Source organism: Scyliorhinus torazame, chromosome 3, assembly GCF_047496885.1.
Source record: "Scyliorhinus torazame isolate Kashiwa2021f chromosome 3, sScyTor2.1, whole genome shotgun sequence".
NCBI classification, from domain to species: domain Eukaryota; kingdom Metazoa; phylum Chordata; class Chondrichthyes; order Carcharhiniformes; family Scyliorhinidae; genus Scyliorhinus; species Scyliorhinus torazame.
In genome coordinates, this window is record NC_092709.1 from 155,094,375 (window position 1) to 155,382,732 (window position 288,358).

General features: G+C 48.6%; 1 protein-coding gene across 2 annotated transcripts; it reads right to left on the reverse strand.

Annotated features, from left to right (window-relative positions):
- Positions 1 to 4,775: 4,775 nt before the first annotated feature.
- On the reverse strand, positions 4,776 to 196,387 carry tapt1b (transmembrane anterior posterior transformation 1b). Of its 2 annotated transcripts, XM_072496424.1 has the most exons (15): positions 196,211 to 196,387; positions 169,680 to 169,810; positions 160,687 to 160,805; positions 151,639 to 151,801; positions 147,563 to 147,698; positions 141,578 to 141,675; positions 140,650 to 140,719; positions 82,629 to 82,709; positions 75,738 to 75,847; positions 63,109 to 63,168; positions 51,966 to 52,034; positions 45,075 to 45,151; positions 9,590 to 9,750; positions 6,922 to 6,984; positions 4,776 to 6,832 (listed from the first exon to the last, which is right to left on the reverse strand). In XM_072496424.1, exons 1-15 carry the CDS (start codon positions 196,353 to 196,355, stop codon positions 6,606 to 6,608), a joined length of 1,710 nt encoding a protein of 569 aa, XP_072352525.1. In that variant the 5' UTR covers positions 196,356 to 196,387; the 3' UTR covers positions 4,776 to 6,605. The 2 variants fall into 2 exon arrangements, with proteins under 2 accessions (XP_072352525.1, XP_072352526.1); XM_072496425.1 differs by lacking the exon at positions 6,922 to 6,984.
- Between the last annotated feature and the right edge of the window lie 91,971 nt (positions 196,388 to 288,358).

A 288,358-nucleotide genomic window follows, 5' to 3' on the forward strand; every position in this document is an offset into this window, starting at 1 on the left:
CAAATTTAGCCTGTGCAATGTGCCCCAATTCTTAGCTATCTGGATCCCCAGGTAACGAAAGTCTCTTGTTACCTTCCTCAACGGTAGGTCTTCTATTTCTCTACTCTGCTCCCCTGGATGCACCACAAACAGCTCACTCTTTCCCATGTTCAATTTATACCCTGAAAAATCCCCAAACTCCCCAAGTATCCGCATTATTTCTGGCATCCCCTCCGCTGGATCCGCCACATATAGTAGCAGATCATCCGCATATAAAGATACCCGGTGTTCTTCTCCTCCCCTAAGTATTCCCCTCCATCCCTTGGAACCTCTCAGCGCTATCGCCAGGGGCTCAATCGCCAGTGCAAACAGTAATGGGGACAGAGGACACCCCTGCCTTGTCCCTCTATGGAGCCGAAAATATGCCGATCCCCGTCCATTCGTGACCACACTCGCCACTGGGGCCCTATACAACAGCTGCACCCATCTAACATACCCCTCTCCGAACCCAAATCTCCTCAACACCTCCCACAGATAATCCCACTCCACTCTATCAAATGCTTTCTCGGCATCCATCGCCACTACTATCTCCGTTTCACTCTCTGGTGGGGCCATCATCATTACCCCTAACAACCTCCGTATGTTCGTGTTCAGCTGTCTCCCCTTCACAAACCCAGTTTGGTCCTCATGAACCACCCCCGGGACACATTCCTCTATTCTCATTGCCATTACCTTGGCCAAGACCTTGGCATCTACATTGAGGAGGGAGATTGGTCTGTAGGACCCGCATTGTAGCGGATCCTTTTCCTTCTTTAAAAGAAGCGATATCGTTGCTTCTGACATAGTCGGGGGCAGTTGTCCCCTTTCCTTTGCCTCGTTGAAGGTCCTCGTCAGTAGCGGGGCGAGCAAGTCCAAATATTTTCTGTAAAATTCAACTGGGAATCCGTCCGGTCCCGGGGCCTTTCCCGTCTGCATGTTCCTAATTCCTTTCACCACTTCTTCTACCGTGATCTGTGCTCCCAATCCCATCCTTTCCTGCTCTTCCACCTTGGGAATTTCCAGCCGATCCAAAAACTCCATCATTCTCTCCCTCCCATCCGGGGGTTGAGCTTCATACAATTTTTTATAAAATGTCTTAAACACTTCATTCACTCTCTCCGCTCCCCGCTCCGTCTCTCCATCTTCGTCTCTCACCCCCCCTATTTCCCTCGCTGCTCCCCTTTTCCTCAATTGGTGTGCCAGCAATCTGCTCGCCTTCTCTCCATATTCATACTGTACACCCTGCGCCTTCCTCCATTGTGCCTCTGCAGTGCCTGTGGTCAGCAAGTTGCAAGTGCTTTGTAAGTGCTGCTCGACATTGTTAGCAGGCGGCTGGCGACTGCGGTCCCGGCAAATCGGTTGGCGAGCCTTTGCGACGTGAAGCCCATGGGGCCTCATTAAGTGGATCAATTAAAGTTGAATAGCGTTCCCGGCCTCATTGGGCCGAGCACCGGGAAGCTCACGGCAGTTCCTGCTCGCTACCACGAGAAATTTCTCACTAGAAATCTTTCCGGAAAATTGGGGCCCAAGTGTCATTTGGAGTGAGTTTGGCAGGGTGTTTCTCGTCGGCTTTTTGGGTAAGATCCACACTGGTATCGAAGCACACTTAGTAATTTTTTAGGGCCGTCGGGAGTTTCTCCCTCAAGTGAGGAGATCCTAGGTCGCTGACAACTCATGAAAGATCTCGCGAGGCCTGGCGAGCTGGGTAGATCCCAGAAGAGGGATCTCCCGGCATCTACTGGCTGCGCCACGTTGCTTTTCAGGCACAACGCGGCCAGTAGATCTCACCTCCAGATATACATATTTAAATCAGCCATTAGGCTCATTCAAATACGGCGGTGCCGTATTCTCCTGGGTCCTGGGAACTAACGGCCTCCCCAACGTGGTCTGGACTTGGTACCATTTATAGAATAATACAGCACAGGAACACGCCCTTTGGCCCTCCAAACGTGTATCGGTCATGATACCACCCGTGGTCAAAATCCTCAGCACTTCCTAGTGCTGTATCCCTCTATACCCATCCGATCAGTGGGCGGGATTCTCTGCCCCACCGAGCCACATTTCTGCCCCGACCGGCCGGCGGGATTCTCCGTTAAGCCGGCCGGCCAATGGGGTTTCCCAATGTGGGGCAGCCCTTCGCTAGCGGGAAACCCCCGGCCACCGGCATAACGGAGAATCAAGCCGGCGGAGAATGCCGGCCCATGTGTTTGTCAAGATGCCTTTTGAACGCTGTTAATGTATCTGCTTCCACAACCTCCTCTGGCAACGCGTTCCAGGCACTCACCACCCTCTGCGTGAAAAACCTGCCACGCACATCTCCTCTAAACTTTGCCCCCCGAACCTTAAACCTATGCCCCCTGGTGACTGATCCCTCCACCCTGGGAAAGAGTGTCTGCCCATCCACTCTATCCATGTCCCTCATAACCTTGTAGACCTCTATCAGATCACCCCTCAACCTCCATAGTTCTAATTAAAACAGTCCCGAGTCTATTCAGCCTCTCTGCATAGCTAACACCCTCCAGACCGGGTATTATCCTGGTAAACCTCCTCTGCATCCTCTCCAAAGCCTCCACATCCTTCTGGTAGTGTGGCAACCAGAATTGTGCGCAATATTCCAAGTGCGGCCGTACCAAGGTTCTATACAACTATAGCTGACTTGCCAGTTTTTATATTCAATGCCCTGTTCAATGGAGCAATTTAACTCAATTCTGTCAATTGCTGGTCTGTATTTTGATCGACAACACAGGGCTTTAGAGGCAGTCATTACAGCACAGAAGGTGGCCATTCAGCCCATCAAAATTAAAATACCTCCATGTCCATTCAGGTTAATTTGCAGAGGCACAAACCACCAGCCACGTAATTCCCTAACCACACAGCAAGTGTGCCAAAGAACTGCGGCCCAATTCTCATGGAGAACGTAGAGTTCAAAGCCAACAGTGGAGGGAGAAATAAGGTACAACAAAGAGAATTCAGTGATGCAAAGGGCGGCCAATTTCCATGCAAACTGCTATTTAACTGAATTTAGTACTGGTCCACACAAACATGGACCAGGCGTAATGGCACCTGGGGGGCTGGGGCAGGGTGGTCCCCTGGGTCTTCGTCCGGCACCCAGGCACCTTGGCAGTGCCACCTTCCAAAGTGTCACTACTAATGATCGGAGCCCCCTCAGGCCATGCCATTGAAAGGGGGGAGGGTTATGAGGGGGAGTATGAAGGGTGGAGGTGTGTGAAGGGATCCCATGAAGGTTGGAGAGGGTTAAGGATGGGTATCCTGAAAGGGGGGGGGTCCTCAGCGACCCCACAGCAGGGTGTCCTCACTTGCGGGAGTGTGGAGTAAGGTCCATGTGTGCGAGGGACGACATTGCCCGTGAGTGGAGGGGTTAGGACCCTCAAGCTCACTTAGACATTGAGACATCCTTTCAAAATCTCCGAGGAGCCAGTCTCACCAGCAAGTTCAGTTCCCCAGTGATTAAAACATTTTGAAGTGTGGGCTTGACCAGGGAGAACTCCCCACGGCCCCAAAAAATGACTAAATGTGGTTCAATACCAGTGTGGCTCTCACCCAAAAGGCCGACGAGAAACACCGCGCCAAACTCACCCGAAATGGCACTTAGAAATGTTTTGGTTGAATCGTGCCTATAGTTTTTTCCCAATTAAGGGGCAATTTAGCGTGGCCAATCCACCTACCCTGCACACTTTTGGGTTGAGGGGGTGAGACCCACTCAGACATGGGGAGAATGTGCAAACTCCACATGGACAGTGACCCAGGGCCAGGGTCGAACCCGGGTCTTCGGCGCTGTGAGGCAGCAGTGCTAACCAATATGCCACCATGCCACGCCCTGCACCCAAAGATTTTAAGGAGAGTAAAGCAAAGAGCTAAAGAGGTTTACAAAAGGAATTGCAGGACAAAACCATGACCATCAGTGATGGAGCAATTAAAATCGGGGACGCCCAAGATGTCAGAATTGACAGAGTACAAAGACTTTGAAGGTTTGAGGGCTGGTGGAAGTTACAGAGTAGTGAGGAGCAAGGGCATCGAGAGATAGTAATTTTGAAATCGAGGTGCTGCTTGACTGAAAGCCAACAAGTCAGCAAGCATTGGGGCAATGAGTGAATGTGACTTGGTATGAGTTAAAATATGAGCAGCAAATTTTTTGATAAGCTCAATTTTTTGTCGAGTGGAAGATTGGAGGTGGGCCAGACGAGTACTGGAAGAGTCAAGTTTGGATGTAACGAAGCGTAAATTAGGTTTCAAAAGCAATGCACTGAATTGAAACATGCAAGAGGTTGGACAATGTGGTGGAGGTGCAAGTAGGCAGCCTTGGTGATAAATACTTTTGTGGTGGGAAGCTCATATTCGGGTCAAATGCAGCATCACAGTTTCAAATTGAGTGTTTCAGACAGTTGCCAGGGAGAGGGAGGGAATCAAGCTAGGGAACAGAGATTGTGGTGGGAACCAAAAACATGGACCAAATATGAAGGGTAAAAGACTGAGCATCATTCTGCCTATGTCCCAACAGAAATATTTGATTTTAAAACAATAACCAGAAATGTACCTTTTTAAAAACATCACCTTTTCAGTTTTACAAATACTGAGCACAATTTTACATAGGTAAAGATGGAAAAATAGGTTAACTTGACTTAATCTACATGTTTGACATTCGATTGCTGGAAGAACAGAAAGAGGTGTAGAAATGCTTTTTAATGTGATTCGTCATGCAATATAGTCAGTTAAAAGAGTGGACAGGAAAACTCCCATTATAAAAATATTCTAGCAAATAGTTTATTCAGTTAAAACTACAAAACAACACTTCTTATGTAAAAGACTCCCGTGCAAAAGAAAAATCAAGCATACCTCAAACTTCAGCTGTATTTAACAGAAGGCTTGAATCTAGGATTGTTATCTAGATAGTCCTTTTTCAAATATTTAAATTGTTCATTATGATTCATTACATATATTAATAAACAAACAATTTGTGTTACAAAAACATTTATTCAGCATTGTTCATTTACAAGATGTACTAATTATAAAAAAGATACAGAATATTTGGTGCCATTATAAATTATAGCCATAAATCCCTTTGCAGTTACCTTAGGATTGAGTAGTCAAATTTATTGTTTATTTGAAATTTGCACTTTGATAAACCGCCCCCCCCCACCCCCCCCGGGTAAACAATAAGCTACTTTATTCAAATTCACCTGGTGCTACTTCAGTTAAACCACTTAACATTTCGGTTTACATGAAATATTTCTTGCAAAACAAGCTTTTGAGCCATTAAAATGAAGAGTAAAGTAGTCATCTTTTTTGTGAAACCTTGAACTAAGACATCATGGTCTATGGCGCAAAAAAAACTATAAATAAGTATTGCAGACAGAAACTATAATAGATTAATGCACTTAACTTATAAAGGAACTGTTCCGCATACATGTCGGTTTCATTTATTTTCCCATGTGCAAACACGTTGCTGGGGAAAATGATGTTCTTAATCCGCATACGTGCCGGATTCATTTATTTTCCCATGCGCAAACACGCTGCTGTGGGAAAATGTTTTCTCTCTTATCAATTTGTAACTTTCTTCTGAACCCCATTTGAATCTATATCTTTATGTTTATTTGTTTCCCAATATGCAACTTGCACAATTAGTTAATTCGAACAACTTTGATCTCCAATTTTCTATGAAGCATAATCCTTCAGATACAGTGAAAATAATCATGAATGATAGAAATCTGAAAGAGAAGTAAAAATGCTGGAAGCACACAGAAGCTTCAGCAGCATCTTAATGATATGACATATTAATGCTCTGGAAGGAACCTCTTCAAAAGATCATGAGAATTCTTTTTCTCTTTCAGGTGATTAATAACCTCTGTTTTCTGATCTTAGAAAAACAAATAATGCACTATGTGATGATAACTTTTTAAAGAGGATCCACTTGCATCAATATTCTCTTTATCAAGTTTCCCTACATCTCCATTTTATAACTGAAACTTCTTCAGAAATAATTGTAAACTTCAACTGAAATATTTTCGGGTCAGCATTACCTGAATTTCTTTCCTAAGAACAGCAATATAGGATTTGAATTTTTAAAAAATCATTGCAGCAGGCACATCTCTGTACAATGAAAGCCTGAAGTTATTAAGTGAGTATTGTTGAAAAGTTATAAAAAGCCAAAAAGGTTATCTGGCTGTATGCTCACATCACTGTTTGAAGGTGCATTTGCATCATGAGTGGCAAGAAATATTGCACAAAGAATCCACACAGTTGTAGGGAAAGCTGTCTTGAAAGCATTTGTCTGCCAGGTCTCCACAGAAACCAACCAAAGATTTTCTTCCTTTGCCATAGGAAATTGATACACAAACCAAAGTGGCCTATTCCAAACCAAATATTTCCAAACAGAGATGGAAAAAAACAAGTAAATATATTTTGGTTTGAGTTATTAATAAATTATAAAGTTTTCAATAAATATTCCTGATCAGTGCTTCCTTTGCAGCTTTCGAACCTTTATATATTGTCAAGCTTGACAGTGTTCAGTTTGCCATGCAAAGGCTTACATTCGAAGCAGCTCTTCTAAAGGTTAAAGTGTGCAATAATCAATCAATCCGATTTCCACAAATTGTGAACCTGTCTATTTCTAGAAGATCTTCTTTTGAAGAACAATGTTTGCCATCAGATTTTCCCTGTGGTACTCCCTTGTCCTCTACATCTGGGGTTGTAAGAAACTGGTCAGAACTGTTGCTCGAGACGAGAGTCGATACACTTTCTGATAGGGATACGGGCTGGCTAATGATTGACTCTGATTGCATTTCTTCTGAAGTACCTGTCAAATTGAAATGATCCCATTATAGGTTTTGCAAATTATCAATACATGAAGACATGTCAAATCTTTTATTTCAAACATGAACATACCTCCATGGTAAAATGCTTGCAAACATTCTGATTGTATCTCAACAGGATTTCCTACACAAGATACTAAATTAACATACAAAACAAGGTCAAATATTTTAACTATTTTCTGTAATTTATACATGCAATTTTGTTACACTAAAATGTAGATCTTAAGTTATATTAATATTTGCAAGATTTTAGACTGCTATTCCTCATTTGTGTTCCAATAGTAAAAATGATCAATATTAGTATTTCCCTGAATAACTATACTAAATAATATAAAGCAATTAAAAAATAATTTTAGAAGCATCTATAACTTGTGTATGTATGTAAATGGATCATGGATTTTATTAATTTTTCCCTCCCTGGTCAAAATTAGATTTCAAGGAAAACTGCTGAGCAGCACTTATTCAAGATAAATGTATATAGCACCAAGTCAAAAACTCCTCTTAAAACTCTAGCCTTCCTGAAAATAATTTGTTGTTCTTTCAAGATATTTGCTTACAAATTAAAACACTCATTTTCAAAATATATATATATATTTTTTTAAAATCACTATTAATCAAATGTTGTTATTTTATTTGGATGTACCTGCAGTAACTTCTTCTGGGGCAATTGCCTATTTTTACCATCTTATCATTAATTCTGACCTCTAAATATATCTTTTGACAATTTGAAAATCTGTCATTTTTATGTCCTGTAAAATCTCACAAAGTTGGGCAGTCATATTCATTAATTTGCAGCTTGTGGAACTTTTCCATATGCAAAATATTTAAGCAAATTAATTAGTTTGTTTTGTGGCAGCTGATGGTTTTAGATAATGGATTTTAGTAACAGAGAGAGGCTAGGGATTTGAACATTTGACATAATTAGTTTGTGCAGCCTGTTGGTTGCTGATTAATCTTTTGCTTTAAACCTGTTTATATTGGAACGAGTCAACATAGTTATATAGGGCACAATTTAATGGCCTCGTCGCACCCAATTTGGTGACACGACAAAGCCGTTTAATCTCGCGAGAATTGAGATGCTCAGAACGCCTCGCGAGATCTCACGTGATGAGATCCAAATTTACATACTTAAATATTCTTATTTAAATATGTCTGCACCATATTGTCCCGGGACCCAGGAACAAATGGCCTCGCCTAGAAGATCTCGCCGTGGCGCTGTTTAGCACTGGTCCACACTAACGTGGAACAGGCATAATGGCACCTGGGCAGAGGGGATATCCCAGGTCATTGGAGGCCCCTGGGTGGTTGGACTCTGAGAAGGGTGGTACTCTGGCAATCCCGCTAGCATTCAGGCACCTTGGCACTGCCACACGGGCATCCCTACATGGTGGGGATGCCGTGGGGTTGAAAGATTGTGATGGCCTTTAAAAATGTCACCCGATCTGCTCGTCAGTGCAGGAAATTAGGTAAATGCGGTCTCGGCGGGGCATTCCCTGCAGAGGCCAAAAAGAACAACAAGGTCCTGTTAGATAGCAGGGTTGTTCTCTGTGCTGCAAGTGCCGAGAAACACGCCGCTGCACAGGCCCAAAACGGGGGAGACTCTTTTTCCAAAACCAAATTGCGCCATAGTGTTAAGTCAAATCATTCAAATAGTTTCTTCATGCTAAGGCATGGATAAAGCGTGAAGTTTACACTCTGGTTATGGTGTGTACTTTTTGAAAGACATTCGATTAAATAGTACAAAAAATAGTTAAACAGTACAAAAAGTAGCTATTTAGAAACAAACAGGGTTCTATGTTGTTGGAAGAAAACAGAGTAATGTGAGCTGAATCAAAATATTTATTTTCCATTATTACAGTTGTTCTGAAAAAAACCAATGCAAATAAAATCATTAAACTCCATCATGTTCCCGATAGGTAGGCAATAATTGCTGTAGAAAACAAGGCTATCTTATCTGATTATCATCACTTCAGCTGTTCGTTTTTCTCAATGATGTTGAAAAATATATACATGGAAGTGTGATCAGAACAGAGTGAATGCTATGAATCCCCATAGCTCCATCATCAATTCAAAACACAGAAATTCTATCCAACGTATAGATACATGTGCTAAAACAATATTTATAAATGTTTGTAATTACTAATGGAATTTTGAGTGATTTAATTGATTGACTATTAATTAAATGCATCTGATATGATTCAAGCATGTTAGTGTAAGGTTGAAGATCTGGGATCGAGTATTGGTTCATCGTTCAGTGCTCCACTATTGAGGGTTGGGACATTAAATTGCAGTATGAACAAGATTTTTAAAAAATGTTAAAAGTGCATGAATCCCACACACAGGAAAGGGAGCATTAATTTTCAGCTCTGTACTGGCATGCTCCTATCCAGTAGAATTGTATTAAAAAAATGTATCAAATATGACTAAATCATTCTATTAATTGCAGCTTACCAAAGAAAATTTTCACAGCACTCACTATTATCATCTGATTTGTCTCTGTGGGTAGCTTCCAAATATAACTGAAATGCTGCTATGTCAGAAATTACTGAACTGACACCAAATTATTAATTTGCATTCAAAAAATAATTTCAGAAATGCACTAATTTTGCAAACAAAATTATATTATTAAGACATTTATATTTGGCTTATCCAAATTAAGTATTAGATATACATCTTTTAATAAAGGGAGTGTTTGTCTTGGTGTAAAATGCTGATTAAGGTGCCATATGAAAATTAATTACCTGGAGGTGATTTAGCTTTGCTGGCAGGTTTTTTGGCAAATTTCCCAGGGGTGTTGGCTGGTGGGGTTTGAAATAGTTTTTCCTCCATCTTGGCCTCTTTCACATATTGGCAAGATTTCCCCAGCAACACAATGCTGTTAAGAACTTTAAGTGCAATCAGTCTTGAAAGGGAAAGAAACAAAAACCATGTTTAGAATAGCAAAGGAGACCTTGAACCAGAGTAATCTATAGCTGCCAAACAGACAATGCTTATCTACAAACATATCCATCAAGTCATATATAATCCTCTTTAGAAAACCGACTGTTACCAGATATTACTGATCTGCAAAATCCTTGCAATCAACAGTAGTTCACTTGGAATCGCAAACTGTAACTGTAATGCAATGTAGCAATGGCTTCTCAATATAGCCATCAGACTCAAATTACAGTACAAAATTGTTCTTTCACTATTCCCCAACCCCCTCACCCACTCTTCTCACTCAGGATAGCTGTTTTTTATTAACAGTTATTCAGAGGCATTCCTAGAAACTTTAAGTGCCCTGACAAAAAAAAAACTTGCAAGCAAACTACTTTTATCGATGCCAAGCCTTGCTTGGTAAATTAGACTCTCACACAATTAGACACTGCAGCTCCCTCTGAAATATATTACTCATACAGGGCCTTTCCAACATGCAACAGGGTGGATTATTAGCATCAGAAGTTACGCTGGGGATACTAATGTTCAGCCATGACTGAGTCACTATGATTTGGTGTCCAAATCCAAGATATTTTTAAGGGATTTATATTTGTATTGGCAAACATTAGAAATAGGTATAGTTTTAAGTGGGTTTAATTTCATGTTTCTGTGCCTGGAAGGGTAAAATCTATAGTTAGATTCATGCTGGAAAAAGGTGTTTGTGTGTGTGGGGGTTGGTTAAGTTCCAACTGTGCTTCTATTGTGCTTATAGAGGGCTAAAGCGTGAAGAGTAAATAAAAGGCATAAGCATGTGGGTGTTGCTTAGCAACTGGGGCCTCGTGGGGTAGAGAAGCTTTTACGTTTTAGTTTAGCGAATTTGTGGGTCATTGGAGATAGGTACTGAGAGAGAAAGCAGCTCTGCTAGATGCAGTGGGTTTAGAAGACTAGAGAGGGAACATCTCTCTCAGTTTTGCTTGAAGAAAAGCCATACCATGGAGTATTGGTTAAGAAAACAAGAGTAGAGATCTGAGGAGCAGCTAGTTAATGAAACTACATAGATTAAGAGAAATTTCCAAGAAATCTAGAAAGGTACTAGAACAGAGCATTGTTCAATAAAGTCATAGAGAGTTGAAAAGGCATTGGGTTGTGAGTAGCCAGAAAGATATTTGAAGTGACTTTCAGGTTTGTGAGATTTTATTACAGCCTGTGGAACGCGAGTTGAAATAACTATGCACCATGAGTTTGTGTAAAAGCAGTGGGGCAAAGGAAACCTAAAAACGGGTAGTGTAAAATCCTCGAGTCAAATCACTGTTAAAAAGGAAGTGGAAGCTTTGTTTAAAAGTGAGAGTTAGGAAACCTGGACTGAATTTCAGAATGCAAAGCACTAAGCGAAAGCATTATTAGGATAGAAGATTCTAAAGCGTGTTTTTGGGAGTGGAGTTTGGAAACTCTCATGTGATCATCATCTGGGGAGTTTCTGAGGAGAAATTCAGACTAACTTGGGTTCTGAGCGCCATGCGTGTATTTAACCAGTCATCTTGTGCACTTAGAAGGGACTTTTTGTGTTAATTAGACCACTGTAGCTTAAGATGTACTTTGAAATCAGTATTTATCTTAAAATTTTAGTGTATTTGTCAAGTTAAGGGGGGAGTGAAGGAATATTATATTATAATTCAAATTTTCATGTTTAATAAATATTTTTTTCTTGTTGTTAAAACTACTTAACAGTCCCCTGACTCTGTTCCTTCACTTTTTATTTAAAAAAAGGAAAAGTTAGTGGACGGGATTCTCCATCGGCCGACGCTGGAATCAGGAAATGCGATTCGACAGAGAATCGGTTTTGATGCCAAAATTATGCCGGGCGCCGGTTTCATGCTAAATCGCAATTCTCCAGTGCCCCGACAGCAGTGGCAATGTGTTCCAGAATGTACGTCAATGCGTTGCAGAACGCACGTACAGTAAACCCTGTTGGCATATCATTGGCGGGTCTGACCCGATATTCTCCGCTGCCTCCGCGATCATCCGCCTCCACTGGGGCGAATTTCCAATGGCGAGGTTCACTTGTGCTTTTGAAGCAGGCGCCGTGGCTTCCGAGAGAGGGGGTACAGAAAGTGTCCAACATTGCCATTGTTTGCTGACAGTCATGCCGCTGGCCGGGGGGGGGTGGGGCTTGTGCCAGGGTTGGAGGGAGCAGTGGGGGGGTTGGCCAGGTGGTGAGCTGTGGAGTCGGGGTGGACGGGCACAGAGCACCATTGCCACAACCTACAAGATAGCCATGCAGCTGTGAATGCTGCCGACTGCCTACTGTGAACTTAGGGCAACAGGTCGTATAAATGTCCTCTGGGCACCCCTCTAAGTGCCCTCTGGCCCCAGCCGACGACTCATCATTGGGATGGGCCGCCTGCGCAACCAGTGCCATCTTGTTGGCTGGGATGAGTAAGTGTGGGGAGTATAATGCATATATGTGGCTGCAGCTGGTCAGCCTTCTGAGTGTCAATCACGGACGCAGCGATTAGAATCGATTGTGTTCCATCTCTAGTTAAGAACACCATCTACAACAGACCCCTGGTTGGGCCAATACTCGCTATTGCAGTGGTCCATGTTCCCCAGCATTTTGACCTAGAGGACCGGCTGCCACTTTCTGCTCAGGCTTTTGTGCCTCATGTGACGGTGGTAACCAGCGATGGATTGTCCTGATCATCATCTGGATGAGAGCCATTACAATGGTAGAATTGCCTGCAGCATCGATGCCTCAGTGGATGTGTGAACAAAATGAAGTGTTACATTTAGTAAGTAAGTCGTCATAGAAAGAGGCCATTCAACCCATTGAATCAACACCGACACTTCGAAAGACCACCTTACCCAGGCCCAATCCCCTGCCCTGTAACCCCACTCTAAGGGGAAATTTAGCATGGCCAATCCACCTATCCTGCACATCTTTGGACTGTGGGAGGATACCGGAACACCCGGTATCCTAAGAAAGCCATGCAGACACGGGGAGAACGTGCAAACATCACACAGACATTACCCGAGGTTGGAATCGAACCCGGGTCCCTGCCGCTGTGAGGCAGAAGTGCTAACCGCTGTGTCACTGTGCCGACCCATGTCTTTTACAGGTTTCTCTCCATCTCAAAACCAGCAGGCCAGTGCCAAGCTCTTTGACTGGCCTCCCTGCCTCCTCATCGACTCCGCTTGGTGCTTGGATGTGGCGACTCTGGCGACCTACTGCTCCCCAGACCTGGAATACCTGACCGTGAAGTGCTGCCCGTACTACCTTCCATGTGAATTCACGTCAGCTATTATCACAGCAGTCTACATCCCTCACCAGGCAGAAGTGAAGGCGGCGCTGGACGAACTGTACACAGAAATAAACAACAACGAAACAGAACACCCGGAGGCCTTGTTCATCATGGCCGGGGACTTCAACAAGGCCAACGTCAAGAGTGTACTGCCATAATTCCACCAGCACATCTCCTGTTCCTTGACCGCTGCTACAGAAAAAATAAAGGACGCCTACTGTTCCATCCCCCGGCCACACCTTGGAAAATCAGACCATAAGACGGTGCTCCTTCTCCCGGCATACAAGCAGAAACTTAAGCGGGAGAATCCGGCTAAGAAGATCGTGCAGTGCTAGTCCGAGGTAACAGAAGAGCCCCTAAATGAGTATGTCACCGCCATCACAGAATGCATCAGCAAATGTTTGGATGACTGCGTGCCAAAGAAAGCAGTACGTACGTTCCCCAACTGGAAACCATGGTTTAATCAGGAGATTGACCCCCTACTGAAGGACAGGTCTGAGGCGTTCAAGTCAGGCGTCGCTGACCTGTACAAGAAATCCAGGTACGACCTCCGCAAAGCCATCCGGGATGCCAAGAAGGAATATCAGATCAAGCTGGAGTCACAGACGAGCGTTACAGACTCTCGTCGGTTGTGGCAAGGCCTAAACAACATAACGGGCTACAAAGCGAAGCCGAGCAGTATCTCCGGCAGCAGTGCACCCCTCCCCGATGAACTCAATGCATTCTATGCTCGATTCGAGCAGGAAACCATCAATCCGCTGTCGAGTGCCCCAGCAGCCCAAAACACACCCATACCTACCGTCACAGCTTCCAAAGTCAGATCGATCTTCCTGAAAGTGAACCCTCAGAAGGTGACGGGTCTGGACTGGATCCCTCTTCGTGCACTCAGAGCCTGCGCAGACCAGCTGGCAGATGGGTTCGCGCACATCTTCAACGTGTCCCTACTGCGCTCCGAGGTCCCCACCTGCTTCAAGAAGACCACCATCATATCGGTGCCAAAGAAGAACCAGGCGACATGCCTCAATGACTATCGTCTGGTGGCCCTGACATCAATCGTAATAAAGTGCTTCAAGAGGTTGGTCATGAAGCGCATTAACTCCGTACTGCCTGAATGCCTAGATCCACTGCAATTCGCATACTGCCGCAACCGGTCCACAGCAGACGCCATCTCCCTGGCCCTACACTCATCCCTAGAGCATCTCGACAACAAGGACTCCTACAACAGACTCCTATTGATTGACTTCAGCTCCGCCTTCAACACGATAATTCCAGCTAAGATCATATCAAAGCTCCAAAACTTAGGACTTGGCTCCTCATTCTGCAACTGGATCCTCGACTTTCTGACCCACAGACCACAATCAGTAAGAATAAACAACAACACCTCCTCCACGATAGTCCTCAATACCGGCGCCCCGCAACGCTGCGTACTTAGCCCCCTACTCTAATTCCTATACACACACAAGTGCGTGGCAAAATTTGGTTCCAACTCCATCTACAAGTTTGCTGACGACACGACCATAGTGGGTCGGATTTCGAACAACGACGAGTCAGAATACAGAAGGGAGATCGAGAACCTAGTGGAGTGGTGGAACGATAACAATCTATCCCTCAATGCCAGCAAAACTAAAGAGCTGATCATTGACTTCAGGAAGCAAAGTACTGTACACATCCCTGTCTGCATCAACGGGGCCGAGGTGGAGATGGTTGATAGTTTCAAATTCCTTTAAAAAAAAAAGAATTTAGAGTACCTAATTTTTTTTTTACCAATTAAGGGGCAATTTAGCATGGCCAATCCAACTAACCTGCACATCTTTGGGTTGTGTGGATTAAACCCATGCAGACACGGGGAGAATGTGCAAACTCCACACGGACAGTGACCCAGGGCAGAGATTCGAACCCGGGCCTTCAGCGCCACAGTCTGTGCTATCCACTGCGCCACATGCCACCCTAGCTTCAAATTGCGAGGTGTGCACATCACTAAAAATCTGTCCTGGTCCACCCACGTCAACGCTACCTCCAAGAAAGCACAACAGCGCCTATACTTTCTCAGGAAACTAAAGAAATTCGGCATGTCCACACTGACTCTTACCAACTTTTACAGATGCACCATAGAAAGCATCCTATCTGGCTGCATCACAACCTGGTATGGCAACTGCTCGGCCCAAAACCGCAAAAAACTTCAGAGTTGTGAACACAGCCCAGTCCATCACACAAACCTGCCTCCCATCCATTGACTCTATCTACACCTCCCACTACCTTGGAAACAGACAGCATAATCAAATACCCCTCCCACCCAGCAGATTCACTCTGCCAACTTCTTCCATCAGGCAGGAGATACAAAAGTCGGAGTACATGCACGGACTTTGCGCAAAAGGTCAGGAGGGGGTTCCCTAGGTTGCCGGGATACACGCTGCTGGAGCGACTGTTGCTTCCGGATGTGGAAGGGGAGAGAAGAAGTGGGGATATATACAAGTGGCTGAGGGAGCAGGGAGGCGGGCGGGTGGTGAAGATCAAGGAGAAATGGGAAGCGGAGTTGGGAGGGGAGATCAATTGGGAAGTATGGAATGAGGCACTGCGTAGGGTAAATGCCTCATCTTGTGCAAGGATGAGCCTGATACAGTTTAAGGTGGTGCACAGGGTAGATATGACTCGGGTGAGATTGAGTGGGTTCTTTCAGGGGGTAGCAGATGAGTGTGGGATGTGTGGGCGGGCGTCAGCGAATCACGCACACATGTTTTGGAATTGTGAAAAATCAGAAAGATTCTGGGCAGGAGTGTTCGTGGTCTTAGCCAGGATAGTGGAGGAGGAGGTGGACCCGTACCTTTTGATGGCAATATTTGGGGTTTCAGAGAAGCCAGAGCTCATGGAGAGGAGGACGGCCGATGTTGTGGCCTTCGCCTCTGATTGCACAGCGGTGAATTTTACTGGAGTGACGGTCAACATCGTCACCAGGCATAGCGGTTTGGTTAGGTGACCTGTACGACTTTCTGCTGTTGGAGAAGATAAAGTATGAGTTAAGGGGCTCTGCAGGGGGGTTTGAGAAAAGGTGGGGGATGTTTGTGACCGTGTTTGAGGAGCTGTTCGTCACAGGGGGAGGGAGGGGTGAGGCGAAAAAGGGAAAACATTTGTACAGACTGTATAGTCTGGGAAGTACTTGCTGGGAAGTATGGTTCCCGAAGTGTTTATTTGCTGTAACCTGTTTTTGATACAGGTTTGTAATAAAATTAATTTTTTTTAAAAATCACTGTATATGGTTTTGCACTTTAAATACATGTACATGTAACATATTTTTTGGTTCATTAGGTGAGACTTTCTTGGCTGGAAGATCAGGCCTCATCTTAAAACACAGAACATAAAAAATACAGCACAGAATAGGCCCTTCGGCCCACGATGTTGTGCCGAACTTTTGTCCTAGATTAAGAACAAATTAATCTACACCCCATCTTTCTACCGTAATCCACGTACCTATCCAATAGCCGCTTGAAAGTCCCCAATGTTTCCGACTCAACTACTCCCAAAGGCAACGCATTCCATGCCCCCACTACTCTCTGGGTAAAGAACCTACCTCTGACATACCCCCTGTATCTTCCACCATTCACCTTAAATTTATATCCCCTTGTAATGGTTTTTTCTACCCAGGGGAAAAGTCTCTGACTGTCTATCTATTCCCCTGATCATCTTATAAACCTCTATCAAGTCTCCACTCATCCTTCTCCATCCTATTGAGAAAAGGCCTAGCACCCTCAACCTTTCCTCGTAAGACCTACTCTCCATTCCAGGCAACATCCTGGTAAATTTCCTTCGCACCTTTTCCAAAGCTCCCACATCCTTCCTAAAATGAGGCGACCAGAACTGCACACAGTACTCTAAATGTGGCCGTACCAAGGTTTTGTACAGCTGCATCATCACCTCACAGCTCTTAAATTCAATCCCTCTGTTAATGAACCCTAGCACACCATAGGCCTTCTTCACAGCTCTATCCACTTGAGTGGCAACTTTCAAAGATTTATGAACATAGACCCCAAGATCTCTCTGCTCCTCCACATTGCCAAGAGCCCTACCGTTAACCCTGTATTCCGCATTCATATTTGTCCTTCCAAAATTGACAACCTCACACTTTTCAGGGTTAAACTCCATCTGCCACTTCACAGCCCAGCCCTGCATCCTCTTTGCAGCCGACAACAGCCCTCCTACCCATCCACAACTCCACCAATCTTCGTATCGTGTGCAAATTTACTGACCCACCCTTCAACTCCCTCATCCAAGTCATTAATGAAAATCACAAACAGCAGAGGACCCAGAACTGATCCCTGCAGTACGCCACTGGTAACTGGGCTCCAGGCTGAATATTTGCTATCCACCACCACTCTCCGACTTCTATCGGTTAGCCAATTTGTTATCCAACTGGCCAAATTTCCCACTATCCCATGCCTCCTTACTTTCTGCATAAGCCTACCTTGGGGAACCTTATCAAATGCCTTACTAAAATCCATGTACACTACATCCACTGCTTTACCTTCATCGCTCCTCAAAGAATTCAATAAGACTTTTAAGGCAAGACCTACCCCTCACAAATCCATGCTGACTAACCCTAATCAAGCAGTGTCTTTCCAGAGCTCAGAAATCCTATCCCTCAGTACTCTTTCCATTACTTTGCCTACCACCAAAGTAAGACTAACTGGCCTGTAATTCCCAGGGTTATCCCTATTCCCTTTTTTGAACAAGGGCACGACATTCACCACTTTCCAATCCCTTGGTACCACCCCTATTGACAGTGAGGATGAAAAGATCATTGCCAACGGCTCTGCAATTTCATCTCTTGCTTCCCATAGAATCCTTGGATATATCCCGTCAGGCCCGGGGGACTTGTCTATCCTCAAGTTTTTCAAAATGCCCAACACATCTTCCTTCCTAACAAGTATCTCCTCGAGCTTACCAGTCTGTTTCACACTGTCCTCTCCAACAATATGGCCCCTCGCATTCGTAAATACTGAAGAAAAGTACTTGTTCAAGTCCTCTCCTATCTCTTCAGATTCAATACACAATGTCCCGCTACTGTCCTTGATCAGATCTACCCTCGCTCTAGCCATTCTCATATTTCTCACATATGTGTAAAAGGCCTTGGGGTTTTCCCTGATCCTACCCGCCAAAGATTTTTCATGCCCTCTCTTAGCTCTGCTAATCCCTTTCTTCAGTTCCCTCCTGGCTATCTTAAATCCCTCCAGCAAGTCTCCTTCTTCCCCTTAACAAGACATTCAATCTCTCTTGTCAACGATGGTTCCCTCACTCGACCATCTCTTCCCTGCCTGACAGGGTCATACATATCAAGGACGCGTAGTATCTGTTCCTTGAACAAGTTCCACATTTCAATTGTGTCCTTCCCTGACAGCCTATGTTCCTAACTTATGCACTTCAGTTCTTGTCTGACAGCATCGTATTTACCCTTCCCCCAATTGGAAACCTTGCCCTGTTGCAAGCACCTATCCCTCTCCATTACTAAAGTGAAAGTCACAGAATTGTGGTCACTATCTCCAAAATGCTCCCCCACTAACAAATCTATCACTTGCTCTGGTTCATTACCAAGTACCAAATCCAATATGGCCTCCCCTCTGGTCAGACAATCTACATACGGTGTTAGAAAAGCTTCCTGGACACACTGCACAAACACCATCCCATCCAAACTATTTGATCTAAAGAGTTTCCACTCAATATTTGGGAAGTTGAAGTCACCCATGACTACTACCCTATGACTTCTGCACCTTTCTAAAATCTGTTTCCCAATCTGTTTCTCCACATCTCTGCTGCTATTGGGGGGCCTATAGAAAATTCCCACCAAGTGACTGCTCCTTTCCTATTTCTGACTTCAACCTATACTACCTCAGTAGGCAGATCCTCCTCGAACTGCCTTTCTGCAGCTGTTATACTATCTCCAATTAACAATGCCACCCCTGACGAATGTGATATAAAATAGTTACTTCAAAGATATTAGTTACTGTAATGTAGATAGAGGCCGGTCTAATTCTAGTGAGTTCACAGGCAAAGGATTTCAGAACTCATGGCAGAGGAGGGGGGATGGGGTGTCCAGTGGAGGAGGAGAAAAGGATGCTGGGTAATAGGAGGCCAGGGAAAAGGATGAGAAGTGAGCCAATCAGGATGTATGGCCAGGTCAGGAGGGGTATAGGATGACCTATGGGAATCGTGTATGTGAAACTTGATGCCATTTGAATGTATTGGCAGAGATCCCTTTGTCTCCTTCCTCATTCGTTTCCCAGGGGTCCAGGAGACTGGTTCTGTGTTCTGTGTCTGTGTGAAACGAGTCAGACTTGCAAGTCAACTAAAATAACTAATGCTATGCCTACAAATCCATCTCGAGTTTTATTGAGGCCAGACTAACGGGTAAAGAAATTTGAAATTGTCACCCCTCCCACTTCTTTTACCACCCTCCCTAATCTTATTGAAACATCTATAACCAGGAACCTCCAACAACCGCTTCTGCCCCTCTTCTATCCAAGTTTCCGTGATGGCCACCACATCGTAGTCCCAAGTACCAATCATGCCTTAAGTCCACCCACCGTATTCCTGATGCTTCTTGCACACTTCAACTCATTTCCGTGCCTGCAAGTACTCTCCTTTGTCAGTATTACCTTCCCCACTGCCTCACTACACGCTTAGACGTCCTGAACATCGGCTACCTTAGTTGCTGGACTACAAATCCGGTTCCCATTCCTCTGCCAAATTAGTTTAAACCCTCCCGAAGAGTACTCAAAAACCTCCCTCCCAGGATATTGGTGCCCCTCTGGTTCAGATGCAACACGTCCTGCTTGTACAGGTCCCACCTTCCCCAGAATGCGCACCAATTATCCAAATACCTGAAGCCCTCCCTCCTACACCATTCCTGCAGCCATGTGTTCAACTGCACTCTCTCTCTATTCCTAGCCTCTTATACACTGTTTTGATTTATTTATTAGTCATCGATTAGTTAGACCAGTCTTCTATTTTAGATTCCCACGCCTTTTGAATTGTGAGTATAAATAAATCCCATGCCTCATAACAAAATGCCTCCAGTCAAGTCACATCAATCCTCTATAGCAGCACTGAAGATGGAATGCTGATGTGGCCCAATGGATTAAGGACACACAGGACAGTAAAGAGGTGATTGTGAATCTTTCATTTAAATTGGGATTATTAGGGACTTCCAGTGCTGGTATGGGAGGGGAGGTCAAGCACCAGGTAGAATCATAGAATCCTTACAGAGCAGATGGAGGCCATTCAACCCATCAAGTCTGCACTGACAACTCAAATGAGCACTCTACCCACTTACACTCCCCCGCCTAATCCCGTAAACCAGAACCTAATCTGCACATCCCTGGACTCTAAGGGGCACTTTAGCATGGCCAATCCACCTAACCTGCACAACTTTGGACTGTGGGAGGAAACCGGAGCACCCGGAAGAAACCCACACGGACACAGGGAGAACGTACAAACTCAACACAGACAGAGGCCGGAATTGAACCCGGGTCACTGGCGCTGTGAGGCAGCAGTGCTAGCCACAGTGTCACCATGCCGCCCCAGGAGCTCCGACCAGGATCCCCATTTTTAAGGCCTTTTTGGCCGACTTTCAGGAGAATTTTGCAGGAAACCATTCTCCCGCACGAAACACGTGACAAAAAGAAAAGAAAGCAAAACATCCGCAAAAGCTCATTCTTCAGTAGACTCGAAGGCTTTGTTCAGTTCGGCAGCAGAGAAAATGGCAGTGGCAGCGTTGTTGACGACAGCCGCCCCAGTAACAACGAACATGCTCTAGGATGTGCTTGCAAACACTTCAACAAGAAATGGAAGTTGGTGGCAGAGAGTCTACGAAAATCGATTGAGGAGGCATAGACCCTGTCCGGATGAAACTTGACAAGACTGCTGAGGCAGTAAAGAAGCAAGCATGGTGCTAGAGGGTGTGGAGAAGGCGTTGACTAAGCAAGGTGAGCAGCTTGCATCATTGGAAGCCGGGATGGAGGCGGCGGCCGATGAGAACAAGAGATTAAAGGCTTACGTTGATGATCTCGAAAATCTTTAAGGAGGCAGAACTTCAATTGTAGGGTCCAGAGGAGGTGAAGGGCCCGAATTCCACGGAATATCTATCACGGATGTTTGGGAAGATGATGAGCGAGGATGGTCACGTGTCCCTTCCAGAGCTGGATAGAGCTCATCAGACACTTATGCAGAAGCATCATTTGAACGAGCCACCTTAAGCAAGCATTATTCGCTTTAAATTAAATGAAAATCGCCTATTGTCAGAAGTAGGCTTCAAATGAAGTTCCTGTGAAAAGCCCCTAGTCGCCACATTCCGGCACCTGTTCGGGGAGGCTTGTACGGGAATTGAACCGTGCTGCTGGCCTGCCTTGGTCTGCTTTCAAAGCCAGCGATTTAGCCCGCTTCCACAGCTTTAAGGAGAGGGTCCTAAAGTGGGACAAAGAATACAGTGACGAGAAGTGGGAAGGAAACCACGTGAGGATTTGGAATCATAGAATTCCTACTGTGCAGTAGGAGGCCATATGGCTCATCGAATGTGCACTGATCCTCCGAAAGGGCTCCCTACCTAGGCAGACTCACCGCCCTATCCTCGTAACCCCACCTAACATTAGACACTAAGGGGCAATTTAGCATAGCAAATCCACCTAACCGGACATCCTTGGACTCATGCAGACATGGGAAAAAAGTGCAAACTCCACACAGTCACCCAAGACCGGAATTGAACCTGGGTCCTTAGTGCTGTGAGGCAGCAGTTCTAACTGCAGTGCCACTGTGCTGCCCAGGACATGGGGACTGAGCTGACAAGTAGCTGGCCTTTAATAAAGTTACAGCTGTGCAAGAAAGGAGTTTGGTGCAGGGTGGTGTATCCGATATGGTTGTGGGTCACATGAGAGTCGAAGGACTACTATTTTAAGGAACCAGACGCCTTCATTAAAAAGCATGGATTTGGAACTAGTTGAATGTGTTGTACAAGATCTTTGATGTATGTCTCTTGGGAACGGTGTTGGGGTATCCTGTACATAGTTGTTGATATTTGTTGATAACATTTTTTTTTGTGTTTATGTGGTCGATGGGCAATTATGATGTTTATTTTATGACTATGAGAATTGTTTTATCCCTGAGGCGAGCAATGTCGTTGTCTGCTTCAGGAAACAGGGAGTGAGATGGAGGGGGGGAGAGGGGGTGGAAGGAGCTGTAGCCGTTGAACTGATTTGGTCAGCACTGGCGGGCTTAGCATCTGGGTAGGGGATTGTGGGTTTAGAGCTTGGGTTTGGTTTCAATTTGTGAATTTGGGCTGGGTGTTAGGTGGAAATGGGGTTAGTTTGCTGATGGTGATGGTAGGACTTTCTTTGTTTTACTCGGGGGGGGTTGATTTGGCAGCCAGACTTCCGGTGGCGGCTATGAGGTGAGCGGTTGCACACAAGGTGGCCCCCACTTGGGGAATTGATTTTAGGCCCATTAATGGGTGCCATTTTGGGAAGAAAAGTGGGGTATTTGTAGTTTGTTGATTCCTCCTCAAGTGGGGGTATGTCTGGAGGATACAAAACAAAACTTAAGTCGAATAAAGCCCCTTATCAGACTTAGAAGACCCTTGTGACCTAATAGAGGAAAAAATGGTTGGGCCCACCGTGTCGTAGCCCTCCCGATGGACAACGGAGAAGTGAGAAGAATTCCTCACGGGAAAATTCAAGAAGTAAACCCCGGCAATGTTGGAGGACCCGTCCAGTGCTATTGAGGTGGTGGTGGCACTCATTCGAGTGACTCTGGATAGGGTGGAACAATAGTTGGAAACGCAGGTTTCGACGATTCGGGAGATGGAGGCGGTGGTCACAGACCACAGTGACCAGATTGCCTCTTTGGAGGCAGAGGTGGTGTTACTGGCAGAGGCCCAAAAGGCATTGAAGGCCAAGTTGGATGACCAGGAGAACCATTCCAGGTGCCAGAACCTAAGGATTGTTGGGCTACCGAGGGCATTGAAGGTACGAATGCCACAGAGTAGGGGCCGAAGATGTTCGGGAGGTTGGTGGGGGTGTTTGCAAGCCCTGCCGAGGTGGACCGGGCTCACCGGTCGCTGCGACAAAAGCCAAGATCCAGGGATCCACCACGGATGGTCATAGTCCATCTCCATCGATATCTGAAGAAGGAGCAGATTTTAAAGTGGGCGAAGGTCGTCCCATCCGTATTTATCAAGATGTCGGGGCGGAATTGGCCAAACAACGAGCTGGGCTCAACAAGGCCAAGGCGGCGCCCGACAAGAGCAAGGTGCGGTTCAGAATGGTGTACCCGGCTCACTTGCGGGTCCCGCATAAAGACAGAAAGTCAGAGACCACTATTTTGATGCACCGGATGAGACAAATGACTTGAGAAGAAAAATGGACTGGGAATAATCTGATTGTGGTTGTTGGATGTTATGGAGTTTTGAACTTTACATGTTCATGTATCATGTTGTTTTTCTGGATTGCTCCTTTTCTGTTTTTTGTTTTGTCTTTTCCATGGTAGTATGGGGTTTTGTGTTTTCACGAAGGAGGGTGAGAGTTCTTTCTTCCTAGAATGCACGATAAAAAAGGGAGATTGGGAAAGGGTGTTTGTTTTCTTTTCTGTTGTTCCCCAAGGCGGGGTCACCCTGCTGGCAGGTATGCTACTTAACGGGAGCAGATTGGAGGAGAGAGCTGCAGTTGGTCGCGGGGGGTGGGGGCATTGTTCTTTTTGTGCGTTAAGGTAACAAAGGGTTTAACGGACCTTTGTCAAAGTCATCTGGACTCGAAACGTTGGCTCTCTTCTCTCCCTACAGATGCTGCCAGACCTGTTGAGATTTTCCAGCATTTTCTCTTTGGTTTCAGATTCCAGCATCCACAGTAATTTGCTTTTATGAAGGGTTTAAGGGGTGGGGGGGGGGGGGAACGTTTTAGAGTTGGGCAAGTTGTTTATTTTAAGTCTGAAGGGGGGAGGGGGTTGGGGAGGGAGGCGGGTTGTTGGATAGGTGCTTGAGGGAGGGTGAGGGAGGGGTGAGGGGAGGATAGAGGTCTGGCAATTAAAGTTTCTTTGTTTATTGATAGTTATGGGGGGGGGGGGGGGGGGGGGGAGTTATGATGATGGCCACCTTGAGTGGTCCTGGGATCGGGGTACATTTGGGCCCAGTTGGACATCCTTGCGGGTGGAGTATGGCTTTATCAAGAAGGTGTTGGTGGTCATCCCTAAGCTAGATCCACATCAACTGATTATGAGGGTAGATTTCAATTGTGTATTAGACCCAAGGATAGATAGGCCGAGTCCCATGTCCTTTGTAACTTTGAGGATGGCAAAGGAGCAGGGTGGGATCCGTGGAGGTTTAGATATCTGAGGGAGGGAGTTTTCCTTCTCGCACGTACACTGGGTCTACTCTCGAATAGATTATTACTCTCCGGGATGGTGGGGGCTGGATACTCGGCAATTGTAATATCGACCATGTCCCACACTATGTGGCTATGCGGCTGGAGACCGTCCGAGCCCAACACTCCCTGTGGAGGTTGGTCACGACGCTCCTGGCAGACATGCAGTTTTATGAAAGGGTGGTTTCGGCCATCGGGTATGATGTGGGATTCAATAAGAACAGGGAGGTTTCACCCTCCACATTCCAGGAAGCGTTGAAGGCGGGGGGATAATTTTGTATAAGGCCCTCAGGAATAAGGTTGGGAGGGTGGAAAGGCAGTGGTTGGTTGACTCCATTCTGGAGGTGGACCGGCAATATTCCACGATGAGTTGAGTAGTTTTGGGCCCAGTGTCTAAGGATGGATGTGCTGGTCTTGGAAAGGGTCCAGAGAAGGTTCACAAGAATGACCCCTGGAATGAAGACCTCGTCATATGAGGAACGGTTGAGGATTCTGGTTCTGTACTCTTTGGAGTTTAGAAGGATGAGGGGGGATCTTATTGAAACTTACAGGATAATGTGAGGCCCGGATAGAGTGGACATGGAGAGGATGTTTCTACTAGTAGGAAAAACTAGAACCCAAGGGTACAACTTCAGACTAAAGGGACAATCCTATAAAACAGAGATAGGGAGAAATTTCTTCAGCCAGAGGTGGTGAATCTATGGAACTTTTTGCCGCAGAAGGCTGCGGAGGCCAAATCATTGAGTGTTTTTAAGACAGAGATAGATAGATTCTTGATTAATAAGGGGATAAGGGGTTATGGGGAGAAAGCAGGAGAATGGGGATGAGAAAAATATCAGCCAATGTTGTTCCTCTGTTTAAGAAGGGTAGCAAGGATAATCCAGGGAACTACAGGCCGGTGAGCCTTACTTCAGTGGTAGGGAAATTACTGGAGAGAATTCTTCGAGACAGGATCTACTCCCATTTGGAAGCAAATGGACGTATTAGTGAGAGGCAGCATGGTTTTGTGAAGGGGAGGTCGTGTCTCACTAACTTGATAGATTTTTTCGAGGAGGTCACTAAGATGATTGATGCAGGTAGGGCAGTGGATGTTGTCTATATGGACTTCAGTAAGGCCTTTGACAAGGTCCCTCATGGTAGACTAGTACAAAAGGTGAAGTCACACGGGATCAGGGGTGAGCTGGCAAGGTGGATACAGAACTGGCTAGGTCATAGAAGGCAGAGAGTAGCAATGGAAGGATGCTTTTCTAATTGGAGGGCTGTGACCAGTGGTGTTCCACAGGGATCAGTGCTGGGACCTTTGCTGTTTGTAGTATATATAAATGATTTGGAGGAAAATGTAACTGGTCTGATTAGTGAGTTTGCAGACGACACAAAGGTTGGTGGAATTGCGGATAGCGCTGAGGACTGTCAGAGGATACAGCAGGATTTAGATTGGAGACTTGGGCGGAGAGATGGCAGATGGAGTTTAATCCGGACAAATGTGAGGTAATGCATTTTGGAAGATCTAATGCAGGTAGGGAATATACAGTGAATGGTAGAACCCTCAAGAGTATTGAAAGTCAAAGAGATCTAGGAGTACAGGTCCACAGGTCACTGAAAGGGGCAACACAGGTGGAGAAGGTAGTCAAGAAGGCATACGGCATGCTTGCCTTCATTGGCCGGGGCATTGAGTATAAGAATTGGCAAGTCATGTTGCAGCTGTATAGAACCTTAGTTAGGCCACACTTGGAGTATAGTGTTCAATTCTGGTTGCCACACTACCAGACGGATGTGGAGGCTTTAGAGAGGGTGCAGAAGAGATTTACCAGAATGTTGCCTGGTATGGAGGGCATTAGCTATGAGGAGCGGTTGAATAAACTCGGTTTGTTCTCACTGGAACGAAGGAAGTTGAGGGGCGACCTGATAGAGGTCTACAAAATTATGAGGGGCATAGACAGAGTGGATAGTCAGAGGCTTTTCCCCAGGGTAGAGGGGTCAATTACTAGGGGGCATAGGTTTAAGGTGAGAGGGGCAAGGTTTAGAGTAGATGTACGAGGCAAGTTTTTTACGCAGAGGGTAGTGGCTGCCTGGAACTCGCTAACGGAGGAGGTGGTGGAAGCAGGGACGATAGTGACATTTAAGGGGCATCTTGACAAATACATGAATAGGATGGGAATAGAGGGATACGGACCCAGGAAGTGTAGAAGATTGTAGTTTAGTCGGGCAGCATGGTCGGCACGGGCTTGGAGGGCCGAAGGGCCTGTTCCTGTGCTGTACATTTCTTTGTTCCTTGTATGATTGAATGGCGGAGCAGATGCGATGGGCCGAGTGGCCTAATTCTGCTCCTATGTCTCGTGGTCTAAGGGGCTGGCAAACCATTCACACATGTTCTGGACCTGCCTAAGTTGTTTGAGTTTTGGTCGCCTTTTTTGAGACTAAGTCGGAGATTGTGGGTCAGGCTAGAGCCTTGTCCGTTGGTGGAAATCTTTGCAGTGTCGGACTCACTGGCACTTCTGGAGGGGAAGAAGGCCGATTGTCTTGGCCTTCGCCTCTCCGATTGCCCGGAGACGAGTCCTGCCATGATGATGTCACTGGCTCCACCAAAGGCCTCGGCGTGGTTGGGGGACTTATCAGAGTTTCTGGAATTGGAAAAGATCAAGTTTGTCATTAGAGGGTCGGAGGAAGGGTTCTGTTCCAGGTGGAAGCTGTTCATCACCTTCTTTAAGGACTTGGTCATGGCCAGCGACTGGTAGGGGGTTGGTTAGGGGGGGGGGGGGGGGGGATGGCGTATTGGGGGGGGGTTAAGGGGTATTTAAAAAAAAAATCAATTTGTATATATTCTGTTGAATTGTTTTGTATATGTTAAACTAAATGAAAATGAAATGAAAATCGCTTATCGTCACAAGTAGGCTTCAATGAAGTTACTGTGAAAAGTCCCTAGTCGTCACATTCCGGCGCCTGTTAAAGATTTCTTGAATAAAAATATTTATGTTAAAAAATGTTTGGCAGTCATCTCGAGAGGACCTCTGGCCTGTACTTTGTTAATATTTGCCTAATAATGCCTGACGGAGGAAATGGCTGATTCTGGGATGGGGTGGCGGGGGGGGGGGGGGGGGGGCAGACCCCCAATTTGGTTGGTCACCAGAAATGTAAGGGTTGGGTAGCCCAGTGAAGACGGCAAGAGCTTTTGCTCACCTAAGGAATCTAAATGCTGATGTGATGTTTTTGCAGGAGACTCACTTGTGGGTAAGAGATCAGACCAGGCTGAGGAGGGGGTGGGTGGGTCATGTGTTTCACTTGGGCTTTGATGGCAAGGCCTGAGGTGCGGCAATTTTGGTTAATAAGTGGGTTCCCTTGTCAGGCACTATTTTCTTACTAATTCCTTCAATTCCAACCTCTTGCTAGACCCTTGGTTCCCTAACATTTGTGGGAGGTTATTTGTGTCATCCTTTGTGAAGATAGAACCAAAGTATGTGTTCAGTTCTTCCGCCACTTCTTTGTTCCCCGTTACAATTTCCCCAGCTTCTGACTATAAGGGACCTACACTTACACCAGGATTGTGACAGATATTAATGGTAGGTGCATGGTAGCCAGTGGGTCTCTGGTGGGTACATTGGTGGCTATGGTAAATGTCTATGCTCCAACTGGGATGATTTGGCTCTTAAGGATCTTTTGTCTTCTATTCCCGATCAAGATACGCACCAGTTGGTTCTGGGCGGGACTTTAATTGTGTACTGGATCCTAAAGTGGAGCTGTCCAGGCCTTTGGCTTTATCGGGAGTGACAAAGACGCTTCTGGCCTTTATTGGGGGGTGGGGTGGAGCAGATTGTGTGTGGGGGGGGGCAGACCCATGCAGATTTCTGCGACAGGGAGTTAATCGTTCTTTTCCCATGTGCACAAGATCTATTGTCTATTTTAGGATTGATCTTTTTACTGGGTAGGTCCCTGATCCCATGGATTAAAAGGGCGGAATATTCGGCAATAGTAATCTCTGACCATGCTCCACACTTTGTGGACCTGGTGCTGGAGATAGATCCCATTCAGCACTCACTAGGTGCGGTGGAGAAGGGGTTTTATGAGCATGTGTCTGTGACCATCGAGGAAAGTATTAGGTTTAGCAGGAACACTTCGGTCTCTCCTTCCACTCTGTGGGAGACCAGAGGTAATTTCCTATAATGCGCATTTAGATTGGACGGTGAGGGCAGAACGGCAGCGACTAGTTGATACAATCTTGGAGACTGATTGGCGGAATTCAGAGGCCCTAACCCAGAGTTGCTGGCAACTCGGAAGCAGCTGCAAATGCAGTTTGATCTGATGTCCACGGAGAAGGCGGTGGGCCAGCTGCAGTGCTCGAGGGTGGTGGTTTAGGAGCATGGGGAAAAGGTTGGCAGTCTTTTGGCTCACCAGCTGGGGTGACAGGCAGCTTCCCAGGAGATCGTACAGATCGTCAGCCTGGTACCTTCGCCTAGAGCGGTCAATGCGGTGTTTGAGGTTTTTTTTTGGTTTTTTTTTTTTTTACAGGGATCTCTACAGGTCAGAGTCCCCACGGACCGGAGTGGACACGCGGAGTTCCTCGATGGATTGTCCACCCCGGTGGTGGAGAGAAAGAGAGGGAGGAGTTGGAGGCTCCGTTATGCTCTGAGGATGTACTGAAGGGCATTGGGCTTACCTGCAAACAAGTAAGGCCCCTGGTCCGGATAGGTTTCCTGTCAAATTTCATGAGAGTTTTGCGGGCCAATTAGTGTGATTGATAATAGATATGTTCAATGACTCTTTGGGTCTGGGTTCATTGCCCGATACGCTTTTGTAGGTCTCTATCTCCCTTATCTTGAAAAAGGATAAGGACGCCACAAAATGTGGATCATGAGAGAGATTCAGCAGGAAACATGACCCCCTCATGTCATGAACATCGGGAGGGGAGGTTCCCAGCCTGATTTCCTGACATCGGGAAACTAATTTTTTTGCTCTTGTCATATCTTCCACCCTTGCCCATCACGGCTCCACTGATGGTGGGAGGCGAAGATCCTGACCAATATGTTTCTGAAAAAGCCAGCATTGAACACAGCCCAGTCAACTATCAGGTCAGGCAGGCCCACTGCATTCTGATTGACTGCCTGACTTTTAAGAGATGGCTTTTAAACAGGGCCTCTATCCTATAGTTCTGTGTAGTTTAGTAGGCGCGAGTAGGAAAATTTATTAAATCTCACCATTGGAGTGGAACCTTTGCTGCTAGCAGTGCAGAATTGGAATTCAATTGTATGCTTCATGGATGTTGCATTAATTAAAAATCAACCCAAATTTCCAGTAGATATTTCCAGCCGGCTACACTCAACTTTTTTCCTTATTCATTCATGGAATGTAAATGCTGCTGGCAAAGCCTGCATTTATTGTTCATCCTTAATTTCCCTCGAGGGAGGTGGTGAATACATTTTAATATAATTAGCCCCAAAGAGCCTGTGACCCTATCTGGCATAGTTTTGTAAATTGGGGAACTTCTATAGAACTCGGAAACTGTCAGTTGATTTCAACAAACACGTAACCTGTTACAAATATATGTGGCAGCAGCACAGTTTTCTGTGACCCAGTAACTTCTTGCTTAATGTTAGAGAGAGCAATTAAGTTTGATACACCTCATTTAACTGCTATTTGGAACCTAAATTTTATCCTAAGTAGTCTGATGTTTCCTCCCTGTTTGAACCTTGAAAACACTTATTTTTGTTTTCTTCAGAAAACTACTCTCACAAATGCTCATATTTTGACTAGAAAGGCAAATGAAATTCAGGCTTGGTGACAAACCAATCCTACTTTTTAAATGGGATCAGAGTTATGTGATCATTTAGAAATCAGCTTCCACGTTAGAACACCATGCCATCTAACACAAAGAATAAGAAATATGTGCAGGACTAGGCCATTTCTCCATCCAAGCCATTCAAAAGAAGATGATCGATTTTCTATTCAATTCAGCCTTCTTTATTTACTTGCTCAAGGTATGTGGGCATCACTGGCAGGGCCAGCATTTATTACTCATGCCCAATCGCCCTCGAGAAAGTAGTGGTGAGCTGCCTTCTTGAACCACTGTAGGACATGTAGCATAGGTACACCATAGTGCTATCAGGAAGGGAGTTCCAAGACCGTGACCCAGCGACACCGAAGAAATGAGAATATAGTTACAAATCAGGATGGTGTGTGGCTTTGGAGGGGAATGTGCGGGACTTCTGGTGGCGGCCATGGAGGAGTAGGTCGCACATTTGATAGCTCCCGCCTGTAACGGACTTTTGGACCTTTTTCCCCCTTTTTTCCTGGATTTTATGGGATAAATCAGTGAAGAGTGAGATAGTAAGGAGAAATCCCCCTCCGGTGTATGGAGAATTGGACCAGAAGTGGCCGTGTGAGAAGACAAAGTCCTATAAGGGAGACGCAAGCAGGGTAACACGGGACAGCGTGGCGGAGAACAAGGGCTGGGGGGAGACGGCACAGTGGTCGACGGAGCAGCTGGTGAAGTTTTTCGAGGATTGCTTCGCCAAGCTGAAGAAGGACACGCAGGACCCGATTAAGGCTTTGATTGATCAAGTGGTTCAGAATCAGGAAACCCACGGGAGAGCGATCCAGGAGGTCAAACAAAATTGTCCGAGCACGAGGAGTGTATAACCGTGCTCGAAAGCAAGGTGGGGATGATGAACGACCGCCAGAAAAGAATGCAGGAGAAGCTGGAGGACCTGCAGAATAGGTCCAGGAGCCAGAAACTCAGAATTGTTGGCCTCCCTGACGGCAGTGAGGGATCGGATGTGAGGGCCTATGTGACAGACATGTTGGAGAAGTTGATGGAGGCTGGGGCGTTCCCTCGACCCCTGGAATTGGACAGAGCGCACAGAGCCCTCGCGAAGAAGCCCAGAGCGAACGAGCCGCTGAGGGCCATGGTGGTAAGTTTTCACCGTTTCATGGACAAGGAACACGTTTTGAAGTTGACCATGAAAGAACAGAGCAGCAAGTGGGAGAACTGTGAGTTGCGCATCTATCAGCACCTGGGAGTGGATTTGGCCAAGAGGCAAGCTGGGTTCAATTGGGCAAAAACGACCCTCTTTAAGAAAGGGGTGAAGTTCGGGATGCTGTACCCAGCCCGTCTGTGGGTCACACATGAGGAACAGGACTTCTACTTTGAAACGCCAGACGAAGTATGGACCTTTATTATAGAAATGAAGCTGGAGGCGAATTAAATGACATTTAAGCCTTGGAGAAGTACTGTGGCAGCGATTCGTGGTGCTGGATTGTATAAATTTAAGTAGCTCTATGTGAAATAATGGGCTGTGTGGATGGTTAAAGATTGATCTGTCTTGCAGGGACCTTGTTAGAGGGGGGGGATGGGCTTTGAATTTAGTTCTGTTTTTTGGGTGACTATTTTTCTAAAGCGACTGTGATGTGCCATCAATGAACACAAAACGAGTAGTGAACGTAACTGAGGCTTTAATAAACTAAACGGAAAGTCTCCTGGCCTCTGATCCCGAACTGGGTCAGAGGCGGAGATCAGCCACCTTTATACCGGGCCCGAGGGGAGGCAGAGCCATTGGGCAGTGGTTTACCACGTTACATATAATACAGTAGCTGCTTACCACAATACACATACTATACACTACAGTGGTTTACCACATTCACCCCCTGTTAAAAACAAGTGTCCAGCGGGGGTGAAGTGGGCTTAAAGATCAAGTCTGTCGAGGGCCTTGACCTTCCGCCGTGATCGCCTCAGTCCCGGCTGTGGTGTGGGCACCGGTGTCGAGACCTGTGGCATCCGGGAGCGTGTTGTCCTCTTCTTCACCCAGTAGTTGAGTCGGTGGAGGGGGGGGGGGCATGGGCGGGGGTGGTGGTGATGGTCGCTGGTGGGCCTGCGGGTGCCAGTTCTTGAAGTAGCTGGGTAGTGGTGGAGGGAAACGGTGTAGGGTCGGTGGTGAAGATCGTTGGGGAACCTGCAGGTGCCAAATCCCAGAGGGAGACTGTGTCCTGTCGCCCGTCATGATGTGCCACGTAGGCATATTCTGGATTGGCATGGAGGAGCAGGAACTTCTCGACGAGGGGATCTGATTTATGACTCGTCGCATGCTCCCGGAGGAGGACGGGCCCTGGGACTGTCAGCCAGGACGGGAGCGAGACCCCAGAGGCGGACTTCCTGGGGAAGGCAAACATATGTTCATGAGGGGTCTCGTTGGTGGCAGTGCACAGGAGCGACCAGATGGAGAGGAGCGCATTGGACAGGACCTCCTGCCAGCGGGAGACTGGGAGACTTCTAGACCGTAGGGCCAGGACGACGGCCTTCCAGACTGTCGCGTTCTCCCTCTCCACCTGTCCGTTGCCCCGGGGGTTGTAGCTGGTCGTCCTGCTGGAGGCGATGCCCTAGCTTAGCAGGAACTGACGCAACTCGTCGCTCATGAAGGAGGAACCCCGATCGCTATGGATGTAGGTGGGGAACCCGAACAAGGTGAAAAGACTGTGCAGGGCCTTGATGATGCTGGCAGAGGTCATGTCAGGGCATGGGATGGCAAAGGGAAATCTTTGAGTATTCGTCAACAATGTTGGGCAAGTACACGTTACGGTCAGTGGAGGGGAGGGGCCCTTTGAAGTCGATGCTGAGGCGCTCAAAGGGGCGAGAGGCCTTTACCAGGTTAGGCCTGTCTGGCCGATAGAAGTGCGGTTTGCACTCCGCGCAGACCTGGCAGTCCCTGGTCACGGTCCTGACCTCCTCGATGGAGTAAGGCAGTTGCGAGCCTTGATAAAGTGAAAAAAACGGGTGACCCCCGCCCGGGTGACAGAGGTCATTGTGGAGGGTCCGAAGGCGGTCTACTTGTGCGCTGGCACATGTACCGCGGGATAGGGCATCTGGGGGCTTATTGAACTTCCCAGGTCGATACAAGATATCGTAGTTGTAGGTGGAGAGCCCGATCCTCCACCTCAGAATCTTGTCGTTCTTGATTTTGCCCCACTGTGTATTGTTAAACATAAAGGCAACCGACCGTTGGTCAGTGAGGAGAGTGAATCGCCTGCCGGCCAGGTAATGCCTCCAATGTCGCACAGCTTCTACAATGGCTTGGGCTTCCTTTTCGACGGAGGAGTGTCGAATTTCGGAGGCGTGGAGGGTACGGGAAAAGAAAGCCACGGGCCTGCCCGCCAGGTTGAGGGTAGCGGCCAGAGCAAAGTCCAACGCATCGCTTTCCACCTGGAACGGAATGGACTCGTCCTCAGCGTGCATCACGGCTTTGTCAATATCTGCCTTGATCCGGTTGAAGGCCAGGCGGGCCTCAGCCGTCAGGGGAAAAATGGTGGATTTGATCAGTGGACGGGCCTTGTCTGCATAATTGGGGACCCACTGGGCACAGTAAGAGAAGAACCCCAGGCATCTCTTCAGGGCCTTGGGGCAGGGGGAGTTCCAGGATGGGGCGCATGCTATCGGGGTCGGGTCCTAGGACTCCGTTTTCCACAACGTAGCCAAGGATGGCTAGGTGGGTTGTGCGGAAAACGCATTTTTCCTTATTGTAGGTGAGGTTCAGGAGTTCAGCGGTGTGGAGGAAGTGTCGGATGTTTTCGTCATGGTCCTGCTGGTCATGGCAGCAGATGGTGATATTATCTAAGTACGGGAACATGGCCCGCAGCCCATACTGGTCAACCATTCGGTCCATTTCTCGTTGGAAGACCGAGACCCCATTGGTGACGCCGAAGGGAACCCTGAGGAAGTGGTAGAGGCGGCCATCTGCCTCGAAGGCAGTGTATTGGCGGTCCTCTGGGCGGATAGGGAGCTGGTGGTACGCGGACTTCAAGTCAACTGTGTAGAAGACTCGATACTGCACAATCTGGTTGACATGTCAGATAGGCGGGGGAGGGGGTACGCATCGAGTTGATGGTCTGACTGTAGTCGATGACCATCCGGTGCTTCTCCCTAGTCTTGACGACCACCACTTGGGCTCTCCAGGGGCTGGTACTAGTCTCAATGATTCCCTCTCGTAGGAGTCGCTGGACCTCGACCTGATAAAGGCCCTGCCCCGGACACTGTATCGTCTGCTCCTAGTAGCGACGGGCTTACAGTCCGGGGTGAGGTTAGTACAGAGAGAGGGTGGGGCGACCTTAAGGGTCGCGAGACTACAGACGGTGAGGGGGGGCAGGGGTCCAGCGAACTTTAAAGTAAGGCTTTGAAGATGGCACTGGAAGTCGAGCCCCAGTAATAGGGCAACGCAGAGATGAGGAAGGAAGGAAAGTTTAAAGTTAGTGTACTATATGCCTTGTACAGTAAGGGTCGCGACACAGTACCCCCGGAGTTCTACCGAATGTGATCCGGTAGCCAGGGAGATTTTCTGGGTCGCGGGTAAAATTGGGAGGGAACAGCGCCTTACCGTATCAGGGTGTATGAAGCTGTCTGTGCTCCCGGAGTCGAAAAGGCAGGCCGATCGTGCCCATTGATCCGGACGGTCATCGTAGATTTTGTGAGATGATGAGGCCGGGACTGGTCGAGCGTGATGGAGGCGAGCTTTGGAAGGTGATGGGGAGGCCGGTTGGAGGTAGCGGCGGCCAGCGTACGATCGGGTGAGCAGGGCTCCCAGGAAGCTATGGAGTGGTCCCACGATGGCGGCTCCCATGGGTCACGGGTGGCATCGGAGTTGGCGTCAAAGATGGCGGCCCCATGGATCGCGCGTAGCGGGTGGAGTACAAGATGGCGTCAAAGATGGCGACCCCCATGGGACGCACGTGGCGGGTGAAATCGAAGATGGCGGCGCCCACGGGCCGCACATGGCAGGTGGCACGGCAGCTGGGGGCGACCCAGACAGGCAGCAGGCAGCGCTGCTGGGCCCAGAAGTTTTAGGGAGAGATCGGGCCTGGCAGGCTTTCGCAAAGTGGCCCTTCCTCCCACACCCGTTGCAAGTCTCGTTGTGTGCAGGGCAGCATTGTCTGGGATGCTTACCCTGGCTGCAAAAGTAGCACTTTGGGCTTCCGGCGTTGGCGGACTGCTGCGCGGCACAGGCTTGCGCCGCACTCGAGTCGGATGGTGGCGGCGCCCACAAGGTCCACGAGGGTGCCGCGTAGTCGGAGGTGTAGGCCTCCATGTTCTGGAAGGCCACCTCCTGCGAGTTTGAGAGCTGCACTGTCTCTGGGAGGCCAAGTGTACCCCCTTCTAGCAATCGCTGGCGAATGTAGTTCGATTTCATGCCTGCGACATAAGCGTCCGTGATCAACAGCTCCGCGTGTTGGGTAGCCGATACCGCCTGGCAATCACAGTTCTGACCGAGTTCCCGCAAAGCACGCAGGAATTCTGCTCGTGATTCCCCAGGGCGTTGTTGTCTCGTGGCAAGAAGGTGCCTAGCATACACGTCGTTTACAGACTTTACATATTGTCCCTTCAGCAGCATTAACGCCTCCGTATACGAGGGGGCGTCTCTGATGAGAAGGAAAACTTGCGGGCTCACCCGTGCGTTGAGGATCTGCTTCTTTTGGAGGTTGGTGAAGTCTTCGGTGGAGGATCCGAGGTACGCTTCGAAGCAGCTTAGCCAGTGCTCGAATGTTGCAGTGGCGTCGGCTGCCTGTGGGTCCAGCTCCAGACGATCAGGCTTGAGCGACGAATTCATCTTAGAAGTTTAGTTTATTAAATTGATGTGCCATCAATGAACACAAAACGAGTAGTGAACGTAACTGAGGCTTTAATAAACTAAACAGAAAGCCTCCCGGCCTCTGATCCCGAACTGGGTCAGAGGCGGAGACCAGCCACCTTTATAGCACGCCCGAGGGGAAGCGGAGCCATCGGGCAGCGGTTTACCACATTACATATAATACAATAGCTGTTTACCACAATACACATATTATACATTACAGTGGTTTACCACAGACTGTTTCTTCACCGATTTTTCTGTTGTTTGTTTACTGGGGAATGTGATGCTTTTAAAATGTTTTTTCATGTGGGGGGTAGAGAGGAGAATACAATAGGGAGACAGACTGCTTGGTGCCAGGGGCAGGAGCTATTGAGTCAGCATGGGTCAGCTGACTCTCAGAAGCAGGGTGGGGGGGTGAGCAGGTGTTAAGCTGGAGCTTGACTTGGGGGATTGGGTTTCTCGCGCTGTTGCTAGCAGGGGGAGGGAGTGGGTGTGGGGGGGGGGGGGAGCTGCTTTGCTGACAGGGTAGGAACTGTTACTAGGGGACAAATGGGAGGTCGGAAACGGCGACAGCCCGAGTGGGGACTCGAGGAAGCGGAGGGCGCGAGCTCGAGGCTGGCCTAAAAAGGGTGATGGCTAGTTGGCAGGGGGGGGGGGGGGGGGTTTGGAAGTCCTCCCCCGTTCAGGCTGATCACATGGAACGTGAGAGGACTGAATGGGCCGGTCAAGAGGGCTCATATGTTCGCGCATTTGAGGGAACCGAAGGCGGACGTGGCAATGCTACAAGAGGCACACCTAAAGGTTACAGAACAGACGAGATTGAGGAAGGGGTGGGTGAGACAAGTGTTCCACTCAGGACTGGACTCAAAGACCAGGGGGTAGCGATCTAGATCAGCAAACAAGTGGCATTCGAGGCAGGGAGAATCGTGTCACGTGTCAGACAAGGGGGGTAGGTACATAATGGTGAGTGGGAAGCTGGAGAGGGTGCGAGTGGTACTTGTGAACATATATGCTCCGAATTGGAATGACGTGGAATTGATGAGGCGGGTGTTCGGTAAGATCCCAGACTTAGTCACATAACCTGATCATGGGAGGGGGCTTCAACACAGTCATTGATCCGGAATTGGACCGGTCAAAATCCAGGACAGGGAGGAGGCCGGCTGCGGCAAAGGAATTGAAGGGTTTCATGGAACAGATGGGGGAAGTAGACCCATGGAGGTTTGCATGGCCGAGGAGAAAGGAGTTTTCCTTTTTTTCACATGTCCACAAGGTATACTCTTGCATCGACTTTTTTGTTCTGAGCAGGGCACTAATACCGAAGGTGGTGGATACTGAGTATTTGGCAATTGCAGTGTCGAACCATGCCCCGCACTGGGTGGATCTACGGGTTAGTGTGGAGAGAGGGCAATGCCCGCTGTGGAGACTGGATGTGGGGTTGCTAGCGGACAAAGCGATCTGTGGGCGGATTAACAAGTCCATCCAGAACTACCTGGAGACAAATGATACAGGGGAGGTCTCTGCAGCCGCGGTCTGGGAAGTTTTGAAGGCAGTCGTCAGAGGGGAATTAATCTCGACACGGGCCCACAGAGAAAAGGTGGAACGGGCTGAGAGGGATAGATTAGTGGAGGAGATACTCCAGGTGAACAGGAGATACTCAGAGACGCCAGACGCGGGGCTACTGAGGGAGCGGCGGAGGTTACAGGTGGAGTTTTGGCTGTTGACCACAGGGAAAGCAGTGGAACAGCTGAGGAAGGCAAGGGGGGCGATCTAGGAGTACGGGGAAAAGGCAAGCAGAATGTTGGCACACCAGCTCAGGAAAAGAGTGGCGGCCAGGGAGATAGGTAAAGTAAAGAATAGAGACAGAAATACTGTCCTGGACCCAGCGGGGGCTGAACGAGGTGTTTAAGGACTTTTACAGTAAATTATATGAGTCAGAACCCCCGGCTGGTGTGGAGGGGATGAGGCAATATCTGGACCAGTTGAGGTTCCTGAGGGTGGGGGAGGACCTGGTGGAGGGGCTGGGTGCCCCAATTGAGATTGAGGAAATAATCAAGGGGCTGGAGGGCATGCAGTCGGGCAAGGCCCCGGGGCCTGACGGCTACCCGGTGGAATTCTATAAGAAGTTTTCAGAGATATTGAGCCCACTGCTGGTGAGGACACTTAAAGCTAGAGAGAAGGGAGTCCTCCCCCCAACAATGTCGCAGGCCTCGATTTCATTGATCCTGAAACAGGAGAAGGATCCGGAGCAATGCGGGTCATACAGGCCGATTTCCCTACTGAATGTGGATGCCAAACTGCTGGCTAAGATACTGGCCACAAGGATAGAGGACTGTGTCGCGTGGGTGATAGGGAAAGACCAGACGGGATTTGTTAAGAGCAGGCAACTCAAGGTCAATGTTCGAAGGCTTCTAAATGTTATTATGGTGCCCTCAGAAGGAGAGGAGGCGGAGGTGGTGGTAGCGATGGATGCAGAGAAGGCTTTTGATCGGGTGGAGTGGAATTACATGTGGGAGGCGATGGGAAGGTTTGGGTTTGGTGAGGGCTTTATTGACTGGGTGCGGTTGCTCTATCAGGCACCAGTAGCGAATGTGTACACGAATCGGCCGAGGTCGGGGTATTTTAAGGGGACGAGGCAAAGGTGCCCCCCTCTCCCCGTTACTGTTTGCTCTGGCCATAGAGCCATTGGCCATGGCGTTAAGAGCCTCTAGGAACTGGAAAGGGCATGTTCGGTGGGGGGTGGGGGGGGGGGGGGGGGGGTGGAGCACCAGGTCTCGCTCTATGCAGATGACCTGCTCTTGTACATTTTGGACCCGTTGGAGGGGATGGGGGAAGTAATGCGAATCTTGGGGGAATTTGGCAATTTTTCGGGGTATGAATTGAACATAGGGAAAAGCGAGATGTTTGCGATCCAGGCGAGAGGACAGGAGAAGAGACTGGGAGAACTGCCGCTTAGAATGGTAGGGAAGAGCTTTCGATATCTGGGAATCCAGGTGGCCCGGAAATGGGAGGCACTACACAAGTTAAACCTATCCCAGTTGGTAGAACAAATGGAAGGGGACTTTAAGAGATAGGACATGCTCCTGTTATCACTGGCGGAGAGGGTACAGACCTTAAAAATGACGGTCCTCCCCAGATTTCTGTTTGTCTTTCAGTGCCGCCCCATCTTCATCCCTAAGGCCTTTTTCAAGCAGGTGAATAAGATTATTTTGGGCTTTGTGTGGGCGAGTAAAACCCCGCGAGTGAAGAAAGTGTTGCAGGAGCGCAGTCGGGGAGAGGATGGGTTGCCGCTGCCGAACCTCTGCAATTACTACTGGGCGGCTAATATAGCCATGATTAGGAAGTGGGTAGTGAGGGAGGGGTCGGCATGGGAGCGGATGGAGGCAGCGTCATGTAAAGACACCAGTCTGGGAGCATCGCCGGCCCAGTACTCCACAAGTCCGGTGGTAGTGGCGGCTCTGAGGATTTGGGAGAAACGGAGGAGATATGAGAGTGGAGGAAGCATCAATTTGGACCCCGATTTATAATAACCACAGGTTTGTACCCGGTAGGTTAGATGGCAGGTGCCAGAGTTGGCAGAGGGCAGGAATTGGAAGGATGGGGATCTATTTATAGACGGGAGCTTTCCCAGCTTGAAAGCTTTGGAGGATACATTTAAATTGCCAGCAGGGAATGGTTTTAGGTATTTGCAGGCGCGAGACATCCTGAGAAAACAGGTGCCGGCCTTTCCGCTGCTGCCACCACGGGGGATACAGGATAGAGTAGGCTCCAGCACCCGGGTGGGAGAGGGGAAGGTATCAGATATTTACCAGGAGCTTTCGGAGGCGGAGGAAACTCCGGTGGAGGAGCTTAATAGGGCAAGTGGGAGGACGAACTAGGAGGAGAGATAGAGGCGGGACTATGGGCGGATGCCCTAAGCAGGGTTAATATCTCCTCATCATGCATCAGGCTTAGCCTGATACAATTTAAGGTAGTCCACCGGGCACACATGACAGCGGCTAGGATGAGTAAGTTCTACGGGGTTGAGGATAGATGTGCGAGGTGCGCGGGAAGCCCAGCAAATCATGTCCACATGTTTTGGGCATGCCCGAAGCTTAGGGGGTTTTGGCAGGATTTTGCTAAGGCAATGTCCATGGTTCTAAAAACACGGGTGGTGCTGAGTCCGGAGGTAGCGATCTTTGGAGTGTCGGAAGATCCGGGCGTTCACGGGGTGAAAGAGGCCAATGTCTTGGCCTTAGCCTCCCTGGTAGCCCGGAGACGGATCTTGTTAATGTAGAGGGACTCGAAGCCCCCCGAGTGTAGAGACCTGGGTTAGCGACATGGCTGTGTTTCTCAGTCTCGAGAAAATAAAGTTCACCTTAAGCGGGTCAATGTTAGTGTTCACCCGGAAGTGGCAGCCGTTCGTCGACTTTATCGGGGAAAATTAAAATGTCAGCAGTATTCCAAAGGGGAGGGTGGGGGTGCGGGCGGATTGTTGTTCTCTGGTTGAGGTGCATGAAGATTGGGTTGGGGGGGGCGGAAATGTTTATTTTACCATGTTGATATCATTGTTTATGTTACTGTTATGAAAATTTTCAAATACCTTAATAAAATATTAACAAGAAAGGAGGGGTACTTGCAGGTTGTGGTATTCCCATGAATTGGCTGTCCTCGTCTTTCTGGGTGATTGACGTCGTGAGTTTGTAAGGTGCTGTCCAAGGAGCCTTTTTGGAGTGTTGTTGGAGCTGCATTCATCCAAACAAGTGGAGAATATTCTATTGCACTCCTGACTTGTACCTTGTATATGGTGGATAGGCTTTGGGGAGTCAAAAGGTGAGCTCCTCCCTGCAGAAATTACAGCCTTTGACCTGCGCTTGTCGACATGTCATTTAAATGGCACTTCCTGCACTATCCCTTAATTCTTTCAATACTCAAATATCTGACCAACTGTCTTAAATATACTTCAGGACCAAGGATCTACATCTCTCCAGGTAGAGAATTCACAACACTTCAACTGACAAAATGTCTCTCCATCTCAGTCCTGAATGGTCAGCATTTTATTCTGAGATTACGAACCCATGTTATAGACACTCTATCCAGGGGAAACATCCCGATGGCATCTACTTTTTCAAACCCCTTAAAGAATCTTACAATTTTCAATGAGATTGCCTTTCATTCTTCTAAATTCTAGGAATATAGACCCAGTCTATTCAATCACCCCTCAAAGGACAATCCTCTCATCCTAGGAATTAATTTATTGGACTTTTCACTGAGAACCATACATCCTGCCTTAGGTAAGGAAACCAAAACTGCACACAGTACCCCAGGCATGGTCTCAGCAAGACCCTATGTAATATTTCCTTGCCATTATGTCAATTTCTTTAGTACCATTTGCTATCCTTTCCTGTATGTTGACTCTGTGATTCGGCTTGATCATAGAATTATAGAGTTTACAGTGCAGGAGGCCATTCGGCCCATCGTGTCTGCACCGGCCCTTGGAAAGAGCAACCTACCTAAACCACACCTCCACCCTACCCCACAACCCACTAGCCCCACCAAACCTTTCTGGACACTAAGGGCAATTTATCATGGCCAATCCACCTAACTCACACATCTTTGGACTGTGGGAGGAATCCGGAGCACCCAGAGGAAACCCACGCAGACACGGGGAGAACATGCAGACTGTGCTAACTCTGTGCTACCCTACCGCCCCTCGACAAGTATGACACGAAGGTTCCTCTGATTATCAACATTTTCCCGTCTCTCACCAATTAAAAAATATTCTGCTTTTCTATTCCTAACAAGGTGAATAAGCTTATATTTCAAATGTCTGCCATGTTCTTGTCCACTCAATCAACCTGTCCCCTTCCAGCCTCTTTTTGTCCTCCTCACAGCTTACTTTCCCACCAAACATTAGGTCAAAAACTTAGATATAGTAAATTTGGTTCCCACGTCTACATCATTTGAGAAATAAGATATATAGCTGAGCCCCAATGCAGTAACCGGATAGTCTGCCAACCCAAAAATGACTAATTTACCCCTACTCTTTGTTTACTTTCCATTAACAAATCCTCAATCTAAACTAATGTATTACCCTCATTCATACAAGACCCAATTTTGTCTAATAACGTCTTGTGTGGCACCTCATCAAATGCTTTTTGAAAATCCAGATACACTATGTCCACTGATTTCCCCTTATCCGGTGTACTAGTTGCACTCTCAAAAAACTCCACAGATTTGTCAGAGATCATTTCCCTTTCATTAATCTATGCTATCTCTGCCGAATCATGTTATGATTTTCTAAGTACCCTTTTACCATGTCCCTAATAATACAAACCAGCATTTTCCTCCGCAATTCGAATAATCCTTCTCAGCTTTTACGACCTTCAATGTAACATTTGTACACTCCAGAAGGTGGTGAAAGACAGGGCCAAGCTTCTTAAGAAGCTTTTTGTGCCGAACCAACATGAACATCAACTGGCATTTATGTAACGCCATTAACTTAGAAAAACCCAAAAGCATTTTACCTGGGCAAGTATAAAGCAAGGAAGATAAACAAACAAAACAAAATCTTTCAACTGTTGCAGCTGATTTTTCTTGAAATTGGTATTTATATTTGTAGCAATACATTAGTTTCTATGGTTGCTTCAAGTACTTTATGGATTATAAATGAAATGTTATTGATTATGTTACTGAAAGAGAGACTGGAACTATTCTCTGGCGATGTCAGAGAACACTTTCATCAGGATACAAAAGGTGAAGAGTTATAATAACCAGATGCTCATCATGGTTACTTTTATCTGGATCAGCTTGATGCCACTTCACTTCCCTATTTTCTTTAGGGATAAGAGATTAACAAACATGTGCTACGAGCAGGATACTCAAGTAGATTAGCTTCTCTTCCTCTCTCTCAACAAAATTAAAAGTTACAGCATCACAAACTTGTCAGTCAGAGACCAGTTGTTAACTATGTACAAGACTGACATATTGACAACAAAAGTAACTAAATAAAATGTTTTAAAAATCGGCTGAAAAATATCTCTCCCTACTTTTAAAGGGCAAAAGTTTCCACATTACGGGAAGATGGTGGGATAGTGATATTGTCACTGATCTCGTAATACAGAGACACAGGGTAATGCTCTGGAGACCCAGGTTCAAATCCCGCCACAGCAGATGGTTGAATTTAAATTCAATCAAAACACCTGGAATCAAAAGTCTAATTATAATCATGAATTCATTGTCAATGGTTGTAAAAACCAATCTCGTTCACTAATGAACTTTAGGGGAGGAAATCTACCATCCTCGCCTGGCCTATATGACTGCAGACCCACAGCAATGTGGTTGACTCTTAAATGCCATTTGAAATGGCCTCGCACTCATTTCAAGGGCAATTAGGGATGGGCAATAAATGCTGGCCCAGCCAGTGCCACCCACATCCCGGAACGAATAAAAAAAATTACAAGAGAATTTGAGCCATAATGGCATCAACTATTTTTGAACCATGACTTGCATTACCCAATAGATTAATTTGATTTGATTTATTGTCACATGTACCGAAGTACAGTGAAAAGTATTTTTCTGTGGCCAAGGGAACGCACACAGCACGTACATAGTAGACAAAAGGATTAATCAACAGAGTGCATTGACAAATGGTACATCGACAAACAGTTACAGTGCAGAACAGGGGGCCAAACAAAGCAAATCCATGAGCAAGAGCAGCAAAGGGCGTTGTGAGTACTTATAGTTTTTTTTCAAATTTAGAGTACCAATTCCCCCCCCCCCCCCAATTAAGGGGCAATTTAGCTTGGCCAATCCACCTACCTTGCACATCCTTTTGGGTGGTGGGGGTGAGACCCACGCAGACATGAGGAGAATGTGCAAACTCCACACGGACAATGACCCAGGGCCAGGATCGAACCCGAGTCCTCAGCGCCATGAGGCAGCAGTGCTAACCACTGTGCAACCGTGCCGCCCTAACTACACATAGTTAACTAAGGATCCAAATGTAGCAATTGCATATATGATTGATTAGATGTGTACTTGCAATGCCAAGGCATACAAAGCTCTGGGTCAAATGCTGGAAAATGGGACTACAATACCTAGGTAGTTGTTTTTGACCAGCACGGACACAATGGGTTGAAGGGCCTTTTCTGTGCTGTAGACCACTATGACTATGATTCTAGGCAAGTAATAAGTAAATTATACCATCATTGGCCATACGGCCTCAATATTCATAGTCACATGGCGTAAGCATGGTATTTTAACTTTTTGTGTTTGTTGGTAAAAGTAAAATGAAAAGCAGACTGAGCATTTTAACATTTTAGTTACGAAGGGTGGCAATGTTTGTTAAGCAAATCAAGTGAAGTAAATTTACCTTTTGTGCGTTGAAATGCAAGGCATTTTCCACTAAAATGAGAGCAATCAGTACAACATTGTGCCATACTTGAGCATAATTGTCATTCTATACTAGATAACACTTATTTAGGAGTTGCTAGTAAGAAGTTATGGGCTGACCATACAAATAAAGTTCAGAATAAGGCAGCATCAAACATTATGACGAGGCTATGTCTGTATGGTTGGTAACCAGTCAGATATGAAACAATGCTTCAGACAGGGAGTATGCATCAGAAGTGAAAAACAATGCACTGTTATCCACAACCAAGAATAATCGGCGGGATTCACCAACCTGCCGCACCCATTTTCTGGTGCGGCATGCCCTCACCGGCAGCAGGATTCTCCGTCCCGGCAGCCGGCCATTTTTCCCATTGTGGGCACCTCTGTGCCATCGGGAAATCCACGTGCGTGAGTGAACTGCTAGCGAAACGGAGGATTCCGCCGATGGAGAATCAAGCCCAGTGTTTTTGCAGGTATATATCTTGTTAGAATGAGAAATCTGCTGCTTTACATAAAATGCACTGAACTTGTATTTAAAATTACTTAAGACTTTTCAAACAATACATAATTATCTAAAGGTCCTACTTGTTTTCAGAATAACTCTTGTCCGTCGAACCCCTAAAAACAGTAAATATTTTAATTTCTTACCCGAAGTAAAACACCAATAGGCTGACAATAGCCAATGCTCCCTGAATTTTTGTAGAGCTTGTAATAACTCGGGATAGCTACACACGAAAAAGAAAGGAGTCATAAATAATAGTTCAATTGCAATCCTCAAACAATTGAAACAAATTTCAAATTTGCATATTATATACCTGTTTAACAATTCTTGAATAACTATTGGTTAACAATTACATCTAAACTTAGTGAGCAATTAAACCAGTTTTAACTTGGGAAAGCGGTTACAATAGGTTTTAAGGTCATGTAAGGACATGGACGGCACGGTAGCACAGTGGTTAACACTGTTGGTTCACAGTGGCGACCTAGGTTTGATTCCCGGATTGGGTCACTGTCTGTGCGGAGTCGGCACGTTCTCCCTGTGTCTGCGTGGGTTTCCTCCGGATGCTCTGGTTTCTTCCCACAAGTCCCGAAAGACGTGCTGTTAGGTGAATTGGACATTCTGAATTCTCCCTCTGTGTACCCGAACAGGCGCCGGAGTGTGGCGACTTAGGGGTTTTCACAAGACCTTCATTGCAGTGTTAATGTAAGCCCACTTGTGACAATAAAGATTATTGCGACACTAATAAAGATTATTATTATATGTTTAGGGTTTCAATAAACAATAATAAATGACTGAATATGTGGAAACAATTAATTCCTTGTATACACTTGCTGAGAATTCTAACCACAGTCAAGAGTAAAGTATCTGGTGTATCTTGTTTAGATATATGACAAGTAGAAGAAAAAAATAACAGCATTAAACAAATAAGAAATGACTGAGTAAATTTTTTAAAAGGGTGCACTTAAATAAGCTGACGAGCTTATTTACCACATCGCAGGATTAATAACATAAAACTCCTCTTTCCCCCCTTTTTACCCCCCTCTTCGCCCCCCATACTCGCCCCACCACTTTGTTTCAAACGTTCTTTTTAATAACCCGATCATTCCAATTTTTCTTCCACGATAAAAGTCCACGCTTTTGCTTAGTTGAAAAAAGACAATGCTTGGATATGTTATTTCTGTTTGTAAAGGACATGGCCCTGTGTGTGAATATAGTTTGCTTCTCGTACACACAAGTGAGCCACACTGCAAGCCAAACTAATAATCTTAAATGGTTGCAAGTGTAATCCTTAGCACAATTGGGATCATTTTGTAAGTGCTGTGCAATTGGAGAACCACATTTAATGTTGGACACTAGGTTCTGAGTTTTTGCGTGCATGGACTGATTGAGTGTGGTCAGTAGCTTTCCTGTTGTGAACAGCCAAAGGGACATGCTATTTTATACAATCCACCAGTCACTGGCATGCAAGGCCTTCTGCATACCCAACATTACACCTGCACTACAACTTTTACACCGCATTACTCATTTCTGTGCAAGGCAGAACGTCATTTTGGCTTGATGACAGCATCCTAAGAGAGGAGAATACCACTTGCATTGCGAATGCATAGTAGCAATGTTAAACAGCCAGCTTCACCTGTTGCCCAAATTGTGCTCAAAACATCGAATATCGGAAGACAAACTTAAGCACGGAGGATGTTTGCTTATTCTGTTCTTACATCCACACTCTTGAGAAACATAATCTAAAGTGAATCCCTATAACGCGCAAGAGAATTATAGATGAGGAAGGCTCTTCTTAATTCATCAATTCAGGCCATAGTTAAGAGTACTGTGTGAACGTTTGGATGTCCCATGAAGGACATCAAAGTCATTGTAAGTGCTCACTGTTCTTACGATCGTATAAAATTAAGGAGTTTGTGAAGTTCAATCTTCAGCTTTCAGAGTGAATTGATTGTTATTTACCAAGTCAGTACTGGATAAATAATCTTCAAATTTCCTCCTCCTTGGCCCTGCACTCATCCTTGAAGCAACTCGACAACAAGGACTCCTACATCAGACTCCTATTCATATTCATAGGGGCTGGTTTAGCACACTGGGCTAAATCGCTGGCTTTTAAAGCAGTCCAAACAGCACGGTTCAATTCCCGTATCAGCCTCCCCGAACAGGTGCTGGAATGTGGCGACTAGGGGCTTTTCACAGTAACTTCATTGAAGCCTACTTGTGACAATAAGCGATTTTCATTTCATTTCATTTCCAAAATGAGTATGCCATCACCATTACAGACTTCATCAGCGAGTGTGTAGAAGATTGCGTGCCAAAGAAGGTGGTGTGTACATTCCCGAAATGGAAACTATGGTTTAATCATGAGATTCACTCCCTACTGAAGGTCAGGTCTGAGGCGTACACGGACCTCTACATGAATTCCAGGTACGACCTCCGCAAAGCCATTAGGGATACCAAGAGATAATACCAGATTAAGCTAGAGACACAGACTAACGACACGGACTCTCGTCGGTTGTGGCAAGCCTTAAACAACATAACGGGCTACAAAGCAAAGCTGAGTAGAATCTCCGGCAGCAGTGCACTCATCCCCAATGAACTCAGAGCATTCTACACTTGGTTCAAGCAGGAAAGTACCCCAGCAGCCTCAGACACATCCATACTTACCTCACAGCTTCCGAAGTCAGATCGGCCTTCTTGAAAGTGAACTCTTAGAAAGCAAAGGGTCCTGACGGAGACCCTGGTCATGCACTCAGATCCTGCGCTGACCAACCGGTGGGTGTGTTTTCCGACATTTTCAACCTCTCCCTACTCCGTTCCGAGGTTCCCACCTGCTTCAAGAAGACCACCATCATACCGGTGCCAAAGAAGAACCAAGCAAAGTGCCTCAACGACTACCGTCCGGTAGCCTTGACATCAATCATTATGAAATCGAGAGGTTGGTTATGAGACACTTCAAATCCATACTCCCAGAATGCCTTGATCCAGTGCTATTCGCATACTGCCACAACCGGTCCACAGCAGGAGTCATCTTCCAGGCCCTACGCTCATCCTTGGAGCATCTCGACAACAAAGGCTACGTCAGACTCCTCTTCATTGACAATAGTTCCGCCTTCAACACCACAAACCCAGCCAAGCACATATCAAAGCTCCAAAGTGTAGGACTTGGCTCCTCCCAAGCAATTGGATCCTTGACTTCCAGATCCATAGACCACAATCAGTAAGGATAAATAATAACACCTCCTCCACAATAGTCCTCAATAGCGGGACCTAACAAGGCTGTGTACTGAGCTCCATACTATACTCCCGGTACACACACGACTGTGACAAAATTTGGTTCCAACGCCAGCTACAAGTTTGCTGATGACACAAACTTAGTTAGTCGGATTTCAAACAATGAGTCAGAGTACAGGAGGGAGATAGGGAACCTAGTGGCGTGGTGTAACAACAACAATCTCTCCCTCAATGCCAGCAAAACTAAGGAGCTGTTCATTGACTTCAGGAAGTGAAGTATCGTACACACCAATGTCTGTATCAATGGTGCCGAGGTGAAGATGGTCGACAGCTTCAAATTCTTACGTGTGCACATCACCAACAATCTGTCCTGGTCCACCCATGTCAACGATACGACCAAGAAAGCACAGCAGCTTCTATACTTCCTCAGGAAATTAGGCATGTCCACATTGACTCTTACCAATTTTTACAGATGCACCACAGAAAGCATCCAATCTGGCTGCATCAGAGTTTGGTATGGCAGCTGCTCAGCCCAAGATCGTGAAAAACTACAGAGTCATGAACACAGCACAGTCCATCAGGCGAACTCGTGTCCATTGACTCAGTCTACATCTCCCACTGCCTTGGTAAAGCGGGCAACGTAATCAAAGAACCCACCCACCCGGGTTATTCTCTCTTCCACCTTCTTCCAGCGGGCAGAAGATACAAAAGTCTGAGAACATACACACTATCAGGTTCAAAAACAGCTTCTTCCCTGCTGTTACCAGACTCCTGAATTACCCTCTTACGGACTGAACTGATCTCTTCACATATATTCTCTACTGAGTAGTACTACATTCGGTATGCTTCACCCGATGCCTGTACCTATGTATTTTTATGTATGTCCCATGATTTTTAATGTATGGAACGATCTGACTGGACTGTACGCAGAACAATACTTTTCACTGTACCTCAGTACACGTGACAGTCCAATCCAATAATCAATTCTATTCTGTTAAACATAACCAAAGACTAATGGATCTGTTGTTGCTCAAATCTATCAATATCTTTTATCAATATGCACATATGACTACATTAATTTATCTACAATACCATGCTTCAAGTAAAGGGAGGCCCTCCTTGATTAAACATTTGGTTTTCACCTTAACTAAAACCTCTTAGCCACTATGCTGAAAAGTTTATCACATGGGTTCAGGAGTAATTTGACAAAAACAATTGCAGTCATACAGTTTACAAATTGCTTTTTTTATCAGCTATGAGAAAAGATTGGAAAACTGAGGTTGTTTATTTGGATCAGAAGGGCCAGGGAGAAATTACTTGCAGCGTATAAAATTATGGGGAACCAAAATATCATAGATAGGAAGGATCTACTTCTTTTAGCATAGAGGCCGGTAATCAGCAACATAAATTTAAAGTAGTTGGCAGAAGGATTACAACGGAGGGGAGGAGAGTCTTTCTAGAGACATGGGGCGGGATTTACCGAGAAACCGCCCCATGTTTTGCTGCGGTGGGAGGCGGTCCGCCATTGGTCAATGGCGGGGTCATTGCCAAAGGGATTTCCCATTAAATGCACCCCTCAGTGGGATGGGTGAGATGTTGGTGGGACCGGAAGATCCCGCCGGCGTGAACAACTGGAAAATATCGCCGTGTTTGGGTCTGGAACTCACTGTATGAAAGGGCCGTAGAGACAGAATCCTCACTTCATTATTAAAATACTTGGATGTGCACGAAGTGCTGCAACCTAGACATAGAGACCAAGATCTACAACATGAAATGATTCCAAATTAATCGAATTGCCCATCAGGTCTATTGGAGCTCTTCACTACAGCAACTATTCCAACTGCCCTGTTCACTCAATATCCCTGCATCTTCCTCTGCTTTAAATATTTATCCAATTGTCTTTAAAAGCCACAATGGTCCTGTCTTTCATCACTCCATGCTGTAAAGCACTCTATATTTCAGCAACCTTCAGAATTAAAAAAATCTTTATCTCTTTCCTAACTCTGTGACAATTTCAAATTGAGGATAATTCATTACTACCTCCCCAATTAGAGGATGAATGTGTGAAGAGTACTTTCCATCAAAACACTCCATAATTTCAAAAAAGACTTGACAGAATCTTCACTTAGCCCCACTAGCATCACTACTTTCACATCCCTTGTTCATCCTGGTGAATCTATGTTGAATCCTCTCCCTGGCTTTAATTTTCTTCCTGGAATTAGGCATATAACATTTTATACAGTATTCTTAACTGTGCCTGAGTCATTGTCTTGTACAAAATTATTAGGCTGTTAGTTTTCTTATTGTCTAAGCTGTTATTTCAATGATATTAATAACGACCTTGCACTTAGCCTCATCGATCAATGTGCTTTTAAGTAATAATATATTTGAACCTTTAGATTTAACGTTCATCTACCTGCACTATCCTTGTTGTCGAAGATTTGCAGATTATTTTTAATGCTTGAATGTAAAACTCACTGAAATTGTTGGAACAACTGCTGAGCTTTTGATGCTAAACTTTGTGAAAGAAAAGTTGATGCTTTTTGCATTATGACGTCCCTTGATCGATAAAGGAAAAGAGGGAACTGGCGCCCCCCACCTCGATCCACCTATCTACCCACATCTGTTCATCCACTCACCCAATCAACCATTCACTAACATTCACCCACTCCCTAACATTCACACTGGACCTTTAAAATTACCATACAGCAACTAGTACCGTAAAAAGGAATGCATCCTGTCCTTCCACCGATGCTACAGCCCTGAGATGGAGTTCTCCCAGAGATGCTGTGCTCCACATTTCCATTGAAGCCGGGCTCAGAAGACCTGGCAAGATATGCAGAGCAGCATCGGAATGTGGAAAAGTCCAAGTGGAGTGGCACTTTACCAATGATTGCTGCTTCGCAGAAGATCGAAGCCTGCCAGGAATCAGCAATTTGTCTTGCAGGTGTTTTTCTGAAGATGGTGAATAGATTTCTGCTTAACGAATCTTTAACATTGCAACTCCTAATTAAGTGCATGTGGTTTCTATCTATAGGAAGGGAAAATTAACATGAGCCCAAAAACCAACCAGGAATCTTGTTGGCATTTCGGGTAGTTCTTTTGGTTTCATGGTATATGAAATGAATATCTTGAGACTTGCATCATAATTAGAGTAACAGGCTAGATTTCACTCGTGAGCAATGTGTAGAACAGTGACTTTACTTGAGATTGCAAATTCTTGCCAGGCTCAGTGAAATCCACTGTCATCCTCACGCCTACTTTTAAACAAAACACTCACCTGATGAAGGAGCTGCGCTCCGAAAGCTAGTGATTCCAAATAAACCTGTTAGACTTTAACCTGGTGTTGTAAGACTTCTTACTTTAAACAAAAAGTCATTGGTCCTTAACCAGATCATAACACTACATGCTCATTACTGATACTAGCTTTTTATTACAGATTTTATTTAAGTAACTGAATTCAATTCACTGACTGCCTTGGTGAAATTTAAACTCACTTCTCCAGATTACCAGTCCAGAGTTCTAGAATGCTAGCCTAGTAATAACCATATATGCTACCAGACCTACGACTTGTTTAAACCATATCCACCATTATCCAATATTGTGTATCAGTCTGTCCAAAATTCAGTCTTGGCCGAAACACACCAGTACAGATGAGATTTTTTGACTTGAGTTATAGTGAGCAAAAGCCCAAAGAGCGACTTTCCAAATTCCACTTCCAACAATAATTATCAACTTGCACAATGTGGAAATGCAAAGAATAATTCAACTTTCTAGATGAATGTGTTGTACCTATTTTAACTTACCAAAACTGCCAATGGAAGTGGTATAAATCCCATTCTTCTGGAAACTGTATCACTATAATCTGTATATGCCTGCAAGAAAATTATCAAACAGACCTTAAGTAAAGGATAAACAATGAAAAAATAATCAGTTATCTTTATTGTCACAAGTAGGCTTAAATTAACACTGCAATGAAGTTACTGTGAAAAGCCCCTAGTCGTCATATTCCGGCGCATGTTCGGGTACACAGAGGGAGATTTCAGAATGCCCAAATTACCGAACCACACGTCTTTCGGGACTTGTGGGAGGAAACCGGAGCACCCGGAGGAAACCCACGCAGAAACAGGGAGAAAGTGCAGACTCCACACTTACAGTAAGCCAAGCCAAGAATCGAACCTGTGACCCTGGAGCTGTGAAGCAACAGTGCTACCCACTTTTCTACCGTGCTGCCCACGGTAGTCAACTAACTGGTGAGTTGATGCAAATTCCCTAATATCTAGGTACCGTAACCATTCTTGAGAAATACATTTTCTTGGTAGAATGGAAACGGAAGCACAAAGAACCGACAAACATAATTAAGCTATGGATAATTTTATGACATCTACACGAGGAGGTGTCTGTATAAGATGTGTGGCTTACCAACAGAACCAAACAGCTAAATACGAAATTTGAAACTAAAAGTCCAGTGATTGGAAGTGAGAAATATGCATACCCAGAATATCTTGGTGTGTAAACTACTTATTTAGACGTAGAATGATCAATATGCATTGTACGATATGTATTACCTGTTTAATAGGATGCTTCAAAAGTTGGATCAACTTGCCAGTAACAGGTACAAAGGAAAGCACGCTACTATTACTTTCCATCCATTTCTTTTTTTTAAAAATATATTTTATTCAAGTTTTTTGGCCAAACATAACAATACGTAGTGTTTCTTTTACACAACAATAAAGCAATATAAATAACCGTGGCCAGTTTTAAACAAATAAATAAGTAATATATAAACAAAAATAAAAAACAAAACTAAATGGCAACTGCCTTGTCCAAAATAAATACTCTCCAAAAATACAATCCAACTATCCAATATACAATTACAGATACCAAATACCTATACATATACAATAACATCCCTGAGAGTCCGTCCGATTCCTCCCCCCCGCCTCCCCCCTCCCCACCGCCCCTGGGTTGCTGCTGTTGTCTACTTCTTTTCCATTCCCTCTATCTTTCTGTGAGGTAGTCGACGAACAGTTGCCACCGCCTGGTGAACCCCTGAGCCGAACCCCTTAACACAAACTTAATCCGTTCTATCTTTATAAACCCTGCCATATCGTTCATCCAGGTCTCCACACCCGGGGGTTTGGCTTCCTTCCACATTAACAATATCCTGCGCCGGGCTACAAGGGACGCAAAGGCCACACGTCAGCCTCTCTCGCCTCCTGCACTCCCGGCTCTTCTGCAACCCCAAATATAGCCAACCCCCAGCTTGGTTCGACCCGGACCCCCACCACCTTCGAAAGCACCTTTGTCACCCCCACCCAGAACCCCTGTAGTGCCGGGCATGACCAGAACATGTGGGTGTGATTCGCTGGGCTTCTCGAGCATCTCGCACACCTATCCTCTACCCCCAAAAATTTACTAAGCCGTGCTCCAGTCACCTTAAATTGTATCAGGTTTAGCCTGGCACACAAGGACGATGAGTTTACCCTACGTAGGGCATCAGCCCACAGCCCCTCCTCAATCTCCTCCCCCAGTTCTTCTTCCCATTTCCCTTTCAGCTCATCTACCATGATCTCCCCCTCGTCCCTCATCTCCCTGTATATGTCCGCCACCTTACCGTCCCCCACCCATGTCTCTGAGATCACTCTATCCTGCACTTCCTACATCGGGAGCTGCGGGAATTCCCTCACCTGTTGCCTCGCAAAAGCCCTCAATTGCATATACCGAAATGCATTCCCTTGGGGCAACCCATATTTCTCCGTCAGCGCCCCCAGACTCGCAAACGTCCCATCTACAAATAGATCTCTTAGTTGTACTACCCTAGCTCTTTGTCATGCTCCAAATCCCCCATCCATTCTCCCCGGAACGGACCTATGATTGTTTCTTATCGGGGACCGCACCGAAGCTCCCGTCCCTCCCCTATGCCGTCTCCACTGCCCCCAAATTTTCAATGTAGCCACCACCACCGGGCTTGTGGTGTATTTCTTTGGTGAGAACGGCAACGGCGCCGTCACCATTGCTTGCAGGCTAGTCCCCCTGCAGGACGCCCTCTCCAATCTCTTCCACGCCGCTCCCTCCCCTTCTCCCATCCATTTACACACCATTGAAACATTGGTGGCCCAGTAGTACTCACTTAGGCTCGGTAGTGCCAGCCCCCCCCCTGTCCCTACTACGCTGCAAGAGTCCCCGCCTCACTCTCGGGGTCTTCCCAGCCCACACAAAACTCATAATGCTCTTCTCAATTCTTTTGAAAAAAGCCTTCGTGATCACCACCAGGAGGCACTGGAACACAAAAAGGAATCTCGGGAGGACCACCATTTTAACCGCCTGCACCCTACCTGCCAATGACAGGGACACCATATCCCATCTCTTGAAATCCTCCTCCATCTGTTCCACCAACCGTGTTAAATTAAGCCTACGTAATGTACCCCAATTCTTGGCTATCTGGATCCCCAGGTACCGGAAGGCCCTTGTTACCTTCCTCAACGGTAAATCCTCTATCTCTCTGCTCTGCTCCCCCGGATGCACCACAAATAACTCACTTTTCCCCATGTTCAGTTTATACCCTGAAAAATCCCCAAACTCCCCAAGTATCCGCATTATCTCTGGCATCCCCTCCGCCGGGTCCGCCACATATAGCAACAAATCATCCGCATACAGAGATACCCGGTGTTCTCCCCCCCCTAAGTACTCCCCTCCACTTCCTGGAACCCCTCAATGCTATGGCCAGGGGTTCAATCGCCAATGCAAACAATAACGGGGACAGAGGACATCCCTGCCTCGTCCCTCTATGGAGCCGAAAATACGCAGACCCCCGTCCATTCGTGACCACGCTCGCCATCGGGGCCCTATACAGCAACTGTACCCACCTGATATACCCGTCCCCCCCCCCCCCACTAGATCCCAAGCTAGCGTAATTGCACCCCCCATGTTGCTCCCAGAAGTCAGCAAACTCTGGCCGACCTCGGCTTCCCCCCGTGACCTCGGCTCACACTGTGCGAGGCCCCCTCCTTCCTGCTTCCCTGTTCTCGCCATGATTACCATAGCGCGGGAACAAAGCCCGCGGTTTCCTTTTGGCCCCGCACCCAATGGCCAGCCCCCTCAGCTCCTCATCCTCCCTCACCCCCTCCCCCACGACATGGGGAAGAGAGAGAAGTTACAGGGTCGCAGATTTAACAACTTGGGAAGTCCTCTCTTCCCCCTTTTCCCCCCTTCATCCCACAAATCCCCCCCCCCCCCACACTTTTGTCCCAAACATTCTTTTTCTGGCCCGCTCACTCCAGCTTCTCCTCGACAATAAATGTCCACGCCTCGTCTGCCGTTTCGAAGTAGTGGTGTTTCCCTAGATGTGTGACCCACAGTCTTGCCGGTTGCAGCATTCCGAATTTGACCTTCCTTTTATGCAACACCGCCTTGGCCCGATTAAAGCTTGCCCTCCTTCTTGCCACCTCCGCACTCCAATCTTGATATACGCGGATCACCGCATTCTCCCACATACTGCTCCGAGTTTTCTTTGCCCATCTGAGGACCATCTCTCGGTCCTTATATCGGAGAAATCTCACCACTATTGCTCGAGGAATTTCTCCAGCCCTCGGTCTTCGCGCCATAACCCGATAGGCTCCCTCCACCTCCAGCGGACCCGTCGGGGCCTCCGATCCCATTAACGAGTGCAGCATCGTGCTCACATATGCCCCGACGTCCGCCCCTTCTGCACCTTCGGGAAGACCAAGAATCCTTAGGTTCTTCCTCCTCGTATTATTCTCCTGCACCTCCAGCCTTTCCACACATCTTTTGTGTTGTGCCTCGTGGATCTCCGTTTTCACCACCAGGCCCTGTATGTCGTCCTCATTCTCAGCAGCCTTTGCCTTCACGACCCGAAGCTCCTGTTCCTGGGTCTTTTGCTCCTCCTTTAGCCCCTCAATCGCTTGTAATATCGGGGCCAACAGCTCCTTCTTCATCTCCTTTTTGAGTTCATCTACGCAACGCCGCAGGAACTCTTGTTGGTCAGGGCCCCATATTAAACTGCCTCCTTCCGACGCCATCTTGCTTTGTGCCTGCCTTCCTGGCCGCTGCTCTAGAGGATCCACCGCAATCCGGCTACTTTCCTCTCTTTTTTCCATCCGTGTCCAGGGGGGATTCCCTTCTGGATTACCGCACAGTGTTATTTGCCGTTAAGATTGCCGATGGGGTTCCTATTAAGAGCCCAAAAGTCCGTTCCACCGGGAGCTGCCAAAACGTGCGACTCAGCTGGTCATCGCCGCACCCGGAAGTCTTCCATCCATTTCTTAACAGCAAGTTGAAATAATTACATTTGTGCAGATATTCTCGGTTGAAGAAAGAGACCATGGCTGCTGCCCGAATAGTAAGTCCTTAGCTGGGAATTGTATGTAGAAAGTAGCAGCAACCAGCAATCCAGCGCATTAAACAACTGTTGGAGATGCAAAAAACTAAGCTTCAAGTGCCACTTTTTGGCAGCCATTAGGCCCATAACAGTGGCAAATGTGGGGCAGAATTCTCCCCCCCCCACGCCGGGCGGGAGAATCGCCCGGGCGCCGCGCGAGTCCCGCCACGCAGCCCCAATGCCCGCACGCGATTCTCCCACCCCCTCCAAACCGGCGCGGCGCGAATCATGGCTGGCCGCTGGGAGAATCGCCGCTTGCCGTTGGTAATGGGTGAGCGGCGATTCTCCGGCCCAGATGGGCCGAGCGGCCTGCCCAGCACGACATGTTCCCGCCGGCGCCATCCAACCTGGTCGCTGCCGGCAGGAACAGCGCGGAAACGCTTGGGGAGCCTGTGGGGGAGGAAGGGGGTGGGCTCAAAAGGGGTCTGGCCCGCGATCGGTGCCCACCGATTGGAGGGCCGGCCTCTCTGAAGGAGGACCTCCATCAGACATCTTCTTGCGGGGCGGCTGTGGGGAGGACGGCAACCGCGCATGCGCGGGTGACGTCATTTACGCAGCGCCGGTCACGTCATTTACGCAGCGCCGCTTTTACGCGGCGCCAAGGCCCGCGCGCGTAAATGACGCAGCGCCGCTCCTAGCCCCCCGGGGGTGGGAGAATAGGGGGCTGGGAACGGCCTCCGACGCCGGAGTGAAACACTCTGGTTTTCACTCCGGCGTCGGGACTTAGTCTCCCGATGGGAGAATTGCGCCCCTAAACTTTGTTTTCATTTTTGCTCATGCTTGTTGTGAGAAAGCACTTGATTCTTTCATCGCAGTTGCTGAGATTGGGAACTTGAATGTGTAAGCACAAGCCACTAGGTGGCATCATACATTTATACTCCTGTTTCCATGGCATTCCAAAACCCTTGTTCCTTTCTTTCCACGCAACACTTCATGAACTTGAGTTTTACATATGTGTCGTGTTACTTAGAAAGTAAGTTATGGCTGCAATCTACCGGCCTCGTCGCACCCGAATCAGGACGCGACGAGGCCATAAATCTCACAGGAGGCGTCGCAATCCGGATCCCGCCCATTGAGGTTGGGATCCAGATTTGCATTTTCAAGTGTGATGTCAAGCTCACTTCATTATGTTCTCGTTAGAGTTACCCCAGGCACAGGATCTAACTCCTGCGTCTCTGAGACCCCGAGCGAACGCCGTTTAGCACTGGTCTCCACCAACGTGGACCAGGTGTACTGGCACTTGGTGCCGTGATCTCTTCCTGCGGAGCTCATTAGTGCCGGAAATGCCCAAGTGTGGCCTCGGCAGGGCATCCTTGCCATGGCCTAGAAACGAGCAGGGTCGTTCTCGGCGCTGCAAATGCTGTGAAACACCCAGCTAAACACGCCCGATATAGGACTGTTTCATTTCCATTAAAAATTCTGCCCTATGTTTTCTTAACATATTTATGGGGCATGGGGTTGAAGGAAACCTTTTTTTTTATAAAGTCATGCAGTACTTGAACCGTGGCTTCTTCAAATTATTGTTTCAATAAAAAATCCACAGAGGGTTAGGGGCGATGGAAAGTACTGCCTGAGTTGGTATTCAAGCAGACACCAGAGACAGGACAATGGCCTTTTAACTATGGTCTAGCGCACTGTTGTTCAATATGCTTGCCATTCATCGGTGACAGATGTGATGAATTAATGCTGTTCATTTTTAGAGCCTCACTGAGTTGTGCTGAAGTTGTAACAGTGGGTAAGAGCGTGTCACACATTGGACTGCTATTTGTCGTTCGTCCCTAATTGAGCAAGGAAAAATCAACCACGCTGTTGTGAAATAAGAGTCACATATCGGTCAGAAGGAACAATGTTTATCAAATATACTTCAGTTGTCAGATTTCTAATGACATACAAGCTGAAGGGCCACTTGGTCCATAAAATAAGAAAAATAGTTCATCATTTGTTACCTACTCTCTTACTATTCACTCTGGGTGCCTCTGCCAATACATTTAGGTCTTCAGGGACCACTAGTAAAGTGCTGTGAAAGAAGCACTGACTTTTGGAAAGAGAGCAGTCTACTGCTCTCTAGATTTTCTTGAGAGAATATAGTGACACAGGGGATGCTAAGTGATTGACTTGGTTTTATTTGGCTGGAAGTAGGCGGTTCTTGTAAAACAGTTGAAGTGCATGAGCGGTGGCAGCGCTGCTTGGCTGCCAATGAGGGGTGATACGTGCAATTTTGACAAGCTGGGGTGTTACAGTAACATCCAAATGTATTCAGCCTTCATCTTGATAGATCTGCCTAGCTTATTCCTAGCTAATGTCCAATCTCTAGAAAACAAGCTAGGCGAACTTAAAGCCAGACTCTCTTTTCAAAGAGAATTGAGGGACTGCTGTGTGCTCGGTTTCACGGAGACATGACTCACTCCTGCCTCACCGGACTGTGCCCTACAACCAGAGGGTTTCTCAATCCACCAAATGGACCGTACGGCAGCCTCAGACAAGGCATGGGCAGGTGGGGTCTGCCTCCTAATCAACACCTCCTGGTGCCTAGATGTAGCAACACTGATGAGTTTTTGCTCCCCAGACTTAGACCTGACGCTAAAATGCCACCTCTACTACCTTCCGTGGGAGTTCAGCTCCGTTACCCTGACGGCAGTTTATATCCCACCCCATGCGAACGTGAAAATCGCCCTGGACGAAATATTCACCACCACAAATAGCCTTGAAACGAAACATCCCGAGGCCTTGTTCTTTGTAGCTGGGGACTTCAATAAGGCCAAGCTCAAGAGCTTACTACCAAATTACCACCCACAGGTCACCTGTTCCACCAGGGGCCCAAACATCCTGGACCACTGCTACACAAAAATCATTCATGCCTACCGCTCTATCGCTCGCCCACACTTTGGCAAATCTGACCACAAGGCTGTGCTCCTACTCCCGGCTTATAAGCAAAAACTGAAGCGGGAGAATCCTTCAAAGAAAGTTGTGCATTGTTGGTCTGAGGAATTGGATGATCTCCTACGGGACTGCTTAGAGTCAGTGGACTGGTCAGTATTTAAAAACTCTGTGACCAGCCTGAACGAGTGCGCCACTCCAGTAACGAACTTCATTAGTAAATGTCTAGAAGACTGTGCCAAAGAAAATAATCCGCGTATTTCCTAACCGGAAATCCTGGATGAACAGGGATATCCACTGCTTGCTGAAGTCTAGGTCTGAGGCGTTCAAGTCAGGCGACCCTGACCTATACAAGAAAGCCAGATATGATCTAAGGATCATATGCATCAAAGATGCCAAAAGACAGTACCGGACCAAGCTCGAGTCCCAGGCTAGCCACAGGGACCCCCGCCAACTATGGCAAGGTCTGCAAGACTTAATGGGCTACAAGATGAAGGCATGTAAAATCACCAGCTCCAATGCACTCCTCCCTGATGAGCTCAACACATTCTATGCACGCTTTGAACAAGAGGTCAGCGAAAGCAAGCCCTCCACCCCAGAAGCCTCGGATGAACTTGTATCTGAGATCACCATTGCAGACGTCAGAGCAGCCTTCTCGAAGGTCAACCGTCGGAAAGTCACTGGCCCGGATGGGGTACCCAGACGGGCACTCAGGTCTTGCGCGGATCAGCTGGCAGGGGTATTCGCAGACATCTTCAACCTATCTTTACAACAATCTGAGGTCTCTATCTGCTTCAAGAAGACGGCCATCATCCCTGTACCAAAAAAGACCAAGCAGCGTGCCTTAATGACTACTGCCCAGTGGCTCTGACATCCATCATCATAAAGTGCTTCGAAAGGCTAGTCATGGCACGAATCAACTCCAGACTCCCGGATTGTCTTGATCCACTACAGTTCGCCTACCGCTGCAACAGGTCCACAGCAGATGCCATCTCCATGGCCCTGCACTCTACCCTGGAACACCTAGATACCAAAGACACCCATGTCAGACTCCTATTTATCGACTACAGCTCAGCCTTCAACACCATCATTCCTCCAAAACTAATCTCCAAACGAGGCCTTAGCCTCAGCTCCTCCCTCTGCGACTGGATCCTGAACTTTCTAACCCACATGCCACAAGCAGTAAGGATAGGCAACAACACCTCCTCCACGATCATCCTCAACACCAGTGCCCAACAAGGTTGTGTCCTCAGCTCCCTACTATACTCCTTGTATACCTATGACTGTGTGGCCAAATTCCCCTCCAACTTGATTTTCAAATTTGCTGATGACACCACAGTAGTGGGTCGGATTTCAAACAATGACGAGACAGAGTACAGGAATGAGATAGAGAATATGGTGTACTGGTGCGACGACAATAATCTCTCCCTCAATGTCAACAAAACAAAGGAGATTGTCATCGACTTCAGGAAGCGTAGTGGAGAACATGCCCCTGTCTACATCAATGGGAACAAAGTAGAAAGGGTCGGGAGCTTCAGGTTTTAGGTGTCCAGATTACCAACAACCTGTCCTGGTCCCCCATGTCGACACAATAGTTAAGAAAGCCTACCAACGACTCTACTTTCCCAGAAGACTAAGGAAATTTGGCATGTCACCAACGACTCTCACCAACTTTTACAGATGCACCATAGAAAGCATTCTTTCTGGTTGTATCACAGCTTGGTATGGATCCTGCTCTGCCCAAGACCGCAGGAAATTACAAAAGGTCGTGAATGTAGCCCAATCCATCACACAAACCAGCCTCCCATCCATTGACTCTGTCTACAATTACCGCTGCCTCGGAAAGGCAGCCAACATAATTAAGGACCCCACGAACCCCGGACATACTGTCTTCCACTTTCTTCCATTAGGAAAAAGATACCAAAGTTTGAGGTCACGTACCAACCGACTCAAGAACAGTTTCTTCCCTACTGCCATCAGTCTTTTGAATGGACCTACCTCGTTTAAATTGATCTTTTCACTACACCTTGCTGTAACTGTTAACATTATATTCTGCAGTCTCTCCTTCCTTCCCTATTTACAGTACGCATTGTTTGTACAGCATGCAAGAAACAATACTTTTCACTGTCTCCTAATACATGTGACAATAATAAATCAAATCAAATCTGTTAAAATGAGCGATTAAAAGGAATAGGGTGCTATTTAGGTAAAAGGAGGGATTACATGAGGTTGGCCATAAGTCACAAGTGCTGTGTTCGGAAATGGCAGGTAGCAGATGTAAGTAAGGCAAGAGGCAGAATCGGAGTGCAGAAGCCAATACCTAGAGATATGCAATTTTCTCCCCAAGTCTTCTAAAACATCAATTCTGATAAAATAGAAACAGTTCACTATCAAAGAAAATTTTTGTTTTTGAAATAACCTGGAACATAGTCAGAAACAGACGTTTCCATTAATAGTTTGTCACCACCCTAAGCGCATGTACTGCCTGCTTGCTTTGTGGAACAGTTGGATTGCAAATCCCTCTCGTAGCTGTTCTACTGTCTAAAGCATTGAGTTTTTAGGTTTTGATTGCTGATGGTTTAAAAGTTCAACCCTATTTTTAAAAGACTGTGCATGTTTTGTATTATGTGGTAAATATGGCGACCTGATCACAAGTTTGGCAAGCATCAAAATTCTATTGGACAACACTGACCAGCAGACTAACTTCTATCACTGTTACTCTACTCTCAAATAGCTTCTGCCCTTTACTCGCTATATCGGTCTTCAAACTTGGACAACATCTTGACGATGTTCAATGCTATCTCCATCCCATATCCGACAATATTATCCCACCACAGGATCTCTGACAACTCCATACTTCCTTAGACTCTCTACCTATTTCTCATTTACTGCAGAAATTCTTCTGTAGGATGAGGCTAGAAAAATACATGAATGGTGGTAGGTGATTTTTTATTTTTTTTAAGTAATTTGCAGGTGCCTATGAAAGATTTACTTATATTCTTTGAAGTAGACTTTTGGATTTTCTGCATAGGGGCATTAGTGTGTACCAGGTCCCCTCATTATTTTGAATGAGATCTGAATTGTCATATAAAATTACAGGTCAATAATCACTTGACCTACTTAATCTAGTCAACATAGAAGTGTCTTTCAGGGTCTTTCTACCCTCGTCCAAAGCAGCTAAAAGTAGAAAATGAAACCTGCTCGGTCCCCAGGCAGGTTATTTTCACATTTGACTCTCTGCAACCTGAAACTAACCAGTATAGGATTAAATTAGATTTTATTTTTATAAGCACATTTTTAAACTCAGCAAATAACATTCACAATAATTCAATAGAATCTAGAGCATAAATTGTACTTGTAAAGTGCTTTATTATAAAACTTTAAAACCAAGGAATAAGATCAGCATTAAAGCTTGACTCTGACCAATTCTTAGGATTTCACAATATATCAAATGGGCAAAAAAACCACATCTCCGGAGGAGTTTTTAAAAACATTCTTAAGGGAGTCACAGTCATAATTCTAATTCAAAATACCAGATTTCCAACATAAATTGTTCCTTTGAATTTGTGTTTTGAAGCATGGAAATCAGGTAAGTTCAATTTTTGTTGAAACATCTTGATAAAAACATGTAAAAAAAAATAACAGACAAGAAACTACATTCATATACTTACATTTTTTTGACGGCTACTGACCAAGTCAAATGCAAGGCTGGCTCGATACTCACTATAAACCTGTGTACAGGAAAACCATAGCTTATTTTAGCACGGTGCTAACAACTCTGAAAACTTGATATTTTGCATTCACAATATTTTTGCAGATACTATACCTTAAGGGGCTATACTGTACTCTACATTGTCCAAGAATGGAGAGGAGCAGAGAAGAAAAATACAAACATCCCCAAAAGATCTGGCCAACAACTAGAATTTCAATATCACACATTGGACTTCAGTTTAGCACAAGCTGATTTAAACTCTCACCTCAGGTTCAGAAGGTTGTGGGCTAAGTTCCATTCCACTCACATTTTAGAAGAAGTAGCTTTAACATGGTTAGAAATGGGCACTAAACATTTCTGGCTACAACTTAGTATGGGGGTTGCTGCTGACGGAACTGTTGCTCAAGAATATTCCAATTTTACAGGATGGGAAATATACTAAAGGGTTCAAAGTCTGACTATTTGGTTGGAGTTGAGAAACAGAAATAGAGTTGTTACAGTGCTGAATGTTTATTATAGACTCCAATTAGTGAGAAGGAGATAGGGAAGGAAATAGGTTGGTAAATTTCACAGAAATTATATGTATATTCTATGAAATCTATGAAATGCAAAAATAATAAAGGAGTAACAGTAGGAAACTTCAATGACCCTATTATAGATGGGGATGAGTGTAGGAGACAAAGATGGTGGAAAATTCCTAAAATGTTCAATGGATAACTTTCCATGCCAATGAGGAAGAACACAGATCTAGTTCTAGGGAATTAAGTTGAAAAGTAGGGTAATGTTTCAGTGGGAGAACATGCAGAAAATAACAATCATAATATAATTAGATTTAAAGTAGTTACAGAGAGGGGCAAAGAAAATTCAATCATGAAAATATCCAATTGGAAGACAGCCAATTTCAATTACTTGAAAAGGGTCAACTGTCAACAAATACTGTTCAAGAAAACAATAGATGAGAAATGGCAGGCTTTCAAGATGGAGATAATTTGTGTACAAACCAAGCATGTTCTCATAAAGATGGGTTTCCAACGCCAAAGCTCCTGAATGACAAAATAGGGAATTAAATAGAACCAAAAAAAAGCAAATGTCTTGGATAGAATACAGTACAAAATCAGTCAAAATACAGGGTGCAGTGGAGAACTGAAAAAGGTTACAAGAATGGCAAAGAGAGAATATGAGTAAAGATCAGCAGGTGATATGAAGGAACAATAAAAATAATTTATAAAGTTGTAAAAAATAAAAGGAATGGTGGGAGTAATTATGCTAAGGATGGAAATATTGACTTCCAGGTGCGGCTATGCAGAGATAGGTCGCATATTCGGTAGCTCCCACTTGGAACGGACTTTTGGGCTCTTTTACAGGGCCCCCACGGCATTTGTTTGACATTTTCCGGTGTGGGAAGAAGACTGCAACATTCCCCTGACAGTGTCTCCAGGAATGGTATGTCTTTTGGTTACCAGACCCAGCAGAAACAGTAAAAGATCTGGCTGTAACTGCAGGGGAGAGAGGGGCCTCTTCCAGCATGCAGGCGGGGGACGGGCAAGCTTAAAGCTGCAAACTGACCTGAGGGCCTTTATCAAAAGTGAATTCTAACAGCAGAGGGCACAACTGTGAAAAGATCTCACCAAGGCGACTGAAGAAGCGGGGACGAGGCTTCCGGTGGCGGCCATGGAGGAGTAGGTCGCGCATTCGGCAGCTCCCGTCTGGAACGGTCTCTCAGACCTTTTTCAGGAGTTTCCATAGACTTTTGGGGGCAGATTGGTGAAGCGAACACTGCCAAAAGGATTCCCTCTCGAGACTTCCGGTTGCGGCTACGCGGAGCTAAGTCGCACATTCGGCGGCTCCCGCAAAAACTGACTTCTGGGCTCTTTTCAGGGCCCCCCAGGGCACTTTTTCGATGTTTCCCGGTGTGGAAAGTAGTTAATAATAGCTCCCCGTCAGTATATGGCTTTAACTAGGAGCGGGGCGACAAAAAAGGTGGTGGTGGACCAGAAGAAGGGAGGGAAGGACAAAATGGCGGCGGGCGGAGACCAGGAAGCGTGGAGGCAGTGGGCGGAGGAGCCACAGGTGGGTATCCAGCGCTGCATCAGAGAGATTAAAACGGACCTGCGAGAGCCGATGAAGGCTTCTATTGATAAGCTGCTGGAGACACACACGGCCCAGGGGGTGGCTGATCCGAGAGGCTCGACAAAAGATCTCTGACAATGAGGACGAGATCTTAGGCCTGGCGGTAAAGGTGGAGGCGCACGAGGCGCTCCACAAGAAATGGCAGGAGCGGTTCGAGGAGATGGAGAATCGGTCGAGGCGGAAGAATCTGCAGATTCTGGGCCTCCCGGAGGGGCTGGAGGGGCCGGACGTGGGGGCCTATGTGGTCACCATGTTGAACTCGCTGATGGGAGCGGGGTCCTTCCAGGGGCCGCTGGAGCTGGAAGGGGCCCATAGAGTGTTGGCGAGGAGGCCCAAGGGTAACGAGCCTCCGCAGGCAGTGCTGGTGCGGTTCCATCGGTTCGTCGATCGGGAGTGTGTGCTCAGGTGGGCCAAGAAGGAGAGGATCAGCAGGTGAGAAAACGCGGAGGTTCGGATATATCAGGACTGGAGTGCGGAGGTGGCGAAGAGGAGGGTCGGGTACAATCGAGCGAAGGCGGTGCTGCGCAGGAAGGGGGTGAAGCTTGGCATGTTGCAGCCGGCGCGACTGTGGGTTACCTACAAGGACCGGCACCATTATTTTGAGTCTCCGGAGGAGGAGTGGGCCTTTGTTCAGGCCGAGAAGCTGGACACAGACTGAGGGTCGGGATGGGCGATTGGGGACTGCGGTGTATATGTTATGCCTATTTTTGGTTCGGGGGGCCTTTGCATTGTTTGGGGTTTTTTTTTCTCTGTGTTTTTCTCTTTCGGGTTGGGGAGGGTGGATGGGGCGGGTTGGGCACTGTTTTGGTTGGTGGCGGGGCCTGGTAGGTGGAGAGCGCGGGCTTTTGTCCCGCACCGAAGGCCGGGGCGGGGAAGCGAGGATTGTTTCCCGCACTTAGAACGGAGAGGGGAGGGGGAGAGCCTGTGGATGGGGAGCGGGAGAGGAGGGTGTGCCACACAATGGGAGGAGTCGAAGGGGAGGCGGGAGTGGCCGGGGTCAGCAGGAGTCAGCTCACTTGCGGAAGTGCAATGGGGGGAGTAAACCAGCTAGGATGGGTTCTAGCCGGGAGGGGGTGGGTGCGGGGGAATCAAGTTGCTGCTGCTAAGGTCAAGGAGGAGCTGGAGCGAGTGGCGGGGGGGTCGAGACGGGGGCATGCCGCTGTGGGGAACGGGCCGGGTGTGGGATGCGGGCGCGTGGCTGGCCGAGGAGGGGTCACGGCTAGTCGGCGGGGAAGGGGTGCGGGTAGCCCCCGATCCGGCTGATAACCTGGAATGTAAGGGGACTGAATGGGTCGGTTAAGCGGGCCCGCGTGTTCGCGCACCTGAAGGGGCTCAAGGCGGATGTGGTTATGCTCCAGAAGACACACCTGAAGGTTGCAGACCAGGTAAGACTGAGGAAATGGTGGGGAGGTCAGGTGTTTCACTCGGGGCTAGATGCCAAAAATCGAGGGGTGGCGATCTTGGTGGGAAAGAAGGTGTCATTCGAGGCGTCGAGCATTGTGGCAGATAGTGGCGGTAGGTACATAATGGTAAGTGGTAAGTTGCAGGGAGAGAGGGTGGTACTGGTCAATGTGTATGCTCCGAACTGGGACGATGCGGGTTTTATGCGGCGTATGTTGGGTCGGATCCCAGACTGGGAAGTGGGGGGCCTGATAATGGGGGGAGACTTTAACACGGTGTTGGATCCAGCACTGGATCGCTCCAGGTCTAGGACGGGTAGGAAGCCAGCGGCGGTTAGAGTGTTGAGGGGATTTATGGACCAAATGGGAGGGGTGGACCCTTGGAGATTTGCAAGGCCGGGGGCTAGGGAATTTTCATTCTTCTCACATGTCCATAAGGCTTATTCTCGAATCGACTTTTTAATCTTGAGTAGGGCGTTGATAGCGAGAGTATAGGATACTGAGTATTCGGCAATAGCCATTTCGGACCACGCCCCGCATTGGGTGGACTTGGAGATGGGGGAGGAGAGGGACCAGCGCCCGCTGTGGCACTTGGAGGTGGGGCTGTTGGCGGACGAGGAGGTGAGCGAGCGGGTCCGAGGAAGTATAGAGAGGTACTTGGAGACCAACGACAACGGGGAGGTCCGGGTGGCGATGGTATGGGAGGCACTGAAGGCGGTGGTGAGGGGAGAGCTGATCTCTATTAGGGCCCACAAGGAGCGGGGGGAGAGGGAGAGGCTGGTGGGGGAGATGGTGAGGGTAGACAGGAGGTATGCGGAAGAGCCTGAGGAAGGATTGTTGAGGAAGAGGTGCAGCCTCCAGGCCGAATTCGACCTGGTGACCACCAAGAAGGCGGAGGTGCAGTGGAGGAAGGCCCAGGGGGCGGTCTACGAGTATGGGGAAAAGGCAAGCCGGATGCTGGCACATCAGCTTCGGAAGCGGCTAGGGAGATTGGGGGAGTTGAGGACAGGGGAGGGAGCGTGGTGCGGAGTAGGGTTGGCATCAGTGGTGTCTTCTGGGACTTCTACGAGGAATTGTACTGATCCGAGCCCCCACGGGAGGAGGGAGGGATGGGCCGTTTCCTGGACCAATTGAGGTTTCCAAAGGTGGAAGAGGAACTGGTGGCGGGACTGGGGGCCCTGACTGGGCTGGAGGAGCTGATCAAAGGGATAGGAAGCATGCAGGCAGGGAAGGCACCGGGGCCGGACGGTTTCCCGGTCGAATTCTATAAAAAATATATGGACCTGTTGGGCCCGCTGTCAGTTAGGACCTTCAATGAGGCAAGGGAGGGGGGGCTTTACCCCCGACGATGTCCTGGGCACTGATCTCCTTGATCCTGAAGCGGGACAAGGATCCCCTGCAATGTGGGTCTTACAGAACGATTTCCTTTGCAAATGTAAATGCCAAGGTGCTGGCGAAGGTCTTAGCCACGAGGATGGAGGATTGTGTGCCGCAGATCATCCATGAAGACCAGGCGGGGTTTGTGAAGGGGAGACAGTTGAACGCGAATGTGCGGAGGCTTTTGAACATTATCATGAAGCCGGCGAGGGAGGGGGAGGCGGAGATAGTGGTGATGATGGACGCTGAGAAAGCCTTGGATAGGGTAGAGTGGGGGTACCTGTGGGAGGTGCAAGAGGTTCGGGTTTGGCGAGGGGTTTGTCAGGTGGGTTAGGCTGTTGTATGAGGTCCCGATGGCAAGTGTGGCCACAAACAGGAGGAGGTCCGAGTACTTTCGGTTGCACCGAGGGACGAGACAGGGGTGTCCCCTGTCCCCCCTGCTCTTCGCACTGGCGATTGAACCCCTGGCTCTGGCACTGAGAGAGTCGAGGAACTGGAGGGGGTTGGTGCGTGGTGGGGGGGAGCATAGGGTGTCGCTTTATGCGGACAACCTGCTGCTGTATGTGGCGGACCCAGTGGGAGGAATGCCAGAGGTAATGAGGATCCTTAGGGAATTCGGGGACTTTTCGGGGTACAAGCTCAATATGGGGAACAGCGAGCTGTTCGTAGTTCAGCTAGGGGACCAGGAGAGGGGGATTGGCGAGCTCCCACTAAAAAGGGCGGAGAGGAGCTTCAGATATTTGGGGGTCCAGGTGGCCTGGAGCTGGGGGGCCCTGCATAGGCTTACCTTTACAAGGCTGGTGGAGCAAATGGAGGAGGAGTTCAAGAATTGGGACGCGTTGCCGCTGTCCTTGGCGGGTAGGGTGCAGTCAATCAAAATGACGGTGCTCCCAAGGTTTTTGTTCCTGTTCCAGTGCCTCCCCGTGTTTATCCCAAAGGCTTTTTTCAGGCGGGTTAACAGGAGTTTAATGGGGTATGTGTGGGCGCGAGGGACTCCGAGGGTGTCCCTGGAGCGGAGTAGAGATAGGGGGGGTGCTGGCGCTGCCCAACCTCTGTGGGTACTACTGGGCCACCAATACGACAATGGTGCGCAAGTGGGTGATGGAGGGGGAGGGGGCTGCATGGAAGAGTCTGGAGACGACGTCCTGTGTGGATGCGAATCTGGGAGCGCTGGCAACGGCGCCGCTGCCACTCCCTCCAAGGAGGTATACCACGAGCCCGGTGGTGGTGGCAGCCCTCAACATGTGGGGGCAGTGGAGGCGGCATAGGGGGGGGGGGGAAGTTGGGGCCTCGGCGTGGGCCCCATTACGGGGGAACCACCGGTTCGCCCCAGGAAGAACAGGTGGAGGGTTTTCGGGGTTGCACAGGGCAGGGATACTAAAGTTGGAGGACCTGTTTGTGGACGGGAAGTTCGCAAGCTTGGGTGAGCTGGAGGAGAAGTACGGGCTCCCCCCCGGGGAACACCTTCAGGTACTTACAGGTAAGGGCGTTTGCCAGACAGCAGGTGGTGGAATTCCCGCGGCTACTGCCACACACAGTACAGGACAGGGTGCTCTTGGGGGGGTGGGTGGGAGTGGGGAAGATCTCGGAAACTTACCAGGTGATGCAGGAGGAGGAGGAGGCCTCGGTGGTGGAGTTGAAAGGTAAGTGGGAGGAGGAGTTGGGAGAGGAGATCGAAGAGGGGACGTGGGCAGATGCCCTAGGGAGGGTGAACTCTTCCTCTTCATGCGCGAGGCTCAGCCTCATACAATTTAAGGTGCTGCACAGGGCACACATGACCGGGACAAGGATGAGCACCACGGTTCTTTGGGGGTGAGGACAGGTGTGTTAGGTGCTCAGGGAGCCCAGCAAATCACACCCATATGTTCTGGGCATGCCCAGCGCTGGAGGAATTTTGGAAGGGCGTAGCGAGGATGGTGTCGAGGGTGGTAGGATCCAGGGTCAGACCGGGCTGGGGGTTCGCAATATTTGGGGTGGCAGAGGAGCCGGGAGTGCAGGAGGCGAAAGTGGCCGGAATTCTGGCCTTTGCGTCCCTGGTAACCCAGCGAAGGATTCTCCTTCAGTGGAAAGATGGGAGGCCCCCAAGCGTGGAATCCTGGATCAGCAATATGGCAGGGTTCATTAAATTGGATAGGGTGAAATTCACCTTGAGAGGTACAAGGGTTCTTTAGGCGATGGCAACCGTTCTTACACTTTCTGGCAGAACGATAGACAATGGTCAATGGCAGCAGCAGCTCGGGGGGGGGGTGGTTTACTTTATTTTTGTTTATGTTACTTACACTAGAGGGTCTGAGGGGGTGTATACACCTGTTGTGTGAAGTCGGGGTGTTAATGTTAATTTATTATTCATGTACGGAGGGGGGGGGGGGGGGGGGTTGGGAGGTTGCTTTTTTAGATTGTGTTTTGTACTTAACCCTTTTTTCTTTCTCATTTTGTTATTGATATTTTCTGAAAACCTTTAATAAAAAATTTTTTTTTTTGTGAAAAGAATGGAAATATTTATGTGAAGGCAGAATTACTGGGGTACTGTCTGCACAAAAGACGATGGTAAAATTAATATTTCAGTAGGGGAGGAGGGAATAGAGACATTGGATATATTAAAACAGATAGATGCTAAATAGATTTGGATCATTCAAAGTTAGTAAGTTATTGATCTGGATTGGATGCACCCAAAGTTGCCAAGGGAAGCCAGGATGGAGAACCTCTGCGATCTTTCAATGCTTTTGCATATGGGAGTAGTGTCATAGAGAGCTGCACAATCCTACTTAAAGAAAGGAAAGAGATAAACTTTCTAACTACAGGCCAATCAGTCTAATGCCAGTGGTAGATAAACAAAGAGATCATTAAGGACAACATCAATTCTGATTTGGAGAAGCAGAGGGTAAATAAGGGACAGCACAGATGTATTAAAGGCAAATTGCATCTCATTAACCTGACGGTTATTTGATGAAGTAACAGAGAGGTTTGATGAAAATAGATCAGTCGATATCATTTACACGTAATTTCAAAAGACATTGGATTAAAAAGCATAACTACATATTTGCAAAGTACAACACATAGTATTAAACGGGCTGTGGTAATTTGGGTACATAATTGGCTCAGGGATAGTAGGCAGAGAATAGAGGTGAATAAATAGGTTTCTGAATTTGATTTTTAAAATCTTTTGTACATAAATGTCCTGGACCTGGGTATAGAGAGTACAATTTTAAAGTTTTCTAATGGTACACAACTTGGCAATGTAATAAATAGTGAGAGGGTAATAGCATACCTCAGAAAAACAGACAGATTGGTGAAATGGGCAGGTGCAATTTAATATGGATTAGTGTGATGTGATGCACTTTGGGAGAAACAACAAAGAGGCTGTATAATCAAAATGGTACTACTTTGAGGTGCATATCCACAAAGCTTTGAAGATAGGATGACAAGTTGATACGGCTGTTAAGAAAGCGTATGGAATACTTGGTATGTAAATAGGGGCATCGAGTACAAAAAGGAACTTTGCTAAACGGTAACAAATTTCAGTTGGAATAATTCTGAGCCAACAGTTAAGAAAATATGTCAAGGCCTTGGAAAGGATACATAGTTAAGGATTCTAGAATCCATTGTTAAGGATGAGACTTCTAAATTCTTGGAAGTGCAGGGTCGGATTAGGACAAGTCAGCATGGATTTAGTAAGGGGAGGTCGTGCCTGACAAACCTGTTAGAGTTCTTTGAAGAGATAACAAATAGGTTAGGCCAAGGAGAGCCAATGGATGTTATCTATCTTGACTTCCAAAAGGCCTTTGATAAGGTGCCTCACGGGAGACTGCTGAGTAAAATAAGGACCCATGGTATTCGAGGCAAGGTACTAACATGGATTGACGATTGGCTGTCAGGCAGAAGGCAGAAAGTTGGGATAAAAGGTTCTTTTTCGGAATGGCAACCGGTGACGAGTGGTGTCCCGCAGGGTTCAGTGTTGGGGCCACAGCTGTTCTCCTTATATATTGACGATCTAGATGACGGGACTGAGGGCATTCTGGCTAAGTTTGCCGATGATACAAAGTTAGGTGGAGGGGCAGGTAGTATGGAGGAGGTGGGGAGGCTGCAGAAAGATTTAGACAGTTTAGGAGAGTGGTCCAAGAAATGGCTGATGAAATTCAACGTGGGCAAGTGCGAGGTCTTGCACTTTGGAAAAAAGAATAGAGGCGTGGACTATTTTCTAAACGGTGACAAAATTCATAATGCTGAAGTGCAAAGGGACTTGGGAGTCCTAGTCCAGGATTCTCTAAAGGTAATCTTGCAGGTTGAGTCCATAATTAAGAAAGCAAATGCAATGTTGTCATTCATCTCAAGAGGCTTGGAATATAAAAGCAGGGATGTGCTTCTGAAGCTTTATAAAGCATTAGTTAGGCCCCATTTAGAATACTGTGAGCAATTTTGGGCCCCACACCTCAGGAAGGACATACTGGCACTGGAGCGGGTCCAGCGGAGATTCACACGGATGATCCCAGGAATGGTAGGCCTAACATACGATGAACGTCTGAGGATCCTGGGATTATATTAATTGGAGTTTAGGAGGTTGAGGGGAGATCTAATAGAAACTTACAAGATAATGAATGGCTTAGATAGGGTGGATGTAGGGAAGTTGTTTCCATTAGCAGGGGAGACTAGGACCCGGGGGCACAGCCTTAGAATAAAAGGGAGTCACTTTAGAACAGAGATGAGGAGAAATTTCTTCAGCCAGAGAGTGTTGGGTCTGTGGAATTCATTGCCACAGAGGGCGGTGGAGGCCAGGACGTTGAGTGTCTTTAAGACAGAAGTTGATCAATTCTTGATTTCTCGAGGAATTAAGGGCTATGGAGAGAGAGCGGGTAAATGGAGTTGAAATCAGCCATGATTGAATGGTGGAGTGGACTCGATGGGCCGAATGGCCTTACTTCCGCTCCTATGTCTTATGGTCTTATATGTTTAACAGGATGAAACAAGGGTTGAGGGACTTGAGTTATGAAGAGAAATTCAAAAGTGGAGATTGTTTTCCTTCAAGCAGGGAAAATTAAGGAGATACTCAATAGAGATAATCAAAATTGAGGATTGAATTGTTGATGGAGAAAGTAGGAAGAAACTATTTCCTCTGGCAAATGGATCGGTAACCAGGTATATAATTAAACTAATTTGCCAAAGAATTAGAAGGTAAATGAGGTGAATTATTTTCAGACGGCATTAAGATCTGGAACACACCACCCAAAAGGGTGAAATCAAATTCCACAGGAACTTTCAATAGGTAAGTGGACATGTATTTGAAGACTAATTGGTATGATTTTGAGTAAAAAAAGTAGAGGTGTTTACCTAAATTGGGCAGCCCTTCCAAAGATCTTGCACAAAACCAATAGGATGAATGGCCTCTTTCTGTGCTGCAAGATTCTGTTCTATGATTTTTATTTTTCCTTCAATCAATATTACTCAAAACGGATTATCCTGTTTACAGGACTTGGCTATGTGCAAAATGGATGCCACATTTTCTGACAGTACAATAGTGACTACAGTTCAGAAGTGCTTCCATTTGCTGTGAAGTGCTTTGGAATTCCTCAGGATGTGAAATACACATTATGCTTTCTTTCTCATTCTGAGAAATTGAATTGATGAGTCTAAAGAATATTAACTTTGATTATTATTTCTCATCTAGGTTTCCCCTGAAGAGGCCAGCCCAATGCATTTTCTAGTTCTTAAATAAAACCCAAAATAAATGTAAAAACAGGCAGACTGAATAAATTAGCAGAATGCTTGAAATTCTGTGTTTTGCTTTTGGATGCGTCAGCTTGATGGCCTTTTTGGCCTATCTTACCTATTGATGAAGAGAGAGTGAAGAGTTTAAATATCATGTCAGATCTTTTGACTTAAGGTTTGGAACAAAGAACCTTTGATTAAGGGGCAAAACAAGTTGGAATCTGCACTAGAGCTTTAAAAAGATGCAAGTCATAGAGCACCTTACTATGTGCTCATCTTCAAACCTCAATTCCCATCTTAACCACAACATCATGGTAGTTTATTTTGTGTATTTTCTTTCCTCTTTATTCTCAGTGGGAGCTTATTTCATCATAGCTCGGCCTCTCTTAAGAGTATACAACTAATTGAAAAATGACCAACCTAAACGCTAGTCATCTCAATGCCTTTATAAGTATGGTCAATTATCGCTTTGATTTTAAGAGTGCTCTGCTGTAAAACTGAAAATTTGCCTGGAATCAGGGATAATTTCTTGCATGTACTCACTCCGAACACTGAATGCTATTTTAGTGTAACACCGAATTAAGGATATTTTGAAACATCCATATCCTGGGGTAAAGATAGAGGATAGAGGGATAAAATAAGATAGCACAATTGCATTCAAAAATTAAATAAATATACTCAATTTTCACTCCTTGCTCAATAGATTAATCCAAGATAGGTGTCGTATATTAAATTAATTCCACCAATTCACACTGTTCAATGTTGATGGAAGCACAAAACTGCCCAAATTCAGTACTGATCAGGCAGCACGACTCAGAAGAGCTACAAAAATGGTATGTCTGTTAAATATCACAATTCTGTTATGATGTTTGCGCTTTAGTGTTTGGCTAAAGAGCGATAAAGGGAGCTTTTACTCAACACATAATATACTTCAACTGATTTATATTTGGTGTTGGGACTGGGCATTAAAAGTGGAAAGGTATTCCATTTCCTGACCAACATAATGATTCTGTTCACAATTTTAAGGAAAAAAAAGTTTGGTATTCTACAAAGCAAGTCATCTAATTTGGTCAGACTCCTTCACTTGACCTGGAGTGTCGCAACGTTTGGTCAACAATCACCCAAACAGATTAAATGATCATTATCAACATCCTGGGGGTTACCATTGAGCAGAAACCGAACATGACTCGCCATGTAAGCACTGTGGCTATAAGAGCAGGTCAAGAGGCTAGGAATCCTGAAGTAAGCAACTCATCTCCTGACTCCCCAATGTCTGTCCACTATCTACAAGGCACAAGTCAGGAGTATGATGGAATACTCTTCACTTTCCTGATTGACTGCAGCTCAAACAAAACTCGAAGCTCGACACCATTAAGGACAAAGCAGCCTGCTTTATTGGAACTCCATCCACAAACATTCACTTTCTTCACCACCGATGCACAGTGCAACAGTGTGTACCATCTACAACATGCATTGCAGGAACATACCAAGACTCCTGAGACAGCAGCTTCCAAACCCATGACTGATACCATCTAGAAAGACAAGGGCAGCAGATACGTGGGAACACTATCACCTGGAAGCTCTCCTCCAAACCACTCAACATCCTGACTTGGAAATATATCACTGTTCCTTCACTGCTGCTGGGTCAAAATCCTGGAACTCCCTCCCTAACAGCACAGTGGGCATACCTACACCACATGGACTGCTGCAGTTTAAGAAGGCAGATCACCACCACCATCTCAAGGGCAATTAGAGATGGACAATATATGCAGGCCTAGCCAGCAAAGTCCATATCACACGAATTAAATTTTTTTTTTTTTTTAAACGTAGGTCATGTTTTGGCTGTGTGATTTGGCTGTGCTGCACTCCAAAAATAAATTACGATCACGGAAATGCTTTGGCATGTCCAATGGATTTAAACAATACTGTATAATTACAAATTCTTTCATTTACAAATAATAATTACCTATATACTCACATCAGCTGTAATGTCATTAAACTTTGTAATAAAAGCATGTTTAACCACATCCACAGCCATTTCAGATGCTATTACCATGCAAACATCTGGAAACAATACCCAAAGGTGGTCTATAAATGAGAAAAAAAAAACAGAGTTACGGATATAATTCTCTAATTTCTATATAATTAAAATTGTATATTTATCTTTATATCTGTATTCAATTTTGTATTCAATGAAAATTACAATCATACCAAATTTTATCTGCTCAAAAATGGACACACATTCAAAGTTAATTTTGACTATTTTAAGCTACAGGCATTCCTTTTAGTTGCATTCTTGTCCATCTCACATGCTTCAACTTTGCGAACATTGCTGGAAAGGCATAGGAACAAAAGATGTGTTTTTTGTCAAAAATAAATGGGTTATTACTTGTGTTTCTTATTTATAAAGCTTCAGAAGCATTATAGTGATCAACAATGACAATTACTTTCAAAACTCAAATACAGCCACAGAACGATTATGACCCACAACTTTCAAGTAGTTGCTGTGCTATTCATTTTACCCTTGTATAAAAATACTTCAGCATATTTGCCTGGAGCTGCAAGTTATAGTATTTCAGCATCCTCACAAATATATGAAACTTAATATATCTTTGATGTAACATTCATTATTTGTTGAATTTAGCAACCTTCTACATATATGCCGAAAACAAAAATAAGGGAGAAAAGAAATAGTTTCTTTACAAGTTATGTTCACTGTAGATTTATAAGTAGCCTTGCCACCTTTACCCAGTTAAATAAAATACATTCCTATATTACAACACTACACTGATTCCACTTTCGAAGTACTATTTGGGGATCTCCTGAATGACTCTCTAGAAATTCATGTAATTCAAATCTTTCCTTTAGTGTTGGACGCTGAGTAAAGTGGTGTCAATGTGTAATGTGGGTCAATTCTTGCAAGCCAAGTTGTTCACCAAAATTAAGCACAGCAGCTGAAACTGGACTTCTGTTGTCTGGTTTTGACCACATGGACAAGTGATTTGCTCCAATCCCGTGGCGTCAACAGTTAAAATTCCAGGGAAAGCTTATAGATTATCTCAATTATACAAATAAAATATTTTTTAAAATTAGATATCTAATTACTCCAGGTACAGTCATAAATCGGGATCTACAGACATGGATAGTAAACTACACTCAAAGATTTAAGACAACTCGACATTTTCTTGAGGTTCAACCACATGGCAGATGATCTAATAACTCACTCTTTCATCCTCCATGAACATTGGATATCACAGTTGTCTGTAAAAAAATTAGAATGGACTTGTGGCTCAGGTTCAAAACCTGCCTTGAGGGAGTCTGATGAGTTAAAAGAAGCAAGTATTTAGATATATTTTGTGAAGGGTTAAGTGTTTAAGGAAAGCTAGGTGGATTATGAATGTTCCAGATGATAACTTTACTAAGAACAATGATTACCAGAAACTCACATGGAAGGAACCTAGCTTTTCTAGCCAATTTTCAAACTGTCAGCTCAAAAGTTACATGCCATCATACTGTAATATTAAGTAATGTGAATTTAATTATCAAATGAAAACAAACTATGCTAATAGAAATCTTAATGTTAGTCGTAATGTCTTTCAGTTAAGTCATGCAAGAGCAAGACGCACGAAAGGTGGCTCCACCCGGATCATTATTTTTCAATCTCTTTTGCCCGTTTCTAAGGTGGCTTTGGGGTTCAAACCCAGCTGGCTGAACAAGGTAACAGTTACTCGACAGAGCTATGTTGAAAGTCTTGTCGAAAAAGCCCACTGGAAAGAAACTCCAGGCTGCTAACTGGGCGATGGAACCTGAAGGTGAGAAGATGGCAGAACGGCCGCACCCATCACGGTAGACACGCAACCTGTGTGATAGCGCGGGAACTGGGAAAGTTTGGAAGGCAAATGGACAGGCAGTTTGAGCAAAGAGATGAAGGAGTCTTTTAAAGCCACTATTGAGGCAGTGGGCCAGATCTGAGAGCAGCAGGATAAAACTTCGAAAATTGTGAAAGAGCTAGGTAAAATGTTGAAATGTGCAGGATGCCTTGTTTCGGCATGAAGGCAGCCCGCCTCGCTGGAAGCAAAGATACTGCTCGTGTCAGAGAGCAACAAGGGGCATAAGGCAAAAGTTGAAGGGGCGGGGGGGGGGGGGGGGGGGGGGGGGGAGAGAAGGGGGGGACGACTCATTTGCAAGTCCAGGACCAGATCAGGCTGGGTGAGCCAGGTTTTTCACTCAGACTTGGATAGCAGGGCTGGGTGGGTGACAATTTTAATCAATAAAAGGGTTCGCTTCCAGGCGGGGAAGGTCTTGGCTGATCAGGGGGGGTCGATATGTGATGGTTGCAGGCACACTGGAGGGAAAGTGAACGTGTACACCCAAAATGGAAGGCGGTTGTTGATTGCAATACCAGATTTAGACACTCACCAACTTATTCTAGGGGGGTGGATAGACCTGAAAATGGACCCCTCTAGGTCCAAGTTGTTAACCCCTTCGAGCATGGCAAAGTTGCTGGCTCCGTTCATGAAGACAGGAGGTGCGGACCCATGGCAATTTATGCACCCTGAGGGTAAGAAGTTCTCATTTTTCCCCCCGGTACTCGAGGATAGATTACTTTGTCACGGGTAGGACTCTTTCCCCCAGTGAAAAGGTGAATATTCGGCATGGTCACTTCTGGCCGCATCTGGTAGACCTAGATGGCAGGCCGGACATCGCGCAAGGGGTGGAGGTTGCATATAGGGCTTTTGTCGGACATTGGGTTCTGCAGGAAGGTCTCGGGAGCCATAAGAGAATATGCCAAGAAGGAGCACAGATGTTAGTGGATGATATCCTGGGAGTGGTCCGTAGGTATGCGAGCAACCCAACCCGGGAACTACTGACACGCAGGAAAAAGCTGCAAATGCAGTTTGACTGCAGTCTACTGACAGGGTGGTATGCAAGCGGAGGAGTTTGAAGACGGAGGTGTATGTGTATGGGGAGAATGCCAGCCATTTGTTGGCTCACCAGCTAAAGCAGCAGGAGGCTGCTAGGGAGATAATTCAGGTTAGGGATTCGGAAGATAGGCTGGTTTCCACACCAGACAAGGTGAATGGGGCATTTTGAGTCTTCTAGGAGAGGTTTTATAGATCGGAGATGCCAGAGGATGAGCTGGGAATGGTAGAGTTTTCAGAGGGTCTGGTGTTCCCTCGGATGGGCGGAGGTATGCAGGAAGCGCTGGAGGCACTGCTGAACAGTGTTAGGAAAGATGCAGACAAGAAAGGCACTGGGACGGGATGGGTTCCTGGTGGAATTCTACAAGACGTTTGTGGATCAACTGGTTCCATTATTGATGGGGATGTTTAATGATTCGTTGGCGCAGGGATCTCTCCTTGAGACGCTTGGGCAGGCATCTATTTCTCTTCTTCTGAAAAAGGACAAGGATCCCACGGAATGCGGGTCGCATAGCCCGATTTCATTGCTTAATGTAGACGCAAAGATTTTGACCACAATCCTGGCATTGAGGTTGGAACCCTATCTCCCAGAGATAGTTAGAGAGAACCTGACGGGATTTGTAAAAGGCCAAATGTTGTTGTCCAATGTGAGGTGATTGCCAATGTGGTTCTCACCCCAGCGGCTGGACCGGAACCGTTGACAATCGTGTCATTCGATGTAGAAGAAATGACGGTATCTCTTTGCCGTTCTGGAAAAATTTGAGTTGGGCCTTATTTCGTATTGTGGGTGCTTTTGTTGAATGAGGCTCCTTCTGCCATTGTCTGTTCCAACATTATGAGTTTGGGGTCTTTTCTGTGACACAGGGGGACGAGATAGGGGTGTCCCATTTCTCCCCTCTTGTTCGTGTTGGCGATTGAGCCACTGGTTATTGCCAGGAGGGCCTCAAGCAAATGGAGGGGGATCGTTAGGAGTAGGGTGGAACACAGGGTATCCTTGTATGCGGATGACCTTATGCCGTAGGTGAGGGATCCGGGGTCAGCTATGGGGGACATGGGTGTATTGAAGAACTTTGGTTCCTTCTCTGGATACAAGTTAAATGTAGGGACTTTGGGGATGGAGCCGACCTGGGAAGGCTATCCTTCCACTTGGCTATGACTAGCTTTTGGTATTTGGAGAGTTTAGGTGTCTTGGGATTGGATGCAGCTCCATAAATTGAATTATACCAGCCTAGCGTGTAGGGTCAAGGCTGATCTGCAAAGGTGGGGCAGCCTTCCATTGTCCTTGGCGGGCCGGGTTCAATCCATCAAGATGAACATCTTGCCGAGAACCTTGTTCTTATTTTAGTGTCTTTCAGTATTTCTACCCAAGTTATTTTTCAGGGCAGCTGAGCGGCTTATATCAGGTTTCATCTGGGTGAGGAAAACCCTGAGGATTCGGAGGGGTGTCCTGTAGAGGGATAGACAAGCTTGCGCTACCGCATTTGATGTTTTCTTATTGGGCTGCCAACGTGGAGGTGTTGGGGATGACCTGCAGTCGACGGGTGTGGATGGAGTCTGGGTCATGTTGAGGGCCCAGCTTGGGGCACTGGTGATGTTGTCTCTGCCATTTGCTCCGGCAAAGTATTTGTTAAACCCGGTGGCCATCTCCACTTTAAAAATACGGAGGCAACTCAAGTCAGCATTTCAAGCTGGGATCAGTGTCAAGGCGGGCCCTCATTTGTATGAACCACTTTTCGAACCGGCAAAATTAGATGCCACATTTGGGGGGTGGAAGGGAAAGAGGCTGGAGAGTGAGTGAACTGTTTGGATTTGTTTCTTGTCACGTGTACCGAGGTACAGTGAAAAGTATTTTTCTGTGAGCAGCTCAAACAGATCATTTAGTACATTAAAAGAAAAGAAAAGAAAAATAAAATACATAAAAGAGCAACACAAGGTCCACAATGTAAATACATAGACACCGGCATCGGGTGAAACATACGGGAGTGTAGTATTAATCAGGTCAGTCCATAAGAGGGTCGTTTAGGAGTCTGGTAACAGCGGGGAAGAGCAGGGGTGAGCATCAGGTCTCAGTGGAAGGGGCGAAGGCCAAATGAGAGGAGGAGTTGGGGCCTATATTGGAGGAGGAGGTGTGAGTGAGGCCCTTCGCAGGGAGAAGGCCACATCACTGTGTGCTAGGCAGAGCCTGATCTAGCTCAAGGAAGGTAGCGTTTAGGTGCACCTCACTAAAGCCAGAATGAGTAGATTCTTTGTGGTGGTTGAGGATAGGTGCGAGCGCTGTTTGAGAGGGCCTGCTAATCACACGCACATGTTCTAATCCTGTCCCAAGCTTGTGGGTTTCTGGGTCTCTTTTTTCAGCACCAGGTCGGCAATCCTGATCACAGAGTTGGAGCCCTGCCTTTGGCAGCTATATTTGGGATTTCAGACTTGCCAGAGCTGCGAATAGGTGCGGGTGCAGACGTCACGGTCTTCGCTTCATTGATTGCTTAGAGGCAAATCCTGTTGAGTTGGAGGATGGTGACGCCACCTAGTGCCTTGGTGTGGCTGGGTGACTTAATGGAGTTTTTGCAACTTGAGAAGGTCAAATACACCATGAGGGGATCAAATGAAGGGTTCTACCAGGGATGGCAACTGTTTATATTGCATTTCAATTAATTGGTCACTAGTTAGCTGTTAAGGGGAGGGGGAAGAGGGAATAATGGGGTGGAGCGCTTATTTCTGTTTAGTTTACTGTTATTTGGATTTTCTTGTACTTTTTGGTCTAAAAAAAGTTTAATGAAAATATATATTTTCAAAAAATGCTAGTCACGCCTCCGAGTTAGAAAGTTGAAGGTTCAAGTCCCACTCCAGGAATTTAACAGAAAAATTAAGGCTGACATTCTAGCCCAGTACTGAGAGTGTGAGAGTGTTGCACTGCCAAGTGCCATCTTTCAGATGAGAAGTTAAACTGAGGAATCTCTCTCTCTCAGGTGGATGCAAAAGATCCCACAGCACTGTTCTGAAGAAGAGCAGGGGGCTTTCGACTGCCTCCTGCCAATATTCATTCCTCAGTCAACATCACTAAACACGTTATTTGATTATTACACTAAAATTGGCTGCAATGTTTCCTACATTACAACAGTGACTATTCTTCAGACATACTCATTGCTATAAAGCACTTTGGGGAGACCTGTGGTTGTGAAAGGCACTATATAAACAAGTCTTGCATCCTTTATAATACTGTTTTAACTTTAATTCACATGTTTTCCGTTCGTCTTATACCCATACTAACACAAATGTATTTTCATCTTTCTCAGCAATACAGGATAGGCTATTATCTCATTATTAATAATGTATTTAAAATAAATTATCTTCAGACCCTGACCTATAAGATACTAAAGTATAGATATATGTACACACTAAGATGATAAAACTTGCTGAGCTACACAGAAATAAAATACAGGTGCACATTAAAGTATAATAGATCTCAGATCTCAGACAATAAGGAGAGATTGGAGACAAATACAACACAATTTAAATTAAGGGGGTGAACTTCCATGGTGGCTCTTCTGGTCATTGGCAGAAACTTTAACCGAAGAGCTTCAGAAACAATTTTCCTAAGGGGTTCTGCAGCTCTTCTTCAGTGGATGAACAGGTGAACTCACGCTTGAATTCACCACCAAAGAGTTCCTTAATTTCTGTCACAACCCAAGTGAATGTAAATCTGCACAATTTTATTTTCACACAGACTCTATTCAAGTAAGTGAAGATGCTATTAGAAATTGATCCATTCTGGGAGTTAATGAACCTACAGTACTTGGATTAATTCAGATTGCAACAAAACAGGAGTTAAATATAATTAGATTGAAGCATGTGTTATTCTTCAAAGCAAATAGACAAGAGATATTTTGAGTCATTAGGGTTGTTCTGAGAAAACTGAAGTTGTGAGAAATTGTATGTAATTCTTATACCTGGGTTCCATGAAAATTGTTCCATATTCCTCAAACAAACAATGAGCAGAAGAACATAGTTGTTGAACCTCTCTCTGATATCTGCAAAACATATTGTTCCTACATTAAACAATGGTGTGTAAAAGAGTCTAATCATCTGTACCATCATAATTTATGTGGAAGCTAATAATTTTATCACTTTTACCAAGAAGCTCAAAGTGCTCTTTCAAAAACATTATACAGTAATTAACAATTTATAGTATCTTCACAATAAAATCACATAGCAAATAATTAAAATAAATGCACATGGATTAGAAAGATATTTTGAATAAATGATCCCAAAGTTATCATTTTATTTTCCATTGCAACGGTTCCTGCACTCGATCATACCCCAATTCCTGAGGACACACAATTTCAACCAATTTCAACTTATTGGGCGTGATCAAATGGCCACGCTGCGTCGGAAAAGCAACGTGGCCAATAAAAGCCGGGAGGCCCCGCTCCTGGCATCTACCCGGCTCGCAACGCCTAACAAGATCCAACACGATGTCACGAGGCGTTGCAAAGTAAATCCTGCCCATTGTGGGTGGGATCACGTTTTGGCAAATCTGCATATTAGAGCAAGGCAGTTAGTCTCACTCTAATGTGCAGATTCCAGAGGTATTTGAGGCTTTGGGATTCATCCCCTTCAGCTCGGAGACCTCGGGCGAGTGCCATTCAGCATTGGTCTCCACAAACGAAGACCAGACGGAACGGCACTCATTGGGGTCTCTCAGGAGATCGGAGGTCTCCAGCAGATTACAGATAAGCAAACATTTTAATGTTCCCATTTGGTTGAATCCATTTTAACTCATCCATCCATAACGATCTTACAGTCTCACACCTGGTTAGGCATTCTATTGATTTGAAAAGGGAGTTTATTATATGCTAGGACACAAAATAAGGATAACAGGATATGCACCAACATTAAAAGTATCTGTACTGAGACTTCAGATTTCCACAATATTTAAAAATGATCACAATGAAGGGAGAGGGCTGTATATCCATGTTTGCTATTGATAAGATTCAAAGAGCAGATGAAACTGTGACAGATGGTGTTCGATGTGGAAAATTCAATCCAATTCAAACTTAAGATAAATCAGGTTATTTTAAGAAGGATGAGAATCTATAAACTGTGAACGAGCAGAGAGATATAGGGGCTATCTAGAGAAATCACGAACAGCTAATGGACATGTATGAAATAAAAGTTATTGGAATATTTGTTTTTATCTCAAGGAGCTGTAATTTGCGTTACAAAATTATTAGAACTTTGGTTGGACCCATCTGGAGTAATTCATTCAGTTCTGGGCATAGCCCCTTAGGGAAGATATAATTGGGAGGGGAATGAGTGCAGATACTGATAAAGGGGTTAAATTATGAGGACTAACGAATGGAATAGAGTAGATTTACATTACCTTGAATACAGAAGATTATGAGGTGTTCAAATTGAGATGTTTAGGATGATTAAGCGATTTGAGAAGATAGACAAGGAGAAACTATTTCCCCTGGGGTATCCAGAACCAGAGGCTTAATCTTAAAATTAAAGCTAGGCTGTTCACGATTCATGACAAAATAATTTTTTTCCTCACACAAGGGTAGCTTTTAAAAATTATTTTCCGAATGTGAGCTTTGCTGGTCTCGGCCAGCATTTATTGCACATTCTTAATTTCCCTTGATAGTGCATTTAAGGGTCAACCACATTTAGACAAAACCAAGGACGACAAGATAGTTTTTACAACAATTGACAATGGCTTTATGGTTATCATTAGAGTTTTAATTCCAATTTTTTGTTTTGTTAAGTGAATTCAAATTCCGAGGCATCCTTAGTGTAAAATGAGGCAATTAGACCACTGAGTCTGCACAATCCTCCGAATGAGCACTCTACTTAGGCCCACTCCCTTGCCCTATCCTTGTAACCCGCGCATTCATGGCCAATCCACCTAACTTGCGCATCTTTGGACACTAAGGAGCAATTTAGCTTGGCCAATCCACCTAATCCCACCCATCTGTCATTGTGGGATTCAAACCCGGGTCCCCAGAGCTTTAGCCTGGGTCTCATTGCAAAACAAACACAAGCTGAATGGCCTAATTCTGTGACTATGTTTCTATGTCCTAGATTCCTATCTAGTTGGTTCTTAAAAATTCCAAGTATTGATCATCCTTTTAAAAGAACTTCCTGCGATCAGTTTTAAATTTATCTTTCACAAATTTTATTCTGTGCTCACTTTTCCTACACTGGCAATTTGTTTACAGAAATGTTCCAGATTTACCTTTGACATTCCTTTACCATCTTGCAGATCGCTACAATTACACGTCTCAGACGGGTGGAGCTCTCCCATTTTGAGACTAAATGCCGTGGCAGGGCAGGAACGTGAAGTCTTTCCCACTACGGAAGCCGGTAGGAAAAGACAGTAAATCTTCCAGCCCCAACTTCATTAATTATGACCCCGGGTGTTTTACGCTTTTTTCAGTGGCGAGGCAGACCTGGATGATGTGTGGTGCACCGTTGTGTTAGGGCGCCATATTGAAAAGGCGCCCAACATCACTGACCCACCATTGAGGAAAGGAGGTGGACTTTCAGAAAATGAAGGTAGATCTCCAAGAGCACTCAGAGACTGGAAGATGGACCTCTGAGAAAGAAGATGGCTCTCCAGAAAATCCTGAGGCTGGAAGATGGACCCCTCTGGCAGGTCCACCTGCAGATGCTCCCCTCACCCACTGCTGTGGTGTACCAGGGTTGTGGGCGGCTTCCAATCTCTGGAAGCAGCCTCAGGCAGTGTTCAGGTGAGGCCCGACATCTGCAAGCCATTTTGTACGAACGTGCTCCACGTTGGCGTGTTTTCCAGTTGGCATCACAGAGAATCTGATGTGAGGGTTCAAATGAAAATGAAGTACACGCCGTCCTCTGGCGGGTTTTCCGAGCCGGCATGGTGGGCACCAGAGGATGATCCTGCTGTAAATTCATGCCAGCATGAAGCCAATTACTGGCCCTCCCACCATCAAAAACACCACTGAGGGCTTATCGGAATTCCACCCATCATGTTCTCAGGCTTGAAAGAAGTTCTCCTCATAACTCAGACCAGAGGCTGCAGAGCTACCTCACAATTTTTGTCTGTTTGCCTCCAGCTGCTCAAATATTCTTCCTTTCTTGATTTTTCAGAATTGGAATCAAAGTGAGGTTTGCCAGGAGGTAACATGTTTATTTTTCAAATACAATGCGACTAACATCAAATATTATGAACTCGGGTAAGGATAGTTAGTCACATAGGATTAGATCACAGATTGTATTTTCTAGCAATGAGCATGTAGTATCGAGGAGGGATACAGCAAGGGGCAAGAAGGATGAAGAAAATAAAAAGGGTCAGAAGCAGAAAGAAATGAGCATTCAAGGTGGGATCCAGCAAGGTGGGTAAAAAAAAAAAAGGGTAAGAAGAAGAATACTTGGGCTGAGAACTGGAAGGAGCAACATTTAATTCCTCTCCCAACCTCAGATTTTCAAAAGGCCTGATTAATCAAAGCCTACATAATTTATACGTCAAGATCATCCACTAACTTGTGGGAAAATCCTTCAGGAATCTCATGCCCACATTTCGCAGTAAGTAATCCAATTAAAACCAGGAACCACCATTTTCAAAGTGCATTATAAAGCTGAACCTGAGGAATTTGTGGGAGTCAGAGCGCTAAACTAGGGATATGGACCGCAATTTTATGTGGAGGAGTTCTCGTTAAAAAGTCATGGCGTCTGCCTCCCTTGCCGGGGTCACCCCGTAACAATTTAACTGCTATTGGGCCATTAATTGGCTTAGGGTGTGACTTCCACTACCATCTGGGGAAAAGTGTTACCTTCAAGAGCTGGTTGCCAAATGGTGGGCAACTCTAGTCCCAGCTGCACTGAAGTGATGGCTACTGCCATGCCTACAGGCAGTCCCTAACGAAGAGGAGTCATGAAGCCAGATACCTACATGTCTGGGGTGTTTCACCAGGTCCAGGTTGGCAAGCCCTGGTGAAAGAGATGGAGCGTGGGTAATATGCAGGTTCAGAGGTGGCAGGAGCTACCTTGAGGGAGGATCTCTGTTGGGCAGTCTGAGAGCCAGTGCTGAATATTTGTATTATTGTGCAATCGTGTGTTAGCATTACTGAAGGTTATTTTCAATGATTATGCCGGTATTGTATGCGAAATGTGTAAATCAATGGTCTTCAGTAATATTGGTACTGGGAGCACTAAGTATTAGAGTATGAAAGTAATGGTAGAGGTTATGAGTGGATTGTAATAGGGGATTGAATAAAGTTCCAGGGTTGGTAACATGGACAAATATTTTGGAAGGTAAAGGTTTCTTCAGCCGTAAACTGGAAAAGTTTATTATTTAAACAAATGCAAGGGGCAGCACTGCTGCCACACGGCGCAGAGGACCCGGGTTTGTTTCCGGCCCCGGGTCACTGTCTGCGTGGGTCTCATCCCCACAACCCAAAACGATGTGCAGGATACGTGAATTGGCCATGCTAAATTGCCCCTTGATTGGAAAAAAAAAAAATAATTGCGTATTCTAAATTTATTTATTTTTAAAAGTATTTAAACAAATGCTGTTTGCAGTTTAAATATGCGGATACCAAAAAGCCTATGGAACTTGGCAGTAATTCCTTGCCATAAAGAAAAGCTGCTTTTCAGTCGTGACTGGAAACAGGTCTTAAGTTGCTTTAGCTCTTTTAAAGTGCTAAGACCTCTGACCCAATTTAAAGCTAGGCCCTGGTGACAGGATTACAGATTTTGTTTCTGTGCTGTCAAGTAAATTTCCATGTCATTTCTTCCCAGCGGCTGAGGCCCTGTCAGGTCAGTCTGAAAATAGTGTGATGGGGCTCACAGTATCAGTGGTAGAAGAAACCTTAAGAGACTCATGTGGAAGACATAGAGGACTGAAATTTAAATTAAAAAATTATGAATTAGACACAACAGGCAACATGGTGAAAATTTCAGGACAAAGCAACAGTGTCTAAGTGTATGTTCAGATGCTGAATTTTTTTCATTTATTTGTTTTAAATTTCTTTCCTGGAACAAATGTCATCAGAATGGTAATCCATAAGTGTGTTTAAATTTCATAGGTCGTATTCGCATATTTATTCAATCGCCAGATACAGATTTAGGTGGATGTACGGAACACACTAGTGGTGGAGCTGAAAACTGCATTTGATGAAATTGAATAAATGAGACAAGTCAGAACAAAATGGCAGAAACAGGACACCAAATTTCTGGAATGTGCTGGAAAGGCTAAAAAGTATTTTAATCCACTGACAACATCCCCATGGCTTAACGGAGAAGGGAGACTTACATCTGAAAAACAAGGGGAAAGGAATCGGAAGGCACAGCAAACCACACAATAGGAGTTGCATGCCACACAATACTGTTTCATGGCTGCTAAAGTAGAGATTGTGCTGCATGAGTTGCTTGAGAGGAGGGCCCTGTGTGTCACCCCCTGCAGAGCCATCTTCCTAGTTCAGCATTACAGCATGCCTGAAGATAACAAAAGGATGCACTGACTAACACTGGTATTGACCATACTATCGCTACAGTGGATGTTCACAGATGATGTCCTTCAAACAAGCAGCACAGCTCTACATCGAGTTCTCTACTAGTCCTGACAGATTCATTATCAGATCGGTGTAATAATGTCTGCAAATATGGTACTGAGATCTTGACATCCTTGTCAACTTAATGATCACCATGGCAATGTATCTTACATCCATATCACTGAAAGCATGGCTGCAGAGCTACTGGTGAATCTTGCAATAAAATTTAATCAGGCCTCCAAACACATCTGTGACAGTAGAAAGACGACACTCCGGTGCAGTCATTTACAACCAAACCATCTGCATGTGTTCATAGCTGCAGTTGAGAGGGTCTATTGGCCAATTTCAAGCAGCCTGACCGATCTGGCAACCTTCTATTTGTCATCATCTTCCAACTCCAAATAGCTCACATGCAGCATAGAGGCCTGATAATTAAATATAAATTTATTGTCATGATGACCCAGACATTGCAACACAGGATTCTCATTACTTCATTGGTGGGGGAGGGGGCCTTTACATCGGCATAAAACACAATTTGGGCTTCCTGTGGGATAATCCGATCCCAACGGTGATCACGCTCAAGGTCAACGGGAGCAGAAAATCAGCCCCCACCCCCCGCAAAAGTCTTAACTCACACAAAGTCTGTTCATATGTCAGCCCTGTAATTACTTATTTTAAACTTCACCTTCTTGGTTTTAAATCTCTCTTCTGTAATGACATGTAACCAATGGGTAATCAGAACTAGACATGTAACCATGGGTAATCAGAACACCCAGCTGTGGCATCACCACTAGAGGGCATTACACGACCACTATAAAACACAACACACACAGGCTCTCCGCCTCATTCACCCAGCAGATACTGGAGCAACAACAGGAGTGTAGCATAGATCTCAATCACGCCACCACATGTGGCTGAGATACAGTTTGGACAGCTAGTCAGGTTTACTGTGTTATTAGAGTTAGATCAGCAGAGTGTCGAACTCAACTAATAGCTTCGTCGTTACTAAATAAATACTTTCAACTTGCTTCGAGGAAACTTCCAGTTGCGGCTATGCGGAGCTAAGTCGCACATTCGGCAGCTCCCTCAAAAACGGACTTTTGGGCTCTTTTCAAGGCCCCCAAGGGCACTTTTTCGACATTTCACGGTGTGGGAAGGAGATTACAACAATTCCCCGATAGTATATGGCTTTTATCAGGAGCGGGGCGACTAAAAAGGTGGTGGTGGACCCGAAGAAAGTGTGACGGAAGAAGAACAAAATGGCGGCGGGCGGAGACCAGGCAGCGTGGATGCAGTGGGCGCAGGATCAACAGGAGGGTATCCAGCACTGCTTCAGAGAGATTAAAGCGAACCTTCTAGAGCCGATGAAGGCTGCGATTGATAAGCTGCTGGAGACACAGACGGCCCAGGGGGTGGCGATCCGCGAGGCCCGACAAAAGATCTCCGACAACGAGGACGAGATCTTAGGCCTCGCGATAAAGGTGGAGGCGCACGAGGTGCTCCACAAGAAATGGCAGGAGCGGTTCGAGGAGATGGAGAATCGGTCGAGGCGGAAGAATCTGCGGATTCTGGGCCTCCCGGAGGGGCTGGACGTGGGGGCCTATGTGGTCACCATGTTGAACTCGCTGATGGGAGCGGGGTCCTTCCAGGGGTCCCTGGAGCTGGAAGGGGCCCATAGAGTGCTGACGAGGAGGCCCAAGGCTAACGAGCCTCCGCGGGCGGTGCTGGTGCGGTTCCATCGGTTCGTCGATCGGGAGTGTGTGCTCAGGTGGGCCAAGAAGGAGAGGAGCAGCAGGTGGGAGAACGCGGAGGTTCAGATATATCAGGACTGGAGTGCGGAGGTGGCGAAGAGGAGGGCCGTGTACAATCGAGCGAAGGCGGTGCTGCACAGGAAGGGGGTGAAGTTTGGCATGTTGCAGCCTTACCTACAAGGTATGTGGATGGAGAAATTTCTTCAGCCAGAGAGTGGTGGGTCTGTGGAATTCATTGCCACAGAGGGCGGTGGAGGCCGGGACGTTGAGTGTCTTTAAGACAGAAGTTGATGAATTCTTGATTTCTCAAGGAATTAAGGGCTATGGAGAGAGAGCGGGTAAATGGAGTTGAAATCAGCCATGATTGAATGGCGAAGTGGACTCGATGGGCCAAATGGCCTTACTTCCGCACCTATGTCTTATGGTCTTAAGGACCGGCACCATTATTTTGAGTCTCCGGAGGAGGCGTAGGCCTTTGTTCAGGCCGAGAAATTGGACACAGATTGAGGGTTGGGATGGGCGTTTGGGGACTGCAGTTGATATGTTACTTTTTGAGGGGGGGGTCCTCTGCTCTTGGTTTCCTTTTTCTGTGTGTTTTTCTCTTTCTGGTCGGTGAGGGTGGTTAGAGCGGGTTGGGCACGGTTTTGGTTGGGTTGGTCGGGGGGGGCTCTTGGAGGGGGGTAAGCAAATGGAACAGGTGTGGATGGCCGGCGGTGAGATGGAGCCCCGCAGGGTAGGGGGAGGCCTGAGTCGCGGGTGAGGGGACTGGGCCTGTAAAAGGAGCTGCGTCAGAGGTGGCGGGGCCGGGTAGGTGGAAAGCGTGGGCTTTTTCCCGCGCTGAAGACTGGAGGGGGCGGGGCCAGGGCGGGGAAGCGAGGGTTGTTTCCCGCACTTAGGGTGGAAGGGGGAGGGGGGAGAGCCTGTGGATGGGGAACGGAAGAGGAGGGTGTGTCACAAAATGGGAGGAGTCGAAGGAGAAACGGGAGAGGCCGGGGTCAGCAGGAGTCAGCTGACTTGCGGAAGTGCAATGGGGGGAGTAAAACAGCTAGGATGGGTCCTAGACCGGGGGGGGGGGGGGGGATCGAGTTGCTGCTGCTATGGTCAAGGGGAATCTGGAGCGAATGGGGGGGGGGTCGAGACGGGGGTCAGCCGCCGTGGGGAACGGGCCGGGCGTGGGGTGCGGGCGCGTGGCTGGCCGAGGAAGGGTTATGGCTCGTCGGCGGGGGAAGGGGGGCGGGTAGCCCCCTGATCCGGCTGATAATCTGGAATGTAAGGGGAATGAATGGGCCGGTCAAGCGGGCCCGCCAGTTCGCGCACCTGAAGGGGCTGAAGGCGGATGTGATTATGCTCCAGGAGACACACCTCAAGGTGGCGGACCAGGTAAGATTGAGGAAAGGGTGGGTAGGTCAGGTGTTTCATTCGGGGCTGGATGCCAAAAATCGAGGGGTGGCGATCTTGGTGGGAAAGGTGGTGTCATTCGAGGCGTCGAGCATTGTGGCAGACAACAGTGGTAGGTAGGTAATGGTAAGTGGTAAGCTGCAGGGAGAGAGGGTGGTACTGGTCAATGTGTATGCCCCGAATTGGGACGACGCAGGTTTTATGCGGCGCATGTTGGGTCGGATCCCAGACTGGGAAGTGGGGGACCTGATAATGGGGGGAGACTTTAACATGGTGCTGGATCCGGCACTGGATCGCTCCAGGTCTAGGACGGGTAGGAAACCGGCGGCGGCTAGAGTGCTGAGGGGGTTTATGGACCAGATGGGAGGGGTGGACCCTTGGAGATTTGCAAGGCCGGGGGCTAGGGAATTTTCATTCTTCTCACATGTCCATAAGGCTTATTCCCGAATCGACTTTTTGATTTTGAGCAGAGCGCTGATAGCGAGTAGAGGATACAGAGTATTCGGCGATAGCCATCTCGGACCACGCCCCGCATTGGGTGGACTTAGAACTGGGGGTGGAAAGGGACCTGCGCCGGTTGTGGCGCTTGGAGGTGGGGCTGTTGGCGGACGAGGAGGTAAGCGAGCGGGTCCGAGGAAGTATAGAGAGGTACCTGGAGGCCAACGATAACTGGAGGTCCAAGTGGGGATGGTATGGGAGGCGCTGAAGGCGGTGGTTAGGGGAGAGCTGATCTCCATTAGGGAGAGGGAGAGGCTGGTGGGGGAGATGGTGAGGGTAGACAGGAGGTATGCAGAGGTGCCCAAGGAAGGATTGTTGAGGAAGAGGCGCAGCCTCCAGGCCGAATTCGACCTGGTGACCACCAGGAAGGCGGAGGTGCAGTGGAGGAAGGCCCAGGGGGCGGTCTACGGTTATGGGGAAAAGGCAAGCCGGATGCTGGCGCATCAGTTTCGGAAGCGGGACGCACATAGGGAGATCGGGGGAGTTAAGGACAGGGGAGGGAATGTGGTGCGGAGTGGGGTTGGCATCAATGGGGTCTTTAGGGACTTTTATGAGGAATTGTACCGGTCCGAGCCCCCACGGGAGAAGGGAGGGATGGGCCGCTGCCTGGACCAATTGAGGTTTCCGAAGGTGGAGGAGGGACTGGTGGCGGGATTGGGGGCCCCGATTGGGCTGGAGGAGCTGACCAAAGGGATAGGAAGCATGCAGACGGGGAAGGCACCGGGGCCGGATGGTTTCCTGGTCAAATTCTATAAAAAATATATGGACCTGTTGGGCCCGCTGCTAGTTAGGACCTTCAATGAGGCAAGGGAGGGGGGGCTTTGCCCCAGACGATGTCCCTGGCACTGATATCCTTGATCCTGAAGCGGGACAAGGATCCCCTGCAATGTGGGTCTTACAGACCGATTTCGTTGCTAAATGTAGATGCCAAGGTGCTGGCGAAGGTCTTAGCCACGAGGATTGTGTGCCGCAGATCATGCACGAAGACCAGACGGGGTTCGTGAAGGGGAGGCAGTTGTACGCGAATGTGTGGAGGCCTTTGAACGTTATCATGATGCCGGCGAGGGAGGGGGAGGCGGAGATAGTCGTGGCGATGGACACTGAGAAAGCCTTTGATAGGGTAGAGGGTAGAGTGGGAGGTGCTGAAGAGGTTTGGGTTTGGGGAGGGGTTTGTCAGGTGGGTTAGGCTGTTGTATGAGGTCCTGATGGCAAGTGTGGCCACAAACAGGAGGAGGTCAGAGTACTTTCGGTTGCACCGAGGGACGAGGCAGGGGTGTCCCCTGTCCCCCCTGCTCTTCGCACTGGTGATTGAACCCCTGGCTATGGCACTGAGGGAGTCGAGGAACTGGTGGGGGTTGGTGCGGGGTGGGGAGGAGCATAGGGTGTCGCTCTATGTGGACGACTTGCTGGAGGTAATGAGGATCCTTAGGGAATTTGGGGATTTTTCGGGGTACAAGCTCAACATGGGGAAGTGCGAGCTGTTCGTGGTTCACCCAGGGGACCAGGAGAGGGGGATTGGTGAGCTCCCACTAAAAAGGGCAGAGAGGAGCTTCAGGTATTTGGTGGTCCAGGTGGCCAGGAGCTGGGGGGCCCTGCATAGGCTTAATTTCACAAGGCTGGTGGAGCAAATGGAGGATGAGTTCAAGAGGTGGGACGCGTTGCCGCTGTCCTTGGCGGGTAGGGTGCTGTCAGTCAAAATGACGGTGCTCCCAAGGTTTTTGTTCCTGTTCCAGTGCCTCCCGTGTTTATCCCGAAGGCCTTCTTTAGGCGGGTCAACAGGAGGATAATGGGGTTTGTGTGGGCGCGAGGGATTCCGAGGGTGAGAAGGGTGTTCCTGGAGCGGAGTAGAGATAGGGGGGGCTGGCACTGCCCAACCTCTGTGGGTACGACTGGGCCACCAATGTGACGATGGTGCGCATGTGGGTGATGGAGGGGGAGGGGGCTGCATGGAAGAGGCTGGAGACGGCGTCTTGTGTGGGTACGAGTCTGGGGGCGCTGGCAACAGCACCGCTGCCGTTCCCCCCAAGGAGGTATACCACAAGCCCGGTGGTGGCGGCTGCCCTCAAAATCTGGGGGCAGTGGAGGCGGCACAGGGGGGAAGTTGGGGGCCTCGGTGTGGACCCCAATACGGGGGAACCACCGGTTCGCCCCAGGGAGATCAGATGGAGGGTTTTCGGGGTGGCACAGGGCAGGGATACGAAGGTTGGGGGACCAGTTTGTGGACGGGAAGTTCGCGAGCCTTGATGAGCTGGAGGAAAAGTACGGGCTCCCCTCGGGGAACACCTTCAGGTACTTACAGGTAAGGGCGTTTGCCAGGCGGCAGGTGGTGGAATTCCTACGGCTGCTGCCACACACAGTGCAGGACAGAGTGCTCTCGGTGGGGTGGGTGGGAAAGAACACGGAAACTTACCAGGTGATGCAGGAGGAGGAGGAGGCCTCGGTGGTGGAGGTGAAAGGTAAGTGGGAGGAGGAGTAGGGAGAGGAAATTGAGGAAGGGACGTGGGCAGATGCCCTGGGGAGGGTGAACTCTTCCTCATCGTACGCGAGGCTCAGCCTCATACAGTTTAAGGTGCTGCACAGGGCACACATGACCGGGACAAGGATGAGCAGGTTTTTTGGGGGTGAGGACAGGTGTGTTAGGTGCTCAGGGAGCCCAGCAAATCACACCCATATGTTCTGGGCGTGCCCAGCGCTGGAGTAATTTTGGAAGGGCGCAGCAAGGACGGTGTCGAGGGTGGTAGGATCCAGGGTCGGTACAAGGGTTCTTTAGGCGGTGGCAACCGTTCTTAGACTTCCTGGAAGAACGGTAGACATTGGTCAATGGCAGCAGCAACTCCCGGGGTTTTTTTTTTTAAACTTTATTTTTGTTTATGTTATTTACACTGGAGGGTCTGAGGGGGTGTATACACCTGTTGTGTTAAGTCGGGGTGTTAATGTTAATTTATTATTTATGTACAGGGGGGAGGGGGTATGGAGGGTTGCTTTTCTAGACTGTGTTTTGTACTTAACCCTGTTGGGTTCCTTTTTCATTTTGTTATTGATATTCTATGAAAACCTTAATAAAAAAAAAATATATATTTTTTTTTAAACTTACTTCGAGGACTGGAGTATCTTTCAACATTGTCTATGGTTAGTAGCAACTTATGTTACTCAAATAACATAACAATATATGGTACCGGAGTGGCTGCTGCATCAGAGAGAAAACCAGATAGCTATTTGGCAACGAAAGCATCGCCTCCCAACAGCGCCTCCGGAACAAAGCTGCCGATTTCAGGCACGATGGATAGACCACAAAGCTCCTCGTCACCTCAGGACCAACGGTAACTTTAATGATATCTAGCGACTGTTTAAATAAAAATTTCAACTGTATGTAGAAGCATCTGACTTAACAAACACGATCGATGCTCGGAAAATAGCTCTCTTACTGACTACGGCTGGTGATCACGTGATAGAGATTTACAACTCTTAACTACACAGATCAAGATAAAACAAAAATTTGACAGCCACTGTACAGTACAGTCAAATGACATATATGAGCGCTACATCTTTGCAATGAGATTGCAAGGGAAAGTGGAATCTTTCAACAGCTTTGTGACTGATCTTAAGCTGCTGGCACAGTCCTGCAACTTGTCACTGCAGCATGATTCTAACATTCGTGACCAAATTGTTTGGGGAATAAATAATGAGCACCTCAGAAAAAAATTACTGAGTGAACAGGATTTAACGCTGGAAATCGCGATTGAAAAGTGCAGATCGCAAGAAAAAAAATAACATTACGTTTTTAACCAAGAAAGAACGCCGCAAAAGTTCTTCTCCGCGGGTCTGAAGTTAAAATGGCATCTGAGCACATTTTAAACTGCCCGGGAAACAAAAGACGCAAATCTGGTTCTGCGCATGTGCAGGAAACCGCAGCCGCGCATGCGCAGTTGAAAATTGCTGTTTTGTGCGAAGACCGTCTGCACATGCGCAAGCCCCACATGCGCAATTGAAGAAAGAAGTTTTGGATGAAGATCGTTCTGCGCATGCGCAGTCAGAAAAAGATCGAATACCGTTCGAACATGGATCTGCGCATGCGCAAGCCACACATGCGCAGTTTAAAAAAAAAAGCGCACAAGGCCCGATGATCGATTTGCATATGCGCAATCAATTGTTACGCAGGACGTCACGAGCGGCATGAAGTCAGAAGATTCAGAACACGCCCACTTAAAGGGAAATGCCTGCAAATCACAATTAAGACTCTTAAAAAGTACAAAACCCAAAACTTCAACCTCAAAAGGCACAACATTGACTGAACTTCAAGAAAAAGTTAAAAACAACTAGCAATTTGCAGCATAAAAAGTGAAGAGCTCAATAACAAACCCGAAGCTTAAGAAGCTGATTTGTTAATTAAAAGTGAAACGCTCAGAAACAAATCCAAAACCATAGAAGATCATTTGTTAATTAAAAGGGAAGAGCACAAAAACAAATCCAAAGCCACAGAAGCTGATTTGTTTATCAAAGAATACTACTCAGACATGGCTGAGCTGTTCGGACATGATCATAATAGCATCAGCAACATGGTTGAAAAACTCAACACAACTTTACTCATGGTAGATGAATCCAATACCATGATGCAACGGCAGATCGTTGACATATTGGATGACAGTATCCTGTCAAATAGCCAAGAAGAAAATTACGCCACACAGAGAATACTGACCGACTCCGTTGAGAAAGCACAGATCAACTCGAGAGAGAGAACACTGCACGACTCCACAGAGAGTTTGTTAACAGACTCCAGAATGGAAGTAATTAAAGACTCCAGAGCAACAACCATGCCTGAAGATGACTATGAAGACTTGAGCAACCAGAAGCAGACTATGAAAGTCCACCCAGCTCATTTCAACAACAAAAAAACTATGAAAGTCTACCCAGCTCATCTGAACAACAAAAAGATGACTATGAAGGTCTATCTACCTTATTTAATGAAGACGACAATGTAAGTCTACCCACTGTATGTGAGACAAGTGACGAAGAAATCACAATTCCCATACAAGATACACAAGATCACAGCGAGACTGACACATCTCAGCTCGTCTGTACAAAAGAACTTGACAATCAAAGTACAACCACTCATGAGTCTAGTGAGATCGCATCAATTAAAACCTCATCTACTCTTGACAACCTACAAGAAACTGAAATCTTGACGACGTTGACTCCAGAAGAGGAGCACCAAGAGATCAAAGGTGAGGCAAATCAAGCTGAAATGACTCCAGAAGAGGAGCACCAAGAGATAAAAGACAAAGGAAATCAACCAGAAAGGACTCCAGAAGAGGAGCACCAAGGAATCAAAGAGGAATCAAATCAACCACAAATGACTGATGTCACCAAGATCAATGCAACATCAGATCATTCACATATACCTCAAGTCGAAAAGCTCAATGAAACATCAGGTACCACAAAGGACACTGATACCAATAACTTTGAGAATGACTCAAATTATCCACAAGGAACAGTCATTGAGCACAACGACAAGAACGACAAGAAAAACAACAAGAACAAAAACAACAACAATGAAACAACAACCTGCACAACATGGTACAACCCTGCACATAAAGGACAATGTTACAGAACAGTCCAAAACAATGGCAAGAGTTCAAACATACCATGGACACTGTTCACACAAAACAAATGTCATGACAATGAATTTCACGAGTTCATATTTGCACAAAAACAAAGAAGCAACACAATGTTTAAGGCAGATGACACACTAAATCAATACCATAAGCACAGAAAAAAGTCCACATCAGTCAACATAAGTGGTTCGACCATTCGAATACCTGCTGATGACTGTTGTTCAACACACCATGGTTGAATTTTTTTTTGCTCCTCAAGTGTCACTTGATGACGCGATATTTCGGGACACCACAACCAACAATTCGACTAGTCATGACACACAACTATCAACACATCAATGTCTCCACTGCAACTTCTAAGAAGGTCATCGAGACCACAACGGCAACCTAAAAGCCTGAAATATTTCCTGTATTTGCTGTGTATATAAGTCATACATATCATGTTATTACCTTTAGTACTGCCAACCATTTTTTTTTATTACCACACTAGAAATGCTCAAAAAAAGGGGGTGGAGATGTAATGATATGTAGACATGTAACCAATGTGTACTCAGAACTAGACATGTAACCATGGGTAATCAGAACTAGACATGGAACCATGGGTAATCAGAACTAGACATGTAACCATGGGTAATCAGAACTAGACGTGTAACCATTGGTAATTAGAACATCCAGCTGTGGCATCACCACTAGAGGACATTACACAACCACTATACAACACAACACACACAGGCTCTCCGCCTCATTCACCCAGCAGATACTGGAGCAACAGGAGTGTAGCATAGATCTCAAACATGCCACCACATGTGGCTGAGATACAGTTTGGACAGCAGGTCAAGTTTACTGTGTTACTACAGTTAGATCAGCAGAGTGTCGAACTCAACTAATAGCTTTGTTGTTACAAAATAAATACTTTCAACTTACTTCAAGGATTGGAGTATCTTTCAACATTGTCTACGGTTAGTCGCAACTTAATTCAAATATTCAAATAACATAACAATATATCTACTGCTTCCTCAGTCCCCATCTCCAGCCTTGCATCCTCAGTCTGGGTTTTTCCAATTCTGACCTCTTGATCGTCCCTGATTTTAATCACCCCACCAGACAGATATGTTTTCAGTTGCCAAGGCCCTAAGCTCTGGAATTCCCAACCATCTCGCCTCTGCTCATGTCTTGCTTTCCTCCTTTAAAACACACCTTAAAAACTCTCTCTTTGGCCAAGCTTTTCAATCATTGGCTCTAGTATCTCCTTATGTGACTCGCTGTTAGTTGATAATGCCCATGTACAGTGCATTGGGACATTTTACTTTGTTAAAGGTGTTTCATAAATACAAGTTGTTACTTTTCACATTACCAAAGATTGGGTGTCTCTTCCCATGTAACCACTGTTCTCCCATACATTGCTTCCAACTGCCTGAGCAGGGCTCAAAGTCTGCTACTTTCAAATCTTTGGGACAGATTTTCACTGTTGAGGCAGACAGCCCGAGTGCTGTAGGAGACACTCAAGTTTTGCAGTTGAGTGCAGGTGTGGGAACATAATGTTTTCATTGCTGACTGGATCAAAGTAAATAGCAAGAAACATATGAATCAAAAGCAAGACTCATAGGTAAGAGCCAAATGAGAAATTATTAACTGCTTATGAAATAATGAATATGTATCGCCAGTCAGGAGGATATACCAACAAAGTAAATTTAAAAGAAACAATGAAATCATGCAAATGGGTGGATCAAACGACTATGCAGATATTGTGCAAAAACACTTATTTTCCTGTTTGCAATCTGAGCCAATAACATGATAAAATTTTTCCCATGAACATCTTAGTCTCTCCCATTGCCTGAACTGTTTTGTCCTGGCCAATGGCCTCCTTTAAATTGTCCAAAAGCTGGCAGCATGCACAATTTTCCCAGGGTGTAGTTAGTGAATTAAACTGATTTAATATTTCTTTTCAGCCCAGGTTTGATCCCAGCTCCGGGTTACTGTCCGTGTGGAGTTTGCACATTCTCCCCTTCGTGGGTCTCACCCCTGCAATCCAAAGATGTGTGGAGTAGGTGAACTAGCCACGCTAAATTGCCCCTTAATTGAAAAAATTAATTTAAGAAAAGATAAATTTCTTTTCAGTCTCCCAACATTTAATTCTGAAAAAATACCAAATGCTCAGACTTATTCTGTCCATAGGAACAGATTTATTTTTTAAAAAGTCACACATGCAGTCATACATACACGGGCAGTCATATAAACACACAGCTGGACAGCCTTTAATCAAATTACCATCCAATAAGAAAACACAAATGAATTGTGAAAGTTATTCAGACAAACCAAAAGGCTCTTGTTATCGGTAACTAAAACAATGCATGCTGGAAACAATCAGCAAGTCGGGCATATTATTGATGAAGTAAGGCAACGAGTCAACGGCCCAGACTTTACGGTCAGCAGAAAATGAACAATGCACGCAATATATACTTGCCCATAAGACTTCTAGAAGACCATAAGAGTTAGGAGCAACAGGCCATTCAGTCCATCGAGTCTGCTCCGCCATTCGATCCCCTTATTAATTAATAACCTATATATCTCTGTCTTAAAGACACTCGGTGACGTGGCCTCCAAAGCCTTCTGTGGCAAAGAGTTCCACAGATTCACAACCCTCTGGCTGAAGAGATTCCTCCTCGGTTTTAAAGGATCGTCCCTGCAGGGTCTAGTTTCTCCTACTAGTGGAAACTGCAGAATCCGACAGGCGAGAAACACTCATAAAACGCAAGGTAGGATACAAAGAAAGAGATTTATTAAAATCCACAAGTAAATTCCCACGTCCCGAATGGTCACCCTCCTCATCTTGCATCCAGGCTGGATTTTTTTAATACTGAGGAGCCTCCCCTGTTAAGAGGGAAAATCTGTGCCCAATTAAGAGGGGAGTTCATACTTGTTATGAATTAATAGGAATTGGATAGCGCACACTCCCTTATTTCTCAGGGGGTCATAACATCCCTCCCCCCTCCCAGTCTGGAGAAATGTCTATTTCCTCTGGCCGATCCATGGGACCCTTTGTCCGTTTTGCCTGGTGTCAGCGTTGTGGCATTAGTCCGGAGAAATGTCCATACCCTCTGGCCGATCCATGGGACCCTTTGTCTGTTTTGCCTGGTGTCAGCGTTGCGGTGTTGAAGGAGTTGGCCCAGGAGGCATATACCCGATTAGTGAGCGGTGCTTCCATGCTGAGCGCGAGGCTGGAGCGGTGGGGCTGGTGTTGGAGGAGGAGCGGGCATCGGATTGGGTGTCAAAAGTAGGGGGTCCTCCTTGTGGTCGACATATTACGCCCTGTCACAAGGGGGTAGAACCATCTGGAGGGGCTGGACATCGCATGGCCCACTGGGCCTTGGGCCTGGACATCTCTCTGGATATCCCTGCTCCGGGGATTCGTCCCTGCGCTCCACGGTTTCTCTGCGGCTGCCGCTGCCATCTTTTAGGCGGGCACTGCACTGCTGGGTCTCCTGGTCCTCTAGCTGGGATGGGTCTTAGTGATGCCCCAGATTCAATACCACCACCCCTTGTAGCTCTTGGATTCCCACTCTGCGCTCCTGGGAGAGACAGCAATCTCAATTGCCCGCTGCAAAGTCAGCTGGGTTTTGGTTAGCAACCTCCTCTGTGAGACAGTGTCCTGATCCCGCAGACAAAATAATTCACTCAGGGTAGGCCCAAACTCGCAAGACTCAGCCAGCTTCTTTAAACATGCCAAAAAAATTGCTATTTAATTCATCATGGGCTTGGGTGGAAGCGAAATCAGCAAACGAAGAGTGCCGGTTTTGGATTTAAGTTGTTTTCTACCAAGACTACCAAAGCTGGGGAAAAAAGGCATCAGGTGTGTCCAGATTTGTCAAGCTTTTGATAAGTGCGTATGTTGGCCCACCAATTGCCGTTAGTATTGTTACGGTCGGCCATTCATCTCCAATTATGGCGTTGCTCATAAAGAAATGTTGCATATGCTCTATAAATTGAGCCCAATCATCGTTACTCATGTCGAAGATCTCCAGCTTTCCTATAGGAGGCATCTCAGTCGGTTGAGGTAAGGCCTCTTGTGGCCTAGACAAAGTGGTCCAGGTATGGAACATAACAGTACCAGTGGCAACTCCACTTCAGCCTCGTAACCAGCATAGAATCCGACGGACGAGAAATACTCACGCACAGTAGGATACAAAGAAAGAGATTTATTAAGATACACTGCTAAACTCTCATGCACTGAAGGGTCACCGTCCCCTGACTGGTGATTTTATACTGTGGAGTCTTTCCTGTTAAGGGGAGCTCTGCCTCCGATTACCAGGGGAGTTCATACTTGTTACGAGTTAATTGGAATCGGATGGTGCACACTTCCTTACTTCCCAGGGGGTCAGTATTCTGCAAGTTTCAGTAAGATCCCCCTTCATCCTTCTAAACTCTATCGAGGACAGACCCAGAATCATCAACTGCTCCTCATTGGACAAGCCTTCATTCCAGGGATCATTCTTCTGAACCTCCTCTGGACCCTCTCCAAGGCCAGCACATCCTTCCTTAGATAGAAGGCCCAAAACTGCTCACAATATTCCAAATGGGGTCTATCCAGAGCCTTATACAACCCTAGCAGTACAACCCTGCTCTCAGGTTCTAGCCTTCTCGAAATGAATGCCAACATTGTATTTGCCTTCCTAACTGTCAACTGAACCTGCATGTTAACCTTAATGGGAACCCTGAACTGGGACTCCTAAGTCCCTTTGTGCTTCAGATTTCCGAAGACTTTACACATTTAGAAAATAGTCAATGCCTCTATTCTTCCTACCAAAGTGCATAACCTCACACTTTTCCACATTGTATTCCCTCTGCTATTTCTTTGCCCACTCTCCTAGTCTGTCCAAGTCATTCTACAGTCTCCCTGCTTTGTCAACACTACCTAGTCCCTCAATGTATCTTTATGTCATCTGCACACTTAGCAACAATGCTTCCAGATTATAAATGTATACAGTGAATTAGTTGTGGTTCCAACACTGGCACCTACAGAATACCACTAGTCATTGGCTGCCATCCTGTAAAAGACCCCTTTATCCTGCCAGTACCTTGCCCCGAACACCATGAGTTATTGTCTGATTTACGGCACCTCATGTACGGCACCTTGAAAAAGGCCTCTGGAAATCCAAATAGATCACGCCCACTGGCTCTCCTTTGATCGTCTTCCTCCTTTTGTCCTCAAATAATTATTTTTTTAAAAAATATTTTTTGGAACACCTTTTGAATATCTCAATACAAAAATACAAAACAGACAAACAATCCCCCAAAACAAAGAAAAACAACCTCTCCTGCCCAATCCCACCCCCCTAGCTTTTGACATTTCAAGGTGATCAGTCCCTTGAAATACATGACAAATGGCTGCCATCCTGTGTAAAACCTGCCAATCGAACCTCTCAACGTATATTTAATTTTCTCAAGGTACAAAATCTCCATGAGATCTCCCAGCCTCGCCAAGGCACTGGGTGGAGAAGCTGACCTCCATTTCAACAGAACCCACCTGTGAGCAATCAATGAGGAGAAGGCCAAGACATCTGCCCGCATCCATCTGCAGCTCCAGCAGGTACGGAACCCTGAAAATGGCTTCCAGAGGACCAGGCTCCAATTCCCTTTGTAAGATCGCCGACATGGCGCTGAAGATGGAACCCAAAAGGTTTGCTAGCTTAGGACATGCCAAGAACATCTCTACCTAATTTGCTGGGCCCCTCCCATACCACTCACAACTATCTTCTACTCCCTCAAACACTCATCCCAGCCCTTGTGAAATGTGCCCGATGCACCACCATTAATTGTACGAGTCCGAGCCTTGCACACGATGAACTGGCATTCACCCTCCGCAGGGCTTCACACCACAACCCCTCCTCCACTTCTCCCCTCCCTATTTCATCACCCCACTTGGCATTAATTCCCTCCAGCATCGCTGTGTCCTCTGCCAGAATCCCCCCTTAAATTCTGGAAGCGCTCCCTTCTTCCGGCCCCGCCAACGACATACCCTCTCCACCAACGACCACAGCGGCAACACCAGGAAGGTTGGAAAAATCTTCCTAGCAAAATTCTGCACCTGCAAGTATCTGAACCCCTCCGACTGTGATAACCCGTACTTCTCCGCTAATGAACCCCTCCGACTGTGGTAACCCATACTTCTTCGCCAATTCCTTCAGACTCGCAAACCGCCCCTCCAGGAATAAATCCCCTACTATTGCCACCACCTTATCCTCCCAACCTCCAAACCTGGTATCCAATCTAGCCGGTTCAAAGATGCGATTGTCCCTAATCAGAGTAATCTTCAACAACCCCACCCCCGCACCGCCTTAAAATGCTGTCATAATTGCCTCCATATTTTTAATGTGGCCACCATCACCGGCTTCCCTGAAAATTTTCCCAGAACCAACGGCATTGGAGCCATCACTAACAGCTGCAGCCCTGTCCCCTTACACGACCTCGTCCCCATCCTCACACTGCCTCCTGATCCCTGCACAAACCTTCTCCTTGTTCACCGCCCGGTAATAATACATCAGGTTCGGCAGCAGTAAATCCTCAGACTGCCAGTCCCTCTGCAGGACCCTGTTCAGAATCCTTTCCACTTACCCGCCCAGATAAATGACAAGATCAAATCTTCCACACCCACAGAAAACGCCTTTGGTAGAAACACCGGCAGGCACTGGAATAAAAACACAAACCGTGGCAAATATTTATCTTCACCAATTGCACTCGCCCAGCAAGAGACAGAGGGAGACTGTTCCACCTCTGTAAATCTGCCTTAACATTCCGCACTAAACTCGTAAAATGTAACTTCCGGAGCAGCCCCCAATCCCAAGCCACCTGCATCCCTAAGTATCCAAAATGGGAGCTTGTCGAACGAAACGGCAGTATCCCCAGGTTAAACCCCTTCCCCGGCAAAGTGACCGGAAAACATTTGTTTTTTTCCAAATTCAAATTATGCCCGTGGACAGCCCCAAACCATCTTCACAGCCTCATTACGTCCCCCATCGTGGGAACTGGGTCCATAATGTACAAAAGATCATCGGCATAAAGCAGCGCCCTATGCTGCTGCCCCCCCCTCATTAGCTCCCTCCACTTATCCGAACGACTCAATTGTCAACGCGAATAGGAGGAAAGACAAAGGGCACCCATGCCTCGTTCTCTTATGCAAAGCGGTACGGCAGTTGAAACAGGCAAAAGTGGCAGTTTGAGTATGGGGAGAAGGCAAGCCGTCTGCTAGCGACCCAGTTGAGGTGGCAGGTGGCTTCCCGGGAAAGTATCCAGGTCGGGGAGAGGGGGGGGCGGGGGGGGGGGGGGGGGGGAGGTGCTGGGAGAGCTGGTGTTATAGAATCAGAATTTACACCATTCGGCCCATCAAGTCTGTACCGACCCTTGGAAAGAGCACCCTTCCCAAGCCCATGCCTCCACCCTGTCCCCATAACCCAGTAACACCACCTAACCTTTTGGACACAAAGGGGCAATTTAGCATAGCCAATCCACCTAACCTGCACTTGTTTGGACAGTGGGAGGAACCCGGAGCACCGGGAGGAAGCCCACGCAGACATGGGGAGAAAGTGCAAACTCCACACAGGCAGTCAACTGAGGCCGGAATTGAACCTGGGAGCCTGGAGCTGTAAGGCTGCAGTGCTAACCACTGTGCCACCTGCCAGCACCGTGTCGGCACTGGAGAAGGTGAATGGAGTGTTTGAAGCATTTTATAAGAAATTTGCCGGAGGATGATATGGACATGGTGGAGTTTTTGGAGACTCGCAGAGTGGAGGAGGAAGATTGAGAAGAGTTGGAGGAGCGGTTGAAGGTGTGCAGTCGGGGAAGGCACGGGGACCAGATGGATTTCTGGTGGAATTTTATAAAATGTTTGCAGACTGATTGGTGCTGTTACTGTTGGAGGCGTTTGAAGACTCGATGGCCGGGGGGGGGTCGCTTCCGGAGATGATGAGTTTGTTGAAAAAGGACAAGGACCCGGTGGAGTGTGGGTCATCACGGCCAGTTTCATTGTTAAATGTGGATGCAAATATTCTGGCAAAGGTGCTGGTGCTCAGTTTGGCGGGGTGTCTCCCGCAGGTAGTCGGGGAGGATCAAACTGTTTTTATGAATGATAGGCAATTATCGGCCAATTGCGACATCTACTGAATGTGATCCTCTCTCAGGCAGGGGGGATGAACAAGAGGTGATATGGCGTTAGATGCTGAGACGGCCTTTGCTAGGGTAGAGTGGGGGTGCTTGTTTGCAGTGTTGGAGCGGTTCAGGATAGGGCGCAAGTTTGTGTCGTGGGTCCAAATGTAATACAAAGAACCAAGGGCTATGTTGGGACGAATAATGTTAGCTCCGATTATTTAAGGTTGAATAAGAGAACAAGGGGGTTGAGTTACTAGTGCTGTTACCAAGGGGGAGGGGGGGGGGGGGAGCTGCTTTGCTGACAGGGGAGGAACTGTTACTAGGGGACAAGGGGGACAAATGGGAGGTCGGGGACGGCGAATGCCTGAGGGGGGGGGGGGGGGGGGGGCGACGGCGACCAGGCTGATTACATGGAACGTTAGAGGGTTGAATGGGCCGGTCAAGAGGGCTTGCATGTTTGCGCATTTGAGGGGGCTGAAGGCGGACGTGGCAATGTTACAAGAGACACACCTAAAGGTTATAGACGAGACTAGATTGAGAAAGGGGTGGGTTGGCCAAGTATCCCATTCAGGGCTGGACTCAAAGACCAGGGGGGTAGCGATCTTGATCAATAAACGGGTGGCATTCGAGGCAGGGAGAATCGTGTCAGACATGGGGGGTAGGTACACAATGGTGAGTGGGAAGCTGGAGGGGGTGCGGGTGGTACTCGTGAACGTATATGCTCCGAATTGGGACGATGTGGAATTTATGAGGCGGGTGTTAGGTAAGATCCCAGACTTAGAGTCACATAACCTGATTATGGAGGAGATTTTAACACAGTCATTGATCTGGAATTGCACCGGTCAAAATCCAAGACAGGAAGGATGCCTGCTGCGGCAAAGGAATTGAAGGGGTTTATGGAACAGTAGACCCATGGAGGTTTGCACGGCCAAGGGCGAAGGAGTTAGTCTGGAGAGAGGACAATGCCCGCCGTGGAGGCTGGATGTGGGGTTGTTAGCCGACAAAGCGATCTGTGGGCGGGTGAACAAGTGCATCCAGAACTACCTGGAAACAAATGATATGGGGGAGGTCTCTGCAGCAACGGTTTGGGAAGCTTTGAAGGCAATGGTCAGAGGGGAATTAATCTCGATACAGGCCCACAGAGAAAAGGCGGAACGGGCTGAGAGGGATAGGTTAGTTGAGGAGATACTCCAGGTGGACAGGAGATACTCGGAAGCCCCGAATGCAGGGTTTCTGAGGGAGCGGTGGAGGTTACAGGTGGAGTTTGGGCTGTTGACTGCAGGGAAAGCGGTGGAACAGCTGAGGAAGGCAAGGGGGGGCGATTTATGAGTACGGGAAAAAGGTAAGCAGAATGTTAGCGCACCAGCTCAGAAAAAGGGAGGCGCCAGGGAGATAGGGAGAGTGAGGTGGGAATACGGTCCTGGACCCAGTGGGGGTGAATGAGGTGTTTAAGGACTTTTACAGTAAATTATATGAGTCGGAGGGGGTGGAGGGGATGAGGCAGTTTTTGGGTCAGTTGAGGTTCCTGTGGGTGGATGAGGATCTGGTGGAAGGGCTGGGAGCCCCAATTGAAATTGAGGAAATAATTGAGGGACTGGAGGGCATGCAGTCGGGCAAGGCCCCAGGGCCGGGCGGCTACCCAGTGGAATTCTATAAGAGGTTTTCAGAGATATTGAGCCCACTGCTGGTGAGGACATTTAATGAAGCAAGAGAGAAGGGAGTCCTCCCCCCCTCGATTTCACTGAAACAGGAGAAGGATCCGGAGCAATGCGGGTCATACAGGCCAATTTCTCTACTGTGGACGCCAAACTGCTGGCTAAGATACTGGCCACAAGGATAGAAGATTGTGTCCCGTGGGTGATAAGGAAAGACCAGACGGGATTTGTAAAGGGCAGGCAACTCAAAGCCAATGTTCAAAAGCTTATAAATGTTATTATGATGATCGGGTGGAGTTGAATTACCTGTGGGAGGCGCTGGGAAGGTTTGGGTTTGTTACGGAGGTGGCGATCTTTGGAGTGTCGGAAGAGCCGGGAGTTCAGGGGGCGAAAGAGGCCGACTACTTGGCCTTTGCCTCCCTGGTTGCCCGGAGACGGATCTTATTATTGTGGAGGGACTCGAAGCCCCCGAATGTAGAGACCTGGGTTAGTGACATGGCTGGGTTTCTCAGTCTTAAGAAAATAAAGTTCACCTTAAGCGGGTCAATGTTAGTGTTCACCCGGAAATGGCAGCCGTTCGTCGACTTTCTCGGGGAAAATTAAAATGTCAGCAGATGCAGAATTCCAAAGCGGGGGCGGGGGGGGGGGGGGGGGGGGGAAAGAGAGCCAGATTGTTGTTTTATGGTTGGGGGGATTTGAAGATTGTGATGGGGTGGAAATGTTTTTGTACCACGTTTATGTCATTTTATTATTATTATAAAAACTTGCAAATACCCTAATAAAAATATTTTTTTTTAAATAATAATACTCTAAAATCTTACTAACGACCAAAGTCAGACTAACTGGCCTATAATTTCAGGTCTTTTTCCTCCCTCTTCTTAAACAGGAGTGTTACAATAGCCATTTTCCATTCCACTGGGACCCTCCCTGACTCCAGTGATTCCCGAAAGATCACCACCAATGCCTCCACAATCCCTTCAGGTGTCTCCTTCAGAACATTAGGGTGCAGTCCATCTGGTCCGCCTGCTTTGTCCGCCTTCAGACCTTTCAGTTTCCCAGCACCTTCTCCTTAGTGATAGCCGCTACGCTCACCTCTGGCCACTGATTCTATGCCACTGGTATCTTCCACTGTGAAGACTGATGCAAAGTACCTATTCTGTTCCTCCGCCATTTCTTTGTTCACCATTACTACTTCTCCAGCCTCATTTTCCTGTGATCCAATGTCAATTCTTGCCTCTCTCTTACCTTTTATATAATCGGAAAAAACTCTTGCAATCTTCTTTTATATTATCAACTAGCTTACACTCATTTGATCTTCTCACCCTTATTGATTCTTTGTTGTCCTCTGCTTGCTTTTAAAGACTTTCCAATCCTCTGACTTCTCACTAATCCCTTACACCTTGTACACTTTTGCTTTTATGCTGTCCTTGACTTCCCTTGTCAGCCATGGTTGCTATGTCCTCTCCATAGCATGTTTCCCCCTCCTTGGGGTGTATTTTTGTTCTGCCTCCCTGTGGTAGTCACCACTGTTGTATTATATTGTATATACTGCACTGCATTCGAGGGTATTACGGTAAGGCCCCTGTACTACAGGTACGGGGGTCGGTCCCTGCCTGCTGGCTCCGTCCAGCAGGCGGAGTATAAATGCGTGTGCTCTCCGAACTGCAGCCATTTCGGCAGCAGCTGTAGGAGGCCACACATCTCGGTGTAATAAAGCCTCAATTACTCTCTACTCTCGTCTCGTTGTAATTGATAGTGCATCAATTTATTACACAGATTTTACAAAGATGGATCTCCGCATCAAGCCGGATCGCCTGCAACTGCATCCTCAAGCAGACAACGCCAAAAAGGACTTCGCACACTGGCTAGCTTGCTTTGAAGCATGCATCGGATCTGCGACAGACCCAATCCCAGAAGCACAGAAGCTCCAGATTCTGTACACGCGGCTGAGCTCCGATGTCTTTCCCCTCATCCAGGACGCGCCGACCTACGCAGAGGCCATGGCACTACTGAAGGAGAACTACGTTCAGCAGACCAAGATCCACGCCAGGCACCTCCTGTCCACGCGCACCAACTTCCCGATGAGTCTGTGGAAGATTTCTGGCGTGCCCTGCTTGCCCTGGTGAGAGACTGTGATTGCCAGGCCGTTTCGGTCGCTGAACACTCTAACCTAATGAGAGACGCGTTCATTACGGGCATAGGGTCGGCCTACATCCGCCAGCGCCTCTTAGAAGAGGTTACGCATGACCTCGCAGCGACCAAGAAACTAGCGTTCTCGCTCACGCAATGTACTGGCGTATGCCCCGACCGCACGGCCCATCCCTCCTGGGCATCGTGGACCCCGCCAGCGGCCACCCCATCGTGGACCCCATCAGCGACCGCCCCCAGCCAACCCCACGCCTGCGCCGCGCAGCAGCCAACCAACCCTGGGTGACCCAAGTGCTACTTCTGCGGACAGACAAAACAACACCGGCAGCGCTGCCAGGTGCGGAGCACGCTCTGCAAGGCCTGCGGCATGAAAGGACATTTCGCTGCAGTGTGCCAGGCCCACTCAATCGCCGCTATTGTCCCTGCACCCCCGCATGCGGCCAGTGGGCGCTGCCATCTTCCTCGCCTCAGACTACTTGCGGCCCGTGGGCGCTGCCATTTGCATGCCCCAGGACACGTGCTGCACGAGGACGCAGCCGCCATCTTGCCTGCCTCAGGACACGTGCGGCCCCTGGGCACCGCCATCTTCCCCACCTAAGGACCCCTGCCCGTCGGGCACCTCATCGGGCCGCTCATCGCCTGCAACCGTCGACGACCAGCCGCGTCTCGCCTCCGTCACGATCGACCAGTCCCGACCGCACAACCGCGTCGACAAAGGTGAAGGTTGGCGGGCGTGAGATATCCTGCCTTCTGGACTCCGGGAGCACAGAGAGCTTCATCCACCCCGATACGGTAAGGCGCTGCTCCCTCGCGGTACATCCCATTAACCAAAGAATCTCCCTGGCTTCCGGATCCCACTCCGTGAGGATCCGGGGGTACTGCATCGCCACCTTCACCATCCAGGGGGTAGAGTTCAGCGGCTTCCGGCTCTACGTCCTCCCCAACCTCTGCACTGCCTTGCTACTCGGCTTGGACTTCCAGTGCAACCTCCAGAGCCTAACCCTGAAATTTGGCGGGCTCCTACCACCCCTTACTGTATGCGGCCTCACGACCCTTAAGGTCGACCCGCCTTCTCTGTTTGCAAACCTCACCCCGGATTGCAAACCCGTCGCCACCAGGAGCAGAGGTTACAGCGCCCAGGACAGGACCTTCATCAGGTCTGAGGTCCAGCGGCTGCTGCGGGAAGGTATCATTGAGGCCAGCAACAGCCCCTGGAGAGCCCAAGTGGTAGTGGTGAAAACGGGGGAGAAAAACAGGATGGTCGTCGACTAGTCAGACCATCAATCGGTACACGCAGCTCGACGCGTACCCCCTCCCACGCATATCTGATATGGTCAATCAGATTGCACAGTAACGGGTCTTCTAGACTGTGGACCTGAAATCTGCCTATCACCAGCTCCCCATTCGCAAGGCAGACCGCCCGTACACCGTGTTTGAAGCGGACGGCCGCCTATACCATTTCCTTAGGGTTCCCTTCGGCGTCACTAACGGGGTCTCGGTGTTCCAACGGGAGATGGACCGAATGGTTGACCGGTACGGATTGCAGGCCACTTTCCCGTACCTGGATAACGTCACCATCTGCGGCCACAACCAGCAGGACCACGGCACTAAACTTTCCAAATTTCTCCACACCGCCAAACTCCTCAACCTAACCTACAAGGAGAAGTGAGTGTTCAGCACGAACCGATTAGCCATCCTCGGCTATATGGTTCAGAACGGAGTTCTAGGGCCCGACCCCGATCGCATGCGCCCCCTCATGGATTTCCCCCTTCCCCACTGCCACAAGGCCCTCAAACGATGCCTGGGGTTCTTTTTGTACTACGCCCAGTGGGTCCCGAACTATGCGGACAAGGCCCACCCACTCATCCACTCCACTGGTTTCCCACTGACGGCCGAGGCTCACCAAGCCTTCAACCGTTATCAAGGCCGACATCGCCAAAGCCGCAATGCACGCGGTCGACGAGACGCTCATCTTCCAAGTCGAGAGCGATGCATCAGACGTCGCTCTGGCCGCCACCCTCAACCAGGCAGGCAGGCCCGTGGCATTCTTTTCCCGCACCTTCCATGCCTCTGAAATTCGGCACTCCTCCGTCGAAAAGGAGGCCCAAGCTATCGTTGAAGCTGTGTGACACTGGAGGCATTACTAGGCCGGCAGGAGATTCACTCTCCTCACAGACCAACGGTTGGTTGCCTTCATGTTTAACAACACACAGCGAGGTAAGATCAAAAATGATAAGATCTTGCGGTGGAGGATCGAGCTCTCCACCTTTAATTACGAGACTTTGTATCGCCCCGGTAAGCTCAACGAGCCCCCCGATGCCCTGTCCCGAGGTACATGTGCCAGCGCACAAGTGGACCCGACTCCGGACCCTGCACAACGATCTCTGTCACCCAAGGGTCACCCGCTTTTATCACTTCATTAAGGCCCACAATCTGCTCTACTCCATCGAGGAAGTCAGGGCTGTCACCAGAGACTGCCAGGTCTGCACGAAATGTAAACCGCATTTCTACCGGCCAGACCGTGCGCGCCCGGTGAAGGCCTCCTGCCCCTTTGAACGCCTCAGCATGGACTTCAAAGGGCCCCTCCCATCCACTGACCGCAACACGTATTTTCTCAATGTGGTCAACGAATATCCCAGATTCCCCTTCGCCATCCAATGTCCTGATATGACGTCTGCCACCGTCATCAAAGCCCTCAACACCATCTTCGCTCTGTTCGGTTTCCCCGCCTACGTCCACAGCGACCGGGGATCCTCATTTATGAGCGATGAGCTGCACCAGTCCTGCACAACAGGGGCATTGCCTCGAGCAGGACGACCAGCTACAACCCCCGGGGAAACGGGCAGGTGGAGCGGGAGAATGGGACGGTCTGGAAGGCTGTCCAGCTGGCCCTATGGTCCAGAAATCACCCGACCTCCCGCTGGCAGGAGGTCCTCCCCGACACACTTCACTCCATTCGGTCGCTCCTGTGTACGGCGACTAACGAAACCCCCCCATGAACGTCTCTTTTACTTCCCCAGGAAGTCCACCTCCGGGGTTTCGCTTCCAACGTGGCTGGCAGCTCAGGACCCGTTCTCCTCCGCAAGCACGTGCGGCTCCACAAGCGGACCCGTTGGTTGAGAGGTTACAGCTACTCCACGCAAACCCGCAGTACGCCTACATAGCGTACCCCGACCGCCGCCAAGACACCGTCTCCCTCAGGGACCTGGCACCAGCTGGGTCCCACCCCCCACCCCCGGCGCCACCCTCCCTTCCCCCAGCGCACCCCACCACAGCCCCCACTCTAGGACAATCCATCCTCCCCTTGGTCCCACCCGGCGATGAAGAGGATGTCGACATGCTCCCGGAGTCACCGTCGACCGAGCCGACGCCTGACTCGCCACCAGCACTGCGGCGCTCTCAACGACGGATCAAGGCGCCCGACCGTCTAAATTTGTAACCTTCTCTGAAATTTTAATGACAACCTGTATGTAAATAGTTTTCCACCACCCCCGCTGGACTCATTTTTAACAGGGGGTGAATGTGGTAGTCACCACTGTTGTACTATATTGTATATAGTGCACTGCATACGAGGGTATTACTGTAAGGCCCCTGTACTACAGGTACGGGGGGGGGGGGGGGGGGGGGGGAGATCCCTGCTTGCTGGCTCCGCCCAGTAGGCGGAGTATAAATGTGTGTGCTCTCTGAACTGCAGCCATTTCGGCAGCAGCTGTAGGAGGCCACACATCTCTGTGTAATAAAGCCTTGATTACGCTCTACTCTTGTCTCGTCATAATTGATAGTGCATCACTCCCCACTAACCCCAAAAGACCCCTGCTATTGCTTGTCCACTATCTTCCCTGCTAGGCTCCCCTTCCAATCAACTCTGGTCAACTCCTCCCTCGTGTCTTTGACGTTACCTTTATTCAATTGTAGTACCGTTACATCTGATTCTAGCTTCTCCCTCTCAAACTGCAGGGTAAATTCTATCATATTGTGGTCAATGCTCCCCAAGGATTGTTTCACCTTAAGTACTCCAATCAAATCTGCTTCATTACACATCACCAAATTCAGAATTGCCCGTTCCTTAGTGGGCTCCACCACAAGCTGCTCCAAACAAACCATCTTGTAGGCATTCCACAAATTCCTTTTCTTGGGATCCGCTACCAACCTGATTTTCCCAGTCCACCTGTATATTGAAGTCCCCCAATGATTATTGTAATATTGCCTTTCTTATATGCCTTTTCTATCTCCTGATTTATTTTCTGCCCCACATCCTGACTACTGCTAGGGGGCCTATATGTAACTCCCATCACGGTCCTGTTTCCCTTACGATTCCTCAAACCTACCCACACAGATTCTATACCCTCTGACTCTCTATCACTTGTTGCTATTGATTCAATTTTATTTCTTACTAACAATGCAACCCCGCCTTCTCTGTCTCACCTTTTGACAGGGCACATATCCTTGGATATTTAGATCCCAGCCCTGATCCCCTTGCAGCCACGTCTCTGTGATGCCCACAACATTGTACCCGGCAATTTTAATGTGTTTAACAGGCTCATTTACCTGGTTTAGTATATTGCACACATTTAGGTACAACATGCTCAATTCTGTGTTGACTGCCCCCTTCTCATAGTTGTCCCCTTTTTTGCTGTATCTGAAGTTAGATTCCTGCCACTTTGTATACTCTCTGTTCTATTACTGGTTCTGGAAACTTTACTAACCTCTTCTTTGCCTCCCTCCCCTCCTGCCTCCAACCTTTAACTCGTTTAAAGTCCTCATCATTAACCTGTGCTCCTACCTTCTCCCTTAACTTTGATTATCTAATTTTCCATACAACTGAACCCTCCCCACACTATTTAGTTTAAAGCCCTATCTACAGCCCTAGTTATGCGATTCACTAGAACTCCAGTCCCAGCATGATTCAGGTGAAGGATTTTCGGTGGCGGCCATGAGCTAAACGGTCACACAAAAGGTGGCTCTCGTCAAGGAACTTTGGATTAGACTTTCAACCCCACCAAACAGGCACCAAAAGACAAAAGGTTCCCCAAAGTAACCCCTCATTCACTGCTGTATCAGCCAGGATGCCAATGAACCAGCAATCAGGCCACAAAGGCAGTAAGGGCAGAGAGAATAAAACCTTGATCTCCGAATAGGGAGACCCGTATGGCGGCCTGGGACCGACCATGGCTGACCCACAGAATCACTAATTCCGACCCAAGCAATGATGGAGTTCATCATGAAGGACTCCAGAGGCACAGTGAAGCAATGAAAGACAACCACATGGCGACTTTGGGGTCAGTAGCAGAGGCCTTGATGGGCCCCATAAATGAGGCAATGGACAAAGTGTAGCAGAGACTGGGAGCCCAAGAGACAATGGTGTGGAACCTAGAAAAAGCTGCCACAGACCAGGGAGAGCGGATCGCCTCACTCGAAGCTGAGGTGGTAAGGCTGGTCATGACCCAGAAGGTACTGAAGGGAAAGGTTGGCGACCAAGAGAACAGGTCCCGCCGGCAGAACCTGCGGATCGACAGCTACCGGAGAACACAGAGGGGAGGAACCGGACACAGTTTGTAGCGTTGATACTCAGAAAGTTGGTCGGGGATGAGGGCTTCGGCAAGCCTCCAGAGGTGGACGGGGCCCACAGGTCGCTCCAACAGAGACCAAAGTCGGGAGAACCGCAGGCGATGAAAGTGAGGCTCTATAGATTTCAGGATAAAGATAAAGAGTGGATCCTGAGGTGGGCAGAAAACATGCAGTCATGCAAGTGGAAAGGACACACCATCTGCGTGTACCAAGACATTGGAGCGGACCTGGTCAAGCACCAGTCAGAAATAAATGGAGCCAAAACCACACTATTCAAAATAAGGTGAAGTTTGGTATGCTCCACCCTGCCACGTTATGGGTCAGATACCGGGGCAAGGAAATTACTTTGACTCCCTGGAGGAGGCTAACGGGTTCATTCGGAAGAACGAGCTTGGGAAACAACAATGAAAGACAACAAACTAAGCGTAGACTTTAATGATCTAGGGAAAGCGGTAACTTTACTTGGTGACGTTAAAATGGAAATCTGGTTCTAGGGGGTAGCCACTACACTAGCGAACAAGCTGGTACATGGAAGTAAAGGCGGGGGGAGGAGGCACGGTACACCTCCCACAGGAGGGAGGGAGCGCCTGGCCCCGGGGGGGGCAGGTAAGGAGAGAACAGGGAAATGGAAGGTGGGAAATTACACAAGTAGAAGGGCTCGGCAGGGATAGAGTGCTGGTTACAGCAGGTCGCACCTGGAGATGGTTAGAGAGAGGAAGGTGACGGCCGGGAACAAAGGGAAACCCTGGCGTGAAGGGGCACGTCCATGAGGGAAGTACAGCTGACCCCACAGAAAGGGGGGAAACAGAAATCCCCCATCAGAATAGCCACCTGGAACATGAGAGACTCAACGGGCCAGTGAAAAGGTCCAGAGTCTCCTCCCATCTCAAAAGCCCGAGGGTGGACATAGTCTTCCTACAAAAGACATATTTAAGAGGGAAAGACCAACTGAGGGCAAGAAAAAGCTGGATGGGACAGACATACCAGGTGTGTTTTGACACAAGGGCGAGGGGTGTGGCCATACTATTCAGAAAAAAGTGGCGAGGGGGGGGGGGGGGAGCCATATCAGGAATGGCACAAGAACTAAACACCTTTATGGAACAGATAACTGATTGGGGGGGGGGGGTTCGACCCATGGAGATTCAACCATCGGAGGGAGTTCTCCTTCTCCCATGTACACAAAGCCTACTCATGTAGAGACTTCTTCATAGTGGGAAAATCGGTGCTTCTAGGGGTAGTTTGGGGGAGGGTGGGGGGTGGGGTGGAGAGAGGCGGAATATTCTGCGATAGTAATCTCAGACCATGCTCCACACTACATGGACGTCAGGCTGGAGACGGGCCAAATGAGATCAACGAGGCCTTTGCAAACTTTTACCAGGGTCGGTACACCTCCAAGCCCCCGGAGGGGGACTCAAAGATGAAACTGTTCCTAGACGGGCTGAACATGGCAATTGTGGGAGAGGACAGGAGACAGGGACTCAAAGTACCACTAGAGCTGGAAGAGATCATGGAATGCATTAATTCCATGCAGTCAGGGAAGGCACCGGGACTGTAAGGGTTCTTTGTGGACTTTTATGAGATGTTTGCAGGAGCACTGATCCCACACCTGCATGAAATGTTCAGTGACTCGCAGTTGAGAAGGGTCCTGGCGCCCACGCTGGCACAGGCCGCGATCTCACTGATCCCCGAAAAAGACAAAGACCCGACAGAATGCCGGTCATATAGACCCATCTCACTCCTGAACACAAACTCTAAAAGTTCTGGCGAAGCGACTGGAGAGCCGCTTGCCAGAAGTGATCGCGGAAGACAAGACAGGGTTTGTCAAGGGCAGACAGCTAACAAAGAACATCAGGCACCTGCTGAACATGATCATGACCCCACCCGGGGATAGGAGACCAGAAGTGATCGTCTTCCTGGACATTGAGAAAGCCTTTGATCGAGTAGCATGGAGGTATCTCATGGAGGTGCTTGAACGGTTTGGATTTGGACCAGGGTTCATTTCATGGGTGAAACAGAGCTCGCACGTGAGTGTACAAATGAACTACCAGCTTTGAAATTTCCAGCTACACAGAGGCATGAGGCAGGGGTGCCCGTTATCCCTGCTGTTCTTTGCACTGGCAATTGAGCCACTGGCCATTGCTCTTAGACCAGCACATGGGTGGATGGGCATTCAGGGAGGAGGCAGGGAGCACAGAGTTCCACTCTATGCGGATGATCTACAGTTCTATGTCTCGAACCCCCTGGCCAGCATGGCAGGATAATGGAACTCCTGAGGGAGTTCAGAGGCTTCGCAGATTGCAAACTCAACCTGAGCAAGAGTAAAATCTTCCCGGTAAACCCTCACGTGGGAGGAACAGAGCTGGAGGTGCTGGTTTAAACTGGCCCAAACCAAATTCAGGTACCTGGGGATACAGATAGCTCAAGAGTGGAACCTGTCCCAGCCTGGTGGTGGAGGAGGTAAAGAGGGACCTGCAGAGATGGGACTCACTTCCACTACCTCTGGCGGTAAAGGTGCAGACGATAAAAATAAACGTGCTGTCAAGGTTCTTCTTCCTATTCAGATCACTGCCGATCATCATCTCCAAATCCTTTTTCACCAGTGTTGACAAACTAATCATGCCCTTTGGGCAGGAAAAAAACCTAGGATAAGGAAAACCGTCCTACAAAGAGGGCAATATATGGGAGGCCTGGCTCTGCCGAACCTCCCACTCTATGTACTGGGCAGCAAACACAGACAGAATGCGGGGGTGGTTAGGAGAGCCGGAGGCGGAATGGGTCCAATGGAGGAGGCCTCCTGTACAGGGACGTCCCTCCGGGCACCACCTCATTCCCAGCCCGCACACCCAACCACATACTCGAGGAGCCCAGTGGTAGTAGCCAAATTGAGGATCTGGAACCAATTCAGGCACCACTCCAAACTCAGTGGTATGTCTGTCGTGGCTCCAATGCGCAGGAACCACAAATCGATACCGGCAAATAATAGATGTCACTTTCAGGATGTAGAGAGAGGATGGAGGGGGACTACCGGTGAGGGACATGTACGTGGACGGTAGAGTAGCGACCAAAGGGGAACTAAAAGAGAAGCGCCAACTCCCAAAGGGGAACGAGCTTCGAGACTTGCAGCTGCGAGACGTCCTCCGCAACGGGACCATTACGTTCCGCCAGATGCCTGTACATACCCTACTGGACAGACGTCTTGCACCGGACCTGCTAGGGGAGGCAATTGTGGTGACATTTGCGGATGACAGAGGTAAGGGCCCCACTGGACGAGACAAAAATGGGAGGAGAAGCTGGACATGGAGATAGGGGGAGGACTCGGGATCAAAGTTCTGCACAGGATCAACTCCACCTCCTCATGCGCAGAGCTGAGCCTAACACAGCTAAACGTGGTGCACAGAGCACACCTAACCAGGGCATGCATGGGTGGGTTCTTCCAGGAGGTGGCGGGCAAGTGCGAACCAACCACACCCACATGTTCTGGTCCGGCCCCAGACTCAAAGAGTTCTGGACCCACCTTCTTCAAAGCCATGTTGAGGGTGGTTGAGGTAAAGATGGAGCCATGCCTGTTAGTGACGGTCTTTGGGGTAGTGGATAATTCAAAACGCTTTACAGGGAGAGGTGCTGATGCCCTGGCCTCCTCCTCCCTGATAGCCCGGTGGAGACTTCTGTTCGGGTGGAAGTCAGTTGCACCACCCAGAGCCGCAGACTGGCTCTCGACCCTAGCAGAGTTCTTAAAATTGGAAAAAAGCAAATCCGCAATTAGAGGATCAGATGAAGGGTTCCACCATATGTGGAAAAAATTCACTGGCCTCTTTGAAGTCCTGTTTGTGACCAGCAACTATTGGGTGGGGGTGGTGGGAGGAGCACCGACACCACAGTGAGGAAAAGTTGGGGGGGGGGGGGGGGGGGGATGGGGGGGGGGGGGGGGGGGGGATTAGGCCTTATATTCCAGGGAGGTTGGGGGGGGGGGGGGGGGGGGTGCAAGTGCCCACACACGGAAGACCTGGACAACATGTAAATTGTGGGTAGGCCCAAGAAACAGAAAGAAACAAAAGGGGATTCAGAGATTAAAGCCATCCGCCTATATTTGCACTAAAGCCAATCAATGCAATATAAATAGACTACGGTCACTTTTTGCTGTAGTACCTTTATATTGGTATTTGTATCTTAGTTTTCTCGCTCATTTCATGTGTTTTTCATTTTCTGTTATTCATTGCCATTTTGGGGTTTTTCTTTGTTTTTCTTGTGTGTCACTGTATTTCTATGTTTTCCCCGTTATTTTCCATAAAGATTAATGTAAATAATGAAACACCAATAAAAATATTTAATGAAAAACATTCAAATGAAGACTGTCCCATCGGAACAGCTCCATCCTTCCCCAGTACTGGTGCTGATGTCCCATGAATTCAAGCCCATTTCTCCCACACCAACCTTTGAGCCATGCATTTACCTCTTTATTCTTATTGACCCTGTGCCAATTAGCTCATGGTTCAGGTAGCAATCTGGAGATTATTACCTTTTTTGGTTCTGCTTTTTAATTTAGCCCCTAGCTGCTCATATTCCTTCAGCAAAAGCTCTATCCTTGTTACACCTATGTCGTTGGTGCTGACGTGGGCCATGACAACTGGATCTTTACTCTCCCACTCCAAGTTCTTCGGCAGCTCAGATGAAATATCCTGAACCTGAGCACCAAGTAGGCAACTCAACCTTTGGCACTCTTGATCTTGGTCACAGAGAGCAATGGCTATGCTCCTAACTAGACTATCCCCGATTACGACTTGAACTGCAAGTAATGGTATTGAGAGAGCCGAAGTAGCACAGCACCCTCTATAGGTGATTGATGCCCTGTGTGAATAGGGCAAGCAACAACTTGACTCCTCAATCAGACTGAATAAACCTTACCAAGGCATGCAGAGTCTAAACCCAGAAGTGTAAATTACAATATTTAGTTCAATTAAAATTAATGTACAGAAAGCAAAATAAGAGTAAGAGATATTATTATAAAAACAGAAAATGGTGGAAATACTAAAGATCAGTAAACAGAGAAATAAAGTTAACATACAAAAGTTGAGTTTACTCAGCATCTTTTGCGTATATATAATAAAGGTAACATTTCAGGTTGATGACCTTTTGATACAACTGGTAGACGTTTTAAGCAAATACAGAGGCTGGGAAAGTGCAGGGTTGGTGGCGGTGGGGGGGTGAGAGAAAGAGAACAAAAGCAAAGAAAGAATTATGGGATTAAGACAAATGCAAGAAACAAAAAGAAAAAGTTTGAAAATTCTTAGAAATTCATTTTTTAAAAGCTCCAACAATAATTATAATGACGGAATTAGACACCACAATTATAAAAATAAAATATCAGTGTCATGAGGTTGTTTGGTAGTAATCAAGTCTTACCATGCATTTAAAATTTGCTTACTCTTTAATGGACAAGCCCCAACCTTTTCTGGTGAGGTTAAGTGAGTATCTAGCAAAGTACAGAAACTTCATGTTATTTCAAGTATGTGAATGCGGAGTCTCTGGGCAATATACCATTACAGCAGTTTGTGGAAGTTCTGGGCAACTGGGACAACAGCTTCTGGATTTCTGGGTTTAAGTATAAACATTGGAAATTGCCACAGGGCTGGCCATTCTTATTGCCGCAGAATCTGGATCATTGTTTTAAGATTTGTCCTCCATCAGAACCCCTGCTTTGTTGATAATTGGAAAATCAAAGCATTCAAAACAAAGACACAAACCTAGACATACAAAGAAGAGGAAACAAAAAGAAAACAGACTATTTATAAATACCTTTACCCCAACTCAAAAAATCTTTTGATTTCATAATTGCTTACGATATTCATAAGAAAGCAGCACCTCACGCTCAAATGGTTTAAACAAGCATCTTCCACATAATCCTATCCACCTGCTCTTCATTTCATCCCCTTCCCTTCAGCAATGAGCAGTTTTTTTAAATCAAAATAGAGTGACAATTTTAATAAACTTCATTTTAATTTATGCATCAGGAGATTGAGTTTTCACTTTTTCTGCTGGTTATATCAGCACAATCTAGGCTGACTCAGCTGAACCAGGGTAAGGGTTCTGCCAATTTGAAATGAAACCATTAAGGTTTTCAACAATCATTTATGCTGGTTCAAGATTCAATTTGCAAGAGTCAGGTGCTCCCAACAGAATTGTCTACAACCACAGGTCAAAATTGCATTGGTTTGGGAGGGCATCTCCAACTGTGCCCATTTTCTTAGGCATGATGTGGAGATGCTGGTGTTGGACTGGGGTGAGCACAGTAAGAAGTCTTACAACACCAGGTTAAAGTCCAACAGGTTTGTTTCGAATCACTAGCCTTCGGAGCGCCGCTCCTTCCTCAGGTGAATGAAGAGGTATGTTCCAGAAACATATATATGGACAAATTCAAAGATGCCAGACAATGCTTGGAATGCGAGCATTAGCAGGTGATTAAATCTTTACAGATCGATTTCTTAGGCGCATAGGCACTAGTAGGTGTTTTAAATATTTAAAAAATAATTAATTCACTAAGGAACGGACTTCCAGTGACGGGGATGTGCTGAGTAGATGCACAAAAGGTGGCTCTCCTCCTAAGAACTTGAAATTAGGCTCTTGTAATCAAAAGAGCCCACCAGAACCAGGAAAAAAGCATCCCCTCGCCCATTCCAATCGAAACACAGCGATGCCAAACAATAACAGCTCCAGAGGCTGAAAAAAGACAAAAAGCAACAGAAGCCAGAAGTATGCGAACGGATCAGTGGACCCACGGGGCAAAGAAACTCCAGCCACACCTGAAAGAGAGGTACCAACAAGTCGCACACGAAACTCCCCCTTGCAGAGGATGGATGGAAGAAGTTCCTCACCAGGGAGGTAAGCTCAAAGGCAGCTGAAAGAGGACATCAACGTTGACATAAAGGCAGTGGTCAGGGTCGAGGTCGCAGACACTGGCCACCATGCAAGTGGCCTTGGTCAAGGCAGAGAGGCAACTAGAAGCCCAGGGGAACACCATTAAAGATCTGGAAAAGGCATCAACAACCCAGGGCGACCAAACCGTCCCCTTGGAGACGGAGATAGTGTCTCAGTCACAGGTGGTGACACACGGGAGCCTAAAGGGGAAGGATAGAGGACCAGGAGAACCGGTCGCGGCGTCACAATTTGAGGATAGTGGGCCTGAGGGAACCGAAGGCAGGAACCCCACAGACTACGTTCGCCGGTTAGTAGAAACCCAGGGCCGGGACGCAGCCAAGGGCCATAATCACCAAGGTGCACCGGTACCAGGACCGGGAAAGAATCCTGCGCTGGGCCAGACAAACAAAGATCTGCAACTGGGTGGGACACCAGATTTGGATATAACAGGACATCGGGGTACACCTGACCAAGCGACGGGTGGAGTTTAAGAGAGAAGGTGGGCTGTACAAAAATGGGGTGAAGTGTGGGATGTTGTATCCAGCCAAATTATGGGTCACTTTCCAGGACAGGGACCATTATTTAAGGAGGGACTAAAACACTAAAAGATAATTTGCGCGGAACTGAACCGCCTTGCTCTGAAATCAGAAAGGGGTGAGGGTGAGGAGGAGGAGGACGAAGAAAAGTAGCAAAGGACAGGCTGAGACCGACCTGAGGGATCATGAGAAAGCTAGCGCCAGGAGGTATGGGTGAGAGGGGGCCCGCAGTGCATCACCCGCCAGGGAGAGAGTGCCTGGCAACGGAAGGTATACACCAACGGGGAGGGGGAAAACAAAGGGATAAGGGGTGTGGGGGTGGGGCTCTAGGCTGGCTGCGACAAGCCGCACATGGCAACAAGAAACAAAATGGCACCGCAGACAGCCACTTTGGAGGGTCCCCAAACAAAGGGATACCACAGAGTGCAGGGCTCACCCACATGGTGTACACATAGTTGGTGGCTATGTTGGGCGGTCACTGGAGAAAGGGATACCCTGGAGCGCAGGGGCCTGGCCTCATGGTGAGTATGGTTGATCCTGCAGGAAGTGGGGGGGGGAGAAAACAACCCCCTCCCCCCAATCAAGGTAGTCACCTGGAATGTCAGGGGGCTTAAATGCCCAGGGAAAAGATCTAGAGTCTTCAGCCACCTGAAAAGTATCAAAACCGATATAGTCTTGCTCCAGGAGACACACTTGAGAGTGAAGGACTGACTGCGGGTAAGAAAGGGCTGGTTGGGACAGACGCACCAATCTTGCTATGAGACGAGAGCATTTAGCGTGGTGAGGACGGTTACGGATCCAGGGGCACTGTCCATCATGGTCAGCGGTGTCCTTGTTAATGTGTACGCTCCCAATTGGGACGACACGGAGTTCATAAGGAGGACCATAGCGGAAATCCCCGACATAGACCGCACCAACTGATGATGGGGTGGGGGGGGGGGTTTAATTGTGCACACGCGCATTGACTTCTTTGTGGTGGGGAAAGCGGTGCTTCCAGGGATAGTAAGAGCAGAATACTCCGCGATCGTAATCTCCGACCACGCTCTCCACACTACATGGACGGGAGTTTGGAGATGGGCCGAGTCCAACGCCCCCATGGAGGTTGGACACGGGCTGCCTCCAACAAAACCTTTTGCGAGAAAATAACACAGGCCATAGATGGATAAATTACCAATAACCAGAATGGGGGAGGTCTAACCCTCCACGTTCTGGTAGGCGCTGAAGGCAGTGGTCAGGGATGAGATTATCGCTTTTAAAGTGCGCAGAGACAGGCAGGAGAGGGTGGCTGGGCAACAACTGGTCGAATCTGGTACACCATCAATAATAGACAACGAGTGATAAATGTAACTGGGGCTTTAATACACTAAACAGCAAGCCTCCTGCCTCTGGACCCAAACTGGGTCCGGAGGCGGAGACTTGTCACTTTTATACAGAAGCCTGAGGGGAGGAGCCACAGGCGGAGCCAGCCTGGACAAGCCCAGGCATGTACAATACAGCACAGTGAATACAAGACATGAGGTTCATTCACCCCCTGTTTAAAAAAAAGTCCGGCGGGAGTGGAGTGGTCTTAAAGGTCCAGTCTGTCGGGGGCCTTGACCTTCCGCTGTGACCGCCTCAGTCCCGGCTGTGGTGTGGGCGCCCGGACCTGCGTGTCCGGGAGCGTGTTGACTTCTTCTTCTTCACCCAGATGTTGAGTCGGCGAAGGGGGGGGGCGGTGTATAGGCGGAGGTGGCCTTGCCTGCGGGAGTCAGTTCATGACGGAGGTGGCGGATGACGGTGTAGAGTGGGGTGTGGTGGTGACAGTCGCCGGGGAGCCTGCAAGAGCCAAATCCCGAAGGGAGACCGTGTCCTGCCGCCCGTCTTGGTATGTCACGTAGGCATATTGGGGGTTTGCATGGAGCAGCAGGACCTTCTCGACGAGGGGGGTCAGTTTTATGGCTCCTCACATGCTTGTGGGGAAGGACGGGCCCCGGGACTGTCAGCCAGGATGGAAGCGAGACCCCGGAGGTGGACCTCCTGGGAAGGCAAACATATGCTCATGAGGAGTCTCGTTAGCGGCCGTACATAGAAGCGACCGGATGGAGTGGAGCGCATCGGGGAGGACCTCCTGCCAGCGGGAGACTAGGAGACTTCTAGACCGTAGGGCCAGGACGACGGCCTTCCAGACTGTCGCGTTCTCCCTCTCCACCTGTCCGTTGCCCCGGGGGTTGTAGCTGGTCGTCCTGCTGGAGGCGATGCCCTAGCTGAGCAGGAACTGACGCAACTCGTCGCTCATGAAGGAGGAGCCCCGATCGCTATGGATGTAGGTGGGGAACCCGAACAAGGTGAAAAGACTGTGCAGGGCCTTGATAACGGAGGCAGAGGTCATACCAGAGCAGGGGATGGCGAAGGGGAATCTGAAGTACTCGTCAACGATGTTGAGGAAGTACACGTTCCGGTCAGTGGAGGGGAGGGGCCCTTTGAATTCCATGCTGAGGTGCTCAAAAGGGCGGGAGGCCTTTACCAGATGTGCTCTGTCTGGCCGATAGAAGTGCGGTTTGCACTCCTCGCAGACCTGGCAGTCCCTGGTCACGGACCCGACTTCCTCGATGGAGTAGGACAGGTTGCGAGCCTTGATAAAGTGGAAAAAGCTGGTGACCCCCGAGTGACAGAGGTCGTTGTGGAGGGTACGTAGTCGGTCTACTTGTGCGCTGTCACATGTACCACGGGATAGGGCATCGGGGGGCTCGTTGAGCTTCCCGGGTCGATACAAGATATCATTGCTGTAGGTGGAGTGCTCGATCCACCACCTCAGAATCTTTTCATTCTTAATCTTGCCCCGCTGTGTGTTATTGAACATGAAGGCAACCGACCGTTGGTCAGTGAGGAGAGTGAATCGCCTGCCGGCCAGGTAATGCCTCCAATGTCTCAGCTTCTATTATGGCTTGGGCCTCCTTTTCGACGGAGGAGTGTCGAATTTCGGAGGCATGGAGGGTACGGGAGAAGAAAGCCACGGGCCTGCCCGCCTGGTTGAGTGTAGTGGCCAGAGCAAAGTCCGACGCATCGCTCTTCACTTGGAAAGAGATGGGCTCGTCCACAGCGTGCATCGCGGCTTTGGCGATGTCTGCTTTGATGCGATCGAAGGCCTCCGTCGTCAGGGGAAAGGTGGTGGACTTGATCAGTGGGCGGGCCTTGTCCGCGTAGTTGGGGACCCACTGGGCATTATAAGAGAGGAACCCCAGGCATCTCTTCAGGGCCTTGGGGCAGTGGGGGAGGGGGGAGTTCCAGGAGGGGTTGGGCCCTAGGACTCCGTGTTCCACGCGTAGCCGAGGATGGCCAGGCGGGTTGTGCGAAAGACGCATTTCTCTCTTTTATAAGTTAGGTTCAGGAGTTTCGCGGTGTGGAGGAAGCGGCGGAGATTCTCGTCATGGTCCTGCTGGTCACGGCCGCAGATGGTGACGTTGTCTAGATATGGGAACGTGCGCCGCAGCCCGTAACTTGGCAACCATTCGGTCCATTTCCCTTTGGAAGACCGAGACCCCATTGGTGACGCCGAAGGGAACCCTGAGGAAGTGATAGAGGCGGTCGTGTGCCTCGAAGGCAGTGTATTGGCGGTCATCCGGGCGGATAGGTAGCTGGTGGTACGCAGACTTCAAGTCGACTGTAGAGAAGACTCGATACTGCGCAATCTGATTGACCATGTCAGACATGCGGGGGAGGGGGTATTCATCGAGCTGCGTGTACCGGTTGATGGTCTGGCTATAATCGATCACCATCCAGTGCTTCTCCCCAGTCTTGACGACCACCACTTGGGCACTCAGGGGCTGGTACTAGCCTCGATGATCCCCTCTTGCAGGAGTCGCTGGACCTCTGACCTGATGAAGGCCCTGTCCTGGGCACTGTAGCGTCTGCTTCTGGGAGCGACAGGCTTACAGTCCGGGGTGAGGTTAGCGAAGAGGGAGGGTGGGGCGACCTCAAGAGTCGCGAGGCTACAGACGGTGAGGGGGGGGCAGGGGTCCATTGAAATTTAGGGTAAGGCTCTGGAGATGGCACTGGAAGTCGAGCCCCAGTAATAGGGCAGCGCAGAGATGTGAGAGGACGTAGAGCCTAAAGTTGGCGTACTCTATGCCTTGCACAGTGAGGGTCGCGACACAATACCGCCGGATTTCCACTGCGTGGGATCCGGAAGCCAGGGAAATTTTCTGGGTCGCGGGTAGGATGGGGAGGGAGCAGCTCCTTGCTGTATTTGGGTGTACGAAGATGTCTGTGCTCCCGGAGTCGAAAAGGCAGGCCATCTCGTGCCTGTTGATCCGGGCGGACATCGTGGACTTTGTGAGGTGGTGCGGCCGGGACTGGTCGAGTGTGACGGAGGCGAGTCTTGGAAGGCGGTCGCTCGGCTGGTCAGAGGTGGAGGCGGCCAGCGTATGGTCGGGTGAGCAGGGCTCCCAAGAGGCCGCGGAGTGGTCCCAAGATGGCTGCCCCGTGGGTCGCACGTGGCGGGTGAGGTGTAAGATGCGTCCAAGATGGCAGCCCCCGTGGGTCGCACGTGTCGGGCGAAATTAAAGATGGCGGCGCCCACGAGTCTCACATGGCGGGTGGCGCGGCAGCTGGGGGTGGCCCCGACAGGCAGCAGGCAGCGCTGCTGGGCCTAGAAGGTTTCTGGGGGGGCGGGGGGGGGGGGGGCGGATCTGGCAGGCTTTTACTAAGTGTCCCTTCTTCCTACAGCCGTTACAGGTCGCGTTCCGTGCCGGGCAGCGTTGTCGGGGGTGATTGCTCTGGCCGCAGAAGTAGCACTTCGGGCCTCCAGCGTTGGCGGGCCGCTGCACGGCGGAGGCTTGAGTCGCACCCGGGTCGGTTGATGGCTGTGCCCACGAGGCTCACGAGGGTGCCGCGCGGTCGGAGGTGTAGACCCCATGGTCTGGGAGGCTACCTCCAGTGAGTTGGAGAGTTGTACTGTCTCTGGGAGGCAGAGTGTCCCCCCCTTCTAATAATTGTTGGCGGATATAGTTCGAGTGCATGCCCGCAACATAAGCGTCCCTAATCAGCAGTTCCGCGTGCTGGGTAGCCGATATCGCCTGGCTGTCACAGTTCCCGCAGAGGATGCGCAAGGCACACAGGAATTCCGCGAGTGATTCCCCAGGGCGTTGGCGTCTCGTGGCGAGGAGCTGCCTAGCATATACCTGGTTAACGGATTTCACGTAATGTCCCTTTAGCCGCGTTATTGCCTCCGCGTACGCGGGGGTATCCCTGATGGGGTTAAAGACACTTGACCTCACCCGTGCGTGGAGGACCTGCTTCTTCTAGAGGTCTGTGAAGTCTTAGTTGAAAGATGCAAGGTACGCCTCGAAGCAGCTTAGCCAGTGTTCAAAAGTCTCTGTAGCGTCAGCTGCTTGTGGGTCCAGTTGCAAGCGATCAGGCTTGAGTGAGGAGTTCATCTTGAGTGAAGAGTCTATCTTTCGAAGTTTAGTGTATTAAATTGATACATCATCAATAATAGACGACGAGTGATAAACGTAACTGAGGCTTTAATACACTAAACAGCAAGCCTCCTGCCTCTGGACCCAAACTGGGTCCGGAGGCGGAGACTTGCCACTTTTATACAGAAGCCTGAGGGGAGGAGCCACAGGCAGAGCCAGCATGGACAAGCTCAGGCATGTGCAATACAGCACAGTGAATATAAGACAATAACGTGGTTTACCACAGAATCCATATTGGAGGTGGACCGGCAGTACTCCGAAGCCCTGACCGTAGAGCTTCTGACGGAGAGGAAAAAGCTACAAATGTACTTTGACCTGCTCTCCATTCGGAAGGCAGTGCACCAACTTCGCCATACGCAAGGGACCTTTTATGAACACGGAGACAAAACCAGTTGCCTGCTGGTTCACCAGCTGAGAAAGCAGGCAGCCACGAGGGACATAGCACAAATTGGGGACAACGGCAGACTAGTAGTAGCATTCTAGGCCTTCTCCCAAGGGCTGTACACCTCCGAGCCCCCCCAAAAGGGATTCGGAGATGAAGCAGTTTATCGACAGACTGGACATGCCAGTCGTGGGGAAGATAGGAAAAGGGGGCTAGAAGCACCATTAAAACTGGGAGAAGTGGACTTCCGATGGCGTGGGCGAGCAGGGCAGCGGCAGCAACAAGAGCTCCCGCCGGTGGCTGCGATTCAGTGCGATTTCGAGGAAATCCCCGAGTCTGCTGGCACCCCCCGACTATCGTCAGCCTTTGGGGCCGTCACGAGCAGCCAGCGGGGCCGGTGTAAAAACCGGCGAAGAACCCCGCGCGGGTGTCGGGCGCTGAGGCGCTGGGCCCGGCGCGGTGTCGAGGTCAGAGCAGCGGGGGCGGAGCTACGAGGAGGCTGAGGCGGCAGGCCTGAGGCCAGGGCACCATGTAGAGAGGGTGCTCCACGTCGGATGGCTCCCACCTAGGAGGAAGAAAGAAGGCTGAAGCCTGGTCCCAGCGGAGCTCTGGGTGAATGCAGAGGAGAAAGAAAGAAGGTTTAAGGAAGTTTGGTAAAAGTTTTTTTTTCTCTCCCCCTTTTTTTTTCAAAAAAAGAATAAGTCAGATTGATGAAGGACAGGAGGGTGAAGGGGGAGAGAGGAGAAAAGATTAAAAAAACAATAAGCCGCTAAAGGATGCGAAGAACAGCGTTGAAGAAAGGAGGAAGCACAGGTTCGCCGCTGAAGGAGAAGACTCGCAAAAGTGTTGACAGGATGGCGGAAGCCGAACTGCAAGGCGGGGCTGCACTACTTACGGTGGAGAAGATGACCGAGGTGATGGCGGTGGAGCTGGAAAAACAGCTTGTGAGGCACATGGAGGCCTTGGGGAAAGAGACGGCGGTCGTGTTGAGGTCATTGGTGGAGGAGGCAATCGGCCCGATGAGGGTGGAGGTGGCAAAGGCATCGGCCGAGGTGAGAGAGCAGGGCGAGAAGATGAAGGAGGTGGAGGAGGCCGTGTCACGACACAGCGACTAGGTCACCTCGATGGGGGACGAGCTGCGGAGGGTGGTGGAGGTTAACAGAGGACTCCGAGCAAAGCTGGAAGACATGGAAAACCGCTCAAGGCGGCACAATTTGAGAATTGTGGGCTTGCCCGAAGGGACAGAGGGCCCAAGGCCAACGCAATACTTCGCTAAGAAGTTGGCGAAGCTGATGGGGGAGGGTGAGAGCCCCACCCTGTACGAGCTAATCGGTCATTAAGGCCGAAGCCCAAAGTGAACAAGCCCCCAAGGGCAGTAATTATCTGCTTCCATAGGTTTTGCATGAAGGAGAAGGTATTAAGCTTGGCTAAGCAGAAGCGTGAGGTGCTGTGGGATGGTACTGCAGTTCGGATCTACCAGGACTTGACGGTGGAGTTGGCAAAAAGACGAGCGGTGTTTGGGCGAGTGAAGGCGGCTTTGTACAAGAAGGGGGTGCGATTTGGTGTGGTGTACCCGGCGAAGTTGAGAGTAACATATAACGCCAAAGACCTTTATTTTGAGAAAGCGGAGGCGGCTGAGGCGTTTGTGAGGGCAGAAGGCTTGTGACAGACGTGAAGAGCGGAACTGGAAGAGAGACTGTGGACTGTGTTTGAGCGGCTGGAAAATGTATAAATGTTACAACTTTCTTTTTACTGATTTGTATTGAAATTTACTTCTCTTTGCATTGTTACAGAGTTCAAGTTAATGGCATTCTGTGTTGCGATAGTTCAATGTTATGTTAGTGAATTGTTGGGGTTGGATTGTTGGGTTTGTTTTGGTGTTTCTTTCTCTGGGACTGGGTGGAAGGGGGTGAGAGGTCTTGGCGGAGAGAGCCACCTGCGCTAGCTAACTAAAGTCAGTTAGAGAACGGGGGTGAGGTGAGAGGAGGGCTGCGGACGTTGGAGCCTGGATAGCAGGCTTCAATGGGCCTACGAGGCGAGGGGGGGGGGGGGGGATGGATGGATGTTGGGGGATGTTTTTGTAAGGGGGGGGGGGGAGAGAAAGGGATTTGGTGTTAACAATGGACAGGGGCGGGTCAGGCTTATGGGGCAGGGCCCGGTGATATGGTGATGGTGGATAACAAAGGTGGTGGTGGGGGGGGTGTGAGAGAGCCCCAGTAAGGCTGGTCACGTGGAACGTGAGAGGGCTAGGAGGTCCGGTCAAGAGGTCAAGGGTGCTTGCACATCTTAAAAGTTTGAAAGCCGATGCAGCAATGCTGCAGGAGACTCACTAGAGGGTGAAGGGCCAGGTGTGACTTAAAAAGGGCTGGGTTAGCCAAGTGTTTCACTCCGAATTTGATGGAAGGGCTCGAGGGGTAGCGGTGTTGGTCAGCAAAAGGGTACGCTTCCAGATGGAGAAGGTGGTGGCAGATCAGGGGAGTAGATATGTGATTGTGGCAGGGGCGCTGGAGGGGAGATTAGTGGCGCTGTTAAGTGTATACGGTCCCAATTGGGACGATGTGGGATTCGCGAGGAAGGTGTTTGGGGCTATTCCCGACTTGGACACTCATGAGCTGATTCTGGGGGGGGGGACTGGAACTCGGTGCAGGAGCCAAGGTTGGACAGATCACGGCCGCGCTCGCTGGTCCCATGGGGGGGGGGGGGGGGGGGCGAAGGCGCTGGCTGGGCTAATGGTGGAAATGGGAGGGGTGGACCCCCACCCTTGGAGGTTCCAGCACCCAAGGGAACGGGAGTACTCGTTTTTCTCAGCGGCCCATAAGGTATACTCGCGGATCAACTTTTTTGCGGTGGGGAAGGCTTTGCTGGCTGGAGTCAAGGGGTCGGAATACTCTGCAATTGCAGTGTCAGATCACGCTCCACATTGGGTGGATATGGTGCTGGAGAAGGGGGTAGCTCATAGACCGGGGTGGAAACTGGATGTGGGGCTTTTGGGGAATCAAGTGTTCTGTGAGAAAATTGAAAAGGTAATTGAGGAATATGTAGGTTTCAATTGTACGGGTGAGGTGTCGCAGGCAGTCGTCTGGGAGGCTCTAAAGGCGGTGGTATGGTGTGAGGTAATTTTGTTTAAGGCCAGGGTGGACAAAGAGGAGAGGTTGGAGCGGCAGAGGGCAATAGATGAGATGCTGGAGGTAGATAGGAGGTATGTAGAGGATGGGGACTCAGCGAAGCTGGAAAAGAAGAAGGAACTACAGGCGAGCTTCGACCGACTGTCCACCAGGAAGGCGATGCGCCAACTGAGACGAGCAAGGAGTGCAGTTTATGAACATGGAGATAAGGCATGGAGTATTTTAGCAGGTCAGCTCCGGAGGGAGGCAGCAGCAAGGGAAATTCTTCAGGTGAGGGATAGGGCAGGGAGGTTGATGGTGGCTCCAGTGCTGATTAACAAGGTTTTTGAGGAGTTTTATGTGAGGTTGTACAAGCCAGAGCCACCCGGGGAAGACCGTGAGATGCAGGAATTTCTAGATGGGTTGGAGTACCCGAGGCTAGGGGAGGGGGACAGGGCTACATTAGAAGGAGCAATAGTGGAGCAGGAGATAAAGGATGCGATTGCGATTGGGAGGATGCAGTCGGGGAAGGTGGCAGGGCCGGATGGGTTTCCGGTGGAATATTATAAAAAATTCAAGGACAATTTGGCACCCCTGATGGTGGGGATGTTTGAGGAGGCGATAGGGAAGGGGGTGTTGCCGCAAACCTTGGGGCAGGCATCGATTTCACTGTTGCTAAAAAAAGATAAGGATCCGACGGAGTGTGGGTCGTATCGGCCCATATCACTTCTGAATGTGGACGCAAAAGTGTTGGCGAAGGTACTGGAGGGTAGGCTGGAGGAGTGCCTCCCGAAGGTGATAGGGGAGGATCAGATGGGGTTCGTGAAAGGAAGGCAGCTGTTTTCGAACATTAGGAGGGTTTTGAACGTCGTTATGGCACCGGCGTTAAGGGAAGGAAACAGAGAAGGCGTTTGATCGGGTAGAATGGGGGTACCTGATGGCAGTGCTGGAGCGGTTTGGGATTGGACCAAGGTTTGTGAACTGGGTAAAGCTATTATATAAGGAGCCGAAGGCGAGTGTCCGCACAAATAATATCAGTTCGAGATACATTTCTCTCCACCGTGGGACGAGACAGGGATGTCCTATGTCCCCCCTGCTGTTTGCACTTGCGATTGAGCCGTTGGCCATCGCATTGAGAAGTTCGGGAGCATGGAAAGGAATAGTGCGGGGGGGGATAGAGCATAGGGTGTCCTTGTATGCCGACGACTTGCTGCTGTATGTGTCGGAACCGAGTGCGTCGATAGGAGGAATATTGGAGCTACTGCGGGTATTTGGGTCTTTCTCAGGTACAAGCTGAACCTGGACAAGAGTGAGTATTTTGTGGTGTCTCGGCCGGGGGTGGGGGCAGGGGCAGGGGTGGGGGGGCTGCCATTCCGTAGAGCAGGGACTCATTTTAGGTATCTGGGGGTGCAGGTTGCCCGAGAGTGGGGGAGGCTTCGCAGGTACAACATCACTAGTTTGGTGGGGAGAGTGAAAGCCGATCTGGCAAGGTGGGATGGCCTTCCTCGGTCACTGGCGGGTCGGGTACAGGCGGTTAAAATGAATGTGTTGCCACGATTCCTGTTTATTTTTCAATGCCTACCGATTTTCCTGCCAAAGTCTTTTTTCAGGAAGATTGAGGGAAGGATTACCTCATTCATATGGGGAGGCCAGAGTGAGAAAGGTGCTGCTACAGAGGGGAAGGCAGACAGGGGGTTTGGGTCTCCCGAACCTGTTGTACTACTACTGGGCGACGAATGTGGAGAAGATGCGGAGCTGGGTCAGAGGAGTTGATTCTCAGTGGGTCAGAATGGAGGAGAGTTTGTGCAGGGGGTCGGGGCTGAAGGCACTAGCAACAGCGCCGCTCCCGATAGCTCCGGGGAAATATTCAGGGAGTCCGGTAATAATAGCTTCATTGAAAATCTGGAGGCAGTTTCGCCATCACTTCGGGTTGGGGGTAGGGTCAAGGGAAATGCCGATTCGGGGGAACCACAGATTTGAGCCAGGGAGGTGGGATGGAAGTTTTCGGAAATGGGAAGAGAGGGGGCTTAAGACGCTAAAAGATTTGTTTCTTCGGGGTCAGTTTGCAGGATTGAAGGAGCTGGAAGCGAAGTATGGGCTAGAGCAGGGAAAAGGGTTTAGGTACATGCAGGTTCGGGATTTTGCCAGGAAGGAGATACAGAGCTTCCCCGAGGAACAGGCCTCCACATTGCTGGAGGAGGTGTTGATGACAAGGGGACTGGAGAAGGGGGCAGTGTCAGCGGTGTACGGTGCTATTTTGGAAGAGGATAAGGCACCACTGGAAGGGATCAAAGCAAAGTGGGAGGAAGAGCTGGGAGAGGTTAGAGGAGGGGGTCTGGTGTGAGGTGCTCCGGAGAGTGAATGCCTCCACCTCATGTGGGAGGTTGGGGCTGAAACAGCTGACGGTGGTATATAGAGCGCACCTCACGAGGGCGAGGATGAGCCGATATTTTGAAGGAGTAGAGGATGTGTGTGAGCGTTGCGGGGGGGGGGGGGGGGGGGGGGGGGGTCGCTAATCACGTTCATATGTTTTGGTCCTGTCCAAAGCTAGGGGAGTACTGGAAGGAGGTGTTTAGGGTAATTTCCAAGGTGGTGCGTGTGAAACTGGACCCGGGTCCCCAGGAGGCCATATTCGGGGTGTCGGCCCAGCCAGGGTTGGAAACGGGTGCGGAGGCAGATGTCATAGCCTTCGCCTCGTTGATCGCCCGAAGGCGGATCCTGCTGGGATGGAGAGCAGCCTCTCCACCCAGTGCCCTGGCGTGGTGGGGGGACCTGTTGGAATATTTGACCCTTGAGAAGGTTAAGTTCGAACTGAGGGGAAGCTTGGAGGGGTTCTACAAATCATGGGCACTATTTATTATGCACTTTCAAGAACTGGATAACATTGAACATTAGTTTTGGGGGGGGGGGGGGGGTGGGGGGGGTGGCTGTGTAGATTAAGGGTGACTATGGGTAATCCCTGATTCCTTTTTGTCATTTGTTTATGTAAACATGTGGGCTGATGTTTGGGGGTTGGTGGGTGGATGGGATCGTTGTTATTGTTATGGGGATTGACATATCTTGCTGATTATTGTTTATTGTTGATGGGTGTAAATGCGGGAGAAAATGTGAAAAAGGTGAATAAAAATATATATATTTTTTAAACTGGGGAAGTCATGGGGAGCATTAACACCTCACAGGCAGGGAAGGCGCTGGGACAGATGGATTCCCGCTGACCGCTACAAAATATTTGCGGCAGCACTGGGCCCACACTTGTGGGAGATGTTCATAGACTTGCTGGCAAGGGGCACTCTGCCTCCAACACTGGCACAAGCCTCAATCTCGCTGATACCCAAGAAAGACAAAGACCAGACCAAATGCGGGTCCTGCAGACACATCTCACATTTCATCATAGGCGTGAAAATACTGGCCAAAATCTTGGCTAGGTGACTGGAGAACTCCGTGCCAGAGGTAGTCGCAGAGGACCAGACCGGCTTTAAGTGTAGGCAGCTAACATAGAACATCAGGCTGAACCTGATAAGGACCCCATCCAGGGAGAGAACACCAGAGGTGATCATCTACCTGGATGCAGAAAAGACTTTCGACAGAGTCAAATGGAAGTACCTCAAAAGAGGTACTGGAGCAGTTTGGACTTGGAGCAGGGTTCACTGCATGGGTGAAACTTCTGTACAGCGCTCCCATAGCGAGCATGCAGACTAACACCACCAGCTCTAAATACTTCCAGCTGCACAGGGGCATAAGGCATGGATGCCGAGGAATCTTGTAAGGGGGCTAGTTTAAGGGCTATGGTGACGGCAGCATTGCCAATGGCTCCGAGTAGGTATTCAGGGAGCCCAGTGGTGAAGATATGGAATCAGCTGAGGAGGCATTTTAGGGTGGAAGGGATGTCGGTGCTAACGCCGCCGTGCGAGAATCATGAGTTTGAGCCGGGGGGGGGGGGGATGGATAGTACATACAGGAGGTGGAGGGAAGTGGGGCTGGTCAAGGTGAGTGATTTGTATTTGGAGGAAGGGTTCACCAGTCTCGAGGAGCTAAGGGAGAGGGTAGAGCTGCCGAGGGGTCGTGAGTTCAGGTATCTACAGGTTAGGGACTTTTCACGAAAGGTCTGGAAGGGGTTCTCTAGATTGATGGGATACACCCTGCTGGAGCAACTGCTGCTTCCGGATGTGGAAGGGGAGGGAAGAATTGGGGATATATACAAGTGGCTGGGAGAGCAGTGAAGTGAGCGGGTGGTGATCAAGGAGAAATGGAAAGCAGAGTTGGGAATGGTGATCAATTGGGGAGTATGCAGTGAGGCACTGCGAAGGATAAACGGGACCTCTTCTTGTGCAAGGATGAGCCTGATACAGTTCAAGGTGGTGCACAGGGTGCATATGACTTGGGTGAGAATGAGTGGGTTCTTTCAGGGGGTAGCAGATGAGTGAGAGAGGTGTGGGCGGGGACCAGCGAATCATGCGCACATGTTTTGGGGTTGTGAAAAATTGGGAAGAATCTGGGCGGGAGTGTTTGCGGTCTTAGCCTGGATAGTGGAGGAGGGAGTGGACCCAGACCCTTTGGTGGCGATATTTGTGGTTTCAGAGAAGCCGGAACTCATGGAGAGGAAGGCCGATGTCATGGCCTTCGCCTCTCTGATTGCACGGCGATGAATTTTGCTGGAGTGGCGGTCGGCATTGCCACCGGGGGTAGCAGCATGGTTGGGTGACCTGTACGACATCCTGCGGTTAGAGAAGAGAAAGAGAAAGGGGGGGGGGGGATGAAAAAGGAGGAAAATCTGTACAAGCTGTATAGTTGATTGTTGGTAAGAATGTTTCCCGGGGTCTTTATTTGCTGTAACCTACTTTGTTACAAGTTTGAATCAAATGCGTTTAAAAAAAAATCAGGCACGGATGCCCGTCCTCGCTCCTGTTTGACCTCGCAATCAAGCCACTGGCGATCGCCCTCAGAATGGCAAAATTTTGGAAGAGGAGAGAGAGAGCACAAAATCTCACTATGTGAATGACCTGCTCCTCCAAGTCGCAGACCCCAAAGCAGCACGGAGGGGATCATGATGCTCCTGAAAGAGTTTGGAGCCTTCTCAGGCTACAAACTCAAACTGAGCAAAGTGAACTTTTCTCAATGAACCCGCAAGGGAGAGGGGCAGAGCTGGAGGGAGTGCTGTTCAAACAAGCCCAAAACAAATTCTGCTATCCGGGATTCCAAATTGCCCACATCTGGACACGGATCCACAAATAGAACCTGACAAGTCTGGTGGTGGGTTTCCTCCAGGTGCTCCAGTTTCCTCCCACAAGTCCCGAAAAGACGTGCTTGTTTGTTAAATTGTACGTTCTGAATTCTCCCTCAGTGTACCCGAACAGGCCCCGGAGAGTGATTTTCACTAACTTCATTGCAGTGTTAATATAAGCCTACTTGTGACACTAATAAAAGATTATTATTATTGGAAGTAAAGAAGGACCTGCAGAGGTGGGGCACACTCCCACTCTTCCTGGCAGGGAGGGTGCAGAAAATCAAGATGAACCTGGTTTAGCACAGTGGGCTAAGCAGCTGGCTTGTAATGCAGAACAAGGCAGCAGCGCGGGTTCAATTCCCGTACCGGCCTCCCCGAACAGGCGCCGGAATGTGGCGACTCGGGGCTTTTCACAGTAACTTCATTGAAGCCTACTTGTGACAATAAGCGATTATTATTATTAACCTACTGTCCAGGTTCCTGTTCAGATCCATACCGACCTACATTCCCATGACCTTTTCTAACACAGTTGACAAGTATGGGTGCGCAAATGCGTGCGCGTTCAAGGATCCCAAAAAAATCCTGCAAAGAAAAAGAAGCATGGGAGGTCTGTCCACCACCCCTCAAACCTACAATATTACCGCTGGGTGGCCACAGCAGAAAGAGTGAGGAGATGGGTAAGGGAACTGGAGGAAGAATGGGTAAGAATGGAGGTGAACTCCTGCATTGGAATGTCCCTCCGAGCCCTTGCCACAACAACTCTCGAATCCCTGCCATCTAAGCACCCAACAAGTCCAGTGTTAATAGCCACGCTCTGGACATGGAACCAGCTAAGGCAACACTTTAGTCTGACCAAAACGTCCACTATGGCCCCCACCTGCAACAATCACAAGTTCGCACCAGCCACAATGGACGCCAACTTTAAAAGGTGAAGACACGACGCCGGGGGGGGGATGGGACGGGGGGGACACAGGGGACATTGGCAGTTAATGACTTTTACATGAACGATAGACTAGTGATGCTAAATGAACTAGTGGAGAGGTTTCAACTGCCCATAGGGAATTACGGCACATACAAGTCAAAAACTTCCTCCGTAAGGAAACAACAACATACCCACGGATGCCGTACACTTATTGATAGATGAACTGTAGGTCACGTGCGACTTTTGGGGGGAAGAAGAGAAAGAGAGAGAGAGAGAGAGAGAGAGAGAGACAGGGACAGGGACAGAGACAGAGACAAAGAGAGAGGGCCTGCAGGGATCTGTGTGGGCGACTGTTAAAGGCACGCCTCCCACTGGATGAGACAGGGCAAAAATGGGAGGAAGAACGAGGGATAGAGATAGGGTGGGTGCTCTGGAGCGAAGCACTGAAAACAACAAACTCCACCTCCACGTGTGCAAGGCTAAGCCTAATGCAGCTGAAGGTAATGCACAGAGTGCACCTAACCAGAACCCGAAGGACCAGGTTCTTCCCGGATGCGAGATAAATGTGAACTGTGCAAGGGAGGCCCAGCCAACCACACCCATATGTTCTGGGCATTCCCCAGACGTGTCGGGTTCTGGACAGCCTTCTTTGGAGTGAATGTCCAAGCTTGTGTGGGTGAGGGTGGAGCCAAGCCCAAAGTGGCAGTCTTTGGGGTTTCAACCTAGCCCAAACTATTTATGGGGAGTGGTGCCGACCCCCTAGCCTTTGTCTCCCTAATCACCTGCCGAAAAATCTTGCTCAGCTGGCGAACAGCACTACCCAAAGCTGCAGGCTGGCTGTCCAGCCTGTTGGAAGTTCTCCAACTGGAGAAAATCAAATTCGCCATCTGGGGGGGCGCAAAAGCACAAAAAGGCCCAAGGACAAACAGAGAACCAGAGGGAGCAGCATTACGCGTGGAAATGCACGCGAGGGTCAACACTAGGCAGGGCAACGTAGGCAGATCAGCCAAATGGGGCCCACAGCCACATGGGAGGGGGTGGGGCAAAACATGTAGATGTAAATATGTATAGTGATCCTCGTTTGTTTGTTTTTTGTGTTTTATTTTTCTCGCTCTTTGGTCTCTCTCTCTTTTGTCATTTTAATTCCAGCTTGGTGGCTGTTGTTTGATATTATACATGGTTATGACACTTGTCATTTAATGCGCAAACTCAACAGTGAAGCAGTTGAGGCTCCTTCTTTAAACGTTTTTAAGAAAAAGATAGATGCCTTTCTAAAGAATAAAGGGATTCGGGAATATGGTGTACGGGCCGGAGAGTGGAGCTGAGTCCACAAAGATCAGCCATGATCTCATTAAATGGCGGAGCCGGCTCGAGGGGCCAGATGGCCTACTCCTGTTCCTAATTCTTATGTTCTTATGTTCTAAACTGAAATGTATAACATAAAAATGTGAAAACCAATGAAAACGTGTATTTAGAAAAATTTACTCAGAAACTATCCGGTGCAAGCTAATAATTCAGTATGGAAATGACAAATGGTTAAGTGTATTCTTTTATATAAAAAGTAATTTTCAGCAATTTTAAAATCAGGTTACTCATAGGTGGAGGGTTGGACATGCTGAATAAAAATGCTTATTTTTGGTGATAAATTTATGTTGATAAAATTTCACCAGGTTACCTACCCTTCTTAAATACAATGAACCATTTTAATGGAAAGTGGAAAGGGAAACAAAATTATCCATTATGCTGCCAAATTGTGCTGTTTCATTGAAGATCTTAAATTTGTGATTACACAAAACACTTATGCATAAACTTGGTGTAAACTATTTCAAGGGCGTTTTGGCTGGAATTTCCCCATGGCATCCAGAATAAAAACTAGTATTTGTATATTGCTGAAAAGAGAGATATATAGTTGAAGCTTTGGTCATGGAAACGCAAGAATGTAAAGTTTCAAACAATTACAAGAATTTATATTGCAGGAGAAAAATGTGTTGATTGGTTGGTTGATTCTGACTCTGATTGGCCGAAGCATTATCATGGAGAAAACAACATGGAATGAAAGGCTCCCCATGAACCTGGGTAATTCAGAAAATGCGCAAGGTCTGAACATATTGCAGAGAACAGGGGCGGGATTCTCCCCTATCCAGCGGGGCGGGGGGTCCCAGCGCCGAGGAGTGGCGTGAACCACTCTGCCATCGGGCCACCCCAAAGGTGCGGAATCCTCTGGACCTTCAGGGGCTAGGCTGGCCCCGGAGTGGTTTGCGCCGTGCCAGCCGGCGGGGAAGGGGCTTGGCGCCACGCCAACCGGCGGCGAAGGGCATCCGCCGGCTGGCACGAGTTGGCGCATGCATGGGAGCGCCAGCGTGTGGTGGCGTCATCCCAGCGCATGCGCAGGAGGGGATCTTCTCCACGTCGGCCATCGCGGAGGAATAGAATACCCCCACGGCACAGGCCCGCCCGCAGATCGGTGGGCCCCGATCGCGGGCCAGGCTACCATGGGGGCACAGCCCGGAGCCAGATCCCATCCCCCCCCCCCCCCTCGCCCCCCAGAGGCCGCCCGCGCCGTCAGGTCCCGCCGGTAAGTACCTACTCTAATTTACGCCGGTGGGACCAGCCGAAAACGGGCGGCCACTTGGCCCATTGCGAGCCGGAGAATCGGCGGGAGGGGCCGCTGCCATCTGCCGCCCCCGCCAAATCCCCGGCGCTGGAGATTTCGGCAGCCGGCAGGGGCGGGATTCACGTCAACCCCGGCGATTCTCCGTCCCGACGGGGGGGGTCGGAGAATCCCGCCCCATGTCTCTTTGTATGAATGTGTGCCTTTTTCTAGCAAGCGTAAATGAGCCATGCTACAAGCTCAACTGATTATTTTTAAATGGTTGTTAGTGTAACTATTCATGTAATTGTTCAGAAAATGCTGCCCAATCGCAGAATCATATCAGACAGTAGACATTTTTGGTTTTGTAGTTAGATTCACATAGCACCTTTAACATGTAAAATGACAATGGTACTAAACTGTACCTGCCAATTTGAATCAAGACTAATGAATAGATTTCAATTTCATAAAATTAATGGTACCATTTTTTTCAAACTCAGCTGTAGATTATTTTACAAACTAAATCGGTGGAACTGTACATACCACTGTTGGACATCTGAAACAGATTGTTCTTCTCAAACTTCTTGAAAACACTTCCTTTTATTTCTACAAACTGATTTAGAAAAAAGTTTAAAATTCAATTAGGACATATTAAATGTGTATAAATTATCATAATAAATATAATCAACAACATGAATTTTTTGCTTTTAAATAAGAGTACAATGTCTGGGATGATGTTCCGTTTTAAAATTGGTACCAATGCAAAAGAGAGAAAATGAAAATAAAATCCTGTATATGAGCAACGTAATTGTCAAGCACCTGCCAAATACTGTGCAGTCACAGGTTAGATATTGGTTGGGTTATCTTTGTTGCAAAAGATAATTTATTGTCAGAGTTTACATTGATTGGAATATCCCAATATCCTAATCATTCTGATTTTTAAAAATCAAGCGTAAATGGGGAGTAACTGTTTCCAGTGGCAGATGTATCAATTACAGAGGCTACAGATTTACGGTGACCAGCAAAATAATCAGAACTGACATCAGGAAGCATTTATCTTTTACACATACAATGAATTGAATTACGTGATCCTAAGTGCACTGCTTGAAAGGGTAGTGGTCGCAACATTCAACCATGAACTGAATAAATACTTGAATTTTAAAAAATTACAGAATTTGAGATAGTCCAGGGGAGTGAAATTTTGGATAGCTCTATCAAAGAGTTATTATGTATTGAATGGGCTGCTTCGGTTTTGCAACATTGTATAGTTTTAAAAACACTAGACAATATCATCCCAGCATACAGAGGTAAATTTGAAAGCTATGCATTTCAGCTATCCTTAAAATTTATACGCTTGTAAAGTTTGGAATCTTTATTAAAAAAAAAGATTGAAAGTCAGATTGGGTATCAGACTGAAGTTAAATAAAGCTGAAAAAACCCATGCTTGAAAATGAGGCACACAAATACTCACATTGTTCGACATCATGATGGTAAGTAATGACTTGTTGTGGGAGTTAAAAGCAACATTCAAAGTTGTTGCTTGCACCATGACCAGAATTGTATGAAGGACTGTAATAAACGTGTTAAGGTTAGAACAAAACAGCAAAGAAAAACAGAGGAAAACAAAAACACAGAAACAGTGTGCCAGAAGTTACAAAATAATTAGAAAAATAGTTTATTGTTCTAGAAAATATCTGAGTGTGGATATGACAACATATTACAATAAACTTGTTACATTTAAAAATATATGAAAAGAAAATTTTCAGCTTAAAGGCATCTTCGAGAACTACCATTTTTGTTTTACATTTTGCTACCTGACTAAACAAGATTGCATTTAGCAGAGTTCCAGACTTCTTCCAACAGGCTTGTATAATTTTTCATGCATCATTGAGCCATAATTTGTTGTACTAGGGTAGCTGGACTTGCCTTGCCGGTTTAATTGTAATTATAATTTGCAGCTAGCACAGTGGTTAGCACTGTTGCTTCACAGCGCCAGGGTCCCAGGTTCGATTTCCGGGTTGGGTCACTGTCTGTGCAGAGTCTGCATGGTCTCCCTGTGTCTGCATGGGTTTCCTCCGGTGCTCCAGTTTTCTCCCACAAGTCCCGAAAGACATGCTGTTCGGTGAATTGGACATTCTGAAATCTTCCGTGTACCCAAACAAGCGGCGGAATGTGGCGACTAGAGGTTTTTCACAGTAACTTCATTGCAGTGTTAATGTAAGCCTATTTGTGACAATAAAGATTATCATTAAGTGTAAGCTGATAATGCTGCAGCACGGCATATGGAACCTCCGTGATAGGGAAAGGAACTGCATATTTCCTCAAATCAAATTTATTGAAAGATTGTGAAATTCACATCACAAGGGCACAGAAAAAAAATGATAAATAGCGTAGATGAATTCAATGCAAAATCAGATACACAGGCCGATGGCAGACGGGAAAAGCGGTGTAGATGCCACCGGTGGCTTTCTCTGCTGTATAGTGCAGGAGTTCGAAAAAAAACCTTCAAGAATCAAGTCCCCAGATTTGTCAGACATGACCTCCCCTTGACGAAGCCGTGCTGACTCAGTCCTACTTTATCATGCACTTCCAAATACTCCGCCATTTCATCTTTAATAATGGACTCTAAAATCTTACCAATGACTGAAGTCAGGCTAACCAGCCTATTATTTCCCGTCTTCTGCCTCCCTCCATTCTTAAACAGCGGTGTTACATTAGCCACTTCCCAGTCCTCTGGGACCCTTCCTGCTTCCAATGATTCCTGAAAGATCATCACCAATGCCTCCATAATCTCCTCAGCTATCTCTTTTGGAACCCTGGGGTGTAGTCCATGCGGTCCCGGTGATTTATCCACCTTCAGACCTTACAGTTTCCCCAGAACCTTCTCCTTAGTGATGGTTACTGCATTTACCTCTGCCCCCTGATTCTCCTGGAGCTCTGGCATCCCACTGGTGTCTTCCACCATGCAGACTGATGTAAAGTAACTATTCAGTTTGTCTGTCATTTCTTTGTTTCCTATTATTACTTCTCCAGCCACATTTTCCAGTGGTCCAATGTCTATTTTTGCCTCTCTCTCACCTCTTCTCTTTTAAAAAAATCTCTTCCCATCTTCCTTGATATTACTAGCTAGCTTGCACTCATATTTCATCTTCTCCCCCCTTATTGCTTTTTTAGTTGTCTTCTGCTCGCTTTTAAAGGCTGCCCAATCCTCTGGCTTCCCACTAATTCTCGCCACTTTGTATGCTTTTTCTTTTGTTTTTATGCTGTCCTTGACTTCTCTAGTCAGCCGTGGATGCCTTGGCCTCCCCTTTGGCATGTTTCCTCCTCCTTGGGATGAATTTCTGTTGTGCCTCCCGAATAACCCCCCAAAACTCCTGCCATTGCTGTTCCACAGTCTTCCGTGCAAGGCTCCTTTTCCAATTAGTTCTGGCCAGCTCCTCCCTCATGTCTGTGTGGTTACCCTTACTTAATTGTAATACCATTACATCTTATTGCAGCTTCTCCCTCTCAAACTGCAGGGTAAATTCTATCATATTGTGGTCAATGCTCCCCAAGAGTTCCTTCACCTTAAGTTCCCTAATCAAGTCTGCCTCATTACACGTCATCAGATCCAGAATTGCCTATTCCCTAGTACGCTGTCACAAGCTGCTCCAAAAAACCATCTCTTAGACATTCCACAAATTCCTTTTCTTGGGATCCACTCCCAACTTGATTTTCCCAGTCCATCTGCATATTGAAGTCCCCATGATTATTGTAATATTGCCTTTTTTACATGCCTTTTCTATCTCCTGATTTACTTGCTGCCCCGCATCCTGACTACTGCTAGGGGGCCTGTACATTACTCTCATCAGGGTCATTTTCCCTTTGCAATTCCTGAATTCAACCCACACAGATTCTATGTCTTCTGATCCTATATCGCTCTTTGCTATCGATTTAACTTCATTCCTTACTAACCCCCTTTGCCCATCTGCCTGTCCTTTCGATAGGACACATATCCTTGGATATTTACATGCCAGCCCTGATCCCTTTGCAGCCACGTCTCTGTGATGCCTACAACATTGTACCGGCCAATTTCAATGTGTTTTACAGGCTCATTTAGCTTGTTTCGTATACTGCGTGCATTTAGGTACAACACCCTCAATCCTGCATTGAACACCTCCCTTCTCACACTTGTCACCTTTTTTGCTCTGCCTGAGGGTGATGTAGGCGGCGATTCTCCGATATGGAGGCCAAGTGTTCCCGCCGTCCTGAACACCGTCGCGTTTCACGACGGCGCGAACAGGGCCCGGGCACGAACAGGGCCTGGGCACGCCCTATTCTGGCCCCCACAGGGGGCCAGCACAGCGCTGGAGTGGTTCACGCCGCTCCAGTGTCCTTACGTGGTGCCAAATGGGCGCCGCGCCAACCCGCACATGTGCAGTTGGGGCAGCCCAATCCTGCGCATGCGCATTTGGGCCGTGCCATCCTGCGCATGCGCGGGGAACGTCTTACGCACGCCGGCCCCTCACCAACATGGGGCCGGTGATCTGGGGCCACGCGCGGAAGGAGGTAGGCCCGGGGGGGCGCCAATCGGTGGGCCCCGATCGCGGGCCATACCCCATCGGAGGCCACCCCTGTGAAGGAGCCCCCCACCCTCCCCCACAGGCCACCCCCTCAGCGTTCCCGCCGCACGTCAGCGACCAGGGTGGACGGCACCAGCGGGAACCTGTCGTATCATAGCAGCCACTCGGCCCATCCGGCCAGAGAATCGCCACTCGCCGGTTCTCCTAGCGGCCCGGTGCGAATCGCGTGGCGTTAGTTTCCGGGGGGTGGGAGAATTGCGTGCGGGGGTCGGGGCGGCGTGGCGCGATTCGCACGGCGCCCCGGCAATTCTCCCACCCGGCGTTTGGGGGGGGGGGGGGGGGAAATAGTGCCCATAGTTGCTTATTTTGGTTCTCTATTTCTCCTTCAGTTATTACACCTTCTAAGCTAACATTCTGGTTCCCACCCCCCTGCCATGCTAGTTTAAATCATCCCCAGTGACTCTAGCAAATCTCCCAGCCAAGATAAAGGTGCCCCACCAGTTTAGATGCAACGCGTCCTTTTTGTACAGGTCCCACCTGCCCCGGAAGAGATTCCAATGATCCAGAAATCTGAAACCCTCCCTCCTACACCACCAAAATACTCAAACTTCTGATTTCCTTGCTTAACCATGCAGCTACCCTTGCCTGAAGTTGCTGTAGCGTAAAGGTGAGCACAATTAATCTCTCAATTACTTTGACAGCAAATATTGTCCAGTATAACATTGCATTTGCCACTGCATCTTGGCAGCCCATATCACACTTTGATACACTTGTGCATGGCATTGGTTACATTTGCATCATACTTCAAAACTATTCAACAGTGCCCAAGTGCCTTTCAGGAACAGAAAGTAATAAGTGCGTACAAAATGGTACAGAAACCAAAATCCAACTTTCAACACAGTTCTAGCCACGTGGAGTTTGTACATTCTCCCCATGTCTGCGTAGGTCTCACCCCCACAACCCAAAAATAAGTGCAGGGTAGTTCAATTGGCCACACCAAATTGGCCCTTTATTGGGAAAAAAAAATTGGGTACTCTAAATTTTTTTAAAAACCTTTCAATACAGTTTATGCAACGATACATTAAAAACTAAATTGAGGGCACGGTCTATCGGTCACACTGCCCCCAAAAAGCTGCGCTCCACGGCGCGTGACCACCAACAGCCAGGGCACCCCTCTCCCAGGATCTACCCGACTTGCTACGTCTCGCAAAATCTAAAGCGATCTCACGAGACATTGCGATGTGAAGCCCATCCATTGTGGGCGGGATCACCTTCTGGCCAAACAGCTAGTTTCACTCTAATATGCAGTTCCCTGAGGTAACCATGGCGTTGGGATCTATTCCCTTCGGGGGTCCTCGGGCGAGTGCCGTTCAGTACTGGCCTCCACAAACGAAACAGCATTCGTTGGGTCTCCCAGATAATTGGAGGCCCCCAGATGTTTGCCCTCTGGGGCGGGATGGTCCCTGGCACTGCTGGTGTCACCCAGTTACCATGGCACTGCCCGTCTGGCACCCTGGCAGTGCCACTGGGGTGCCATCCAGGCACTGACAATGTGCTCAGGTGGCACTGTCAGGGGTACTGCCAGCGTGCCAGACTGGCAGTGTCAAGCTGGAATTTTTTACACGGTGGTGATCTGTTCCGGTGTGCACTGCACGGGTGCGGGGGGGCCAGGGACCCCCTTATAGTTAATTGAGGCTTGGGGGAATTCGGGGGTCTTGTCAGGAGCTCGAGAGATCGGTGGCGCCCCAATCTATCGCTGCACTGAAGAGTTCCACCGAGCGGAGCTCTTCAGTGCAGAAAACGGGGCTGAGTGTGGCCTTGGGCGCAAGTTCCCTGCTGGGGCCCCCGTGTCTAACCGGATGGACGTTAGATAGCAGGGTGTTGCTCGGCGCTGAGCGCCGGGAAATATGCGGCTAAACGCTCTTGCTATGAGACTCTGTTCCCGTTAGATCAGGCCCCTAGCATGCTGAACTTAATTTACAACCAAAATTGTTAAACCGGTCAATAAATCCCGAAACGAAGTGGGTAGTGGGGAGGGGTCGGTTTGGGAGCGAGTGGAGGCGGCATTCTGTAAGGATACAGATTTGGAGGCTTTATTGACGGCACTCCTGCCGTTCTCGCCGGCTCAGTACTCCGCAAGCCCAGTGGTAGTGGCAGCCCTGAGGGTGTGGGGACAATGGAGACAGCACATGAGATTGGAGGGGGAGTCAGTGTGGTCACCGATCTGTGACAATCATCGTTTTGTTCCGGGGGGGGGGGGGGGGGGGGGGGGGGGGCTGGATGGGTGCTTTAGGAGGCGACAGTGGGCGGGGATTGAGAGATTTAGTGATCTCTTCATTCAGGAGGGTTTCCAGAGCCTGGAGGCATTAGAGGAGGAGTTTGAGTTGTCGGGTGGGAACGGGTTTCGGTGCCTACAGATACGGGGCTTTGTCCGGAGGCAGGTTCTGGCCTTCTCCTCCCTGGTGGCCCGGAGACGGATTTTGCTGGGATGGAGAGACTCGGAACCCCCAAAGTCAGGAGCATAGGTCAGCGACATGGCGGGGTTTCTCAGGCTGGAAAAGATTAAGTTCTCCTTGAAAGGATCAATTCAGGGGTTCGCCCAGAGGTGGCAGCCATTCATCGACTTGTTCAAGGAAAATTGAACTTCAGCAGTGGGGGGGGGGTGGAAGGCATGGTAGTGTAAGACAAGGACAGGGAACTCAGTACACGGGTAATTAGGAAATAGGGCGAGGGTAGTAAGGGACATTGTTTTTAGGTTTTTTGCGTGTGTCGGCCCACGAGGTTGTTTAAGGAATGTTAAAGTGCTAAACTGTAAAAATTACAAATGCTTCAATAAAATATTTGAGAAAAATAAATAAATCCCGAAGCTTTGATAAGACTTAACCAAAGGATACAGACATAAAGCACAGCCATGAAGAAGTGAGGGATCACCCCAATGTGAGCTCGTTTTTTCTTTTTAGGTTCTGTAGCTGTCCAATACAATGCATCCAAAATATCTTGTCCGAAGGAAGAAAAAAGGCGATCTGCTACCTACAGAATAATCAGATTGCTGTATTAATATTAATGGAATGTTCTCTAAAGTCATCCAATCCCAGTAAAAAAATACATCAAATATTTGTCACACAATGAATATGTTTTGTACATGGTTTCAGTTTTTATAAATACTAATGAAAAGTGACAGGTGTTTAACTGGATGCTAACTCATTTCAATGGGATGAACATAGGCAAGGCTAAATGACAGCAAATAAAACATATCAGCAGTAGGTGAAAGTAAATAATAGATGGATAAGGTACAGGTTCAATGCAGATGTCTTTTTGCAATGTATTTAAGCGGCATACAATAAAAATAGGTTGAGAACTTAGGTGGATGTGGAAGAGTCACTTCATTGTGAATGTTAATGGGTGCACAAGTTGATGCACAAGTCTTACAGAATGGTTGCAAAATAGCTAATAGAGAGATTAACCAAATTTGAGAGGGAGAGAGAGGGAGAAAGGCGGGAAAAAGAGAGAGATTGCGAGGTGAAAGCCGGCAGGAGTGCTGCCAAAGCGGGAGAATGCAAGGCAGGGCAGGAGAGAAAAGAGGAGGAAGAGAGAATGGGCAGGAGCAAGAGTGAAAAAAACAGGATGGGGGATGCAGGAGAGGGAGAAAATAAAAGAGAGGGGGTGGAGAAGCAGATATATATATATATAAAGGATAGAGAGAAAATGAAAAAATGTGGAAGGGGAACTTTTAGATTTTAACAGGGTTTCGGCTGCCCTGGGCTCCCCAGCTGCTTCTCCATTGTTGTTGTTATGCTGCAACTCGATGTTCTCCAATCACCATGTACCTTTTTGCACATAGACAGAAATAGGTAATATAATTCAGTTTTATTTTCTTGGAAGATTGATTGCAATCAAATAAACTGAGGACAAGTCTATAGCACTGGACAATTGCAAGGTGTTTGCTAATGTCACAATTCTATGGACTTACAGCTGCGTGCGTGTTTTATATAACATTTTGAAACTAAAAAATTAAGAATATTAGTAATGCAACAGGCATGCAAAAGGGGTGGGGGAGTTGCATTATTGGTTAAGGAGAATATCACAGCTGTGCTGGAGGGAGGACACCTTGGAGAGTTCAGTCAGCGAGGCAAATGGGTAGAGCTCAGGAATAGGGAGGGTGCAGTCACAAATGTTGGGGATTTACTGCAGACCTCCTCACAGCCAGCAGGAGATAGAGGAGCAGATATACAGACAGATCTTGGAAAGATGCATCAACAACAGGGTTGTTGTGGTGGGTGATTTTAACTTTCCCTATATTGATTGGGACACACTTACTGCTGGAGGCAATGATGGAGCAGAATTTGTAAGGAGCATTCAGGAGGGTTTCTTGAAACAATATGAAAATAGCCCAACTCGGGAAGGGGCCATATTAGATCTGGTGCTGGGAAATGAGCCCAGCCAGGTGATTGAAGTTTCAGTAGGAGATCATTTTGGGAACAGTGATCATAATTCTGTAAGTTTTAAGCTGCTTATGGAAAAGGACAAGAGTGGTCCTCAGGTGAAGGTGTTAGACTTGGGGAAGGCTAATTGCAACAGCATTAGGCAAAATCTGGAGAGTGTTGACTGGGCAAGGTTGTTTGAGGGAAAATCAACATCCGGCATGTGGGAGGCTTTCAAATGTCAGTTGATTAGAATTCAGGACTGGCATGTACCTGTGAGGATGAAAGATAAGGGTGGCATGTATAGGAAACCCTGGATAAAGAGAGATATTCTGAACCTTGGCAAAAAGAAAAAGGAAGCATTCGTAAGGTCTAAAAAGCTTAGGCCAAATGAAGCCCTTGAAGAATATAAAGTAGGAAAGAACTTAAGGTAGGAGTTAGGAAGGCTAAAAGTGGTCATAAAATGTCGTCGGCAAACAGGATTAAGGAAAATCCTAAGGCAATTTATACATATGTAAAGAGCAAGAGAGTAGCCAGAGGAAGGGTTGGTCCATTCAAGGATATTGGAGGGAATCTATGTATGGAACCAGAGGAAATAGGAGAGATACTAAATTAATACTTTGCCTCAGTATTCACCAAAGAGAAGGGCTTGGTTGATGAGGAGTATAGGGTAGAATGTGTAGATATGCTGAGTCATGTTGATATTAATAAAGAGGTGTTAGGCATCTTAAAAAACATTAAAGTAGATAAGTCCCCAGGCCTGATGGGATCTACCCCAGACTGAGGGAGGCAAGGGAGGAAATGGCTGGGGCCTTGACAATAATCTTTCTAACCTCATTGGCTGCAGGTGAAGTTCCAGAGGACTGCAGAGTAGCCAATGTTGTTCCATTGTTTAAGTAGGGCAGCAGGGATAATCCAGGAAATTATAGGCCGGTGAGCCTTACGTCAGTGGTAGGGAAATTATTGGGAAAGATTCTTAGAGATAGGATTTACTCACATTTGGAAACAAATGGACTTATTAGTGATGGACAGCATGGTTTTGTGAAGGGGAGGTCATGCCTCACTAATTTGATCGAGTTTTACGAGGAAGTGACAAAGATGATGGAAGAGGGAAAGGCAGTAGATGTTGTATACATGGACTTCAGTAAAGCTTTTGACAAAGTATCTCATGGTAGACTGGTATAAAAGGTGAAGTCACATGGGATTAGAGGAGAGCTGGCATATTGGATACAGAACTGGCTTGGGCGCAGAAGACAGAGGATAGCAGTAGCAGGGTGCTTTTCTGAATGGAAGGCTGTGACCAGTGGCATTCCACAGGGATCCTTTTGGGGCCTTTGTTGTTCGTGGTGTATATAAATGATTTGAGAGAAAATGTAGCTGCTCTGATTAGTAATTTCGCAGATGACACAAAAATTGGTGGAGTTGCGGATAGTGAAGAGGATTATCAGAAGATACAGCAGGATATAAACTGGTTGAAGACTTGTGTGGACAAATGGCAGATGGAGCTTAATCCAGACAAGTGTGAGATAATGCACTTTGGAAGGTCCAATGCATGTAGGCATTACACAGTAAATGGTAGAACTCTTGCGAGTACTTACAGGCAGAGAGATCTGGGCGTGCATGTCCACCGATCACTGAAAGTGGCAATGCATGTGGATAAGGTGGTCAAGAAGGCATAAGGCATGTTGGTTTTCATCGGTCAGGGCATTGAATATAAAAATTGGCAAGTCATGTTGCAGCTGTACAGGATCTTGGTTAGGCCTCATTTGGAATATGGTGTACAATTCTGGTCGCCACTCTACCAGAAGGATGTGGATGCTTTGGAGTGGGTACAGAAGCGGTTTACTAGGATGTCGCCTGATATGGAGGGAATTAGCTACAAGGAGAGGTTCGATAAACTCGGTCTGTTCGCACTGGAACGACGGAGGTTGAGAGGCGACTTGATAGATGTCATCAAGATTATGAGTGGCATGGACAGAGTGGATAGTCAGATGCTCTTCCCTAGGCTAGGACAGTCAAGTACTCGGGGCATATAGGTTTAAAGTTCGTGGGTAAAAGTTTAGAACTGATGTGCGAGGCAATTTTTTTTTTTTTTTTTTTTTTTTAAACACAGAGGGTGGTAAATATATGGAACACGCTGCCTGGGAAGGTGGTGGGAGCAGGTACGATAGCGACATTTAAGGGGCATCCAGACAAATATATGAATAGGGTGGGAATGGAAGGTTACAGTCTCCGCAAGTGCATACAGTTTTAGATTAGGCAGGTACCATGGTCGGCGCAGGCTTGGAGGGCCGAAGGGCCTGCTCTTGTGCTGCACTGTTCTTTGTTCTGTTTATGTGTTGTTTATATCAGGAATACCAAGTCGAAATGTGTAATTAAAACAAATGGATATCCTGTTGGTTTCAGCATAAGCAACATACCTTGCTCTGATCAGTCTTAATTTCCCTACAAACCACATAACCAAAGTGTCTAAATAAGATTTTTAAACAAATTAATTTTCAATTGTATCAACCTAGCTGGGAAAATGTTACTTTGTCAAGCTTACATACCTCTAACATATTGTAGATGATGTAGAGTTTGATGACAGATTGTCCTCTAATGAGATGGTACATCATGGAATAATCCACGTAGTGCATCATAACAAAGCAGATGATCATTATAACTGCCTTGAGTATGTCACATACCTGAGCAGGTTGTAGCAGTCGCCCGTCACTGAGAATAAAATGAAATAACACTTGTTTCCAAGACATTTCACAAATGGCAAATTCATTTTTCAGCAATAAGGGAGACTAGTGAATAGTAACTATTTACCAAATTAGTGACCTCCTTAACCAGAAACATGTTGAGATTCTTTTAAAAACCTCCTGCTCGGACTTCCAGGTGCGGCTATGCAGAGCTAGGTCACATATTCGGTAGCTCCCGCTTGGAACGGACTTTTGGGCTCTTTTACAGGGCCCCCACGGCATTTGTTTGACATTTCCCGGTGTGGCAAGAAGACTGCAACATTCCCCTGACAGTGTCCCCCAGGAATGTTATGTCTTTTGGCTACCAGACCCGGCAGAAACAGTAAAAGATTTGGCTGCAACAGGATAAACAGGGCCTCTTCCAGCATGCAGGCGGGGGAAGGGCAAGCTTAAAGCTGCAAACTGACCTGAGGGCCTTTATCAAAAGTGAATTCTAACAGCAGAGGGAACAACTGTGAAAAGATCTCACCAAGGCCACTGAAGAAGTGGGGACGAGCTTCCGGTGGCGGCCATGGAGGAGTAGGTCGCGCATTCGGCAGCTCCCGTCTGGAACGGACTCTTAGACCTTTTTCAGGAGTTTCCACAGACATTTTGGGGCAGATTGGTGAAGCGAACACTGACAAAAGGATTCCCTCTCAAGACTTTTGGGCTCTTTTCAGGGCCCCCAAGGGCACTTTTTCGACGTTTCCCGGTGTGAGAAGGAGTTAATAATAGCTCCCCATCAGTATATGGCTTTAACTAGGAGCGGGGTGACAGAAAAGGTGGTGGTGGACCAGAAGAAGGGAGGGAAGAAGGACAAAATAGCGGCGGGCGGAGACCAGGCAGCGTGGAAGTAGTGGGCGGAGGAGCAACAGGAGGGTATCCAGCGCTGCCTCAGAGAGATTAAAACGGACCTGCTAGAGCCGATGAAGACTTCTATTGATAAGCTGCTGGAGACACAGACGGCCCAGGGGGTGGCGATCCGAGAGGCTCAACAAAAGATCTCTGACAATGAGGACGAGATCTTAATCCTGGCGGTAAAGGTGGAGGCGCACGAGGCGCTCCACAAGAAATGGCAGGAGCGGTTAGAGGAGATGGAGAATCGGTCGAGGCGGAGGAATCTGCGGATTCTAGGCCTCCCGGAGGGGCTGGAGGGGCCGGACAAGGGGGCCTATGTGGTCACCATGTTAAACTCGCTGATGGGAGTGGGGTCCTTCCAGGGGCCCCTGGAGCTGGAAGGGACCCATAGAGTGTTGGCGAGGAGGCCCAAGGCTAACGAGCCTCCGCGGGCGGTGCTGGTGGGGTTCCATCGGTTCGTCGATCGGGAGTGTGTGCTCAGGTGGGCTAAGGAGAGGAGCAGCAGGTGGGAGAACGCGGAGGTTCGGATATATCAGGACTGGAGTGCGGAGGTGGCGAAGAGGAGGGCCGGGTACAAACGAGCGAAGGCGGTGCTGCACAGGAAGGGGGTGAAGTTTGGCATGTTGCAGCCGGCGCGATTGTGGGTTACCAACAAGGACCGGTACCATTATTTTGAGTCTCCGGAGGAGGCGTGGGCCTTTGTTCAGGCCGAGAAGCTGGACACAGACTGAGGGTCGAGATGGGCGATTGGGGACTGCAGTGGTTATGTTATGCCTATTTTTGGTTCGGGGGAGGGCCTTTGCATTGTTTTGGGTTTCTTTTTCTCTGTGTTTTTCTCTTTCGGGTTGGGGAGGGTGGATGGGGCGGGTTGGGCACTGTTTTGGTTGGGAGCGGGGCCTGGTAGGTGGAGAGCGCGGGATGTTTTCCAGCGCTGAAGACTGGGGGTGGGGGGCGTGGCTGCTGCTAAGATCAAGGAGGAGCTGGAGCGAGTGGGGTGGGTCAAGACGGGGGTATGCCGCTGTGGGGAACGGGCCGGGTGTGGGTGCGGGCGCGTGGCTGGCCGAGGAGGGGTCATGGCTAGTCGGCGGGGGAGGGGCGGGTAGCCCCCTGATCCGGCTGATAACCTGGAATGTAAGGGGACTGAATGGGCCGGTTAAGCGGGCCCACGTGTTCGCGCACCTGAAGGGGCTCAAGGTGGATATGGTTATGCTATAGAAGACACACCTGAAGGTTGCAGACCAGGTAAGACTGAGGAAAGGGTGGGTAGGTCAGGTGTTTCACTCGGGGCTAGATGCCAAAAATCGAGGGGTGGCGATCTTGGTGGGAAAGAAGGTGTTATTCGAGGCGTCGAGCATTGTGGCAGATAATGGCGGTAGGTACATAATGGTAAGTGGTAAGTTGCAGGGAGAGAGGGTGGTACTGGTCAATGTGTATGCTCCGAACTGGGACGATGCGGGTTTTATGCGGCGTATGTTGGGTCGGATCCCAGACTTGGAAGTGGGGGGCCTGATAATGGGGGGAGACTTTAACACTGTGTTGGATCCTGCACTGGATCGCTCCAGGTCTAGGACGGGTAGGAAGCCGGCGGCGGCTAGAGTGTTGAGGGGATTTATGGACCAAATGGGAGGGGTGGACCCTTGGAGATTTGCAAGGCCGGGGGCTAGGGAATTTTCATTCTTCTCACATGTCCATAAGGCTTATTCTCGAATCGACTTTTTCATTTTGAGTAGGGTGCTGATAGCGAGAGTAGAGGATACCGAGCATTCGGCAATAGCCATTTCGGACCACGCCCCACATTGGGTGGACTTGGAGATGGGGAGGAGAGGGACCAGCGCCCGCTGTGGCGCTTGGAGGTGGGGCTGTTGGCGGACGAGGAGGTGAGCAAGCGGGTCCGAGGAAGAATAGAGAGGTACTTGGAGACCAACGACAACGGGGAGGTCCGAGTGGGGATGGTATGGGAGGCACTGAAGGCGGTGGTGAGAGGAGAGCTGATCTCCATCAGGGCCCACAAGGAGCCGGGGGAGAGGGAGAGGCTGGTGGGGGAGATGGTGAGGGTAGACAGGAGGTATGCGGAAGAACCAGAGGAAGGATTGTTGAGGAAGAGACGCAGCCTCCAGGCCGAATTCGACCTGGTGACCACCAGGAAGGCGGAGGTGCAGTGGAGGAAGGCCCAGGGAGCGTTCTACGAGTATGGGGAAAAGGCAAGCCGGATGCTGGCGCATCAGCTTCGGAAGCGGGACGCAGCTAGGCAGATCGGGGGAGTTAAGGATAGGGGAGGGAGCGTGGTGCGGAGTGGGGTTGGCATCAATGGGGTCTTCAGGGACTTCTACGAGGAATTGTACCGATCCGAGCCCCCATAGGAGGAGGGAGGGTTGGGCCGTTTCCTGGACCAATTGAGGTTTCCAAAGGTGGAAGAGGGACTAGTAGCGGGACTGGGGGCCCCCGATTGGGCTGGAGGAGCTGATCAAGGGATAGGAAGCATGCAGGCGGGGAAGGCACCGGGGCCGGACAGTTTCCCGGTCGAGTTCTATAAAAAATATATGGACCTGTTGGGCCCGCTGTTAGTTAGGACCTTCAATGAGGCAAGGGAGGGGGGGGCTTTATCCTCGACGATGTCCCGGGCACTGATCTCCTTGATCCTGAAGCGGGACAAGGATCCCCTGCAATGTGGGTCTTACAGACCGATATCCTTGCTAAATGTAAATGCCAAGGTGCTGGCGAAGGTCTTAGCCACGAGGATTGATGATTGTGTGCCGCAGATCATCCATGAAGACCAGACGGGGTTTGTGAAGGGGAGACAGTTGAACGCGAATGTGCGGAGGCTTTTGAACATTTTCATGATGCCGGCGAGGGAGGGCGAGGCGGAGATAGTGGTGGCGATGGACGCCGAGAAAGCCTTCGATAGGGTAGAGTGGGGGTACCTGTGGGAGGTGCTGAAAAGGTTCGGGTTTGGGGAGGGGTTTGTCAGGTGGGTTAGGCTGTTGTAGGAGGTCCCGATGGCGAGTGTGGCCACAAATAGGAGGAGGTCCGAGTACTTTCGGTTGCACCGAGGGACGAGACAGGGGTGTCCCCTGTCCCCCCTGCTCTTCGCACTGGCGATTGAACCCCTGACTATGGCACTAAGAGAGTCGAGGAACTGGAGAGGGTTGGTGCGGGGTGGGGAGGAGCATAGAGTGTCGCTTTATGCGGACGACCTGCTGCTGTATGTGGCGGACCCAGTGGGAGGAATGCCAGAGGTAATGAGGATGCTTAGGGAATTCGGGGACTTTTCGCGGTACAAGCTCAATATGGGGAAGAGCGAGCTGTTCGTAGTTCAGCTAGGGGACCAGGAGAGGGGGATTGGTGAGCTCCCACTAAAAAGGGCAGAGAGGAGTTTCAGATATTTGGGGGTCCAGGTGGCCAGGAGCTGGGGGGCCCTGCATAGGCTTAACTTTACAAGGCTGGTGGAGCAAATGGAGGAGGAGTTCAAGAGGTGGGACACGTTGCCGCTGTCCCTGGCGGGTAGGGTGCAGCCAATCAAAATGACGGTGCTCCCAAGGTTTTTGTTCCTGTTCCAGTGCCTCCCAGTGTTTATCCCGAAGGCTTTTTTCAGGCGGGTTAACAGGAGTATATTGGGGTTTGTGTGGGCGCGAGGGACTCAGAGGGTGAGAAGGATGTTCCTGGAGCGGAGTAGAGATAGGGGGGGGCTGGCGCTGCCCAACCTCTGTGGGTACTACTGGGCCGCCAATGCGACAATGGTGCGCAAGTGGGTGATGGAGGGGGCTGCATGGAAGAGGCTGGAGACGGCGTCCTGTGTGGGTACGAGTCTGGGGGCGCTGGCAACGGCGCCGCTGCCGCTCCCTCCAAGAAGGTATACCACGAGCCCAGTGGTGGTGGCGGCCCTCAAAATCTGGGGGCAGTGGAGGTGGCATATGGGGGAAGTTAGGGCCTCGGCGTGGACCCCATTATGGGGGAACCACCGGTTCGCCCCAGGAAGAACAGGTGGAGGGTTTTCGGGGTGGCACAGGGCAGGCATACGAAAGTTGGGGGACCTGTTTGTGGACGGGAAGTTCGCGAGCTTGGGTGAGCTGGAGGAGAAGTACGGGCTCCCCCAGGGAACACTTTCAGGTACTTACAGGTAAGGGCGTTTGCCAGACGGCAGGTGGTGGAATTCCCACGGCTACTGCCACACAAAGTATAGGACAGGGTGCTCTCGGGGGGGTGGGTGGGAGTGGGCAAGATCTCGGAAACTTACCAGGTGATGGAGGAGGAGGAGGCCTTGGTGGTGGAGTAGAAAGGTAAGTGGGAGGAGGAGTTGGGAGAGGAGATCGAGAAGGGGACGTGGGCAGATGCCCTAGGGAGGGGGAACTCTTCCTCTTCATGCGCGAGGCTCAGCCTCATACAGTTTAAGGTGCTGCACAGGGCACACATGACCGGGACAAGGATGAGCAGGTTCTTTGGGGGTGAGGACAGGTGTGTTAGGTGCTCAGGGAGCCCAGCAAATCACACCCATATGTTCTGGGCATGCCCAGCGCTGGAGGAATATTGGAAGGGCGTAGCGAGGACGGTGTCGAGGGTGGTAGGATCCAGGGTCAAACCAGGCTGGGGGCTCGCAATATTTGGGGTGGCAGAGGAGCCGGGAGTGCAGGAGGCGAAAGAGGCCGGAATTCTGGCCTTTGCGTCCCTGGTAGCCCGGCGAAGGATTCTCCTTCAGTGGAAAGATACGAGGCCCCCAAGCGTGGAATCCTGGATCAGCGATATGGCAGGGTTCATTAAATTGGAGAGGGTGAAATTCGCCTTGAGAGGGTCGGTACAAGGGTTCTTTAGGTGGTGGCAACCGTTCTTAGACTTTCTGGCAGAACGATAGACATTGGTCAATGGCAGCAGCAGCTCGGGGGGTGGGGGGTGGGGGTTTACTTTATTTTTCTTTATGTTATTTACACTGGAAGGGTCTGAGGGGGTGTATACACCTGTTGTCTTAAGTCGGGGTGTTAATGTTAATTTATTATTTAGGTACAGGGGGAGGGGGGGGGGTTGTGGGGTTGCTTTTTTAGATTGTGTTTTGTACTTAATCCTGTTGGGTTCTTTTTTCTTTCTCATTTTGTTATTGATATTTTATGAAAACCTTTAATAAAAAATTTTTTTTTTTTTTAAACCTGCTCTTTCTCGGCAGAACAACACATTTCTTTCTGGCAACTAAAACTAAACTAATGGCCTATAGTTTTCTGGTTTAGCTGTATTTTTGAATATCGGAGGCACACAAAACTCTTTCTAGTTGATAGGAACAATCCTCAGCCTCAGTGAACTGTAAGAAATGTATGAGGCAGTGGTTTGGGAAATATCGCTCTTTTTTAAGCAATGGACGGTGTAGACTAATGCTTATGGTACATCATGGAATAATCCACGTAGTGCATCATAACAAAGTTATAACTGCCTTGAGTATGTCACATACCTGAGCAGGTTGTAGGAGCCGTCAAATTGAAGTTCAAATCCTGTCATTATAGCAAAATTCAATTCTATAAATCGGTTGGCTAACATCAGAAAATTGATCATAAAACTTGCTACATTGTTGTAAATATCCAACTGGTTCACTGATATCCTACAAGAAATTAAACCTGCTATCCTTTTTCTACTTGGTCAAATCCAGTCCCATATTACATGGTTGAAATCTTAATGCCCTCAATGCAGTTAAATATGAACTACAGGTACAGTGCTGCAAAACCAGCAACTCCAAAGTCAAACCCAGAAGCTCTGGAACCAAGTCCCTGCCAGTTTTCATGTTAGGTAGTTCGGGCAAGTTAGATCAAGGGTTGCTAGGACTACTTGTAGCGCGGTAAAAGACAGGCACACAAAACTGATAACTATCAGTGTTCCACCATGCCAATGCAGCACATAGCTGAGCAAGTCAGGAAGTTATTTTATTCATCTAAAAAATCCAGTTTTCAGACATCGTAGTTTTCACATAGCCAGAGACACTTTTCAGAAATTGTAGTTTTCACTAAGCCAGAACACTGGGCAGGATTCTCCGCAATCGGCGTGATGTCCGCCAACCGGCGCGAATCAGTCCGGCATCGCGCCGCCCCAAAGGTGCGGAATTCTCTGCATCTTGAGGGGCCGAGCCCTCAGCTTGAGGGGCTAGGCCCGTGCCGGACTGATTTTCACCCCGCCAGCTGGCGGGAAAGGTCTTTGGTGCCCCGCCAGCTAGCGCGGAAATGACTTTGCCGTGCGGCACATGCGCGGGAGCGTCAGCGGCCGCTCACCGCATACCCGCGCATGCGCAGTGGAGGGGGTCTCTTCCGCCTCTGCCATAGTGGAGACCATGGCGAATGCGGAAGGAAAAGAGTGCCCCCACGGCACAGGCCCGCCCGCGGATCGGTGGGCCCCGATCGCGGGCCAGGCCACCGTGGGGGCACCCCCCCCCGGGGCCAGATCGCCCCGCGCCCACTCCAGGGCCCCGGAGCCCACCCGCACCGCCTTGTCCCACCGTTCAAAAGGTGGTTCAATCCACGCCGGCTGCCGTGGGTTGACAGCGGCGGGACTTCGGCCCATCGCGGACCGGAGAATCGCCGGGGGATTTCCGCCGACCGGCGCGGCGCGATTCCCGCCCCCGCCAAATCTCTGGTGGCGGAGAATTTGGGACACGGCGGGGGCGGGATTCACGCCGGCCCCCGCTGATTTTCCGACCCGATGGGGGGTCGGAGAATCACGCTCACTGTACCTATACAAATAATAGTTGACTAATGTCACCGACATTCCAAGAACCAGTTTGAAATCTAATGAAGTGATCCAACCAGTTTGAAAAGTTGTCTCTCCTGAATCCAATACCTAACTAGAGAGAGGTTTACCTTGCATCTGGTAAAATAGCTCCACTTTAGTTTAATTTGACTTCAAATATTACAATTTAGCTGCATTGATTTTGTTATTGAATAGGTACGGTTAACATGGGGTGTAATTAAAGTTAAACTACAATGCTCAGCTAGGCTTATTTGGTGGCATGCTCGCTGCTGTGTCATTAAGTCATGCATCCAAACCCCACTTGATAGCATGTAATCTAGGCTGATATTTCAATAAAGTAATATGGTAGTGCTGCATTGTAGCATGACAATTTTGGAAACGCTAAATCAAAGCCTTTTGTATCTGCCTCGTGGTCAAGGTTCACAATAAATGATCCAGTGACAATTGAGCAGGTGGTTTGAGTGGTTGGTCAGTAACCCGTCAAAACATTCCCAAAACCAGGTTAAGAAGTGATTGTTTTTGTGGGATCTTGTTGTGCATGAATTAGCAGGCACATTTGCCTAAATTGAAGCACTTAACTGTTGGAAACATTTTAGAATACCTGGATGATGATTTTAACTGCAAGTGCTTTATTTCAAAGTCAATTTTTAGACTTGGTCAAAAAGCATTCCTTGAGTCAATGAATAATGAAAAACTTGAATTATCCAAGTCACAGGTGGATGCTATGGTGGGCCAATTGCTGGTTTCCATGGAAGCACATGAACTGAATGGCCTTTTTCACCTGTACTTGGGTCAGTGAAGCTAAGGATAAGAACTAACTTGAGCGTGGAGTTAAAAGCCACAGTAATTCTAACCTACTAAAGTACATTTCATAACTAAAGTACTTAATTTATTTTTTGTTAAATATGAATGGACCTCCCCACACACCTTGCTCCAAAAGAATAAGCACTTGATTTTTTACTAGGCATTTTTAAGCACCGATAATGAAAGTATTAACACAATGATCAGCTGAACATCTAAATAGTATAGATATCTGATTTATAAAGAGATGGCATTATCTGTTTAAAACTGCTGCCACTCATCCAATATCTAATAGAGGTTTGCCTTAAAATTCTCAACGTGCCACCTTAGAATTCTTGTCCTGATTCACTAAAAGGTGAGCACACTAAACAGAAATGTTTCCAACAATCCTGAAACAGTACTGCAAAGACATTATGTGCAGAGATAGAATTTCTAGACTCTTGAATATTTACAACATAAAAGTTATCCTCAATAATTACTGTAAAGCAACATATATCTTACCTTAAGCCACAACAGGGGAGAGTAATAAATCTCACTAGGGCTAGAAGTACTCTCAATGGTAACAGAGTAAAGAGATATAGAAAGGCATCCAGGCAAAGAAAAAATCCAAAAAACATCAACTGAAAAAGAACAGATTTTTTTTTTTAAAAACACGAAATATTTCATACGCAAACTGTACACAGATTACTATGCAGTGCAGAACACATTATAAAGTCTCAAAAATATGTAATATGTTCCATTGATACTACAAATCAGAAACAAAAGCTCAAATTGTGTGTACGTTCCTTTCTGGACCGATTTCAGTGCCACTGAAGCAATAGAAGTATGTGCAAGCTGGAATTATGATGCTTCAATCACTCTTTACAAAAGGGAAACAACAATTGCAGTAAACCGGACATAATATTTGGGGGAGTAGAGGGAAGGAAAGAGTTAAATTCATGCATTGATTGGTCCATTCATTAAGTCAAGTATGCAAGTAATTTTGCACAAAAGTCGCTTACACAGCTTTCTCGGACTGGAATTTATTCTCCACATATTAAGATTGGTTGATTGCTAAAGAGGATAGGGCACAAGGATAACTGCATTTGCAGAAGACTCCAAAAGGTTACAATTTTGTTTTCAAGATTTTTTTGTCTTGCACTTGAATCAAAATTGTGAGGTAACGTTCTACTTCTTCATAGAAGCAGTCTGCTTTGTGTCACACACTGAGGCACAATTTTGTTAAAATAATGTTCCAATCGCTCCAGAATGAGAAAAACAGCAGGGGAGTTCAGAAGCTGCATAACTGCAAATTTCCAAAGAGGACAATTACAGTAAAAAGTGGAGTCGAACAGTTGCACAAACCTTGTTCTACAGGTGTTACAGAAAGCAAGTTGATACACTGGACTCTGCATTTGACTTCCAAACAAGGCAACAGATCTGAATTTCTGATTAGGTAAAAATAATTACATAGAGCCTAGCTCAATGCACAAGAAACATGATGTAGCATGGATCCACCATGAGCCCAACTTTATCTGACATTACTTCACTAGGGATTCTGAAGAACCACTTAGAAGTTGTGCAGAAAGGGTCATTTGCTGTTGGTGATATCAGTGTCTGAAAGGAAATGAAAAATAATCTAACCTGGTTTGCAGATATACTTTGCTACAGATTCAATTGTTAACCAGTGATTGAAAACGGGAAAAAAATGAATTTCCTCAAAGTTTTCCCATTTCAGTAGTTTGCTCCAAAGTTACAGCAGAGGAGAGAGGCCCAGAAGTAAATAGCCCACTTGCAGCTAATATCAGAACTGTTTTCATCCATCTGAAATACTTAATTTAGGAATATGGAAGAAGCTATAATCAAAGAGGACAGAAGTATTCCAATTCCCTTACTTAATGTTGCACCTGAATGCATGGGAGATTATTGAACAGCTTCCAAAATGAAATGTTTTCTAAGTTATAACCAGTTGACTTTGCAGTTTTCAGGGCAGCACGGTGGTGCAGTGGTTAGCTCTGCAACCTCACGGCGCCGAGGTCCCAGGTTTGATCCCGGCTCTGGGGCACTGTCCGTGTAGAGTTTGCACATTCTCCCTGTGTTTGTGTGAGTTTAGCCCCCACAACCCAAAGATGTGCTGGGTAGGTGGATTGGCCACGCTAAATTGCCCCTTAATTGGAAAAAGTTAATTGGGTACTCTAAATTTATTTTTAAAAAAGAAAAGTTTGCAGTTTTCCATAATGCCTAACAGCTCAAAAACACATACTGAAAGTTTTGTGACTAACCTTGCAAGTAACAGATCACAAAATCAGACTGAACCATTATCAACAGGTATTCATTGAATTATTTCAGATTGGGATTAATACACTGGGGAAAGAAGAATGCGGTCTAATTTTCAATTATTGTTGTCTAATGCTGGTATTTTAGATATGCTCCACAATTACCCCCACCACTGATTTTTACTCTTTATAAGCAGAGCACGTCATTGTCTGTCAGCCAAGAATCGAAACTAGTAATTTTCTAACTCAGGGTTGCGACCCGTGGGTGGGCCGCAGCGGTCAGCCGGTTGGTAAAAATAGGTCCCGGGCAAAAAACATTTAAAAACACTGAACACAGCACCTGGGGCCAGGGTCAGAAACCATTCATCTCCACAACCAGATTAAGAATAGTTAATGAGCAGCAGACAGGTCAAACCAGAAAATACTAATTGTAATCAAGGTCAAATCAGATGAAGCGGCCATCAATTCACTGAGAGACACGTTGAGAAGTAAACCGTGGTTTTAATCAGCTTACAACTGAGCCTGCCGGTGACCGGTACAATAATGAATGCGGCCCCGCAGGTCAGCTGCCTTTATACTTCCTGTAAGGGGTGGAGCCATGGGCGAGCCCGTACATGCCCCGACATATCCCCCTGTGGGTGAAGCCATACAATGGCCCATAGGTGGAGCCCACAGGGTTAAACACATAACGTAACACGATACAGCAGTAACATGATATCACAGTGCACTGGTGAATTAACAGTAGTTCCATTCACCACATCAGCACAGAAAATGAAAGAAAGAGAGAACAAGTTTGAATTAAAGGGAGGGATAAAATACATAGAAAGAAAAGTAAAAACAATTTGCTTTTGAAAATGTTCCAAATAATAAAATACATTTGAATGTTGAGTCAGATAGCTAGATACCATTAGCACATAGGTTCTGGAGGAGGGCTAAGTGCTAATTTCTGCAATTAGTCAAGCATGCGTTGCTAGCCAGAAGCAGAAATCCAATTTCCATGTAAATGATGGTGACTGCGGTGTTATTTCTACTACAAAGATCAGGGTCAATAGCTTGACTTAACATTTGTTTCAAGTGACATTTGCTCCTTCTAGTAAACAATATAGTCAATGTATACCAGAAACAAACTCGATAAACTTATGCCTATCAAAGAAATTCACAACAAAAGACAATTTCAGATAGAACGTATTCTTCTCAAGTGCACAATTCGATGCATCATATATTAATGCTTTAAAACGCTTCACTAATGCTTTCACAGTAAGGAGGAGATCAGCATTCAAAATCCTGAAATTCTGGAATAAAATAATTTCATTTTGGCCCCAATCTTACGGTTAGCTGTGAGACTGTGGCTGGATGGGTGTTGCATGGAGGGGTTTGGGTGGGTCGGCAGGTTATTATTGTTCAGTACGTTTACTGTTAAATACATTTCCAGACCTTCCTGATGCAGTTTCTGCTGTTAATTACTTCAATCCAGATCCTAAGCCTGTGATTAACAATGCGAGTATCCTGGAGTAGATTTCTGAGCAAATTCAGGGCATTTAGCTCAAGCCGGCAGGGTCAGGATGCATTCACAGTGGAGTCCAGACAGCATATCTATGCCCATCGGAAGTTTGAAATTCCTGCGTAAGTACTACACATGTGCATACATAAGGATTTCCTCTGAATCCCAAAATGCAATAGCAAACAACATCCTAGAATTTTTCCTTTATTTCATTGGAAGATCTGGGCCTTTTCCCCATACCCAGAGTCACAACACAAGTGAATTAACCAATAATTCTTATAAAAGTACCCTTAGCTGCCCAATAATTATTGTCACCTGTTTTAAGTTGAAACACAATTACTGTTCATTTGTAACAAGAATGATGAAGTATGCAGTCAACACGGAATAACAACAGGCTGACATACTACCACCGTTAACTGTCCCACCCTCTACCCACACACACAAGACAGTCAAACACACAGGATAAAGGGATAAAAACAAGGATGAAGGTCAAAAGATAAGAGCCGTTACTTCAAATGGTGGTTCCTTAGCACACTGTACTCAATCAAGCGGGCTGCTTTGTCCTGGCTGGTGTCGAGCTTCTTGGGTGTTGTTGGAGCTGCACTCATCCAGGCAAGTGGAGAGTATTTCATTACACTCCTGACTTGTGCCTTGTAGATGGTGGACAGGCATTGGGGGTCAGGAGGGGAGTTACTCGCCATAGGATTCCTAACATTTGACCTGCCCTGGTAGCCATAGTATTAATGTGGCTAGTCCAGCTCAGTTCCTGATCAATGGTAACCCCCAGGATGTTGATTTGTGGGGGATTCAGCGATGGTAATGCCATTGAATGTCAAGAGACAGTGGTTAGATCCTCTCTTGTAGGAGATGGTAATTGCCTGGCACTTGTGTGGCGCGACTGTAACATTCCACTCGTCAGCCCAAGCCTGAATATTGTCGAGGTCTTGCTTCATTTGGACATGGGCTGCTTCATTATCTAAGGAGTCACGAATGGTGCTGAACGCAGTTGTCCTCAAACATCCTCACTTCTGACCTTATGGAGGTAATTGATGAAGCAGCTGAAGATGGTTGCTGACCACAAAGTTATGCACAAAGATGCTGTGACCTCTACAGCATGGATTTAATCTTTCCTGAGGTTAGTTGATCCCAACACCAAGTATTGGGGAACTGGAGGCATCCAGCAATGTTCACGTCTTCAACCAGGTTATGTAGCCAATCATATTGAAGAAATCAGATAGCAAACCTTCAAGAAGTAAAATGCAGTGATCATCATTCATTTATTATAACATTTTCAGAGCACAAAATAAAGATTGGGACATACACTTGGAAGTATGGTGGAAGCTGAAAAATTAAAAAAAACTTTTTAAAAAATACATTGAAGACTTTCAGTGATGGGGATGTGCTGAGCGGATGCACAAAAGGTAGCACTCCACCTTAGAACTCAAAATTAGGCTCTTTTATCCAAAAAAGCCAGCAAGAACCAGAAAAAATGCATCCCCTCACATTCTCCAGTAGAAGCACAAGGATCGTTGCCCAATAACAGCAGTTCCAGAGGCTGAAAAGAGGCAAAAAGCAGGAGAAGCAACTGAATGAGAAGGAGGATCCATGAGGCAAAGAAACTATGGACACACGAATGAGAGGGACCAACAAGCTGCACAGGCAGCTCCCCGTCGCTGGAGGGTGGATGGAATAAGATCCTCAACAGGGAGCTAAGCGGGTTCAAAGACATAAAGGCCGATATAAAAGCTGTGTTAGGGTGGCGGTTGCAGAGGCCCTAGCCACCATGCAGGTGGAAGATCATGAGGAAGAAGGAACACATTTTCAAAGCCCCAATTTGGAAAGTGGCATCATTCTCAACTGTGATTTCCCACCTACAGTTGTTGACAGGGCCCTCAACAGTGTGCAGCTCATCTCCCGCGCCACTACCCTCGCCCCTTCTCCTCGCTCCCAGAACAAGGCTATAGTCCCCCTCGTTCGCACATTTCACCCCACCAGCATCCGCATGCAAAGCATAATCCTCCGCCGTTTTCGCCAACTCCAGCATGATGCCCCACCAAATACATCTTCCCTTCAGTCCCTCTGTCAGCACTCCGCAGAGACCGTTCCCTCCAAGATAATCTATTCCACTCCTCCACCATACCCAACACCTCTCCCATCACCCATGGCATCTTCCCATGCAATCACAGAAGGTGCAATACCTGCCCCTTTACCTCTTCCATGCTTAACATCCAGGCCCAAAACACTCATTCCAATTTAAGCGGCGTTTCACTTGCACCTCTGTCAATTTGATCTATTGCATTCGCTGCTCCAATTGTGGTCTCCTCCAAATCAGAGAGATCAAACGCAGACTGCGTGACAGCTTTGCTGAGCACCTTCGGTCTGTGCGCATTCAGGATCCTGACCGGCCAGTTGCTTGCCATTTCAACACACGACCCTGCTCCCATGCGTACATGTCTGTCCTTGGCCTGCTGGGCATTACTTTACGGCCCCCAAATGCAGACAAATTCATCCAAGAGAACAGATGAGGAAGATGGCAACAAAGGCAACAGTGATAAGATAACCCGAAGAGGCTAAAGCACCAATAGGCAAGTTGCGCGGGACTGTACCACCTCGCTCTGAACCGAGGAGCCAAAACACAGAAAGGAAGGGGCGAGGGTAGTAGTATGCAGGAGGGTGAGGAGGAGAAAGAGGGAGAAGATAAGTAGTGGACGAAGGGTAGGCTTGGACCGACCCCAGTGAGAAAGCTAGCACCAAGAGGTAAGAATGAGGGGGGCACGGTACATCTCCCGCCAGGGAGAGTGCCTGGCGACAGGAGGGGCATACATCACCATTATGGGGACCGATAGGGGTGTCAACGGTGGGGGGAACAACAGTAGGAAGGGGGTGAGGAGGAAGGGGGAGAAGCAGAACAATGAGTGGAACTAGTGGAAGGGGGTCTCTAGGTTGGCTACGACAGATCACACATGGCAATAAAGATTGCACAGCAGACAGCCACTTTGGAAGGTCTCTAAATAAAGGGAAACACCGGAGTGCAGGGGCTTACCCACATGGCATACACATAGTTGATGGCCATCATGGGTGGCCCCCGGACAAGGGGAAACCCCGAAGCGCAGGAGGCCGTCCCCATGGTGAGTACGGTGACCGTGGCCATTTTGGATGGCCCCCATCAAAAATGCAAGGATCCTCAAAAACGTCCTACAAAGAAAGAGAAGCACGGGAGGCCAAGCCCAATACTACCACTAGGCGGTCACAGCAGAAAGAGAGAGGAGATGGGTAAGGAATCCAGAAACAGAATGGAGTAAGGATGGAGGAGAGCATCCCTCTGCGCTCTTGCCCTAGCAACACTCCCATCCCCACTATTCAGCACTCTACAAGCACTGTGGTAATAGCCATGTTCCGGACATGGAACCAACTACGGAAACACTTCGGCGTGACTAAAATGTCCACCATGGCCCCCATCTGCAACAATCACACATTCACGCCAGCCACAATGGACACCCTTTTTAAAAGGTGGAGACAGGAAGAGGGGGGGGGGGGGAGAAAGCATTGACAGTTTGTGACTTCTACATGGACGACAGACGAACAATGCTCGAGGAGCTGACATAGAGGATTCAACTGCCCAAAGGTAACGACATACGACACTTACAAATCAAAAACTTCCTCCGTAAAGAAATGACAACATATCCATGGACGCCAGGACACTCACTGATGGAGGAGCTTTTGGACCCAAGCGACTTAAAAAGGGGGAACTGTATCGACGATGTTAGACGAAGCACATTCCCCGCTGGACGAGACAAGTGAAAAATGGAGGAAGAACTAGGGATAGAAATAGGGTGGGGACTCTGGAGTGAAGCACGGAGCAGGGAAAACTCCACCTCCACATGTGCAAGGGTAAGCCTAATGTAGCTGGAGGTGGTGCACAGAGCACACCTAACCAGAACCTGAATGAGCAGGTTCTTCTCACAGGAGGAAGACAAATGTGAATGGTGCCAAGGAGGCCCGGCCAACCACATCCACATGTTCTGAGCATGTCGGGTTCTGGACAGCCTTCTTTGAGGCAATGTCCAAGGTTGTGGGGGTGAGGGTGGAGCCAAGCCCCAAAATGGCAGTCTTTGGGATGTCAGACCAGCCAGAACTCTTCATAGCAAGGGGAGCTGACGCTCTAGCCTCTTTCCTCCCTAATCGTCCGGCGAAGAATCCTGCTCGGTTGGCGATCAGCCGCACAACCCAAGGCAGCAGACTAGCTGTCAGACTGGCTGCCAAAAACACATGAAAAAGACCAGAGGACACAAGTGGCACAGTTGCAGGGGACACGCCCAAAGGCAAACAGAGAACTAGAAGGAGCAGCAAAACGTGGGGAAACATAGAGCCAATGATAGGCAGGGCAGTAGTTACGTCGCTGCCTACCAGTACCCCATTCCAAGACGCAACATTTTGGGGGCTTTTTATAACAAAAATACACCATAAAGGGGTTCATATCAGTTCATTGATTTAGAAAACTTGTCACATTTTGAACCCCAACAATGAACCCTGTGTAGGAGCAGGGAATGACCAACAGTAACTTATTGATTTCTGTGTTTAACTGTGCATTGCATGGATACCAAAAGTGTCAGTTTCACAGTTGCCATGACATGAAATACATTAGTACAACTGCAAAATATTATTAATAAATAATAGATATTTCATTTTTTACCCCACAAAAGGATAAATAAATGCTGGCACCTAATGCTAAGTTTTTTTTTTGTAGAGTACATCAAGTAGAATTTCCTCTTTGGGCACAAATAGCAACCTGGACACAAAATGCACTAGCTTTTCTGAAATTAATTAGCAGGGTTCAAGTTTCCCCTTGGTATTCATTTCTATAATATGAACATAAACGCATGCATGAACCAATGCAACCGAGTAAGGACACTGCTCCCAGATACCCTGGAAGGGATTTTCTGGTCATTTTCGCCAGTGGCATCTTCAGCTCTCACCGACGGGTATCCCGGTGGCAAAGGGTGGATTTAATGGGAAATCCCATTGACAGCAGCGAGACCAGAAGATTCCGCCGCCAGCCAATGGTGGGCCATCGCGAAACACACTGTGAGGGGTGTGTGGGGTGGAGGGGTGGAAAACCCTTCCCTCTATCTGAACCTAATGCCTTGAGTATTCCAAACCAACTAGAATTTTTGAAAACTGCAGCTTAACTAGCCCTGAAAACTGTTAACTGGGACTCTTGGATTTGGATAACTTTCATTTGCATTTGACAATAGCATATAGCTGAACAAATCATATACCACTTTGAAGCAAACTGAGGTTGTATCTCCAAATATACTGAACCGTCATTATTATACACCATTGTTAATTTTACATTGCAGCTACCTTTAATTTTTTTTAAATGGCAGTACTACAAATACTTTGTTACTTCTGATCATGGCACTTCAACGCTGAGAAAGTAAAGTGCAGCACGATTTTTGTAAAAAGACTGAACATGGCTATAAATTCTGATTATAACTGGAATGGAGTAGACTGATCCCATAAACAATTGATGACTGGTAGTCAGGTTATAAAGAAAAACAATAACAATCAGCTAAATATAATAGTCCCTATTTATACCATCATACATTATTGTACACTCAGTCAATTATGTACTTGTAAGAGTGCTACACACTGGAAGTGTAAAAAACAAGTAAAACTTAAAAATATTAGCAAAGAGTCAATTTTAGTTGAGAAATCTACAAAGGTAAAAAATATACCTTTTCCAGTTCCCGAGGAATTCGCAAACAGGTGTATACTTTCTCTCTCCTTTCTTTGTACTTGGCTTCATTGTGTTCCAAAAGATACCCCCGTGTCAATTCAGCACTAATAAATCTCAGCAGGGACAGATCTATGCAGAAAAGATTTTAAAAATAAGTATTACAAACATGTGTAGTCACTTTGATGTTTCTTGAGGGTGGAATGCTAGTCATTCATCTCATTTATTGAGCAGACTGACCTTGCTAATGCAAAACGGTCAGGTTTTTGCTTAACAGCAACTGAAATTTGAAAATAACGCATTGTCCGTAAAACAGTTTGAGTACAGAAGAAATAAAGTGATGCACAAGTGAGGTTCTATTTTTCTTATTTCAGAAAATATTTAAAAGGAAAATCTCAAACTACATGTTATACATGGCACTGCTTCAATGAATGGAGAGTCCATTATTAGATTTTGTCCAAAAACGCACATTAATCGTGCTTTTCAATAGGGGGGGTAAGAAGAATAGCAAAGGCACCGTCTAAAATGTTATTCTCGGGTAGCACGGTGGCGCAGTGATTAGCACTGCTGCCTCATGGTGCCAAGGACCCGCGATCGATCCCGGCCCCGGGTCAGTGTCCAATTGAGCGTGCATTTTCCCCGTGTATGCGTGGGTCTCACCCCAACACAAAGGTGTGCTGGGTAGGTGGATTGGACACGCTAAATTGCTCATTAATTGGAAAAATATATATATATTTTTTTTAATAAAATACTATTCTCAGGCAAAATTTCTGAAAGTGTTAGACCAATTGCTTTCACAAAAGAATATTGATGACTATCTAAAGTGCCTGTTACTGACAGAATCAAATTATAAATCAAGCATTCAAGACTTAAGTTTATTGCTATAGGTTAAAAACTATTAATCACTTGTGACAGGCTGTCTTAGGAAGCATCATAAACAAGCTACTCAATATACCAAAAAGCTAGAGATAATGTACTGGAGAGGCAACTACCACAAGCAAAAATTACTTAACTATATAGATCCACTTAAACAAATCACATCAGTAATTAGCTCAACACCAATATCATGCAATGAATCCAAGCCAGTGTAAGTGGTCATTAATGTGGGAAATTGAGAGATTACTGCTGCTCAGCTTATTACATCAATACTGTCAATATGTTCAATCATTAAGATTAACCAAAAATTGGCAATCAAAATTAAAACACAAAAAAATGCTGGTAATTCAAGACAAATTAGAAAATATAGCAGATCAATGAGCCTAGATGAGGGAACATTTTAGATATAGAAGCTTTGAAAAAATATTTGTACAGAGGTTATACCCGGTAGAAGAATAAATTCTTCATCAAGCTGAGCTAGCTACCCACTCTCCCCAGGTCCCAATCAGTCTATCAGGCTGGTCAATATATTAATAACAATAATAATCGCTTATTGTCACAAGTAGGTTTCAATGAAGTTACTGTGAAAAGCTCCTAGTCGCCACATTCTGGCGCCTGTTCGGGGAGGCTGGTACAGGAATTGAACCCGCCCACTGTGTTAAACCAGCCCCTCCCATTATCCATGTAAGGCTAATCTATTTGGATGGCACATTTGGACACAAAAAGTAATTTCATTTTCACATCAACATTGGACTTGCATTGAAATATGGAACTAGAATCCAACATGACTCCAGAATACAGTGGTACAATTTCCCCCCATATTACAGGAGTTGGACTTGGATTACAATTCCACTGTGGTGTCAAACTTGGACATGGATCTGAATATTTAAAGTGTGAAGTTTTGAACTGTGCTTTCCCGAAGCTAAACATTTAAGTGGAAAGGGTTCTGCACACATGTATATTTGATTGCTATGGTTGTAGCCTGGTTAGAGCTGAAACAGTATTAAAAGTTCTGTTTGACTGAACGAAAATCAAGGTGCTGCTATCACTCTCATGCTCCAAATGTGGCATAAGAACAAAATGGTTTGGTTTTGTACTGCTGATTCAGTTGGTGCGCAATTGATGACAATCTGCAAATAGTTGCTTACATGGATGGTCACAGTAAGAAGTCTCACAACACCAGGTTAAAGTCCAACAGGTTTATTTGTAATCACTAGCTTTCAGAGCTTAGCTCCTTCATCCAAATAAACCTGTTGGACTTTAACCTGGTGTAAGACTTCTTGCGGTGCCCACCCCAGTCCAACGCCGGCATCTCCACTTCATGGATGGTGGAAGAGACAACATTCGAAACAGAACTTGGACTGAACATGCGACAACAACGTGGGAACAGAAAGAGAAGCCATTGCAGGTGATTCTCCACCTATAACATCCCGGCACCGGGATGGAGTTTGTACATTCTCCCCGTGTCTCACCCCCACAACCCAAAAAAGATGTGCAGGGTAGGTGAATGGCCATGCTAAATCGGCCTTATTAGGCACGAGAGAAAACCAAAAGCTGCAGGTTTTGTTTGCTACTTGCTCCTGTTGGTAGCTGCAATGTCTGGAGGCTGCTGTTGCTGTTTCCTTCTTTTTCTGTAGCCAGAAAGAAGGACAACTTTCCCTAGGTCTGTGAACACCGGGCTCAGGGGGGTGTAGGAGTTCAGAAGGCAAACCAGTTTGATGCAAGAAGACGCTGCAGAACCTGGTGCGCGATATTGATCCAAATGGGTCACCTAATGACACTGTTGAAGAAATGCTTTTGCAGATCACTGATGCTTTTGTTGCTGGTGTGGTGCATTCTGCATGTAAATGACACCTCACCCTGCTGGAAATCAACATCACTTTGGGCGGCAGTGAAATATCTGGATTTGGTTCCGGTGAGATTGGGCCGTGTGGGAGGGCCTGCACAACTGCAGATCCTGGATGGAGAATGGGACTGATATGTGGAACAAGTAATATATTGATGGACAGATCATTTCTATGACAACATTCTGAACATGACAACACATTCTCAGGCTTATCCTCCGTTTCTGTTGAACTTGCGAGGGGTGAAACCAGGGGCGTCATTCTCCGACCCCCCGCCGGGTCGGAGAATGGCCGTTGGCCACCGTGAATCCCGCCCCCGCCCCCGCCGAAGTCTCCGGTACCGGAGATTGGGCGGGGGCGGGAATCGGGCCGCGCCGGTTGGCGGGACCCCCCGCTCAATTCTCCGGCCTGGATGGGCCGAAGTCCCGCCCAGGAATCGCCTGTCCCGCCGACGTAAATCAAACCTGGTATTTACCGGCGGGACCAGGCGGCGTGGGCGGGCTCCGGGGTCCGAGGGGGGGGCGCGGGGCGATCTAACCCCGGGGGGGTGCCCCCACGGTGGCCTGGCCCGCGATCGGGGCCCACTGATCCGCGGGCGGGCCTGTGCCATGGGGGCACTCTTTCCCTTCCGCCTCCGCTACGGCCTCCACCATGGCAGAGGCGGAAGAGACTCTCCCCACTGCGCATGCGCGGGAAACTGACAGCGGCCGCTGACGCTCCCGCGCATGCGCCGCATTTCCGCGCCAGCTGGCGGGGCAACAAACGCCATTTCCGCCAGCTGGCGGGGCGGAAATCCCTCCGGCGTCGGCCTAGCCCCTCAATGTTGGGGCTAGGCCGCCAAAGGTGCGGAGCATTCCGCACCTTTGGGCCGGCGCGATGCCCGTCTGATTGGCGCCGTCTTTGGCGCCAGTCGGCGGTCATCCCGCCGTTGGGGGAGAATTTCGCCCCAGGTGTTCGGGTTTTTTTGTGAAAATGAGCTGATATTGCTTTACATTGGCACCAGTATGGAACGGTGATGTTTCCTTGCTGTTTAATGGTTAATGTGCTATGTAGAATGTTAAGGAGTTGATTTTCAAAATGTTGTTATTGTTGACCGTTTAATAAACAAAATATTCTCAAGTGGATTCTTGTGGGTACATGTGCTATGTCTCAGGCGATAATTATTGCACTGCATTTAAATCAAACTTTGATGCCTGAACAGTTAGCCTGAACTCTAAAAGCGTCAGCATCATAGAGGCAGCAGCCAACAATCAAACACTCATAAGAGCTGTGCTTCAGCACGGAGGATATCCTTGCGACCAAAGGGTGAGAGTGTGGAGCAGAGGAGGGCACCTGAGCAGGGATCTGGGGGCTCCTGATGGGGCCAGGGTGAAGGTGCAGAGCAAGGTTCTCCAACACAACTGGCTCGGTGGATGGCACGCTGAGAGAAAATGGGACACCTAAGGGTGGGGGATTTGAGGGTCCCGGGGTGTAGCCTTCGCTGATTGTTAGTTTCTCTCCTTCTCCAATTCCTTAGATACCGAAATGGATGGTAATGTCGGTCCCGTAGAGGATGACCTCGTGTGCGGGGGGTAGCCCAGTTGCCGGAGAAGGCAGCAGCGTCAATACAGGCTGAAGGCTGTAGCCACCTAAAATGGCTGATCCCCGATCACTTTGGCCAAAACCCGATATAAAATGGCTAACCGAAAAGGCTGATGGGAAAAGCAGCCAACAGGGCACAAACGGACAGCTGCAGACAGAATAGCGTATTCGGCTCTGGGGAAGTCGGCCCAGATCGATACCTGTGACCATTAGCAGCACATCAACACAGACATCTGCAGTTTAGTCGGCTATCCCCGGGAACAATTGCAACATATTAGCAATTGAATGCCGGGCCAGACCTCTCGGCGCCAGCAGTGGCCAAGACAAAGACAAGTGAACAACCACCCCCCGATCAAGGAATCGCCCCATTATTGGAGCATATCGAACCCAGTGATTGGGAACAAGTCCAATCACTTGGGACTCAGGGTCAAGGTCCGCCCCGAGAGGCAGGAAGCCCCTGGGCCCTATAAAAATAGGCGCCAAGTTCAGATCGACCCTTCTCTCCCTTCTTCTCCTGCTCGCAACCTGCGCAAGATACATCGATCAGAAACCGTAAGTTTGACTCCAGCGATCGCTACTCGATAGAGACACCTAGCCATCGACCTGTATCAGCCTTTTTGAATCCCGCAGGCCAGCCCCAATTCGATAAGCCATTTGTTTCCCTGACCTGGTGGGCCATTCCCAAAAGTTAAGTATTGGCCAGTAGTGGTAGGTAGTGATATAGAAAGTAGGATTATTGTGTAAGTATTTATTGCTGTACATAATAAATGACAGATGATTTTAATCTTACTAAGCGGTGTGCTGTCTTATTAATCATAACTAGAGCTTGAACCACGTGGCGGTATCAAAAAGATACCTGGCGACTCGTGAGCAAAGGTGACATAATCGGAGCTAATAAACCTAAGGCTAATAAGAGCAACATAATTGGTGACTCTGGTGGGACCCGAGATAGAAGTGGAAAACCACTCCGGGAGAACCCCAGAAATTTCAATGGAATCCAATTGGTTCAAGCGGTTCTGGTTAATAATTCACAATTCGGATGTGTGTGTATGCATGCGTAACTAACAGGGTTATAAGGCAAAACTGATAGATTTTGTTGCATCAAAACTGTCAGAAGTCGGCATTTTCGGAAATTAGCGCAAGCCGTACCCGCATCTACGACACCACCTTAGCCCCCTGTTCCAAATTCGAACAAAGCAAGCAGATAAGAGAGATGGCCATGCAGGCAATGCAACGCCTCATGAACCCCGAAGAATTTGCGGTCGCACCGATCAGCAACATTAAAGTGGGACAGTGTCCCATTTGGGAAGTGGAAATTCAAAAATTTCTACAGGGCAAAGGATGGCCCGTGTGGAGCGGTTTCTGCAATAATAACGACTCAGGTCCCGGAAGTATAGGGCATACTTGGTGGGAGAACATGAGTGAAATCCATAAAAAGAATTTAGCAAAAGCGCGCAAGCCGATGGCAATTGTGTCCTGTCTGGCACAATTGCGAGGCACAGAGGAAGTCGTCAGGACGCTCCGGAAAGAAATAGAAGGCGTACATCGTATGAGTAAAATCGATGTATGCGAGGTAGAGAAAGAGAACCTGGAATTGAAAAGGCAGTTAGCGGCCAAGGACGAAGAGGTGGCTGATGCCAAAAGGGGTCACCAGTCTTGTCTGGCGCATTTGAGCAGTTTCCAATCCCAGTACGAAAAGGCTCATCAGGTCACGCAGCGTGCAGTCCTGGTAAAGAAAGAGACAGAAAAGCAGGTGGAGACGCTACAGAAGCAATGTAGTGATCTCAAGGCAGCCTTGAGAGCGCTCCACGCTGCAACCACGGAACAAAGACTATAGACCATGCAAAGTGCCGGAAGCAAATTGTAGACCTGCAATCACTGCTTTCTATCCAAAAAGGATTCCAAGAAACCTTTGGGGAAAGTTTAGAACAGGAAGACAGCCCTGATTGGGAAGAATTGCAGGAGACAGCGCAGAGATATGTTCAGGGAACATGTGCGCAGGGATAGCCCCAAAGGAGGAAAGCACCTCCAGCCCCCAGACAGCAGGTAGTTCAGGCTCCCATGAACCCTGTAACGACCCACCGCACAGCCACGGCAGACGAGGCGGAATTCCTATATTCCACCCCCCTCACAGTGACCCAATTACGGGACGCGTGCGCGAAAATCACACCGTTGCTCCCCGCTTCAGACCCACACTATTTCTTTGCCACCGTCAAACACCAGGCGATCTCGTACGGCCTGGATGAGAAAGAGCAGGTAAAGCTCATGGTCCTAAGCTTAGACCCATCGGTAGCAGCAGCCCTTCCCGACCCACAGAACGTAAGAGGAGGCACCCTTGCAGAAATGCATACCGCGATCCTGGATGCGATCGGGTATAACCGGGGTAACCTCGTAGATGGCCTAAATAAGTGCAGACAGAAGAAGTCTGAACACTCCACAGCGTTCGCAGGACGCTTGTGGATTCACTTTGAAGCCGTTTTCGGAAACGTAGACCGTGCCCATTTGTCCGCAGACAATATGGCCAAATGGACCCGCACTCTTATCTCCCATGCCACGGAAGCAGGACAGAATGCCTGCAGTAATTATGACCCCTCGGAGGAGACTCATAATGAGAAGTGGGTGGTAAAAAGATTGTCCCGCGTTTGGGAACAGTCTGCTCACAATAAACCCGCCGCTAGAACCCCCGAGGAAAAACATGCCGCCGCAGACGTGCAGGCAGTAAGAACCACTCTTCACAACCCCGCCTGGGTAAACGAGAGAAAGAGCAGCCCCCCAGCAAAACCGCAAGAATGCTACAATTGCGGACATTTGGGACATTTTGCCAAAGAATGCAATGCCCCTAAAAAACCACAGAGAGCCCAACAGACAGGCACTCTCACTAAGAAAAAGGCAGAGCCCATACATAGCGTTAGCGCCCGGTCGGATCAGACAGACTTGACCGGAACGGACTGACGGTGTACAGGCTCCCCCAGTTGGGTCTGCGATACCCTTTGGGATAGGTCAGGGCAACCCGTAGTCGCAGCGAAAATTCGGGGACAGCCGATCGAGCTTCTCTGGGACACAGGAGGGTCCCGCACCACCTTAAATTCCTCCACCCTTGGTAAGGACACGTGGCCCACTACAGCCACTATCACCCTCAGCGGCTTCACAGGCCACTCACAGCAGGGACACATCACAACCCCTGTACCCATCCAAATCGGAACCATTAACACAAAACACCCCGTAGTTTTAGTCGACCTGCCCCAAACAGCAGAACACATTTTGGGAATCGACTTCATGAATTCCCACCACCTCTCTTTCGATCCAGTCAACCAGTGTGTCTGGAAGATGGCGAAATCCGCTAGAGCCCCCGCAACGCTCACCATAGGGGACTACATGAACAAAATTAGCGCAGTAGGCGAGTTTTGGTTCAACCCCACCACACTCAGCACAGACCGACAGGTTAGGGCACTCCTGCAAAAGAACAGGGCAGCATTTGCGACCCACAAGCACGACTGTGGACGGATGACTGGCTCCGTACAAATAACAGGACCGGACCCTAGACCCCAAAAGCAGTACGGATTTCCCCTAGAAGCAGAGGGAGAAATCCTAAAGGTTATAGAAAGCTTATTAGAGCAGGGCATCCTAAAATCGGTAGCCTCAACTAATAATGCCCTGATTTGGCCAGTAAGAAAGCCCGACGGATCATTTAGTTTCATAGAATTTACAGTGCAGAAGGAGGCAATTCAGCCCATCGAGTCTGCACCGGCTCTTGGAAAGAGCACCCTACCCAAGTTCAACACCTCCACCCTATCCCCATAACCCAGTAACCCCACCCAACACTAAGGGTAATTTTGGACACTAAGGGCAATTTATCATGGCCAATCCACCTAACCTGCACATCTTTGGACTGTGGGAGGAAACCGGAGCACCCGGAGGAAACCCACTCACACACGGGGAGGATGTGCAGACTCCGCACAGACAGTGACCCAAGCCGGAATCAAACCTGGGACCCTGGAGCTGTGAAGCAATTGTGCTATCCACAATGCTACCGTGCTGCCCACGAATCATGGCGCTTGACCATTGATTATCGGGAACTCAATAAAGTCATCCCCGTAGCAGCCCCCACCGTTGCAACAAGTCCCGAGACCATGCTCAAACAGGGACTCCATGCCCGATATTTCACGGTTTTGGACGTCAGTAATGGATTTTGGTCCATTCCATTGGCAAAGGTGTACCAGTATAAATTTGCCTTCACTTTCAGAGCGCAGCAGTACACGTGGATGTGCCTGCCACAAGGCTTCCACAACTCCCCCTCCATTTTCCAGCGACAGCTAGCAAATGGACTGGCGAAATTTTCTCGCCCCGAATGTCTGGTACAGCATGTAGGCGATCTACTACTGCAGACATTGAGCTTCTGTCCGAACTCCTGGAATTATTACATTCCATTGGATGTAAAGTAAACCTCAAAAAGGCCCAGATATTGGAAGAAAAAGTGGTATATTTGGGTACTATTATCACACACGGCAAACGCGAGATAGAGCACAAAAGAATTGACTCGATCGCTAAATTGCCCCTTCCCAAAAAGGTTTCAGCCCTCCGGTCGTTTTTAGGACTGGTTGGTTACTGCCGAAACCACATTGACGGTTTCGCCAGCAAGGCAGCACCCCTCTCAGACCTCTTAAAGAAAGGAGCCCCCTGGGAGTGGCTTCCGCAGCATACGGATGCTGTGGAATCATTAAAACAGGCGCTCATAGCTGCCCGCGCACTACAAGTTCCAGACACGCTTTCCCCTTACGCCATAGAGGTAGCGACCACAGACCGCACCCTTTCAGCCGTGCTCCTGCAGGAACGGCATGACCAGCTAAGACCCGTGGCTTATGCCTCCCGAATTCTAGATGCTGTGGAGCAGGGATTTTCAGCCTGTGAGAGGCACCTGCTCGCAGTTTTCTGGGCAGTCCAGTACTTTTCATACATTACCGGACTGAACCCCATCACCATTTTGACCGAGCACACCCCCACCCAACTTTTACTAGACGGACAACTTAAAGACGGCACCGTCAGCCAAATCCGCGCTGCTAGGTGGACCCTTCTCTTACAAGGACGGGACATCACAGTCAAACGGACCAAGACACACACATACTTAGCGGACAATTTGCAGTACCCCGGAACCCCCCATGAGTGTGAAATCATCTCACCCCACCATAATACAGGCCCCTTTATAGCTAAAACACCCCCCAGAAAACTACCCACTCCATCGCAAAGCCCCCCTCACCCGGACACGTGTGGTCCCATTAGGATCTATGTGGATGGATCTTCCACAGTCCTGGATGGGCAACGCATAACAGGTTGTGGGATTTATGTGGAGGACGCGCAGGGACGCGTCCTCGAAGAAATCGCATTAAAATTACCCGGACACTTAGGCGCGCAGGCAGCAGAGCTTGCGGCCATCGCCTACATTATAGAGCACCCAGATTCCTTCCCCAGCCCAGCAGACATATATTCAGACAGCCTATACGTCTGCAACAGCCTCACTGAATTTCTGCCCCTCTGGGAAACAAGAGGATTTGTTTCCGCGGATAGGAAACCTCTCCCCTCAGCCCCATTACTCCACCATATTTTGCAAAAAGCCAAGGACAGGACTTTTGGTATTATAAAAGTCCGCAGCCACCATCGTTCCTCCCCCCCGGAAATGTAAAAGCCGACGCACTGGCTAAGACAGGATCCAGACATGGGTACTTATGGAAGCCCCCCGAAAGCGCCCCAGTGGGTGCGCCAGTGAGTGCAGTTCAGGTCACGCAGACTAGGATCGAAGATCTAGTAGAGGCCCAGAAGCAGGATAGCGCTCTCACTGAGATCGTGAAAGGGAAGTTTCCAGCCTCCTACAAGAGGTTCAGAAATACATTAACCACACATGACAGTGTGGTGTTAAAGGACACCCTTTATGTAGTTCCTGAGCACGATAGGAACCAATTAATCTGTTTATTCCATGATGGTCATGGACACCAGGGAATCGATCCCACTACAGCCCACCTCAAACAGCTTTGTTGGTGGCCAAATCTCAAGGAGGATGTATCCCATTACATTGAGAATTGCCTCATTGCGCACAGAACAACCCAGATAGATATGCCAAAAAGGCACAACTCAGCCACACACGACCCGTTAACGGCCCCTGGACTAACCTCCAGATCGATTTTATAGGTCCATTGCCCCCTTGCAGGAATGGCTATAAATATGTTCTGGTGGTCATAGACACTTTTACCAAGTGGGTGGAAGCATTTCCAGCCCGCACCAACACCGCGAAAACCACAGCCAAAATCCTAACCCACCACATCTTTACAAGATGGGGACTCCCCCACAGTATTGAATCGGACCAAGGTTCTCACTTTACGGGACGGGTCATGCAGAACGTCCTCACGATATTTGGCATAACCCAAAAATTTCACATTGCGTACCACCCACAGTCGAGTGGTATAGTGGAGCGCTTGAATCGGACCCTAAAAACCACCCTCCGAAAAATGGTCCAGCAGAACAACACCACTTGGGATTCTGTCCTCCCCTTTGCGCTGATGTTTTTGCATAACACTGTTTCCACCTCCACAGGTTACACCCCACACACCCTCATGACCGGACGCCCCATGAAAGGGACAGAGTACTTGTTAGGTTTAGACCTGACCAGCCCTGAAGTTACGGCCCTCACCCACGAGAAAGCCGTTGAGCAATTAGTTGCGAATGTAAAAACGGCTCAGTTAGCAGCCGCAGTTAAACTGGGCACCAAAAGAAAACAGAGCAAGGCCTGTTTTGATAAGGCAGTACATGCAACGGAGTATAATATGGGGCAACAAGTGATGTTGTCTGTGTATAACCCCAGCACGTTTCTGTCTCCGAAATACTCGGGTCCGTACTCCATTACGGATAAAGTGAGCCCATCGGTATATAAAATCAAATACCCAAATGGTAAGACTGCGTGGTTTCACATAAACCAGTTAAAGGCTTATGGAGCCCAGTCAAACCATGCCCACCACGTCATGCTTGACGCAGCAGACCACACCCCGCCCACAGCCAACGTAACCAGACCAACCCAAACACTGACTCACCCCCGACTGCACCCCCTAAAATCTACACCCCGCCCCGGAACGCCCACAGACTGCAGCAGCAGAGACAGCGACTATGACGATAGCCACAGCACGCCTCCCTACTATCCTCATACAACCGGACCCACACCCAGCGACTCCGATTTCGACTCCAGTGATCCCTTCATGATCACTTTCCTAAACAAACCACACCACCGACCACCGAACCACACGGACGACCCCAACTTTGTCCCCACACAACTCGACGAAACCCATTTGCACCGCGACAACTCCTACAGACTCATCCGAAACGACGAAAGCAACCCCAACTCACACCACGCAGCCCTCTCAACATTAATTCACTCCAGAGTTTGGCACCCGGGAGAATGGGACGACCTCGAGTCAGACCCCCAATCCGCCAACCCCTTTGCGACCCTGTTCGCAACAGAGAACTGAGGTGTCCACATGATGATTTAAAGGAAACACTTGGGAAAAGTGTTGTCCTTCCTGATGGAACCTGCAGGATGTTTTATGTTGTTTGTATGTTTTGTTTAAATGTTGTTCATCCGACAGGAGAATGTTTCTCACTGTACACCCACCGCGGCCAGACGCTTGTTCAGCGGTACTAGCTTATCTGCAGATACCTGGTCAGCAGACCACACGCCCGTTCTGAGAAACTAGCTTCTCGTCAGACGCCCGTTCTGATTTGAGGGTAGAATCACAGCAGCAACCTCACCATGATGACTACATTTTTGCCCGTTCTTGTCGGTTGCTCAGGCAGTGGAGAAACAGCGTGAGACCCGCCCTGCCTGGGGACCCCCCCCCCCCCCGTTGGTTAAACACGCTCGGGTAGGGGAGATACGGCATTGGTAGCCGTCCTACACGGGGACTCCATCCAAATCTTACCCGTCGCGGCCCATACGCATCTCGTTTGACATTTTCATTTCAAAAAGTTTTTTTTTTTTGCAGACCTTTAGGTTGCTGCCATATGCTACTTACATCCTAGAACATTGGGATGGTAAATCAGCACTGGTCCCTCACTGGGAAGTGTGCCATGTCCTAAAATTTGTTTTGAAAAATAAATAAATAAATAGAGGGAGTCACACATAGTGACCAACTATAAGAGTATAATTGGCCCCAAAAAGGACAGACACACTAACATACCGGATATTATACCAAGGTAGTAACAGATACTATGCTTGCTTCACAGAACTCCAGAAGCTCCAGGACCGGAGAAAACAGAGAACACAAAGAAAGACAAAGAAAGGGGACAGCCATGAGGACTTCGTTCATCGTGCTCAACATATTTTATTTGGACATTTGTTTGCGCGGGAACGCGGACCCCATTACTCCAAACCCCCCTGCCGTTAATGTATCACTGCCCCGCAGTACCCAAAGCCCAGTCACCAGCGACACTGCATCTTCCTGGTGTGCCAGGTTCATAACCTGGTACTCCCTGTCCTACGTGATTGAAGCACTGTTAGCGTTGGCGATACTCTGCTGTGCAGTGCAGACTATGCGCCTCCGCAAATGGAGAAGGAGAGCGTACCGCGCTCGAACGCCGGTATATCGGATCCGATCCCCTATATTCGGGTATGACCAGACCCCCGACCTATAAAACAATAATAAAAAAACATGCATTTGCGTTTTTCTGTAAATAAAAAAAAAAAATGTGCAAAACCCCAATCGACAGAAAATGTATGATCCTGAGCTTGACTGCCAAACCAGGAAAGAGTATATTGAATGTTATGATTGTTGTTGTATGTTTTAGAAAGATAGGATGATGCAATGCTTGATGAGTGTATTTAGGTAAAATTAGAGGTTCCAAGTTTTTCATTTTGCAGATGCATGCCCCTGCCTGACATAGGGCCCGTAAGAATTGTTTAGGTAAATTTTTGTGCATAGCTAGAGTCAGAGTAGTGGCCATGTAGGAGGTGCCCCCCGCCCGCCCCCCCCCCCCCCCCCCCCCCAGTCAGGGAACGGAAAGGACAAAATTTAGGTGATCCTTCACGCTAGGATCACAAGTAGGGAATGTAGCCACCTAAAATGGCTGATTCCCGATCAATTTGGCCAAAACCCGATATAAAATGGCTAACCGAAAAGGCTGATGGGAAAAGCAGCCAACAGGACACAAACGGACAGCTGCAGACAGAATAGCGTATTCGGCTCTGGGGAAGTCGGCCCAGATCGATACCTGTGACCATTAGCAGCACATCAACACAGACATCTGCAGTTTAATCGGCTATCCCCGGGAACAATTGCAACATATTAGCAATTGAATGCCGGGCCAGACCTCTCGGCGCCAGCAGTGGCCAAGACAAAGACAGGTGAACGACCACCCCCCGATCAAGGAATCGCCCCATTATTGGAGCATATCGAACCCAGTGATTGGGAACAAGTCCAATCACTTGGGACTCAGGGTCAAGGTCCGCCCCGAGAGGCAGGAAGCCCCTGGGCCCTATAAAAATAGGGGCCAAGTTCAGATCGACCCTTCTCCTGCTCGCAACCTTCGCAAGAACCATCGATCAGGAACCGTAAGTTTGACTCCAGCGATCGCTACTCGATAGAGACTCCTAGCCATCGACCTGTATCAGCCTTTTTGAATCCCACAGGCCAGACCCAATTCGATAAGCCATTCGTTTCCCTGACCTGGTGGGCCATTCCCAAAAGTTAAGTATTGGCCAGTAGTGGTAGGTAGTGATATAGAAAGTAGGATTATTGTGTAAGTATTTATTGCTGTACCTAATAAATGACCGTTGATTTTAATCTTACTAAGCGGTGTGCTGTCTTATTAATCATAACTAGAGCTTGAACCACGTGGCGGTATCAAAAAGATACCTGGCGACTCGTGAGCAAAGGTGACATAATCGGAGCTAATAACACTAAGGCTAATAAGAGCAACAAGGCGCAGGACGGAGGGGGCCACCGCACAGTCTGAAGACCTGGCTATCCATCAAGCCGAGGAGGAACCTAGAGGGGGACACCAACGATGTTCCAAGGTTTACAGGCATCGTTGGTCTTTCAAAATGACAGGCAGCATGTGCCGCAGGAGACTCCATCTCAACAAAGAGACAGTGCAGCACATGTGCCATATCATTGCGGACTTGGCAGCCCGTGTAGGAGGACTTGTGGACTCATCTTAGGCGGAGGACCAGGTCGAGATGGAGGGTGAGCCCAGGCAGGACCCGCAGGAGGAGCCGCAGGAAGGACAAGCGCAGCAACGGTCCGGCATGCCCAGAGAGGTCCTCATCCTCACCAGATTCTCATAGGCCGAGGCTTTGTCAGTTCACCCCCTCCTTCCTCATTCCCCCACCACCCTGTAGCACCCTCCCAGTGTCTGCATAACATTATCCCAGGGTGGTGGGCCTGTGACGGCACTGTTAGCGGGTCAATATACAAGGTAGGAGAGTGATGATAACTTCCTGTGAGGTGAGCTCTGGCGCTCCTCAGTTTAGGCCAAAGTCTAACTCCTGCCTTTCTGCTGACAGCACGCTCACACCCATCCTGTTAAAAGGGTTTGCATCGGGGGCACTTGATCTTGGACCACTGTGCCCGGGGACAGAGGGGGAGGTCAAACTGGGGTGACGGCACAGGTAGGCCCATAGTGAAGATTAACTGTGAGGCTTCACATGTATCAGGTGTAACATGTTTTAATTGTGAACATTTGACACTTCATTCCTCCTAGCTACAGATTTAGTGCCCCCCCTCCTCCCCACCCCCGACTGTGCTCAATCAGTTATCCTTTCTCTTCTTGGTCTTACAAGGTCTACTGCTACATCTAGGTGGGTCCCCAGGATGCACATCGGAGGTGGAGGCGTTTCGCACCCTGTGGCCTTTGATTCTCTTGCGGGCATACCCGGGAAGACCCGGAGGTCCAGGCTGAATTACTAGTATCACTGAATTCGCCATACAGTGGGGTAAACAGCTTGTAATCCAGAACAATACCAGCAGCGGGGGTTCAATTCCCGTACCGGCCTCCCCGAACAGGCGCCGGAATGTGGCGAATAGGGGCTTTTGACAGTAACTTAATTGAAGCCTACTTGTGACAATAAATGATGATTATTATTAAGCCACCCTGTTCTGCCGGTCGTCCTCGAGATGTACCGATGTCAGGAGGGAGGGGGTGTACAGGAGAACTGGAGACTGCCGTCATCTCCCTGGTGGCAGGCCTCAGGTTGGACTCCAGTGCTTCCTCCTCCCTGACAGCGCCTGTAGGGCCATGGGGGTCTCCGTGCAACTGAGGAGCAGCTGAAGGGAACTCCAGAGGCCTCTACGTTATCTGGCTCTGCCAGTCTTGGCGCTTCTCCGTTGTCTGCACCATGGTGTCAACACTCTCAGCGATGCTCATCAGTGAGTGAGCCATGCTCAGGAGTGCCTCAGCAATGCCCGTCTGTGTCTGGGACATGTCCCTCATCGACTTGGCCATGATGTCGAGGCCCTCTGCCATGGTCCTCATGGACTGAGCCATACCTTGGGACACCACAATTCAAGACGCTGACCTTGTGCTCCAGGCATCCCTCCGTGGTTGCCACCCTAGCAGTGTTGGGCTTGGTACCAGGCATTATCAACATAATCGGCTGCTCCCATAGCCTTTGGGACTCCTCCAATCGGCTAAGCACTGCTGGAACGCGCTGAGATCCCATCCTGAATCTCATGGCTGTGTCCTACCATGTACATCAGCTCTGGGATAACCTTGTCCAGAGGCTCGGCATCTGACCTGGACGCAGCTCAGTCCTAGGATCCAGCAGACCTCCAACTGCTGACTCCCTTCGATGTCCTGCCTCCACCTGATGTGCATCACCAACTGCGTGGTACCCACCAGACTGTGTACCAGAAGCCTGTCTACTAATGTCGCTCACCGAGGTCAGTGTCTCTGCGCTGGTGGAAGGTGGGTGTGATAACTGTGAGGCCTTGATGGTGGTGTCCTTGGGAAGTCATCTGGGTGAAAGGCAGTGGATACTCACCTCTGCGGCGCCAACCCACCTCGCGATTGGTGACTGCTCTCTGCTCGGTCAAACCCGTGATCTCCAGGGCCCGTTCCTCATAGGGGGTGAGGACTCAGATTTCTGGTACTCCGCCCGCTCGCTCCCGAGCTTGGCCCTTTTCCACTTATTATGGGCTATCTTCTCCTGCAGATACATAGGGAGGGCTTTGTGAGCCCGTGTGCTTAACGGATCACGAGGGTCGAAAGCAGGTGACATGTATGGGCAGCACAACTGGACATGAAGGGTTTGTGCTGGTGGGTGCCAGGGTATTCTGAAGTACAAGCACGAAGATTGGATGTGGGGAGAGTGCGAGGTGTCAGCCAGTGATTTGGGGGATGGGGGTGTTGGGAATTTGAAGGGTTGCCGGCAGAAGTGAGAACTTATCTTTGCAGCTCCTACACTGTACAGCGGTCCTCCTCGTCATGCTGCCCGCATTGGCAGCTGCTCCCACTGCCTCCCAAGCGGTATTAGTATTGGTAACTCTGCTGCTGGCCCTCCGACCTCCTCGGGGGAACAGAATTCTCCATCTTTCATCGACGGGGAACAGGATTCCCCATCTTCCATCGACAGCGTCAAGAGGCCTGGCCAGATTGGCATAGCCAAAGCGAGGATCAAGTCTGCACACAGCATTGCTTGTGTGTGGACTGGGAGTAAGTGCCGAGGAAGTGCTTGAAAGCAGCTCCCCTCGTTAACGGCGAGCTGCTGAGGCACGAGTCTGGTGAATAAGATGGTGAGGCAGCCAATAATGGGAGGAGCTCATAGGGGCTCATTTGCGGTACTAAGTGCCGTTAACTACGGGCCACAATCTCGCCACCACGGCTGTCGAGAAACACCTTGCCAATCGTATACTAAAGGACACCGAATTTCTTCTGTTAAATCATGCCCTAGAGGTTTATTGTTCATATTTTGTAGGCCATCTCCCAAATACTTCCTGCCTATGTTCACATTTCTGTACACTGATAACCTTGGCTTTTTGTGCTTGGCATGAGGAAATGCAAGCTATCTGGAAAATGTTTAACCTTAGTAATGATGATTATTGAATCTGATAAAAGAAAGGTTATTCAACAAACCATACTCAGCTAAAAGTCAAAGCCTTTTTCACTCTAGTCTTTACCACCAAATTACTTTTTGTCAGCTTTTCCTGTGCAAGTACAAGAGAAGCTAAATAATTACTTATTAGAAGGCAAAAAGCTGAATGGCTGGTATACGAATATGATTACCAAATAAATCTTGACCACTCAGGAGACAATACGCAGTTAGTAAAATACAAAAATTCTAAGCGATCTACTTTGGAAATGAAGAAAAAAACCTTTATGAAAAAGATACTTAGTTTAATACCAAGAATTTCATATTGAGGATTACCAAGTAACTAAGCTGCAAATACATATTTAGACCAAGGAAAGCCACAAATTTGGAAAATGATATTCCAGTCAAAATCTGGAAATCTGAAATAAAATAAAAAATGCTGTGAAAAGTCAGCAGGTCTTGCAGCATCTGTGGAGTGAATAACAGTTAACATTAATGTTAACTGCTCTCTTTCCACAGATGCTGCTTGACCCAAGTGCTTGTTTGGATAATGTATAAGTAGCTGGACACTTTATGGCCAAATTGGTGGGGAGGGGGCAGTTTACATGGTTATCTCAATACAAATAGGTTCAGATATTTTGTCAACTTATCGTCAATTCGGACATCCGGTGGCGGCTATGAAGGAGTAAGTCGCACATTTGGTGGCTCCGCTCTGGTCGGACTTGTGGACCTTTTCCCCCGATTTTGTACCGGACTTGAATTGTAAAACTGATGACAGAGGCAATTGTGTACTGAAATTCCACATTGGTGCACGGAGAGAAGGACTAAAAGTGCTCATAAAGGCAGAAACAGAAAGACAGAGAAGGCTTGGGCTGAAGCTGCAGCAGGAGACAGCATGGCAGAGGTCCGGACCTCTGGTTTGTCGACCCAGCGGTCAAGGGAGCAGCTGATACAAGTTATTCAGGAAGGCTTTGCTAAGCAGAAACGAGACTGCTAGGACCCGATAAAAGAGTCAATTGAGCGGCTGGAGCGTAGATTGGACGCCCAAGATCGGGCGATCCCAGGGATGATCCCAGGAATGGTAGGCCTAACATACGATGAACGTCTGAGGATCCTGGGATTATATTCATTGGAGTTTAGGAGGTTGAGGGGAGATCTAATAGAAACTTACAAGATAATGAATGGCTTAGATAGGGTGGATGTAGGGAAGTTGTTTCCATTAACAGGGGAGACTAGGACCCGGGGGCACAGCCTTAGAATAAAAGGGAGTCACTTTAGAACAGAGATGAGGAGAAATTTCTTCAGCCAGCGTGGTGGGTCTGTGGAATTCATTGCCACAGAGGGCGGTGGAGGCCGGGACGTTGAGTGTCTTTAAGACAGAAGTTGATAAATTCTTGATTTCTCGAGGAATTAAGGGCTATGGAGAGAGAGCAGGTAAATAGAGTTGAAATCAGTCATGATTGAATGGTGGAGTGGACTCGATGGGCCGAATGGCCTTACATCCGCTCCTATGTCTTATGGTCTTATGATCCAGAGGTAGAGAAGGCGCTGGCTGAGCAGGAGGAACACCAAACTGCGGTGGAGTTGGAGGTGGGGATGCTGAGAGACCAGCAGAAGAAGCTCCTAGAGAAGGTGGAGGACCTAGAGAATAGGTCCCGCCGACAGAACTGGAGAATCGTTGGGCTCCCAGAGGGGTCCAAAGGAGCGAACGCTGGGGCATACATCGCAGACATGTTTGAGAAGCTGCTGGGGGATGGAGCATTCTCCCGGCCCTTGGAGGTGGACAGGGCTCACAGAGCACTCACGAGGAAGCCGCGAATGGGAGACCCCCCCCCGACCCGACCCCCCCCCCCCCCGCCGACCCCCCCCCCACCGACCCCCCCCCGCGACCCCCCCACCCCCACCCCCGAACCCCCCCCCGCCGACCCCACCCCCCCCCGCCGACCCCCCCCCCACCCCCCGCCGACCCCCCCCCGACCCCCCCCCCCACCCCACCCCACCCCCGCCCGACCCCCCCCCCCCCCCTCCGACCCCCCCCCCCCCTCCGAGGGCAATGATGGGGAGATTCCACAGGTACTTGGATAAGGAGCGAATTCTACAGTGGGGCAAGCAGACACGGAGCTGTAAGTTGGACAACAGTATCCTGCGGGTTTACCAATACCTGAGTGTGGAGGTGGCCAGGAGAAGAGCAGGCTTCAACCAGATTAGGTCGATCCTTTTTAAGAAAAAGGTGACGTTCGGACTGTTGTATCCGGCCCGTCTCTGGGTCACGCACGAGGAACAGCACTTTTATTTCAAGTCGCCTGAGGACACGCTGGGCTTCGCGAAGGAAAGGACTGGTGGTGGGCTGAGAACTTTTGAACTTTGCTACAACGTTCATGGTTTTTTTGTTTTTCTGTTCTTTTAAAAAAAAGTTTCTCATTTTTTGTTGTGTGGAAGCTGTTTGTAATGCCTTTTGCATTGATTTGGGACCAGCGGTAGAGCTGAGTGAGTTACGGTTTTCATTTGCACTGTCAGCGGATGGAGGTGCGCTTGTTTAGATCTTGGTGTTTTTCTGTCGGGCAATTGTGTGGGGATTGTTTGATGTTGGAGTATGTTTGTCTGAGCGGGGGTGGGAGGGGGGAACAATAGGTGGGAGACTATCCGGCGCCAGAGATGGGGGCCACCAAGCTAGCTGGGCGGGCTAGCTCTCGGAAGCGCAGTGGGGGGTGTGCATATGTTCGGTTTATTAAAGGGGTTGGGTTCCAGAGTGTTGTTACTGAGGGGAGGAGGGGGGTAAATGTCCTGCTGACGAGGGAGGGACATGGGCTAAGGGACAGAGAGGAGGTTGGGGGCAGAGGCTTCCTGGGGGCAGACCGGTGGAGGCGCGGAGCATGAACTGGAGGCGGGCCCAAAAAAGGGATGGCCGATCGGAGGACGGGGGTGGGTGGGGGGTCAATGAGCCCCCCAACTAGGCTGATCCCCTGGAATGTTCGAGTGTTAAATGGGCCGGTAAAGAGGACACGTGTGTTCACGCACCTTAAGGGACTGAAGGCGGACGTGGTAATGTTGCAGGAGACACACCTTAGAGTAAGTGACCAGATTAGATTGAGGAAGTCAGATCTTTCACTCGGGACTAGACTCAAAGACTAGAGGGGTCGCGATCCTGATCAATAAGCGGGTGGTGTTTGAGGCGGATAGAATTGTCTTGGATGTGGGAGGTCTGTACATTATGGTCAGTGGGAAACTGGAGGGGGTGCAGGTGGTATTAATAAATGTGTATGCGCCAAATTGGGATGTGTGGAGTTTATAAAGAGGATGCTGGGGAAGATACCGGACCTGGACTCGCACAGGTTGGTCATGGGAGGTGACTTCAACACAGTTACCCTGACTTGGACCGGTCAAGCTCGAAAACGGGCAGGGTGCCAGCAATGGCAAAGGAACTTAAAGGGTTCATGGAGCAGATGGGGGGGTGGATCCGTGGAGATTTGGGCAGCCGAGGGTGAAGGAGTTGTCCTTCTAGTCACACGTCCATAAAGTGTACTCCCGGATTGATTTCTTTATTTTGGTGGACACGGGGTACTCAGCGATCACAGCTCAGACCATGCTCCGCACTGGGTTGACCTGCAGGTTAGTAAAGACAGTAACCACCGCCCGCAATGGAGGTTAGATGTGGGACTTTTGGCTGACGAAGGGGTGTGCGAACGGCTGAGGAAATGTATTCAGAACTACCTTATGGTCAACGACACGGAGGAAATTTTAGCAACGGTGGTCTGGGAAGCACTGAAGGCGGTGGTCAGAGGGGAGCTGATCTCGATATAGGCCCATAAGGAGAAGGTGGACAGGGCAGAGACGGACCGCCTGGTAAAGGAGATACTACAGATCGATAGGAGGTATGCAGAGACCCCGGAGGCAGGGCTTTTAAGGGAATGGCGAGGCTACAGGCAGAGTTCAGCTTGTTAACCACAGGGAGGGCGGTGGAGCAGCTGAGAAAGGCGAGGGAGGCGATCTATGAGCATGGAGAGAAGGCCAGCAGAATGCTTGCACAGCAGCTTAGAAAGAGGGAAGCAGCCAGAGAGATAGGGAAAGTAAATGACGGAGATGGGAACCTGGTTGGAGATTCAGCAGGGGTGAAAAAGGCGTTTAGGGATTTCTACAGTATGCTGTACAGGTCGGAGCCCCCTACGGGGCTGGAGGGGATGAGGCACTTCTTGGAGGGGCTGAATTTCCCAAAGGTTGACGGGGAGCTGGTAGGCCCCGATCGGGTTGGAAGAGATAGTGGAGGGTCTGAAGGCCATGCAGTCGGGTAAAGCCCCGGGCCGGACGGGTACCCAGTGGAGTTTTATAAAAAGTTCTCTGGGATATTGGGGCCGGTGTTGATGAGGATGTTCAATGAGGCAAGCGAAAGAGGGGTGCTGCCCTCGATGATGTCACAGGCCACGATTTTGCTGATTCTGAAGCGGGACAAGAACCAGGAGCTGTGTGGGTCCTACAGGCCGAATTCCTGTTGAATGTGAATGCCAAATTGCTGGCCAAAAGTTTGTCCTCCAGGATTGAGGATTGTGTTCCGGACGTTATTGGGGAGGACCTGACGGGGTTTGTTAAGGGTAGGCAGTTGCCGCTACCGTTCTCCCCGAAAAGGTACACCACAAACCCAGTGGTGGTGGCGACCTTGAAGATCTGGAGGCAGTGGAGACGACACAGGGGAGTGACGGGTGCCTCGGTGTGGTCCCCGATAAGGAATAACCACAGGTTCGTCCCGGGGAGAATAGATGGGGGATTTCAATGTTGGCAGCGAGCAGGAATTAGGAAGCTGAAGGACCTGTTTGTGGACGGGACGTTTGCGAGTTTGGGAGCATTGGAAGAAAAATATAAGTTGCCACCAGGGAATGCTTTCCGGTACATGCAGGTGAGGGCATTTACGAGGCAACAGGTGAGGGAATTTCCGCAACTCCCGACGCAAGGGATCCAGGATAGAGTGATTTCGGGGGCATGGGTTGGAGGAGGTAAAGTGTCGGAAATATACAGGGAGATGAGAGACGAGGGGGAGACGATGGTAGAGGAGTTGAAGGGAAAATGGGAAGAGGAGCTGGGGGGAGAGATTGAGGAGGGGCTGTGGGCAGATGCCCTAAGCAGGGTAAATTCCTCGTCCTCATGTGCCAGGCTTAGCCTGATTCAATTTAAGGTTCTACACAGGGCGCATATGACGGGAGCAAGACTGAGCAGGTTTTTTGGGGTGGAGGATAGGTGTGGGAGGTGCTCGGGATGCTCGGCGAACCACACCCACATGTTCTGGTCGTGTCCAGCACTGCATGAGTTCTGGGAGGGTGTGGCAAGAGTGGTCTCAAAGGTGGTGGGGGTCCGGGTCAAACCAAGCGGGGGGTTAGCTATATTTGGGGTTGCAGAAGAGCCGGGAGTGCAGGAGGCGAAAGAGGCCGACGTTCTGCCTTTGCGTCCCTAGTAGCCCGGCGTAGGATTCTACTTATGTGGAAAGAAGCGCCCCCGGGCTTGGAGGCCTGGATAAACGACATGGCAGGGTTCATAAGACTGGAGCGAATAAAATATGCGTTAAGAGGATCGGCTCAGGGGTTCACCAGGCGGTGGCAACCGTTCCTTGACTATCTCGCGGAACGATAATGGAAAAACAGAAAAGACAGCAGCAGCAACCCAGGGGGGAGGGGGGGGTATTATCCTGTGTTTTTGGTTTTTTGCCAGTTGTTGATATTTGATATTTGCTTTTTGTCTATCTCTTTTATTTCATTTGTTGGTAGTTTAATATATTATTTAAATAACGTTTAATGCATATTCCTTTATTATGTTGTAAAAACGGAAAATCTCTGTTTGAAAAATGTCAATACAATATATATTTTTTGAAATAAAAAAAAGGGTAGGCAGTTGATGGCCAATGTAAGAAGGTTGTTAAATGTGATCATGATGCCCCAGAAGGTAGGCAGGTGGAGGTAGTGATCGCAATGGATGCAGAAAAGGCTTTTGATCGCGTAGAATTGGATTATCTGTGGGAGGTACTGCGACGGTTCGGATTTGGGCGGGGCTTTATTGACTGGGTCAGATTGCTGTATCAGGCTCCTGTGGCAAGTGTACGGAAGAATAGGACAACATCGGACAATTTTAGACTGCACCGGGGGACAAGACAGGGATGCCCCCTCTCCCCACTGTTGTTCGCACTAGCTATAGAGCCCCAAGGGGCTGGTCCGGGGGGGGGTCCGACGACCTGCTTCTGTAAGTATCGGACCCAATAGAAGGGATGGAAGAAATCATGAGGATTCATGGGGAATTTGGCCGGTTTTCGGTGTATAAGCTAAATATGGGGAAAGGTGAGAAGTTTGCGGTCCAGGCTAGGGGACAGGAGAGGCGATTGGGGGGCCTGCCGTTTAGATTAGTATGGGGAAGCTTTAGGTACCTAGGCATTCAAGTGGCGCGGGAATGGGACCGGCTGCATAAATTAAATCTGGCCCCACCAGTAGACCAAATGAAGGACTATTTTGGGGGATGGGACGCGCTTCTGTTGTCACTGATGGGAGGGTGCAGACTTTGAAGATGACGGTCCTCCCGTGATTCCTGTTTGTATTTCAGTGTCTCCCCCATCTTTATTCCACGGTCTTTTTTTTAAACGGGTCATCAAAGTGATCACTAGCTTCGTTTGGGTGGGCAAGACCCTGCGAGTAAGGAAGGTAATGCTTGGGTGGAGTCGGGGAGAGGGTGGGCAAGACCCTGCGAGTAAGGAAGGTAATGCTTGAGCGGAGTCGGGGAGACGGCGGGCTGGCGCTGCCAAATTTTAGTAACTATTACTGGGCGCCGAATATAGCCATGATCAAGAAGTGGGTGGTGGGGGAGGGGTCGGCATGGGAGCGTATCGAGGTGGCTTCATGTCTGGGGGCGTTGGTAACTGCGCCTCTGCCATTCCCGCCGGCACGGTACTCCACCGGCCCCGCGGTGGTAGTGGCAGCCCTGAGAGTCTGGGGGGGGGGGGCAATGGAGGAGACATGTGGGAGCAGAGGGAGCATCGGTCTGGTCCCCAATCTGTAATAATCACCGGTTTGCCCCAGGAAGCATGGATCAGGGATTCCGGATATGGCGGAGAGCAGGGATTGAGAGGATGGGGGATATGTTTATAGAGGGGAGCTTTCCGAGTATGAGGGCACTGGAGGAGAAGTTTGGGTTGGCGAGGGGAAACAAATTCAGGTATCTGCAGGTGCGGGACGTCCTACCTAAACAGGGGTCAACCTTCCCGCTCCTACCGCTAAGGGGGATTCAGGACAGGGTAGTTTCCAGAGGGTGGGTAGGAGAAGGGAGCGACTCTGACATTTACAAGGAACTTATGGGGTCAGAGGAGATGCAGATCGAAGAGCCGAAGCGCAAGTGGGAGAAGGAGCTGGGAAGAGAGATAGAGGATGGTCTATGGGCGGACGCATTGAGTTGAGTCAATGCGTCAACAACATGTGCCAGGCTCAGCCTGATACAATTCAAGGTCGTTCATCGGGCTCACATGACAGTGGCCCGGATGAGCGGATTCTTTGGGGTGGAAGACAGGTGTGCAAAATGTGCGGAAGGACCAGTGAACTATGTCCACATGTTCTGGACATGTCCGAAGCTATGGGGATTTTGGCAATGGTTTGCAGATGTCATGTCCACGGTGTTAAAAACAAGGGGGGCAGCGAGTCCAGAGGTGGCGGTTTTCGGGGTGTCGGAAGATCCGGGAATCCAGGAGAGAGGCAGACGTTCTGGCCTTTGCTTCCCTGGTAGCCTGGAGACGGATATTGTTGGTTTGGAGGGACTCAAAGCCCCCGAAGTCGGAGACCTGGCTGGACATGGCTAGCTTTCTCTGTTTGGAGAAAATCAAGTTCGCTTTGAGAGGGTCACTGTTAGGTTTCGCCCGGAGGTGGCAACCGTTTGTCGACTTCTTTGCGGAAAATTAATCGTCAGAAGAAGGGGGGGGGGGGGGTTAGTTTAGCTGAGAGTAGGGGGTTAATAAAGGTGGGACCTGTAAGGAAGGGAGACGGCTTTTGCACTATGTTTATAGTTTCATGTACATTGTTTATTTTGTTGTTATCAAACTACCTCAATAAAATGCTTATTAAAAAAAAATTATCATCAATTCAGTGGTTTAGATGATGTGTGTAATTTCAAGAAGGAATTAGATATAGCTCTTGCAGCTAAAGGGGTCAGGGAATGGAGGGGGAGGAAGGAGGCCGGATCAACATACTGAACTTGACGATCAGCCATGATCATAATGAATGGCGGGGCAGGCTCGAAGGGCCAAATAGCTTCTTACTGCTTCTATTTTCTTTGTATGTTTCTGTGTATTATGTCTAGAAAGTATGAAATAAACTTATTTGTAAAGTCCAACTAAGTGCCAGGAGTTATCTGTCAATTATGAATATGCTGGTGATCAAAACAGACAAGCCTTCAAATGACAGTACAACTGTGGCTTAACATTAGACTTTGACTGTAAAACCAAGAGTATACTTAACGTGTCAGAGTGGAACGGCCGCGCGCACACGCGCAGGTCCCCAGCAGAAATAAACACTCCCATGTTTTTCTTTATGAATAACTTTTAAGCAAGGAATTGTCCTCATGACTGAAGGTGATGGAATATTTCCCGTAAGCCTGCAACAGTCATCGGAATACAAGTAATTCTCCCTCCATCTCATGGAGCAGAACAACAGGTGGCCCCCACACACAGGGAACATGCCTCTTGTCAGTCCGCCTGGGATTAGACTGTGCAGCGAGTGTCACTGCTGACAGAACAAAGAGGAACCACCCCCCACCCCCCCACCCCCCCGGGGGCCGCGCGCGCCCCAACTGGTGGGCCCTCGCGCCCAGTTGACAGACGGACGTTGACAGCTGACACTGGGCGGGTGGCTCGAGCCGCCTGGGTGATCCGCGCACGGTCCGAGCTCGCGGGCCAACACCAGCGCTTGGAATACCAACGGCTTTCGCCAGACTCAGGAGCGAAACCGCGTCAGGGACGCAGAGCGCCCGCGGCACACTCTCTTGGTCTGCGCGCGACCCGCTCCGCTCCGTCCCGTCTCCCAGCTGCTCGCAGCGCTTCCACTGACACAAGGCCCGCGATTCGGGCGAGCAACCCACACCAACAAGACGCGCGCGAGCCACAACCATTCCGCCAGTTGGGGGGGGGGGGGGGGGGAGGAGGTCTGCCGCACTCACCTGACAGGTTCCGATTTTGACCTGCGTGTTTGTTGGACTCTTCTTTTGCTTCGTAAAAGCCCAGCGTTTCTGCCCGGTGGACACCGCGTTCAGAACTCCGTCCCCCACTCTCTCTGTTATCCCCACTCTCCGGCACCGCCGCCATCTTCTGACGGGAGGAAAAGTGGGAGGGGGGAAAAAAACCCACAAACACTGCCGTCATGTGACCGTCTGGGCTCCCGAGCGGGCGCGCATGCGCGGGCATTCGGCCCGTCACCTGTCAGAGTGAATCGCAGGCGAAGATCAGCAGGTTGGACATGGGTCACTGACACTGAAATAGTTGGTGACATTTAAAATCCCACCTTCCCATTTTTTCCTAAATTATGTTTTTCTAGTTCGCTTAAATTTAATACTACCGTGTGTGCGCGCGCGAATACACATTTCGTGTCCACAGCTGGAATTTTCTGCACTTGTAAAAGAAACCTATTATCAATTTAAAATGGACATTTGTAATACAAGTTTCTAGTTATTGATTTTAGATTGGACAAACAAGGAGGCACCTTGGGCGCGATTCTCCGATGCCGCGCCGTTTGGGAGAATCGCCTGGGGCGCCATTTGTTCCCGCGAGGCCGGTCCGACGCCCTCCCGCGATGCACCCAAGCAGCGAGACCGGCTCTATCTAGTTCTGCGTGGCACAGTCCGGTGAATCGCCCGAGACACCCAAAAATGGCGATTCTCCGCCACCCCCTCTATTCTCAGGCCCAGATGGGCCGAAGTCCCGACGGCGTGACCCCAGTTCACGCCGTCACCGTTCACACCTGCTATTTAAAGTTGTCAGCCAGTCGTGCTGGCTGATGCTCAGCAGTGAGGAGGTGAGCGGACTGTTCCGCAGCTCCTGGAAACCGGGTCGGCTTCCCCGAGAAGGCTGCGGCCAACGGGGGGGTGGGAGGGTGGGTGGGGGGGGTGGGTGAGGGAGCGGAGTGCAGGTGTGAGGGGGGTGAGGGAGCGGAGTGGAGGTGGGAGGGGGGTGAGGGAGCGGAGTGCAGGTGGGAGGGGGGTGAGGGAGCGGAGTGCAGGTGGGAGGGGGGTGAGGTAGCGGAGTGCAGGTGGGAGGGGGGTGAGGAAGAGTGTGCAGGTGGGAGGGGGGTGAGGGAGAGTGTGCAGGTGGGAGGGGGGGTGAGGGAGAGTGGATGGTATCGTCTATCCCGGTGACGAGGACACAGCCGCAGGTTGTCGTGTGGCTGATGGGCACAGGTGACTGGCACACTGGTGAGGAGAATGGTGTGAACTGACCGTTGGACGCAGACAGTGACCAGGTGTTAGGCTGGCTGCCTATCTGCAGCGCGACCATCCCACCGGGGCACACAGGTATCCCATGCAACCTGGCTGGCGAGGTGTGGAAGAACCTCCGTGAAACATGTTGTTTCTCTGACCCCCACCACCCTCCTGCAGGTCACCATGTATGCCAACCAGACAGCGATGTTTACTGCCGTGGTTGGAGCCGCAGCTCTGGAGTTTGCCATCCCGCAGAGTAGAGTCAGACGGCTCACAGTGACTGCAGATGCAGTGGTTGCCGGTGCAGCAGAGGGGATGGCCGCGGAGTGGCCCGTCGTCACCACGCAGGCCGCAGGCGCTCAGGACCCGAATGTACAGGGGGATGCCGAGGGGAACATTGACCCCCGACGGAGAGGAATGCAGAGGAAGTGCTTGGGGGGGGGGGGGGGGGAAAGAGGAGGAGCAGGAGGAGCCACTGATGGTGGTGCCAGCACGCCACAGGCGTCCAGCAAGGCCGAGGGTGTACCATGACAGAATGTCGTTCAAGGCCTTAACGGACATCACATGCAGGAGGAGGCTACGGTTCAGCAGGGAGATGGTCGCACAGATATGCCACCTCGTGGCGCACCTCGCACCACTTGGAACTGTTGGAGGACACGCGATACCAGTCTCCGTCAAGGGGACGGTGACCCTAAACGTTTATGCGACCGGTTCCTTCCAGGCGCCGAGCGGGGACCTATCCGGGATATCACAGGCATTGGTCCACAGGTGCATCAGGGCCGTGACCGACGCCTTGTACGCCATCGCGGACAGGTACATAAAATTCCCTGATGACCGAAGACATCAGGAAGCACGGGCACGTGGATTCGCCAAGGTGGCCGGGATACCAATGGTCCAGGGTGTCATCGATGGTGTGCACGTCCCCATGCGCCCACCTGCAGACAACAGGGAAGTGTTCATGAACAGAAAGGGTGCATACTCCATGAACATTCAGGTGGTGTGCGACCCCCACATGAAGATCATGCACGTGTGTGCAAAGTACCTCGGGAGTGTGCATGACGCCTACATTCTGGCACAGTCGTTCATCCCCGCAATGTTCAATGGATGCTCCCCCCGGCTGAGGGGCTGGTTGCTGGGCGACAAGGGCTATCCGTTGAGGTCATGGCTGATGACGCCAATACGGAGGCCTCAGTCCAACGCAGAGAGCCTATACAACGAGGCCCATGCAGCAACCAGGGGTGTGGTGGAGCGGTGCTTTGGCCTGCTGAAGATGCGCTTTAGATGCCTGGACCGATCCGGAGGGGCCCTGCAGTACCATCCCGACAGGGCCTGTCGCATGGTTGTGGTCTGCTGTGTGATGCACAACATAGCCATGCAGAGGGGAGATGCCCTGGTGGAGGAGTCGGAGGGAGGACCCGACGCTCACGCAAACGAGGGGGATGGGGAAGAGGAGGATGCGGAGGAGGAGAATGATGGCGCGCATCAGGGTGGTGGGAGGGGCGCAGGGCACAGATACTGCTCGGGTGCTGGTTACGTCCAGGAGGCTGCACGACGACACCGCCGCGGGCACGCGACGCGTTGGTGGCCGCACGGTTCAAGCACTGTGGGTGTGGGATACGCTGAACACTGCCACTTGCACCGTCAGTCCTGCACATGGGCACCACACAGCACCCACCACCACCACCAACCCCCCCCCCACACACACCACACACACACACACTCACACCGCGTTCACGGCACCAATTCCACATCACCTTACCATTGCGGCACTACGGGATTGCACAACATTGATGATTGGGTAAGCAGGTGTGATTAGTGCCATGTTGAATGATGACGGCCCGCTCTGCGATGAGCTGTGTGCTCATACTCACCAGTCGAGGTGTGACTCATGGCGACAGTTGAACCATGAACTTGGGTGGTCTGAGCCTTCGTGACGGATATTTCACCACGGCCCGTGTGGGGTGGCTGACGTCGGTGTGCCGAGGTCAATGGTTTTCGATTATGGGAGGCAGAGGGGAAAGGGTCAGCACATCCGGAACAGGCCTTGAACCGCTCGTATACCACTACGCCAATCGGGCACCCTCACGAGCCCCCTGGCACCAGACATAGTACAGAGTCTTACAAGTCAAATTTAACAGTGAGTTTATTTGTGTGATTAAGATAGATGCCCTACCCCCACAACTAAACTGTGCCCTGCACCCGTGCCAACTTCTTACGTGCCTAACTTCTTGGCCTTACGTCTACGTCTACGGTGTCTACCACTACGTCTCGGTGTGTTCCCAGATGGTACAGCAGGAGTGGAGGTGGACTGCTGAGAATCACGCCCTTTGACATGGCTCCCCGTCGGCACGCGTTTCCTGGGGCGGCCCGGCTTCGATGGGCCAGGCTGCTCGGCGGGCATGCTGGATGGCGTTGTGCCACCCTGACCTGCCCGCTGCCCACCTTATGCGCCAGGGACGGAACGGGCGGAGGCCGAGTGTGCCGGGACGTCCCTTGCTGGAGCTACCGGGACGGGCTCCAGAACCTCCTACTCCCTCGGGGAGCCCGGTGGCCCCGGGCCTCACTGTGGGGCGGAGATGCGATCGAAGACATGCCCCGTCACACCACCGACACCTGGCGCTCCCAGTCCTGGAGGCCTGCAGCGGGATCGACCACAGTCCGAGTGTTCGCAGCGACGGAGCCCAGGGAGTGCGACATTCCTGCCAAGGACTGGGCTATCTCAACCTGTGAGTGCGCGACGCCATCCATCACGTGCGCCATGCGGTCAATGCTCTCCGCGAATGACTGCTGGGACTGTGCCATCGCTTGCTGGGACCGGGCCATGGCATGGTGAGACTCAGCCAGGGCCCGGAGAGCAGCGGCAATGTCGTGTTGGGTCTGGCCCATGGCTACCTGTGAGAGGCCATGGATGACGCGTGCATGTTAAGCCCAATGCCTTGCAGAACCTGACCCATGGCCGAAACCGTTTCACCCATTGCCTCCACCGCGGACGCCACCCGTGCGGTGTCGGCCTGGGTGGCTACGATGAGCGGCACCACTCCCTGCTCCTGAACACTCGAGGTCATCGTCCGTTAGGAAGTCATGTGTGTTGTCCTCCCCCTCATGGCCCGGCGCAAGCTGCATGCGGGCCATGTCGTATTGACGTCCAGGTGAATCCACGGAGTGTGTGGCCGTGATGTGTGCTTCATCAATGTCCGCCCTGTGCCCCTCAGTATTGTCTCTCTCTGTGGTGTGAGCGTCCTGGTCCTGCGTCCCATACTGAGAGGGTGGCCCTCCTGTCCGACCGACTGCCAACCTCTGGCGTGCGTCCCTGGGTGCGCTTGACGTTGGCGATGTTCCGCTGTCTCTTGGCCGAGACGTCCCTGGACGTTCGGTGGCTGGCCATGGGGAACATTATGATTCGGGGTTCGTTAGACACGGTGGCCCGGGTGTATCGTGGTGGTGGGTGCACAGTGTGAGCGGGGGAGGGGAGCGAGGGTGCAGTGGCATGAGTGTGAGGGGGGAGGGGATCGATGTGGGCAATGTGTGAGGGAGACAATGACGGGTTGGGGGGGTGAGGACATGCAAGGGTGTCTCACTTGCTTCTGCGCCTCCGACCTGGCATGTCGCGACCTCCCGGGTGGCGGATCCCCCAGTGAGGTCCAGGGCCCTCTGCTCGTGGACATTTAGCGGGTGCAGCACAGGGGAACCCCCTCCGGTTCTCAAACGCTCACCCTGGTTGTGAGCTGTCTTGTCCGGGGGGGGTGGGGGGTGGATAAAGCATCACAATTAGGTGGGTATCATCAGGGCGTGCAGATATAAACTACATTTATGCTGGTTCAGGAGACAGCACGCCATGGCATCGCACCAGGGGGGTCCCGGGGCTCATGTGGGTCGAGTAAATCGTTGCGCACCCTGACCCCCCAAACCCCCCCTTCGTTGCGGGAGCGGAGAATCGCGCCCCGTGATCATGTCGATACTTGAGAAGTACTGAGTAATAATCATCTGAATTCATCAGAATTCGTCTCTTCACACAACCTCCCGATGACTAAAAGTAGCAGTTGCCTGGTGGGTGGGGGTGGGGAGAAGAAAATAATTCTCAATAACGTTTATTTAAGTTTCAAAAAAAGCAACAACCCACATTTATAACCCTTGTTCCAACCGGATAATTTCATTAAAGAGGAGCTAAGTGCCCTTTCCGAAGGAGGCCCCACTGAAAAAAGGGAACAATAATCTAAAACATTCAAAGGGAGAGAGGCAGGCTGTCTGAATCCCTCGACTGTTCGCAGCTTAGACCTGTTGATGGCAACCTTGGAGAGGCCCAGAAGCATGTCCCTTGAGATCCTCCAATATACCTGCTTCACAGACAAAAACGTCCAAGGTATGTCACTATGTGTAGTGAGAAAAATGAACACAGAGGGCACGATTTGATGGCTGTGTTGCGCTTAAGCGAGAGCATGACGAGGCCGTTAGATCACAGGAGAGGCCAAAATCGAGAACGGCGCCGGGCGCCGATCTGTTTGCAATCTAACCAGCCTGCCCCTGTTAGCAAAATCAGGATCCCGCCATAAGTGTGGCAAGAAACCAATAATCATTACTTAAGGCCAATCTCCATACAATTCATGGGAGCAGCACCCTATTTAACGAACCCCATGATCTACCGGCCTCCCCAGCAAGTGGTCACGTAGGTGCCAATTAGTACTCCTTTTTAAAGACGTGAAGCTGGTGGAAGGGCTGCTGTGGGAACCTGAGAAGGTGAGTCGCCATCTTCACTTCCGGGCAATGAGCCCGGGGGCACTACAGTTGCTGCCCTGGTGCTCAAAGGTGGAGTGGGGAGCCCCTGGGGTGGGCAGCCATCAGGGGGGGCGTTGCAGAGCGGGGTGTGGCCGCCACGACGGGGGGGGGGGGGGGCTGTTGGTATATGGGCGTATAAGCGCTTGCGTGTGTTCCCATTCCTGGGACAACCCTAGCCCACCAGCCCCACTGACCACCCATAACTCCCAATGACAGCGGAGGCCTCTGGCCGCACGGCTGAAGGCTATTGCTAATTGGAGTTGGCAATCGTGGTTAACTGAGCACTTCACACCTCCCAAGTGGTTCCCCATGGGTAGGCGTGCCAATTAGCATGTGGGAGTTATTGCCAAGCATCCGAATCAGACCATGGTGCCTGGGCACAGTGCCTGAACACCGCAGGAGACAACACCACAGACTCAGCAGCCAACATCTGAACACCCAGGGGCTGGGCTCCTCGTGGTGCTACTGTGCCAGGCACTGGAGGAGGCAGTTGACAGAGACTTGAGGCGGTGGCCCATGTGCAGTGCCCAGCCCCAGAACCTGAGAACCAGGCCACCCATCAGGCCAGGGGGAGAGGAGCTGGCACATTTGGATGAGAACCCTGCGTGAGAATGCACATGGGGTCAGTGGGAGGGATAGGTCAATCTGTATGGCATTAACAACTCGTGTGACAGTTCATCTGAGTGGGGGCTGGTGGACAATCACCTCTGCGCTGTAAGCCAACCTCAACATCTGTGACAGAACTATCCTCTGCCACCCTGCGACCTCCAGGACCTATTTCTCGAACGGGGTGAAGACTCTGATGTCTGGCACCCTGCCACCTATCTGGGCCTCTCATGTCGGTTATGGGCTAACTTCTCCAGTGAGGACACAGAGGGGGCATCATGAGCAGCATGCGTCATTCATCGAGGATGTGTGTGGGGGGATAGATGGGACATATGCAGGTGGGAAGGATAGGGGGAGTGGGTGGGGAGTATGGGAGGGGTGTGGGGGTGGAACGGCATGAGCAGACTGCTGGATATTGGTGGGCCAGGGCATAGAGCAGTGCTGGGTGGGGGCGGGCGGTCCCAGGCGCATTTTCGGGGGAGGTTCAAGGGTCCAGTGCCAACCCACTCGTGCGGCCCCGTGGAGACGTTGATCTAGTTACGGCACTGGGTGTCGGTCCTCCTGGTCACATCCCCGAGCTGACAGCCATTGCCACTTCCAGGTGGCACTGGCTCTCCTGTGGCAGACGCTCGGGAGAACGGGGCATCCTGTCTGGTCTCCACCGCGTTCAACAATCTACCCAGATCGGCATCCCCGAATCGTGGAGCTGGTCTCAGTATGGCTGCGAGCCGGATGGGGTTGGCAGTGCAGGAGCATTTTAAGTGCTGCTCTCCCAGGGTGGCACGGTGGTGCAGTGGTTAGCACTGCTGCCTCACGGCGCCGAGGACCCGGGTTTGATCCTGGCTCCGGGTTACTGTCCACGTGGAGTTTGCACATTCTTCCCATGTCTACATGGGTCTCATCCCCACAACCCAAAGATGTGCAGGGTAGATGGATTGGCCATGCTAAATTGCCCCTTAATTGGACTTTTTTTGAAAAATTAAGGGCTGCACTCCCTTATTAGCAGGAGGCTGGTGAGCAGGGTGTCCTCACTTGGGGGAGTGTGTAGGGTAATGTCCATGTGTGTGAGGGTTGACATTGCCCATGGGTGGGGAGTGTGGGGACCCGCAAGCTCACATTGGCCTGATATCTGAGTTCAGCTCCCCAGTGATGAAAAAAATTCAATTGTGAGCTGAACCAGTGAGAAACATCCCAGGGGTCCAGATAGCGGTGGGAACTCCCAGGAAAACTCGCCACAAATTATACTTAGAAACCTTTTTGTTCAACTGCGCCCATTGTCTACGGTTCATAAGAACATAAGAACTAGGAACAGGAGTAGGCCATCTGGCCCCTCGAGCCTGCTCCGCCATTTAATGAGATCATGGCTGATCTTTGTGGACTCAGCTCCACTCTCTAGCCCATACACCATATCCCCGAATCCCTTTATTCTTTAGAAAGGTATCTTTCTTTTTCTTAAAAACGTTTAAAGAAGGAGCCTCAACTGCTTCACTGGGCAAGGAATTCCAGAGATTCACAACCCTTTGGGTGAAGAAGTTCCTCCTACACTCCGTCCTAAATCTACTTCCCCTTATTTTGAGGCAATGCCCCCTAGTTCTGCTTTCCCCGACCAGTGGAAACAACCTGCCCGCATCTATCTTATCTATTCCCTTCATAATTTTATATGTTTCAATAAGATCCCCCCGCATCCTTCTAAACTCCAATTAGTACAGTCCCAGCCTACTCAACCTCTCGTTATAATCTAATCCCCTCAACTCTGGGATCAACCTAGTGAATCTCCTCTGCACTCCCTCCAGTGCCAATATGTCCTTTCTCAGGTAAGAAGACCAAAACTGAACACAATACTCCAGATGCGGCCTCACCAACACCCAAGACAATTGCAGCATAACCTCCCTAGTCTTGAACTCCATCCCTCTAGCAACGAAAGACAAAACTCGATTAGCCTTCTTAATCACGTTGCACCTGCACACCAACTTTTTGCGACTCGTGCACCAGCACACCCAGGGCCCTCTGCACAGCAGCATGTTTTAACATCTTACCGTTTAAATAATAATCCATTCTGCTGTTATTCCTCCCAAAATGGATAGCCTCACAGTTGGCAACATTGAATTCCATCTTCCATCTGCCAGACCCTAGCCCATTCACCTAACCTATCCAAATCCTTCTGCAGACTTCCGGTATCCTCTGCACTTTTTGCTTTACCACTCATCTTAGTGTCATCTGCAAACTTTGACACATTGCACTTGGTCCCCAACTCCAAATCGTCTATGTAAATTGTGAACAACTGCGGGCCCAACACTGATCCTTGAGGGACCCCACTAGTTACAGGTTGCCAACCAGAGAAACACCCATTTATCCCCACTCTCTGCTTTCTGTTTGTTAACCAATCCTCTACCCATGCTACCACTTTACCCTCAATGTCAAAAGCTTTCTGGAAATCCAGATATACCACATCCATTGGCTCCCCGTTATCTACTGCACTGGCAACGTCCTCAGAAAATTCTACCAAATTAGTCAGACACGACCTACCCGTTGTGAACCCATGCTGCGTCTGCCCAATGGGACAATGTCCCTCCAGGTGCCCCGCTATTTCCTCCTTAATGATAGATTCCAGCATTTTCCCTACAACCGAAGTTAAGCTTACCGGCCTATAATTACCCGCTTTCTGCCGACCTCCTTTTTTAAACAGTGGTGTCACGTTTGCTACTTCCAGCTCCAAATATCTGTTGCTTTGCTAATAACCTCAGCCCCTGTACATGGCAATTGTCTGAGATTAAAACAGTTTGTTCACAACATTGGGAGTCATATTTCATTGGGATGAGCAACCAACCACATACTTGTGCCATCACTAAGACCACCAGTTTCCACTTTTGTAACACTGCCCGATATTGTCCCTGTGACAACTTATCTGCTGCCGAAACCCTCATTCAGACCTTTGTTATATTTAAGCGTGACTATTCCATCACATTCTTGTGCAGTCTCCCACATTCTACTCTCTGGAAGCTTGAGGTCATCTAAAACTCTGCTCGCTATGCCTTAATTCACATCAAGTCTTATTCACCTCATGCCTGTGCTCATTGACATACGTTGGCTCGCAGTCAAGCTCTTTATTTTAAAATTCTCATTTTATTTTCTAATCTATCCAAGGCCCTGACCCTCCCTATATCTGACATATCCTGCAGCTCCTACAGTACTAAGAGATATCTCTGCTCATTAAAAAAAAATGTTAATAAACATTTTATTGAGGTACTTTTGGTATTGTAACAACAGCAAAATAAATAATGTACATGAAACTATAAACATAGTGCAAAAGCCATCTCCCTTCCTTACAGGTCCCACCTTTATTAACCCCCTACTCTAAGCTAAACTACCCCCACCCCCCTTCTGCTGACGATTAATTTTCCACGAAGAAGTCGACGAACAGTTGCCACCTCCGGGCGAACCCAAACAGTGACCCTCTCGAGACGAACTTGATTTTCTCCAAACAGAGAAAGCTAGCCATGTCCGATAGCCAGGTCTCCGACTTCGGGGGCTTTGAGTCCCTCCAAGCTAATAGTATCCGTCTCCGGGCTACCAGGGAAGCAAAGGCTAGAATGGCTGCCTCTTCTCCTGGATTCCCGGGTCTTCCGACACCCTGAAAATCGCCACACCTGGACTCAGTACTACCCTTGTTTTTAACACCATGGACATGACATCTGCAAACACTTGCCAAAATCCCCTAAGCTTCGGACATGTCCAGAACATGTGGACATAGTTCACTGGTCCTTCCGCACATTTTGCACACCTGTCTTCCACCCCAAAGAATCCGCTCATCCGGGCCACTGTCATGTGAGCCCGATGAACGACCTTGAATTGTATCAGGCTGAGCCTGGCACATGTTGCGGACACGTTGACTCTACTCAATGCATCCGCTCATAGACCATCCTCTTATCTCTCCTTCCCCCACTTGCGCTTCAGCTCCTCGGTCTGCGTCTCCTCAGACCCCATAAGTTCCTTGTAAATGTTAGAGACGCTCCCTTCTCCTACTCACCCTCTGGAAACTACCCTGTCCTGAATCCCCCTTAGCGGTAGGAGCGGGAAGGTTGACACCTGTTTACGTAGGAAGCCCCGCACCTGCAGATACCTGAATTCATTTCCCCTCGCCAACCCAAACTTCTCCTCCAGGTGTACAAAATGTGCAGGAGGACCAACGAACCATGTCCACCACTGCCCTCATACTCAGAAAGCTCCCCTCTATAAACATATCCCCCATCCTCTCAATCCCTGCTCTCCGCCATATTCGGAACCCCCCCGTCCATATTTCCCGGGGCAAACCGGTGATTATTACAGATTGGGGACCAGACCGATGCTCCCTCTGCTGCTACATGTCTCCTCCATTGCCCCCAGACTCTCAGGGCCGTCACCATCACAGGCTGGTGGAGTACCATGCCGGCGGGAACGGCAGAGGCGCAGTTGGCAATGCCCCCAGACTGGTGCCCTTGCATGAAGCCGCCTCCATATGCTCCCATGCCGACCCCTCACCCACCACCCACTTCCTGATCATGGCTATATTTGACGCCCAGTAATAGTTACTAAAATTTGGCAGCGCCAGCCCGCCCTCTCCCCGACTCCGCTCAAGCATTACCTTCCTCACTCGTGGGGTCTTGCCCGCCCAAACGTAGCCAGTGATCACTTTGTTGACCCATTTTAAAAAGGACGGTGGAATAAAGATGGGGAGACACTGAAATACAAACAGGAGGACCATCATCTTCACCGTCTGCACCCTCCCAGCCAGTGACAACCCATCTCCGAAGATCGTCCTACATTTTGGTCTACTAGTCGGGCCAGATTTAATTTATGCAGCCGGTCCCATTCCTGCGCCACTTGAATGCCTAGGTACCTAAAGCTTCCCCCTACTAATCTAAACGGCAGCTCCCCCAATCGCCTCTCCTGTCCCCTCGCCTGGACCGCAAACATCTCACTTTTCCCCATATTTAGCTTGTAACCCGAAAATCGGCCAAATTCCCCGTGAATCCTCATGATTTCTTCCATCCCCTCTATTGGGTCCAATACATACAGAAACAGGTCGCCTGCATAGAAAGAGACTCTGTGTTCCATATGCTCATAGATCGCCCCCCTCACCTTTCTCAGCTGCTCCACCGCCCTCCCCATGGTTAACAAGCCGAACTCCGCCTGTAGCCTCCGCCGTTCCCTTAAAAGCCCTGCCTCTGGGGTCTCCGCATACCTCCTATCGATCTGTAGTATCTCCTTTACCAGTCGATCCGTCTCTGCCTTGTCCACCTTCTCCCTATGGGCCCATATCGAGATCAGCTGCCCTCTGACCACTGCCTTCAGTGCTTCCTGGACCACCGCTGCTGAAATTTCCCCCGTGTCGTTGACCTGCAGGTAGTTCTGAATACATTTCCTCAGCCATTCGCACACCCCTTCGTCAGCCAAAAGTCCCACATCTAACCTCCATTGCGAGCGCTGGTTATTGTCTTTACTAACCTGCAGGTCAACCCAGTGCGGAGCTTGGTCTGAGATTGTGATCGGCGAGTACCCCGTGTCCACCACCCCTGCCAGTAAGGCCCTGCTCACAATCAGTGTACTTTATGCACATGTGAATAGAAGGAGAACTACTTCACCCTCGGCTGCCCAAATCTCCACGGATCCACCAGCCCCCCCCCCCCCCCCATCTGCTCCATGAACCCTTTTAGGTCCTTTGCCATTGCTGGCATCCTGCCTGTTTTTGAGCTTGACCAGTCCAAATCAGGGCCAATAACTGTGTTGAAGTCACCTCCCATGACCAACCTGTCCGAGTCCAGGTCCGGTATCTACCCCAGCATCCTCTTTATAAACTCCACATCATCCCAATTTGGCGTATACACATTTACTAATACCACCTGCACCCCCTCCATTACCACGTCCACCTTCAGTCCCCTAAGATGCACAAACACACGTGCCCTCTTGACCGGCCCATTTAACCCTCAAACATTCCAGGTGATCAGCCTAGTTGGGGGGCTCATTGCCCCTCCTTCTTCACCGATTAGCCATCCCGTTTTTTGGGCCCGCCTCCAGCCCATGCTCCGCGCCTCCACCGGTCCGCCCCAGGCAGCATCTGCCCCCAACCTCCTCTCTATCCCTTAGCTCACGTCCCTCCCTCATCAGCAGAACATTTAGCCCCCTCGCCCCCTAGTAACAACACTCTGTAACCCAACCCCTTTAATAAACCGAACATATGCACCCCCCCCCCACTGCGCTTCCGTGAGCTAGCCCGCCCTGCTAGCTTGGTGGCCCCCATCCCTGACGCCGGATAGTCTCCCACCTATTGTTCCCTCCCCACAGCTCATACAAACATACTCCAACATCAAACAATCCCCACACAATTGCCCGACAGAAAAACACCAAGATCTAAACAAGCAGACCTCCATCCCCCAACAGTGCAATGAAAACCGTAACTCACACAGCTCTACCGCTGGTCCCAAATCAATGCAAAAGGCATTACAAACAGCTTCCAGAAAATGAAAAATCAGATACTTTTTTAAAAAAGAACAGAAAAAAAACAAAAGAACAAGAACGTTGCAGCAAAGTTCAAAAGTTCTCCACCTGTCCTTTCCTTTTCGCGAAGTCCAGCACGTCCTCAGGAAACTCAAAATAAAAGTGCTGATCCTTGTGCGTGACCCAGAGACGGGCCGAAAACAACAGTCCGGACTTCACCTTTTTCTTAAAAAGGATCGACCTAATCTGGTTGAAGCATGATTTTCTGCTGGCCACCTCCACACTCAGGTCTTGGTAAACCCGCAGGATACTGTTGTCCCACTTACAGCTCCGTGTCTGCTTGGCCCACTGTAGAATGCGCTCCTTATCCAAGTACCTGTGTAATCTCACCATCATTGCCCTCGGGGGGGGGGTCTCCCATTTGCGGCTTCCTCGTGAGTGCTCTGTGAGCCCTGTCCACCTCCAAGTGTTGGGAGAATGCCCCATCCCCCAGCAGCTTCTCAAACATGTCTGCGATGTATGCCCCAGCGTCCGCTCCTTCGGACCCCTCCGGGATTCTCAAGTACTGCCGGCGGGACCTATTCCCTAGGTCCTCCACCTTCTCCAGGAGCTTCTTCTGCTGGTCTCTCAGCATCCCCACCTCCAACTCCACCGCAGTTTGATGTTCCTCCTGCTAAGCCAGGGCCTTCTCTACCTTCTGGATCGCCCGATCTTGGGCGTCCAATCTAAGCTCCAGCTGCTCAATTGACTCTTTTATCGGGTCCAAGGAGTCCCGTTTCCACTCAGCAAAGCCTTCCTGAATAACTTGCATCAGCTGGTCCGTTGACCGCTGGGTCGACAAATCAGAGGTCCGGTCCTCCGCCATGCTGTCTCCTGCTTCAGCCCAAGCCTTCTCTGTTTTTCTGTTTCTGCCTTTACGAGCACTTCTAGTCCTTCTCTCCATGCACCGATGTGGGAATTCAGTACACAATTGCCTCTGTCATCAGTTTTACAATTCAAGTGCGGTAGAAAATCGGGGGAAAAGGTCCAAAAGTCCGACCAGAGCGAGAGCCACTAAATGTGCGACTTACTCCTTCATAGCCGCCACCGGAAGTCCTGGGCTCATTAAATTTTGACCTCTTCAGCATCCCTGATTTTAATTGCTTCACCGATAACCACAGCTTCACTTGCTTCGGACTGAAGTCCTGTAATTCCCTCCCTACGGAGTTCTGCCTCTGTACCTGACTTTTCTCCTTTAAAACACTCCTCAAAACTGTGGCATGGAATCTTGCATCCTCCCCCCAGGTGAGTTGAAGGCAGCGAAGCATTTAACCATGTGGGATTGTGGTAGGTGGGGATCACACCACCTTCCCGCCTCTGACCCAATTAAGTCTATGACGGAAAGGTCCATGGACACCCTCTCGCCCTGCCACCAATTGAAGCTCTTAAATGGACAATTAGTGCATCTCTGCAAGGTTTAGATTTTGTTTGCTGGGGACTTGCTTTTAATTCATGAGGGCTCTCCACTTTGTTGCAATAACTGGCTCCATTTCAGTCCAGTAAGCCTCGTCCCAGTCAACATTTCTCTGACCTCGTTTCCCATATGCAGTGAGTGCACAGTTATAGATGGTGTTGCGCTGATGATCCTATCAACACCGTATTCGAGCTTTGGACTAGTGTCAGGTTATGGATGCACATGATATTAACTGGGCCCAAGCTTGTTGATAAGCAAAGAGTAAAAAGTCTCTCTGAGCTTTATGTGAGACAGTCAGTCATCACTAGTGGAATGTTTTTTTTACTGTGGAACCTACTTCCTTTTTTTTTGTTGACATTTTTTATTTAAAACAGATTTGTAACATTTACAGAGAAAAATGGCCATATACAAAAGCCTTAACATATTGAAAATGAACAGTGGGAGAGAATAAACATATTAATAAAGCACTTCCCCAACCAGCTCTATTTACCCATGCCCCACGTGCTCAACTAACCTAATGTGGCTCTAACCCTCCCCCCCACTTCCCCTCCCCCCCCCCCCGGGTGCTGCTGCTGTCGGTTTCCTATGCTATTCCCTGCAAGCGACTATCTCCCCCGGGGATTTCTGATCCCCCCCCCCCCCTTACCCTCTTAAGTCTTCTCTGCTCTCCCTCCCGGCTGCCCCCCCCCCCCCCTCCCGACCCCCCGAGGCCTGACCTGCCAGATCCGCCCCGCGCTTGGCCCTAGCCCGCCCCTTCTCCTACTCTCCCTGGTGCCCCCCGACCTACGCTAACTACGTTGACCCCTGCCCTTAGCGCCTGGCTGTCTCCCTCCCGGATGCTCGGGCCCTCCCCCCACACACCAAAGACCCATTAACCTGATTGTATCTCCACGTGCCCTTTCAAGTCCCTTACCCAGCCCCTAGCCCATCCCCCTATCAGAGGCCCCGGTCTCCCGCCAAGCGCGGGACCCCCTTTGTAGGGCCCCTCTTCCCCCCCTCCCCCCCGTTGCAAGCTCCCAAACTCACCCTAAGCAGTGCGCCCTCCAGTCCCCGTTCTCTGTCCAGGCTGAATACAATCTTAAATAAAACATTACAGTACAGGATAATTTAACGGACCGCCGCCACACAACAGCTCTGTGAGCCCAGAGTCCTTTAGTTCAAGTCCAGCTTCTTTTAATAAAAGTCCATTCCTAGTCAAAACAAGTTGGGTTAACATACCGCCGCCACTGTAGAGCGCTGAAAAACAAACCAAATGTCCGTTAGTTCAAGTCCAGCTTCCTCTCTTTAATAAAGGCCCAAACCTGTTCTGGTGTCTCGAAGTAGTAATGAAGTTCCTCAAACGTCACCCAAAGCTTTGCAGGATACAGCATTCCAAATCTCACCTGCTTTTTGAAGAGGGCTGCCTTTACCTTGATGAATCCTGCACGCCTCTTGGCCAGTTCCGCTCCCAAGTCCTGGTAGATGCGCACCTCGCAGTTCTCCCATCTGCTGCTCCTCTCCGCCTTGGCTCATCGCAGCACCTGATCCCTGTCGGCAAGCCGGTGAAAGCGAACCACCAAGGGCCTCGTTCGGTCACCCGTCCTGGGCTTCCTTGCGCCCCATCCAACTCCAGGGGTCGAGGGAAGGCCTCCGGTCCCATCAGCGCCTCAAGCATACCCATCACGTATGCGCCCGCATCTGATCCCTCACAGCCCTCGGGGTGGCCCACGATCCTCAGGTTCTGCCTCCTGGCTCTGTTCCCCAGCTCTTCAAGCTGCTTCTGCATCCTCCTCTGGCGGGCGTTCAGCTCCTCTACCTCGTGCTTCAGCTCCGTTACTGTGTCCGCCTGGGTGGAGAGCTTCACCTCGACCTCCCTGAGCGCCTTCTCTTGGACCGCCTGCGCCTCAACTATTCGATCCATCACCGCCCTCATCGGGTCCAACGTGTCCCTCTTCAAGTCGGCGAAGCAGCCCCGGAAAAACTCCATCTGCTGCTTCCTTGGCCAGTGAGCCTCCGCTCCCTGTTCCCTGCTGGCCGCTATGCTTCGCCGCCCGGTCAGAGGTCCTCGCTGTTCCTGCTTCGAACTTCGCCGCTCCACTCGACCACTTCTGGTCCGACTGTCCATACCCCGGGAGGAAAACCTCTTCTTTTCGACTCCTCCACCGATTCAGGCCGCCAGGTCCCGAAGAAATCCTGCAAAACAGGTCCGTTTGCCCATCGCGGGCGGGAGCGATCCGACCTGCGACCTGCTTCCTCGAGGGCGCCACCGGAAGTTCTCTGTGGAACCTACTTCATGCTCCCGTGCTGCCTCTTGAGTATTCCCTTGCCACGAGAACATTGTTAAGAATTGAGGAAAATCAAGAATAAAAAATGAAATTGGGATAAAAATAAAATCAAGAAATAGGATAAAAAGGGAACCAATAAGTACAGCTACCTTAGGGGATGTTTTTGAGATGCAAATTAGTGTTTACCTAAGTCACTAGGGGAAAAAGAATGGTGTATCAAAGAGGTGACTTCAAAGTGGAGAGACAAGGGAATTGGCACTTATATGCGAAAAGCCTGATCCACATGGTGGGTAACATCAAAAGCTAACAATTATATATCCATGGCAATATAACTGGAGAAAAGGGTAGAGAAGCAAATATCATCATAGCCACACGCAGCTGCAGAAATCATGCTCTCCCACTTCCCAAGACCGACCCCCCCTGACAATGGCACATCTTGGAGTCAGCACCCGGAACAGGGTGGCACGACGGGGCATGTGCCGTCAGCAAGTGCGCCAGGACCCTCCGACCCCAGAGAACACCCGCCAGGAGCATCGAAGGCCACGGGACGCTGTAGGCAGCAGGCTGCCTCCACCTCTGATGTGCATTCTGGGAACACACCTAGACGCAGTGGGAGAGCAAGGAAGGCTAAGCAGGTTGATGGTCATTGAGAGGGCACGGGGGAGGAGTAAGGAGGGTTGGATGCGTTGTGGGGGGGGGGGGAAGAGGTGGGGTGAGGGTCTGGGAGAGGTGGGAAGACTGGGGCGGTACCTTTGGTGGATTGGGGCAGTTGGGGACAGATGTGTAAATTATTAGAAATTGTAGACGTCGACAATATGACGTCTCTGGCACTTTCATCTGCAATGCAGGCTGAGAACCAATCCTATGCCCCATCGCCCTGGATATGGAGGTCCTGGATGCCTCTTTCTCTCACTCCCTCTTCCCCCTCGCCCCCCACCCGGACACATGCAGGTGATGGGTGTGAGCGAGCTCTTAGTAGACAGGAAGGGGTCATTGAATTAGGAGCACGCCGCTCAGCTCTCAGCGGGTTATCGTCATCCCCATGCCCATGATAGGGACCTGCTGACAGTGTTGACACAGTACCATCACCCTGGAGTGATGTTACACAGGGGGAAAAGGGGGGGGGCGGAGGGGTAAGTGTGAAGGCTGAGGGATGGGGGCGCGGGATGCGGGGGTTGGGGAGAGGTGGGAAATCCACATGCTGTGTGAAGCGGGCAAGGATGAGGGTGGAGGACACGGCAGACCACCACAAAGTGAGTGACTCTCTGGGCAATGTACTGCAGTGCACTACCTAGCTCGCCATCCTGGGGTGGTCATCGAAGACACTGTGAGGCAGCAGTGCTAACCACTGTGCCACCATGCCACCCCAGGACGGTAATTGGCCGGGTTGGATTTGCCCTGCTTTTTATGTACAGGACATAGCTTGGCAATTTTTCACATTGTCGGGTAGATGCCAAAGTTGTAGCTGTACTGAACAGTTTGGCTAGGGAACAGATTTAAAAAAAATTTTTAGAACCTGATCAGAATCTTGCCGACCTCTATCAAATCAGATAAACGATGAAATAAGCAATTTAGGTGACAGTGGCTAATGTTGACCAGGACACTAGAAGAATACCCTGTTTCTCTTCAGACAACACCATGGGGGTCTTGTATGTCTCCCTGAACAGACAGATGGGTCTCAGTTTAACATAATTTCTGACAGGCCAGGATTTTCTCTGTATTGCAGTAAAGGTCTTAAATCAAACATTGAATTTATATTTAACACACGAGGATGAAAGTGAATCTGTTAAAACAGCTGGACATCGTGATGGCAAAGTGGTTAGCACTGCTGCCTCACAGTGCCAGGTTCAATTCCTATCTAGGGTTTACTAAAGTGTTGAAAATGCCATCACATGAATACTGCCTCTGCTTTATTAGCAACACACGTCAAATTGAATGCAGATAACAATTTTGGATAGGAAACAGAACTATATTTTCTTTTGACTTCTTCCACTTTACTTGAGGTTACCTCAATGCTGGTTGATCACCTTTCTTCATCTCCTCCTGGTAGTCGCCCATGCTTCTTCCAATCCGAACTGCGTTTAATCTCTCGCCACTGCATCTTGTCCTAGATTGTCCTCTTCTTCCTGGCAGTCCCATCTCAATCACTCTCCTCAATATATTTTCTCTCTCTCTCTGCAACAAATTACCATACCATTTCAATCCCTTCCCGGCTCCTATACTCCATGCTCACACAGTCTTCACTGACCCTGCACTGGTTCCTGATGTTGTCCCTTCTCATCATTCCACCATTCATCTCAGCATCTTCATCTCATTAGTATCCAATCATTGTTCCTTTTTTCTTGATGTTGACCAAGTTTCTTCACAATAAAATAAGAAGGGTCTCACACTGGCTTGTAGATTCTTCCTTTCAGTTTCAGTGATACTTCTCTCTCACATAACAATCCACTGATCTTCCAATTATTTCAAACAAAGTTAATCTGTTGCATAATTTCCATACTTTTATCTTCTGCCATCACTGACCACAGGTACTCAAAACTAATCAATTTCTCCAAACCGTTACCCAAAATCTTTGACCATTCACTTTGATCGTCTTCACTAGGCTCAAACCTACAGTCCATATTTTGGGTCTTTGTCTACTGATATTCATACCTCATCTTCCAGTGCTTTTCTCCAGTCCTCCAGATACCCAGTCACGTTCTCAACATCCCCACCACATAGCTCAATGTCATCTGCAAACATTGACCATGGCACTTGCTGTCTCACTTGCCCAATTAGAATATCCAGAACAGTCAGGTGGAGAAAGGTTGTGAATAGCACTCCTTGATGCAATCTAACTTTGACTTCAAAACTCTCGGTCTCCATCACGCTGCTTCTTACTCTTGTCTGACACGCCTATTCCATGTCTTGTAATAGACGTACACACTTCTCAGAGATTTCACGAATTCCAGCACATCTCCTGACTTTCTCCCTGGGCACTCGGTCATAAAGTATTTTCTAGATCAATTAATACAATATTCATGTTACATTGGCCTTCCCGATATTTCTCTATCACTTGTCCCAAAATAAACGTGGCATTGATTGTTCATATTGCAACTACTGTGACAATTGAGTGCATGCTCTAGTTGTGATTAAAAGCAGCTGATACTAATTGGGGAAAGGTTAGGGAAGTTATGTAAGAGCAGGTTTCCACCTGTGTGGGGGAACTTTGTGGAAGGGAAAAGTAGTCTGCACTTAGGTTTATTCGTGAAACTCAGTGCAACAGATGTTGAAGACAGACGAGCACCAACTTCTTCCTTTACTAGATGGATATTCACTGAATTAAAATGGATCCAAACTGCCCTTTATGGATTTCCACTACTTTTCTCTGTATCTGGTCCATGACTTACTCCCATATCTGAGGGTATGGTAGGATTTTAATTCCTCTCTGGTTTTTGCTACTTTGAATGTATCCTTTTCCTTTGAATATTGGATCCAAAATGCTTTGCCTCCATGCTCCTGGGATTTTGTCTCCTATCTTAACGGGATGGGGACCATATATTCAGCAAGGCAGAGTCATATTTTCACTCAGTCCTACTATTTTACTGTTTTCATTTGTTTTGATGCTGTTCTGATTTCTTCCACATTGATGCAAGTTGTAATTTCTTGATTGTTAAGTACCTCTGCTTTGTTATTGGATTCTCTTCAATTAAAAGACAGTTAAAAGTATTGGCACCATTTTTCTTTGACTTCATCTTCTTTCACTGAGGTTACTCCACCTGCATCCTTTATTATATATTCCCACATATTTTATTATCCTACCTTAAACAGCTGCAATTCTGAACCACAGCATTGTGGTTGACTCTTAAACGCTCTCTGAAATGCCAAGCAAGGCACTTGGTTGTATCAACAGCTACAAAGTCTACAAAAAGGAATTAAACTGGATGGACTACCTGGCATCGACCTACGTGCTGAAATACAATCGGGAGGGAATTACCCTTGGAGTCCTCAACATAGACTCCAGACCCCATGAAGTCTCATGGCACCAAGTCAAACTTTAGCAAGGAAAACCTGCTTATTACCACATTTTGTTGTCCCACCTCAACTGATGAATCAGTACTCCTCCATGTTCAACACCACTTGGAGGAAGCACTGAGGATGGTAAGGGTACAGAGTGTACTCTCTGTGGGGGACTTCAATGTCCTTTACTAAGAGTGGCTTGGCAACACCACTACTGACTGAGCTGGCTGAATCCTAAAGGACATAGCAATAGATTGGGTCTTTAGCAGCTGTTGAGGGAACCAAAAAAAAGGAAAAACATACTTGACCTCATCCCCACCAAACTACCTGTCACAGCTGCATCTGTCCATGGCGGTATCAGTAGAAGTGACCTCTGCATAGTCCTTGTGGAAACAAAGTCCCATTTCCACACTGAGGATAACCTGTATCATGTTGTGTGGCACTAACATCATGCTGAATAGGACAGATTTCCAACAGGGGAGGTGGTGGCATAGTGATATCATCATTGGAGTAGTAATCCAGAGACCCAGGGTAATTCTCTGAGGACCCAGGTATGAAACCCATCACCACAAATGGTGAAATTTGAATTCAATAAAAATCTGGAATTAAAAGTCTAATGATTACAATGACTATTGTTAATTGTCATAAAAAGGGATGGAAATTTGCCATCCTTACCTGGTATGGACCCAGATCCACAGCAATGTGGTTGATTCTTAAATGTCACTCAGTACAAGAGCAATTAGGGATGGGCAACAATTGCTGGCCTAGCCAGCGATGCCCACGACCCATGGAAGAATAATAAACTCTTCCCTTACCTGGATGAGTGCAGCTCCAACAACACTCAAAGGTTTGACACCATCCAGGAGAAAAAAGCCCACTTAATTGGCACCCCTTCCACAAACATTCACTCCCTCCACAACTGACGCACAGTAGCAGCAGTGTGTACCATCTACAAGATGCACTGCAGGAACTCACTAAGACTCATTAGGCAGCACCTTCCAAACCCCGACCACTACCATCTAGAAGAAAAAAAGCAGCAGATTCATGCATACATCATGACCCTCAAGTTCCCCTTCAAGGCACAAACCATCCTGACATGGAACTATATCGTCATTTCTTCATTGCCACTGGGTCAAAAATCTGGAATTCCCTTCCTACACCACATGAACTGCAGCAGTTCAAGAAGGCAGCTCACCACCACCTTTGCAAGGGCAATTAGGTCAAAGAATGCTGGCCTCACTCATCCCTTGAACATATTAATAAATAAAATGAATACTAACTTAAAGAAAGGAGACAAATATTGTGTTTATATAGTGCCTTCCATCATCTCAAACTATCTTAACACTTCATAACCAGTTAAATACTTTTGAAATGTAGTCACTGTTATAACAGAGGAAACACGGTAGTCCTGTGCAATAATGGCAAAAGCAGTGAGTGTATAAATGACCAGATAATCTATTTGTGATGTTGGCTGACGGGAATGAACGTTGATCAAGACGGCAATGACTCTCCTTTTCCAATAGCGCTATGGAATCCATCTCGGAGAGAAGACAGGGCCTGTTATTGATGCACCACTACTCTGAAAGTGTAATATTCATGTTACATGGATTTATTCACCAACTTCGGAAAAGTTCAAAAGATTAATCGGGGAAAAAATAGTCAAGCTGAAAACTTGCCAAGAATTGAAACTGAGGCGGGACTTCCGGTGGCGGCATGTAGGAGGAGGTCGCACATTGGAGGGCTCCTGCTCGAGGCTTGATTTTTTAGAATTTAATGCCTGGTCTCAGAGGCAATTTTTGGTTCAGTAAGTGCAGGAAGGCATGAGGAAGAAAGATGTCCAAAACCCGAAGGAAAACGGCCGTGAAGAAAGGGGCTAATGAAGGTTCACCGTCGAGTGGAAGGGTTGGCTCAGGAACTGGAAGGAAGGCAGAGGCTGGGTCGCCGGGTGAGGCCGCACTGCTCATGGCAGAAAAGGTGACCGAGGTGATGGTCGTGGAACTTGAAAAACAGTTCACAAAGCACATGGAGGTGATGAGGAACGAGATGGTGGCGGTATTGAAGCTGCTGGTTGAGGAGGCGATTGCCCCGGTGAGGGCAGCGGTATAGAGAGTATCAGCCAAGGTGCGGGAGCAGGGTGAGACACTGAAGGAAGTGGAAGAGGCATTGTCGCAACACAGTGATCAACTTATCTCAATGGGTAAGGAACTGCAGAGTGGTGTGGGCCAACAAGGGTCTGCAAGCCAAAATGGAGGACTTGGAAGACAGGTTTAGGCGGCAAAATCTGAGGATCTTGGGTCTGCCCAAAGGGGTGGAGGACCCGAGGCCGACAAAGTATTTTTGCCAAGTTGTTGGCGGAGCTGTTGGGGGAGGGGAAAGATCCCGCTCGATATGAACTGGATCAGGCTCATAGGGCATGGAGGCCTATACAAAAGGCAAATGAGCCGCCAAGAGTAGTGACTATTTGTTTCCGTAGGTACCTCGTGAAGGAGAAGGTCCTGTGTTGGGCAAAGCAGAAGTGGGAGGTGCAGTGGGCTGGAGCTGGTATACATATATACCAGAACTTTACTGTGGAGTTGACAAGGAGGCAGGCGGCCTTCAGCCGAGTGAAGACAACACTGTATAACAGCAGGGTGCGGTGCGGCTAGAGTACCCAGCTAAGTTGAGGGTGACCTACAAATCCAAAGACTTTTATTTTGAGACGGTGGAAGCGGCAGAGGTGTTTGTGAAGGCAGAAGGACTGGGGTAGAATTGAGAAATGGGACTGAGGATTGGTCTTGTACTGAGGGTAGGGGGTTTGAAGGAATGTATGTAGCTTTATTTTTTCACTGCATGTTGGTATATATGCTAAATGAGTTGACGTTGTCTATTTGGACAAGGTAAGAGTTGGGATTTTCTTTTGCAATGATGGTTTTTTGGGGGTTTGTATGTTTTACACCGGAGTTGTGTCTTAAAGGGGATTTCTTTGTTTTCATGTGACCGAGGTGATGCACGATCAATTGCACAAAGACTAAAGTTGGATACAACTGTGGCTTTAATACAGTCAGATGCGTGGCCTCCTGCTGCAGCTGGTGAAATGGCAGGGCACTGGAGGTCATGCATATTTATACAGTTCTCCCTGGGTGGAGCCAGCCGGCAGGAGCTACCGGCGAACCTGTAGTGCAGGTCCTACCTTACATCTCCTATTACAGTGGTTCACCACACCGGGCAGGGGAGGAGGGGATTGGAGAGGAGTGAGGCCAGGACAGGGGCCTCCACACTGGCTGGTTTAAGCTGGCCAGTGAACGGGAGCGAGGGGCTGCGGCCATCAGAACCTAGTAGAACAGGTTTCAATTGAGGCTAGGAGGGGTGAAAAGTTGAGGGAAGGAACCGACACAGGATGAGGTGTTTTTCGAGAGGAAGTGGAGGGGAGGAGTCTGGGAAGGGGTGGGGGGGTTTTACAATTCATGGGTGTCATTCATTGTACACTTTAGGGGATTGGATGGCCTTGAATATTAGCAGGGATTTTGGGGGGGTGGACTATATATATTAATGGTGACTATCGGCAATTCCTGATTCTTTTTTGTTTTTTATTTGATATCTATGTTGTCATGCGAGCTGTTGTTTGGGGATTGGTGGGAGGATGGGATCGTTGTTAATAAGGGGATTGACATTGTATTTGTTACCGTTTTCCTGTTTGTTGGTGGGTTGATGGGTGTAAATTTTGAAGAAAATGTGAAAAAGGAGAATAAAATATATTTAATTTTAAAAATTGAACATGAGGCAAGGCCCAAAATAGTTCACATGGGAGGAAACACATTAGCAAACAATCCTTCAATAGCAGAAACATACTGATTTTTAACCGTTAACACTCAGACAATTCAAGCTTTTGTTAAGCATGAGTTAAATGTATAGATCTTGAAATGACAACTAATAGATGAAAAAATAAATAAATCCTGGGTGATTGTGTACGAATTCAATGGGGAAGAGTTGAACTTTGCCAGGATTCAATCCATTCACAGCAACTCTTGAAATTCTGATCGCTTCTTGGTCTTTTGGCTAAGATCAAGCATCAGATCAAGCCCTGAGATACCCTCAATTACGACTCGAGAGAGACGATTGATAATTCAAAGGCTTTAATTAGCAGAGAACCAGACAGTTGCCGAGAAGTGTGCTCACTGCATGCTGCCCACTGAACATTACCTTATATACAATTCCCTGGGGATCATCACATTAAAGGTACGGTTATACAGTTATCATTCATCACATTCACCCCCTGTTTTTAAAAAATGCATAGTCCGTCGGGGGTGAAGTGGAATTACATGTTCAGTCTTTTGGGTGGTCTGATTGTCCGTGTTGACCTTCTAAGCTCCAGCAGTGGTGCGGCGGATACGGTCGTCCTCGGTGGGGGTATATTCGGGAACACGGTTGTCTGAGCATTTGCCCGTGTTGGAGCAGGGGGGTTATCTGGGGTGACTAGGGTGATTGGTGCCGGCGCCGGCTAGGGGGAAGGGGGCACTATGGGGGGGATGCTGTCAGAGTCGTCAGCCGGTGCGGGGAGGGGAGCGTTGGTAGAAGGGTGGGCGTCGGTGGGAGAGCCAGCGGGTGCCAGGTCTCGCAGGGAAACGGTGTCTTGCTTGCCGTCGAGGTGCTTGACGTAGATGTATTGAGGGTTTGCGTGTAGCAGTTGGACCCTCTCATGCCTCCGACATAGAACTGGTTCCGGAGTCGTCAGCCAACGTTGAAGCGAGACCCCAGAGGGATACTTCCTGGGGAAAACAAATAAACGGTTGTGAGGGGTCTCGTTCGTGGCCGTAAAGAGGAGCGACCTAATGGAGTGTAGGGCATCTGGTAGGACCTCCTGCCAACGGGCGGTTGGGAGACTTCTTGACCGTAGGGCTAGAAGGACAACCTTCCAAACTGTTGCATTCTCCCTCTCCACCTGCCCGTTTCCCCGCGGGTTATAGCTGGTCGTTCTGCTCGAGGCGATGCCCTTGTTGAGCAGATATCGACGCAGCTCATCACTCATGAACGATGTACCCCGGTCGCTGTGGATATAAGTGGGGAAACCAAACAGGGTGAAGATGCTGTGCAGTGCCTTGATTACGGAGGCTGAGGTCATATCGGGGCAGGAGACAGCGAATGGGAAGCGGGAGAATTCATCAATGACAGTGAGGAAATAAACGTTGCGGTTGGTGGACGGGAGGGGCCCTTTGAAGTCCACGCTTAGTCGCTCAAAGGGCCCAGTGGCCTTTACCGGCCGAGCCTTGGCTGGTCGGTAGAAGTGCGGTTTGCACTCCGCACAGATCTGGCAAGCCTTGGTCATGGCCTTGACCTCCTCGGTGGAGTAAGGTAGGTTTCGGGACTTGATGAAGTGAGCAAGTCGGGTGACAGAGGTCATCGTGGATGGCCCTCAGGCAGTCTTTCTGCGTGTTGGCGCACGTGCTGCGGGACAGGGCATCTGGGGACTCGTTGAGCTTCCCGGACGATATGTAATATCGTACGTATAGGTGGAGAGTTCTATCCTCCACTTCAGAATTTTATCATTCTTTATTTTTCCCCGTTGTGCGTTATCGGACATAAAGGCAACTGACCATTGGTCGGTGATGAGGGCGAACCTCCTACCAGCTAGTTTGTGCCTCCAGTGCCGCACAGCCTCCATTATGGCTTGTGCCTCCTTCTCAACTGCAGAGTGACGGATTTCCGAGGCGCGAGGGTTCAGGAGGAAAACGCTACTGGTCTGCCCGCCTGGTTGAGGGTAGCAGCCAGGGCGATGTTTGATGCATCGCTTTCTACTTGGAAGGGGATGGTTTCGTCCACCATGTGCATGGCGGCCTTGATGATATCGGCCTTGATACGACTGAAGGCCGACTGAGCCTCAACCGTCAGGGGAAAACCGTGGTTTTAATGAGTGCTCGGGCTTTGTCCGCATATCTGGCGACCCACTGGGTGTAATAGGAAAAGAGCCCCAAGCACCGTTTGAGTGCCTTTAGGCTACGGGGGAGGGGAGGTTACTTAAGGGGGCGCATGCGGTTGGGGTCTGGGCCTAGGACCCCGTTTTCCACGACGTATCCGAGGATGGCTACTCTGGTTGTGTGGAACACGCATTTCTCTTTGTTGTATGTCAGATTGAGGGCCCGGGCGGTCTGGAGGAACTTCCTCAGGTTTGCGTCGTGGTCCTGCTGGTCATGGCCGCAGATGGTGATGTTGTCCAAGTACGGGTATGTAGCCCGTAAGCCGTACTGGTCCACCATTTGATCCATCACCCTTTGAAAACCGGATACTCCGTTTGTGACACCAAAAGGGACCCTGAGGCAGTGAAAAAGCCGACCGGCTGCTTCGAAGGCCATGTAGGGGCAGTCCTCCGGGTGGCTAGGGAGCTGATGATAGGCGGATTTTAGATTGACCGTGGAGAATACCCGATACTGGGTGATTTGGTTCACCATTTCTGCTATGCGGGGAAGTGGGTACGCATCGAGTTGCGTAAAACGGTTTATGGTCTGACTATAGTCCACCACCATTCGTTGCTTTTCCCCAGACCGGACTACCAATACTTGTGCTCTCCAAGGGCTGTTGCTAGCCTCTATGAACCCTTTTAGTAGTCGCTGAACCTCTGACTTGATGAAAGTCATGTCTTGGGCACTGGAACGCCGACTCCTGGTGGCGACGGGCTTACAGTCGGGAGTGAGGTTCGCGAAGGGGGGGGGGGGGGGGGGGGAGGGGGGTGCAACTTTAAGTGTTGCCAGGCTACATACCGTAAGTGCGGGCAGGGGTCGCCGAACTTCAGTGTCAGGCTTCGGTGGCTGCACTGAAAGTCCAGACCGAGCAGCAGGGGGGGGGGGGCGCAGAGGTGAGGGAGGATATAAAGTTTAAAACGGGCGTATCCGGCGCCTTGAATAGCGAGGTTCGCGACACAATACCCTGTGATTTTGACCGAATAAGACCCAGATGTGAGGGCGATAGTTTGGGCGGCGGGATAGGTGCGCAAGGAGCAGCGTCTTACCGTGCCTGGGTGAATAAAGCTCTCCGTGCTCCTGGAGTCAAATAGGCAAGGGGTGTCGCGACCGTTGATTTGGACCTGCATAATTGAGTTCCGCAGATGCTTCGGCTGTGATTGATCGAGAGTGATCGCTCCCAGTTGCGGGTAGTCAGAGTCCTCGGTTGAGTCGGACTCACAAAATGGCCGCCACCATCGGTCGCACGTGTCGAATTTTGAAGATGGCCGCCGCCAAGATGGCCGCTCCCATGACTCGCACGAGGCCAATGACGTGTTAGCAGTGGGCGTGTCTGGCCGACGCACAGCCTCGTTGCGGGGCCTGTGGGCCCGGGAGTTTGATTTCTGGGCTTGATGAGACTTTTGTTTCTGGCCTTTGGGCCCAGCAAGGCAGACCTTTACCAAGTGCACATTCTTTCCGCAGTCGTTGCAGATAGCAACGACTGCGGGGCAGCACGGTAGCCTTGTGGATAGCACAATTGCTTCACAGCGCCAGGGTCCCAGGTTCGATTCTGGCTTGGGTCAACTGTCTGTGCGGAGTCTGCACATCCTCCCCGTGTGTGAGTGGGTTTCCTCCGGGTGCTCCGGTTTCCTCCCACAGTCCAAAGATGTGCAGGTTAGGTGGATTGGCCATGATAAATTGCCCTTCGTGTCCAAAATTGCCCTTAGTGGTGGGTGGGGTTACTGGGTTATGGGGATAGGGTGGTGGTGTTGACCTTGGGTAGGGTGCTCTTTCCAAGAGCTGGTGCAGACTCGATGGGCCGAATGGCCTCCTTCTGCACTGTAAATTCTATGTTCTATGTTCTATAGCGGAGCGGGCTGGGCAACGCAGGCGTGGGTGTTGGCCTTGCCCACAGAAATAGCACGGTGTGCCCTCGGTGTGAGCGGGTCGCCGCGCGGCGCAGGCCTGTAGCGTGGCCGAGTCTGGAGGGGATCGAGAGGGATTCGCAAGGTCCGCGGAGTACGTGCGGAGATTATGGTGGGCCGCTTCCAGAGAAGAGGCGAGCGTTACCGTGCCTTGGAGATCTTTTGCCCCGTCTTCTAGGAGCCGTTGTCTGATGTACGTGGATCGGATACCGGACACGAACGCATCACGATTATGGAAGTTCATATGGACTTCTGCCGTCACCACTTTATGATCGCAGTTCCTGGCGAGCGCGGTGAGTCTCTCCAAGTATTCGTCTAGTGTTTCCCCGGAACGTTGACAGCAGGTCGAGAGCAAATGTCGGGCGTGTACCTCGTTTATCGGCTTAACAAAACGCTTCTGTAGGATTTTGACCGCTGTTTCGTACTTCGTAGCCTTCTCGATCACGGAGGAGAGACTGTGGCCCACCCGAGCATGTAGTAAGCTCAGCTTGCGAGGTCCGTTTACTGCAGTCTCTGAGGAGTTCAGATAGGCATCAAAACACCGGAGCCAGTATTTAAAAATTTCAGTGGCCTCCGGCGACGGAGGGGCAGATTGAGCTTTTCCGGCTTTAGTCCGCTGTCCATCTCGAAGTATTCTGCTAATTAAATTGAGATACCCTCAATTACGACTCGAGAGAGAAGATTGATAATTCAAAGGCTTTAATTAGCAGAGAACCAGACAGCTGCCAAAAAGTGTGCTCACTGCACGCTGCCCACTGAACATGACCTTATATACAGTTCCCTGGGAAGGCGAAGCTGGAGGTGGAGTCCCCCAGGGTTCCAAACCCGGTCTTAAAGGGATCATCACATTAAAGGTACAGTTATACAGTTGTCATTCATCACAAGCCCAAGATGAGGTGCAATGCCTTTTTTTGTCAGCTTGGATCTTGTAAGTCTCTCTTGTGGATACCATGAATTGGCTTTGATTTGAATTGGGTTTTGAGCAAATAATTAGCCAGATTAAGGGTTTGTCCACTCTGTGCATTGGCTTTGTAACTTGAAGGATGGGATAAAAAAAAAGTTAAACTCTTGAAATTCTGATATGGAAAGCCATGGGCTAACCTTCAAAAATGCCAAACATTTACTCAGGAAAGATAGTTAATCCCAGATGGGACCAATGATCGAACCCAAAGAAGTAGAAAACCGAGAAACAGTGGTATTCTCCATTTGGGAGACTGTTAGGGCAGCACGGAAAACAGAGCACCCGGAGGAAATCCATGCAGACACGGAGAGAACATGCAGACTCCGCACAGACAGTGACCCAAGCAGAAATCCAACCCGGGACCCTGGCGCTGTGAAGCAACAGTGTTAACCACTGTGCTACCTTGTCACCCATTCAATAGTCGCCTTAGGTCTCCTTACCTGAGGAAGGACGTACTGGCGCTGGAGGGTGTGCAGAGGAGATTCACGAGGTTAATCCCAGAGCTGAAGGAGTTGGATTACGAGGAGAGGTTGAGTAGACTGGGACTGTACTCGTTGGAATTTAGAAGGATGAGGGGGGATCTTATAGAAACATATAAAATTATGAAGGGAACAGATAGGATAGATGTGGGCAGGTTGTTATAACTGGCGGGTGAAAGCAGAACTTTGGGGCATAGCCTCAAAATAAGGGGAAGTAGATTTAGGACTGAGTTTAGGAGGAACTTCTTCACCCAAAGGGTTGTGAATCTATGGAATTCCTTGCCCAGTGAAGCAGTTGAGGCTCCTTCATTAAATGTTTTTAAGATAAAGATAGTTTTTTGACGAATAAAGGAATTAAGGGTTATGGTGTTTGGGCCGGAAAGTGGAGCTGAGTCCACAAAAGATCAGCCATGATCTCATTGAATGGCGGAGCAGGCTCGAGGGGCCAGATGGCCTACTCCTACTCCTAGTTCTTATGTTCTTATATTACTCGAGTTGCCTGCCCTTCACAAAGCCCGTATGATCTTCAGCAACCATCCCCGGAATGCATCCTCCCACCACTAACTTTACCAACACTTTCATGTCTGGTATTCAACAATAACATGGGCCTGTGTGACCCACATTCTAGCGGATCCTTCCCTTTATTTGATATTAATGTAATCGTCACCTGTGTCATTGTCTCCGGCAGCCCCCCCCTCTTCTCCAGAGCCTCGCTAAATGTCCCCAGTAGATGCGGTGCCAACTCCGCCACAAACTCCTTATAAAGCTCTGCTGGGTAACCGTCTGGACATGGGGCCTTCCCCAACATCAAGCCTCTTATCCTTTCCATCACCTCTCTCAACCTTAAAGGCTCCTCGAGCACCTGCCTCCTCTCCTCATCCAGCCGTGGGAATTTCAGCCCATCTAGAAAACGCCCCATATCCCCTTCCTCACCCCCCAGTTCAGCCCTGTACAATTCCTCATAATACTCCCTGAACACCTGGTTTATCTGCACCGGCTCCGACACTACCTCTCTCTTTCCTGTTCATACCTCAGGATTTCTTTGGAGGCGGCCTGCGTCCGTAGCTGATGGGCTAGCATGCGGCTTGCCTTCTCTCCATATTCATACTGCATCCCCTTCGCTCTCCGTAGCTCCCAACAGCCCTTCCCATCGTCAGTCGATCGAACTGCCCCGTAACTTCTTTCTCTTCACCAATTCTTCCACAGTGGGGGCCCTCGAATACTTCCAATCCACCTTGACTACCTCGCCCAATAATCGTTCATACTCCTCCCTCCTCTTCCTATCTCCATCCCACCCCAAATACCGCCTTATCGCAGAACCTCCTGTCTGCTAACAGCCCCGAGTTTAGCCTCCATCCTGGCCTCCATTGCTGCCTCGAGCTAAGTCGAACCTCCAGCCAGTGCGGCGTGTGGTTTGAGATTACAATTTCTGTGTACTCTGCCCCCACCAACACTTCACGGCTCACCACAAAAAAGTCTAGAGATTCTAGAGTATATCTTGTACAAGTGTTGGAAGGAGTACTCCCACTCCTCCGAGTTCTTAAACCTCCAAGGGTCCACCATACCCATCCTTTCCGTAAACCCTCCCAGCTCCTTCACCATCCGCAGCCTTCCCATTTACCTGGGGCTCGACCTGTCCACCCTCGGCTCTGGCGCACAATTAAAGTCCCCTCCCATAATTAACTGATGTGTGGCCAGGTCCGGAATCGCTCCCAGCAGCTCCCTCATGAACCCCACGTCATCATAATTCAGGGCACATACAGTCATCAGCACCACCGGCGTCCCCTCCAACACGCCGCTCACCATCATATATCTCCCACCTGGATCCCGCACTTCCTTGGTTTTTTTGCTCAACAGTACAGGCCCCCATGGATTTGAGTGAAATACCTGACCCACTCATCCCTTTCTCAACATAACCTGATCCCTCACCCGGAGGTGCGTCTCCTACAGAAAGATCACCGCGCCATTCAGACTGCTCAAGTGCACAAAGACCCAAGATCTCTTTACCGGCCCGGTCAGCCATCACACGTTCCATGATATGAGCCTTACCGGACGCTTGCGCCTCCACTTGCCTCTACTGTCCGCCACCATCCCTACCGATTCAGTCCCCTTTAATTTCACCCTAAACCGGGCCAATCCAAGGTGGCCCCCTTCTCTGCCCAAGATCACCCTTCTCCTCCAACACAGCCACGTCGCATCTGTCCCTCCCCCCCCCCCTTTTCTCCTTGATCTGTGTAAACGGCTCCCTATGGACCTTGCCCTTCGCCACCCAAACCAAGGCACATCGAAACCACAGGTCACCTCCTCCAAAAAATAAACACCATTACAGGGGGGAGGGGGGGGGAAGCAGTTGCTCCCTTAAAAACTATTACCCCTCAACAAATAGTCACCACAATGAAATCCCCCCCACCCGTGAAAAAGAAAAGCTCCCCCACCCTCCAACTCCCACACTATCCGTGTCCTCTGAACTCCCTTGTGCCAACTCCTTGGTCTCCCATTAAAGTTCACCCCAGTTTATAGTCTCTAATAAAGTAATTGTCCTCCTCTGGGGTTTCAAAATAGTACTCAAGGCCTTCAAAAGTCACCCACAGTTTCACCGGGTACAGCACCCCAAACCTGATCTGCCATTGATAAATAGCCTCCTTGGCCCTGTTAAACCTAGCACATGTTTTCGCCAGCTTTGCTCCAATGTTCTGGTATATTCAGACCTTAGAACATAGAACATAGAACGATACAGCGCAGTACAGGCCCTTTGGCCCACGATGTTGCACCAAAACAAAAGCCATCTAACCTACACTATGCCATCATATGTCATCCATATGTTTAACCAATAAACTTTTAAATGCCCTCAATGTTGGCGAGTTCACTACTATTGCAGGTAGGGCATTCCACGGCCTCACTACTCTTTGCGTAAAGAACCTACCTCTGACCTCTGTCCTATATCTATTACCCCTCAGTTTAAAGCTATGTCCCCTCATGCCAGACATTTCCATCCGTGGGAGAAGGCTCTCACTGTCCACCCTATCTAACCCCCTGATCATTTTGTATGCCTCTATTAAGTCTCCTCTTAACCTTCTTCTCTCCAACGAAAACAACCTCAAGTCCATCAGCCTTTCCTCATAAGATTTTCCCTCCATACCAGGCAACATCCTGGTAAATCTCCTCTGCACCCTCTCCAAAGCCTCCACGTCCTTCCTATAATGCGGTGACCAGAACTGTACGCAATACTCCAAATGCGGTCGTACCAGAGTTTTGTACAGCTGCAACATGACCTCCTGACTCCGGAACTCAATCCCTCTACCAATAAAGGCCAACACTCCATAGGCCTTCTTCACAACCCTATCAACCTGGGTGGCAACTTTCAGGGATCTATGTACATGGACACCTAGATCCCTCTGCTCATCCACACTTCCAAGAACTTTACCATTAGCCAAATATTCCGCATTCCTGTTATTCCTTCCAAAGTGAATGACCTCACACTTCTCTACATTAAACTCCATTTGCCACCTCTCAGCCCAGCTCTGCAGCTTATCTATGTCCCTCTGTAACCTGCTACATCCTTCCACACTGTCGACAACACCACCGACTTTAGTATCGTCTGCAAATTTACTCACCCACCCTTCTGCGCCCTCCTCTAGGTCATTGATAAAAATGACAAACAGCAACGGCCCCAGAACAGATCCTTGTGGTACGCCACTTGTAACTGAACTCCATTCTGAACATTTCCCATCAACCACCACCCTCTGTCTTCTTTCAGCTATCCAATTTCTGATCCACATCTCTAAATCTCCCTCAATCCCCAGCCTCCGTATTTTCTGCAATAGCCTACCGTGGGGAACCTTATCAAACGCTTTACTGAAATCCATATACACCACATCAACTGCTCTACCCTCGTCTACCTGTTCAGTCACCTTCTCAAAGAACTCGATAAGGTTTGTGAGGCATGACCTACCCTTCACAAAGCCATGCTGACTATCCCTGATCATATTATTCCTATCTAGATGATTGTAAATCTTGTCTCTTATAATCCCCTCCAAGACTTTACCCACTACAGACGTGAGGCTCACTGGTCTATAGTTGCCGGGGTTGTCTCTGCTCCCCTTTTTGAACAAAGGGCCCACATTTGCTATCCTCCAGTCCTCTGGCACTATTCCTGTAGCCAATGATGACATAAAAATCAACGCCAAAGGTCCAGCAATCTCTTCCCTGGCTTCCCAGAGAATCCTAGGATAAATCCCATCAGGCCCCGGGGACTTATCTATTTTCAGCCTGTCCAGAATTGCCAACACCTCTTCCCTACGTACCTCAATGCCATCTATTCTAATAGCCTGGGTCTCACCATTCTCCTCCACAACATTATCTTTTTCCAGAGTGAATACTGACGAAAAATATTAATTTAGTATCTCTCCTATCTCTTCAGACTCCACGCACTTCTTCCCATCCCTGTCCTTGACTGGTCCTACTCTTTCCCTAGTCATTCGCTTATTCCTGACATACCTATAGAAAGCTTTTGGGTTTTCCTTGATCCTACCTGCCAAATACTTTTCATGTCCCCTCCTTGCTCATCTTAGCTCTCTCTTTAGATCCTTCCTCGCTACCTTGTAACTATCCATCGCCCCAACTGAAACTTCACACCTCATCTTCACATAGGCCTCCTTCTTCCTCTTAACAAGAGATTCCACTTCTTTGGTAAACCACGGTTCCCTCGCTCTACGCCTTCCTCCCTGCCTGACCGGTACATACTTATCAAGAACACGCAGTAGCTGATCCTTGAACAAGCTCCACTTATCCAGTGTGCCCAACACTTGCAGCCTACTTCTCCACCTTATCCCCCCCAAGTCACGTCTAATGGCATCATAATCGCCCTTCCCCCAGCTATAACTCTTGCCCTGCGGTGTATACTTATCCCTTTCCATCATTAACGTAAACGTCACCGAATTGTGGTCACTGTCCCCAAAGTGCTCTCCTACCTCCAAATCCAACACCTGGCCTGGTTCATTACCCAAAACCAAATCCAACGTGGCCTCGCCTCTTGTTGGCCTGTCAACATATTGTGTCAGGAAACCCTCCGGCACACACTGTACAAAAAACGACCCATCTAATGTACTCAAACTATATCTTTTCCAGTCAATATTTGGAAAGTTAAAGTCTCCCATAATAACTACCCTGTTACTTTCGCTCTTATCCAGGATCATCCTCGCCATCCTTTCCTCTACATCCCTCGAACTATTTGGAGGCCTATAGAAAACTCCCAACAGGGTGACCTCTCCTTTCCTGTTTCTAACCTCATCCCATACTATCTCAGAAGATGAGTCCCCATCTAGCATCCTCTCCGCTACCGTAATACTGCTCTTGACTAGCAGCGCCACACCTCCCCCTCTTTTGCCTCCTTCTCTGAGCTTACTAAAACACTTAAACCCCGGATCCTGCAACATCCATTCCTGTCCCTGCTCTATCCATGTCTCCGAAATGGCGACAACATCGAAGTCCCAGGTACCAACCCATGCTGCCGGTTCCCCTACCTTATTTCGTATACTCCTAGCATTGAAATAGACACACTTCAAACCACCTACCTGAACACTGGCCCCCTCCTGCGACGTCAAATCTGTGCTCCTGACCTCTATACTCTCATTCTCCCTTATCCTAAAACTACAATCCAGGTTCCCATGCCCCTGCTGCATTAGTTTAAACCCCCCCAAAGAGCACTAACAAATCTCCCCCCCAGGATATTTGTGCCCCTCAGGTTCAGATGTAGACCATCCTGTCTGTAGAGGTCCCACCTTCCCCAGAAAGAGCCCCAGTTATCCAGAAATCTGAATCCCTCCCGCCTGCACCATCCCTGTAGCCACGTGTTTAATTGCTCTCTCTCCCTATTCCTCATCTCACGATCACGTGGCACGGGCAACAACCCAGAGATAACAACTCTGTTTGTTCTAGTTCTGAGCTTCCATCCTAGCTCCCTGAAAGCCTGCCTGACATCCTTGTCCCCTTTCCTACCTATGTCGTTAGTGCCAATGTGGACCACGACTTGGGGCTGCTCCCCCTCCCCCTTAAGGACCCGGAAAACACGATCCGAGACATCACGTACCCTTGCACCTGGGAGGCAACATACCAAACGTGAGCCTCTCACGCTCCCACAAAATCTCCTATCTGTGCCCCTGACTATCGAGTCCCCAATTACTAATGCTCTGCTCCTCTCCCCCCTTCCCTTCTGAGCAACAGGGACAGACTCCGTGCCAGAGGCCCGTACCCCATGGCTTATCCCTGGTAAGTGTCCCCCCCTCCCCACAAGTATCCAAAGCGGTATACTTGTTTCTCAGGGGAACGACCGCAGGGGATCCCTGCACTGACTGCTCCTTCCCAGTCCCTCTTACAGTTACACATCTATCTCCAATCTTTGGTGTAACTAATTCCCTAAAGCTGCTATCTATGACCCCCTCTGCCTCCCGAATGATCCAAAGTTCTTCCAACTCCAGCTCCAGTTCCAGTTCCCTGACTCGGTCTTGGAGGAGCTGGAGATGGCAGCACTTCCTGCAGGTAAAATCAGCAGGGACACTAACGGCATCCCTCACCTCAAACATCCTGCAGGAGGAACACTGCACTCCCTTCCCTGCCATCCCTCTAACTTTCTACCAAGATCTGGCTAACAACTAAATTAAATTCTTTTAAAAATAAATAATAATAATAAAATATGGTACTTTCCTCACACCAATGGGTTTTATTATTAGGTTAGAGGAGGGGGGCGGGTGGGAGACACGACACTACGGGAGACACTACACATTCGGGTTTCCTCTCCACCAGAATTTATTGGTGAGGGACTTCCCAGAAGTCCGCGGGTCGAACTTCCTGTTCCCGCCTTAAACACTCAAATTTAAAAAAAACAGCAGAGAGGGACCGAAAAAACGGGAGCAGGTAAGTGTTTTACCTAAATACTCACCCTCCAGCTGCCTCTGCGTTCCCGCTGAAACTCCAAGATCTGCTCCTGTAAAGGTAAGTTACTTTCGGATTTCAGTACTCACCAGCAGCCTCTGCACTCCGCTCCAGCTGAAGCTCCAACTGATTTCCCCTGCAAGGTAAGTTCTTTTAAATCTAAATACTTACCGGCAACCCCTGAACTCCACTTCCCAGAAGTCGAACTTCCTGTTCCTGCCTTAAACACTGAAATTTTTAAAAAAACAGCAGAGAGGGACCGAAAAAACGGGAGCAGGTAAGTGTTTTACCTAAATACTCACCCTCCAGCTGCCTCTTCCCTTCCCATTCACAGTTCCATTTCTCCCTAGTCCACCAAAGATTTTTTCCTTCTCCGCAAACCTGTGGAGCCTTACAATCATCGCCCGCAGCGGCTCCCCCACTCTTGGCTTCTGCCTTAGAGACCTGTGCACTCTGTCCACCTCTGGGGCCTTGTCCAGCACACCCTCCACCACCAGCTCAGCCAGAATCCTCGAGACGTATCTCACAACACTCGTGCCTTCCACATCTTCAGGCAGGCCAACGATGCGCATTTTCTGCCTTCTAGATCTGTTCTCCTGCTCCTGTATCATTGCTGTTAATGACTTGCAAAGGTCTCTCAAGGAGCCCCAACTCTGCCTCCAATGCCACCACCCGATCACTATGGTCAGACATCACCCTGTCCATTGGGCAATGGAGAATGCACCCCCAGTTCTTTGTTTGGGACAGGTTCCATCTTGCTAGGAATGCACTGGAAGTGCTGCCGATTTCAGCTCCCTGGAGCTTTTCTAGTTTCACTTCATATTAGTGCTTAATGCTCCCAACATCTGATGCTACATCAAATGTTTATTTTTAGTTAAATATGACAAATTTCACACTTTTATGGTGCCTTTGACCATTCTGTCATGTCCATATGCAGCAAGACCTGGACAGCATTCAAGATTTGGCTGAAAATTGGAAGTAATATTTGTACCACAGAAGTGCCAGGCAACGAACATCTCCAGTGAGAGAGAATCAAACTATCTCCTCTTGACATTCAATGGCAGTACCATAACTGCATTCCACCACAATCAACGCTATCCTGAGAGTTGCCATTGATTGTAAACTGAACTAGACTGACCATATAAACACTGTGGCTACAAGAGCAGGTCAGAGGCCTGGAATTCTGCGGTGCGTAACTCATCTCCTGACTCCTGAAAGCCTGTCCGCCATTTCTACGACACAAGTCAGGAGCATGATGGAATGTTCTCCACTTGCCTCGATAGTGAGCTCCAACAACATTCAAGAAGCCCGACACTACCTCAGGAGAAATCAGTCCGCTTGCTTGTCATTCCATCTACAATAACAAACATTAATTCCCTTCATCACCAATGCATACTGGCAGCAGTGTGTACCATCTATAAGATGCACTGCAGCAATTCACCAAGGCTCCTCCAACAGCACTCTCAAACCTGCGATCTCTGCCAACTGCAAGGACAGGGGCAACAGATGCATGGGAACACCATCGCCTGCAAGTTCCCCTCCAAGCCGCACGCCATCCTGACTTGGAAATATATCACTGTTCCTTCATTGTTGCTGGATCAAAATCCTGGAACTCCCTTCCTAACAGCGCTGTAGAAATACCGACACTACTTAGACTGTGCATGATTCAAGAATACAGCACACCACCATCTTCTCGAGGACAAGTAGGGATGGGTAATAAATGCTGGTCTAGCCAGTGACACCCACACATTATGAAAAAATTGAGATACACTCAACTGCAGAATCTTTAGTTACTGCAACTCCACAGTTTGGAATACTCTTCCTATATGTCCTTACTTTTTTTCTCCCTTTAAAGGATGTGGGCATGGATGGCTAGGCCCGCATTTATTGCCCATCCTGAGCTGCCCTCGAGAAGGTGGTGGTGAACTGTCTACTTGAACTGCTGCGATCTCTGAGGGTAGGTAAACCCACATTGTTATTAAGGAGGGAGTTTTAGGATTTTTACCCAATGGCAGTAAAAGAACGCTGATATATTTCCAAGTCAGGATGGTGAATGACTTGGAGTGGAACTTCCAGCTGGTGTTCCTTATCTATCATATTACTTCTATCCCCTCCAACAAAAACTCTTTTGCCATTTCATTCAAATCAGTATTCATATTCTTTCTTGTACCACTGTTTGTTATCCAGTTGTTTATTTTTCATGAGTTTGAAGCGCTTTGGGGAACTTCATGCTGTTAAAGAATAAAAGTGGGAGTTTTGTAAAATGTAATTGTTTTAAAAATAACCTTTCAGTTTTGCACCAAGGTTTGCAAATATTGACAGCTATCTGAAATTACAATGCCTAGTATGAAGCATAGGAAGGAAGCTAAATGTCAAGAGTTACAGGAAGTTTGAGATTAACATTATTTAAATGCAAGGGAAGCACGGTGGCGCAGTGGTAGCACTGCAGTCTCACGGCGCCGAGGTCCCAGGTTCGATCCCAGCTCTGGGTCACTGTCCGTGTGGAGTTTGCACATTCTCCCCATGTTTGCGTGGGTTTCACCCTCACAACCCAAAAGATATGGAAGGTAGGTGGATTGGCCATGCTAAATTGCCCCTTATTTGGAAAAAATGAATTGGGTACTCTAAATTTATTTAAAAAACATTATTTAAACGCAGCAATTTTGTTTGTACAGCAAGTTATATTTATCTAGCACCTTTAACACCTTTAACATAATGATACTAAAACAGATCTCACAAGTCAAAGTATTACAGAAAACAAATTATATCATGCAAGTGGAACAAACATGCAAAAATTACCTGTTCCACTTTAGTGCTCATACTTTTTTCAATTTTCTTTTGTTACTATTATGCCTTGGTGCAACCCCGATATCAGATTAGGTGAAGGCAATCTGCTCAGTGTTATGCTCTGTTTCCTTGGATGACCACGGTGGGCATTTTTTGGAGGCATGGGACCTTGAGGCCTCCCCACCTGAGCTGTTGGGGTCAAAATGCCATAGACTTGGAGGGAGGGGGGGGGGCCTGTGAAGAGCCATTGCTAACCATAGGAATGTTCTGAGACAAAAGCCCCCAGGGCATGCACTCTTCCTCCATCTGGGTGCATGAATGTGTCTCCCTGAGTGGAAGTGACTCCTGAGGAAGGCCCCTGAGCCCCATCCCTGTCTTGCCTAGCCATTTCTGCACTTGAGCCCATGGTTAGAGCAATGGACTGCAGGTCAGACCACACATGGATCGAATGCTCGACCTAGCTCTGTATGGCAATGCCATCCTCTTCATGGGTGAAGCCTTGCGCTCAAATGCCATGAACATGGTGGAACATATGGCTAGCACGGACTCCTCCATACCCCACATAAGGCTACTCAGAATCCCTGGCATCTTTATCATATTTTCCCATAGCCTCTGTCACATTATTCCTCAGTGTCACCAGATTCTGCTTTCAAATGATTGGGCAGGATTTACTGCGCAACCCGCCATGTGTTTTGCCACAGCGGGAGGCAGCCTGCCATAGGCTGACGGCGGAATCCTCTGGTCCGTCCATTGTCAACGGGCTTTCTCATTGAATGCACCCCTCACTGTGGGAAACCTGTGGTGGGGGACTGGAAGATCCCGCTAGCGGAACACCGGAAAGTTCCAGTCTGTGACACCTCCACATATCGTGTGGTTGTAACTGTGCTAGTGGATACTGAATGATGGTGCATCCTCTGAGGCACTGGCTTCTTTGTCCCCAGAGGTGAAGTCCTCGGGTTCCTTCTATGGCCCTTGATTGATGATGACCTGTATTGGAGAACAAAAAAAAAATCACATTTCGTCACCACAGTTTGAGTGTTCCGCCTTCCATCACACCTATCACACGTGTCCATATACCACCAGTTGGAAGGTTGCCTCTTCCTCCTTTTTCGGGCCTGGTCCAGCCTCACCATCTGCCACCGATTGCACTCCCTCCTCGTCAACGATCTCCATGGCCTGCTCTTCAACTGCTGTGAGGAGCCGGAGTTCAGGAATCCAGCTTCTGTGCGTATCGTCTTCCTGGCATCGTGGGTCTGATGGTTCTGCTTGTGAAAATGCAAAGTTAATGTCAAGTGACTCCTTACCCCTTTGTCTGCATGCATCCCCATCACATATAAGATCCTGTCATTCACATGTTGCATCCAAGCACACACGCACAGGGCAAACATCCACACGCTTTTGCCCCAGTTGCCATGTGGTACTAAGGCTGATCATGCATTTACTCTTTTGGAATAGCTGCTCACTCTCTCACACACACATTATTGATGACCATACGAGAGACCTCTATTGAAGATGTGACACTGGCACTTGAGGATTTGAACATGTTAACTTGTTTTCTTTATTGGATCTAGGTTTCGTCATGACTCCATGATTAGTTACCTCCTCTGCCACCTTCATCTAGGCTGACATGGTCTGGCAGAAGGGCCCTTTTGTGCCATATTCTGGGAAGAAAACTTCCAATCTTTCCCTGATGGCCTGGATGAGATCATCCAGGGAGGCACCACTGAACCTTCGGGCTGGTCTGCTTTGTTGGTCAGATGTTTCTTCAAATAATGTGGCACTGTCTATCAGTGGAACATCCTGGCGGTGATGCACATCCTCCTAATTTAAACAGGAGACTCTCTAACAGGCTGCACGTAGATGCTGCAGTGGCAGTTGCTGGCGGGTTTCACCAATGTGAATGTTCCCTGTTGCACGAGTTTTCCACGAATGCAATTGGCACTTTGAATTTTAGAATTTTATATAGTCAGTTGGGAAAGAGCAAAAAGAGTGAAAGCATTAGTGCTGCACAGTTTTTATTTTTGGATTGGAACAAAAAGGTTTTATTTGACTTATTCATTACACACTCTACTCCCCGAAGGGTCTCCTGAGCCCGGCCCACACTCGGGCCAGGGTATTTATGTCCCAGGGTACCCTTGGTTAAGCGTGTCGCCCCACCTCCTCATCTGATTGATTAATATTTATTGTCACATGTACCGAAGTACAGTGAAAAGTATTTTTCTGCGGCCAAGGGAACGTACACAATACCTACATTGTGGATAAAAGGAATAATCAACAGAGTACATTGGCAAATGGCACATCGACAAATAGTGATTGGTTACAGTGCGGAACAAGGGCTAAACAAGCAATAAATGAGCAAGAGCAGTGAATAGTGATGTTACAGCGAACAGATCAGTCCGAGGGAGAGTCATTGAGGAGTCGAGTAGCTGTGGGGAAGAAGCTGTTCCTATGTCTGGATGTGCGGGTCTTCAGACATTTGTATCATCTGCCTCATGGAAGGGTCTGGAAGAGGGAAAAGCCTGGGTGTGAGGGGTCTCTGGGAAGATCATACTCAAGTGAGGCCATGAGGAACCTAATGGCACTGACCCTGTCGCTTCTGATTGTGTTATAACATTCTTTTTTTTAAATAGTTTATGAAGGCAGATATAATTACAACAATTTTCAGGAGGAAAAAACAACAAAGCAAATAACACCCAACCAACCAACCCCAGCCTACATGGCTTACATACACAATTCCATAATCCCCCTTTCCCCCCAACTATTTCCCACCTCAACCAGCCCCCCCCCCCCTTGCCTCCCTCTTTCCCTTTACCCCCCTCTCCCCTTTTCTGCTGACAGCTTAATTTTCCCCAAAGAAGTCGATAAACGGCTGCCACCTCTGGGCGAAGCCGAGAATCGATCCCCTCAAGACGAACTTGATTTTATCAAATCTGAGAAACCCGGCCATGTCACTAACCCATACCCCTGATTTTGGGGGTTCCAAGTCCCTCCATGCCAATAAGATCCGTCTCCGGGCTACCATACCAGCAAAGGCCAAAACATCAGCCTCTCTCGCCCCTGGACTCCCGGGTCTTCCAACACGCCAAAAATTGGCACCTCTGGACTCAGAACCACCCATACCTTCAATACTTTTGACATGACATCCGCAAATCCCTAGCAAAATCCCCTAAGCCTTGGACAGACCAAAACATGTGGACGTGATTTGCGGGCCCTCCCACACACCACCCACACCTATCCACCACCCCTTCAAAGAACCTGCTCAGACGGGCCACAGTCATATGCGCCCTGTGGACCACCTTAAATTGTATCAGGTTAAGCCTGGCACACAACGAGGACGCGTTGATTCTACTCAAGGCATCCACCCACAACCCCGTCTCTAACTCCATGCCCAATTCACCTCCCCTATTGTGCCCCCTCCCATTCCATGAGCTCCTTATAGATTTCCGAGACCTTCCCCTCCCTCACTCGCGTTTTCAACACTACCTTGTCCTGTATCCATTGGTGCAGCAGGTGCGGAAAGGTCGAAACCTGCCTCACGCAAAGACCCTCGTCTGCAGGGACGAGGGAACCCATTTCCACCAGGCAGCTCAAACTCCTACTCGAAGCACGGAAAGCTGCCGTCGATAAAACAGGTCCCCAACCGCTCAATCCCAGCACACTGCCATCTCTGAAATCCTCCATCCAGCCCCCACGGTGATTGCCACAGATAGGTGTCCATACCGATGCCCCCTCCACTCCCATATGCTTCCGCCACTGTCCCCACACCCTCAAGGCAGCCACTACCACCAGGCTTGTGGAGTACCGAGCCGGCAAGAACGGCAGAGGTGCCGTTACCAGTGCCCCTAAACCTGTGCCCCTTGATGAGGCCGGCTCCACCGGCTCCCACACTGACCCCACTACCCACTGCCTAACCATTGCTATGTTTGCTGCTCAGTAGTATTTCTGAAATTCGGTAGGGCTAGCCCTCCCTCCCCGCGATCCCGCTCCAGCAGCGCCTTCTTTGAGGTGGTCATAGATAGAAGCTTCAGGGATGTAGTTACTCCGAAGAATCAAGATAGATGGGTGACGGTGAGAGGGGCTGGGAGGAAGCAGTCAGTACAGGGATCCCCTGTGGTCGTTCCCTTAGTAACAAGTATACCACTTTGGATACTGTTGGGGGGAGGGCGCTTACCAGGGGTAAGCCATGGGGTACAGGTCTCTGGCACAGAGTCTGTCCCTGTTGTTCAGAAGGGAAGGGGGGAGAGGAGTAGAGCATTGGTCATTGGAGACTCCATAGTTAGGGGGATAGATAGGAGATTCTGTGGGAACGAGAGAGACTCGCGGTTGGTGTGTTGCCCCCCAGGTGCCAGAGTGCGTGATGTCTCGGATCGTGTTTTCGGGATCCATAAGGGGGAGGGGGAGCAGCCCGAAGTCATGGTCCACATAGGTACCACGACATAGGTAGGAAAAGGGATAGGGATGTAAGGCAGGAATTCAGGGAGCTAGGGTGGAAACTTAGATCTAGGACAAACAGAGTTATTATCTCTGGGTTGTTACCCGTGTCACGTGATAGCGAGACGAGGAATAGGGAGAGAGAGGAGTTGAACACGTGGCTACAGGGATGGTGCAGGAGGGAGGCTTTCAGATTTCTGGATAATTGGGACTCATTCTGGGGTCGGTGGGACCTCTACAAACGGGATGTCTACACCTGGACCAGAGGGGTACCAATATCCTGGGGGGAAAATTTGCCAATGCTCTTTGGGAGGGTTTAAACTAGTTCAGCAGGGGCTTGGGAACCTGAATTGTAGCTCCAGTATACAGGAGGTTGAGAGTAGTGAGGTCATGAGTAAGGTTTCAAAGTTGCAGGAGTGTACCGGCAGGCAGGAAGGTGGTTTAAAGTGTGTCTTCTTCAATGCCAGGAGCATCCGGAATAAGGTGGGTGAACTTGCGGCCTGGGTTGGTACCTGGGACTTCGATGTTGTGGCCATTTCGGAGACATGGAAAGAGCAGGGACAGGAATGGTTGTTGCAGGTGCCGGGGTTTAGATATTTCAGTAAGCTCAGGGAAGGTGGTAAAAGAGGGGGAGGGGGGGCATTGTTAGTCAACAACAGTATTACGGTGGCAGAAAGGACGTTTGATGAGGACTCGTCTACTGAGGTAGTATGGGCTGAGGTTAGAAACAAGAAAGGAGAGGTCACCCTGTTAGGGGTTTTCTATAGGCCTCCGAATAGTTTCAGAGATGTAGAGGAAAGGATTGTAAAGATGATTCTGGATAGGAGCGAAAGCAACAGGGTACTTGTTATGGGGGACTTTAACTTTCCAAATATTGACGGGAAACGCTACAGTTCGAGTACTTTAGATGGGTCTGTTTTTGTCCAATGTGTGCAGGAGGGTTTCCTGACACAGTATGTAGATAGGCCAACGAGAGGCGAGGCCATATTGGATTTGGTACTGGGTAATGAACCAGGACAGGTGTTAGATTTGGAGGTAGGTCAGCACTTTGGTGATAGTGACCACAATTCGATTAAGTTTACTTTAGTGATGGAAAGGGATAGGTATATACCGCAGGGCAAGAACTATATCTGGGGGAAAGGCAATTATGATGCGATGAGGCAAGACTTAGGATGCATCGGATGGAGAGGAAAACTGCAGGGGATGGGCACAATGGAAATGTGGAGCTTGTTCAAGGAACAGTTACTGCGTGTCCTTGATAAGTATGTACCTGTCAGGCAGGGAGGAAGTGGTCGAGCAAGGGATCCGTGGTTTACTAAAGCAGTCGAAACACTTGTCAAGAGGAAGAAGGAGGCTTATGTAAAGATGAGACATGAAGGTTCAGTTAGGGCGCTCGAGAGTTACAAGTTAGCTAGGAAGGACCTAAAGAGAGAGCTAAGAAGAGCCAGGAGGGGACATGAGAAGTCTTTGGCAGGTAGGATCAAGGATAACCCTAAAGCTTTCTATAGATATGTCAGGAATAAACGAATGACTAGGGTAAGAGTAGGGCCAGTCAAGGACAGTAGTGGGAAGTTATGCTTGGAGTCCGAGGAGATTGGAGAGGTGCTAAATGAATATTTTTTTGTCAGTATTCACACAGGAAAAAGACAATGTTGTCGAGGAGAATACTGAGATTCAGGCTACTAGACTAGAAGGGCTTGAGGTTCATAAGGAGGAGGTGTTAGCAATTCTGGAAAGTGTGAAAATAGATAAGTCCCCTGAGCCGGATGGGATTTATCCTAGGATTCTCTGGGAAGCTAGGGAGGAGATTGCCGAGCCTTTGGCTTTGATCTTTAAGTCATCTTTGTCTACAGGAATAGTGCCAGAAGACTGGAGGATAGCAAATGTTGTCCCCTTGTTCAAGAAGGGGAGTAGAGACAACCCCGGCAACTATAGGCCAGTGAGCCTTACTTCTGTTGTGGGCAAAATCTTGGAAAGATTTATAAGAGATAGGCTGTATAATCATCTGGAAAGGAATAATTTGATTAGAGATAGTCAACACGGTTTTGTGAAGGGTAGGTCGTGCCTCACAAACCTTATTGAGTTCTTTGAGAAGGTGACCAAACAGGTGGATGAGGGTAAAGCAGTTGATGTGGTGTATATGGATTTCAGTAAAGCGTTTGATAAGGTTCCCCATGGTAGGCTACTGCAGAAAATACGGAGGCATGGGATTCAGGGTGATTTAGCAGTTTGGATCAGAAATTGGCTAACTGGAAGAAGACAAAGGGTGGTGGTTGATGGGAAATGTTCAGACTGGAGTCCAGTTACTAGTGGTTTTGGGGCCACTGCTATTTGTAATTTTTATAAATGACCTGGAGGAGGGCGTAGAAGGATGGGTGAGTAAATTTTCAGATGACACTAAAGTCGGTGGAGTTGTGGACAGTGCGGAAGGATGTTACAAGTTACAGAGGGACATAGATAAGCTGCAGCGCTGGGCTGAGAAGTGGCAAATGGAGTTTAATGCAGAAAAGTGAGGTGATTCATTTTGGAAGGAATAACAGGAAGACAGAGTACTGGGTTAATGGTAAGATTCTTGGCAGTGTGGATGAGCAGAGAGATCTCAGTGTCCATGTACATAGATCCCTGAAAGTTGCCACCCAGGTTGAGAGGGTTGTTAAGAAGGTGTACGGTGTGTTAGCTTTCATTGGGAGAGGGATTGAGTTTCAGAGCCATGAGGTCATGTTGCAGCTGTACAAAACTCTGGTGCGGCCGCATTTGGAGTATTGCGTGCAATTCTGGACGCCGCATTTTAGGAAGGATGTGGAAGCATTGGAAAGGTTGCAGAGGAGATTTACCAGAATGTTGCCTGGGATGGAGGGAAGATCTTATGAGGAAAGGCTGAGGGACTTGAGGCTGTTTTCGTTAGAGAGAAGAATGTTAAGAGGTGACTTAATTGAGGCATACAAGATGATCAGAGGATTGGATAGGGTGGACAGTGAGAGCCTTTTTCCTCGGATAGTGATGTCTAGCACGAGGGGCCATAGCTTTAAATTGAGGGGAGATAGATATAGGACAGATGTCAGAGGTTGGTTCTTTACTCAGAGAGTAGTAAGGGCGTGGAATGCCCTGCTTGCAACAGTACAAGAACAAAGAACAAAGAAATGTACAGCACATGAACAGGCCCTTCGGCCCTCCAAGCCCGTGCCGACCATGCTGCCCGACTAAACTACAATCTTCTACACTTCCTGGGTCCGTATCCCTCTATTCCCATCCTATTCATGTATTTGTCAAGATGCCCCTTAAATGTCACTATCGTCCCTGCTTCCACCACCTCCTCCGGTAGCGAGTTCCAGGCACCCACTACCCTCTGCGTAAAAAACTTGCCTCGTACATCTACTCTAAACCTTGCCCCTCTCACCTTAAACCTATGCCCCCTAGTAATTGACCCCTCTACCCTGGGGAACAGCCTCTGACTATCCACTCTGTCTATGCCCCTCATAATTTTGTAGACCTCTATCAGGTCTCCCCTCAACCTCCTTCGTTCCAGTGAGAACAAACCGAGTTTATTCAACCGCTCCTCATAGCTAATGCCCTCCATACCAGGCAACATTCTGGTAAATCTCTTCTGCACCCTCTCTAAAGCCTCCACATCCTTCTGGTAGTGTGGCGACCAGAATTGAACACTATACTCCAAGTGTAGCCTAACTAAGGTTCTATACAGCTGCAACATGACTTGCCAATTCTTATACTCAATGCCCCGGCCATTGAAGGCAAGCATGCCGTATGCCTTCTTGACTACCTTCTCCACCTGTGTTGCCCCTTTCAATGACCTGTGGACCTGTACTCCTAGATCTCTTTGACTTTCAATACTCTTGAGGGTTCTACCATTCACTGTATATTCCCTACCTGCATTAGACCTTCCAAAATGCATTACCTCACATTTGTCCGGATTAAACTCCATCTGCCATCTCTCCGCCCAAGTCTCCAAACAATCTAAATCCTGCTGTATCCTCTGACAGTCCTCATCGCTATACGCAATTCCACCAACCTTTGTGTCATCTGCAAACTTACTAATCAGACCAGTTACATTTTCCTCCAAATCATTTATATATACTACAAAGAGCAAAGGTCCCAGCACTGATCCCTGTGGAACACCACTGGTCACAGCCCTCCAATTAGAAAAGCATCCTTCCATTGCTACTCTCTGCCTTCTATGACCTAGCCAGTTCTGTATCCACCTTGCCAGCTCACCCCTGATCCCGTGTGACTTCATCTTTTGTACTAGTCTACCATGAGGGACCTTGTCAAAGGCCTTACTGAAGTCCATATAGACAACATCCACTGCCCTACCTGCATCAATCATCTTAGTGACCTCCTCGAAAAACTCTATCAAGTTAGTGAGACACGACCTCCCCTTCACAAAACCATTGCTGCCTCTCACTAATACGTCCATTTGCTTCCAAATGGGAGTAGATCCTGTCTCGAAGAATTCTCTCCAGTAATTTCCCTACCACTGAAGTAAGGCTCACCGGCCTGTAGTTCCCTGGATTATCCTTGCTACCCTTCTTAAACAGAGGAACAACATTGGCTATTCTCCAGTCCTCCGGGACATCCCCTGAAGACAGTGAGGATCCAAAGATTTCTGTCAAGGCCTCAGCAATTTCCTCTCCAGCCTCCTTCAGTATTCTGGGGTAGATCCCATCAGGCCCTGGGGACTTATCTACCTTAATATTTTTTAAGACACCCAACACCTCGTCTTTTTGGATCTCAGTGTGACCCAGGCTATCTACACACCCTTCTCCAGACTCAACATCTACCAATTTCTTCTCTTTGGTGAATACTGATGCAAAGTATTCATTTAGTACCTCGCCCATTTCCTCTGGCTCCACACATAGATTCCCTTGCCTATCCTTCAGTGGGCCAACCCTTTCCCTGGCTACCCTCTTGCTTTTTATGTATGTGTAAAAAGCCTTGGGATTTTCCTTAACCCTATTTGCCAATGACTTTTCGTGACCCCTTCTAGCCCTCCTGACTCCTTGCTTAAGTTCCTTCCTACTTTCCTTATATTCCACGCAGGCTTCGTCTGTTCCCAGCCTTTTAGCCCTGACAAATGCCTCCTTTTTCTTTTTGACGAGGCCTACAATATCTCTTGTTATCCAAGGTTCCCGAAAATTGCCGTATTTATCCTTCTTCCTCACAGGAACATGCCGGTCCTGAATTCCTTTCAACTGACACTTGAAAGCCTCCCACATGTCAGATGTTGATTTGCCCTCAAACATCCGCCCCCAATCTATGTTCTTCAGTTCCCGCCTAATATTGTTATAATTAGCCTTCCCCCAATTTAGCACATTCATCCTAGGACCACTCTTATCCTTGTCCACCAGTACTTTAAAACTTACTGAATTGTGGTCACTGTTACCAAAATGCTCCCCTACTGAAACATCTACCACCTGGCCGGGCTCATTCCCCAATACCAGGTTCAGTACCGCCCCTTCCCTAGTTGGACTGTCTACATATTGTTTTAAGAAGCCCTCCTGGATGCTCCTTACAAACTCCGCCCCGTCTAAGCCCCTGGCACTAAGTGAGTCCCAGTCAATATTGGGGAAGTTGAAGTCTCCCATCACCACAACCCTGTTGTTTTTACTCTTTTCCAAAATCTGTCTACCTATCTGCTCCTCGATCTCCCGCTGGCTGTTGGGAGGCCTGTAGTAAACCCCCAACATTGTGACTGCACCCTTCTTATTCCTGATCTCTACCCATATAGCCTCACTGCCCTCTGAGGTGTCCTCCCGCAGTACAGCTGTGATATTCTCCCGAACCAGTAGTGCAACTCCGCCTCCTCTTTTACATCCCCCTCTATCCTGCCTGAAACATCTAAATCCTGGAACGTTTAGCTGCCAATCCTGCCCTTCCCTCAACCAGGTCTCTGTAATGGCAACAACATCATAGTTCCAAGTACTAATCCAAGCTCTAAGTTCATCTGTCTTACCCGTAATACTTCTTGCATTAAAACATATGCACTTCAGGCCACCAGACCCGCTGTGTTCAGCAACTTCTCCCTGTCTGCTCTGCCTCAGAGCCCCACTGTCCCTATTCCCTAGTTCTCCCTCAATGCTCTCACCTTCTGACCTATTGCTCCCGTGCCCGCCCCCCTGCCATACTAGTTTAAACCCTCCCGTGTGACACTAGCAAACCTCGCGGCCAGGATATTTATGCCTCTCCGGTTTAGATGCAGCCCGTCCTTCTTATATAGGTCACACCTGCCCCGGAAGAGCTCCCAGTGGTCCAGATAACGGAAACCCTCCCTCCTACACCAGCTGTTTAGCCACGTGTTTAGCTGCTCTATCTTCCTATTTCTAGCCTCACTGGCACGTGGCACAGGGAGTAATCCCGAGATTACAACCCTAGAGGTCCTGTCTTTTAACTTTCTGCCTAGCTCCCTGAACTCCTGCTGCAGGACCTCATGCCCCTTCCTGCCTATGTCGTTAGTACCAATATGTACAACGACCTCTGCCTGTTTGCCCTCCCCCTTCAGGATGCCCTCTACCCGTTCGGAGACATCCTGGACCCAGGCAGCAGGGAGGCAACATACCACCCCGGAGTCTCTTTCAAGTCCACAGAAGCGCCTATCTGTGCCCCTGACTATAGAGTCCCCTATTATTATTGCTCTTCTGCGCTTTGACCCTCCCTTCTGAACATCAGAGCCAGCCGTGGTGCCACTGCTCTGGCTGCTGCTGTTTTCCCCTGATAGGCTATCCCCCCCCGACAGTATCCAAAGGGGTATACCTGTTCGAGAGGGGGACAACCACAGGGGATTCCTGCACTGACTGCCTGCCCTTTCTGGTGGTCACCCATTTCTCTGCCTGCACCTTGGGTGTGACCACATTTACATAACTGCGATCTACGACGCTTTCCGCCACCTGCATGCTCCTAAGTGCATCCAATTGCCGCTCCAACCGAACCATGCGGTCTATGAGGAGCTCCAGTTGGGTGCACTTTCTGCAGATGAAACCATCCGGGACGCTGGAAGCCTCCCGGACCTGCCACATCTCACAGTCAGAGCACTGCACCCCTCCAACTGACATTGCGTCAATTAATTAAAATTACAATTTAAATTTTTTGTTTTTTTAAATATATATTTTTTAAAATTTCAAAGTTACTGTTAACTATCTGTTTCCTAGCACTAGATTTCTAATAGAAATGCGAAAGCTAAATATAGTACTCTCCGATCTCTGGCTTAGATACCCCTCTAAATTATAATTAAGTAATTATGTTTAATTAGTTACCAATGCTTAATTTTTTTAATTTAGTGTAGATTCCCAACCAGCCACTCAGGTCACAGCTTTTCTGTGATGTCACTTCAGTTTCCCACGACACACACAATTTGAAAAAGGTATAAAAGTAAAAATGAGTAAAAATCACTTACTTACCTTATTACCTTCTGAGTGTCTTAGATGTTCTCAGGTTCTCTCCCTGACAGAGACTGCTCCTCCACCTCCGAACCTTGACCTGCACAATGCTAATAATATAATATAATAATAATATAATATGGCACTTACCTCACAACAATGGGTCTTATTATTAGGTTAGAGGAGGAGGGCGGGTGGGAGACACTACACGTGTAGTAGTGGACTCGCCAACACTAAGCGCATTCAAATGGCCATTGGATAGACATATGGACGATAAGGGAATAGTGCAGATGGGCTTTCGAGTGGTTTCACAGGTCAGCGCAATATCGAGGGCTGAAGAGCCTGTACTGCGCTGTAATGTTCTATGTTCTATGTTCTTTACCCATGGGGTTTTACTCACCCACACAAACCCAGAGATCACCGCATTCATCCTCTTAAAGAAAGCCTTGGGATAAAAATAGGCAGACACTGAAATACAAACAAAAACCTCTGGAGAACTGTCATCTTTACCGTCTGCATCTCCCCGCCAGTGACGACGGGAGCATATCCCACCTTCTGAAGTCCCCCTTCATCTGCTCCACCAACCGAGACAAATTCAGCTTGTGTTCCCACTCCCGTGCCACCTGGATACCCAAATACCGAAAGCTCCCTCCCACCACCTTAATCGACTCGACATCTCCCCCCACCTCCTCTCTTGTCCCCTTGCTTGAATCACAAAAACCTCACTCTTGCCCATATTCAGTTTGTACCCTGAAAAACAGCCGAATTCCCCTGGGATCTCCATAATCCCTGCAATCCCCCCTTAGCGGGTCAGAAATATACAAAATCAGGTAATCTGCATATAGCGAGACCATGTCCTCCCCCTCCCCCCCTCATCCCCTGCCAGTCCCTCGACACTCAACGCCATCACCAATGGGGTATAGTGTTCAATTCTGGTCGCCACACTACCAGAAGGATGTGGAGGCTTTAGAGAGGGTGCAGAAGAGATTTATCAGGATGTTGCCTGGTACGGAGGGCATTAGCTATGAGGAGAGGTTGAATAAACTTGGTTTGTTCTCCCTGGAATGAAGGAGGTGAGGGGCGACCTGATAGAGGTCTACAAAATTATGAGGGGCAGAGACAGAGTGGATAGTCAGAGACTTTTTCCCAGGGTTGAGGGGTCAATTACTAGGGGGCATAGCTTTAAGGTGTGAGGGGCAAGGTTTAGAGCTTGCTTCCCGTACCAGCCTCCCCGAACAGGTGCCGGAATGTGGCGACTAGGGGCTTTTCACAGTAACTTCATTGAAGCCTACTTGTGACAATAAGCGATTTTCATTTTCATTTCATTTAATTAGAGGAGATGTACGAGGCAAGTTTTTTACACAGAGGGTAGTGGGTGCCTGGAACTCGCTGCCAGAGGAGATAGTGGAAGCTGGGACGATAGTGATGTTTAAGGGGCATCTTGACAAATCCATGAATAGGATGGGAAGGAGGGATACGGATCCCGGAAGTGTAGAAGAATTTAGTTTAGATGGGCAGTGTGGTCGGCGCAGGCTTGGAGGGCCGAAGGGCCTGTTCCTGTGCTGTACATTTCTTTGTTCTTCATTCTATAGCCAAGGCAAAAAGCAGTGGGGAGAGTGGACAACCCTGCCTTGTCCCCTGGTGCAGCCTAAAATAATCCAAGCTTACTTGGTTCGTCCGGACACTCGCCACCGCTGCCTGGGACAGCAACTGGACCCAGTCCACAAAATCTTCCCAAACAAAACTGCCCCAGTACCTCCCACAAATACTCCCACTCCAGCCGATCAAAGGCCTTCTCTGCATCCATGGCGACCACCACCTCCACCTCCCTTCCCTTGGAGGGCATCATAATCACATTTAGCAGCCTTCTAATGTTTGCCGCTAAATGTCTCCCCTTCACAAACCCCGTATGGTCCTCCCCAATCACCCCTGGCACACAATCCTCTGTTCTCGAGGCCAAGATCTTGGCCAATAGCTTGGCATCTACATTTAGAAGGAAAATTGGCCTGTACGACCCACATTGTTCCGGGTCCTTATCCCGCTTCAGGATGAGAGAAATCGAGGCCTGTGACATCGTCGGAGGGAGCAACCCTCCCTCGCTCCCTAACCTCATTAAACGCCCTTACCAGCAATGGCCCTAGCATTCCTGAAAACTTTTTATAGAACTCCACTGGGTACCCGTCCGGCCCCAGAGACTTGCCCGACTACATCGCCTCCAGCTGCTCCACCACTTCCACCAGCCCAATTGGGGCCCCTAGACCAGACATTTTCAAAGTCAGGGTCGCAACCTGCGGGTGGGTCGTGGGCAGGTGTCGGGAGGGCAGCGGAGCCGTCCGTCATGGTGCTTCCGATTGTGCAAATTCGGCCGCAACAGCCGGCTTTTAACAATGCTCTCCCTGGAATGAAGGAGGTGAGGGTAGACCTGATAGAGGTCTACAAAATTATGAGGGGCAGAGGCAGAGTGGATAGTCAGAGACTTTTTCCCAGGGCTGAGGGGTCAATTACTAGGGGGCATAGCTTTAAGGTGTGAGGGGCAAGGTTTAGAGCTTGCTTCCCGTACCAGCCTCCCCGAACAGGTGCCGGAATGTGGCGACTAGGGGCTTTTCACAGTAACTTCATTGAAGCCTACTTGTGACAATAAGCGATTTTCATTTTCATTTCATTTAATTAGAGGAGATGTACGAGGCAAGTTTTTTACACAGAGGGTAGTGGGTGTCTGGAACCCGCTGTCGGAGGAGATAGTGGAAGCAGGGACGATAGTGATGTTTAAGGGGCATCTTGACAAATGCATGAATAGGATGGGAAGGAGGGATACAGATCCCGGAAGTGTAGAGGATTTTAGTTTAGATGGGCAGTGTGGTCGGCGCAGGCTTGGAGGGCCGAAGGGCCTGTTCCTGTGCTGTACATTTCTTTGTTCTTCGTCCTATAGCCAAGGCAAAAAGCAGTGCGGAGAGTGGACAACCCTGCCTTGTCCCCCGGTGCAGCCTAAAATAATCCAAGCTTACTTGGTTCATCCGGACACTCGCCACCGCTGCCTGGTACAGCAACTGGACCCAGTCCACAAAACCTGCCCAAACAAAACTGCCCCAGTACCTCCCACAAATACTCCCACTCCAGCCGATCAAAGGCCTTCTCTGCATCCATGGCGACCACCACCTCCACCTCCCTTCCCTTGGAGGGCATTGTAATTACATTTAGCAGCCTTCTAATGTTTGCCGCTAAATGTCTCCCCTTCACAAACCCCGTCTGGTCCTCCCCAATCACCCCTGGCACACAATCCTCTGTTCTCGAGGCCAAGATCTTGGCCAATAGCTTGGCGTCTACATTTAGAAGGAAAATTGGCCTGTACGACCCACATTGTTCCGGGTCCTTATCCCGCTTCAGGATGAGAGAAGTTGAGTCCTGTGACATCGTCGGAGGGAGCAACGCTCCCTCGCTCCCTAACCTCATTAAGCGCCCTTACCAGCAATGGCCCTAGCATTCCTGAAAACTTTTTATAGAACTCCACTGGGTACCCGTCCGGCCCCAGAGACTTGCCCGACTACATCGCCTCCAGCTGCTCCACCACTTCCACCAGCCCAATTGGGGCCCCTAGACCAGACATTTTCAAAGTCAGGGTCGCGACCTGCGGGTGGGTCGTGGGCAGGTGTCGGGAGGGCAGCGGAGCCGTCCGTCATGGTGCTTCCGATTGTGCAAATTCGGCCGCAACAGCCGGCTTTTAACAATGCCGGCTGCGAGCGGCCTTTAAAATGACGGCTGCGACCATATAAAAACAATGCGTGCCCGCTCATGGTGCCCATGCGCAGAACCACGTAGTTCCGTAAGCTCCAATAAGGAAAACTGATCAGCTAGCATTTAAAGGCAAGATTTCACTCAAAATGTGACGGTACTTTTTTTCTAATTCGGTTATGAATTTCTTTTCTATTTCTGATCCCCAAACCGACTGACTGAGCTACCAGCACCTAAGTAGCCAAATCCTGTGTTACACTGAATTACAATGAATATACCACAACATTCGGCCAACCTGCCCATGTCCACATTTTTGCTTCATTCGGAACACAATTGAGCTTAAGGCTCTATTCATACATGAGAGAAAACAAGTGGAGATACAAAAGAACATTCTGGCCAGCCAATCAGCCCTCACCTCGGAAATGAATGAAATGCAAGTTGCTACAGGAGCAAATACTTTATCCCTCATGTCTTTCAAAATATGAAGCAGCTACTGGTCTGGCCAGGTGGACAGAAAAGCAGCAAATGGAATACAACCCAGGGAAGTGTGAGGTGAGGCATTTGGGGAGGTCAAACAAGGCAAAGAATTACACAATAAATGGGAGGATACTGAGAAGTGTCGAGGAAGGGAGGGACCTTGGAGTGAATGTCCACAGATCCCTGAAGGTAGCAGGACAGGTTGCTAAGGTGGTTAAGAAGGCATCTGGAACCCTTCCATTTATTAGCCAAGGTAGGTTTGCGCAATCGAAGAAGCAGAAGTTTTTTTTGAATGCAATGTAATCTTCCTGCCTGAAGGGAGGCAGAGAGTAGGTCACGCCCCCCCGAACGTCGACGTCACGTGCTTTGGGCACGATTGTGATTCCTCCATTTTGTCAGCAGCAAACAAGGTAATAGAAAATTGCGGGTCGCGTCGGTAGGCCGGCATGGGTCGCAAAGGTTGGCTGGCGTGGGTCCTGAAGGTTGGCCGGTTGGTAAAAATGGGTCCCCAGAACAGAAAGTTTGAAAACACTGCCCTAGACCCTCCACCAGCTCTTCTTTCACCCTCGGAAACTCCAGTCCCTCCAAAAACCGCCTCATCCCCTCCAACCCGACTGGGGGTTCCGACTCATATATAACTTGCAATAAAAGTCCCTAAACACCCCGTTCACCCCCACCGGATCCGAGATCGCATTCCCCACTCTGTCCTTCCCAATGTCCCTTGCCTTCTCCCGTTTCCTTAGCTGATTTACTAGTATCCTACTAGCCTTCTCCCTGTATTCGTACACCGCTCCTCTCGCCTTTTTCAACTGTCCCACCACCTTCCCTATAATAATAATAGTAATAATCACTTATTGTCAAAAGTAGGCTTCAATGAAGTTACTGTGAAATGCCCCTAGTCGCCACATTCCGGTGCCTGTTCGGGGAGGCCGGTATGGGAATTGAGCCCGCGCTGCTGGCCTTGTTCTGCATTACAAGCCAGTTGTTTAGCCCATGGTGCTAAACCATCCCCTATAAATAGCAACCCAAACTCCATCTGCACCCTCTGCCGCTCTTTCAACAACCCCGCCTCAGGAACCTCCGAGTACCTCCTGTCCACCTGGAGAATCTCCCTCACTAACTTATCCATCTCCGCCCATGCCACCTTTTCCCTGTGTGCCCATATCGAGATAAACTCCCCTCTCACCACTGCCTTCAATGCCTCCCATACCGTAGCTGTCGAAACCTCCCCTGTATCATTTATCTCCACATACCTCCGAATGGCCTCCGTCACCCACACACATACCTCCTCTTCCGCTAATAGCCCTACATCTAGCCTCCAGTGCGGACGCTGCCCCCCCCCCTACTCACCCATAGGTCCACCCAATGCGGGGCATGATCCAACACCACTATCGTCGAGGACTCAACGTCCAGCACCCCCGCCAACAACGTTCTGTTTATAACAAAAAAGTTCGGGAATACGCTTTGTGTACATGGGCCAAAAATGAGTACTCTTTCGCTCTCGGCCACCCAAACCTCCATGGATCCCCACCCACCATGTGTTGCATAAACCCCTTTAGTTCGTTCACAACCGCCTACACCCTCCCTGTCCGCGAACTCAACCGATCCAGCCTTGGATCTATAACCGTATTAAAGACCCCCCCCCCCCCATAATCAGCCGATGCGAGTCCAGATAAGGGATCATCCCCAATACCCACCTCATGAACTCTATCTCGTTCCAGTTTGGTGCATAAATGTTCACCAACCACCACCGGCATACCCTCCAACTTCCCGCTCACAATAACGTCACTGCCCCCCGAGTCAGCCACTATACTTCCCACTTCAAACACCACCCGCTTGTTAATCAGAATCGAAAACCCCCTTGTTTTGGAGTCTAGTCCTGAATGGAATACCTGCCCTACCCACCCCTTCCTCAGCCTAATCTGATCCACCACCCTCAGGTGTGTCTCCTGTATCATTGCCACATCCTCAAATATGCTTTTCAAATGTGCAAACACGCAGGCCCTCTTGACGGGCCCATTCAACCCTTTCACGTTCCATGTGATCAGCCTGGTCACCCCCACCCCCGCCGATCAACCATAACTCTTCCTGGGCCAGCCTCCAGTCCGCATCCTGCACCTCCTCAGGCCCTCGGGCACCCCCCATTGAAGTGCTGCACAGTTAGTGGTTATGACACCGGGAATTACACGCTTTGACATAATCCTGGCCTTGGATATTGTTGGAAGAAAGCAGCAGTTGCAAAATAAACTTTAAAAGTTACTCGGGAGATCCGATTAATTAACAGCTGTTGGATAACTGGTATAGACTATCCTAACTTGGGCATATGCCACCATTTCTTCATAATCGCTATGTCAATATCCTGAAATTACCTGCTCAACATCATGCCTAGTATCACCACTCCAAACACGGCAACGATTCAGGGCAAGGCTCACCACCACCTAATCAAGGCAATTTGAGATGGTGATAAATATTACCTGCCTGTATTTTCCACGAGGTAAATTTTACAAACTGTCCTTGCTGGGATGAAGATACTGCCTAAGGCACAAGAAGATTTTGGTTGTATGGGATTCTCTCCTTAGCAGGTTGGAAATCTATGTGAGTTGTTAGGTTAATGCTTATACAATTTGGAGTTGTATTCTTGGTAATAGAGCAGTGCACAATGAAGAAAGAAGCGTTAGATATTCTTACCGGGGCTATTGTGGCAGTAGATAAATGTGAGATAGGAGGAATATTATAAATATGATCAACCCAAGAGAATTGCACTGAATACAACACACAAGGGCGTTGAGTGTTTAGGTAAGTTACAGCAGGCAGGAAAAATGGTATAATAGCTAGGCTATCAGGGACATTAAAGACAGTTCCTGTGGGAGGGTGATAGTTAACAAAATTAACTATTCTGGTTAAATATTGTTAATACAGGAAAAATATAACTGACAGTTGGGGTGTTCTACAGTACATCAGGTCATAAAGGTATAAGAATTCTGTAAATAGGAAAATTATTTTAACAGATGATTTCAATTCAACCAAATCTAAACTGGAAATGCACTTTTGGTTAAATTGAAATTGATAAATGAAATGCATGGTTGTTTCATGACTCAGTTATGAAAGTTAGTTGTTTTAGCACTTTGCATTTTTATTTCATGTTTATCGTTTTTTGTTTTGGATATATTTTTTAAATAAAGAAAGCACAGTCTGTTACTTTTTGTTCCCTTATGGCATGGCAACTTACTCTGTTTGGATAATTAATATACCTAAATAGTTTTCCTCTTTTGGTTAATTTAATTACGAGATGTGCATTACTTTAGCCATATCAAATATCTTTTACTCCTAATCTGCTCAGTTGCTAAGTGACTGTAAAACTCTTGAAATGATGCCAAACTCTTTGAAACGTTGTGCTTTTCTCTGAAAGTTACCTCCAGCAGACATGGCAGCTTAAAGTATAATTAACCATAATGCAAATAATTAACTGCTTGCTTGCTGAAGAACTGGTTTAAAAAAAACACATTTTACTCCTTAATAATGGAGGAAGATAGGACCAAGATTGGGCCATTCAGCCCTTTGGGCCTGTGCTACTATTCAGTTAGATCATGGCTGGCCAAGCTCAATTCAATTTTCCTGCCTTTGCTCCATATCCTTTTATACCTTCACCTAATAAAAACCTATCTGTCCCAGTCTTGGTAAGTTCTGATTGTCCTAGAAACCTCAACATTTTTCTGGGAAAGAGTAGGTGTTTGTTATTTAAATGTTAGCTATTGCCAGCAAATGGTTATATTTGGCATGTGGAAAAAGTTTTAAATTTGCAACATATAAATTTTGTTCCCCAAGGGATTGCTTACATTTTGTTTCATTCTTCATACACCACGGAAAATCCAAGCACAGGAGCTAAATTGCATTGCTTCTTCATGATTTGAGCAAAGTACACAACGTATATAATGCCACTACCAGGATGATCTTGGTCTTTGCAACCCGAAACAGAGTTGAATAAAACAAACAGAAAGTACTAATTTGTGAAATAAATGCATAATTAAATCGGAAGCTGATTGACAGCATGTCAAATACTTAAATATATTAGTTGCATATGTAGAGATACTAACAATACAAAACTGGGATGTTCTAAATCAAGGCTCAAAAGAGAGAACTAGCTGCAATTTAATATGGGGAAACCAAATTCAAATATATCCAAAATTGAGTAAACGTAATTATTTATGCATTATTATTTACTCACCATAGGGAATTGTGCCACAGTATATCTTCAGATGAAACATCTGTAGAATAGCACCTGAAGGGTACTAAATGTCAATATTAGATACTCAGTATGTCTCTTGTTTATCCTGTGGAGATTGTTATTTTGATTATTATTCTCGATAATTAAACAGCAAAAATTTCCAAACATGTATAGCAGTGAGTCAAAGAAGACTAAATTAACTGTTCGTCTGACTACTGCTAATATGAAATGATTTACTGTTAATATAGAATGTTTCTAATTTTGGTCAGCTGGGATCAATACAGAATACACTCGAAGAAATTTGTTATTTCTTGATGAGGATTGAAATTCTAAACTGCCCGAGGCACTTCCTGCACAAGTTGAGCCATCCTTACAGTGCCATAGACCATTCCCACCATCTTTCCTCCATCAAAGTACAATGTTTGTGATCCATCACCTCCCACAGCTTGTCTGGTTAGTTGGAATCAAAAAACCTGTGGAAAGGTATAAAGATATGCATATAATTCCCTATTATTGTTAGCAGCAGTAAGGATCCAGGTTTGATCCTGGCCCAGGTCACTGTCCATGTGGAGTTTGCACATTCTCTCCATGTCTGTATGGGTCTCACCCCCACAACCCAAAGATGTGCAGGGTAGGTGAATTAGCCAGGCTAAATTGCCCTTTAATCGGAAAGAAAAAGAAATGGATACCTAAATATTTGTTTTTAATTTCCCTATTATTACCCTGACCAAAATACAATTTACCTTGGCTTACTGAACTGGAGGCCTATCTCTTGGGAGGGAAGACCAGTGGCCTCAGTAAGGTTCTTAAATGAGACTCAAGCCAATGATGGGCTTCAGAAATCTCAAGCCTACTTTACCCTTCTCCACCTACCAAATACAATTTCTGGATCATTCTGTAGGAAACGGTTTATTTTCTGTGATAAGGAATGTTGTTGAAGCTCAGTCGATTAGTATTTTTAAAAGGTAAGTATACAATTGTTTGACAAAAAAGGATATCAAAAGGTAGGGAGGGTGGGTTGGAGAGATTAGATAGGTGGCTCATGTGGAGGGAATGCCTGTACAGAACTGAGAGACTGAAATACTGTCTTTCCATGATATAACATTTGTAGTGATCTGTATATATACAAGGAGTCAATGTAGATGCAATACAACTGAGCAAGCACTAGAGGGAGCATGGGAGAGGTATAAATAGAGACAGACAGGAAGTTAGAGGGCACTTCACAGGAACGGCAACTGGGAGCAGGACAGACAGGCAGCTCAGATGTAACAAGTTAAGCGCTGGAGAGAGAACAAACTCACAATGAAGCATCTACTTCAACTTTAAGACTACGAGCTTTATTCAGAGACAAGGAACAACACATGGTACCAGGAGACATCAGAACACTTACTGTAACATTACACAAGCTGCCAATACAGAAATCCCAAAATGGCAAGGAAAACTCCTATCGGACATTCGATGTGGGAAGACTTCGCTAATTCGCCGGTATTTGTTGGAACCCCACCGCAGCTGAACACAACTGGTAATTTATGTAACGACTGGAAAAGATTTAAACAAATGTTCGATATGTATATCATAGCTAGAATAAATGAAAATAGCACTGCTCATCGCAGGACATGAAGCTAGAGAAATAAATAATTGCTTTAAATACTTGAAAGGTAGAGACAGCACCAAATTAGAAGTAATACTGAAAAAATTTGAAGAGTACTGTATGGAATTTCAAGAGTACTGTATGCTCACAGCCCAAATTGCACAGGGAATGAGTGATGCAAAACTCAAACAATCACTACCAGAACAGAAAGGGTTCAGTCTAGAAATCGCGAGTGAGAAGTCCAGATCGAAAGGAAAAAGTAACTTTAACTTTTTACAAAGAAAGAAACGCTGAAATCCACTGTAAAATGGCGTCTGAGCACATGCGCAGTTAAAATCAGCCATTTTGCCTTCTGCGCACACGGAAGCTGCGCATGCACAGTTAGAACAAGAAGTTTTGGTCACGGATCGTTCTGCGCATGCGCAAGCCGCACATGCCCAGTCCAAAGAAGTTTTGGTCACGGATCCGTCAAAGAAAAGATGGCACCATTCGAGGATGGTTGCGCATGCGCAGTGTACAAAAAAACAGAGTAAAGGAAGATTGGTTTGCGCATGCGCAATCGATTCCTACGCACGACATCATGAGCGTCGTGATGTCAGAGGGCCCGGACCACGCCCACTTAAAAGGGAAATGCCCGAAAATTGAAAACAAGACACTTAAAGCTGTAAAAAAACAATTTTCTTCCCTCAAAAGACAGAACAATGTCTGAACTTATACCAGCAGTTGAAAATAACTTTCACAACACCCTGGAACAAGCAGTCTGTACCACCCAAAGTGAAGAGAATGATAACAACTCCGAAACAAAAATAAATGATTTGTCTATCGAACAATACTACTCAGACATGGCTGAGTCGGCTGAGTTACTCGGATATGCTAATCACAACATCAGCAACACGATTGCAAAGTTCAACATGACTCTATTCATGGTAGATGAATCCAATACCATAATGCCATGGCAGATCGTCGATTCATTGGATGACAGCAATACCCAAGAAGAAGACGACGCCATACAGAGAGCACAGATCGACTCTACAGTGAGAACACTGCACGACTCCACAGAGAGAGCGATGAAAGACTCCACAGACAGAGCGATGAAAGACTCCACAGACAGAGTGACGCAAGCCTCCACAGAGAGAGCGACACAAGCCTCCACAGACAGCTCGTTGACAGACTCCAACATGGAAGCAAGCAAACACTCTATAGCGAACGCCATGCATGAACAAGACCATGAAGATCTACCCACCGCATCTGAGCAACCAGAAGCAGACTATGAAAGTCTACCAAGCTCACATAATCAACAAGAAGACAATGTAAGGCTACCCACTGTATGTGAAAACAGTGACAATGTGATCACAATCGACATACAGGATGTGCAGGATCACAGCGAGACTGCCAGAACTCAGCTCGTCTGTACAGAAGCATTCAATAATCAGAGTAGGGCTACTCATGAGTCCAGAGAGACCACATCAATTGCAATCTTGAAGATTTTGACTCCAGAAGAGGAGCACCAAGAGTCCAGAGAGACCACGCCAATTGCAATCTTGAAGATTTTGACTCCAGAAGAAGAGCACCAAGAGTCCAGAGAGACCACGTCAATAGAAATCTTGAAGATTTTGACTCCAGAAGAGAAGCACCATGACCCACAACAAAATTAAATCATGAAGATTTTGCCTCCAGAAGAGGAGCACCAAGACCCACAAGAGAATTAAATTGTGAAGATTTTGACTCCAGAAGAGGAGCACCAAGACCAACAAGAAAATGAAATTGTGAAGATCTTGACTCCAGACGAGGAGCACCAAGAAAGCAAAGAAGAGGAATCAAATCCACCACAAATGAATCCAGAAGAGGAGCACCAAGGAAGCAAAGAAGAGGAATCAAATCCACCACAAATGACTGATGCCACCAACATCAATGCAACATCAGATAATTCTCACCATTCTCTAGATGAAACGCTCAATATATCAGATACCACAAAGGACACTCACACTAATAACTGTGACAATTACTCAAATTATCCACATGTTGCGCTCAAAGAGTGTTTCAAGAAAAACAAAAACCACAAGAAGCACAGCAGAAACAAGATCAACAACAGCAAGAACAAAAACAACATGAAGCGCAACAAGAACAACAAAAACTACACGAAGCACTGCAGAAACAAGAACAATAGCAACAACAAAAAAAACAAGTACAACAAAAACAACAAGAAGCATAACAAAGACAACAACAAGCACAACAAGAACAACGTCGAAAAAAGGGAGAAAAACAGAAACAACAAGCATGACAAGAAAAACAACGAAAACACCAGAAACAGAAACAACAAGCACGACAAAAACAACAACAAGAATGACAACAACAAGAACGACAACAAAAACAACAAAGACAGAAACGACAGAAACACCAACAATGAAACAATGACCTGTACAACATGGTGCAGCTTCGCACAATGCCACAGCATACTGCAAAACAATCACAAGACTACAAACATGCCATGGCATGGCAATGAATCTCATGGATTCACATCTGCTCCAGAACAAGCAAGCACACCAGCTTTCAAGGCAGATGACACACTAAATCAATACCACAAGCACAGAACAAAAAGGTCCACGTCAGTCAACATCAGTGGTTCGACCATTCAAACACCTTGGGATGACTTGTTGATTACTTAACACACAAGAACACTGACGACATTCACAAAGGAGTTGCAATATCAATATCACCACGTCAACAACAACAACAAAAAAAACTCACCGAACAAATTGACAAAGTTTGGACTCATAAATGTTTTTATTCAGGTTGGACTCATAAATATTAATTGACTTTGTACAATAACCAATATCATCACACTTGTACAGATATACATATAAGTAATCTAACTGTTTTGTACAATTTTCGTTACCACTGTACAGAAAATATGTAAAAGAAAAAAAGGCGGATGTAGTGATCTGTATATATACAAGGGGTCAATGTAGATGCAATACATCTGAACAAGCATTAGAGGGAGCACGGGAGACGTATAAATAGAGACAGACAGGAAGTTAGAGGGCTCTTCACAGGAACGGCAGCTGGGAGCAGGACAGACAGGCAGCTCAGATGTAACATAATTTAAGCGCTGGAGAGAGAACAAACTCACAATAAAGCATCTGCTTCATCTTTAAGACTACAAGCTTTATTCAGAGACAAGAAACAACACAACATTTGCCAATTCTAGTTGTAAGATCTGTCAATGTGTTACAGTAATTTCTAAATGCTCGACCACTAGAAAAACATATTACAGTTTTGTAACCAAAACGACAGCCGTGTTCTTGACATAGGGTGCTGGATTCTCCGCCCCGCCGTGCCACATTTCTATTTCACCCCACCGGCGAGATGTTTCATTACGCGGCCGGCCAATGGGGTTTCCCATTGTGGGGCAGCCCCAAGCTGCCGGCAAAACGGAGCATCCCACCGGCGGAGAATCCAGCCCCGACAGTGTGCCCAAGCATCCTTTTAAGCCCGATTAAATCTAAGCCAGTCTGTGTAAGAGCGAGTGTAGTAAGAACAAAATGGTTTGCAACTCAAATCAATGTCAGTTTAAAAACTGATCTTTTTTTAGTCCATTAGTACTGGCCTTTAATGGCACCCCCTTTATAGAATCATAGAGGTCCAGAAAAGGCCCTCCGGCCCATCACGTCTGCACCGGTCAAAAACAAACACTTAACTGTTCTAATCCCATTTTCTAGCACTTGTCCCATAAGTTTGTATGCCTTGGCATTGCAAGTGCACATCTAAATACTTTCTTAAATTTTGTGAAGATCTCTGCCTTCACCACCCTTTCAGGTAGAGAATTCCAAACTCCCACCACACTCTGGGTGATAAACGTTTCCTCACATCCTCTCTAAATCTCCTGCCCCTTACCTTAAATCTATGACCCCTGGTCATTGAGCCCTCCATCAAGGGGGAACGTTTCTTCCTGTCCACTCTATGCCACTCATGATTTTACACATTTCAATCATGTCCTCCCCGTCTCCTCTGCTCCAAGACAAACAACTCCAATTATGCCCTCGCATCTTTCATGACCTCCCTATAAGTCCCACCCCTTTTCAATGCCCCATGGCACACTGGCAGTACCAAGCTGGCATCCTGACAATGCCAACCTGGACGCAGACACTGGGAAGAAGTGCAAACTCCACACAGCCAGTCACCCAATGCCAGAATTGAACCCAGGTCCCCGGTGCTGTGAGGCAGCAGTGCTCACCACTGTGCCACCATACTGCCTTCTGACCGTCTGCCCCTTGGGGATTCCTACCTCCTCCTGATGTACTGCTATGTGTGTGTAGTGCACACCAGATAATGCCTCAGGAGTCTCTTCACCAACATGCCCAACCGAGGTGAGTGCCTCTGGGATGGTGGAGTGTGTTGGTGGCAGCTGTGACGGGAAGTCGGTGTCGTCCTGGACTGGTGCGCCGAGGTGTCGCAGGCTGTCACTTGGGGGCTGCCGTCGCTGTCCATGTCCTCTTCCTCGCTGGACATGTCCTGGGGTTGTGGCTGGGGCGAATGGACACCAGAATGGCCTGCCTCATCATCAGGCAATCCTGCAAGATACAAGGCATGATGCATGGAGTGGAGATGTGGGTGGGCAAGGTGGGGTGCTGGTGGAGGGGTTGTAGTGGTGTGGGGGGGAGGTGGGGTGCTGGGGTTGGGGAAAGGTGGGATGTTGGGGTTGGGGGGAAGGTGGGGGGTTGGGGGAAGGTGGGGGGTTGGGGCGAAGGTGGGGTACTGGGGTTGGGGGGAAGGTGGGGTGCAGGGGCTGGGGGGGAGGTGGGGTGCAGAGGTTGTGAGCAGGTGGGGTGCTGGGGTTGGGGGGGGAAGTGGGGTGCTGGGGTTGGAGGAGAGGTGGGGTGCTGGGGTTTGGGGGGAAGCTGAGGTGGGGGGGAAGGAAGGTGGGGTGCTGGGGTGGGGGGAAGGAAGGTGGGGTGCTGGGATGGGGGAAGGAAGGTGGGGTGCTGGGGTGGGGGAAAGGAAGGTGGGGTGCTGGGGTTGGGGGGAAGGTGGGGTGCTGGGGTGGGGGGAAGGAAGGTGGGGTGCTGGGGTTGGGGGGGAATGTGGGGTTGGAGGGAATGTGGGGGGAAGGTGGGGTGCTGGGGTTGGGGAAGGTGGGGGTTGGGGTTGGGGGGAAGGTGGGGTGCTGGGGTTGGGGTTGGGGGGAAGGTGGGGTGCTGGGGTTGGGGAAGGTGGGGGGTTGTGGTTGGGGGGGAAGGTGGGGTGCTGGGGTTGGGGGGAAGGTGGGGTTCTGGCATTGGGGGGAAGGTGGGGTGCTGGGGTTGGGGAGCAAGGTGGGGTGCTGGGGTTGGGGGGAAGGTGGGGGGTTTGGGAGGAAGGTGGGGGTTTGGGAGGAAGGTGGGGTGCTGGGGTTGGGGGAGAGGTGGGGTGCTGGGGTTGGGGGGAAGGTGGGGTGTTTGGGAGGAAGGTGGGGGTTTGGGAGGAAGGTGGGGTGCTGGGGTTGGGGAGAAGGTGAGACGTTGGGGTTGGGGAGGAAGCTGGGGTTGGGGGAAGGTGGGGGGTTTGGGTTGGGGGTAAGTGGGGTGCTGGGGTTGGGGGTAAGGTGGGGTGCTGGGGTTGGGGGGAAGATGGGCTACTGGGGTTGGGGGGAAGGTGGGATGCTGGAGTTGGGGGGAAGGTGGGGTCCTGGCATTGGGGGGAAAGTAGGGTGTTGGGGTTGGGGGGAAGGTGGGGGGTTTGGGAGGAAGATGGGGGTTTGGGAGGAAGGTGGGGTGCTGGGGTTGGGGGAGAAGATGGGGCAATGGGGTTGGGGAGGAAGCTGGGTTTGGGTGGAAGGTGGGGGGTTGGGAGGAAGGTGGGGTGCTGGGGTTGGGGGGGAAGGTGGGGGGTTGGGGGGAAGGTGGGGCATTGGGGTGGGGGGGAAGGTGGGGCGTTGGGGTTGGGGAAGGTGGGTGTTGGGGCTGGGGGGAAGGTGGGATGCAGGGGTTGGGGAGGTGGGGTGCTGGGGTTGGGGGGGAAGGTGGGGTGGTTGCTGGGTGGGGGGGGAAGGAAGGTGGAGTGCTGGCGTTGGAGGGGAAAGGTGACATTCTGGGGTTAGGGGGAAGGTAGGGTGCTGGGGTTGGGGGGAAGGGGTGGGGTTCGGGGAAGGTGACATTCTGAGGTTGGGGGGAAGGTGGGGTGCTAGGGTTGGGGTGCTGGGGTGGAGTATGGGAAAGGTGGGGTGCTGGGGGTGGGAATGCCGTGGTGATGGGGGGGGCGGTCAGAAACATGGTTAAAGGATGGTCACGACTGGGAGTTAAATATCCAAGGGTATCAAACTATTCGGAAGGACATAGTGGATGGTAAGGGATGTGGTGTAGCTCTATCAGGGCGGCCTGATAGAGGTCTACAAAATTATGAGGGTCATAGACAGAGTGGATAGTCAGAGACTTTTTCCCAGGGTAGAGGGGTCAATTACTAGGAGGCATAGGTTTAAGGTGCGAGGGGCAAGGTTTAGAGGAGATGTACGAGGCAAGTTTTTTACACAGAGGGTAGTGGATGCCTGGAACTCGCTGCCGGAGGAGGTGGTGGAAGCAGGGACGATAGTAACGTTTAAGGGGCATCTTGACAAATACATGAATAGGATGGGAATAGAGGGATACGGACCCTGGAAGTTTCGAACATTTTAGTTTAGACGGGCAGCATGGTCGGCACAGGCTTGGAAGACTGAAGGCCTGTTCCTGTGCTGTACTTTTCTTTGTTCTTTTGTTCTTTGTTATTTAAGGATCACATCCGGGCAGCAGTGAGGGATGACATCGGTGCTATGGAGGATAAGGTTGAATCCATTTGGGTGGAAATCAGGAATAGTAAGGCGAAAAAGTCACTGACAGGAGTAGTCTATAGGCCACCAAATAGTAACATTACGGTGGGGCGGGCAAAGGGCCTGTTCCTGTGCTGTACTTTTCATTGTTCTTTTGTTTCCTAAAACAGCATGTAATGGAACCTACGACGGAACAAGTGGTCCTAGATCTGGTCCTGTGTAATGAGGCAGGATTGATTAATGATCTCAAAGTTAGGGATCCTCTCAGAAGGAGCGATCACAATATGTTGGAATTTAAAATACAGATGGAGGGTGAGAAGGTAAAATCAAACACTAGTGTTTTGTGCTTAAACAAAGGAGATTACAATGGGATGAGAGAAGAACTAGCTAAGGTAGACTGGGAGCAAAGACTTTATGGTGAAACAGTTGAGGAACAGTGGAGAACCTTCCAAGCGATTTTTCACAGTGCTCAGCAAAGGTTTATACCAACAAAAAGGAAGGACGGTAGAAAGAGGGAAAATCGACGTGGCTATCTAAGGAAATAAGGGAGAGTATCAAATTGAAGGAAAAAGCATACAAAGTGGCAAAGATTAGTGGGAGACTAGAGGACTGGGAAATCTTTAGGGGTCAACAGAAAGCTACTAAAAAAGCTATAAATAAGAGTAAGATAGATTATGAGAGTAAACTTGCTCAGAATAGAAAAACAGACAGTAAACGTTTCTGCAAATATATAAAACAAAAAAGACTGGCTAAGGTAAATATTGGTCCTTTGCAGGCTGAGAAGGGAGATTTAATAATGGGAGATGAGGAAATGGCTGAGGAACTGAACGGGTTTTTTGGGTCGGTCTTCACAGTGGAAGACACAAATAACATGCCAGTGACTGATAGAAATGAGGCTATGGCAGGAGAGGACCTTGAGATGATTGTTATCACTAAGGAGGTAGTGATGGGCAAGCAAATGGGGCTAAAGGTAGACAAGTCTCCTGGCCCTGATGGAATGCATCCCAGAGTGCTAAAAGAGATGGCGAGGGAAATTGCAAATGCACTAGTGATAATTTACCAAAATTCACTAGACTCTGGGGTGGTGCCGGCAGATTGCAAATTAGCAAACGTGACACCACTGTTTAAAAAAAGGAGGTAGGCAGAAAGCGGGGAATTATAGGCCAGTCAGCTTAACTTCGGTAGTAGGGAAGATGCTGGAATCTATCATCAAGGAAGAAATAGCGAGGCATCTGGATGGAAATTGCCCCGTTGGGCAGACGCAGCATGAGTTCATAAAGGGCAGGTCATGCCTAACTAAGTACGAAGTCTTACAACACCAGGTTAAAGTCCAACAGGTTTGTTTCGATGTCACTAGCTTTCGGAGCGCTGCTCCTTCCTCAGGTGAATGAAGAGGTATGTTCCAGAAACACATATATAGACAAATTCAAAGATGCCAAACAATGCTTGGAATGCGACCATTAGCAGGTGATTAAATCTTTACAGATCCAGAGATGAGGCAACCCCAGGTTAAAGAGGTGTGAATTACATCAAGCCAGGACAGTTGGTAGGATTTCGCAGGCCAGATGGTGGGGGATGAATGTAATGTGACATGAATCCCAGGTCCCGGTTGAGGCCGCACTCATGTGTGCGGAACATTACATTCATCCCCCACCATCTGGCCTGCGAAATCCTACCAACTGTCCTGGCTTGATGTAATTCACACCTCTTTAACCTGGGGTTGCCCCATCTCTGGATCTGTAAAGATTTAATCACCTGCTAATGGTCGCATTCCAAGCATTGTTTGGCATCTTTGAATTTGTCTATATATGTGTTTCTGGAACATACCTCTTCATTCACCTGAGGAAGGAGCAGTGCTCCGAAAGCTAGTGACATCGAAACAAACCTGTTGGACTTTAACCTGGTGTTGTAAGATTTCGTACTGTGCTCACCCCAGTCCAACGCCGGCATCTCCACATCATGCCTAACTAATTTAGTGGAATTTTTTGAGGACATTACCAGTGCAGTAGATGACGGGGAGCCATTGGATGTGGTATATCTGGATTTCCAGAAAGCCTTTGACAAGGTGCCACACAATAGGTTGCTGCATAAGATAAAGATGCATGGCATTAAGGGTAAAGTAGTAGCATGGATAGAGGATTGGTTAATTAATAGAAAGCAAAGAGTGGGGATTAATGGGTGTTTCTCTGGTTGGCAATCAATAGCTAATGGTGTTCCTCAGGGATCAGTGTTGGGCCCACAATTGTTCACAATTTACACAGATGATTTGGAGTTGGGGACCAAGGGCAATGTGTCCAAGTTTGCAGACGACACTAAGATGAGTGGTAAAGCAAAAAGTGCAGAGGATACTGGGAGTCTGCAGAGGGATTTGGATAGGTTAAGTGAATGGCCTAGGGTCTGACAGATGGAATACAATGTTGACAAATGTGAGGTTATCCATTTTGGTAGCAATAACAGCAAAAGGGATTATTATTTAAATGATATATTAAAATATTAAAACATGCTGCTGTGCAGAGAGACCTGGGTGTGCTAGTGCATGAGTCGCAAAAAGTTGGTTTACAGGTGCAACAGGTGATTAAGAAGGCAAATGGAGTTTTGTCCTTCATTGCTAGAGGGATGGAGTTTAAGACTAGGGAGGTTATGCTGCAACTGTATAATGTGTTAGTGAGGCCACACCTGGAGTATTGTGTTCAGTTTTGCTCTCCTTACCTGAGAAAGGATGTACTTGCGCTGGAGGGTGTGCAGAGGAGATTCACTAGGTTAATCCCAGAGCTGAAGGGGTTGGATTACGAGGAGAGGTTGAGTAGGCTGGGACTGTACTCATTGGAATTTAGAAGGATGAGGGGGGATCTTATAGAAACATATAAGATTATGAAGGGAATAGATAGGATAGATGCGGGCAGGTTGTTTCCACTGATGGGTGAAAGCCAAACTAGGGGGCATAGCCTCAAAATAAGGGGAAGTAGATTTAGGACTGAGTTTAGGAGGAACTTCTTCATCCAAAGGGTTGTGAATCTATGTAATTCCTTGCCCAGTGAAGCAGTTGAGGCTCCTTCATTAAATGTTTTTAAGATAAAGATGGATAGTTTTTTGAAAAATAAAGGGATTAAGAGTTATTGTGTTCGGGCCGGAAAGTGGAGCTGAGTCCACAAAAGATCAGCCATGATCTCATTGAATGGCGGAGCAGGCTCGAGGGGCCAGATGGCCTACGCCTGTTTCTAGTTCTTATGTTCTTATATGACCGAGGTAATCATCCCTTCAATCTCTCCAAGAAATGCTTTTAGCAGGAAAATCGGCAGGCATTGGAAAATAAACAGGAATCGCGGCAACACATTCATTTATACCGCCTGTAAGAGATGCAGACTTTTATAAGAATACTCAGTGCTGCCATCTAGTGTTGATATACATGAACATCATCTTGTTAACCCGTTACTCTCCTTAGATTATACATATCATTACAACAACATTGCAATAAAACATACCCGAGCCCCCACCTTCACAGCTGCCAACTTGAGCTACGGGGGAGAACCTCATGAGTGCCAGGTGATGGCAATAAATGACCCCAACGGGCCATTGCGCCAAAGCAAAAGGGGGGGGGGGGTTAACCCAGATAATCAGGGAAGCAGGCAAACAGTTCCTGAAAATATTTGTGGACAGATTCTGTATGGTGGAGGATGGCAACGGAAAGACAGGGTGTGGAATCTTGTGGGTTAGTTCTTCGTAATCCGTTGGTAGAAAACCTGTTCATCCTCTTCGTTCATCATCTTAAGAAACCACTACAGTGCCTACAAGCTCATTCCCTGTGTTTGGATTTAATTAAAATCTACTCTTGTCTACACGACTTCCACTTATGCAACTCTGCCTTGTGGCAAAAGCCACAACTCATAATCCCAGGAAAGTACCCCACTAAACACAGATGGCTAGACTACTCTACTTCAGAGTAGACACAGAGACCTTGGAGTAGACACAAATACCTCCAAAGGGTTTTCCGAGATCTTCATTCCTTGTGTTTGGGTTTAGTTAAAACCTACTCTTCTCATCTACGTGACTTCCACTTGTGCGACTCTGCTTTGTGGCAACTCATCATCCCAGGAAAGCAACCAAATTAAACACCAATCTTTGGCCACACCAGATTCTGAGATAAAGCAATAAAATCCATTGCATAACTGAAAATGGGAATCAATTGATTATAAAGGGGCTTAGTAAAGAAGCGTAAGCCAGTTCCTGGTGGAAGGGATAATGGGGAGAAGAAATCAGATATTAAGGAATAATAACAGATGCTACCCTCCCTCTCTACCTTTGCGATGGGGTACCTGGGATTCTTTGCCTCGGAATGGACACATGGATACAGATCCATAGAAGAAAGGACCAGCAACAGGAAGATTAAATTAACATATCCTGGATCCATGTGTTTGTCTCTTAACTGCCCCACCACTGAAATGGCCTAACAAGCCACTTAGTCTAAGAGCAATTAGGGATGGGCAACAAATGCTGGTCCAGTCAGCAATGCCCACATCCCAAGAACAAACTTTAAAAATATGTGGTTTTCGCCATCTATATTTCTATGCTCAATTTATTAGATGAAAGATATTAATTCTTTCTGGATTACTCTCTCCTCGACCTTAACTAGTTGGCTACTCTAAGGTCTTCTATCCCTTAGACTCCCTTGCTGATACTAGATGGGAACTAATCTATTTCAAACTATATTTCAAGTTATTATAGGATCCTAAATCTACAAGGAAGAATTTTAACTCACTTACCACTTAATGTCATCTAAGGGTCTGGATCTGTTGAGGATGTATAGGTGAGTCTTTGGGGTAAACCACTATTTCAGGTTTAGATTTTGGGCGTCAAGTATTTTTATCACCAACTTCTTTTTGAAATCTCCACCTAAACCTAGGGGTCAAAAAGACTCTATATGGTGCAAGGATTTTCACTCCTTGACTCCTTTGCAGACTTAAGTAGATGCTATTCAGGTCAAACTAATATTTCAAGTTATTTCAAGTTATTCCAAGTATAACCTATATCTACAAAGAAGATTTTTTTCTCTACTTACCACTCAGTAGCTTCGATCCTGGGTCCTGCTTTGCTGAGGTATAGTAAATTAGACTTTGACAATTTTGTAATAACCACTATTTCAGGTTAGAGTAAATTTTTTACTTACTTTATTTTGTTTCAAAAGATAAAATCACTGTTTTTACTACAAGTAAAAGATCTTGCTTCTGGAGTCCCGTTCAGGTTGATCAGACCTTCTTGGCCCCCTTGACAATCTCTCTTCCTCTTGGTGTTATCAGCAGTCGCATTTCGGCTCCTCATTACGGCTGTCCCCATGCACCGAAGTAGCTGCAAAAGCTAATGCTGTCAGCAAGCGATTCAGGGTATTTATTACCCTTCTCAAAGCCTTACTGATTACATCTTGTTGCTGCGGTGTTAACATGAGGATACTGTAATGTTAACATAAGGATGCTTTAATGTTAACATGACCTTAGCCCGTCAGACTTTAAGTTAAAGAGAACACTGGCAGGGAAGCTTCCTGCTAATTATTTTGTTGCATTTCAGCCTTTTAATCCCTTATCATTTTTAAGCATTGTATTTTCTCATATTCCTTTCAAATGGGACTCTTCCCATTTTACAATGTTGGCTGCTTTTTGGGAAGAAGCAGTTAGTCAACTATCATCTCCAGATTTCCACTTTCAACTGATGTCATTAAGTTTCTATCATTCACAAACAATCATTATTTCAAGTAATTCAAACTTAAGATTCTGGCAATTCCAATTAATTGCTTGCTAAAATAATTGGAATTGCTATTTGGACTCTCGCCTCAAAGCTTTTTTCGTATTTATCTGTATTTTCTACTGTTTATTCTGTACATATTGGAAGTCTAATTTTGTATTTATGATGTCTGCAGAATGTTTACATGTTGGGTTAGGGATTAGCATTGATTGCTTGACATTGATACTTTCATATCCGGGGGCTTGGATAGAGTTGTGTGATCCAGTTCGCTACACTCACTGGATCAAGAGGAGGGACTGTGGTGCAATGGCCAAGAATTTGGCCTTATCAAGCATGTCCAGTTTTTGGAGTGGCAGCTCCGATCGTGCTAGTGGTTAAGTCAGATGGAACCGTAGGATATATGGGGACCACAAATTAACCATGAATCTGGTGGCAAAATTGGGCTGATGCCCAATAGGGATAATTGAATATTTATATGCTAAATTAGCAGGAGGTGTAATTTACACTTCACTTTATATGAGCCACATGTACCAGCAATTAAAATTAGACAAAGTTTCTAGAGAATTTGTTACTACAAGTACAAATAAAGGCCTATACCAGTATACCAGGCTACCATTTGGCGTTTCATTGGTGTGTGCAATTTTCTCGAGCATGATGGTAAGCTTACTACAGGACCTACCCAAGGTGGTTGTCTATCTAGACGAGGTACTGATAAAAGGAACATCCAAAGAGGAGCACCTAGAAAATATCCTAAGAATTTTAAAAAGCTTTTAAGAAGGCCGGGTTAAGGCTGAAAAAAGAAAAATGTATGTTCCAAGATCACGAAGTAACAGATTCAGGGTAGACGCCAAAGCGCTACACCCAATGAAAGAAAATATAAAAGCAATCAAGGAAGCACCGGCCCCTGAAAATACATCCGAATTTAAATCCTTTATAGGAATGGCGAATTATTACAGCAGATTTATTCCTAATCTTTCTCCAATGCTGGCGCCCCTCCACACCACTCAAGAAGCACCAGAGGTGGCATTGGAAAGAGAATCAGAAAGTAGCTTCTGAACAGTTCAAACCAGCTTTAGAATTATCCAGTCTTTTGGTCCATTTTGATCGCTCAAAAGAGATAATTCTTACCTGTGACGCGTCTCCTTACTGAATCGAAAGGTTTTAGCACGCAAGATGAAAGATGGTGCAGAAGGCCTATTGCCTATGCCTTGAGAATTATGACCGATGCTGAACAAGCTTACTTACAAATCAAAAAAGAGGGACCAGCAGTAATCTTTGGAGTGAAAAAGGTCCATCAATACATGATGGACAACATTTCATAGCAGTTACTCCTGTTGGGCTTATTTAGGGAAGATAGGGCCATTTCCTTCATTGCTTCAGCAGGGATCTAATGCTGGGCTCTATTGTTCGCAGTCTACAAGTATACATTTTAACATAGGCCGGGCACACACATTTCAAAAATGGACACTCTTAAGCTGCCTTCCCCTGCCCGAAAGTACACCACTTCTGCCATTACCACAAGAAATCATTCTTGCTTTAAATTTCTTGATAACGTTGTCAGTGTCAGCACAACAGAAGGCTGTAGAAGGATTTGGACAAGCTAGAAGAGTGGGCAATGAAGTGGCAGATAAAATACAATGTGGAAAAGTGTGAGGTTATGGACTTTGGAAGGAGGAATGGAGGCGTAGACTATTTTCTAAATGGGGAAATGCTTAGGAAATCAGATGTGGAGATGCCGGCGTTGAACTGGGGTGAGCACAGTAAGAAGTTTTACAACACCAGGTTAAAGTCCAACAGGTTTGTTTCAATGTCACTAGCTTTCGGAGCGCTGCTCGTTCCTCAGGTGATTTCCTCAGGAAATCAGAAGCACAAAGGGACTTGCGAGTCCTTGTTCACAGTTCTCTTAAGGTTAACGTGCAGATTCAGCCGGCAGTTAGGAAGGCAAATGCAATGTTAGCATTCATGGCGAGAGAATTAGAATATAAGACCAGGAATATACGTCTAAGGCTGTATAAGCCTTGGGCAGCACGTTAGCATAATTGCTTCACAGCTCCAGGGTCCCAGGTTCGATCCCCGGCTTAAGTCACTGTCTGTGCAGAGTCTGCACGTTCTCCCTGTATGTGCGTGGGTTTCCTCCGGGTGCTCCGGTTTCCTCCCACAGTCCAAAGATGTGTGGGGTAGGTGGATTGGCCATGCTAAATTGTCATTAGTGTCCAAAATTGCCCTTAGTGTTGGGTGGGGTTACTGAGTAATGGGGATAGGGTGGAGTTGTGGGCTTGGGTGGGGTGCTCTTTCCAAGAGCCGGTGCAGACTCGATGGGCCGAATGGCCTCCTTCTGCACTGTAAATTCTATGATTCTATAAATTCTATGATAAGGCTCTGGTCAGACCCCATTTGGAGTATTGTGAGCAGTTTTGGGCCCCGTATCTAAGGAAGGATGTGCTGGCCTTGGAAAGGGTCCAGAGGACGTTCACAAGAATGATCCCTGGAAAGAAGAGCTTGCCGTATGAGGAACGGTTGAGGACTCTGGGTCTGTACACGTTGGAGTTTAAAAGGATGAGGGCGGATCTTATTGAAACTTACAGGATACTGTGAGGCCTGGAGAGAGTGGAGAGGCTGTTTCCACTTGTAGGAAAAGCTAGAAGCAGAAAACACAATCTCAGACTAAAGGTACGCTCCTTTAAAACAGAGATGAGGAGGAATTCCTTCAGCCAGAGAGTGGTGAATCTGTGGAACTCTTTGCCGCAGATGGCTATGGAGGCCAAATCACTGTCTTTAAGACAGAGATAGATAGATTCTTGATTAATAAGGGGATCGGGGTTCTGGGGAGAAGGCAGGAGAAGGCAGGAGAAAAATATCAGCCATGATAGAATGGGGGAGCAGACTTGATGGGCCGAGTGGCCTAATTCTGCTCCTATGTCTTATGGTTTTAACAGGTCAGGATCTGGACTTCTGGTTGCGGCCTTGCCTGAATAGGTCGCACGTTCGGCAGTTCCCGCCGGGAACGGACTTTCGGGCTCTCTAGAGGGGCCCCAACGGCACTTGTTCTCGGCTTCCAGTGTGGGAAGGTGACAGCAAGGTCCCCCCGACAGTATATGAATTGGACCAGGAGTGGAGCGGTGAAAAAAGAGATCTTGGAGCAGCGAAAAGTGAAAGGGAGAAAAAGCAAGATGGCGGTAGGTGGAGACCAAGCAGCATGGGCGCAGTGGTCGCAGGAGTTTCTTAAACGCTGCTTTGAGGAGCTGAAGACAGAAATGCTGGCGCCAATGAAGGCGGCGATTGAGAAGCTAGTGGAGACCTGAGGGCCCAGGGGGCGGCGATCTGGGAGGTGCGGCAGAAAGCCTCGGAGAACGAGAATGAGATCTTGGGCCTGGCGGTGAAGGTGGAGGCACACGAGGCGCTGCATAAGAGGTGGGCGGAAAGATTTGAGGACCTGGAAAATAGGTCGAGAAGGAAGAATCTTCGGATTCTGGGTCTCCCTGAAGGAGTTGAGGGCCCCGATACCAGGGCATATGTGAGCACGATGCTCAATTCGCTGATGGGCGCGGGAGCTTTCCTGAGGCCCCTGGAGCTAGATGGGGCTCATCGGGTCCTGGCAAGGAGACCCAAGGCCAACAAGCCACCAAGGGCTGTAGTGGTGAGGTTTCACCGCTTTACGGATAGAGAGTGTGTCCTGAGATGGACCAAGAAAGAGCGGAGCAGCAGGTGGGAGAACACGGAGATCCAAATCTACCAGGACTGGAGTGCAGAGGTGGCCTAGCAGAGAGCTGGCTTTAATCGGGCCAAGGCGGTGCTCCATCGGAAGGGGGTGAAGTTCGGTATGCTGCAACCAGTGCGATTGTGGGTCACATTCCAAGATCGGCACCACTATTTTGAAACGCCTGAGGAGGCTTGGAGCTTTATACAGACTGAAAAGTTGGACTCAAATTGAGGGTTTGTTGTTGTGGGGGGGATGTTTGCTGTATATATGGTTTCAACTACGGGTAGGGAATGTTCCCTTGGTTGGGTGCTGGGTGGGGATGGATGAAGGGATTTGATGGGGAGACTGTAGGAGAGTGTGGGTGCCGGTGTGGGAGGGAGGGGAGGGCCGGGGATGGGGGAATTGAGATAAGGCCGCAAAAGGAGCTGCGCCAGAGGGGGCGGGGCCGGCTCAGGAAAGCGCAGGCTTTTTCCCGCGCTAGGGAAGGACGGTGGTGGGGGGCGGAGGAGGACACACTGACTGCTAGGGAGGAGGGGGAGTGGGGATTCCCAGACTGGGGGAGTCGACGGGAAGGTGGGAGAGGCCGGGGTCAGCAGGAGTCAGCTGACTTACGGGAGTGTTATGGGGGGAGCAAAAGAGCTAGATATGGATCTAGCGGGGGGAGGGGGGGGGGAGGGGTGGTATAGGGTTGCTGCTGCATTGGCCAATGGGGATCTGGAAATAGGAGAGGTGGTCGGGGCGGGGTTCCGCCGTCTGGGGGACTGGAGGGTGCAGGAGGCGTGGGCAGGTGACTGGCCTAGAAAAGGAGATGGCTTGTCGGCGGGGGTGGGGGGGGGTGGGTGGTGAGAAGCCCCCCAATCCGGCTGATAACTTGGAATGTGAGGGGCCTGAATGGGCCGGTGAAGAGGGCTCGAGTGTTCGCGCACTTAAAGGGACTGAAGGCAGACGTGGCCATGCTTCAGGAGACACATTTGAAGGTGGCACACCAGGTTAGGTTGAGAAAGGGATGGGTAGGACAGGTGTTCCATTCGGGGCTGGATGCGAAGAACAGAGGGGTTGCAATACTGGTGGGGAAGTGGGTGTCGTTTGAGGCCAAGAATATTGTAGTGGATAATGGGGGTCGATACGTGATGGTGAGCGGTAGGTTGCAGGGGATGTGGGTGGTACTGGTAAACGTCTACGCCCCGAACTGGGATGATGCCGGATTTATGAAGCGCATGCTGGGTCGGATTCCGGACCTGGAGGCAGGAAGCTTGATAATGGGGGGGGATTTCAACACGGTGCTGGATCCAGCATTAGATCGCTCCAGATCCAAGACGGGGAAGAGGCCGGCTGCGGCCAAGGTGCTTAGGGGGTTTATGGACCAGATGGGGGGAGTCGATCCGTGGAGGTTTGCTAGGCCCCTGGCCAGGGAATTCCCGTTGCTCCCGGCACAGAGGATTCAGGACAGGGTGATTTCGGGTGTGTGGGTCAGAGAGGGCAAGGTCTCTGCGATCTATCAAGAGATGAAAGAAGAGGAGGAGGTTTCGGTAGAGGAGCTAAAGGGCAAGTGGGAGGAGGAGCTTAGGGAGGAGATTGAGGAGGGTCTGTGGACTGATGCCCTGAGTAGGGTTAATTCTTCCTCCTCGTGCGCCAGGCTCAGCCTAATACAATTCAAGGTTGTTCACAGAGCGCATATAACAGGGGCGAGGATGAGTAGGTTCTTTGGGGTGGAGGACAGATGTGGGAGGTGCTCGGGGAATCCGGCAAATCACGTCCACATGTGCTGGTCGTGCCCGACACTGGAGGGGTTTTGGAGGGGTTTTGCGAGGACTATGTCCAAGGTGGTGAAAGTCCAGGTCAAGCCGAGTTGGGGGTTGGCATTATTTGGGGTAACGGATGAGCCGGGAGTGCAGGAGGCGAAAGAGGCCGGTATCCTGGCTCATGCGTCCCTGGTAGCCCGGCGGAGGATCTTGTTATTATGGAAGGACGCAGAGCCCCCCAGTATGGAAGCCTGGATAAATGACATGGCAGAGTTCATTAAGCTGGAGAGGATAAAGTTTGCCTTACGAGGGTCTGTGCAGGGGTTCTTCAGGCGGTGGCAACCGTTCCTAGACTATCTCACGGAGCGCTAGGAGGAGGTCAGCAGCAGCAGCAACCCGGGGGGGGGGGGGTGTCTCTTTCGGGGGGGGTATTTGGGCGGGTGGGGGGGGGGGTTCCCCAAGGGTACTCTTGAATGTCATATGGGGGGGTTAATATATGCAGGAGAAACCCAATGTATAAGTAGTTTATTATTTTTGATTGTGGTGTTTGTGTTCTTCTTTTTGTTATGGGGGGGGGGCTTGTTTGTTAAAAGTTTTGTTGGAAAAATTTGAATAAACATATTTTAAAAAAACAGGTCAGGATTTGGACGCAAAAAGACTTCATATTATTTTAAGTCCACAAATGATCCCCAATGGCGAGCATCATGGTAACAAGTCTGAGCAGTTACGAACGACCCTTTCAGGTGAGAAAAGATGAAGTTGTGAAGACGGTGTATTATTAAGGGGAGCAAGAATAGTCATTTCCACTCCCACTAGACAGCTATTATTGCAAGAGCTACACTTGGGGCGGCACGGTGTGCAGGAGCATTTCCAAGGTCTGAGTATTGAGCTAGCTTTTACGTGGGGATCCTCCCTCTGAGTTACAGCTTAGCTGAACACATAGATCTGCAGACACACATCAACTCTGGTTAAGATGGCTTTATTATTCCAAACTTGGTCCATGTACATGGAAGAGAGATCTGGATAAATGCCCAAATCACTCTACTTTACACTGGTTCAGGGGCAACAGTTATACAATTTTCCAAAAATCAATAGCTCACCCCAATTGGACTTGATCCAATCTTTGGAGCTGTCAATTTTATATTGACCAGTAAAATTTACTCTAAGCAAAATGATGAATGTGATCAGCTCATGATTTAACCCCATCCTGCCACCTGTTGTTTACTAGGATACTGTGTCCATTATAAAGTTATTTTTCCTGACATTCCCACCTTGTGTGGCGCAGCCAGTTCCTGCCTACCTCATTGTTCATCCAGGGGCAGGATGCCAAAGTTGGTTCCTCTTTACACCATGGATTGTTTAAGACAGGATATTGGAGCCACTGATAAGAACTGTTTACTGAGCTGACCGTGTTATTGCTGACCACGCTACTTCTGTCAAATCCTGTTTGTCTCAAAAACATGGGCAAGTTAGCTAGCTTAAATCCCATCATGCATTGTGGCCACTGCTTGTAGCAAGAGTTTGAATACTTATTACTGCTTGTGGTGAACCACTGTACACCTGTATTAGGGGATGTAAGGTAGGACCTGTACTACAAGTTCGCCGGTAGCCCCTGCCTGCTGGCTCCGCCCAGGACGAGGAGTATAAATATGCGTGTCCTCCATTCAGCTGCCATTTCGCCAGCTGTTGTAGGAGGCCACGCATCTTACTGCAATAAAGCCACAGTTGTACCCAATCTGAATCTTTGTACAATTGATCGTGCATCAATTTATTGCAGTAAGGTTTCTACAAGATGGACATCCAAATCAAACCAGATCGCCTGCAGCTGGATCCGCAAGCGACCGACGCCAGGAAAGACTTTAATCACTGGCGAGCTTGCTTCGAGACTTACATAAACTCAGCGAACACCCCACCGACGGAGGCTCAGACGATACAGGTCCTGTACTCCAGGTTGACCTCAAGCGTGTTTCCACTGATCCAGGATCCCCGACCTACACGGAAGCCATGGCGCTCCTCAAAGAGAACTGAAAGAGAACACATTCTTCGCCAGGCACGTACTCGCCACTCGCTCTCAACTCCCTGGTGAGTCCATTGAAGACTTCTGGCGGGCCCTAATCCCACTCGTCTGGGACTGTGACTGTCAGGCCGTTAGGCCACCGAACATTCTAATCTCCTCATGCGCGATACTTTTGTAACAGGGATTGGGTCGGACCTCATCCGACAACGAGTGCTGGAAGGGGCCACACTCGACCTAGCGGAGACAAAAAAACTAGCACTCTCCATGACGGTCGCCTCACGTAATGTTCAGGCCTACCCCTCCAGCCGCGCGCGCGGCCCACCCCTCCTATCCCTCCTGGACCCCGCAAATGGCCGCCCCAGCCAGAGCCTTACCCAGCCAATACGCTTGCGCCACCCACCAATCCACGCACCCCGGGGGTCCCCGATGCTACTTCTGAGGCCAGCAGAAGCACCCTCGCCAACGCTGCCCGGCTCACACTGCCATTTGCAAGGCTTGCAGCAAAAAGGGCCACTTTGCCGCAGTGTGCCAGGCCTGCGCAGTCGCCGCTGTCGCCCCCTCCCCCCTGACACACGGACAATGGGTGCCGCCATCTTCACCCCCCGGACCACGCGCAGCTAGAGGGCGCCGCCATCTTCACCTCCCGGGGCCACGCGCAGCCAGTGGGTGCCGCCATCTTCACCCCCGGGGCTGCAACCAGCCAGTGGGCGCCGCCATCTCCCCCCCCCACCCTCAGTCCATGTGCGACCCATTGGCGCCGCCATCTTGTCCAGCTCCAGCAATGTGCGGCCCATGGGCGCCGTCATTTTGTCCCGCCCCGCAACATGCGGCCCATGGGCGCTGCCATTTTGTCCCCCGCAGGATCTTCCGTCGCCGCGATCTTGTCTTCCCCACGGGGCATGGACGCAGACGACATTCCACGCTGCCACCAGTGACGATCAACCGCAGCTCGCCTTGATGACGCTAGACCAGTCTCGTCCACACAACCTGGCCACCGCTTCGACTACGGTGAAGATCAACGGCCACACGACCTCTTGCCTGCTGAACTCCGGGAGCACCGAAAGCTTCATTCACCCGGATGCAGAAAGATGCTGCTCCCTCGCGGTCCACCCCGCCAATCAAAAGACCTCCCTGGCCTCCGGATCCCATTCCATCCCGATCCGAGGGTTCTGCACGTACACTCTCACGGTCCAGGGCGTACAATTCAGCGGCTTCCGCCTCTACGTCTTTCCTAATCTCTGCGCTGCACTATTACTAGGCCTGGATTTCCAGTGCAATCTCCAGAGCCTCACCCTCAAATTCGGCGGGCACCGACCACCCCTTACCGTTTGCGGCCTCTCGACCCTAAAGGTCGACCCCCCCTCCCTCTTTTTCAATCTAACTTCGGATTGCAAACCCGTTGCCACCAGGAGCAGACGGTACAGCACCCAGGACAAGACGTTAATCAGGTCTGAAGTCCAGCGGCTGCTTCGGGAGGGTATCATCGAGGCCAGCAACAGCCCCTGGAGAGCTCAAGTGGTAGTCGTTAAAACTGGGGAGAAGCATAGAATGGCTGTGGACTATAGCCAGACCATCAATCGGTACACGCAGCTCGACGCGTACCCTCTCCCATGCATGTCTGATATGGTCAATCAGATTGCGCAGTACCGGGTCTTCTCAACAATTGACCTGAAATCCGCCTACCACCAGCTCCCCATCCGTAAATCTAACCGTCCATACACTGCCTTCGAGGCGAACGGTTGTCTCTATCCTTTTCTTAGGGTTCCCTTTGGCGTCACTAACGGGGTCTCGGTCTTCCAAAGGGAGATGGACCAAATGGTCGACCGGTACGGTTTGCGGGCCACGTTTCCGTACCTAGACAATGTCACCATCTGCGGCCATGATCAGCAGGACCACGATGCCAACCTTGCTAAATGCCTCCGCACCGCCACTCTCCTCAACCTTACTTATAATAGTACGAAGTCTTACAACACCAGGTTAAAGTCCAACAGGTTTGTTTCGATGTCAGTAGCTTTCGGAGCGCTGCTCCTTCCTCAGGTTCATTCACCTGAGGAAGGAGCAGCGCTCCGAAAGCTAGTGACATCGAAACAAACCTGTTGGACTTTAACCTGGTGTTGTAAGACTTCGTACTGTGCTCACCCCAGTCCAACGCCGGCATCTCCACATCATGGCTTACTTATAATAAGGAGAAGTTTGTGTTCAGCACGACCCGCTTAGCCATCCTCGGCTATGTGGTCCAGAACGCAGTTCTGGGGCCCGATCCCGACCGCATGCGCCCCCTCATGGAGCTTCCCCTCCCCCACTGCCCCAAGGCCCTCAAACGCTGCCTGGGGTTCTTTTCGTACTACGCTCAGTGGGTCCCAAACTACGCAGACAAGGCCTGCCCACTCATACTGTCCACCCAGTTTCCCCTTACAGCCGAGGCACAACAGGCCTTCGCCCGTATCAGAGCTGATGTAGCCAAGGCCGGGATGCACGCAGTAGACGAGACACTGCCCTTCCAAGTAGAAAGCGACGCATCAGACGTCGCCCTTGCCGCCACCCTCAATCAGGCAGGCAGACCCGTGGCATTCTTTTCCCACACCCTTCATGCCTCAGAAATTCGGCACTCGTCCGTCGAAAAAGAGGCCTATGCTATCGTTGAAGCTGTGCGGCATTGTAGGCATTACCTGGCCGACAGGAGATTCACTCTCCTCACTGACCAATGGTCGGTAGCCTTCATGTTCAACAACACGCAGCGGGGCAAGATCAAAAATGATAAAATCTTGGTGGAGAATCGAGCTCTCCACCTATAATTACGAGATTTTGTATCGCCCCGGCAAACTCAGCGAGCCCCCAGACGCCCTATCCCGAGGTACATGTGCCAGCGCACCGGTAGACCAACTCCGGGCCCTACACGACAGCCTTTGTCACCCAGGAGTCACACGATTGTACCATCTTGTCAAGGCTCGCAATCTGCCCTACTCCGTCGATGAAGTACGGACAGTCACCAGGGACTGCCAGGTCTGCGCAGAGGGCAAGCCGCACTTCTACTGGCCGGACCGTGCACGCCTGGTGAAGTCCTCCCGGCCCTTTGAACGCTTCAGCGTGGATTTCAAAGGGCCCCTCCCCTCCACCGACCGAAACACGTATATCCTAAGTGTGGTCGATGAGTACTCCAGGTTCCCCTTCGTCATCCAATGCCCCGATATGACATCTGCCACCAGCATCAAGGCCCTCAACACAATCTTCGCTCTGTTTGGTTTCCCCGCCTACATCCACAGCGACAGGGGATCCATGAGTGATGAGCTGCGTCAGTTCCTGCTCAGCAGGGGTATCGCCTCCAGCAGAACGACCAGCTCTAACCCCTGGGGAAACGGGCAGGTCGAGAGGGAGAACGGGATGGTTTGGAGGGCCGTCCAGCTGGCCCTACAGTCCAGGAACCTCCCAGCCTCTCGCTGACAGGAGGTCCTCCCTGATGTACTACACTCCATCCGGTCACTACTGTGCACCGCCACTAACAACACACCCCATGAATGTCTCTTTACCTTCCCCAGGAAGTCCACATCTGGGGTGTCGCTCCCGATTTGGCTCGCAGCTCCAGGACTGGTCCTGCTCCGTAGACACATCCGACTCCACAAGGCGGACCCGTTGGTGGATAGGATGCACTTGCTCCATGCCAACCCCCAGTATGCCTATGTGGCGTACCCCAATGGCCGCCAAGGTACTGTCTCCCTTAGGGACCTAGCAGCAGCAGGTTCCACCCATACACACTTTCACGTCCAGGCGCCATCCTCCTCTTCCCCGGCGCTTCCAACACTAACCCCACCAGGTCCATCCCTCCTTCCCCTGCCCACGCAAGAGGACGAAGAGGATTTTGGCACGCTCCCAGGGTCATCCAACATGAGGCCGACACCGACGTCTCCATCATCGCCATCGCCGCCACCATTACGTCGCTCCCAGCGGAACGTCAAGGCACCAGACCTGTTGAACCTCTGACTGGCACCGGACTTTCAAGAGGACATTTGTTTTCTCACTTCCTTTTAATAAAACGCTGTACATAATTTTCAATACTGTATATAGTTCTACACCTCCCCCGCCGGACTCATTTTTAACAGGGGGTGAATGTGGTGAACCACTGTACACCTGTATTAGGGGATGTAAGTTAGGAGCTGTACAACAGGTTCGCCGGTAGTCCCTGCCTGCTGGCTCCACCCAGGAGGAGGAGTATAAATCTGCATGTCCTCCATTCAGCTGCCATTTTGCCAGCTGCTGTAGGAGGCCACGCAACTTACTGCAATAAAGCCACAGTTGTACCCAATCTGAGTCTTTGTACAATTGATCGTGCATCACTGCTATGTCCTAAAAATACATGTTTGATGGTTACTGGGTACATTTTCTATGATTAATCTCAATTCTTAATAAACTAACTTATGTAGAACTATTCTAGTGTTATCCTAGCTATCCAGTTTTAAGGGATCTCATCTCAGGGCCCCCCTGGTTAGCATCGCTGCCTCACCGCGCCAGGGACACGGGTTCAATTCTGGCCTTGCAGGACCATGTGGAGTTTGCACACTCTACCCGTATCTGCATGGGTTTTCTCCGGATGCTCCGGTTTCCTCCCACAGTCCAAAGATACGCTGATTATGTAGGGTTACAAGATTACAGGGGTGTGGGTCTGGGTGGGATGCTCTTTCAGAGGGTCAGTGTAGACTTGATGGGCCAACTGGTCTCCTGCACTGTAGGAATTCTATGACGTGACTGTGCCTATCCTGACATGACAAAGATGAAAATGCTTGCACACAGGGTGGTGGCCCGCGGTGGATATGAATGTAGAAAGTCTGGTCAAACAATATAATCAGTATCAAATGCAGCAAAACTTGCCACCTGCAGCCTTAATGCACCCTTGGGAGTGACCAGGGCGACCATGGGTGCGACTACACATAGGTTTTGCAGGTCAACTCATGGGCTCCATGTTCTTCCTCATCATAGATGCTCACTCCCAAGTGGTTGAACATATACAAAATGAAGCCCATGACTTAGCAACTATAGAAAAATTGCGACAGACATTCACACCCACGGGTTGCCTGAGATGCTGGTCTCCAATAATGGGACTGCTTTTAGTGGTGAAGCGTTCCAACATTTCATAAGAACCAACCTACCACGTTGCTTCAAATGGATTGGCTGAGAGAGCCATCCAAACATTCAAAACTGGCATCAGTCTCTCTGCAAACCAGGCTGGCCATTTCCTGCTCACCTACAGAACCACACCTCATGTCACCACAGGTGTTACACTCACCGAGTTGCTAAGGGGCAAAAGCACAAGAACACAGTTAGATCTGATATTTCTGAATTTGGCAGGGAGGATGGAGATGAAATGGAAGGTACAGAAGAAACATCACGACTCGAGAAAACTTGAGAAACCTTTTGAGGTGAACGACATTTGGTAGCAGCACAGTTGTTAGCACTGCTGCCTCACAGCGCCAGAGACCTGGGTTCGATTCCGGCCTTGGGTGACTATGGAGTTTTCACTCTTCCCGTGGATTAGCCTTACTAAAATTGCCCCTTAGTGTCCAAAGATGTTCAGGTTAGGTTGGGTAATGGGGGTAGGGTGGGGGAGTGGACCTAGTTGAGTGCTCTTTGTAGACTCAGTGGGCCAAATTATCTCCTTCTGCCCTGTAGGGATTCTATGAACTTGGTACATAAAGAATGTTGGTGCTGGCAGTGCTAATGTCCTGGGTCCCCTTGCCAGGGATCAGGTCCGGTGGTGCCTTGCCTTTCAGAGGTTAGGTGAGGCGAGGCTCAAGGACCCACTAAGAGGTAAGCTGGGTGCAATGGGGGGGGGGGGGTCCCGAGGCTGTGGTGGGATGGTTGAGGCTGGGGGGGTGGGGGGGTCAAAAGATCAGGGTGCATTTAGAAATGGTGCCCTGATTCACGACTACTCGTCAGTGCAGGAAATTAGGTAAGTGCGGCCTCGGCAGGGTGTTCCTCACCAAGGCCAAAATAACCTGGCAAAATCCCGTTACATAGCGGTATTGTTCTTAGTACCAAGAAACCATCCCGTTTAACACTCCCAAAATGGTGCACCTTGGTGGTGCCAGCTTGGGTGGGGGTGGGGGGGGACGTGACCTCCCATAGTGCCTTCGGGCTGGGGGGGTTGAGGTCACTTTGGGGCCTCTTGCAGCTGCATTAAATGGGGCTGTTTCACTTTGCTTACTGTGTTGCCTTTTCTTGCTCTTCAGAAGCAACCCAGCTTTAAGGGTGAGTGCGGTCTATTGAGAGATACTACCATGAAATAACACTTACATGATTCCAGATTATATCAAATATATTTTGCACTGTGCACCAGAGATGTGGAAATTTCATATAAGTGAGTTAACTTCACATTGCGTGGGGGCAGCATGTGGCGCAGTGGTTAGCATTGTGACTGCGGCGCAGAGGAACCGGGTTCGAATCCCGGCCCTGGGACGCTGTACGTGTGGCGTTTTCACATTTTCCCCATGTCTGCATGGGTTTCACCCCCACAACCCAAAGGTGTGCAGGTTAGATGGATTGGCCACGCTAAATTGCCCCTTAATTGGGAAAATAAAATAATTTGATACTCTAAATTTGTTTTTAAAAAAGGGCAGCACGGTGGCGCATTGGTTAGCACTGCTGCCTCATGGCACCGAGGTCCCAGGTTCGATCCCGGCTCTGGGTCACTGTCCGTGTGGAGTTTGCACATTCTCCCCGTGTTTGCGTGGGTTTTGCCCCCACAAACCAAAGATGTGCAGGGTAGGTGGATTAGCCATGCTAAATTGCCCCTGAATTGGAAAAAATGAATTGGGTACCCTAAATTTAACAAAAAAAAACTTCACATTGCAGTAAAAAGTTTTCACTCTACATTACAAATGTGCACAGTGCACAGCTGTGCGGAGACCACATTACTGATCCCAGTTTGCCAAGAAATAACATCCTAAACCTTGGTAAATTAAGGGCAACGCATCTCACAAGTTTCCATTACATGCATTCCTGGTGGGTGAAGTTCATTACTGGCATGGGGTAGTGTCAAATGGCGCTAGATTTTTGATAGCATTTTGGCTGGGATCATCTAATAAACAGATTGGAGATCAAACCTGGTCTGCACAGCTCAGCAACTGGCAATGGATAAACTTCAGGAACTATTAAATACGCCCAAAATACTTTTATGGTCATTGACAGTACTAAAACTTACAGTGAGCCTTTTGGCAGATCAATGTGAATTTTGAGGTTTGTAACAGCTCATAACAATCCAAGTCAATTATAATCCAATTGTACAATGGCTGAATTTGGGGCCAATACTGTGCATGTACAGTTCTAGTTGCTTCTTCGCCGTGTTTACAGTTTTAGTGCTGGTCTGGATTTGCAGAAAAAACATCAGTAGACACAGTACACAGAAATAATGGGAATTTTCCCCATTTCAACATCACAGATAGAACAAAGTTTATAACGTGGAATGGGTGAGGGCACAGGTGGTTGTGGATGTGGGGCGGCAGGGACCTGTAACGTTTAAAACTGTAATTTACATTTTCTGCACTATAGGATATGTAAAATCCGCACTGACTACAAGGAAACAATAGGTAGGATCAAACTGGGTTATTAACATATAAACTGGACTTCCCCACTCCCCAAAGGATTCTCCTGCCCTAACCTTCACTTAGGTTCGGGTTTTTATACTACACAGGCTCCCCTTGTTAAGGAGAAGCCTCGCCCCATTACCTGGGAAGTTCGTACTCAGCAGAGGTCATGGAGAAGCTGATGGTCCGCACGCAGCGACCTCCGTGGGGGTTGTAACACTTCTCCTCTCCCCCTCCCCAAGTCCTGAATGGCGTCCACATCAGCGGAATGGCGTGAGTGTCCTTTTGCCCGTTTCGCCCTGGGTTGGTGCTCGGGCGTTATCAGCGTGGGGTTTGGAGTTGTATACCGGACTGGGGATCGACGTTTCCACGTGGAGGATCGGAGTGGAGCCGGTGCAGCAGGCTCGGTGCCGGGGAGTCGAACTCTGCTGGCGGCTGATTCCTCATCTCTGAGTCAGAGTTTGAAAGGTCCACATCTGCCATCTTGGTGTCCTGGGGTTTCATGGCCAATGGGGACAGCCACAGCGGCAGAGGAGGCAGAACACATGGGGCTGGGGCATCTGGAAGCGGGTCTGGCAGATCAGGGACACGACTACGGAGGCGGACAACGTGTCTGTTCGACTTGGCAGCCTTGTTCCTGCACCTTTATACGAGACAGGTCCAGTCTGGGATAGTACCACACCCAGGATCCATGTGGCCTTATCACTGAAGTTCCAGATGTATACTGAGTCGTCCAGCAAAAAGTTGCGCAAGAGTGTACGCCAGGCTGTGTCCGTTCGGACCTGTCCTGGCTGCAAAGGACCGTCACAGCAATGTCTGGAAGCACCAGACTCAAACGAGTGCGAAGGTCCCATCCAATGAGCAGCTTGGATGGTACGACCCCCATCGTGGCATGTGGCGTGGTCCGGGAGCAAAAAAGGAAACTGGCTAAACACGCCTCCATGGATCCCGTGTTGGTCTTCATCCCATTTGAAAGTTTGGACCACAAGCACTGTCAAACAGTTCAAGGCCGGGTAGTGTGGAGTTGTGCACATGTGGTGGATGCCGTTGGATTGCATGAACCTGCCAAACTCTGCACTGGTAAAGGCCATGCTATCATAAATGAGCACTTCGCGATGCCATGTGTGCTAAACGCCATTATATCCTGTGTGTAATCAGTCCTGTTGATGCCTTGGTGATGGGGTGAAAGAATTCTGAAAAAATAATTATCCAGCCGATCTCTGCAGAAAACATAATAAGGAGTATCTGGGCTGAGTATACTGAGGAGAAGACGAATGCTGAAAAATGACTTTGTCTAGCACTGTCTCCCATATCAAAATTTAAAAATGACAAATCACATTTTAACGACGAATTATGCACATTTGTATTCAGAACCGCAGGTCAGAATCAGCTCTGCAATTAAAGTCACAGCATTTGAAATAAATCAAAGCCACACACTTGAGTGCAGCATCATTGGCTTTCTGTGTATGAAATACCCTAAAGTGATTTAAAGTTAGGCTGTATAATAACATAATTCAACTATAGCTTGTAGATGTCAATTTACAAATGCTTAAGAATCCCAGGGCAGGTGATGAATTGAAAATAATTAAGGATGAAAAAGATCTATTCAGCCCACACTGGTTCAATACCTCAATTTCCCCCATCTTAACATCCAACGACTTTTTAAATATCTCTAATATTTTTGTCTCAGGGACAGCATGGTGGCAGAGTGATTACCACTGCTGCCTCATGGCACTGAGGTCCCAGGTTCAATCCCGGTTCTGGGTCATTGTGTGGAGTTTGCACATTCTCCTTGTGTTTGCGTAGGTTTCACCCCCACACCCCAAAAATGTGCAGGGTAGGTGGATTGGCCATGCTAAATTGCTCGTTAATTGGAAAAAATAATTTTTACACATATTTTGTCTCTACTATACTTGCCAGATTATCCCAAACATTTATCACTCTAAGTAATGAAATTATTTTTAATGTGTGATGAATGTTGGAATTTCAGATGTGCAGTATTATAGGTATTTGGTGCAGAAAGGTTAAAAGCCTGGGTTAGAATGTGTTTGACTGCTGCAGTCATGTTTAAAAGAATCTTCGTTTGAAATGTACATGGGGCTGGTTTAGCTCAGGGCTAAATCGCTGGCTTTGAAAGCAGACCAAGGCAGGCCAGCAGCACAGTTCAATTCCCGTACCAGCCTTCCCGAACAGGCGCCGGAATGTGGTGACTAGGGGCTTTTCACAGTAACTTCACTTGAAGCCTACTTGTGACAATAAGCAATTTTCATTTTCATTTCATTTTCAAGTTTGGGATCAATTAAACCTTCATAAAAAGCTTGGGCTAATGGAATTTTGTTCTGATTAAGAGGATTCCCTGTGGACTTAATTAGATCAGCTTGGTAAGTTAATGTAATTACTGGATGGAGCTAAGGCATCAGGCATTTTGTAGAAAAAAACAGTTCCGGTGAAGCTGCGACCACAAGTCAGGCATCTTGCTCTCTGCAGTTCAGTTAAAATAGATTAACAGTCTTTAAAGCGGTGCAGACTTGTCTGACAACAAGGGGGAGCTGAAACAAGCTGAGGAACAGTTTCTGAAGAAATACAGCCTGAGTTTCTCCATTGGTCTGACAGGAGTCAGGTCTTGTCTTTAACGCTGTATCAAGACATCTCTCTTTATTAAAGAACACCTCTGTAAAGTATGTGCCATTGATAGTTACAGTGGATTAAGTGGAGCTGAGATGGGGTTTTTACTTGTTTAAGTGGGAATAAAGATAGCAATTAAGGGTATTGTATTCACTCTCTTCAGTAGAATTGATTAAGGGGTAATTGCAAGCTATTTTCTAGTGTGATGTTAAAGATTTTAATACTGTGTTGGGAATAAAGTTTGTTTTAATATACCATATCCCTATTTCTTTGTGCAATTACTCCTGGAGAAAAGTGTCATTTCACACAGTCTTAAAAATT

Excerpts from the sequence above, each read along its gene's own strand:
- tapt1b (XM_072496424.1), bottom strand. The coding sequence starts at position 196,355 with ATGGCGGCGGTGCCGGAGAGTGGGGATAACAGAGAGAGTGGGGGACGG. Across the intron at positions 147,699-151,638 it reads TCATCTACAATATGTTAGAG|GTAGCAGATCGCCTTTTTTC; the intron begins GTATGTAAGCTT and ends ATTATTCTGTAG. Across the intron at positions 45,152-51,965 it reads CACTTCCATTGGCAGTTTTG|CTATCCCGAGTTATTACAAG; the intron begins GTAAGTTAAAAT and ends TTTCGTGTGTAG.